The sequence below is a fragment of the Pseudorasbora parva genome, chromosome 5 (assembly GCF_024679245.1).
Source record: "Pseudorasbora parva isolate DD20220531a chromosome 5, ASM2467924v1, whole genome shotgun sequence".
NCBI lineage: Eukaryota > Metazoa > Chordata > Actinopteri > Cypriniformes > Gobionidae > Pseudorasbora > Pseudorasbora parva.
The window spans coordinates 27,665,381-27,953,738 of NC_090176.1; the positions used below are offsets into that span (position 1 = coordinate 27,665,381).

The 288,358-nt window shown below is 37.6% G+C and overlaps 12 protein-coding genes and 1 long non-coding RNA gene across 31 annotated transcripts in view; 9 read left to right on the plus strand and 4 right to left on the minus strand.

Moving 5' to 3' along the window:
* The window catches only part of etv5a (ETS variant transcription factor 5a), an 11,107-nt gene extending 919 nt beyond the window's left edge, over nucleotides 1-10,188 (plus strand). Inside the window, exons 2-13 of one of the 4 annotated variants that reach the window (XM_067443718.1) lie at nucleotides 910-1,042; nucleotides 1,133-1,226; nucleotides 1,407-1,454; nucleotides 1,791-1,841; nucleotides 3,680-3,803; nucleotides 3,896-4,156; nucleotides 4,956-5,242; nucleotides 6,588-6,647; nucleotides 6,763-6,831; nucleotides 7,073-7,242; nucleotides 8,237-8,344; nucleotides 8,444-10,188. In XM_067443718.1, the coding sequence (XP_067299819.1) occupies nucleotides 995-1,042; nucleotides 1,133-1,226; nucleotides 1,407-1,454; nucleotides 1,791-1,841; nucleotides 3,680-3,803; nucleotides 3,896-4,156; nucleotides 4,956-5,242; nucleotides 6,588-6,647; nucleotides 6,763-6,831; nucleotides 7,073-7,242; nucleotides 8,237-8,344; nucleotides 8,444-8,674 (1,551 nt within the window). In that variant the 5' untranslated portion in view covers nucleotides 910-994 and the 3' untranslated portion in view covers nucleotides 8,675-10,188. The remainder of the gene's footprint in view (nucleotides 1-909; nucleotides 1,043-1,132; nucleotides 1,227-1,406; nucleotides 1,455-1,790; nucleotides 1,842-3,679; nucleotides 3,804-3,895; nucleotides 4,157-4,955; nucleotides 5,243-6,587; nucleotides 6,648-6,762; nucleotides 6,832-7,072; nucleotides 7,243-8,236; nucleotides 8,345-8,443) is intronic. The other 3 variants (XM_067443720.1, XM_067443719.1, XM_067443721.1) reach the window with 3 other exon arrangements.
* A 2,969-nt stretch (nucleotides 10,189-13,157) lies between these two features.
* rbm44 (RNA binding motif protein 44) lies at nucleotides 13,158-27,916 on the plus strand. Of its 5 annotated transcripts, none has more exons than XM_067443727.1 (18): nucleotides 13,158-13,247; nucleotides 14,238-14,292; nucleotides 14,463-14,569; nucleotides 14,664-14,738; nucleotides 14,877-14,928; nucleotides 19,122-19,252; nucleotides 19,337-20,289; nucleotides 20,379-20,440; nucleotides 20,856-21,020; nucleotides 21,113-21,278; nucleotides 21,353-21,393; nucleotides 22,641-22,719; nucleotides 22,837-22,921; nucleotides 22,994-23,137; nucleotides 24,568-24,638; nucleotides 24,729-24,802; nucleotides 25,209-25,425; nucleotides 27,150-27,914. In XM_067443727.1, the coding sequence occupies exons 1-18, from the start codon at nucleotides 13,226-13,228 to the stop codon at nucleotides 27,426-27,428; spliced, it is 2,778 nt and encodes a 925-aa protein (XP_067299828.1). In that variant the 5' UTR covers nucleotides 13,158-13,225; the 3' UTR covers nucleotides 27,429-27,914. The 5 variants fall into 5 exon arrangements, with proteins under 5 accessions (XP_067299828.1, XP_067299823.1, XP_067299825.1 ...); XM_067443722.1 differs by lacking the exon at nucleotides 13,158-13,247 and adding an exon at nucleotides 13,359-13,614 and having other exon boundaries at nucleotides 27,150-27,916; XM_067443724.1 differs by lacking the exon at nucleotides 13,158-13,247 and adding an exon at nucleotides 13,359-13,614 and having other exon boundaries at nucleotides 22,994-23,101; nucleotides 27,150-27,916.
* A 517-nt stretch (nucleotides 27,917-28,433) lies between these two features.
* Nucleotides 28,434-61,851, plus strand: itgb5 (integrin, beta 5). Of its 2 annotated transcripts, XM_067443730.1 has the most exons (16): nucleotides 28,434-28,804; nucleotides 28,897-28,988; nucleotides 29,409-29,494; nucleotides 29,794-30,001; nucleotides 30,079-30,328; nucleotides 31,329-31,497; nucleotides 32,707-32,868; nucleotides 33,695-33,790; nucleotides 33,876-33,965; nucleotides 36,846-36,980; nucleotides 41,516-41,945; nucleotides 55,664-55,886; nucleotides 57,013-57,113; nucleotides 58,947-59,066; nucleotides 59,249-59,415; nucleotides 60,166-61,851. In XM_067443730.1, exons 1-16 carry the CDS (start codon nucleotides 28,752-28,754, stop codon nucleotides 60,262-60,264), a joined length of 2,481 nt encoding a protein of 826 aa, XP_067299831.1. In that variant the 5' UTR covers nucleotides 28,434-28,751; the 3' UTR covers nucleotides 60,265-61,851. The 2 variants fall into 2 exon arrangements, with proteins under 2 accessions (XP_067299831.1, XP_067299830.1); XM_067443729.1 differs by having other exon boundaries at nucleotides 28,435-28,988.
* An 8,170-nt stretch (nucleotides 61,852-70,021) lies between these two features.
* On the plus strand, nucleotides 70,022-87,282 carry tnfaip6 (tumor necrosis factor, alpha-induced protein 6). Its single transcript, XM_067444995.1, has 6 exons — nucleotides 70,022-70,199; nucleotides 72,699-72,836; nucleotides 73,673-73,834; nucleotides 86,341-86,569; nucleotides 86,700-86,740; nucleotides 86,930-87,282. Exons 1-6 carry the CDS (start codon nucleotides 70,037-70,039, stop codon nucleotides 87,049-87,051), a joined length of 855 nt encoding a protein of 284 aa, XP_067301096.1. The 5' UTR covers nucleotides 70,022-70,036; the 3' UTR covers nucleotides 87,052-87,282.
* LOC137076055 (uncharacterized) lies at nucleotides 77,308-84,480 on the plus strand. 2 transcript variants are annotated; one of them, XR_010905171.1, is made up of 7 exons: nucleotides 77,319-77,379; nucleotides 78,541-78,643; nucleotides 78,931-79,077; nucleotides 79,149-79,268; nucleotides 83,173-83,249; nucleotides 83,471-83,584; nucleotides 83,810-84,480. It is a non-coding gene; the product is annotated as an uncharacterized lncRNA (long non-coding RNA). The 2 variants fall into 2 exon arrangements; XR_010905170.1 differs by lacking the exon at nucleotides 78,541-78,643 and having other exon boundaries at nucleotides 77,308-77,379.
* An 822-nt stretch (nucleotides 87,283-88,104) lies between the features above and the next one.
* Nucleotides 88,105-106,358, plus strand: rif1 (replication timing regulatory factor 1). The gene is made up of 36 exons (XM_067443740.1): nucleotides 88,105-88,269; nucleotides 89,676-89,797; nucleotides 90,447-90,525; nucleotides 90,677-90,773; nucleotides 90,865-90,995; nucleotides 91,100-91,191; nucleotides 91,295-91,484; nucleotides 91,585-91,677; nucleotides 91,779-91,917; nucleotides 92,136-92,287; nucleotides 92,407-92,521; nucleotides 96,807-96,983; nucleotides 97,199-97,309; nucleotides 97,461-97,523; nucleotides 97,632-97,732; nucleotides 98,057-98,143; nucleotides 98,288-98,361; nucleotides 98,495-98,675; nucleotides 98,777-98,884; nucleotides 98,978-99,127; nucleotides 99,219-99,318; nucleotides 99,400-99,679; nucleotides 99,757-99,799; nucleotides 99,877-100,076; nucleotides 100,216-100,309; nucleotides 100,448-100,579; nucleotides 100,676-100,818; nucleotides 101,121-101,210; nucleotides 101,286-101,346; nucleotides 101,448-104,414; nucleotides 104,539-104,661; nucleotides 104,769-104,855; nucleotides 105,089-105,204; nucleotides 105,387-105,540; nucleotides 105,617-105,743; nucleotides 105,833-106,358. Exons 2-36 carry the CDS (start codon nucleotides 89,685-89,687, stop codon nucleotides 106,066-106,068), a joined length of 7,206 nt encoding a protein of 2,401 aa, XP_067299841.1. The 5' UTR covers nucleotides 88,105-88,269; nucleotides 89,676-89,684; the 3' UTR covers nucleotides 106,069-106,358.
* Nucleotides 106,359-107,284: 926 nt separating this feature from the next.
* Nucleotides 107,285-175,727, minus strand: neb (nebulin). 8 transcript variants are annotated; one of them, XM_067443739.1, is made up of 140 exons: nucleotides 175,653-175,727; nucleotides 174,831-174,943; nucleotides 174,543-174,608; nucleotides 170,532-170,591; nucleotides 169,533-169,649; nucleotides 168,872-168,979; nucleotides 165,192-165,296; nucleotides 164,708-164,812; nucleotides 164,499-164,603; nucleotides 164,287-164,391; nucleotides 163,895-163,999; nucleotides 163,642-163,749; nucleotides 162,339-162,455; nucleotides 161,802-161,903; nucleotides 161,615-161,722; nucleotides 161,412-161,516; nucleotides 161,231-161,329; nucleotides 160,697-160,801; nucleotides 160,481-160,588; nucleotides 160,289-160,402; nucleotides 159,996-160,193; nucleotides 156,342-156,449; nucleotides 156,143-156,241; nucleotides 155,940-156,044; nucleotides 155,735-155,842; nucleotides 155,315-155,626; nucleotides 154,349-154,555; nucleotides 154,125-154,229; nucleotides 153,922-154,029; nucleotides 153,521-153,832; nucleotides 153,233-153,439; nucleotides 153,034-153,138; nucleotides 152,493-152,600; nucleotides 152,028-152,339; nucleotides 151,693-151,899; nucleotides 151,502-151,606; nucleotides 151,286-151,393; nucleotides 150,850-151,161; nucleotides 150,559-150,765; nucleotides 150,364-150,468; nucleotides 149,715-149,822; nucleotides 149,313-149,624; nucleotides 148,989-149,195; nucleotides 148,721-148,825; nucleotides 148,526-148,633; nucleotides 148,128-148,439; nucleotides 147,834-148,037; nucleotides 146,960-147,064; nucleotides 146,643-146,750; nucleotides 146,248-146,559; nucleotides 145,816-146,019; nucleotides 145,582-145,686; nucleotides 145,387-145,494; nucleotides 144,976-145,287; nucleotides 144,622-144,825; nucleotides 144,416-144,520; nucleotides 144,108-144,215; nucleotides 143,701-144,012; nucleotides 143,410-143,613; nucleotides 143,212-143,316; nucleotides 143,017-143,124; nucleotides 142,627-142,938; nucleotides 142,318-142,521; nucleotides 141,974-142,078; nucleotides 141,733-141,840; nucleotides 141,295-141,606; nucleotides 140,989-141,192; nucleotides 140,740-140,844; nucleotides 140,519-140,626; nucleotides 140,117-140,428; nucleotides 139,822-140,025; nucleotides 139,347-139,451; nucleotides 139,145-139,252; nucleotides 138,659-138,970; nucleotides 138,448-138,552; nucleotides 138,250-138,348; nucleotides 137,723-137,824; nucleotides 137,507-137,614; nucleotides 137,110-137,421; nucleotides 136,871-136,975; nucleotides 136,680-136,784; nucleotides 136,478-136,582; nucleotides 136,278-136,385; nucleotides 135,991-136,101; nucleotides 135,670-135,867; nucleotides 135,486-135,590; nucleotides 135,292-135,396; nucleotides 135,080-135,184; nucleotides 134,884-134,991; nucleotides 134,659-134,772; nucleotides 134,372-134,569; nucleotides 134,124-134,228; nucleotides 133,929-134,033; nucleotides 133,734-133,841; nucleotides 133,534-133,641; nucleotides 133,343-133,450; nucleotides 133,150-133,254; nucleotides 132,957-133,061; nucleotides 132,743-132,841; nucleotides 132,531-132,635; nucleotides 132,321-132,425; nucleotides 131,645-131,749; nucleotides 131,455-131,559; nucleotides 131,258-131,362; nucleotides 131,066-131,170; nucleotides 130,855-130,959; nucleotides 130,423-130,527; nucleotides 129,946-130,047; nucleotides 127,775-127,876; nucleotides 127,540-127,647; nucleotides 127,354-127,458; nucleotides 127,164-127,268; nucleotides 126,973-127,077; nucleotides 126,785-126,889; nucleotides 126,572-126,682; nucleotides 126,359-126,469; nucleotides 125,999-126,100; nucleotides 125,214-125,318; nucleotides 122,962-123,075; nucleotides 122,747-122,851; nucleotides 120,584-120,688; nucleotides 119,922-120,026; nucleotides 119,386-119,496; nucleotides 118,273-118,383; nucleotides 117,773-117,886; nucleotides 117,567-117,671; nucleotides 116,916-117,020; nucleotides 116,525-116,629; nucleotides 115,902-115,994; nucleotides 115,434-115,526; nucleotides 114,540-114,632; nucleotides 113,464-113,556; nucleotides 112,650-112,742; nucleotides 112,128-112,220; nucleotides 111,625-111,732; nucleotides 110,287-110,473; nucleotides 110,008-110,100; nucleotides 109,659-109,802; nucleotides 108,254-108,357; nucleotides 107,285-108,120 (listed from the first exon to the last, which is right to left on the minus strand). In XM_067443739.1, the coding sequence occupies exons 3-140, from the start codon at nucleotides 174,585-174,587 to the stop codon at nucleotides 107,947-107,949; spliced, it is 18,999 nt and encodes a 6,332-aa protein (XP_067299840.1). In that variant the 5' UTR covers nucleotides 174,588-174,608; nucleotides 174,831-174,943; nucleotides 175,653-175,727; the 3' UTR covers nucleotides 107,285-107,946. The 8 variants fall into 8 exon arrangements, with proteins under 8 accessions (XP_067299840.1, XP_067299832.1, XP_067299833.1 ...); XM_067443731.1 differs by lacking the exons at nucleotides 112,650-112,742; nucleotides 113,464-113,556; nucleotides 114,540-114,632; ... (1 more) ...; nucleotides 115,902-115,994; nucleotides 116,525-116,629 and adding an exon at nucleotides 124,691-124,780; XM_067443732.1 differs by lacking the exons at nucleotides 112,650-112,742; nucleotides 113,464-113,556; nucleotides 114,540-114,632; ... (2 more) ...; nucleotides 116,525-116,629; nucleotides 170,532-170,591 and adding an exon at nucleotides 124,691-124,780.
* Nucleotides 175,728-182,578: 6,851 nt separating this feature from the next.
* Nucleotides 182,579-194,047, minus strand: arl5a (ADP-ribosylation factor-like 5A). The gene is made up of 6 exons (XM_067443741.1): nucleotides 193,552-194,047; nucleotides 188,739-188,799; nucleotides 187,916-188,063; nucleotides 187,757-187,840; nucleotides 186,235-186,386; nucleotides 182,579-183,102 (listed from the first exon to the last, which is right to left on the minus strand). The coding sequence occupies exons 1-6, from the start codon at nucleotides 193,595-193,597 to the stop codon at nucleotides 183,054-183,056; spliced, it is 540 nt and encodes a 179-aa protein (XP_067299842.1). The 5' UTR covers nucleotides 193,598-194,047; the 3' UTR covers nucleotides 182,579-183,053.
* An 863-nt stretch (nucleotides 194,048-194,910) lies between these two features.
* Nucleotides 194,911-198,708, plus strand: tsn (translin). Its single transcript, XM_067443742.1, has 6 exons — nucleotides 194,911-195,158; nucleotides 195,413-195,506; nucleotides 195,590-195,686; nucleotides 195,782-195,897; nucleotides 195,981-196,060; nucleotides 197,616-198,708. Exons 1-6 carry the CDS (start codon nucleotides 195,093-195,095, stop codon nucleotides 197,844-197,846), a joined length of 684 nt encoding a protein of 227 aa, XP_067299843.1. The 5' UTR covers nucleotides 194,911-195,092; the 3' UTR covers nucleotides 197,847-198,708.
* Nucleotides 198,709-200,651: 1,943 nt separating this feature from the next.
* arhgef49 (Rho guanine nucleotide exchange factor 49) lies at nucleotides 200,652-267,643 on the minus strand. Of its 2 annotated transcripts, XM_067443743.1 has the most exons (9): nucleotides 267,529-267,643; nucleotides 267,258-267,355; nucleotides 222,330-222,481; nucleotides 213,396-214,912; nucleotides 208,352-208,535; nucleotides 206,656-206,854; nucleotides 204,747-205,324; nucleotides 203,898-204,043; nucleotides 200,652-202,604 (listed from the first exon to the last, which is right to left on the minus strand). In XM_067443743.1, exons 4-9 carry the CDS (start codon nucleotides 214,880-214,882, stop codon nucleotides 201,803-201,805), a joined length of 3,396 nt encoding a protein of 1,131 aa, XP_067299844.1. In that variant the 5' UTR covers nucleotides 214,883-214,912; nucleotides 222,330-222,481; nucleotides 267,258-267,355; nucleotides 267,529-267,643; the 3' UTR covers nucleotides 200,652-201,802. The 2 variants fall into 2 exon arrangements, with proteins under 2 accessions (XP_067299844.1, XP_067299845.1); XM_067443744.1 differs by lacking the exons at nucleotides 267,258-267,355; nucleotides 267,529-267,643 and adding an exon at nucleotides 247,518-247,649.
* A 143-nt stretch (nucleotides 267,644-267,786) lies between these two features.
* eaf2 (ELL associated factor 2) lies at nucleotides 267,787-270,654 on the plus strand. Its single transcript, XM_067443748.1, has 6 exons — nucleotides 267,787-268,015; nucleotides 268,486-268,580; nucleotides 268,675-268,811; nucleotides 268,921-269,084; nucleotides 269,405-269,623; nucleotides 269,710-270,654. Exons 1-6 carry the CDS (start codon nucleotides 267,913-267,915, stop codon nucleotides 269,757-269,759), a joined length of 768 nt encoding a protein of 255 aa, XP_067299849.1. The 5' UTR covers nucleotides 267,787-267,912; the 3' UTR covers nucleotides 269,760-270,654.
* A 1,121-nt stretch (nucleotides 270,655-271,775) lies between these two features.
* cyp27a3 (cytochrome P450 family 27 subfamily A member 3) lies at nucleotides 271,776-286,627 on the plus strand. 2 transcript variants are annotated; one of them, XM_067443746.1, is made up of 10 exons: nucleotides 271,776-272,122; nucleotides 272,952-273,142; nucleotides 273,968-274,167; nucleotides 277,200-277,397; nucleotides 277,824-277,987; nucleotides 278,156-278,322; nucleotides 278,745-278,826; nucleotides 278,916-279,119; nucleotides 282,238-282,347; nucleotides 286,597-286,627. In XM_067443746.1, the coding sequence occupies exons 1-10, from the start codon at nucleotides 271,892-271,894 to the stop codon at nucleotides 286,610-286,612; spliced, it is 1,563 nt and encodes a 520-aa protein (XP_067299847.1). In that variant the 5' UTR covers nucleotides 271,776-271,891; the 3' UTR covers nucleotides 286,613-286,627. The 2 variants fall into 2 exon arrangements, with proteins under 2 accessions (XP_067299847.1, XP_067299848.1); XM_067443747.1 differs by lacking the exon at nucleotides 286,597-286,627 and adding an exon at nucleotides 284,928-285,131 and having other exon boundaries at nucleotides 271,777-272,122.
* Nucleotides 285,719-288,358, minus strand: part of rnd3b (Rho family GTPase 3b) — a 5,632-nt gene continuing 2,992 nt past the window's right edge. Inside the window, exons 4-5 of the mRNA XM_067443749.1 lie at nucleotides 286,622-286,750; nucleotides 285,719-286,267 (exon numbers count right to left, since the gene is read on the minus strand). Coding sequence (XP_067299850.1) covers nucleotides 286,025-286,267; nucleotides 286,622-286,750 — 372 coding nt within the window. The 3' untranslated portion in view covers nucleotides 285,719-286,024. The remainder of the gene's footprint in view (nucleotides 286,268-286,621; nucleotides 286,751-288,358) is intronic.

Consider the following 288,358-nt stretch of genomic DNA (forward strand, 5'->3'; position numbering starts at 1 on the left):
ATTGTAGGTAACTTTATTTTCATAATTTCTAATCAGGTTTAATGTTGGTGTACATGTCGATAATAATAAAAATAAAATGCATAATACAATAATTGCAGGAAAAAAAACATTTTTATATGTCGCAAACAATTCTTGGTGAGCATGAAAGGAAATAATACAAATAAACGGATGCATAGGCTAATAAAAATTGTTAATACTCATGATGTTTATGTAGTCTATATCGTTTTATTTTCATATACATCTATGCTTCTTAGTTAATGCTTTAAATGGATGTCTAATTATCATATATGATTATTGTTTATAATAAATAGTATTAAGCAAGAATGAGTTGTTGCTTTGTGGTGAAGCATCACTAGAAAAGTTGGCATAGTCCTCGCAACCGCCCCTCCCAAGCGTGCAGTTGATCCAGTAAGTTAGTATCCAGTGTTCCTCAGAATAGATGCTTGGTGTTTATTCATGAACTAGTTATACAAGAGCAATATCAATGTATCATGGAATGTATGGTTTCCATTTTCCTCAATTTATCTTATTGTGCGTATCACTCTTTTCATAGTCTAATCACAGGCACAGATGGTTGGCTTTGCTTATGTAAGGTTTACATTCATCTCTACTGCGGATTGCATTACGCATCTCTCTCTCTCTCTCTCTCTCTCTCTCTCTCTCTCTCTCTCTCTCTCTCTGTCTCTCTGTCTCTCTGTCTCTCTCTCTCCACACACACATATGCTCTGACAGGAGTGATGTTGTGATGGGTAACAGAGAGAAAAGGGGGAGGATGAATACACAGGATCAGATGGTTCTGAGGGTTTTGTCATCCTGTTTGCAGGGCTTGTTGTTTTCATGTGGTACACACTTGACTGTCCAGTAGATCTATTGCATGATTAATCTTCTTCTGTTTTTCATCCCCCTTAGAGAAAACAGACTCAAAGAGGTCAATATAACAATCGCTTTTTAGCGAAGACCCTTTTCTGGGAGCCTCATTGAAGACCCAGGTGACATGGACGGATTTTATGACCAGCAAGTACCATTTATGGTCCCACCTAATGTAAGTATACTTCTGCATGTCTGTAGTTGCATGAAGCAACTTTTTCATTTTTTTAAATGAGTGGACACTGACCAAAGTGTGTTTCCACAGCAGAAGTCATTGCAAGTGGAGGAACCGTACAGCCGACCAGTTAATGACAGAAAAAGAAAATTAGTGGAGAGTGAACTTGCTCAGGATACAGAGGGTAATTTCAACCTAATGAACATGACTAATGCATGTTTAGCAGATGGATCTGATTATTGAGATACATTAACAGTGAGAGAGAAGTATATGTGCTCAAAGTAGTTTGATCGATGCTGTGATTGTTGAAGGCTGCCTTTCATTTATCAAACGACTGACTGTCTTGTTACCCTGTCATTCGCAGAACTTTTCCAGGACCTCAGCCAGCTGCAGGAGATCTGGATCGCAGAAGGTTTGTAACATATTTTATTTTCATGTGTGTCATCTGTGCTTTGTCATGCAGCTGACCTTTATATTTCTCATTAACATTTCTTATAATATATGCATGTGGAATATATAATTTCTAAGTGTTACACTTTGTCCCAGCTCCTGTTTATTTTTCATGACACGCTTGGTCCTTTGCACCAGCCATCCAAAAAGTTGGCACTAAGATGGCTGTTCATTTTTAGAGGAACGGAAAAAAAAATACAGATAAACGGTGTCTGACAAAATGACATTGATCTGCCGATTGTGTATCAACGGGGAGCATTGTTGCATCTCCTTCAGGCTCTCCAATCTCTCTCCACAGCTCAGGTGCCCGATGACGAACAGTTTGTCCCAGATTTCCAGTCGGAGAGCTGTGAGTACCTTGAGATATATTATTTATTCTCCTTGGCAATGTACTTTGGATGCAGTCCAGAAATGGCTAGGGAAAACAGCAGAGACTGAACTCTTGGAACTATTTATTATTCATCTCTTACTCAAATTTAAAGCCAATGTTTTTAATGTGAAACAAATGAAATCTTAGACTAAGGATAGCCAGACATTCTTGTTGATTTGGAAAGTTGCAAATGGAGCTCATATTATAGTTTATATTAGATTTTTTTGCATGCATTAAATCTTAAAGAAATCGATTTGCTCTTTTACTTGGTGAGTAGTATAACCACACACTGAACCCAATAGAGCTTTGATTCATCAGGACTTAAATGGTCTTTCCTCTTTTCATTCTTGCCTGAATCCTCTCAGCGCGAACCCCCGCAACTACCTATTTTTTCAGTCAAATCAGCCGATTGGTATCGGCATCACATGATCCAAGCTCATAATCAGATTTCACACTTTCCTGCACTCTGTTCAGCCTCTGGAATGGACCGGATTCCAACGGGAAGGGTGAGAGAAAAAGGCTTCCCCTCATGGCCTACCTAAACCCATCGAATCCACAGCTACTAAAACATTTCGTTCTCTGTCCAAACGCACCCAAATTGTTAGAGTCTGGCCACAAGAATCAAAGCCAAAAGAAATACTTGTGGAATGCTCGGCACAGCATTCTATTTTATTTTTTTCACCCCGTTTTGTCACAGAAGTTTGTTTTTGTTTTCGTCTGATGTTGAGGCAGGGAGACAGGGTGTGTACCAGAGCATGCATTTTGGTCCAGTTTTGCATGTCAGCGTGGCGTTACTGAAAAGCAGAAGATTGTTATGAACGTTTGTGGCATGCGGTTTATAAAATGTGGCACTTTTTGAATGCAAGCCATGGGTTTCTTCTTGTGCAAGCTATTATTACAGATTTTTCAGTATCAACAGGTCATCTGGATGTCACATGGCACCCCATGCCCTCCTACACTTTCCCAGTACCGTATCAATGGGGAGTGGCCTCTTCTCTTGCACTAACTCCATTGGTCACAAAGCAGAAAATCTCTTTACTTTAATAGTTTGAGGAAGAGTGCATGCACCTTTAAGTTCACCCAAAGTTGAAAATTGTTGTTCCAAACTCCTAAGACTTGTTTATCTTTCAAAGACAAATGTAGATATTTTTAATGAAAATCCATTCCACAAAAACTTTGATGCTTCAAAAAGTTCATAAAGAGATCGTAAAAGTAATCAAAGGGAATCAAGCACTTTAATCTGAGTATTTTGAATATACACAATCACTTTTATTAGAAACAGATTTAATATAGCCTATTATTCACATAATGACCAATGCGAATAGATATAAAGCACCAAATGTGGGCATTTTTGGGTGAACTAACCGTTTAACTAATGCATTTGAGCTTTCACGTGCCTGCTGATTGTCTTTTAAGCCCAGTACAGTCTGGGTGATTTATCTGGCTCGACTCGTGTGGATCCAGTTGCGTTGGCCATTATGTGGCGCCGGATATGAGAGCTTGATGCAGAGATCCAGGGGCTAATGGTTACAGTGCGGGGAGGAAAATCATTCACAATCATTGAATTACGACCACACTGATTCATGAGTATTGACTCGGCTATGATGGAAATCAGAGGGGAGTGCTTTGATTGCATGTGTTGTGCTGCACCATGATACTGATGGGCAGAACGAAGAGCTTTTATGCTTCACAGTCGATTGTCATTACCCATGAAATATGGGGGTTTAATGGTGGAGAAGAATCTCCTTCTGAAGCGTTTCACTGCACTTTTGTTGATGTGTTCGATTAGAAACATCTTCTGCTTTTTTCCTCCACAGTGATGTTTCATGGTCCACCACCGACAAAGATCAAACGGGAACTGAGTTCCTCCAAAGAGCTCTCTCCCTGTAGCCAGGATAGAAGTCCCATGCCGTATGGAGAGAAGTGCCTTTATAGCTACAGGTACTTTGTTATATATCCATCTCAGCATTAAGACCTTCTTGTCATCATGATGAGTGTGTAATGAATGACTGTTCTCCTTTTTCTCAATACAGTGCCTATGAAAGGAAGCCCACCGCTGGGTTTAAGCCATTGACTCCTCCCTCAACGCCCGTTTCGCCATGTGGCTCCGCCAACACTCTGGGGACACATCCGCTGCATGAACAGACTCCTCCCCCTGTCTCCAACACAACATTAGGGCAGCGTCTCCTTCATGGGCAGCCTTCAATGACCAAGACCTCGCCCAGCCAGAGTCCACCTTTTGCAGTGCCCTGTCCACCCCTAAACCGTGACCCTCACTTCAATAATGAACCAAGGTCAGTCCCTGCATGGTTTCTATGGAATAGTTTATACTGTTAGTATTAAGTACACAAGTGATCTACAATGAGTACTACACTATGCAAAATAGTATACATTTATTGGGATGTAATATTATAGTTTTGAAAAGTTTGGAATTGTAAGATTTTTAATTTAAAAAAAATTTTTTAAAGTCTCTTATGCTCTCCATGATTGCATTTTGATGAAAAATACAGTAAAAAATTATATTGTGAAAATATTATAATTATATATTATTTATATATTCATTTGAAACAAATCTTTAGGAACATTATAAATGTCATGAGTCTTTACTTTCACTTTTGAGCAATTGAATGCATATAATATAATATAATATAATATAATATAATATAATATAATATAATATAATATAATATAATATAATATTGTATGGCAGATGACCTTTCAGCAATGCTCACTTGATGTCAAAAAAATTAGTGTACATCACAGCTGTGGTGGTATAATAATATGACCCCCGTGGGAATAGATTGGCTGGCATCTTGTCCTGCCACCTGTAGCTGAATTCCTGGGAGCTTACCAGAGAATGTGTGGCACATCCTTTACAGCCAGTAGTTGAAGACTCTAAAGTGTTAGTGCTAAGCTGCTCCTTTATTTATCCTGTGTCACATGACCAAAACATTTATATATTTGCATGCTGTTTGTTTATGACTTCCTTGAATCATAAGCACCTGCTTGGATTTAACTTAAAGTGCTGCTTCTCATGTAGTCCAGATTTGTTGCTGATTTTTGTTTTGTTGTAATGTTGCTTTTATCTTCCAGGTTTCAGCGGCAGCTTTCCGAGCCTTGCCTTCCATTCCCACCATCTGACACACAGGGAAGGCCCAACTTCATGCCACAAGTCCCCAGCACTTCACCAAGAGATGGAAGGCCACCTTACCATCGCCAAATGTCAGAGCCTCTGGTTCCTGTGCCTCCTCAGGGCTTCAAACAGGAGCTTCTAGACCCTCGCTACGCCGAGCAAGGTGTTCCCAACATGGGTCCATCCCAGGCTGCCTTCCATCCAATGGCCATCAAGCAAGAGCCACGAGACTTCTGCTTTGACTCTGGTGAGGACTGTCCCATTTCTTAGAAATGGTTCACAATCTGGCTGGGCCTCATGAGAGCTGTCTGGGTGAGGGCATGGAATGTGTTTTGTGTGCTTGCATGGGCTTGTGACTTTTAGCGTTGTTTAGTAAGGTGTATACGAACAAAAGCATGCATACATACACACCTTGAACTTTTTTGTTCAAAGAAGAGACATTCAGAGAAGGCCGTGATCCTCATACCTGTGCAGCATTATTAATAAACTGGGCCGGCAGTTTATATAAAATTATATAAAATATAATTATTTATTTATTTTAATAATGATATATAAAATGATTAAAAGGCTGTATTAAGAAATCATATCTGAGAACAGTTTGGTAATCCACCTCAAGATTTTTTTTGTTCTTGTCCTGTCTCAGCATAGGGTTAACTTATGCATCCGATTGTCCACAACCTCTCAGCTTAGCTCATCTTTCTGTTTGTGATCCATACATTCAGTTTTGGACATTCTTCTAGCATTATACTATCCATCTAGGTTTATGTTTGCAGGTTAGTGATGTAATTCCAAATCCTCTTACCATCCTTCTTATAAGCGAGTACGTCAGCTGAACTGAGTCTTTTCAGCCTGACAGATGATGCATTTGATGCAATAAATGAGGATCACATACTCAAAGTAAGACCGCAAAGGGGCGGAGTGGCCTGCAGAATCACCAGGACGCACAAGGACAGATAAAACTTGATTGTCATGGTCCAGTATCTCGACACGGTGGCTAATCCTATTTGGTGACTCCGTGGACTCATTGCTAATGCTGCGTGTTTGATATGAGCTTAGCCAGCACTACCAGATGTGTGAGACTGGACATTCACAGCCCAGCTGTTCCATCTGAATCACTTTTTCATCGTTTTACTTTTTTTAGAGCTCCCTCAAAACCTCTGTTCAGATGCCAAATCCAAAAGTCGCTTTTTAAATCTCTATTTCTTTATTAGAATAAAGGAGTAAACTTATTTTACTATCATTGAGATGCTATTTTATTCATCTTTTGAATAAATATTTACATTTCATTTTAATTTTGTCTATTTTCTTTTATATCAGGTCAGAGAAGTTGGTTAAACAAAACAAAAAATTGAACTGTTGCTTTGGAAATTAGCTGAAATAAAATGTTGAAAGAAGTAAAAACCAAATCTCTTTATATAAAAAAAGTTTAAAACATAAAAATAAAAAGTATTTAAGAATATACTTAAAAATGTGTATGTGTGTATATGTGTGTCTTTAATTATAGTATTAATTTTATTAATTTACCTGAACTTCTGACTCGTTTATGATTGGTATTTTCTCCTTTTTAATGGGCCCTTTTTCATGTTTTGCAGAAGTGCCTAAGTGTCAGTCTTCATTTGGAAGAGCAGCAAGCTTCTACCAAAACCATGAGAGTAAGTGACCTCACCATTAAAGCTTATATTGCCTCACTGCAACTGTAGCATATTAAAATCATTGTATCTTTTTTGTAAAAAAAAATGAATACCTGTTTCCTCCCTCTGCTTGCAGACTTCTCATTTGACAGAGATCAACAGTTATATTTTGACGACACCTGCGTGGTTCCTGAGAGGCTTGAAGGTAAGACTTCATCACAGGTTATGTAAAGTTGTACATGAAGTACAACTTAATGGTCAAGCCATCTTGGTAGTTTTCAAATGTTCCGTCTTTGTTGTTCAGATTCACCCAGGCATCCCCTTCTAGTATGGCGGTGCAAAAGGAACACTGCGTCCACATTAGCAGCATTTGTGTTGGAATTTCTCGTCTACTTGCTCACACCACTGTGCCAAACTCTAATCCTGGTAATTCTTGTTCCTGACAGGGAAGGTAAAGCAAGAGCCTTCTGTGTATCGTGATGGTCCGCCTTACCAACGTCGCGGCTCCCTCCAGCTTTGGCAGTTTCTGGTTACGCTGCTAGATGATCCTGCCAACGGTCATTTCATTGCCTGGACAGGACGTGGAATGGAGTTCAAACTTATTGAGCCAGAGGAGGTCAGCCCCTAACAAGCACGCACACACACACACACACTTTACAATAGCCTTGTATGTTATCGGTTTTGGAAGCTGGGTTTGTATTTATTTTGTGATTATTGCACAATAATAGAATTGCTAATAGAAACAAACATAAAAGAATACAACTTTTTGTTTGAGGTGGATTATATTTATCGTTTATATTACATTCATTATATTCATAGGTCATCGTTTTTTTTTTTTTTTTCAATCAGCTTTGAATTATGATTTTGGTAGAATAAACCGTATTTCTCTTTTTCTAATCTGCACCCAGATCTTCTGGTTTATTTGACACCTCCAGGGCTTTTAATAAAATACAGATTGTACACACAAAAAAATTGTGTACTTTTGAACCAATTTTCACTCAGAAATTGCTAGTACATTTTACAAAGAAACAGCAGGCGAAACTACATTGAAACATGACCTTTTAAAGTAGGTAGGCTTCAATTTTGTAAATGTGTATTTATGTGTGTGTGTGTGTGTGTGTGTGTGTGTGTGTGTGTCACACACACATTCTTTTTCTTCTTTTTTTTAAAGCATACTTCAGTAATCTGTTTTACAGTTAATTTGTAGTGCCAGTGTTGAATAACTCCTTTAAGAAGACATTTTGTTAATGAAAACCAATTTACAGAATAAATTATTAAATGCATATGTTATCCAACAAGTCATGTGACTGAATAATTTACCCAGATAATTGGCTCCCAGAACTGACAGCAAACATGAATTTTGTCAGAGCCTTTGACTGCTATAAATCACAAGCAATTTATGGCATAAAAAGCCACAGTTGCTTTCATTATGGCTACAACTTACATTTTTAGTTTGCACTAATTTCCCTACAAGTGACACTGCATTATTTATAAACCATTTTTGCGTTTATTCCAGTTTTGGTTGTGCATGTTAAATAGCTAAATAAATTAAACTGGCAACTAAATAAAATGAATGAACTAAATTAAATAATCCTCGTCTGCTTTTTCAGGTGGCCCGTCGCTGGGGCATCCAAAAGAACAGGCCGGCCATGAACTATGACAAGCTGAGTCGTTCACTTCGGTACTATTATGAGAAGGGAATCATGCAGAAGGTAAAGGCAGGTTCACATTTCTTTTACTCTATGCTTTACTCATAATGACAATAGTTGGCAAATTTTTGGACGAGGGATAATCTAATGCCTCATTTCTCTCTTCAGGTTGCCGGTGAGAGGTATGTGTACAAATTTGTGTGTGATCCCGAGGCCCTTTTCTCCATGGCCTTCCCAGACAACCAGAGACCCAACCTTAAAGCAGACCCCGACGGCTTGCCTGGAGTGGACGACGACACACTCCCGTTGGCGCACTACGACGAGGGGGCTTCGTACTTGGTAGACGGTGGCGAGCAGTGTGTTGCTGGGATGGCTTTCCCTGATGGTTATGTGTACTGATATGACTGAAACACATCTGTCCCTCTTGCCTCGACTCCTTTTAAACTGTTGCCCACTTCCAGATTAACCCTCCCAATCATTCAAAAGGAACGAGGAGAAATCTGCGAGGCACCTTTTCTCTGGCGTCAGCTCACGAGAAGGTGTCAAGGAGGTGAGGAAAGTTGGTTTCCCACGCTTAACTTCCTCGTGGCAAACGTCACTGCCGCAGAGATGAAGAGGTTGAGCTGGAGCTGACCGGCGCCGAAAAACTGATGGATCTCACTGCGAGAATTGTAGCAATTCTGTTTTTGACAATCTGCTTTTTTTTAAAAAGAAGACAAATTGGTATCGAATTATTAAGAGACATCCTCACAGAAAAACCCTTAAATGCAGCACTATTTAATAGTTGCCTTTTTGGTCTGAATTTATTTTGTTTTACCTCCAAACCATGTAGACAAGAAGTCAAAAGGGCTTTATTTTGCAAGGAGAAAAAAATGACCCATTTGTTTCTTTAGACTCTTTAGAAAGCTGGCTTTTATACACTTTTGTTGAATGAAATGTGGACAGCTTTAATTATGCTGAGGAATACTGAACATGTTCTTTTTGTATCATTGGTTTTGTTCTGAATCCTTTGTCAAGTGTTAGTTTTATAAAAGCGTTTTGTTTTCATGCTGGTTAACCCAGGGGTTGTTGATGTGAAGTTAAACCAGAGGCACTCTTAAGTATATTTAGTCAACTTCACAAGACTGTTAACCTTTTTAAATGTATTTCTGTATGCCTGTTGCTATTTAATTTTCCACTCCCCAAAAAGCCAAATTTCGAGTTCATATCATTTTCTCACTTTCAAAAGGGATGCACTAGTCAGAATTTGTCCATGCTTTAGTGTAAGTAAAGGTCAAAAACATTTAGCGTCTTACATTCTTTTTTGGCATCGTTCTATATTTTAATGCACCAGGAAAGCAGGCCTTGCATGCAATACGGTACAAGAAAAATACATTTTCCTGGTCAGCTACTCATTGCCAATCTCAAGTTGACGAAAGACCACCGCTACCTTTTGCATGACGTATTCAATGATCAGCTGTCCACTAACATATCGCTTTATGCTGGACAAAGAAGAAATTGTGGAGTTCTCTGCATTTGTATTCTCTCTTTTCTTTTTCTTTTTTGGAAAGATGAACTTATATATTTTTGCAAAGTCTGCATTTATTTGATTTTATTGTATAAGCTGTATAGTTCTGCTTGTAACAGATACTCTATGTATGTTTTAAATGGATCCCTGTGTTGCAGTGACTGCACACCAGTGGTTACCGGACACCCTTTCCTGGTGGGTTCGAGAGCAGTGCCTTTAAATGAGAGGTGCAGCTTATAAAATAACCGTTTTCTCATCAAATGAGGGGCTTGTCTCAACATCCACCATAGAAGGGTTGTCTGCACTTGTACAGGCTTAACCTTGTCCCCTCACAATGTGTACCTTACACTGCTGAGTTTATAATCTGTACTGGGTACAATAAACTGTTCATTCTGCTTCACTTGCACTCCTGTGTTCTGCTTTTTCTTCTGCCACATCTTGCTAGTTATTTGAATGACAGTGATCACATGTTTGGTTTGGTTCATTGAAACTGCAGAGACATAATATATTATCAAAGTTGAAAACCTTAGAGTAACTTAATATTATATTATAAACCATGATTAAATTATAAATTACATGATTAATTACAAAATTATTGTATTGGTCCCCCTTTTGCTGCCAAAACACTCCTGACCCACAGATACATGGACTACACTAGACCCCTGAAGGTGTTTGAATCCTGTAAGTTGCGGGGTAGGGCCTTAATGGATCGGACATGTTTGTTCAGCACATCCCATGGATGCTCGATTGGATTGAGATTTTGGGCCTGCAGTCAACATCTCAAACTAGTTTTTGTACTACTCAAACCATTCCTGAAACATTTTTTTGTGGCAGGGTGCATTATCCTACTGAAAGAGGCCACCGCCAACAGGGAATACCGTTTTCATGAAAGGGTGTATGGTCTGCTCTGCAACAATGCTTAGGTAGGTGTTAAGTAGCACACATAGATGTCAGGACCCAAGATTTTCAAGCATCACACTGCCCCTGCTTGCTGCCTTCTTCCCATAGTGCATCCTGGGTCCATGTGCACACTCACCCAGCCTTTCACGTGACCAGGTCACCTTCTTCCATTGCTCTGTGGTCCAGTTCTGATGCTCACATGCCCACTGTTTGCACTTTCGGTGGAGGACAGGGGTCAGCATGGACACTCTGACTGATCTGCGGCTATGCAGGCCCATACGCAACAAACTGGATGCACTGTGTATTCTGACACCTTTTTATCAGAACCAGCATAAACTTCTTGAGCAATTTGAGCTTCAGTAGCTCGTCTGTTTGATCAGACCACATGGGCCATTCTTTGCTCCCCATGTGCATCACTGAGCCTTGGGCGCCTATGACCCTGTCACCGGTTCACCAATTGGACACTTTTGATAGATATTGACAACTGCAGACAGGAACATGTTGTGAAATAATATTACAATTTAAAACAATGGTTTTCTATTTTGAACATACTTGAACCCCAGTCTTCAGTGTCACATGATCAGAAATCATTCTAATATGCTGATTTGATACTCAGTTTTTATCAATTTTGGAAACAGTTGTGCTGCTTAATATTTTTTTGGAACCTGTGATACTTTTTTCAGGAGCATTTATTAAAAATAGAAATCTTGTCTATCACTTTTTTTAATCAATTTAAAACATTGAAACACAAAGAAAAAAAAATATTTATTTTAAATAAATGCTTTCAAATTATTTTATTTTTTTTACTTTTTAATTAATCAAAGAAATCTGAAAAAGTATCACAGGCTAGGCTATAAACAAAGATTAAGCGGCACAACTGTTTCCAAAATGTATAATAAATCAGCATATTAGAATGATTTCTGAAGGATCATGAGACACTGAAGACTGGAGTAATGATGCTAAAAATGTAGCTTTGCATCACATAACTAAATTAAATAAACATTTAAAGTATATTAAAATAGAAAACCGTCATTTTAATTATTAATAATAATATTTTACAATATTACAGATTTTTTTCTTCCCTGTATTTTGATCAAATAAATGCAGGCTTGATGAGCATCTTTCATCAGCTTTCTTTCAAAAACATTAAAAATAGTAATGTTTTTCAAACTTTTGATCGGTACTGCATAAGAAATGTGTGTGAAATATAAAGCCTATTTTAGATGATAGGCTGGCAATTGCTTTCTTGCAGTAAATCTGAAACTTAATTCTGGATCGATCGGTCTCTATTCAGTTAAAGGCCTTTTGCTGTCCCAGGGGCTATGATGTCCTTTAGATGGTTAGCTAATGTGCGTCTGCTCATATGGTCATGCTGTAGACCTCCCATCTATTATTTAATAACTTTGTATGGATGGGTGAGTAGCATGTGTGATACTATATCTTGCACTAATGTCAAAACATCCGCAGCCTCAATTATTCATCCAACCCCATTTATGTTTGCACAACACCATGCATCTATACACAATAATATTTTTTCCATACTTTTTTTATTTGTACGTACTCTAAGACACTATAATAATTGCACTTCCTCTTGATAAATTTTACTGAAAACGGAGATGATCTAGCTGAGGGTGATCGGATGTTAGATCACCGTGGCAACATTCCTTACCCCCTCTGCTCCAGCAAGACACTTAACCTTTGAACCCACCTACTTCCCTGTAAATAACACTGCAGTCAACACAGTTTTATTTCTAGCTAACTTCATGCCACAGGCAATAAGTGACTAATGCAATAGAGAAGAACACTATAAGCAATTTATGCATTCATGCAAAGAAGTTAATGGCTAGTTCCATCAACATATATTTTGCACTGTGGTCTGCTAATGACTGTTTTAGTGAAGTATTGATTTCACTTAGCAAACTGACAGCAAATGCATACCATTTGCTTAGCCTACGTCTGTTAGTACAATGGAGCAAGACAGAGCTTGATGTGACCTTACTCACTATACTGTTTATTTTGCCTTTTAAGCAGCTGCCCATCTGCTGAAACATTAAATCAACACAATTAAATCACAAAGATCCAAACTTTGATCTTTTCATTAGTTTTAGGCTAATTGATTAATTAACTTACTTGCATTGATATAGACCTATATTCTTTAGATTAATCAATGTAAACAACGGAAGAAAAATAGTAATATTTTTTTCAATAACTGTAACGGTTATAGTTTTCCTGTTTTTGTTTTGTTTTATAAACAAAAAGTCGGTTTTATCAAACGGATTTCAGTGATGTAAATTTTAGTTTTTATTAGCGTACAACCTTATAAATAAACAGCAATATGTGCCTAAATTATATGGCCATCATATGTATCATTTGATGTAGTTCGTGGTCGAGACGTAAAAGAATCGTTAAATTGTTTTTCACCGGTTCTTTGAACCAACTCAAAAGAACCGATTCACGGAAATGCGCATTCATTGCGCCATAGCCCACCGCCAGACTCAGAACGCATACACAAGTTTTGACAACTTATCTCAGTACACATTAAAATGGCTAGTCAAAATCATTTAGGTAATAACACAAAAATTAATAAAATATATATTATTATTCTCCTGCCGTGCTACGTTTTACTGGCGCCTCGTGATTATACATCCAGCTGCGCTAATTATTAAGAGGGCGCTTTTTCTGAGGTGGACATGCGTTTAGGCTAACGTTACCGGTTTTGTTGAGATAAATACCGATGCAAGCATAGTCTAACATCATTTTTTTAATTGGACAATTTAAATGTTCCAAATGTGGTATCCTCCACCTGTCGTCGTACCGTTCGTCTTTGAATCTTCTTCGAGTTCAGTCATATATGAGGATCGTTCTGCCACAGCCATGTGGCAGCTCCTTCCCTTTGACCCATATGCATATAATGCAGCGAATTGTTTTGTAGGTAAATTCGAGTCTAAGCATAACTGCGGATTGGGGTTGTTTATTTGTGGTCTCTTTAGGTAGTAACGTTACACATATAGCTATTACATTACGTCTCTCTACTCCAAAGTAGTACGCCGGTTTACCAAGTTTTCCTTTTGCAGTTATTGAGTGTTATTTATTTGAAAAACTCAAACCCTTACTGATTTGTAAATGAGCAAACGTGTTACTACAAACTGGTTGTGGTCATATTACTTTAATATATTACCCTAATCGTACATATTTATGAATAGGAAGTCTCGCATATTCACAGGGGGGAAAAAGTATTTCGCGTAGATAAATCTCGACGACATTTTTGTGAGCGGCTGCGCGCGCAACTTCTATGAAGGGCGCGCCGCTCAACGGACAACAAAATTTGGTCAAACTCAAACTAACGAGCATATAGCGACATATTTATTTAAATGTAAACTGGTTGGACAAATATATTCGTGTAATGTCTAATATAGATGCCATTAGTTGACAGAAATGTAGTTAATACAAGGTTGGTCTTCATTGTTGTGGTAACGTTGGTCGGGAATGTACGGAAATAACGTTAACAGTTTCTGTTGATGATCTTTTAGCTGAATTTCTTTCTCATCTTTCAAGGCTTTCACAGTGATCCATTGTATACCATAGAAGGAAGGAAGTTTCTGTTGAGGAGGTAAGCAATGATTGATCAAAATAATTTGCTTAAAACATTAAATAAGACATTTCATCGATCATCTTTTACTCCTACAAAAATCAGCGTGCTTGCAAAGCATTGAACTTCGATTCAATACAATTTTAAGTACGACTGTACATTGCTCTCAGATAATTCATTGCTTCTTATAGGTCACTGTTCCAGCTTGTCTGGGCCAATGATTACCTGGAACTCAAAGATCCAAAGTTGCTTGGATGGTTCCAATGTTTAACAGCAGAGGATAGGAACTTAATACAACGTAGGGGCATAGAAAGGATAAAATGACCATTTATAATCTAAAATGTTTGGGCAATTTTGGAAATGTATGGCAAATTGTGCTTTCTCATTGACAGAAGAGGGAGGGTATCTGCCATTTTTGAAGAAACACACTGCACTTGAAGTAACCGGACAGTATGTTTATGTGAAACGTGAGTTGAGTTCATAAAACATTACTTGGACTATAATTTTTTTTTTTTTTTTTTTTGTCAGAGCAATCATTCTGTATAATGTGTAATTTATTTATTTATTTATTTATTTATTTATTTATTTATTTATTTATAATTTAGCAAACGCCAGAATAAACTGTGTCCCCCCTCCAATAACTATGTCATCAAACAGGTGAGTTCAAATTTGAGGAGTTTGTCTCAGTTTGCTGTAGTTTGGTTTTCATATGATTTTGGTTCATCGTGCTTTATTAATCATACATTTTATAACTGGTGCTAGGGATTCACCAATATTAAAGTCTGCATGAAATTAAAATTCATTATATTTTCTATTACATGCTATTGAATTAATTAATAATTAATCCATGCATATATAATAAAAAAAAAAATTAAGCTCGTAATTTTGAATAAAATGTCATTACTCAATCTTCTGGTGAAACAACTTCTCTTTGGTGACTTTTGCTGAACTTCTCCAATTATTTAGTTCACTCAAACCCCACCCCTCCCAATTGAGCAAGGAAACATGCATTTCAGATCTTCCTCCAATCCAATCAACAACCGATTGATAGAACCAAGTCCCATCCTATGTGTTTTCTTTTCCATTTCACTTTGATGTACATCACAATATGGATACTATTAATATGATATTGATAAGACAATGGTTTTAATATGGTTAAAAAAAATAACAAACAATATAAAAATTCAGTATTTTATCTAAATAAATTGATCTCTGAAAAATAAAATCAGTCATTTTAAATGTTACAAGTGAATTTAGGAATTGTGACATTATAACGTACTGTGTGATGAATAGATATTCATTTTGAGATTTGCTAAATACTACATTAATGTTTTGAAAATTAAATAAGCAATAGATGATGACAAAGGGTAATCTAATGGTGAGTTCACAGCACACTGGCTGATTTTAGCCACAATTCTGACTTGCCAACAAATGACCAAAATCATAGGTAAATCGGTGCTTGTTCACACAAGTGACAATCACGCAGTGTGAATTATCAAAGACGCGATCTGTGAGAATCACAGAAATATCTGGATCTGTCAATGCAAGATACAGGACAGGTTCGGGAGGAGTTATAGACCAGAATATCAATGTTTTAATAGATATTTATTTACAATTATATCAGAAACTAAAGGTCAAACATTTGCTTGACTGGCCACAATAGCAGCTCATTGCAAAATTATTTATTTATCTCCAACTCTTTGCCGAACACAATCCTTGATCCCTGCGTCTTCCCAACCATTTCCTCCTCCATAATCTTTTATTTTTCTTCTTTTTTTCAGGAGCATTTATTAAAAATAGAAATCTACAATTTGGATTGCAAGCTTTCTGCAGGCTATCATTTTTTATAACAACTCCAGTCTCGCACAAGAACTCCGGTCTGACCCATGCGTGATCTTGCGTTGTTTCCTTGTCACGTTTCGTGTGTGTTTGTTTGTGAAACGTAGTTTGCAGACAAGACAGAATTGTCGATTCCTATTGTAAAGTCATGCAGTGTGAAACCTGTTGCCGATCAATGGTCCAGTGTGAACACAGCAGTGACTGAATGCTCCCCCAGATAGTCATGCAGTGTAAAAAGAAGTGATCTGACGAGTTTGAATATTGTGCAGTGTGAACTTGACTTAAGTGTAAAAATAGGAGAACATGCATCTCAATTACTGACTGATATGAATATATTTCAAAAATCTGATATCGACCAATAACCAATACAGAACCTATATAGCGCACATTCTGAAAGTTGCCATGAAACAAGTAGTAACATATTTGTGATGTACATCTGATTGTAATTGATTATCGAAAATGAAAAATGTATGGTGGAGATTTAGTTCTATGCATTAGTAGCACTGATGGTGTGAGGACCCTATTGGAACTCGGTCTATTGTTCTTCTCAGAAAGAGCAAAGTGAGTGTGTCTCAAATGAATTCCTATGAAAGTTAAGCTTCCAAAGGCATGAACTGAAAATGCGCCAGACTGAACACGCGCTGTGAACGACTGCCATGAGCGCGGACATGCTTACCTCAGCTCTCATCACAAGAGCTCATTCAGCTCATTCATCACGATGAATGTAATCTGACTCCTGTGACACTCCCTCAGCGGCTAAATCACATTATATTGAACTGACACATTCAGTTTTTAATTGTAGTGTCTGTTCTCTAACTGAACTGATTTTATGAAAATGAACGCGATGGGCAAGTGATTCAGTAGCGGTGGCTTTGGGACTGGCCTTGTAGGGCAGCGAAGCATTCTGGGAATTGTTGTCATTCATCCAAATGAGACAAAAATACATGTTCTGTCTTTTCTCAGTCTACAAATCAACAAATTAAAAAATAATTTCACAGAAACTGCCGAACGGCGGTCTTTCGAATCAGCTTTGACCATGACTCTGGAAGACGTTAGTTAAGCTTTTCTCTGAGAAAAGAAAAAAGAACGGCACTGAAGTCATTCTTAAAAAGGGAAGATGTGTTCGGCGAATAATTAATCTATCAATGAGCTCCGCTTCACCTTCGTTGCTCTGGTTGGTTGTAGCGCTATCCTATCGCGTGCAGAGGGAGTTTGAAAGACGACCGTTTATCCCGCCCCTCGGATTGAGCCCTGTCAATGGTGAGTTTCCAGACCAAACATCTTGATGTGGGTCTGGCTTGTCAGGCTAAAAAAACGACCCAGTTTAAATACAGATCTTCTCAGCGTTGAAGTACCCCTTTAAAGGGATACTTCACTGCTTTTTCATATTAAACTATGTTAATCACTTAACTTAAACTTAAAGTTGATACATACCTCTCTTGTCTCAGTGCGTGCACTTAATCTCTCTGATGCGCGGTGATGATCTGATAGCATTTAGCTTAGCCCACTAAGCTCAGTTCATTCACTATGGAACCAAACAGAGTTCAAGTTAGCTGTACCAAACACCTCCACGTTTCCCCTATTTAAATACAGTTACACGAATAGTTGAACGATCAAGTATGGTGACAAAATAAAACGTGGCGCGTTTCTAATCGGATTAAAAAGGAGAACTATAATGTATGGCGGAATAGCACTTCTGAGAGTACTTTGGCTCGGTGCAGTAAAAAGTCCCAGCCAAAACATCTTCCCTCACATCTCCCTATTGACAGAAATGAGAGAGTGAGGGGGACATAGACAAAATATACGTAGACGTCCCATAGACTTACGCTGCCTATTGGAGCGAACATATCAGCGCGGCGCCATCTTGGATGGGTCCCCAATGCACCGCCCCCCGCATTTATTTCTACTGAGGAAGATGTATTCTCAACTACAATGATCATAACTCCCCAAGTTTTTACTGGATTTTCACACAGTTTGGTTTGTTACAAACTGCAGAGACTTAGTTATGATACAGGACGCTGTCACACATTGAAAAATTCTGCTTTCATGTAGAAAGACTTTGTATTACGAGCTTTAACTAAGACATATGGTAGACTATGACAGATATTGATAAATGTAAAAATTTATGAATTTTATATTTTAATAAAGAAACCAGTTTGATTGTTCATTTGAATTTATTTATCTCACACAGGCATATTGATAAATGTATAAATTTATGAATTGTATATTTTAATAAAGAAACAAGTTTGATTTTTCACTTAGATTTATTTCTCTCACACACACTCTCTCTCACACACACGCACACACACACACACACACACACACACACACACACACACACACACACACTCACTCTGAAGTAACCCTTTAAGTTTAGTGCAGATCAGACATTGTATATGTGAGACTCACGCGGCAACTCGATCGTTATATTGCACAGACACGTTCAGTATTTAAATTTACTTTCTGAACTCAGTCACTGGAATCCAGTAGTTGGTGGCTTTGGGACTGGCCTTGTAGGGCAGCGAAGCATTCTGGGAATTGTTGTCATTCATCCAAATGAGACAAAAATACATGTTCTGTCTTTTCTCAGTCTACAAATCAACAAATTCAAAAATAATTTTTTACATTTCTATTACATTAATGACCCAGTTTAAATACAGATTAATCTTTCAAGCACTGAAGTACCCCTTTAACGTTTGAGGAGAGCCCTGCCCTAAACACAGCAACATGACAACATTCAGTTATAGTAATAGTGCCACTGTGATGCACTACTAGCAACATAATAAAATATGCAATTGAGTACTAAACATGCTAGACAAATTCTAAAACATGCTAGCAACACTTAGCTCAATGCTAAAGAATGCTATTATCATCATGAAACCGGAAGTTGTTGTAAATCAAGCATACAGTGTTTAATCGGCATCAAACTTCATGTTTAACAAGTATATTTTGAGATGTGGCTGATATGTGAGAGCAGATAAATCTATTTATGATATATCTATATGTTTTAGGTCCAGGTATCCAACATTTTATGGTGCATTTCGGTGTCAAAACTGTAGGACCAGTTGTCCACTTGGTACCAAGAAGTGCAGCCATTGTGGCATTCACATTGCAATTTCAGAGGACAAAGTCTGTTTGTCAGGTAAGGTGACATGTTTGAATCCTGCCATAGACTTTTGAAACTTAACTAGCAGCTAAAATATTAATTATTACTTTTTTTGTTTAGAGAGTGAGAAGCAACTTGAGCTGCTGCCAAACAGTGTAAAAGAAGAGTTGAACGTCTTAACTGTCCAAAGTGATGCCGCAAAGCAAAATATTAATTTTGGTTGCATGCAGAGTGCCCTAAACACTCAAAAAGCTAGACGGAGGTATGATGATAGAAGCCCTGCTGCACATCCTCCTTCGTACAGCAAAGGAATGTGTCCCCATGCCCAGTGCCTTTCTCGGCTGTGGGAGGAAGTAGAGAACAGGGAGGACACCAAACACTTCAAGGACACAACAGCTCAGGCAAGCTTCTCTCTTGATATGGAGTTGGATAAGCAGAGTAAGGTTCAGATGAATGACTATATCCAAAATGACCAACACCAATTGTATGACCAAATGAAAAGAGCAAATGATCACAATCTGGATCAGGAAATTATGCCAGAATACTACAGTTTTAGTAGCACCAGCTTAGAACACACTGTATGGAGCGATGGCAGCCAAAGTATGGAGGCAGGCTACAATGATTCGATCATGGCCACCAAAGGCAGTACAGAACTGTCAGATGCCGCCATGACCAGTGCCACTTGTGCAAACTCCACTGATTGTTTCTCTTGTCTGAGCAATTCTTTCGATCTGGCTGATGAGTCAGGAGACAGTCATGAAGACCTGCAAAGGAAGCAGGACTCAAGATATGAGCAACCGTTAGAGGAGATCAATGTGGGATCTTCCAAAAGTGGTGCTTCAGTTTCTGTGGATCAAATAATAGATGCCTGTGGTGATTTCAGAGCCTGCTTCACATCTACATGTGCAACAGAGGTTGGTCAGGTCTTCCAGGTGGAAAACGTTGACACTGACACTGACACTGACTTGCTAGCTGTCAGCCATGAGAAAGATACACAAACTGTGCAAATGGCCACATCTGAAAAGAACACTATTACTGAAGTCTACATGTCTGACTTGGATGTCCTCACGGAGGTAATGTATATTTGTGTGCCTAATGGAACGCTTGGAGTTGTGATCTTTTCAAATGAGCTGTGAATGATGTGCTGATCATTTACTTCTAGGAATTCATAAAACTTAAGGAGACGGAGAAGGAGCTGAAACAGCTAAGGAGTAGAGAGTCAAGGTAATGTGCTTAGTTCCCTCAAAAATGAATCATGTCATTTCAAAGCCTTAAGACGTTTGCTTGTCTTCTAAAATATAATTTTAAAGACACTATTAATGATAGTGATTATAGTGATTGCTGTATAGGATCTCCATTTGTGCACAAGGTACAATTTCTTGAAATAAAAAAAATAGTGTGTAAAAATGTCCCCAGTAACATAAACAGCCTGAGGATTTGGTTTTCTGAGACTTCAAGCGCCCCCTTGAGGAAGACAACTTTGTATTACAGCTATTCACTTTGGGAAACTGTGGTCAAGTCTTTGGCCATCTACTGTCTGCATCAAAACATTTGTTGTTGTTGTTTTGTTTTTTTGTTTTTTTAAAGCAACACATTTTAAAATGTCAAATATATTGCCAAGTTTCATGTGTCTTCTCAGTCCAAGTCCTGGTGGTGACCACTGCCGGAGAGTCTGTGGGTGTGACTGTGCCCTGCAAGTGAGAAGAGCAGAGCTGCATCTTCTTGCTCTTCAGTTTGTCATGTGCCAACAGCACTGCTGGAGACGCTACTTCACTTCCCCACTGGGTGAAAGTGCTCATCTGGGGTAAGAGATGGCTCAAGGAAGTATGTGTATTAAGATAATTCAATATTTTCTATTGAGGTATTCTATCCTAACTTTTTTTGTATGTAATTCAGAACTGAGGAACTGCCGGACAGCATAGCAAAAACTCTGAATACACTACAGAAAGATTACCATGAGATGAGGAGACAGATTCTGTCAGGCACTTCTCTGGATGAACTTAAGCCCCTATCAGTAGACTCTGAAAAGATAACTACTGGAGCAAACTACAGCCCAGCATCGGTATGACAGATTTTGAATTTAAAAAAAATTGTGTATATGAAATATAAGCAGAAGGTAATAAGGTCTCATTTCAGGTGCTTGAGGCCCATTTAGAATCATTTGAAAGTCCAAGAAGGTAGGTGATCATGATATGTCAAATAAATACCTTTAAAATGAACCTTTTCACATCAATTGTACATTTTCTGTTCTTTTGAAATCTGGAACATAGTGCTGCCACATTGCACATCACAGCCAGGATGTTCAGTCAATTATTTGCTAGATTTTCAAATCAAAACCTATATGGAAATATCTGCAAACATACGCTACCATTCAAAAGTTTGGGGTCAGTAAGATATATGTGGAAAATATGTACTATTTATTTTATCTCAAAATCAATAGTGACTGTAAAGACATTTATAATCTTACAAAAAGATTTCTATAAAATGCTTTCTTAACAAATATTTTAAACTTTTTTACTAATCAGAGAATCCTGAAAATTCACAAAAAATATTAAGCTGCACAACTGAACCGTTTAACATTGATGAGAAAAAATATTTCTTGACCATCAAATCAGCATATTAGAATGATTTTTGAAGAATCATGACACTGGGTTTATAATTACATGGAATAAATTACATTTTAAAATGTAATATAAAGAAAAGTTATTTTAATGTAATAATATTTCACAATATTACGCTGGGTTTGTACATGAAAAGTCATGGAATTTTAAAATAACATTTTGAGGCAGTTTTGGAAAAAATAAATAAAACTAAAGTTTTGAAAAGTCATTAAATTGTATTTGACAAATATCTTGTTAATAGAATACATGATTGACAATATTGGTTCAACAAGTTTGCGTTCATCGTGTGACGTAATGCTCTGTGTATGGTAAGGTCTTGCACAGTTTCAGCCTATTTTTTTTATTAAACCACAACGCATAATTAATTTAAGATGCTGTGAATTTGAACATGGATTTTACAGGCTTCATTGAATGGTCATCATAAATATTTGCATCAAAAGTCATATAAATGTATTGTTAAATGTGAATGAACCTTGATTACTGTTTTGCTGTATTCTTGAACAAATACATGCAGACTTGGTAAGAATAAAAGACTTAAATTCTCACTGACCTTAAACTTTTAAAAACAATTTTGTAGATGAATAAATGTATGAATGACACTGTTTCGGTCCTGTGTTGGATTCCATTGTGGCTTTCCCCCCCCACATAGTATCAGTATGTCTGCCTTTGCAGTGATGCACATCACACTATTGATACATTGAATTTTGCAGTTTGATACATGTGAAAAGGTTAGTGTTTGTTTATGGCCTTGATACATGTTCAGAAGTGCACCATTATATGATTCTGCATATTACTGTTGCAAGTGGTCATAGAGTGGATGAAGAACATGAAGAGATGAGAGCACTGAACACTGAAGTATGTCAGGACACTGAAGCTGCTCTGGTAGTTCATTCACATACTTTCAATTATTTGATAATTGGAATGAATCAATAATTGTTCATGAAATATGATTCTGTTACATTTAAAGTAGTCAGTACAGTATTTGTCCTCTCTCAATAGGATGAAGCAAAAGGTGATGGCAACAAGAGGGATAAAGAGGTCTTTTCACACATGGAGTCAGGAGATTCAACTGAGACAACCCCTGGTATGAATATCAGACTGAAGAAAGAGCAATAAACATGAATTGATTTATAGTTTTATAAACATGCTATGGTAGGTGCCATCAAGGATCCAAGTGGCAGCGACGCTTGGTTTGATGCAGAGGAGGAACTTGGGTCTCCAAATCAAGATGGAAAAACGGAGAAACAGAATGAAATGAGGGAAAGTATGAACTACAAAATGGAGCAAAAAGGTGCAGTAGGTTAATTGAAACTTTGAGTGACAGCAGAGGCGTCGTGCCCATTGAAACCAAGGGCACGTGCCCCCTCAGATTTGAGCCAAATGAATTTGCAAGTTCCAAAAGACAAAAAAAAAATATTTTTTTACATTTGATAATTTACTTTTTGAAGCGTATGATCGCACTGGTGTAAATTAGAATGTTCAGTGCATCACATGATCAACTACTAAATGGCTGGCACTGTGGCAGAGGCGGACACGCTCAGTGCTTGTCGTATTATCACAATTATTAAGTGTTTTCAACCACATAAGGTTTATTTTAGGTTTCAGACATTTAAATACACATAAGCACTAGCGAAACAATACATTTATAGTTTTTAAAATACACTGATGTCTATGGAAGTGGCAATAATCCTTTCAAATATAAATATATATATTCTTGATACCTTCTACACATTATGTAGCCTAGATACCTATAAAGTGAACTTCAGTCTTAGAATATTGTAGGTTAAAAATCAATAGTGCCACAATAGGTGATTTTCTTAGTTACGCTATGTCAAACCAGGGTGGGAAATTAACTTTTTTGCTCACTAGCCACAGTGGCTGGTGGATGCCCAATTTTACCAGCCACTTATATTTTTTACCAGCCACTTTTTCCAGAATTCAAATTTGTAAAAGAAAGTGCATTAGCATAGTATGGGGTGAATTCGGTTTGGTTGGAACACTTTTCCCCAGTCATTTCAATAGTAGAAACTGTCAGAATCATGAAATGAGTTAAAGGTGAAAAGGTGCATTATTGTTACCAGCGACATCATTCTTTGACAAAAGCTGTCCAATCTGTTACAATGAATGTTTTAAGTAGTAAACAGTAAAAATATGTTTTACAATTCACCCGCCACTGTGGCTGGTATACACCACAAAGTCACCCGCCACTTTGAAAAAGTACCCGCCCTTGGCTAGCGGCGAGTGCTAATTTCCCACCCTGGTCACAGCCTAGGCAAGTCGTACAAAATCATAGTTTTCGCGTGCGGCTGGTAGGGGGGAGACCATCCAAAATGTTAAGCCTTCTATTAAAATTATATTTATTGATTGACTGAACTCGATGTACATTAGGTTGGCTGGACAACATCGAGATAAAGTGCAGTTTGCTGTAACAATGCCTATAGGTTCTAAATGTGTGTTTCTATAAGTTTCTATAATTCAAAATTAACCAATACTTGGATATGATGACATTGCAGTAATTATTACAGTGAAAGCTAAAGTAAAGTTTTATTATAAATAATAGCCCCTGGGTGACAGGGATGTCTAGTGAATCGCTTTCCCTTTTCAACAATGCTCATTAAGGTCGGTACTTACAAGTGCAGTTTGAAGACTGTTCTGGAAGAAAGAGCCTCATTGCTGTTGGCTGATTGATTTGGTTGACTAAATAATCTTTGATAATCTACTTTTTCAAAGGGACTGATGAGGATGAGTCGAAACCAAGTTCCCTGTTGTGCATTACATGCTTGCCAGACAATGTCACTGAGGTAGGGTGCCCACAAATGTAAACATGCCAGTAAAGTTAATTATGGCCTCCAGAGGGCAGCAGACACCACTTAATGTTATATTTTCTGTAGCATGAAGTGCTGCTTTGGTTTGAGAAGTACAATGCCACAAATGTGTGCATCTCCACTTTCAGCAACAATATGAGGTAAGCCTTCTCTTAATGTGTTGAATTTATCCAACATATGCCCAAAATATGAGATTCAAAACATTGCTTCAAAGTTATAAAATTGCAATCTACACCACCATCCCTTAGGTTCTTGGAGTTTTTATTTTATTTTTATGAAATGGCATTACACTATCTGTAGACACTGTTTACCAGTATTTAAATGTTATCAACTGTGATTTTATATGTTAACCGAACTAGTATGATTACTCATAATCTCATTTTACCTGTGCAATGACAAGAGCTTACAGCTACACCCTAACTGATGGTTACAGTTCTTAAACGGACGGTAGCATACTTTAAAGCACAGTTTTTATTACATTCATCTTTATAGACTCTCAAGCATCATTAGAGGTCATCATTAATGAACTGCAATCTTGTAATGTAGGGCAGCCATTGTTTATCTAATGAGCCCAGGCGATGCCAAGGCAGCAGTTGAAGATCTGAATGGGCGCTCCCTCCAAGGTCACACTGTCCGGGTGAATCAACTCCATCTGCCTGCTTTAGCTGAGCCTACGCCAAGCGATCAGTCAGAAACCTATAAAGCAGAAACTGCAGGGGATGTACTGGGACCAAAGGGTGTAACCTACAGTTCACCACATGGAGTAAGTATAAAGTGGCGTTTTAGTAAGTTTGCTGTGTCCAGAACTATTTCGTTTTCAGTCACTGGTAAGGTATTTTAATAGGCTATTTGAAACCTTGAAGGCAGTTTACCAGGCTACAATTTTGAAAGATTTATAAATGATATATTATTATATTACACACAGAGCCGGCCCAGCCACTAAGCGACCCTTGCAATTGCAGAGGGCCCCCTAGAGAGCGCACGCACCTCGCCTCATCTGTTTGGGGAGGTGTTTATTATACTCGAAGCGCAGACTGGGTGCAGGCGTGATGAGACGTCATGCTCGGCCAGATTCGCCTCGAGCTTCTTCGGTTGCGGAGCCGCACGCAAAGTTACAAAATTTGACGTGCACACCGCCAAGCGAAATTGGGTCTCGCGCACTCCTCGACGCAATTTTTGCCGCGCTCGTGCGGACGCGTCAAGTATAAACAAGGCTTAAAGCTACACTGAAGTTGGCCGTTTGATAAATGCAAGTTAATTCTTCAGTTCAATATTTGTGTCTAAAAAAGGCACATAAGTTCCTGTAGAGATAGCAATACACATTCTCCTTTTTGCCAAATAAATGAAAGCATGTCATCAATGTCTTTCTCTTGCTGTATCAAAATCTCACCAAGCTTTCCTCAGAGATAGTCAAGTTCAGTTTGTGCATGATTACATGATATAACAATTGTGTTAATACTGTATCCTGAATTGTGGATAAGTAAGCTATATATCATATTATGCTGAAGTAAATTTCTGGAGTGTTAACAAGTAAAAGCAAAAACAACAACAACAACCGTACAGAACTTAAAAACCGTGACCCTAAAGCCGTGATACGAACCGAACTGTGGCTTTTGTGAAACGTGCCACCCCTAATGTGTACCTAAAGCAGTTTTCATCAATTTTATTTATTGCTTTTGGTATATATTCAAGTGTATTTTTTGTTAACAGACTGAGAGTCCATTGCTTTTCTTGTTTTTTGGTTGTTTTGTTAATTTATTGTGGATATTTAAAATGTTTTCCGTATCAGAGTCTTTAGAGATAAAAGTTTATTGATCTTTAAAAAAGGTGTAACTGCATTATTATGCCATTATCATTATTTTAGATGAAAATGGGTTTAGAACGAAAAATCTTATCATTTATCGCAATAATTTCTTGACCAATTTATTGTCCAGCAAAATTTGTAATCGTGTGCTGTTTTTGCCTTTTAAACTCTGGTGTCAATTAAAAATGTTTCTTTGATGGTCAGTGAAAATCACTTTATCAGTCTTTTTATTCAGCAAGTTCATCCGTGTGTGTTCATTGCACTGCACTGCCATTCAGCTCAGTGGTATCATAATTTTCCTGTTAGACATCAAACATGGAACTCAACTCAAGAACTCAAGGTCTTTTATTGACGTTCTGTACATGTTACCACATAAGAACGAAATACGTACTCAGGACCAGCAGCGTAAAAAAAAGATAATTATCATACAGTAGGCTACATAGAATAATTAAAACATAATTTAATAGACTACAAAATTTTAAAGTAACATAGTAGATATATGTACAGTATAGGTAGTCATTGCTTTTCTTTAGGCCTTACTTAAAACAGTCAAGGGCCTCCAACCAAATTTTGCTAAGGGCCCCCAAAGGTCTAGGGCCGGCTCTGATTACACATAATTACATTAACTTTTAATTTTCTGTTCCAAACCCTTAATATCTGTCATATGTATGTTTTTGTCTCAGGGTCCACGCTGTAGTGTGGACAGGTTGACCAATGTGTGTGACTCACCTACAGCCTCTGGTACATGTGTGCCACAGCACTACGCCACCATGGGAAGCTTTGACACAATCATGGCCCGGCTGTCAGAGCGCCACCCAAATGTAGGCCGCCAAAGGATCGTGGATGCCCTGCTGGAACTACGGGCCAAGCATCAGGGCTTTCTTAGTGGCCTTCCATTGAGATCTATAGTGAACATGACCTCTGAGCTTCTCACACAGACCTCTACCCCCACGTGTATTTGAGTTTGCTGCTTTAATCAGCAGTTAAGGCTTTGTAAATAGTTCCCTGACCAGTATGACTGGATTTTAGTTGTCCGTTCCATTTTTGCAACTAACCTTTGTTATGTACAACCATTTTGTTTTATTTTTTGTTTGTAAAGCCTCCTCTGAGTTGAACGCCAATCCTGGAAATGGAAGAATTAAAAGCTTTTGAATTTCAGGTTTTTCAGGTTTTTCACTCTGCTATTACCAGAGTTATGATAACTGCATATATAAGCTTCCTTGTTTTGTCAATAAATCCATTTTCCTGAGCATTCTTTAAATTAATGGTTTTATTAGTGTAGGCCCAGTGTAGCACTAAACTATTTTAAATGTGAACATTTCAAGCCAGGTGTGCTAGGTCTCTTTGCATTTGTAAATTGGTCTGTGGTGAAGGAACCCTTTTTATAACAACTCTCAGCTGTGGTAAAATAAATAATAAATAAAACAGAACAACTTCATATTCTTTGAGCTACCAATACTTAAACAGCTCTGGCTTTGAAGCTTTGAACAGGTGGTGATGTAATTAGTGATGGTCACATGACTGCTGACTCTGCTGGATGAACTTTCCAAGCCAGATCTTAAAGTACTTCGATATTCAAAGTACTACTGGCGTATCAACATACTTACAAAAAGCTCAAAATCTAATTTTATAAGCTAAAGAAGCTCCAATTTGTTTTCCCCTGATTTGGCAGTTTAAAGTGCCATATATTACTTTAAATGTAAGAGCAAATTCTAAGTGATTCCTCAATAAGACCCGTACTGGTTACCATGACCAACTAATTAAAGTTTGTTTTTTTTTTTGCCGCTTTCTCGTTTTCCCCTCATGCACGCCCTTCGCCTGATTGTTATTTTCTTTGATTGGTAACGAAATTTGATTGACCTGTTCACGGTCCAATCGGAGCACGCTTGGACGTCTTCCCTGCTAGCCAATCCCAGTTACAGGAGACAGGACTTGTCTGCAAACTGATGGGAAAAAAACGTCGCGTCTCTTCTCCGATGGGCGGAGTTTTAAGTAATGTGTGAGGGACGCGGCAGGCACTCAACTATTGAACTTTTACGCCGAAAACAACCGGAGGATGGACAAAAATAGTCTGTTCAAGAAGTTTCAACGTTCTTGCAACTGATTGTTGTAGCCCAGTATGGATGCAGTGCAGGCTGAACTATTGCAGGGGACCTCAGACAGAGCGCGACAGTAACAATAACTTCGAATGTGGATTATTGTTCAGATTGCAGTATCACGCCTCGGATTTCACTCATGTGTTTACCAAAGCAGTTATCTGCACTGGACGCTAACTTCAGTCATGTATGTGCCGATGTGATGTGGAGAGGATGGACAAAGAGAAGATCTCAGCCACGCACAATATAAATAATACGATATAAAAATAATAATATCTTTTTGTATAACTGGATGAAAAAAAACTCCTTTGATGTTGAACGGGGTTTTGATTTTTCAAGGAATAATGTGGAAACTTTGCCTATTTACACGTCACCCGGCTCTTCTAGTTTACATGGTCTTGGAAATATTTACTCACAGCGTCAATGGTAAGTTAAGTGTAAGTGCAGTGTTAGTGAAATTTAGTGCTTAAGCACAGTGTCATCGGTATTGAGCTCAAAAAGCCTAGACTGTACTACGTTTAGATACACTTTTTTGCGTCTCTAATCTGGATGACCAACGCAAAATAATTAATATATATCAAATTAGTAATTGTGAATACATACATAGATATTTGTGAATATTGTGAAAGTAAACAATAATGCATGAATAAATTGTATTGTTGTTATTTAAAAAAATACTGAATTATTTTGTCATATTTTGCATTTATTTATTAGTTTCCCCCCTTATATTGCGACGCTTCTATTGTTTTTTAGTGTCCCTAAGTTTTCGTTTTTTATCTAAAAGAGTCTACTAAATGAATAAATGCACATAATTCCTTTTTTGACCACTTTATTTTTCCCCTCTAGGTCTTAATGTTTGCATGAGCGGCAGCGCATCATCTTGTGAAGAATGTTTCCTCATTCACCCGAGCTGCGCCTGGTGCGCGCAGGAGGTGTGTGCGCGCCCACATTTCTTCGAGACATTGCTTGACAATTGATTTTTTAGGGTTGGCTGTGTTTCAACCTACTGAGCTGCCTACCTAGACGGTATTATAGGCATCATAGTCTACATTCAGATGTTGTCTTGTTAGGCAGACAGACCACTGATTTATGAATTTTAATACACTTACTTGAACTGTCAACAGGTTGCTAAGAGCATTAGTGCTCTATTTCCCTGCATTTATGGGTTTGCTCATTTATTTAATGGTTTCCTCACATTGCTTACCACCATTATCTTTTTTCCCTGATTCAGGACTTTGGACGGGCCAGAACGCTCACCTCACGATGTGACTTTAGCCAGAACTTACTGAAAAGAGGATGCGATGCTCCTTTTATAGAGAATCCCAGGAGTGGCAGCTCTCTGTTGCAGAGCAAACCCCTGAGCTCCAAAGGTTCTGGGGTGACCCAGTATGATGTCATCCAGATATACCCCCAGAAGATTTCTCTCAGCTTAAGGCCTGGTATGCATCTGCTGATAGATTTAAAGCAGAAGAAAAAAAAAAATGTAAATGTAATGACTCTTACTTCCATTCTTCAGGTGACCAGACTTCATTTGAGGTACAAGTGCGCCCAGTGGAAGACTACCCTGTTGATTTATACTACCTGATGGACCTCTCGCTCTCCATGAAGGATGATCTGGATACAATACGCAACTTGGGCACCAAACTGGCTGAGGAAATGAGGAAGCTCACAAGTAACTTCCGCCTTGGTTTTGGCTCCTTTGTGGATAAGAACATCTCACCCTTTTCATACACAGCCCCCAAGTACCAGGACAACCCATGCAATGGGTAAGAATGAGACATCCCTTACAGTTCTGAGCTGTAAAGAGGTTTGGGATTGGCTTTCCCAATGCCTGAATACAAATGCAAACCTTACACCTATTGCCCTTTAATTTCCTTTGTTATGCATTGGAAGGAAGGAACAGCTACTCGTTAGGGAGAACAGTTTGGAGACACTACTTTCTCATCTGGGGGAAGTGAATATGAAGTTAATTTATTTCCCTTGTATTACTAAAAATAGCCCTGCTTTAGTGTAAACTTGCCTTGGTGAAAAGTGCATCACTAAAAATTTAAAAGCACTTTACATGTCACAATTTTGAACTTGTTATCCAAGGTCTTATGTCACACTCTAAAGTCAAAACTTTATTACAGAGAAAACAAAATCTTGCTGTTACTGGTGGTTATCATTCTGGTCCTATGTAAATTTATAATGGTAGATTTGAAAAGTGTGATAGCAGATTGAGGTTGCAAAGCCAGTACAGCCCATGTCCCAGAGAAGCTATTACTCCATGCAGCCTGCGGCCCATCATGCATCAGTGGCCATGTAGGTTATGCACTCAGTCTTCTTCAATGCTCACTGTACCACAACAGAAATCGGGGACAACTAGTACACGTCACTTTACTCTTTCATGCACATAATATTTAGAAAAAATATATATTATTATTTATAATTATAAACATTATTTATAATATTAAATTTTAATTTTAAAATGATAAATAATGTTATTTAAATGCTTAATAAAGTAATATAAAATAGTACAGTTTGTTTATATAGTAATTACTAAATAAACAAAATGTAATGTATAACCTAATATATATGTGGTCCATTAAAATGTACTTTTACATTTTTTAAAAGTGTGTGTGTGTGTGTGTGTGGGGGGGGGTGTTAAAGTCTGCTTTGAATTTAAAATATTGTATTATATCAAAACGTAATGTTAGGATTAATTTAAGTTATGTTTTCAGTATTGCTGTTTAAGCTCCTTTTTTAATCTTTCCTTTCTTTTTGCAGATACAAGCTGTTCCCAAACTGTGTCCCCACATTTGGCTTTCGTCACCTCTTGCCTCTTACAGACAAGGTTGATCGTTTCAACGAAGAAGTGCAGAAGCAGATGGTGTCACGTAACAGAGATGCACCAGAGGGGGGGTTTGATGCCATTCTGCAGGCTGCAGTTTGCAAGGTAAGCAGTCCGTCAGGACTGGTCATTTTGCTGCTTCGTCAAGCTTCTTTGACTCCTTCAACTCCCTATAGAGACACAAGCCTGTCCAGCAAGGTTTAATGAAAAGCGAGGATGTCTTGAGACATCAGATATCCTTTTTTTGCTTTGCTGTCTGAGCTTTCTCAGAGGAGATAAAGGTGTCTGCATCTTAAAAGAGATACACTAGTATTGCCTGACATCATAGGCTGTCAAAATATTTGCTTTGGCATGAAAGGCACAATCACAGCATGCATAAGAGAAGAGACTGTGTGGTGCACTGAAAGAAAGAGGAGTGCCCATTTATCCACTATAAAAAAAAATCTTGTTTGTGAGACTATTGAGATCTTGTAATTAGTTTTGAATTTGCCATGTGTTTCTCAGTTCTTGCCTAAACATCATGTTTTTGGCTATTAAAGGTCCTGTTCTTCGCGTGTTTTCGAAGCTTTGATTATGTTTACAGTGTGCAATATAACATGAGTTCATGTTTCACATGTAAAAAAACACAGTATTTTTCACACAATTTACATTTCTGTACAGCGCTCTTTCCTCTGTTCTAAAACGGCCTGATGATAACCTTGTTCTATGAAGTCCCTCCTTCAGAAACACGTAACGAGTTCTGATTGTGCCAGCGCTTCCCGTGTTGTGATTGAACAGCAGCTTAGCGCACTTTGCCCGGAAAGGTCCCGCCTCTTACCATAGCGGGGAGATGCAAGCGCTGAATGCGCGCTCTTCTCCACGTGGCAGAGCAACAACACAACGCCTCCTATTTTGTGTGTATTTGTGGGCGGAGGGTTAGTCAACAAACGGTTCTAGTGACGTTATTCCTGAAGGAAGTGCAGGGGTGTGGTCCAAACCGGCCATTTGCTGTTATTTTACAGTTATTATTTATGCTCCAACAGCAACATTAGACACTAACTAAAGTTTGAAAGATGGAATCGCGTAGAACGGGACCTTTAAACCATCAAAAGCACTAGTTAGCAGGTGTTGTCTGATATTTGAGTATATCTATCTATCTATCTATCTATCTATCTATCTATCTATCTATCTATCTATCTATCTATCTATCTATCTATCTATCTATCTATCTATCTATCTATCTATCTATCTATCTATCTATCTATCTATATAACATGGTATGGTGATACAAAAAGATATAAGCTGGTATAAATGAGTTTGCTGTCATTGTGGCAGGAGAAGATTGGCTGGAGGAAAGAAGCCTATCATCTCCTGGTGTTTGCCACCGATGACGTCCCTCACTTGGCTTTGGATGGCAAGCTTGGTGGACTAGTGCAGCCTCATGATGGACAGTGTCACCTGAATGACAAGAACGAGTACAGCGATTCAACAAAGATGGTAACGCTTTTCTACCATGAAACTCTAAATGGCTGAACTAAGTAAAATGTGAAGACTACAGGTTCATTTGCTTTGGGTAAATGAACTTCAGACTGTCTGAATGAGCTTTTGTTTTATTTAAACATACGTAATGTCTAATTGCTTGCCCTTAACTCCCTATAAATTTTGCACGATAACAAATAATGATTGTCTGAAATGCTTGATTAAAACCCCAGCAGGTCTGTGTTTGATGAACAGCATTATGAAACCTTCAAAGGCATTTGCAGATAATTCAGTTTTAATGGGAATCTTTTGTGCACTTATTATTTCCTTCTCATGGGTATTCGTAGCTTTTTTTTTAATGCTTTGCATCGGATAAAATAAGCCCCTCCTACACCCCCCACCCCATCTATGTCAAAGTGCAAGAACAGATGCGGTGCTCCTTTAGGAGTTTGGGCTCCCTCCCAAGCAGCTGAGTGTTTTGAGTCTGAGTGAGATCCCTCAGCCAGAAGGAAAGCAAACAAAAGCAGTGTGTGCCTTCTACTGCAAACTAGGATTTAAATATTTACACACCCATCTTGTTCTGTAAGGAAACGTTACTCAAATGTGCTTAACACATTGCTGGTTAAAGAAATCGAACTCCCTGGGTTCTAAGGCAATGCAATAGAGAACGCCTGTAGCTGAATTCAGATGAAATGGGGTGGGAAGGATAACGGAAACCGTGGAGGGGAATCAGAAGAGCGATGACTTCCTTTTGCAAACTTCCTGACAGAAAGAGTGCTGTAGGGAGTGAGGGATTGCTTGAATTTATCTTACTAATATATGGGCATATGGTGTCTCTCCACAGGACTACCCTTCGCTCGCTCTACTTGGAGAGAAACTGGCTGAAAACAATATTTTCCTTATCTTTGCAGTGACCAAAAGACACTATTTTCTTTACAAGGTACCTCTCTCGGTCATTATTAGCTATTTTGATCTGTGTTTTTGTTTTGTTGAATGTGTTCTTAATGGGTTTTTTTTACCCATAGAATCTCACTGCATTGATCCCTGGGACTACAGTGGAAATTTTGGACCAAGACTCCAAAAACATTATTCAGCTAATTGTGAATGCATACAATGTAAGTTGTTCTTATTAACATCTTGTACCGTGGATACATTTTGATAGTCCCAGGGGCAAGGGAAGTAGGTGTGCTGGGGGTCCTTCACAGGTTTATAAATGCAGTGCAATTTCTATAAAGACAATGCATTTAAGAATTTGCTTTTTTACAACAAGATTAGACTATTATTTAATTTCTCCTAGATCTTGATTAATGCACACCAGACACTGAAATGGGTCTTGTGGTAAAAATTCCCCTGAAAATTAAGTTTTGGCGATATAATGTCCCAATAATGAGTTCTTGATTTTCATATTTATAACTATATAGTTAAGCAATAAACTATCGCACAAAGAAGAGTGTAGTTTTTCCCTGAAAAGCATTTTGCAAATGTGATATTGATATTATGGTTACAGGTGCACTATGAAGTATTTTTGCAGTATAATATCCAAAAACCACCAGGCCAGTGTTATACATTTTGTTCAGTTGAGTTCTTACAATATCCCAAATATTTCCAACTATTTGTAAATTCTTAGAAATGTGCTATTTTAACCACGGAGCTGGGACATCTGTGGGTGTCGCCTATCAAATTGCGCTTCCACCGGGTGTGAGGTGAAAACCACTTCCCAAGATTCTGCGCTCAAACTTGCCGTCATCAGACTACGCCTTTATTTTGAATAGGTGTCCTCTAGCAGACGGAAACGTTACATAGTGTAGATTTAATATACTGAACTGCATGCATCTCACGGAAGAACATTGTAGTTGGAGTTTCTTTCTCTCTGTTTATGTTTGACGAGTCACGCAGGTACTGTGCTACTCCGCAGCGGTGCCGACCCGAACCAGTCCGAATATAAACACTTATTATAGTTGTACCGTAGTGATTTAGGATAAGACCAAAACACTGTTCGGAAAATGGATTAATGATGTACATTACATAAATGTAGTAAATTTTGAACACAAAAAAGTTACGGACTGTAGGTTTAACTTAATTGTATACACACAATGGGCCTCATTCATGAAACATGAGCAGAGGGAATTGGTGTGTAAATCGTTTGTAAAGCCGTTTGAAAAAAGCTTTTTCGAAGTTCAGGAATTTTCGGGGGTGGGACTTGGTTGCTGAACATGCTGATCGGTTGAGTTTGCGCATCATTTTGATTGGTTGACTCCACACTGCAGCCTTTTATTTCAACCACCCTTTTTTAAAAGTCTGTTGCGGTGCGTGCGGTGAAAGGATTTTTCTATTCTAATCAACAACGTAGTTAAAAAAGTAAGACCATTGGACCAACAACGAGATCCAGGCTTTATTAAGCTTGTATGCGGAGGACGAAATCCAGTGGAAACTGGAAAGTCACACGCAGGCAGACCTAATATTGCACAATTATTTTGCACAAGTATTCTACACTGAACAAAATTATAAACGCAACACTTTTGTTTTTGCCACACCTGTGCGGTGGTTGGATTATCTTGGCATAGGAGAAGTGATCACCAACACATATTTAGACAGATTTGTAAACAATGTTTGAGAGAAATATACCTTTTGTGTACATAGAAAAAGTCTTAGATCTTTGAGTTCAGCTCATGAAAAACAGAAGTTTTGAGTTTATAATTTTGTTCAGTGTATGTAAATTGACTCCAGTTTAATTGGCAACCAAATGAATTCCCCCTGCTTTTCAACTAATAAAGGATTAGAAATCAAATTGAATTAAGAACAGATGATGTTGTGGAGTGTAATTTCGTGTAATTTTTTTGCTGTGTCTTCACTGTGTGATCACATGATTTCATAAGATAAGGAATTTCCTGTTTTTTTCAGTGCAGAACATTTGATGGGCTTGTCCATGTGTTTTCTTTAGTTCACACAGTAAGATTTGTAGTCTGATATTTCTGGCTAATGAAGATCCGATACTCGCTGTTTGTTGCTGCTTTGGAAGAGCACTGCTATGGTCCAAGAAATGGATTTGAAAGATGTTTTGGATTAAGAGCTTGTTTTTGTTTTTGTAGCCATGTAGGACATTTTGTACACCTGCATTAAACTTAAATTATTCAAGTTTATATGAATAACATGAAAGACTACACCACAGTTCACAAGTTTGTCAGTGTCAAAGTAATTTTTTGTTTTTAAAGATTATTCTTTATGTATTCTTTTTTTCAACAAGGACAACATTGGTTTCAAAATTGGTTGAAAGTGGCAATTACAAAGTTTTTCATTTCAAACCAATTAGCCTTTAAACTCTTTTCATTAAAAAATCCTGAAAAAGGTGTCATGGTTTCCACAAAAATATTAAATGGCACAACAACAACAGCTTTCAACACAAATGTTTCTCAAAAAGCAAATCAGCATATTGGTGATTTATGAAGGGTCATGTGACATTGAAGACTGGACTAATCCTGAAAATTCAGCTGTGGCATCACAGGAATATATTACAGTTAAACTATAGTAAAACAGAAAACTAAATTATAACATTTTACAGTTTTTACTGTATTTTGATCAAAGCCCAAACATTTGAACATTAGAGTAGATCCACGGGACATCAGCTTTGAGATATTGCAAACACAATTATGCATCATGGAGAAAAAAATAAATAATTGACCAAACAGTGACCAAATGTCAAGTCAGGTTTATTTTTTTGATGATGATGACCCAGTTAGTCATCTCTCCTGACTGTTAGTTTACACCAAAATATGCCACAATACCAAATAAATCTATTTTTGTGTTGATTCATTGGTAGTATATGTTCCAAAAATATGATTGAAATATGATTGGTTTTGACTTTTTAGTGCTGAAGCATTATAGAAACCCATGTATGTAATTTTGGAACATCCCCATTACCTTTTAAAACTGTTAAAACTGTTCATCTTTTAGTGAATGTTGGATTGCTTTGTTTAATTTTTCTCTTTTTTATGTAGAACATCAGGTCAAAAGTTGAGCTGAGCGTGTGGGACCATCCTGAAGATCTCCGTCTGGCCTTCTCCGCCACCTGCCAAGATGGCCAGCCCCTGACCGGCCTCCGCAAGTGTGCCGACCTCAAAATTGGAGACACTGTTAGTACTTTTATATTTTATCAAATAAAGCTTGTGCCTTTTAAAAAAAATATTTATAATGGATCACAGCTGATCAGGGTCTCTCAGTCTGCAACCTGAGTGTATGAGCTCTGTACTCTGTAGCAAGGAGCTCCGATTTTATTTATACCTCTTGGATTGAGCACAGGGTGCTGTATTCTGTTGCCTCATACTACTAAAAGGGAACTGGTGGTAGTTGTACTCTTAATGAGGATACCAAGAAAGTGACCTAAAGGCTTAGACCTTTCAGTCTTCCTAAATGTTCAGATCACGTTTACACACAGTTTGAAACATTTTTTTTTCATTCCATTTGTCCTTTGTTGACCTAATGTTCTTGAAGTGAAAGCTACATATTTTCTTTCACTGTACTAAAGGAACTGAAAGACCATGATGGTGAAATGCAGCAATAGTTAATGGAAAAAATGTCAAATGTTTATTCCAAAATCATTTAACTATTTAATCAAATATTTAAATAACTTTGATATTTAAAACTAAATCCATTGACAGGAAGATTTTATGCAAGCCCAATGCACATATTCTGGCCACTTATTTATTGCTAATGCAGTGGTTTTCAGCAGCTCCAGGAAAATGGCTGAAATACCAACACACACACTTTCAGGCATATTGCTTAGCACTTCTTTTGTTATAGACTGTGTTATTTACTCAATGATAACATGCAGGATGAATAACATGCCGTGGTGTGTACTCGTGCCATTATGCTGTGTCAGCCACAGCAGACTCGCTCTCTGTTTAGAGTGAAATAGATAACATTGCTTAGAGAGCCCAAAGTGTTCTGGTAGGTAAATATTACAGTATCATAGCACACAGATTACCGAAGCAATCAAGACCATGTTTTAACTGACAGTGCTTGTATAATTAACAGTTACTCTGAAAGCATGCTTTTGTTTTTCAGTGTTCACATGGTGATGATGGTGTATATTGTCATGTTTGGATCTCCCATACATTCTTAATTAGGCGGACATTGTTAAACTTCTATAGGACTACTTGGTACGTGTCGCCATGCAGTGATCTGACCCTCCAGTCTCTCCTGTGCCATTCCCATTCTGCCTAATTGAATGTTGAGAAGGATTGTAAAGGAATAGTGGTGGGGAAGAACTAAATAACCACAATGAATGGAGCAACCCAAATTTTCTCTGGCTGCTCCAATAGGCTGAGGTCTTTTTGTCTCATCTACGAGGGAAATTTGTCACACCGTGCCAAAGTGCCAATCATGCCTCTAGAAGGTGGGGGCACAACCCAAACAGAATCCCTTGTATCACTCTCAGTCCTCCACCGAACTCTCGGAGGAGTTGAACGCTGCATTTCAATGGGATCGCACAATAGCACTGAGCTCTTTCTGGTGAGGGGCTGTGGAAAAACATGGGCATTAGACTCAGAGACGGTAGCCCAGATTTTAAAGTTTAGCTTAGATTCCTTTCACAGAAGCGGATTCAAGCCCCTAGAGACTACTAAAATGTCCCATACATAACACATTGATCTAATCCTATATTAAGATGGATGGTGTCCCAGGAAACATCAGTTTACTTTTGGATAGACTTTGTTTGCTATAGATTTTTATAGCTTTGTTCACTGTATTGCAAATGTGGTGGGTGTTTTTTTAAAACCATGGAATGTGGTTGGTGTTTTTGTAAAGTCAGGGACAGTGATGGCTTGTGTTTAAAATGTAGCAAATTGATTGATATACCAATTCTTTTTTTTGCTTATGCATATTGATTATATAATCCAAACACTTAATAATAATAATAATAATAATAATAATAATAATAATAATAATACACTCTGGGTTAAAAACACACCAATTTGGTTGAAAATGGACAAACCCAGAAATTGTGTTGTTTGAATGGGTCCATTTACTAGGGTTCAAACAACCCAATTTCTGGGTTTGTCCATTTCCAACCCAATCTGGGTTGTTTACACTAACATTAATAGTATTATAATAATTTTTAAATACCTTCTATATAGTAATAAATAAGGGATAATACATATCTAGCCGGTTGTCATAAAGTAAGCCCTAACAGGGTGATTGGGAAATTGTATTTTAGTATTATTTAAATACAATTATATATAAAACTAAAATATAAAAATAAATTCAACTAAAATAAATTCGTTTTATAGCACAGTGAATACATCACATTATTATTTTTTATAACTGGCAGCTTGTCTTCATGTAGCTTCTTATAACATTCATGTCTTCATAGCATTCTTACTGCATGCTCAGACACAGAATGTCAGACTATGAAAACCATTAAACCTCCCATTCTGACTGATGCTTTAGTTTATTGTCATCCATTTGACTTTTGCTGCTCTGATTGCTTTAGGGCTCTTACAAACTACTTCAGCAAACATACGGATCAGTCTTGGATCATCACTGAATGGAAAACATTGGCAGTGTTTTCCTAAGTTTTCAGTCGTTTTTATTTGTATTCAGTTTTGGCAATTGATGGCTTATCATTATATGTCCATTCCACCTCTTCCTCTGCCCAGCCACACAGACTTCATTGAGTTTTCTCCTGCTGTCTGTCTTCATTTAACTGTTGCCATGTTCTCGTGACTCACATGTCTCCTTAATCCAATTCTGCAGCTCACTGCCTCATTGAGGAAAACCTTCTTCTATCTGTGCCTTGGTCTGTCTGTGACCCCTCACTTTCCCACTTTTTTGTGATGTCTTTTCAGCATGATCTATAATAAGCATGTTAATGCTGGATAATATGTGATGATAGATTGTATGACGTAAAGTTACAATGTTGTTGATTTTCAAACTGTTAATATTACTGATACTTGCACACATTTTTATATAGGCTACCATTAAGAAGTTTGGGGGTAATAGATTTAAAAAAATACATAAATGAATTAATATTTTTATTCACATAGTAAAAATTAACTTGATCAAAAGTAGGGTTAGGGTTAGGATAAAGACAATTTTTTTTAATGCTTTTAATCTTACCATATCTTTGTCTTTTCTTTGTTCTTTTCTACTCAACACAACTTTCTATTCAACACAAATCCTAAAAAGACAAAAAAAACCATTGATGATAATGGAAATTAGACTGAAGTGTTTAAAGGATCATGTGATGCTGAAGACTGAACATTTTAACATTAACAGGAATAAATAGCATTTTAAAATATATTAAAATAGAAAATAGTGCGGCATCGGTGAATTAAGACAAATGTATATTGAACAAACAAACAAAACTCTGTAAGTAAGCTGAGATTGCTGCACAGTGCACCGGATCGAAACACTTGCAATTATGAATCATTAAAATAACAATTGGCATGGCAGTAGCCTACAAGACCCTTTTCCACATTAATAGTTCAACAGTTAAAAGAAAAAAAGAAAAAAAAGTACACTAGTATAGAGTATAGAAATAGACTTTTTAAATAATTAACGCATTTTCTTGCTTGCCTCCCTTTTGTGTCAAGTCTCTTCACCATCATTTCTATTTTTACACTAAATATGTTTTCTTTAGGCTGTTACTTCACTATAGAGAAACCAGTGCTGTCAAAGTAACAACAACCCCTTTTCCATTAAAATAACTTTGCTGACAGTCTTAGGCCTTCATTGTGATTTAAGGGTACATGTGAGCCTAGTCTACCTCCATCAGGATGACCCTCTGTGGCCCAGTGTTCAGCTCTGAGCTTTGAGCTCTCGGGTCCAGAGGGCTCACTGCTGATCTGAAACGCTTCTTCAAAGCATTCAGACTCAGCATGTTGGGCTTGTCTCTCCCCTAGGCAGTTCTGAATCAAAGGCCAGCCAGGCTACATGTTTTTAAAGGTGTCGGATTCTCTGCCCCTGAGGATCCACACATGAAGTTTTCTCACTTCTTGGAAAAGAATTGATAAACTGATAAAGACTTATTTTTCTTTGCACTGCATGTTGCATGGTTTCAGTGCAATTGTATGAAACTTAAACCACATCTCAAGTGGAATACTAAATCTGAGAAATGAGTTTCATGAATTTCTTACCAGAAATTGACTGACTGTAGATCAAGTCTAGGCTAGTCTGGGTGAAACCTCCTATAGACTTCCTTCCTCTGTGGGGTCATCATCAGGGTGGAGTCTGTCTTTTCTCTGGTCTGATGGTCTAGGATTAATCTGACAAGTATGATCTACATCAGTTAGTGAAGCCTCTTATCTTCAGCGATAAGGTCAGAACATGCCACCAAGAGGAAGACTGCCCTTCCTTTGAGTTAGCATTTTTGAACTTTTGTCATCCCAAAATGTAAACAAAATTCATGGGTTTTTAGCTCAATGCCCGAAATAAAGTCTGAATAACACCAGTTTAAGATGTGTTCTCATTTTATTATATTACACAATTTAAAATCCATCATTTTTTGAAAAGCTTTAAAGCTTTTCATGCTTTAAAAAGGCGGTTGCTAACAAGTGGCTAAATAGAATTACAGAGGCTCTCAGAACATGACATTAAATTCGGAGTGCGTGTCAAATTTTTGTATGCCTTTTGTCTCAAATTAAAATGAGTTATCTGTGTTTACTCGCAGGTTTCCTTCAACGTAACTGTAGACGCTCGAGGATGTCCTCCAAAAGGCACCAAGAAGAGTTTCACCATCAGGCCTGTTGGTTTTAAAGATCGTCTGGAGGTCTCTGTGGACTATCGCTGTGATTGCAGCTGCACATATTACACCAAGCCCAACAGCAGCCGCTGCAACTCCGCCGGCACCTACAGCTGCGGGATGTGCCGTTGTGAGCCCGGCTACCTGGGAGCCCGCTGCGAGTGCCAGGAGGGCGAGGTCGACCACCAGCACCTCAGTGCCTGCCGTGAGGCCGAGGGCAAGCAGGTGTGCAGCGGCCGTGGAGAATGCAGCTGTAACCAGTGCCTGTGCTACGAGTCTGAGTTTGGCAAAATCTACGGCACCTTCTGCGAGTGTGACGACTTTTCCTGTGCCCGACACAAGGGCACACTGTGCTCAGGTAAGATGAATTTAATAGCTTTTTTGGTTGTGTCACGATATATTTAAAAGAGGAAATCTATGCATTTTAGTTCCACTATGCATTTCAACCTGCACCTTGCGAAGTGCATTGAATTTTCAGTAGAAATTCTGCAAGTTTATGGGTGCTTAGCTTTTCAGCATTGTCTCAATGCATTCGCCCATTTGGCTTGCTCATGGACATTTTTAAGATGCCACAGGGCAGGGGCGTAGGCATCATTTCAGAAGTGAAGAGGACAGAAAAGTCAAGTGTGACACCGGTTTGCTCTAACCTTTGTCTAATTGACTGGTTGAATTTTTTTCCCCTTGCTTTTAATTGACTGTGAAATTAAACACACTACTGAACAATAACCAATCATTTGTGTTCTATAAGGTTTTATTCCTATATTTTCCTAATGATAGTTCTATAAATGGTTTATGTCAGTCAAAATGTTTATGCTTTTTATTTAGCAACAGCGATAGGCTGGATGTTTACGCCAATAAAAGGGATTTCCTGGAATGGCATAAGTTATTATTTTTATTGAGTCTGTTTTGGACTTTCTGCACGAGAGAGTGCCCGCTGGCTTCCAATATGAATAAAACATACATTACTTGAGTGTTTAGTACTTCTTCATGTTCCCTTTGCCTCATTTTGGATATTAATAAAATGTCTGGTCATGTATAGACTGTCTTATCTCTATGAACTTAAATCGATATTTATTCACATTGGCCCATTTAAACCTCTATGTGAACACACTTGCCTGAAAAAATTGTGGAGGATGAATTTGCGTTTTATTAAAAGTTGCTGTCATTTCTACGCCATGAGATGCCACAATTCTTGCCAGAGAGCAGTTGGCTGGCACCCAATCTCTCCCTCTCCACAGGACGCATCTCTGCCATGCCACAGTGAGAGCTTTGTAGCTGGCTACATTTGTTTATCCATGCTCACAATGGCTGGTCTATAGTAATAAAGCTCTATGTTTTTCTTTAGTCCGCAGGAACTGCCGCCCCAGCACAAAATGGACTTTTGTTGAGCCTCTGTAGCAATAATGTCATTGGTAGTAGAATCAAGACTATGTCTCATACCTGTTATCTCAGCCATGGAAAACTCTTCTTGTCTGCTGTAATGAGTTCTTAATGAATCTGAGTGATTGTGTGCTTTCACACCACTTTGCCATGGTGAATTAACTGGGACAATTCTTGTAAACTCGCTAATAATGGCTGTGGGAAAAGGCATCCGTTGATGAGAGTTTTCTGTAGGTTTCGCTCGCGTGTTAAATGCCCCATAAACATTCTTTGATTTGGCCATGCTCTGCTGAGAACAGCTTGTTTTACAGAGTGTGGGTTGCAAGACTTTTCGGGTAGAATATAAAATTCAGCGTGCATTGAGTCCCATAGCTAGCGTCTTTCAGGAGAGAGCTAAGGTTTCTCAAACAGGCAAGCCAGTGAAATGAACATACTCCTCCAGGGTAGGGTTTCCCAACTGGGGGGAACTGCAGGGTGGTGTTGGTGAAAATCTAATAATTAAGTCATAGAAGATTTTAAATTACAATAATAATAATAAATGTGAACTTGAGATATGGCTTCGTCTGATTATCACATCACAAAAGGTTGTGATAAAAAAAAAAAATTTCTGATGTGCTGCGTGTTTCTGGGTAAAGTGCAGCACTGTGTTCATTAACACATGAGCAGCTCATGATCCAGTGTTTTCTTTTTCAGTGTCTCAAAATGTTTTTGCAGTAAATGCTGTTCCACATGATCTTCATTTCTGCTTGTTACCGCTTATGTGCCAGAATCTCTTTTTCACATTTGTAAACTATTTGCGGACAAAAATGCTGTCACGATTTTGCCAACTTTGTTATGAGCAGTGTTAACTAAACACAGACTTGAGGGTCACTGCAGGGCAGGCTTCTTCTTCTTCTTTTTTCGTACAGAAATAAGAGCTCTAGGGTTTAATATTTTTAGTTGTATATACTGTATTTGAGGCTCATTAATATTGTAGCTTGTAGTGTTAAATAAAATATTCATATTTTATTTTAAAGTGCAATTGTATCCTTATTGTTGTTGTCATTATTTTGTATGACCCAAAATTGATGGGTAGTTATTAGGGTGTAGTGCTGACACCAAAACAATTTAATTTTGTGAGCCTTTTTATTTTTTATGACATGTAAAAAGTTTTTATTTATGAATTTATTTTTTTATATAAAACCTCATTATAGCTGCTCAAAAAAATAAACATAAATATGGTGTTTTGTAACGCTTAAACGCATTCCATATATAGGTGTAATAGAATAGCAGTTGCTTTTTAAGATCTCTTTAAAGATCTCTTTAAAGCCATTTAAATGTAAACATGATTTTAAAAACACAAGCACTCTTATTATTGGTCTCTTAAGCATAGTCCCTTGTTCATACACCTGCAGTAAACAAATAATTGTTTTTGTTTAACCTCTCTTTGATGGTAGTGCTTGACATTGTTTACTCAGCTGTATTCTTGATTACATATCACACACCACACCCTGTTGTTATCTAAAGCAGCATTTTTTTTATATAATAATAGCATGACATAAAGCCATAATAATATGCAGAGATCACCCTGAATCATTGAGTCTTGATATTATATTCTGTAATATAGTAGCAACTTTCCCGATTTATATGATATATGAAGACATGTAAAGGCTGATGTGTAGTCATTATGGCAAAAACAATCCTTCCTTCACAGGGTGATCAGGAGTCAGGACCCCAACGCAAAGCTACTATCGGTTAATTATTGTTTTATGGTCACCAGATTAGATATTTCAAAGCAGAATGTTATGTTCAGAAATTGAGCTGTGCAATAAACTTTTTATATTAAATTCCAGTTTTCAGTGTTGCATACATTTTGCTCTAAATTGTGTATTGTGGATCAGTGTGGCCTTGCTGTCATCCAGATAGCAGCCTGAAGGGCCACAGACAGGCAGCACTGCACTGATAAGACATCTATGTGTTTTTTGGTTTGAGTGATTAGTTTGTGCTTGGCTGTCATAATAAAAAAAAAGAATCTATTGAACTTTTATGATTGAACGGATTTAGTGTGATGATGGCTGCTGGAAGTGCACAATGTTGTTGTTGTTGTTGTTTTTTTTATCCGCCTATTTTTACTTTTAAGTTCACATGCATGAGGCATGTGTTTAGTCAAAGGTTTACCATATTAAAACGCATTGGTTTACATATGTTTTGAATCTCTGCACAATAGTTTTCTGAGTTTTTAGAAGTGTGAGCATGACTGTATGTTAAAACTATTGAGCCCCTAGTAGACCTTTGGTCTTTTGTAGTGCTTTTCTATACATCTGCTGCTGGTTTAAATTCCTTAATAACACAGACCCAGAAATAGTAACTAAATGCACCAGACATATTAAATGTCTCTTTGAATTTTCAGTGTTGTTGTGTAGACCTAGTCAATTATACTTTTGAATGCGAGCGTGTGTGTTTGTTTTAAAGGTTTGTTGCGCTAGAATGAAAATTGCACCAAAAAATCAGGTGAAAACTACTTGAGGCAACCAGTTTCAGGACTTTTTTGAGTTTACTCAACTTAACAATTAAAGTTGGCCTGTGCTTTGATTGAAGTTCTATGTACTAGCATTTTTTTAGCATGTGGATCAATGTTAATTAGCTTAGCAGTAAGGTAATATGAGCAGTGATATTACAGATACGAGCAGTGCGACTCCATGCGACAAAAGTGAATAGAACCCATTGTAATCGGTGATGCTGTGTACACTAGATTCGGCACAACACAGCAAATTTCTGACTGTAAAGCAGTGGCATAGGCAGAATTGTATTTTGGTCAGGCCTGGGTTAGGTGTTGGAGATTGTGTAGTGATAGGGGCATACATGTCCCACCCGCAAATTACAACTATGCTTTCAGGTTAAATATTGGACGGACTACATATTCAGGTCATTTCAATCTTATTTTCTTTGATCCTATTGAACAAATAAATCATCAAACACACTTTGTAAAACCACCACGTCATAACCGAGTCAGTGTGACTGTCAACAAAACATGAACAGCGGTTACAACACATGTTCAACATTTTATTTTCACTTTTTGAATATTTTCTTAACTTTTATTGAAAATAAACGCTTTTCCGATCTGACGTGATGGGGAGTATAGTGAGTTCGGCAACAGTTCCTCCTGGCAGTGTGTTTCCGGCGTTACAGAATGAACCTGCCCTTGGGATTAAAAAGTCTTACCGTTACTTGTGAGCTGATGGATGGTTCTCCCCCACGTCAGTGCGAGATTTTAAAAGTCCTTTTTATAGAATTTTGCATCTCTGCTCTTTATCCATCACACACACAACTACAAATTATAGGCAAATTATAGCAATGAAGTGAATAGACAAACACACTTCATGAACTCACAGGCGTGACATGCATGAGGGTGAGACAGCCTAATTGCCTAACACAGCTGTCCATCAAGCATTTTGCAAAAAACATAGTAAAAAACACATTTGATTTATTTTAGTATTTGAGATGTTATAATAATTTTGTAATTTCATTAACATAATTGAAACAACTGTAATTTAACAAATATTATTATCTTTGTATAATAAACTGGGGTGGCCTATTCATCATAGTGGACGAGACTGTGCCTGTGAGGCCCACCTGCTATCGAGCTAGAAATATGACAAAATTTGAATTGTATAAATCTGAATTATTGACAAGTGTAATCTAACAAAATTGAATATTATGTTGCATTTTACATAGTTCTGAATTTTTTGTGAAATTGTATAGACATGTATTTTCAAACAGCAGATATTTTGTTCTGAATTAATAGACTGAAAAAATTCAGTTTTTGAAAATACAGATTCAAGATTACAGATGAAGAGGAAATTCAGAACATCAAATTCAATATTCTCGCAAAAATTCCAATCTTACAGAAAGCCCAGAGGTCATCATCAGGGAAGAGTAAAGGATGTCAGAAAAGTCAAACGGAGCACCATCTGATCGTTTCATTTCCTTTTTGTAATGGAATAAAGAGCAAAGATAAAACGGCCCTTTTATACTTTTTTGTTTAGTTTAGATTCATGCATGGAAAATGAGATTTCGCGCGTGGTTTACAAATCGCTGATTAGTGAAGGAAATTTCAGCATTTGACGTCATCTGTCGTTCTCCAGGACTGAATCCAAAATCGGCCCCCTAAACCCTTATTCACTATTCCCAACTTTAGTCCACTAATACACTTAAGTTGAATGAGGGAATGAAAACGAGTGTGTGAAGTCGGACAGCCACTGAGTGTAGCCTACATCGGCTGTAGAGCTACACTCGTTATTGCAGTGTGTGGGGTTGAATGAGTGCACTCAAAGTTTCGGATAATGGCTGCCCCCTCAAAAAATGGATCCCCTCGGATTCAGCCCAGGTCTGTTCAACAAAATATAGTCTTAGTAGTAGGCTATAGCGCTTCTTAAACTGTACAGGACAGGTCCTAGATCGGGCTTTCTTCTGTGCAACTTAACGTTTAAAAAAAAAAATGTGTATCCGATATGAAATATTAATCAGCACCCGGCCTATTTTATTTAATTGTGCGAAGTAAAATCTGTGTGGTGAGGGTGCGCTGGACAGAGAAGAGCAGGCTAAAGCACAGACCAATGTTCAGTTCCACTTCAGAATAATAGGACTATTACTAAGTTAGAAAATATTTCAGAAGATCACAAGTGTGACAGTTTGTCTGACAGAACCGTATGTAACTGCTTTTATGCCTTCATGGGCGTGGAAACAGAGCAGCTCAACTGTCCTGTATGCAACATTTTACTATCCATTAAAAAAAAAATTATTCAATCAGATTCAGGATGGGAAATTAGCACCAGCCAATGGCGGGTATTTTTTCAAAGTGGCGGGTGACTTTGCCGTGTATACCAGCCACAGTGGCGGGTGGGTTGTAAAACATGTGTATTGGTTACTATAGGGGTGCTCCGATTGATCGTCAACCTATCTCAATCGGTCGATAATCGCGTTGGGATTTTTGATCAGCGGTCTCTAAAAAGGCTGATCTCATAAACCGATCTTGACCTCAAGCAGTATTAAAATTATATTTGGGCTTTCAAACAGTTGTCACTAGCTTATAATAACATCTCACAAGTGATGTTTGTTATTGTGGTCGTATATGTAGTTTTTCTCAAAGCCATTTGCAGTCCATCCAAGAAATACTTTAGACACCTGGTTGTTTTTGAAGCTGTTTATTTTATACTTTCAGATGTTAGCTTGTATTAACGTTAGCATGGCGCAGATGAGACTTTGTATGTTAAATACCAAACATATGCTGTCATTTGGACATAACGTGGTTCCATTTAACTTTTGGCGAACAGAACATTGTCCACCAACTCATCTTTCTAATTGTATACAGGCCATTGACGTCTGTTTGAGTTTCTTTTTCCACACCCCTGAATCCTCTCTTAACTCAGGAAATGACATCAGCACCTGGCAACACACTGACCTTAGATGCAAACAAACAGACAAAACCGTCACTGCTTTACTGTTTTTTCACTGCTTTATTATTTGGTTGACGTGGTTGGATATAAACACTTATGGACACTTTATCAGTGCAATGTGGTCACGTGTTGATCAACAGAGCTGCAAGAACCCATAAGCAAAATGGGACTTTGGAATAGAGGTCATTGCTCACTCCTTAGTCTACTGATTTGAGATGAGAGAACATTTTTTAGCAGAACTCCTTTGTGAAATACATTTTTTTGATGTGGCAGCAAGTTGCATTTCTATATGGGAGTCCTGGAGTTTGAAGTTTCTTTCAAGGGTAATATTATTGAAAATGGTAATTTTTAGTTTCCTTCTGTTGAACTCAATAGACTCTGCTTGCAGTTTAACAAACAGTAGAGTTAGACTTAGTTGGACTTGGACTCAATCCCTCAGATGTGCTCCACTCTCTGAAAACCATCCCAAAATGCAACAGCAAAATGAAAAGCTCAGTTGAACAAACCCAGTCCGGATGGAAAGTGGATAGTCTCGAAGCCTCAGGGACTTGAATTAGCATGATAAACAAATAAAGCATCTCCCATGATTCCAGCCTCGCTTCTGACTGACTTTTAAATGCCAAGTCTCTACATAAAACATATCAAAAGAATAGAATGTCAAAGGCTACTTGTTATGGTTTGCAGTTATTCATATTCAACCTTTCAAGTATTATGCCTTATGAATGGATGTTGCATGTACATTCATGACCTAAATCTCAGCTACTTCGTATTTTATGAGAAAGTACAAAGTATTAGAAAGTAGGATGTAAGATTTAAATAGGACTTTAATCTTACATAAAAAGATATATATATATATATATATATATATATATATAATATAATGTATATGTCACAAAGCTTGAATCATTTCAAATTGGTTTCTTGAACATGATAATGAGATCACTTTACTAAAATGGCCCCCACAGTCACCAGATCTTAACCCAATAGAGCATCTTTGGGATGTGGTGGAACGGGAGCTTCGTGCCCTGGATGTGCATCCCGCAAATCTCCATCAACTGCAAGATGCTATCCTATCAATATCGGCCAACATTTCTGTTTTATATATATATATATATATATATAGTATTAGAAAGTATTACATATATGTGTGTGTGTGTATGTATACACACATATATATATATATATATATATATATATATATATATATATATATATATATATATAATATATATATAATATAAATAAACAGAATTGCCCTTTGGATGGAGGCAGATGATTTGCTGTGGCGACCCCTGAAGGGAAAAGCCGAAAGAAGAAGAAAAAGCCCTTTGGGGAAGATAGTTTGAGACAGCTGTCACACAGAAGGTTTTATGGATTCATGAAGATGTTTTCTGCAAGTCACTGCATGATTTGTGCGGTGGTTTAGATGACACTAACATGATGCTTTTGGTGAAAGTATTTTGAATGCATACCCTGAAGATGTTTATGACCTGGTTTAAAGCTTGTTTTACAGTCAGATTCATACAGTAGAGTCCAAAAGTCTGAGACTGCCAGTGAAATTGTATCAATTGCATAATATAGATCACATAGAGTTTGTTTATTTATTTTATTTTATTATAAAAATTGTGACCCAGATTGAAGTGTGTACAATTTTTTACATTGTCTTTTTAGACCAAAGTCTATATGAAATACTGAGTGGATGTACATTTTTGTTTTTTTGTTTTGTTTTTTGTAGTACTTATAAATATTCATATGAGGCAGTCTTTAAAATGTGGTAATAGACCATGCTTCTTTTAGTTTGTAGTCAGATCAGAGCAGATTGAAGTCTCATCACTGTACCAGTACACTGCAATCAGTTGGTGCTAAAAAACAAATCTCATCTGTCACACTGTGTGTCTCTTCAAGGGTTGGGAAAACACACATGAACTTATTCATCTTGGTCTTATTTGCTTTTCAAATCTGTCTTTATGTGACCACATTGCTACAATGGGATTACTACGCCTTTAATTTTGGGACATGCTCTGGGTAACAAATTGTAACAGGATAATGAATATTCCATGCGAGGTACCATTTGGAAAAGTTGACTAGTCTATCGTTATAGTCTACACACAGTAGCCAGATATATTCTAACAACAGTTTGAGGCATTTTACAACATTGTAGTATTTTTTAATTGTTGGCACAAAAATGGTTGCTTTTTTTTTTTAATGCGTCTAACCTCTTTAAGAAAGATACTTTGTGCATGCAGTTTTGGAATGCAAGGCCAAGGCAAAGATTAGTGATGAGTCAAAGTCTGCCTATCCTTGTGGACACAACACTTTAGTCTCTGCAGATAGTGGGTTTTGTGATGAAAGACAGTTGACTGTCGTTCTATCTTTGGTTTTAAATGCATGGGATTAGTCAGGTATTTTTATTTAGACAAGCTACAGAACTGTTATGCATTTCTCATTTAAACCCATTTATAGATGTTCTAAAGAACCTTTAAGATCAAGACGTGTTTCTTTTCTTTTTTTTGGCTTATTGCCCTTGCTCTTCCCACTCTTGTGCTTTAGATCAGCAGAAACATGTAGTTCATTAAACAACAGTAATTAGTGCAAAACCTTACAAACCAAGCCAGCGTGAAGCATGCACAGAAACGTATTGGCTTGTTCCTGGGTAGGAAACTTATACTTGTACCACAGGCCTATACTATAGTGAGCTGTTCATGTTTTTAAAAGTATTATACATTTCTTTTGTGCTTTGTTTTCCCAGGCCTACCTGTTTATTTAAAAGGCGTAAGAAGACTGTGTAGCAGAAGAAAACTGTATTTATCTTGAATGCCTGCTCTGTAATTGTTATTGTCACTGGAGCATATGTTCCCCTACAGTCACATGAGACGCAACTTCTGACTGCACTAATTATCTTAAATATAATTTCTCTGCTCTGCAGATGTGCTCAATAAGTGGAGAGACGTGAGAGTTATTTCCTGATTATTTTTAACTTATTTTATTCTCTTTGGAATACAATGAGGTTTCCTGGTTACTAAGGAATCTTGTAAAGAGCACAGACACCACATGTCAGGCATCTATAACCTATTGTTTTTACTGCCAAGACTTCATCCCCACTCGAGAGGCACAACTGCAAGAGGCAGCTTGCCATGTCTTGGCCTACATACTTGCATTACACATGTTTCTTTATAGACAGATGAGTTGCACTTTTTAAGCTAAACAAACTGTTTCTGCAAAGTGAAGGGAGACAACATATTGATTTTGCGTGCAGTCCACAAAATAAATATCACATGCAGAAAGAAGGCATTGAAATGATTTAAATACATTAGGAAGCAAGGGGCAGTATTAAGATGCATATGCTATCACTATTTTAATTCATTTCTATGTAAAGCACTTTGAATTGCCATTGTGTATGAAATAACTTAAATAAACTAGCCTTGCCTTGCCTAATATGCTGATTTACATTATAAATGTCTTAACTGTCACTTGACCAATTTAATGCATCCATGCTGAATAGCAGTATTAATTTCTTTTACAACTTACAAAAATGGCAGTACAACAGTCAGTCCTAATGATCCGAACAAATCCAAACTGGTTTCAGTGTGAACAAAGCCATAGATTATTCTTGTGTGTGAAATGGACCTTTATGGAATTTAATTTACCAGTATGCTGCTATAAACATTTATTTTCAGTTCTTGCAATGTTGGGAAATAATTAGAAAAAAATCACTATGGGTCATTACAAATACTTTGCTTTAAAAGTACCATGTGGGAAAAAATAACATCTATATAGAAAAAAAGATGCATCGATAATCGTTTTATAATCACATCGCAGCCCTCTGCTCTGAATCATAATCGAATCATGAGGTGCCTTAGAGATTCCCACCCCTAGTAGTGGTCAGTTGGCGCATGAAGTGAAACACTTTGTGTTTAATACACTTTGTTAGATCAGCGCTTAATAAAGAGGCCTGTAAAACTGGAAGACTCCTGTTAAAGCCCATGGCATCCTTATGTTGTCTACGGATGTAAAATGCTGTGTCTCTGTGGTCAATGTCACACTTATACTCAAACTCCTCAAAGAGGACATGGAAGTCTTTAAAAATCACTAAACTTGGGTCAGTATACGTGTAATTTTGTTTTTAAATTCTCTTTTATACTTTGTCAGTCACAACAGCTCATTTTAGCTCTATATTGGGTAGTTTTGAAAGCTTTTCCTTATTTTTTATTTATTTTTTATTCATTGTCTTGAACATTCTACTGAGTTATGAATTACATGAACTGTTGTTGTTTTTTCTTCCTCCAGCCACACTTATTTCTCCTTTCGTAGGGAAGGAAGAATGACCACCGAGTCTGTGGTGATGTGTTTTCGTGAGTGGAGTACAGGCCGCTGAGATGCTGAGTAGCCTGCTTGTTGTTTGATCCGCATTTCTGTAAACGGCTCACTCTCACAGCTCCAGACGGGGAAGTGAGATGCCCCTGGAGCAGAAGTGTGTTCTGCTGGTGGTTCCTCAGTGGGTGGAACTGGGACGTGGCATAGGTTGCACACCCTATGCTCTCACTGCACTCCAGTGATTACAGGGCTTTCAGTATTTTTCCAGATCCAAAGGAGGATCTATTTCAAGTTGACACCACAAGAAAGACAGACAAACCACAAACCATGACCATATAAAACCATGTTTTAAAACTCTGATCAGTCTGCAAGAAGCAGCGTAACATTAGATTCTGTGGTTGAATTATGTTTTGGTAATGGTTAAATGTTTAGATGCTGTACTTCACACTGACACAATAGTTTAACTGCAAATAAGCATAATTAGTTTCATCTTTGATTTATAGGGAATCTCAGCTTTATTTTTATTTCAACATTTAGCCTGTCAAGTTAATGTCAGTATATTTCATGTTTTGGTCATTTAAAGTCAGGAAAAAGGACATTTTCATCACATAAGAGTGGCTATCGTTCAAAAAGACTTCACAGCACTAGTGCTCAAGTGTACCATATTTAAACACTGCATTTTACAAGCACAGGCTCTGTGTTGACTGTGAAACTTTGCACCCTTGAATAAACCTGATACTTGAGGTCGACAGTAATTGACATATTTCAGTGATTGCGTGGCTTTGGACTCACTCATGTGTGAATTTGTCGAGTTTAACTGTGGATGTGGTAGAAACGGGATGAGGCTCATCCCCTGAGGCTTTCAAACATGGATCTGCCTTTCTGGCATGGCAACAGCACATTTATTCAGTGACCTAAATAAAAGACTGGATTTGGGAATGCTGGGAGTGCAGGTCTAGCTCGGCACATTAAATATGAACACTGTGAGTTCTGAATGCCTGGTAAAAAAAAGTAATTTTAGAGTAACAGCACCGTCACACATACACACATCTTTAAAAAGCAGGTGTGGAGAACACGCCACAACGCGTCTTTGTTCATTCCAGATTTGTTCAGAGGGTCATTCATTCAGTAAAGGTGTTCTGTTGGGAAGGTGTACTATGTGCTTACTGTCTCAGAATACACCCTAAGGTGTGGCACATTATATTTAACTAGCAGGACATTTTTTTTTCTTCCTTATATTACTCCCATAACCCTAACAGACTTGGACTATTAGTTTGTCTTTGTTAGAAAGACAGATTTTTAATGGATGTTTGTTGTTCACTTAAAAATAACTAGGGAACCGCTTAATTTTATTAAGGTGTATTATATCACTTGAAAACTTGGTGTTTGTCAGAAAAGAACTCTGTGGTTACACATTCCTGGATTGTATTAGTTCTGCTGTAGCCGCACCACAATGAAACATTTATTGTGTGGGATCTGACCAGCATGGCCTCAATGGACAGTTTTAGTACCCATTTTGTGTGCGTACGTTCATGTGTGCGTTTCTCACATGTAGAGTTAAATCTATATATTTCTGAAAAAAGTATCTTAGTCACCAAGGCTGCATTCATTTGATCAAAAAATACAATAAAACAGTAATGTTGTGAAATTACCATTACAAAAAAATATTCAAATCATTTTAAACAAAATGACAATTTTATGTTTTAAAATATAATTGATCAGTCACATTTCAGTGTCACATCATTCTAATAATGTCCATAAAGCATTCTAAATATGCTGATTTTGATCCTCAAGAAATATTTATTTTTATCAATGTTGAAACAAATTGTGTTGCTTTAATATTTAGTAGAAATTGTGCTAATTATTTAATTGGAAAGTTCAAAAGAACAGCGTTAATTCAAAATAGAAGGGAAAAATAAGAAAAATCAAGCATTTTGACCTCAAACTCCAGAATGGTACTGTATTCACCCCCATATTATTTTAAACCACATGCTGTAATTTTTCCTTGGAAAACAAACATTTAGAAGAATCTTGAAGCAACTCTTGCCAGACGACAGTAGAGAATATTACATATTCACTGCTTGTATGATTGCTTGACACCCTCTGGTTACTGTGAACTGTATGAAAGACTTCTTTCTACAGAAAATTTCTACTTTCTACAGGAAAAAAAAATCAATTGATGCAAATGACAATGTATAGTAAGTAGTTCACCCATAAATGACAGTTCTGTCACTATGACTTTTAAAGCAGATCATCTTTCCTGCAAATTAATATGTCCAACACAATGTGGAGACCTCTCTGGACTGCATAAGGACAATACTGCAACTTAGTATGTGCGCTCAATTTTTCCCAAAAATTTCCGTTCTTGTGCAATCTTTGCTTTGAGGCTGCAATGGCAGCTGATGCCACACCAAATGTCCACCTCTGCTTTCAATCTGTTCACAGCTGTTTTGCCATGAAAATATGTTTTGTTTTTACGCTGTAAGACCCTTCATGTTTTCACAAGTACTCTACTTCTACTACATCATATGTTGGGTCATTCACACAGCGACTACTTTAGCACATTTGCTTCACTCACACTCAGTGATGGAGATGAGACACATGCCAAGAATCCTCTTTGTTGGAATGAGGAGATCTGCATGTAATCAGTCCACTGGAATGTGCTGGGCCTTGGACCGAGAGACTTCAGAGAATGTGGGAGAAGTAGACAGCGGTCATCTATGTGCCATGACACAAATGTGGAATTCAGTAAATGTAAATGATGGTTCTGTGCAAACTCTCAATGTGTGTAAAGTATTATGTGTTTCTATGAGAGGTCTTTGTGTTTAGACTAAGTTTGTTATTGCAGGAGTTTTGCACATACCAACCATTTGACACTAAAATAAGAGTTTACAATGTCACAAGTTATATAAAGTTTATTCTGAACCTATCTTTCCCTTTTTTCCAGGTCATGGGGAATGCCACTGTGGTGAGTGTAAATGCCATGCTGGTTATATTGGAGACAACTGTAATTGCTCTACAGAGACGGCTTCCTGTGTGTCAGACGACGGAAAGATCTGTAGCGGGCGGGGCAGCTGTGTGTGTGGGCGGTGCCAGTGCACTGAGCCAGGGGCATTTGGGGACATGTGCGACAAATGTCCCACCTGTCCAGATGCCTGTGGAACAAAGAGGTATAAAACTAAACTAAGCTAATGTAATGCTGTTTTCAAAAGTTTATACATCATTGTTTAAAAAAATGGCTATGGGATTTGTACGGCGTATTGAAACCGATGGCATACTCTTGTGCTCTTTTGCAGTGATTCATCCTTGTGTTTCTTTAAATTGGAACTTCCTGTTTCTAAAATTTAACTTGATACATATAAATGGAGGTTGCTACATTCCAGTGAAGAATTGCAGTACATTCAGTGTTGGGTATAACTAGTTACTAACAGGGCTGGACTGGGGCTAAAATTTGGCCCTGGTAAACCCAGCCCATCCGGCCCACAAGTACCCCTGTGAACTCTTTTGCTGGGGTTAGGGCCTTAAATTGGTGTAAATAGATAAAACTAGGACAGGGATAAATAGTGGTGGATATATTGAATACTTAATATTGCACTTTTGTCATACAGAAATGCACTTGAAAGTAAAGCACTGATTTTGAACTAGGATTCAGTAAAGTAAATTTACTCTTTTTAAATGGTCATCATTTACTCACCCTCATGTTGTTCCAAACCTGTATGATGTTCTCTCTTCCGTAAAACACAAAAGAAGATATTTTGAAGAATGTTGGCAACCAAATCTTGGTTAGGCTGCCATTGAATAATGTATGGTCAACAAATTTACTCAAATGATTTTCTTTTGATACACAGAAAAATAATTAATTTAAGGTTTTGGAATGACATTAGGGTGAGTAAACATTCACATTCTTTATTTGAACTACCCCTTTAATGTTACATTGAAAGGTGCTTATGACCCATTTTCTTTTTCACAAAACATGAGTTCTTACTCCACTGTTGATTTGCTGAGCTTAATTCTCAAAGACTCTAGAAAGCCAGTATAAACATATTTTTGCACTAGTCCCATGTTAACATGTATAATGTTTAAATATTGTGGTTATACTGTCAGAACAGTGTTTTAATAATTTCTGTGGCATTAGGGAGCGTTAACACATAGTCTCCATTAGACTGATCGAACCTGACGGACCGGGTCTGAGATGTCTTTCCTTAATCATTGACTTTGTTTAGACTTAACCCTGTCAAACCTTTTAGTATTGTGTTAGATATAGTTTGAATGATTTTTCTGAATGTTTCTCCTCAGGGAATGCATCGAGTGCCATCTTTTTAACACTGGGAGACTGGCTGATAACCAGACCTGCCAGCGCATGTGCAAGGATGAGATCATCACTGTCGAAACCCTCAGTGAGTGCAGACTCAGAAACACTTGACATTGAATGATGTTTGATAGTTTGGCCAGTGTTTTAGGGTGGCTTCTCCATCGATGTATCTCTCCACCCTGCGCAGACACACTTTTCCTCTGAGACAAACTGACTAGAGAAAATTCATGTGGAGGAGTAACTTAACTCTTTACCTGCCAGCTTTTATTTTTAATTGTCAGCTAGTGCCAGCATTTTTGATCATGTTCACCACAATTTCATGAACCCAGAATACTTTGTTGTATGAATATCTAGACATGCAATATATCAAAAGAAAAAAGACCTTTTGCTTTAGAAAAAAAACCCTGTTCTTTATAAAAAAAATTATCAGCACTTGAATGTTGAGTTTAGTTTTTAAGTTTGATAAAAAAGCAACATTTTGAACAAAAAGCTGAGAAAAATGATCTCATTCAGAATGATGATCAAAACATACATGGAGTATATTGAGTCCATCGACACCCCCCCCCCCCCCCCAATATATATTGTATTTAGATGCTGTTTAATGTTGAGGATCACGTTATTTTACATATGCATATGATTACATATGATATTGCTTGTTTCTGCATCATCTTCGCATGTGTTTTGATCAAGAGATTCAATACTATCAGAAGACGTGCAATAGCGCTCCCTACTGTTTAACAGTGAAAACATGGACAGCTGAAAATTTCTGTCAATGGTGGGGAAGCGCTGTCTCACAAATCACAGAAATTTTCATCAATGGGAGGGAAAGAATTGAGGTAAAGGGGGTAATGAGATCAGAAAATTCTATCAACATGCACACTAACTGCCAGCCTTCCTTAACTTCAATCAGAGAGAGAACTTGTAACCAACTGTAATCATGAAGGAGCTCAGTTCATAGATCTGTCTGTTTTGCCTCTCATCAGGACACACCGTTGGCCGAGCACCACAGTTTGTGCTTCCAGGTCATGAATGTGTTACTCGGAGCAGGGTGAAGCACAGTTTGTGGTGTATTATGGCCAGCTCTGTTTATGTTATTATCTGGAGAATGTGAGTCTGGACGTTTCTGCAGCACTCACTGTTCTGTGTCCTACTGAGAAAGCCTCTGTTTACTGTGCTTCCTCTCAACCCTGCTATTAATTCAAACCACTGATATGTAAACTGCATAAACTTAAAAAGAATAGCACTTTAGAAAATTGATAAAGTGTTTAGTTTTTGTTGAATGTGGATGTTTTTATTTAATTATATTTTTATATATTTTTTTATTATTATTTGTAATTTTATTAGAGTTTAAATGCTATATATAAAGTTTGAGAATTTCTCCAGGGTTTTTACTATAGGTTTTATTGCAAGGGGCATTTTTTACACACGTCTAGGAATGCATGAATGAATGTTTATGGTTGAGCAATATGATGCTGGACTCATTCTCTGAGATATAACAGTGAAACTTTCAGGATGCTTGTGAACTCTTTAAGGCCTTTCCATGTTACCCCTATTTGTAAAAGAAGGCATTATGGATTTGATGTTTCACAACATTTTCCTGTCGTATGTGTCAGCTGACTTCCTTAATGGATTCCACATGTGCATACCGGAAACTTCCAGCTCTTTTAAAGAAAGAGGCTCCATAGTTAAATGACTGTAAGAAAGGGCAAGACTTCCTAGTCTGTAGAGGATTTTAATTATGATAACATTTAAACATTTTTGATTAATCTGGGTCCTTGTTAAGGAATGCAAGGGTCTGGTCCAAAAATAATTTCAAGATTATGCTATTGGCTCGACATGTTCTGCTTTCTTAGTTTGTTTCCTCAGCCACAGTTTGGACAGCTGTTTTATTGAACTTTAACTCCTCCCTCCATTTCAGAAACTGATGATCCCAACACCGTTCAATGCGTGTATAAGACCGAGAACGACTGTGTGATGAAGTTCACATACTCTGAACATGCCAATGGCCAATCGGTCCTCACCGCTCTTAAAGAGCCAGGTCAGTATTTAGCTTTACCTCTGTAAGAACTGCATTCTGAATCATGTTAAACACAAGTAAATGAAAAGAAATGATCAGAGTAAATCTTTTTTATTATTATTTACATTACTATTTCTGATGCAAACACTGTTTCTAATGACAAGGTTTATGGCCACGCATGTATGTATTTTATGTGTTTACAGAATGTGCTGTTGCCCCAAATGCCACGACTGTGCTTCTGGCAGTTGTTGGCAGTATCTTGTTGATGGGCATCGTGCTACTAGCGCTCTGGAAACTGGCCATCACAGTCCACGACCGCCGTGAGTTTGCACGCTTCCAAAGTGCACGTTCACGGGCGCGTTATGAGATGGTGAGAACTCAATCTACTGTACAAGTTTGCTGAAAATGTATACAAATCTGATATTCTTGACAGTGTGAAATGTACTTAGAAATGCTTGTCAAGATACTCAACTTGCTTATGATATATATTTTATACTACTGTCAGATCCATTAATTTAACCATATTATTTAGAATAAAAGTTGTTTACATAATATATGCATGTACTGTGTAAAATTATGTATGAAATACACACTCACTCATGTACATATTTAAGAATTATTTGCGTGCGTGTATGTGTGTGTATATATATATATATATATATATATATATATATATATATATATATATATATATATATATATATATATATATATATATATATATAAAAATCTTAAATATATACATGTGTGTTTTATTTTGGATGCAATTAATCATGATTAATCGATTTGATGGCACTAATATTTTAATTATTCATCTGTTTATTAATGGTAATGTTGCTGCAGTCTAATGTATTTATATAGCACTGTTTTTAAGATACTCAAAATGTATATAGATTGAATTGGCAAATCTATGCAATCATAACAACAAAAACAACTAGGCTTTGATTGAAACCATGAGGCCTTTTGGAAAACATCAGTAAGCTGGAGTGCAGATCAGTCATGATGATCATTCCAAGGCTGTGGTTCAAAGGCTCTGTTCGCTCTGCCCCCTAACCATGTGCATTTCAATGACTCCATCTGACCTATTTACTCTTCCGTATGTCTCTCGTCTTACTCCTAGGCATCTAATCCTGTTTATAAACAGTCCATCCCATCTCATCCAATGGAGACGGATTTCCATATGCACAATATCAAGTCATGCAACGGAGGAGTCCACTGATCAACCTGCATTTGAACGGGGGGGACATGGCAGGACCTGTCCAGTGCACCTCTGCACTACAGTGGAGGACAGAGCACATTTTTTGGTCTTGCAAACTTTTTGGGGAGTTAGATGGTTCCTGAAGATTGGAACGTATCTTACGATTGGGTAATGAACATTCATTGGTGAGCAGCAGTTGGACACATGCTGAATATGAGAAGAGGATTGGCTTGAATAGCTGGAGAGACTGCCAGCCCTGTCCAGAAACCATCATGAGCAATGGACGTCTATCTGCCATGGACCGCTTGCTTGAATATAACTCCTAATTTTCTTCAGTTCTAACCATACCTCTTGCTCATCATGATGGATATACTGTGCATTGTTTTATAGGCAAAGAGACATTTTTCTCGTGTATATATAACTGTGCCTTTCCCAGCCGTTACACATTTTACATGAATTAAATTTATTTAGCACATGTACAGTAGTCAGAAGTCATAAAGTGTGCATGAAATCAACGAAAGGCTAAATTATACAGCAACTCTTTAATGAAGAGATGAGTACTAACATAACCAGAGCAATAATTCTCTTAACTCTTGTTTTGCACAGTCTATATTAAGTTGAGGTTTATCAAGTAAAGAAAGAAATGCCACTCTACTAGTGCCATATTGCCACAGGTTGCTCATTTTTATAGTGATTTTCGACTGTACAGTGTGATGCAATAACACTGCCTGCTGATAATATGAGTGTCTTGTTTCTTTTTGGAACAATTACATTTAGAAGCTCCACACCCATCATATCACCAAGTACCAAGTAAAAAGTTAGACGTTGGACACCCACCTGCTAGTAAGAATTTCAGTCATGCGAGTCATGTTTGTGTATATTAAAAAACAAAAAAAGTCCATAATTACGGGTGTTTTTGCATTCAATTCAACATTATTTTAACATGAGCACCTAATTTTTAGAATGCTGTCACATTTAAGACACTGCAAGAGAAGTGAAGTGTGCACATTATTATTTCTTAAATTAATATGCCATCAAATGAACTCCCCCTCGTTCTTACAATGACATCTTATCTCTGATGATGTGTTTACGGCCCTGAGGGCAGGACAACCTGTCACACGTGACATCGCAGCAATAGTAAACTATCCAATTCATTTCCCACGGACAAAATTTTCATTCTGATATACGCCACTAAAGCGAAGAAAAACTGTCGCAAAATACACTAAGAAATTATAGTCTGCCCTGACCCAGATTCCACTGCAAGATTAGTGGTTGTTTATGCTCATTCCCTAAAATGACTTAATTATTATAAAGAAGAACAAATGCAACTGTTTTGTTGCTTCTGCACCATTTGAGTAGATTACATCATGAGCAAATGGTCATCAATTGTAGAACGGGAGCAGGCGAGGGAGTGTCTTGACTTCATTAACATACAGACCACAGCTGTTACAACAGGAGCAACTTCATTTACATTAGAGGTGGTAAACTGTCATGGGATAAAAGGCTTGAGATGAAGATGTTCTGGGTTCATTTTGACCCCGGTTTGACCAAGGTGATACATGTAGCCTACTTTTGTCACTGCTACACTGCAATAAACTACTCCATCAAGATCCTCGTCTTTTTTTTTTCTTACACATTTACACTCATAGTTTGATTTCAGCCTGACTAAAACAATATTTGGTAACTAGCTTAGGGTTCAATTCTCACTGTTAACTAGTTGCTTAGCAGAATGCATATTTCTAGGATATTGTCTGTTTATTAGCATTTATAAAACGCATGCTAATGCCTTATTCGGCATGACCATATTCTACACCCCTAATCCTATCCAATACCTAAACTTAATACCATACTAGCTTCCAAAGTCAGACTAACAGACCTAGATGAGGCAATGTGTATATCGGCTTTGTCCAGCAGGCATTGTGAGCTTGCTCTGAAAAACAGGTGACATGCAACATTGGGCAGACAGCTAAACACTGTAGCACAACTACACAAGAAATATTACTTTCAAACATACTTACAGTCTAAAGGTCTTTTTTTCTTCTTGAAGCTAACAAAACATGTCAGCACAGCAGGGAATGACACAACCACCCTTCTGTAAGCTGACGGGAAAATCTGACTTAATACTCAAGCAAGGTGACAGAAGCCCTTGATCTGAGAGGGCTGTGCACCTGGAGTGGGGGAGGAGCTTAATTGGCTGAAGTTAGCTTAGTACTATTTATTTGTCATATTCTCCTGTGACTTCTGATAAATCAGATAAGTTTTAAAGGTGTGTGTGTGTGGTAGAGAAATGTTTTTTTACCTGCAGCGAAGAAGATTGGGAGTATAAATCAGCCATTGTGTGTGCGTTTTCTGACGTGTCAAAGGATTCTGGTTCAGTTATAGAGAGCAGCTGTGTTTGTGATGGGGAAAGTGCACACTCCTTTTAAACCTAGTTGAAAACCACTTTCAGTGTTGATTTACTGTGAAACCACATGTGATTATGTCCCTAAGAAATTTTAAAGTGTGTTTTACCAGGTCTGGTGGGTGGTCTACTATCAATCCAGTCAATGGTATGGAGAAGGGTCTTATATTACATTTCTTTTCTGTGCATGTAGAAGTTGAATTTGCTGTAAAAGTCTGCACAGTAAATAGAAATCCTTCTCCCAATCAAAAGTAACCGCCATGTGGTCTCACTGCCACCATTTCCATGCTCTCTTGCCACACAACACAACCATGGCTCACATTCTGAGCTGAGACTTGGGTTTGCATGTAGAAATACAAATGGAGCTCCAGTGGTTCTTCTCTGTTGGGATGTCAACCCTGTGGTTTGCACATAAATCACGCTCTCAAGAGCTTGATGAACTGAATGCTGTTTTTCTCCAGAGCCGTGAGCCAGTATCAACAGCCAGAGCATTCAGACAGAAGTGAAGTGATGTCACTGGGAGAGGACGCAGCTCTGAACATAAGAAGGGAAAGTAGGTTTGTGTGTTTCAGTAACGTCTGAGACTTTAGTAGCTGAACAGCAACAGATGTGATCGTAGAGGCCTGATCTTCTGCCTCCTTGCGAAGTCTCTTGTTTTCCTTTAATTTATTCCTCATGTCCAAATAGGTGGTCTTAAGAATTTGAAAAGTTTTAAAGCTACACTGTGTAACTTTTTTAGTTTATTCTTAGCTAAAAACACTTAGTTCTTTCAAAATTATATGTGGTCATTAATGTATATTTACTTCTTTCAAGTAATAAAGTATTCTCGTAAGTTTATAATATGCCATTGAAAAAACATACGGGTGAGGGGTTCGAATGCTGGTCGCCATGTTGCTCCTCCATTTTGAAAGTACATTAGCCAAAGAGGGACATACCCGTAAATTCAAGCTTCGCCTTTCGCGTTTTAACACTCGATGGCACCGTGTCCAATGTGAAGAGGGGGATTGCCATGTTAATCTTGGACTAAATCAGCCGCCGTAGGAGTTAAAACTAAATCAGAATTGAGAGGAACAGAAACTATTATTCACTGGATGGTCATATACCTTTTCACCGCTAGATGGGGGAAAATATCATACAGTGTAGCTTTAAGCAAAAATTCAAGAATCAAATGTTTTAATTTAATTTTTATTGTTGTTGTTGTCATTTCTGTTATATATTTTTTAGGATTCTTTTCTTAATAGAAAATTTAAAATGGCAAAAGATTTTACTATAATTTCACATAATTATCTCATATCACATAATATTACATTTATATTATTTATTATAATTATCACATCAATGAATCCTTTGCTGAAATGAAGTATTCATTTCTTTCCAAAAATAAAACAATTTATTAAAAACATGTAACAGTATATAAAAAGAAGTATTATGCTTCACACAGTTATTAAGCTAAATGTGCCAAACGTGTGTTTCCTTCAGAGTCCTTCATTTCCAGGGAGATGTGATAACTGCCAGCATCATGCTTTACTGGAATGCAGGGTAGCCTGTCCTGCTGCAATCAATAATTTGTGAAGCAAATTATTTGTGTAAGCTGAGTTCTACTCACTCAGTGCAGATTCTTGGGCAACATGGCGCATGGGAGTTTTCACATGGGTGCCATAGTATGTTTATTCTTAATATTCATGTGGGTATTTAAGAGTCTTTTGTCTTTATGCCTGCGTGTCTGATCTTTGTCATTAGCATTACTCATTTACAGGTCCAAATTTCCATGGCCCCTAAATGAAGACAATAAATGACCCTTTTTAAGGTAGTATACATTCATTGCCTATTTGCATTGCCCTTATGTGGTCAAAAAGGAAGTCTGGCTCACATTATTTTCTTTGTAACATTAAATATTCACACAAATAATATAAGTTCAGATTTGTTTAATTTCGTTTGATCAAGATATTAAAAAAACAAATGGCTAAATGGCTTTAAATTACCCAAATAGTGACACTACAATTTATTAACCTAATTAAATTATTAGTTACTAATACTATTTTACAGAATATGTTCTTGGGGAATTGTAAGGCCCTTTTGTACGTTTATGGATGGAAATGTGGAAGAAATGTGCTGCTCTGTCCTATAGCACCATCTAGTGGATGTTATTGTTATTGCACATGTCCACAGGCCTCAACTTTTATTCTGCTGTTATTAGTTCAAATTGTGATAAAGTAAATCAATTAATGACATTAAAGTCTATTCAACTCATGTGCTATATTCCAACTTATGTCTTCTGAAGACATTAAATGTTATGGGTTTGGGTCGTTAATGATGACAGATTTTAAGTGAACTATTCTTTTAAATCAGGAGAGCAAGAGGAGAGAGACATAAGTGACTCATACATTTGGAGTGTGTGAGGTATGAATGTGGGCTTGTGTGTAATGGTTGGTGTGTCTTTGTGGTTTCAACCATCTCAGTATGGTGTAGACTCAAACAGGATGTTAAGTCATGGAATAACATGTCATTGTATGGAACTCTGCTTCTTTCTTCCAGAATGCAAGGTTGAGCAGGTCAGAGACACAATGGCTACATGAGACCTGGAGACCGAGACCAGCTTTAACATACATTTCTTTGTTCAGTATGTCACTTCTGTGTAGTTCACTAAACAAACATATGATAGTATTCAAGTCATATCCACCTGATCTTTTTTCTCTTCTTCTGTGCCTCAGTACTAGCCTACCTCAGTACCACTTTTTCTACCTCCACTTTTAGTAAAGGTTTATGACCTCAGTACATGGACATAGCACTGGAAACTGTTAATCTGGAAACAATTAAGTAGAGCAAGTTAAATGTACTGCACTTCTGTTTGATGAAATGAACTAATGCTAGACTCATAACAAAGTATGGGATACAAGCCAAAATTAATATCATAAATTGTATATACCCCATAATTAAGACAGATAAATGTCCCAGCTGATAAATGTGAGTTCCCGGGTGAACTTTTCTTTGGCAGTTTTGTGTCTTTCAGGGTGTGTAGGCCCATCTCAAACTCAGACTAGAAATGACCTAAATTAAACCACAAATTGAGCTGGACAGTGTTACAGGTTACAGTATGGCATGAAATCATCAAAGAGGGGAATGGAAATAACCAGTTTAAATTCATGTAGTAGGCAGGACTGTGAAACAGAGTGGGTGATTCAACACCTCTTAAATTTAAGATGAAGTACAACAGATGGATGTTATTTTGATGAAATCTGCTAGCAATTACTTTTGACTTTATGTTCCATATTCCAGTGAGTAAATGCAGTTATACAAGAATTTGAGTCAGGTTGGTCTGTTTCTGCTACGTTTCATTTTGCATTTGGGTCCCAGATATCAATGACAATATATATATATATATATATATATATATATATATATATATATATATATATATATATATATATATATATATATATATATATATATATTAATAATAATAAATTATTTATAATGCACTTTATTTTAAACAAAATCTCAAAGTGCTACAGAATTTAAAAAAACAATCAACAACAGTAAATAAATAAAACTGAAAAATAAAATAAAATAAAATAAAGAAGTAGCAAGTCAATTAAAAGCTCTGCTAAAAAGGTGGGTTTTAAGACCACGCTTAAAAGTATCTATAGTCTGTGGAGTCCGCAGGTGGTCAGGGAGAGCATTCCACAGACTGGGGGCTGCAGAGCAGAAGGCCCGATCCCCCATAGTACGGAGATTGGCAGTGGGAGTTTTGAGGCGATACAGGGAAACAGAGCGGAGGTTACGAGTGGCTGTTTGTGTGGTGAGGAGTTCCTTGAGATAGGAGGGAGCATCACCATGGATGCACTGGTGGGTAAGGAGAGAAATCTTGTACTCGATCCTGAACGACACAGGAAGCCAGTGGAGTGATTTTAGAATGGGGGTGATATGGTCGTATTTGCGCACCCTCATGAGGATCCTAGCAGCGCTGTTCTGAATACACTGCAGCCTCTGGAGATTTTTGCTAGGGATGCCAATAAGGAGCGCATTGCAGTAGTCCAGCCTGGAGGAGATAAAGGCGTGGACAAGCTTCTCCGCATCAGCCAGTGATAGAATGGGACGAAGTTTGACAATGTTTCTGAGGTGGAAGAAGGAGGTCTTACACAGGTGTTTGATGTGCGCTTCAAAAGTAAGCTGTGATTCCATTCTGACCCCCAGATTGGTGACTGAAGTGGAAAGTGGAATGACCTGATCAGAGAAAGCAATGCTGGTGATAACGGACTTCTGGACCTGAAGTGGAGTGCCGACTAGGATAGCTTCAGTCTTGGAGCTGTTTAGCTGCAGAAAGTTTTGCTTCATCCACGCCTTTATCTCATCCAGGCAAGTGATCAAAGTGGATGGTGTGAGGTCAGCAGAGGGAGATGAACTTGTCCTAAAGTAAAGTTGAGTGTCATCAGCATAGCAGTAAAAAGAAATCCCATGCCGGTTGATGAGACGGCCAAGGGGGAGCATGTAGAGTATGAACAGGGTGGGTCCGAGCACAGAGCCTTGAGGGACACCGCAGGTGACATTGTGTGACAGGGATGTAGCTTGTCCTAACGCAACATATTCAGTTCTCCCAGTGAGATAAGAAGAAAACCAGTTGTGGACCGAGTCAGAGAGACCAATGGTGGAATGTAAACGGTGAAGGAGGATGTTATGGTCAACTGTATCGAAAGCTGCAGTTAAGTCCAGGAGGATGAGAAGGGATGGGGAACCAGCATCTGCCGCCATCAAAAGATCGTTTGTGACCCTGACCAAAGCTGTTTCTGTGCTGTGTCCTGAGCGGAAACCAGACTGAAATTTCTCATAAAGATAGCTATGCTCCAAATGGACCTTAAGCTGTGCAGCAACAACTTTTTCCAGCATATATACAATATACAACAGCATATATATATATACAAAGGTCAAAATAATATTATATTAATAATAAGAAAGTAGTTAATAGTGAGAATTGAACCCTAAAATGAAGTGTTAAAACATAAAATTCTAGCCTAAATGTAAAAGCAAAGGTCAGATATATATATATATATATATATATATATATATATATATATATATATATATATATATATATATATATATATATATATATATATTATAGGCTAGATTTTTATGTTTTACACTTCATTTTAGGGTTCAATTCTCACTATTAACTACTTTCTTATTAGCATACATATTATTAGGATATTGGCTGTTTTCTAGTACTTATAAATATGTATATATGCATGGTGCTGCGTCGATCCCCATCGTCTGAATCATCATGAAGACCCATTATCTGGTCATCAGCTGTCATACCTCAACGACGTCATCAGGACACTGCCACTGGGAGAAATATAAAACATGGAGTGGACCACAGTGTGCTGCGGACTGTGCTATCAGCTCTGTTTCTGTTCACCATCAGCTCTGTTTTCTGTTCACCATCAGCTCTGTTTTCTGTTCACCATCAGCTCTGTTTTCTGTTCACCATCAGCTCTGTTTTCTGTTCACCATCAGCTCTGTTTCTGTTCACCATCAGCTCTGTTTTCTGTTCACCATCAGCTCTGTTTTCTGTTCACCATCAGCTCTGTTTTCTGTTCACCATCAGCTCTGTTTCTTTTCACCATCAGCTCTGTTTTCTGTTCACCATCAGCTCTGTTTTCTGTTCACCATCAGCTCTGTTTCTGTTTACCATCAGCTCTGTTTCTGTTCACCATCAGCTCTGTTTCTGTTCACCATCAGCTCTGTTTCTGTTCACCATCAGCTCTGTTTCTGTTCACCATCAGCTCTGTTTCTGTTCACCATCAGCTCTGTTTCTGTTCACCATCAGCTCTGTTTTCTGTTCACCATCAGCTCTGTTTCTGTTCACCATCAGCTCTGTTTTCTGTTCACCATCAGCTCTGTTTCTGTTCACCATCAGCTCTGTTTTCTGTTCACCATCAGCTCTGTTTTCTGTTCACCATCAGCTCTGTTTCTGTTCACCATCAGGTGTTTTCTGTTCACCATCAGCTCTGTTTTCTGTTCACCATCAGCTCTGTTTTCTGTTCACCATCAGCTCTGTTTCTGTTCACCATCAGCTCTGTAAATAAAATCGTAGTTTTTGTTATTTTTGGACCAAAATGTATTTGGTGATGTATAATGATGCTTCCAGAGATTCTAATCAACCAACTGATGTCACGTATGGACTACTTTGATGATGTTTTTATTAGCTTTCTGGATATGGACAGTACAGTGTGCTCTGGGACTAAAATATAAAATATCTTAAACTGTGTTCTGAAGATGAACGGAGGTCTTACTTGTGTGGAACGACATTAGGGTGAGTCATTAATCAATTACATTTTTGGGTGAACTAACCCTTTAAAGATTATGGAGGCCGCTGTGCTCTTAGGAATCTTATGTGCCACAAAAAATTTTGTAACCTTGGCCAGATGTGCAACCTGTGCCTTGTAACAATTCTGTCTCTGTGCTCTTCAGGCAGTTCCTTTGACCTCATGATTCTCATTTGCTATGACATGCACTGTGCTGTAAGGCCTTATATAGACAGGTGTGTGGCTTTCCTAATCAAGTCCAATCATAATAATCAAACACAGCTGGACTCAAATGAAGGTGTAGAACCATCTTAAGGATGATCAGAAGAAAAAGACAGCACCTGATTTAAATATATGAGTGTCACAGCAAAGGGTCTGAATACTTAGGATCTTGTGATATTTCAGTTTTTTTTTAAAAAATATATAAATCTGCAAAAATGTCAACAATTCTTTTTTTTTTTTCTTTTTTTTTTTTTTTAATAGGGTGCTGTGTGTACATTAATGAAAAAAAACTTACGTTTTTTTAACTTAAATGATTTTAGTGAATGGCTGCAATATAAGTTAAAAATGTAAGGGGGTCTGAATACTTTCCATACCCACTGTACAAGAAGAAAGCTCATATAACCTACTGTATCTTTGTGGTCCTCGAAAATATTTCCTTGTCAACTAAATTGAAGATAAGTTACAATGCTTCAATTAAAGTGGAAATGTGATTTCATCACTACAGGATACTCTTGTGGCACCACACACGTGTTTTTTATTAAAAAACAAAACACAAAAAAACAACAACAGGCCTTCTGGCATTTCAATGAATGCTGAATATGTTAACTTTCTCTTTCTGCTGGTGGGATTTGTTTTGTACGGTGTGATAGACTATTTTTTTAGTGGACGCAAACTAATATTTTAAGTCCATTAATTTATTTATTAGAAAGTTGTAGCTGTATAAACTCACTTAGCATATGGCTCTGCTCTGGGGTCTTCCCCGATCCACCCCTCCGAACAATCGTCATCATTTACTGAAATAACACGTCAGACCACACCTAACGGAGTCTAGTGGGCAGGAAAACCATTTAAACTTGGCGTGCGCCTGATGTGCAGTTCATTACGTGACAGCTGCGCCAACATCTGTATGATCCGCTGCGGAGTGAGAGAAATGCTTGTGTTAACGGCTGTATTCGCTGTTATATTTGTCCTGGAGGAGACTGAAGCTTGGGGTTACAAGAATGGAATACTGCACAACTCTATCTGGCTGGGTATTTATGTCAATTGTTCCTACTGTTGATCCAAAATGTGTTTAGTAGAATCAATGATAGGTCATAACTTAAAACTAATATTTATTTTCTTTCATGTTTAAAAATCTAAATCTTTAATTTGCTGTTAAAGGGTTTTATAACTACAACTATGACACTGCATGTTGTGTGCATTTCGCTTTGGGACATGAGAGGCTTATTCATGGCTATGTGAAAGGCTGACAGTGCATCCAGTCTGAAGGGACCTTGTAAACACAGGGAAATTACTTCATTCTGTTACTGTGTACTGTAACTTACCCCATGGCACCTCAAAACACTTTCAACATGATCCAAGAACCTTTCTATAAAGGTATTTAGAGTTGTTTGACTGCAAGGACAGGAAAGAACAATCTACATTTGATAGCTCTACCCTAGTGAAAAAAATAAGCATTTGCTGTTAGGTATGTTTTGAAGCATGGTAGATGGTTTGAGCTGGTTTAAGCTGGTCCTTAGCTGGTCATGAGCTGGTTTAGGCTGGTCAAGGTGCTGGTCCTAAGCTGGCCCTAAGAATCTAGTAGCTCCAGCTCAGGACCATCTTATAACAAACTCATGACCAGCATAAGCCAGCTCAAACCAGCTGCCATGCTGCCATCCCCCCCCCCCCCCCCCCCCCCAACAGGGGTAGGCTAGCATTTCACTGTTTTAACCATATAAAAAAACAATATTTACCAATGTTTAAGTTGTAGTCAGCTGTAATTTGGGTTAAACTATTTAAATAAATAATTAGTGTGCGAATTGTGGGGGATAATCAGTAGGCTATCTACGACTGGAACCACACACCAAAAACTAGTTTTTTTTTAGTTTTTTTTAGAAGTGACTTTTTGATAATTAACTTAACAATAAGTTGGTATTAGAAACTAAATTATATCAGCCTTCTTATTGTGTTCCATCAAAGTATGACTGAAACTTGATAGCATGAAAATCATAATAGGGAAGTGCTGTTGATTATGGTTACCTCAGATGAACCTCACTTCTTTAGCGTAGGAATCAGGAAAAAGCGGGCTCTGCACTGATCTATAATATAGGCCTCTTATACGCCAGAGAAACCAATTAGCAGCCATCTTAAAAATGTTGTGTTTGAACTTCCGTGTTATGGCACCGCGGTTGAAGAGTAATTAGCCCGTGAACCGTGTTTACTTACTATAGAGTTAACGAAAGTTATCATTCTCATTGTAATGTTTGAAGCTGATGTCATAATAAATAGAGCAGGAAGATTTTAAAACGAGTGGTTCGTTCATAAATCCGTAAGATCTTACCTTCATACTGTGGAAATACAACACAATAGTGATGGGGAGTCGACTCTAAAATAGTTGATTCATCAGCTCTTTATAGCCCCTGAGTCTGGGTCGACTCCAGCACAGAAAATGATTAACCGTATGTTAATAATCATTAAATTAACCATAAATCATAAAAAAAACGTACATCACAAATAAACACATTAATAAGTACTCATTACTATATGTATTTTTATGTTTTATGTTAAATTTTTAGTATTTTTAGTTCTCTTGTCCAAGCACCTTTTAGACAATGATCATGTTCGTTTAGTGCACATACTGTAATATGACCATTATGATAAGATGAATTTATTAAATCCCCCCATTCTTGTTTAATATTATTTGACCATTGATGTTTTTTGTGGCTTTTCCCTCTGTAAAATAAGGTAGCAACAGAGATAACTCATTGATTCATCGCTTAATTGGATTGATTTGGACCGCTAAAAGTGAACACCGCTACAACACAGAACAGAGATGACACAACACAATGAGCACAGCCAGCGTTGCAAAGTGTCGGGGCTACATAAGTTATATAGACCTATAATATAGGCCTATCAGTGGGGCTCTGACTAACAGTTGATCTAGTTAATCAGAGCACGTATTTCAAGATGCTCTCGCTATTAGTACATGTTTGGAAATGCTGCTGAAAACTGATGTTACGGTGGCATAGCTTGACAACTAGGCTCACTACACATCTGAAAACACTTAGGGCTAAACAAGCAACAGGATTTAGCTACATTCATTCTTCCAACGAGTCTCCCATTTGGGCTTTTCTCAGAGACATGTTTTGAGCTCAGTTGCAGTCTTCTGAAAACCTTGATGTTTGAGGCCAACTCACTGGCTTAAAACTCATTTTAGACAGGATCCAACTTCTTCAAGGTTATGCATGCATGCTTAAAAACAACTGCAAAACAGCATGATGTTCTGTGAGGTAAAAAGAGGCCTCATCTGGTTTAGTAATCTTTGCAACAGCAATTGGATGTACATCATATCTGTCCCTTGTCTATTCAGGATGTCCTGCAGAGTAAAATATATATGTTGGCTAAAATCTTCACAAATAATTTTCTTGTTGTAGTTCTGACGTAATTTGAGTAGACAGGTAGAGTCATTGTTCTGAGACACTGAACAGAACCAGATAACTTCACAGGAGTCCACAAAGCTGATAGCATTGCCAAATTTCTCCTTACAGAGCAAGCAGCTGGAGTTTACCACCGCGAATCTCGCAAAGGAAGATATCAGCTGACATATAAGGAAGCCATGGCTGTGTGCAAATTTGAGGGAGGAACTCTTGCTACATATGATCAACTGGAGGCTGCTCGACAAATTGGTTTGTATCACACTTACAAATCTCGCCTGGATCAGATGCCAAAAGAAACAGAAAGGGAGGGTCTGTGTTGAAAGGTGTTGAAAGTTGAGCAAGTCCTATAACTTTTAAAAGAGTAAACAACCAGAAACAACTTTAAACCACACCTGAATCAGCCAGCAAGCAGAAGGATAATCAACGTTCTCACAGTCAGATATATTATATATTTGCACATGTCAATTAAACAAAGCAATGAAAATGTCCTAGTGCCACCCAGTGTTATGTTTAACTATAAAAGTAATTGTCATGTGTTGCCTGAGCAGTAACACCTGTTTTATTGTAAAATGATCCCTTTTCTTAGCAGTAAGAGTAAATTTGATCCAGACACGAGCTCTGATCTGTAATGACAATGTTTTGTGGTTAGTACAGGCCTATGGTAATCTACGCAGGAGGTCTGCTTTGCTTTATTTTTTCATCACTGTATGCAGCCTTCAAATGGTGCCCATGGCTCCTCAGAGCACAAGAGCCCTTTATTCTTCATACCCTCGAAAAAGACAGATTTCCCTTCAATTATTAGTTTTGTTATGGAGAACATTTTATATTCAGTCTATACAGAATCACTGTGTGAATTACTGCAGATGCAATAATTTCAACATTAAAATGTATTCATCAAATTAACCTCATATATTTTTGTAATGTATTATTTTTTTAATATTATTGATCATTGTTAATATTGTATTTGATCACATTTTATTAATTATAATTTCTAATGAATTGAATTTAAGATTATTTAATATTAATGTAAAAAAAAATAAGTAGAAAGATGTTTAATACTAACAGAAAATGTCTTTCTCTCAAAGGGTTCCATGTGTGTTCAGCTGGATGGTTTGACAAAGGACGTGTGGGCTATCCGATTGTTAAAGCTGGTGCTAACTGTGGCTTCGGGAAGATCGGAATCATTGATTACGGATACCGGCTCAACAAAAGTGAGAGGTGGGATGTCTACTGCTACAACCCTGAGGGTGAGTTTGAGAGGTGTAAGTTAGGCAATCATCGGTACAATCACCTGATATTTGTTTTGACAAAGTAGTGACACAAATCATAGGTTTATAAGCTTTCCTTGAAAACTATCCAGGGGTGAGTCTCCTGTTCAACAACGTAATTCACTGCTTAAAGGGTTAGTTCACCCATAAATGAAAATTATGTCATGAATTACTCACCCTTATGTCGTTCCAAACCTGTAAGACCCTCGTTCATTTTTAGAACATAAATTAAGATATTTTTTATGAAATCCGAGAGATTTCTGTCCCTCCCATAGGCAGTAATGTCATTGCAACTTTCAAGGTCCAGAAAGATAGTAAAGATATTGTAAAAAAAATCTTTGAGCGGTTAGCACTTGATATTTTGTTTTTGTATTTTATAAATATATTCTTATAAAAACCCATCGATTCGATTCATAACGCCTTTATTAAATTTTATAATGGATGGATGCACTTTTTTTTAAGCTTTAAATTTTGGGCATTCACTGATATTATAATGCTTGGATTAGCTGGGACATTTCTGAATATAACACTGAAATTTATGAAAAATATGAAAATATGTCATATAGCCCTAGGATGATTAAGGGTGAGTAAATTATGGAATATAATTATGGAATAATTTTCATTTTAGGTGATATATCCATTTATCCATAGTTCTAAAAACTATGCTTCTAAACACAGGTCGGGAGCTGTAATTCCAACTTCACTTCTTTGCGATGCTGTTTGCGAATGTTCATTGGAACTATGATTTTGGGAAACACTGACTCATTTTGGCTCTTTAAATGATTTTAAAATGACGGTAGCATCATTATTTTATTTTTCATGCCTGTAACTCTAAAAGTATTTGAGATTTCTTAATATCCTCCAGAAGCTGTTAAAATGAACAAAATCCCATCTTCCAAATATCCCAAAAACTTATTCAGATATAGATTCTTATAAATACACTTTTGAGAGCAAGTTAATGCGCCTCAACAATTTTCAGTAGATTTTTTGTACTCAGAGTTATGTTTTATGCAATTCTTTTGATAGAATAAAACGAGATCAATTTCTAGTTTAAACAATATTTATTCTTCAGACATTATTCTTTAAATGCAATTATATCAGAGGTGCGCAAAGTGAACCACATTTGGTTTGTGTGGAGCTTCTTTGAGATGCCCATATCTATGGGTCTGAACTATACGGCCTTGAAAGTTTATTAAAAATGAGAATATAAAAAAAATAGATTTATATTAATATATCTTTGTAAAACTTTACAATAAGGTTTCACTAGTTAACAATAATGGATGTAACTAACATGAACTAGACATGAGCCATATATTTGTTACTGTATTTGGTCATCTTTGTTAACGTTAGTTAATAAAAATAAAGCTTTTCATGGTTTGTTCATGTTAGTCCACTGTGCATTAATAAATGTTAACAAGTATTAGCAAATGTTAAAGTTAACATTAACAAAGATTATTAAATACGTTATAAATAATGCAGTTCATTATTAGTTCATGCTAACTAATGTAGTTAACTAATGAAGTGGATAGCTACAACCAACCAGACTCAGAGCAATGTGAAGCAGGGTTAGTTGATAATTAATCTTTTGCCATATCTGGTCAGAAAAACTCTAAACGCATCTTTCCTTCTTATGAATGATTTCAGTGCCGTTCTTTGTTCTTTTCTCAAAGAAAAGCTTAACTTCAAGTCTTCCAGAGTCACGGCCAAAGCCGATTTGAAAGACCGCTGTTCGCCCGCTTCTTTGTTTACAAGAAGCCTGCGGTACCGCCACCACTGTGCCATCATTATGTTAAGCCCTGCCCTCCTACTATACACGATGTGATTGGCCTAACCAGAGTTTCATTTTTCAAGCTCACAAGTCTATGGAGAGTTGCTAGACGACACTCGCAACAAAATAAATTTGCTACCGCTAGGGTGCTTCTAGATTTCTAGGCTAGATACCTTGAATGCTTTTAGAGTAACAGGCATGCAAACTTTGGAAAAACAATACTTGTGGCAATCAAACAGGTATGTTCTATGCAACTGAGTTGATAGAAAAACACGAGATACATTTCTAGTTATTATTTGTTCTTCAGATATTCCTCTTTAAAAGAAAAAAAGTATCAGGTATATACAAAGAGAACAACATTTGTTTTTGGACCACTGAAAATTTACTAATGGAGCTGCATCAAGATTGAAGCATTGAGGGCCTTTAAAATGAAAACACAAAAAGGAAAGTTTTTTTAAGAACCAGAATATAAAAGGATATTAAGATATATTTAATACTTCTTGACAGGTATGCAAACTTGAGGCAAAAAACACAAGAAGTGTGTTTTGCCAATTTTAATTGGCAATGATACAAATATTGTCAATAGATGTTTCCAATAGACTTACCAATCTCTGTGTAAAAATGCCCCAAATAAGTGGATTACTCAGTACATGTAGATCTGTGACATTTAATATTTTGGCATTCGTCACTATTTATGTTTGTCTTTCTACAAAAAAAAGAAGAATTTACACAATCCAAAAGTTGAGCCGGGGACCTCTACACTCTAAAAAAAAAAGGTTCTTCAGTGGTTCTTCAGCGGTTCTTTAGGGTGGATAAGGTGCTATATAGCACCAATACCATATAAAGAACCTGTAAAGCCCCTGTGTGGTTCTTCAGCGGTTCTTCAGTGGTTCTTTGGGGTGGTTAAGGTGCTATATAGCACCACTGTCATAAATTAAAAAAAGCCCCTCTAGGTTCTATCTCTCTTTTAGTTTCTTAATTTAGTTGGGAAATTGATTACAAAACAACATTAAATAAAATAATAATATTCACATGAAGTTAACATGGTTCTCAACCTTTTTGGCCCAAAGGCCCCCAAATTAAATATTTCAGAGCCCTCAAACACAACACTTTTTGACCCCAGCAAAGTGATTCAAAACAGCTTTTTGGCATTGGTATTAAAAATTAAGCTAATGAATATGGGGCCTGCCCAACTTTTTAAAATTAAAACACAATAGGTATTCAATACACACAAATTATAACTGTAGACGGCTACCAAATCAAATCCACACTTGAACCATTTTCAAATCATCACCCATACAATCGCTTATTATATTAATACCCAATACATTATAGATAAAAATAATAAAAAACCTCTTGGAAAAAAATTTCTCAGCTGGAAACTGATTTCACTTTATCACACCACTATAAAATGTTATTTACAGCGCCAAAACAAAGTTATCTTAACATTTATTTTATTTTAATTTTATGTTTTGTTCATTTGTGTAGTCTAGCTTTTTATATATATATATATATATATATATATATATATATATATATATATATATATATATATATATATATATATATATATATATACATCTGATTGGCGCGTTTATATATATATATAAACGCACCAATCAGATGTACGCTGTTTGTGCGCGAGCGGTCCTACTCGAGAAACTGCGTCATTTGTGTCGTTGCTCGTTGGACCTTTGGCTTTGGAGCCGGCGTCGTTATGAAGAGAGACTGAGGAGAGAGAAAGAATCTTGCCCAGGTGAGTGTCATACCTCCAACTGTCACATAAATATGCTATTAAAGTTGAGTTACTTGTTAGGGGGAAATTTTGTTGGTATTTTAAAATGTTGTACCGTGTTTTGAGTAATGTTAGCCGACTGTGTGGAGCCTGACCAACTGTGTTGACTAACGTTAATTTAACTTAGTTAACGATTTTTTTTCCCCAATAAACAAAGCGAATAACATCCTACTGACGCTCAAAAAGAAAAAGGAAAATAATTTCTTACACTCGAGCCAGAGTTGCAGCAGCAGTAACGTTTTAGTAACGTTAAGTTATTTCAACCAAATACACTGAAACGTCTTTGGTGTAACGTCAACCGACAAAGCTCGAGAGACAGAGGGGGGTTTAACGTTAACGTTAAGGAGATGCGGTTAGGGATATTTGTTGCTTAACTAACACTGAAGTGTAACGTTAAGTAATAATTAAGGCTAACGTGGTCGTTCGTTTCGTGACTAACTAACTTTTTTTTTTTTTAATCGCTAATAGAGATGACAGCCACGGTCCTAGAGGTGGGCTTTATATAGCTGCACCGTTCCCATGGATGCTGTGTCTAGTAACGTTAGTGAATATGAAATAAAAATAACATATGCACAACTTCTTAACTATTAAGTTAAAATTAAATGCAAGCCTACTTATGTTAACCGTTTAAAGCTCAAATAATGTATTTAATCTTCCATGCAAGAGGTGTAACATTACATAGTGTAAGGTTACGTCAAAGACTTCTATGCAAATGTAACTGGAATGGAAGCAAACAACAAATTCTTTAACGTTAGGCTAAAAGTTAACGTTAGCTCTATTTATTTAGGCTATTTATCATTAGCTTAATTATTAACATTGGCCTATTTCATGTCATGCATATTTGCATGTAACTGTTAATGAATTGGTTTGAAGATCATTTTCAGTTAAGGCTGTGCATCATCAATGTCACCATACGATACACATCACGATATGGATCAATTTGTAATTACATTTCTTTTGAGCAGAGTTTAGTAACAGTAATATCTGTTTATTGAATAACCAGTGCCAGTGTTTCTGTTATAACAGTTGTGATAATTAAATAAAAAAAATTAAGAGTTAAATTAAATTAATTGTCACAAGAACAGCTTGGTTCAATATCGATTATTTTTGGCTACATAACAGGTATGCCACATGCATGGCAAATTTTCTCAAGGAATAGGATACACATCTCTTAACTGATGCTGTAAACTATGGGAGTCAGTTGAAGCCTACTATAATATTGAAGGTAAAATTGAACAGATTTGTACAAACACTTAAATTACACTTTTTTTTTATAATAATAAAGTTAAAATATTTGCTAAACAAATTACATATTTCTACTCAAATTTGTTTTTTAAAGTATAAACATTTAAATGGTGGCTGTCAAACAAACTTTCTCAATTCACATTTGGTGTAGCAGCAGAACTTTGGTGTCTGTTCATCTAAGACAAATTTTATGAATCTTTATAGATTCCTGTGTAAGTGTGTTTTGTATTTGTACCCACATTTGTACCAATTTCAATACCCCTATAGGTTGATGCAGGAGAAGATGAACAAAGTATTAGGGGACATCTAGAGAAGCTTCAACCAAACATAGAGCTCCTCAAAGAAAGGATGGTGTGGAAAAATTTTGTGTCCAACCATAGCACAGAGGAGACTCGTTTCAGACTGGTGAAAATGGTAAGTACAGTAGTGTGTTGATTGCCTCCTTATGTATGACTATTTTTTAATATGTCTTTTTTTTACTTTAGCCAACAAATTCTTACACAGCTCTCTGCAATGGAACAGAGGCCTTCAAGTTTCACGGAGTCCCCTTAAGGACAAGTTCAGGCGAAAGATTGGCGACTGTGAAGATGGCAGGCTAAAAAAAGGTAATTAGGGTGGTGCTATAATTCAACAAAACAAGAAATTGGGTCTACCTACAGTTCTGTTGGTCTGGAGTGTATTTCCCGTATAACAAAGTAACGCAGGTGGTGGAGTAATAACTGCTTTTAATTAATTATTTTGAGATAGAATTCATGCTAGATCTTTTGCTATAAATTATGGACATGGCACCTGAGGCCTAATTCTTATTTTTCTCAGTTATTTTGCTTCATTTCCTGATTCAATCAAAGACTCTTTCTTACGTCCTAGAGCGCGTCCGCACATGCGCACTCTTCAAAAAAGGTCATTTAATATGGCCTTATACATATACATAATACATAAAGGACATTTGTATGTATTCGAAAAAAGTCCCGGCTGAAACATTGTCCCTCACATCACCCCCTCCCCCTCTCATTTCTGGCAATGGGGGGAGGGGGAGATGTGAGGTAGGATGTTTGACCCGGGACTTTTTACTGCGCTGAATACTAAGTGCTATTCCGCCATACATTATAGTTCTCCTTTTTAATCGGCTTAGAAAAGCACCACATTTTATTTTGTGTCACTATACTTGATCGTTCAACTATTTGTTTAACTGTATTTAAATAGGGAAACCGTGGAGGTGTTTGGAGGCTTCTAACTTGATCTCTGTTTGGTACCATAGTGAATGAACTGGGCTTAGTGGGCTAAGCTAAATGCTATCAGATCGTCAGCGCGCGTCAGAGAGATTAAGTGCACGCACTCCGACGAGAGAGGTATGCGTCAACTCGTCTTAGTTAAGGGAATAACATAGTTTAATGTGAAAAAAGCGGTAAAGTATCCTTTTAAGTCCACGTCATGCAAACAAGAAACTATGCTTCTAACCAAAGGTCTAGAGCTGTCGTTCCAACCACACAAGTTTACGATGCAGTTTGCGAACGTTCATTGGAACAATGGTGTCGGGAAACACCAAATCGTTGAACTATGTCAGTAACAACGGAACTTGCGACCATAGTTGGCTAACGATGGGGAAATGCACCCCGGATTGACTTGAAAATTAACATGCAGTTTCTTTTCTGGGCCTGTTATGAAGTTTTATGTAGCATCATTTCTCAAAGCTAAAGTCTGAACATTCTGTTTTTGCTTCAAAAGAGAACAATTATACAATCTTATTTTAACATCTGTGTTGGGATTGTGATTAAAATGCAGTGGTTGCCTATCATTTTAAATGGGTACAGACAGTTGAACAGGTAATACCAGATGAACTGGCAATCGCAATGTGCAAACACACAGTTTCTTCCTAAATGCTGTTTCACAGTAGCCTTGAAGTCTAGACGCACCCTTGCAGCAGCAAATCTAATTTGCAGCGAGTGTGGTCTATTAACTCATAAAATTGTGAACTGGAAAAAATAAACTCTGGTCAGGCCAATCACATTGTGTTTAAAGTTGGTGGGCGGGCTTAACATATTGACGGCACTCCAGCAGATGTGCGGTCTTGTGTAGGTTCCGCATGCAACTTGTAAACAAAGAAGCTGGCGAACGGCGGTCTTTCAAATCGGCTTTGGCCGCGGCTCTGGAAGATTTGGAGTTAAGCTTTTCTTTGAGAAAAGAACAAAGAACGGCACTGAAATCATCCTTTAGAAAGGGAAGATGTGTTCAGAGTTTTACCGACCGGATACGGCAAATGTTTAATCAACTAGTTCCACTTCACGTTGCTCTGGTTGGTTGTAGCACTATCTTATTGCGTGCAGAGGGAATTTGAAAGACAACCGTTTATCACGCCCCTTGGATTGAGTCCTGTCAACGGTGAGTCTGAGTCAACATCTTGATGTGGGTTTGGCTTGTCAGGCCAGTTCAAAAGGGAAGTGCAAGTAGATGCAAAGGGAGCGGTACACAGTCAATACTCAGGCAAGGACCCCCTCCGCTGGTGTGGCGTTACACTCCGTTTATAAAAATGCCAGTGAGCGTGTGGACTAGGCCTAAATTCACTATCCCTCATTCTTCGCTGGTTTCAGTGGTTGCACTTGCAAGCTATCACCATCATTATCACTCATTAGCGCACCAAACTTCAGCTCTCTTCACTTTACCACTTGGTCTGGTCTCTTCAAAAAGGACACATAACAGACCCTACCTGGTTTTGCACTGGAGTGCTTACCTATTATACTCACCTGATAAACCTACCTGTTGTTCCTGATCTGTCATCCGTCTTCTTTTTCCTGCGTTGTCTACTTGGATCTTCTTATCACTAGTCATTTACATCGCACACCACCTGCACAGAGAACCACGTATCACCACCAGCTAAGTCTTCAGTAAACCAGCATCATTGTTGCATTGCCACTTTGTTATCCTATCTTTACAATAAAGACTTATTGTTTCACTTATCCCCCTTATCTGGCCTCTTGCTTGTGGATGACAGAAGACCAAACCACAAAAAGAAAACATGAGCTGGAAATTCACTGGAGAGCGTTGTTCCCCAGTATGCTTTACAGCCAGCCCCAGAGTCTCATCCTAAGATGGGTGCCTTGTCAGAACTCCCTTCCTAAAATTACTTCTCATCTGAACTTGTGTCCTAAAATGGCCAATGATTTCAATTCACTTCCTTTTCTAGGATCCAGTAGCAACTACCTTCCTTGTCCAGAGGCTCTAGTCCATGAGCCCACTCTAGTTAGTGAGTTTACTCTTATCCCAGAGGACATTTCTGTGCCTATAATGCAGCTAGCATATGTGTCTTGGCCACACACACATCGGCTCCAACCCCTGCACTGCCTTGACATCCCGAACTACCTGCACCTTCATGGCTTCCAGAACCGCATTCACCGACATGGCTTCCTGAACCGCCTGCCCCGCCATGATCTTCCAGAACCCCCTGCACTGCCATGGCTTCCAGAACCGTCTGAACCGCCATGATCTTCCAGAACCCCCTGCACTGCCATGGCTTCCTGAACCACCTGCACCGCCATGGCTTCCAGAACCACCTGCACCGTCATGGCTTCCAGAACCACCTGCGCTGCCATGGCTTCCAGAACCGCCTGCACTGCCATGGCTTCCAGAACCGCCTGCACTGCCATGGCTTCCAGAACCACCTGCATCGCACCGCCATGATCTTCCAGAACCCCCTGCACTGCCATGGCTTCCAGAACCGCCTGCACCGCCATGGCTTCCAGAACTGCCAACTGCGCCCTGGTCTCCAAATCAACCGGCTCCCTGTACCATCCTGGAGACAACCTGCTCTGATGAACCATAATGAGTCCAGGATGCAGACGCCCTCGAACAACCCCAGCATTCCTCTTGTTCCACATCTACACCCACTCCTCATTATCACCATCGTTATCACTCATTAGCATACCCTACTTGAGCTCTCTCCACGCCACCATATTCTCTGGTTTCGACAAAGAGAAGCATCACAGACCAGGCCTGGTTTTGCACTAGAGTGCAAAATTATATTATATACTTTTATACTCACCTGAGAAACCTACCTTTTGTTCCTGACCTGTCATCTGTCTTCTTTTTCTTGTGTTGTCTGCTTGGTTCTCCTACTAACCAGTCATCTACATCGCACACCACCTGCACAGAGAACACTGTATCACCTGACATTCATCCATGCTTGTTTTGCATTCCCGATTTGTTCTCCTATCGTTGCAAAAAAGACTTGTTTCACTTACCTCCCATGTCTGTCCTCCTTTGTTCCCTATGGACCCCTGTAGGCAAAGAGGGGTATTGCAACTTGTCCCAATGTGCATGTGATGAATGCCTGTGTATTTGTACTAGTCAAATTAAGTATACTTTGAATGGATGTGCGTTCGACTAAGCGTACATATAAAAAACTAAATATACCTTGGGCATTAAACAGTAATGAAGGTTAAAACAAACAAAAAAAGTATTGGCTAAAAGCATCCCCCATGTTATGTTAATCTAATGATGTTATTTTGTTTAAAGGCCTACAGTTGGAACCAACTGTTTTGCTCTTGCCTGCACTGTTGAAGGATGACCCGAGGTTGCTGTTTGAAGTTGAGGTGAGCCTTGAACAGTTTACTAGTGTGTAAAGCACAATCTAATCAAAGCATTACCCTATTACTTACACTCGCATTTTATTATGCAAATTATTTTAATTCAAACATTATTTTTTTTTTTTGTTGGTCTCTTCAAACTATCTTATTAAATTGAAGAGACAATTACATTCAATATAGAAATAAATATGAGAAGATGGTTAATGCTATTATTTCCTCTCCTCCAGGGCCATGCTCAGACCAGCCCTTCTGACATCCCAACACCTAAGATGGTGCTTAAAGGCTGCAGGGAGGGTCATCCCCTGCAGTATGACCACATTTTACTCACTTTGGATGGCGAGGTAATCACTGAGGAGAGTGAGGACATCTCAATGGCACTGGGGCCTACTCTTGTGTGTGTGTGTTGTGTTTGGAGTCCAGTATTCTACAGGACTCAAAAATACACTGACCTTTTTGGACTGTCGTTTTAAAATAAAAGGATGGAGCCGGACTTCCTGTCACCATAAAAGATGTGTACAGTTCAATCTGTGACCAGATTTAAGTGATATATTCTCTCTTTTTTCCAGTTTCAGTTCCAGTTTATGTATTGTTTTTAAAATCCTGAAGGACTTGCAAATGGCTTGAAAGCTTAAAGGGTTAGTTCACCCAAAATTGATTCAAGCTGATAGAAGAGCAACTTTGACTGAAATAGCCACTCGTTACAAATGAGGTATGCCGCAAAGCATTTGTGAAGCCACAACACGCACAACCTTGAGGCGGATGGGCTACAACAGCAGAAGACCCCACCGGGTACCACCCATTTCCACTACAAATAGGAAAAAGAGGGTACAATTTGCACAAGCTCACCAAAATTGGACAGGTGAAGACTGGGAAACGAACAACATTAGGGTAAGTAATTAATGACAGAATTTTCATTTTTCGGTGAACTAACCCTTTAACTCTGATTGCAAATGGTTGTATAAGCAGTTTTCTTGTATATAATAAGCTATTATAAATTAGTTAATATGAATGCATGAGTGTATGTATCATACATCTGTATGTAGAATGAATTCAAATGGTGAAAAGTAATCATAAGAGGTCTATAATACCTGTAGAAGGGTTTACAACTACTGTCTTTGAGTAGACTTTAGGGTTCTATGTTTTCTCTCGCTTTCTTCCAGTGTTCCAGTTATGTATTTATTTTTTTCAGTTTGCATGTGATTGTATTAAAGTTTTTGAGCAATTCCACTCACTCATTAATCTGTTACAAACTCAAAATTTTCCAAATAAATTTTTTTTTGTAAAAAACACAACAGGTCTCTTTTTCAAAAATGTACATATTTCAAGTGTGTTGCATTTTTTATATGTGTGTACAAGGTATATTGTAATGTTTATATATAGTCCCTGACTTGTCAGCACTGATTTTATTTGCTACTAAGATTAATCAATTAAATGGTTTTGAAAGTGTAATTTATTTTGTTTCTCAGAAAGCATTTAATACAGTATTTTAAATCTTTAAAACCACAATTTGGTAAGAATTATCATTTACCTTTTAAGTAAAAGTTGTAATTAAGAAGCTTATTGACATCAGAAGCGTGTCTGACATGATAATGGTCCCTACTATCTAAAAAAAAAACAATATATAAAAAAAAAAATATATATATATTGCACCTCTAATTTGACAAATGTGCTAGAAAGCTACTTGATGAATAGGTGCTATATAGCACCAAAAAAGGTTCTTCTGATTACGAACCAAAGAACCACTCCTGGTGCTATATGGCACCCCTTATGGTTCTATATAGCACCAAAAAAGGTTCTTCTGATTACGAACCAAAGAACCACTCCTGGTGCTATATGGCACCCCTTATGGTTCTATATAGCACCATTTGACAAAGGTGCTATATAGCACCTTTAAAGATAGGTGCTATATAGCACTGAAAAAGGTTCCCCTATGATTACGAGCCAAAGAACCATTTTTAGTGCTATATAGCACCATTTTTGTTTAGAGTGTAGTTGAGTTGACACGGAATGACCCTATATCATTATTCAGACTTTCATTGGTCTCTAAACTATAAGGGTGGGATAACTTGTGGTCTGGACAATGACAGCCATGACGAAACACTGATGAGAAAAGGTGATGGCTGTTTTATGACACACAATGACAGATAGACCTCAGCAGAGGACATTATTCATATAAGTTACATGCAGAAAAAAATGCCCTAAATGTGAAATGGTTGTTTTCTCTTGTGTGAATATGGAAGAGTATAATGAAAAATGTTTCTCACTATGAATAATCTAAACAAAGCCCCGTGAAAGTTTTAAGAGGTGTGGTAATGTCTTACCAGAGACCCAGCTGAGTTTCTAACTGGCTCTTTTCACCCGATTTATAATGAGCTAATGAAAGAAATTCTCCCCTTGGAGAGCTTAAGTCAGCAGTGATCTCAGAGAGAAGTCAAAGTAAATGGTGACCACAGACTTTCAGGTTGAGATGTCCAGGGAAAGATGTTGGCATGGACATTCTTTGTGTTTTAGATATGGCATTCAAAGTAAGCTCCTAATCGATTATATGGTGTAAGGAATCATTATGACCTGACTGTCATCTCATCTGATGAAACTGTATACTACATTAGAAAAGATTTTAAATAATGGTTTGACAAAGCATTGCCTGAAAGTTTAATTTAGATACTTAGATGTTTCATGGAATACAATGCAGACAGGATGGATTTGCTTATTTAATAAAATAAAATAAAAAACATTTCTAATAAATGAATACTGATTTATAGTCTAAATTTAGTCACATTTCCAGTCAATGCATGATTCAGGGCAGGGCACTGCGATGTATGTCACTGCGAACCAGCTCAACCACAGAAACAGTTTGGATTTGTCATCGTCTGCATAAGTATACTGCTCATATCCCTTTGACTACTTCTAATGTTTATCTACATGTGGGGAGATGAAACATGATTCCAACTAATCAAAATGACAGTATGAATGATCCCTTTTTTCAATCTTTTTTATTTATTTATTGATATTTATGTATTTATTTATTCATTTGATTTTGAATTTATTGATATTTATTTATGTAATAATTTGTACACTTGTTGTACTGACTTTGCAGCAAAGGAGTGTGGAGGAGTGCACACAGATCAGGAGAAGGTTTTAGATTCTCCTGGTTATCCAGAAGAATACCAGGACGAGCAGATTTGCTACTGGCACATTCGTGTGCGCTACGGCCAGAGAATCCGCCTGCACTTCCTAGACTTTGACATTGAGGAGGACACAGCTTGCCTCAGTGATTACCTGGAGATCTTTGACAGCTATGATGATATTTCGGGCTTTGTTGGCAGGTAAATAATAGCTGTTTATTTTTGATATACTGTAGGCCTTGAAGTTACATTTGCTGAGAAATTACAGTTCAACAAATATTTAAAAAAAATTAAAATAAAAATATAAAACATTTGTGTCTGTTCTGGATAGATACTGTGGGGATGAAGTTCCACAGGACTTCATAAGTACAGGTATGTTGTTGCAAATATTTTAAGTTATTTAAAGTGTTAAGTATTTAAAGTTTTTCCCTTGCATTCGGGTTTAAATGCATTAATTTAAACATTTTTGTTCTTGATGGTAAGATATTCAGATATCTTATATAGAGGGAACTAGATCCAAATAGAGATAGTGTCTTTCTTTCTGTATTGTCTTTTGCTCAGGTAACGTCATGACTCTGAAGTTCCTCTCTGATTCTTCTGTGACGGCCGGAGGGTTTCAGCTACAGTACATTGCTGTGAACTCCTCTCAGCTCTTTGACGATCATGCTGACACCTTCTCTTGACCACTGTTTAATACACCAATCACACTTCTTTGTGTCATTTTTTATATATTCTTTCTTTAACCACATTGCAATATTAAAGCTAATAATAATCTCAAATGTAGGTGTATGGGCCTGTGGACATGTCAAAAACTCTTATAAAACAGTTTTCACACTCTTACTAGTTTATTTAATTTGTCTAGTAACAATGTCCAAAATTGTATTTAATGTTTTACAGTGTTTTAATGTGACCATCATGTAACAAAAATAAATAATTTGAAATCTGTTGGTTTTAAGAAATAAACTCATTGGACAAATACAGTGCATGAAGCTGAAGAAACATGTAAAATGAAAACCTTTTCTCAATGGGACAGTTACCCAGACATGAAAATTCTGTAATCATTTATTCACCTTTATATTGTTCCAAACCTGTGTTTGTGTGTGTGGGTGCGCGCACGTTAACATAAAAAATAATTTAATTACCAAAGCTGTTTGGTTGCCAACATTCGTCATGATCTTTTAGGCTTATGTGAAGTTATACGGGTTTAGAACGCACAAAGAAAAGAAAATTATTATATTTTCATCTCTTGAAGCAGAATTTGTTCATGTAGACATTCTTCATAACTAGCGATTCTGCTCAGCACAACATAACACGAATTAATGCTAATAGAAAAAACAAACAAACCGTATTTGCCAATACAATGTTTTTGAACACTGCAGCAAACTGATGGTTCAACAAATAGTTGAATGATTTTAGATTCATTTTAGATAGTTCTTCAGAGTAAGAAATATAATGCAGGTTACACTTTGCCTAAATATTTGAGCTTATGTGACATTTTAATTATTAAGTCTCTTGGCCCTCTTATTGTGTGTCCCTTGACCCCTATAGCCTACCCCTGTACATTTGCAGACTATAATAATAAGCATATTTACTAATAATAATAAAAAAAAGACCATATTTTCCTAATTTAATTGTGTTTTCATTCAAGTTGTGGCAAAGTATTTTAATTCATTGAATAAATAATTTATGAGAGGGCGGAGTTGACGTCGGGTTGAAGGTGACGTGTGAACTGCGCGTCATGTTTGGCGCCAGCATTTTCGCGGGGAGTGAGAAGTGGACAGACGCAGCGCAGTCTTGGTCGTTTACAAACACAGTAGTATAAACTCCTCCGATTTCTCTGATATCCATCGTGTGTCGATGATATCGCCTTCAGTGGTTGTTAGCGTGTCCTCAGGCGCGAGGTGAGACATCTTGAGTTGTGTCTGTTGTGAGTGTTCAAGGGGGTTGGGTGGGTAACATGATGATGGTAACTAGCTCGCTAACTCTGCAGTCTTTGTAGGGGAAGTTCCTGCTGGATTAACTTAGATTGATCACAACGAAAACCTACACGGTGTTTTAAAGTGTTCAATAAACGCCATATTTTGTTCTCCAGCGTTATTTGTAGCTCGCGAGGTGCCCACAAGTTCACGCTCAACGCACATGTTAACACAATAGCTTTAAAATACAAACGATAAGGTGGTCTAATATTTACATACCAGACAGATAGACGTACTAGAGCACACCCATCAGTAAAAGCTTGATATAAATTAAAAGCGAATGCGTTATGATCGTTCGTAGAGGGTTTTAATGAAGATGGATGGCGTATTTGTATTAGCCTCTTGTGAACCTGGCTAGCTAACCATCGAATCTAGGGATTTTTCTCCCCAAATGTGTCAGTACAGAATTGTAGATGACTGCATTTTCTTCTAGTGTTCTTTTATTAAATACATTAGTGCCATTTATGCGTCAGATATCGTATGTGCATCAAGAGTACACGATGTCCTGCATACATTATTATAGCTCACTTTCACTACCAGTATAACATGACATAGTTAAAATATTAACTTTTTACACATGCTGATTATGCATACTTTAATTGACTATTAATGGCAGGAATGTATGATGTTTGTTGAAGGCTGTAGCAAGTGTGGTGAAAGGCGAGACTTGTTCTAGGGTCCTACAGGTCCAAGGGCACAGTAGTTTCTAAATATATTTTTAAACGATCAAGAGGTCTTGGATTTAAAACTACAGCCCTGCTCCCGTTTCACAACTGAATACCCCTTAAAATTGAAAATGTTTAATAAATATATAGATGATAATTTTTGTTGAAATGTCACAACCCATAGTTGGCTTCTGCATTAACCCATCCAAGTTTGTGCACACACAATAAAACATCCTTTTAGACTGCTTAATCTACTAGTGATTTTAACTCTCTTTTATTAGACTCTTTTATATAATTGTACTCATTTTGTACATATGCATATTTATTCTTTGTTAATGGAATGTTTGATTTAATTATTTATGATATTTTGTTAAATATTGAATATGTATCTGCTATGTAATAGCCAGTGATGCTGATGTGGCAATAAACTCACTACTACTAGTGCACACACTGTAAACTGTTGAGACACACCCGGAGCAGTGGGCAAACATTTTTTCTGTGGTGCCCGATATGTGATTGGGAGTTAGGTGCCTTGCTTCAGGGCACCTCAGTCATTTCCTGCGGGTATTGAGAATCAGAATCAGTCGGACTCTTTAACCATTAGGCCATGACTACCCCCTATTGATGCATTATGCATTTCTTTAATTAGCTTTTTGTATCTTTCAGGTTGTGAGGATGATGGCTGCAGTGCCTCTATCTAGTGCTAGCCTCCTTCCTCTTCTGGAGTGTCTGGAAGATGAAGCAGCTGGGCTGTCAGAGCAGACAGATGCTTACATCACCATCGCAAAGTAAGTGTTTGCTTGAAGTTTTGGTGTCTGTCTCTGTTGAGTAGGGTTTAGTCAGATGTCTGCTTTACTTTATAAACACTTTTAGCATTGTAGTGATAGTTTTTTTTGACAACTACATACACTGAATATAAAATTGCAATTCGGAAGCTGTTTAAACAAAGTGTTGCGTTATTTAAAAAAAGGAAATGTTTGTCATTTGCTCACCCTCATGTCATTTCAAAACCATTACACTTTTGTTCATCTTCAAAACAAGTGAAGATATTTTTTTTTGTTTTAATGAAACCTGAGATTGCTGTCCCTCCACTGAAAATTCAATCCACCAAAATCGTCTCGCTTCAAAAAAGTTCTTAAAGAACAGATTGTAAACAAAGGCCATGTGAATAGCGGTTTAATCCAAGTTTTCTGAAGAAGCTCATGCATTATATGATGGTCAAATTTAATTTAGGTTTTTATACACATATAAATATATGGAGCACATCAAATAAGTGTTAAAAAATGGTCAACTGTGTTTGCTTGATGTGTGTGTGAACCTACCTCACTGGTCTTTGTATGTCAAGCAAGACTGCAAATGAGCAGTCTATTTTTGAAAATTGTATTTATGTAAATGTTATCATCAACTTTTTGTTGTTGTTCTCTTTCTTTCTCCTAGCCGTCTCAATGGAGAGGAAGGCCGGCAGTTTCTGCCTGTGGTTGTGAAGCATTTTGCACGTCTTAGTAAAGTTCTTTTGGTAAGTTGTTTCTATGAATTGAGACTAATTTAATGCCACTTTGTGTATAACAATATTTAGTTTCTCCAAAAAAAAAGGAAAAGGTAATAATTTCAGAAAGCTGCATATCTTAACTAGGTATCAACCCTGTAGACCTTTTTTTTTCTTTCAGGTTCATATCTCCAGTGAGAACGAGGAGCTGTGTCAAGCTGCACTGCAGGCTTTGGGATTCTGTGTCTTCCACTCGCACATCGTTTCAGTCATACCAGGTTATAGAAGATCTTTTCTTTAGGATAATATACTTTTTTCAATAATAAGTAGCATTCATAATCCTTTTTTTTTTTGCATTCTTTACTTCAGCAAATATTTCAGAAGATATACTGTCTACGCTCTGTAATGTTGTGGTAAAGTCCAAGGAGAAGTTTACGTGTACACGAGCATTATGGGTGATTTCAAAACAGAATTTTCCGCACGAGGTGGCATCCAAAAAGGTTTGTTCACTGTACATGGTTTGGTCTAAGTAAACCAGCTGTTGTTCTTTCCCCCTGATTTTTCATCTTTTGTGGCTAAAATGTTGTTTTCTACATTTCTACAGGCCCCAGAGATTCTCAAGAGTCTAGAGGCCATGCAGACCCGAGAGGTTCAGTCCATCCTCATTGACCATGAGTCCCTCAATGTCATCATAAGGTTTGTTGAAGTCTCACATACTTTGTCTTTCTTGGTACTGCCATATTACGGTGTTCTTCATACTTGAGATACTCTGTAAATAAGATTTTGTGATGAACGTCAGGTTGCTGGAGCAGGCCCCCACTCAGATGGCTGCTGGAGCCGTGTGCTGGGCCAAGCTGGTTATTCCTCTTGTGGTTCACTCCGCCAATAAAGTGCGTTTGCGTGCCGCAGCAGCACTGGAAATGGGCATGCCTCTACTTCTGGAGAAACAGCAGGAGGTGGCTGCTATTGTAGAGCCAATGATGTCCTCTGTAAGTGTTATGTGGATGTACGCAACAGCTTTTTTTTGTTCTGCATATATAATAAAATGTAAATAACCATAATGCTTCTCTACTGCTATGCTGCCTCCAGATGCTCATCCCTGAAATGCAGAAACTTTTTGCCTCTAAGAATGAGACGAATATGCTTAAGCTCTGGCCCTTGTTTGTGAGACTTCTGGGGAAGGTAAGATGCTCAGTCACCAAATCTGCTCTTCAAGTCTCAATTTTCCACTTCTGAATCTTTAGATTGCCAGTGTGGATAAGGATGTGTTTGTCTCTTTTCAGTTGCTCCACAAAGGCGGTGCTTTTATTAATTCCTTGCTGTATTTAGAGGAGCTGGGTTTCCGAAACTCTTCTCCTAATATTAAGAAGATTGCTTTCATAGCCTGGAAGAGCCTCATTGACAATTTTGCCCTTAATCCAGGCAAGTTTCTTATGTGTTTTGGTGTAATAGCCACTGTCATGGAAAACCTGGGAATATCAGAGAATTACAAAATTGTGCTTTGTGGAAAGTCATTGATGTGTTTATGCATAGCTCAGGAATGTGTGTAAATAGGTGTGGGAGCACTTTTGTACCTGGTCAGCGACAGTTCATGACTTTTTTGCCTGTTTGATAAGTTGTAACTGGTTTCTCTTGAGCAGATATCCTGTGCAGCAGTAAACGTCTGAAGCTCCTCATGCAGCCCCTCAGTTCCATCCAAGTCAGGACTGAGGCCCTTCTCCTCACCAAGCTGGAGGTGTGGTGGTATCTCGTAGTCAAGCTCGGGCCCAACCTGTCAACTAACTTTGAGCAGGTAATTTTTACTGTTTACGTTGATAGGCTGATTTTCTGTCTTTGCAGACAGTTGTAACGGTGATGTATGGCCATGGTTAATTAGAGCAAGACATTTCTTTCCATCACTCCTACTTAAAGGTTGGCGTGCCTCTACTGCACAGCACACTTCCTCCTGATTCTCCATTGCAGTGTCCAGCTACACCTGCTCGTACCCCTAATCCAAGCAATGGCACCCCTAATACACCTAAAACAGGTACGGCTTATTTCATTTTATTGTGCGTTTATCATAACACAATATTAAGCAGATTGAATGAGATTACAGCTTTTATTAGGTTTAAAACGCCATGAAACCCAAGTTTTAGCCTGGTCGTTCACTTTTAGCCTAAAAAAGGAGGGTTGGAAGAAGGGAGAAAACGACTAATAAAACAAACCTACAACACACTCATTAGACAGACACATGAATAATATAATATAACCATGGAGAGAAATGAGTTGTGCACCTTGATGCATTTTAAATGTATAACCTTAACAAACTGCCAAAACGAGGGAGAAACGCAGTAGAACATTTAAAGGTCTAATAATATTTTCAGTACATTTAAGAGTACTACAGTCTCAAAACAAACGACATGCATCAGTTTAACACGGAAATAATAACGGTATAGTTACTTTTTTTGTCCATTCTTTGAATTGTTAGTCTACATCATTGTGTTGTGTATCCATCGCGTTAAGGATCAGACGTACAGCTATATCAGTGTCCTTATTTGCACATATATTTCATGTAAAGATGACATGATTTAAATGTGTGAATAGACGGTGCTGGTCCATGTTTGGAGCACTAGAGTATATTAAATGTCTATAACTTGAAACGTGCTCGCTCCGGTCTGTATCTGATCTATATGATCCACATGGTGAGTGTTGTTAAACTTATTTGCCACGTTTACATGCACTTTTTTGTCATTCCGATTAAAAAATTTAGTGGACTGTTTACATGAGACGTTATCTAAACTAAACCAATCTGGGGTTTACATGTGCTGACTTTCAATCGCAATCATCACAGAGCAGTTCTGCCGCATCAGAAATGTCGACTCTGTCCTCTCCAGCAGCTGGAATGTGTTCACGGGATGCCATAGCAACTCTCAGCGGCCACCAGGACTTTTATAAAAGCAATTTATTTATTTATTTATTGTAAAGTGTAATCATCTCAGAAAAATAAATTCTTCTGTCAGACGCAGCTGACGTAAAAAGTGCCTGGGACAAACCCTGTCAAGATGAGAGGATGTGTCATTATGCAGGGTATCCGTGGGGTCTTGAAAAGTCTTAAAAGGTGATAAATCAATTTTGGGAAAATTAAGACCCTTAAATAAATTCTTACATTTTGAAAGTATTTTGTTCAAGCTTTGTCAAAAGAGTTTGACTCCAAAAAGTATTTATGAATATATTTCTTTTCATCCCCATAAGTATTAAAAAACAACGGGGTGCTCAGTCTGAGATCGGCTCGGAGCGCGCGCGCCAGGGATGGACATTCGCACCGCCACCAGCCAAATGCGGCTGATTTTGAGTTGTGGCGGGTAAACTCGCTTCACCTACCGAGCTGTTTCACCTCTTTGTAAACTTTGCTCAATGCATGTGAGTGCTGCCGTATGTGCGCATATGACCAGTCGTTTTCTCCGCCATCACTCGCATGAAGACGCGCTGTGAGACTCGCGCGCGCTGAGAGAAGATGCTCGTTTCAAAGCGTGCAAATATTGAGTTCTCTTTCAAGTCTTGCGCTTAAAAGGACAAACTCACACAAGAAGTATATCAACATGTAGTACAATGTAGTCTGAATATGCCTTAAGTGAACTGTATAGTGTGCACAGTCGAGAAAGAAGAGCATATCCCTGCATCAGGTCTTAAAGGCTCAGTAGACTTTACTGCTGCCTGAGTGATGTCCTTATATTTAGTTTGACATTAAACAATGCTCTTGATTGAATAGCTTTTGTAAGTTTAATAAGGATTAATCTTTCATTTAAACAGTTAAATGTGCAGTTATTTTACATTTGATTACTTTATTCAATTTCTGTACCTTTCTGCAGGCCAGTAGGCATGAACATTATTATTTAATGTACATGAGTGAGGTCGAGTTAAACATTTTAGTTTGGATTTTATTTTTTGGTTTTCGGCTTTGGTTTCTTCTTTTTTGGTTTCGGCCAAGAATTTTGATTTCGGTGCATCCCTACTGACAATGTTCTGCTCAGTGTGTTAACAACAGGCTTCAAAGATGCCAAAACTAATAGTTTCATTCTTGGGACTAAAAACCATAAAACTGGAAGCCATAAAAGACCACAAATCATTGTGAAAATGTCAGTATTTCATTGAGACTTGAGATTAAATAAATTGCTTAAGTATTGTAGAGCTTGTAGTATTAATTTTCAAATGTAGTTACACAATGTCAGTTAAAAACAAAAAAGTGGCTGGTAAAAACATTGAATGGTTGACTTTGAAAAAAGTTAATCTCCATCCCTGGCGAGCGCTGTCTACGGGTGACGTCATGTATTTTGCGAAATGCGCAGTTAGGTGATGTGTCGGCCTCCATACGTTGCGAAACAGATATGCAATATAAACGATACAAAATTGGCCTACGATGGAGATTCTACATTCGACTACAACTGTTTATTAAAGGTTTGTTGCTGATTAGAACTTGAAGTGCGATGAGGTCTTAAAATATTTTGAGAAGGTCTTTAAAAAGTCTTAAAAAGGTATTGAAATTATCTTCAGGATTCCTGCATATACCCTGCAACATTATCTTCATAACTTCTAATGAAATAAAAAGTTTACCCCTCAGAAAAATGTACTTTCCTCTCAACATTATCCTGCGTGTGAGCGCGGCGCGCGGTCAGACAGTTGAGAAGGCACGCGCTGTATCACGTCACATATGGACGCACACTTAAAAGTAATCGGGTCAGGTCGTTTACATGGTTACATTTTTCGTTTGATCGGTTCATGAAAAGGTTTATCCCAACCCTCTCAAAACGATTAGTTTCATTCAGTTTGGGCATTATTATTTCGATTGAGGTGTTTATATGGAGCATCTTTAATTCGGATTGGACTTTTAAACCGATTAAAGTGCTCCATGTAAACGCACCTATTGTGTCTTTCCGTGCAGAAACTGTTCTCATTAGGGGTGTAACGATTCATTTTAATAACGATTCGGTTCGTATCACGATTTGAGATTGTCGATACAATTCAAGGACGATATTGGTTCATTTAGAATGATACGATTCGAAACAATTCAGTGACTTGAAATCGATTCTGTACCTTTGTAGCCAAAATTTTTAATCAGTGTGACTGAAATAAATACGTGCAGGTGAAGTTTCCTAGATTCCTGTTGTTTATTTTAAGGGAATCAAATATCAATTAATTATGGATATAAACAAACAAGTAAACTATGGCAAATGCACTATTTACTATTAGTAAAATAATGGCAAATGCTTTCACATTTTATTTGAATAAAGTGCAATCAACAGTTTAGGTTAACTTGTTAGGTTAACACTCTTGTGCTCTCATATTCCATAAAAGTACAGTAAGTGCAACCAACATACTACTACTGCTACTTCTGCTTGTTTTTCAACATAAACATATTACAATACTAATATCAAAGATAGTGCAACTAACATCTCTTCAGGTTTAATTAACAGTAGGTTTACCTGCTACTTTTGCTGTTGTTTTTCAACATAAAAATAATAAAATATAATATTAATATAAAAAAAGTGCAACCAACATCTCTTCAGGTTGAATGAGCAGTGGCTGAACCTGCTGCTACTGCTACAAACAGCGAGCAACTTACTGAGTAACGTTTAACGCCTTGGTCATTAAAAGTGCTAAGAAAAAACATCCACATAAAGTCTGACGTGCTTAAATCAAATGCATTATTTCCTATTATCGATACAATCGATTGATTACCTTTTAAAACGATATTAGATTGATATGTTGTCCGGTAGGCCAACTTGCTGAGCACAGATCCATGTAGTTGAATCATTGGTATATAAATTGATACATCGATGTAGTAAATGAATCGTTACACCCCTAGTTCTCATGCATGTGCTGCATGTTTGAATGTTCCGCTGTAATAGGGTCTTGCGCGTATACAGCATATTAATTGGGTTAAAAGAGCTCATTCTCATGAATAAATGCAGAGGACTGGCTGACGTAGAATCGTGCCCACACACTCCAAAGGCACGCTTCTACTTCACAGTCCGAGACGTTGCTTTGACTTTGCTTTTCAATCCAGAAGAACAAAATTGCTCAAAAAAACGTCAATGCAAATTTCCACTTCTTGGTAAAAGTACTTTCAGTGTTTTCAGTGATGTGCATCCTGTACATACCTGTTCACATCTCAAAAAATGTGCTTTAGGGTTTCATGACCCTTTAAATGTAAAAAGCTAATAACTTTAAAGGTGTAGTGTTTTTGTTTGTTTGTTTGTGCAATTCAATTTTGTGACTGCTTGCACAGTCATATATAAGCTGCATGTTCATAATTTCTTTTCCCTGTTCTCCAGGCATTCCCTCCTGCAGCACGCCGAGCACTACTCCTCGCATGAATCTGAACAGCAGCATGCAGGCGCCTCAGTCCTACCACTCCATTCAGCTCCTGGGACTAGAGATGCTTCTGCACTGGCTCGTGGGTCCAGAGGTCACGACCACAGCTGCAAAAGAAAATCTTCAACTCAGTCTGGGTAATTATATACACAGTATTGTCTGAGCTTTATCTGTGATGCTTTGGGCTTCAGGGACTGTACAAAGTTAATGTGTGACATGAATGTGTGTATTTGTTTAGTTATCTGAGGATAGGTGCATGTACTATTACAGCCTAATATGTTAAACCTCTCTTTACGATGACTGAAGGATCCTTCGGATCTAGCAAATGTCAATGTAACGTTTTTGTTTTCAGAACCCCTGACACATCCGCTCTTCACCAGCCCTTCCTCCTTCAGCAGACATGCTTCTACCCTCATATCAGCCGTCAGAGAAGGCTTCAGTACTGTGGGAAAACATGCACCAGGTATTACGATGTTATGCTCCATAATGTCATCTGCATAATGTAGACTAAATGCCTTGACTTTTGACTTAGTTGTTGTTGTTAGTATTTAGATCAGTCAGTAAATGAATGCTGTCCATGTTCATCACCTCATATGAGTATTTATTTTCTACAGAAGCACTTCTTAATCTCATTTGGAGCAACCTGATTGATTCTGTCAGCACAGCTATAGAAGCTGGTAGGTGAACATTTAAGCTACAAAAGTCAAAGATAATTTGCACAGATTCTTGTGTTGTGGATGCTGGCTCATAGTTATTTAGAGATTTCCTGTCACCCCCGTCAACAGGTAATAAGAAGGAACGTCAGGGTTCAGAGGTCCTTACACTTCTCCTACAGGCTTTGCAATCCATCTTGTCCTCAGATGCTCTGCCTGCTGAACATGCACTGGTAAGATAGCTCTTCATGTTGAAAATGACCTGCTAAATTAATTTGACCATCACAAGAATAAATAACATTTTTATATATTACTATACTATACTATACTATACTATACTAATATATATACTATTTTTATATATTACTATTACTTTAGTTGAAACTAAATTGTGACAATTTCACAATGTTAGTGTTACAATATTTTTCATCACAAATGAAGCCTTGGTGTGAGCATAAATAACTTTTCAAAAACTAAAGTCATTGTATTGTCCTAAATATTTATGCATGTTGTTGGTTCGACTGAAACATTTTCATTGCTCACACTCTTGGCTGCAGGTATTGTTGGAAGCCACTATTAAAGGAATCCCTCAGAAGGTGCTTGGTTCTGCAGCTTATCAAGTGGCAAACATGGATGTGTTGAATGTAAGTTCTGTTTTTCTGCTAATGGTAAAGCCTTGGTAAATTGGTAAAAAAAAAAAATCTTTATCAGTTTTTCACCCTTTGATTTCATGCAGGTTTTTGTATTATGAATCTGTAAATAAAGTTTCTCCACATCTACTTTTCCAGGGTACACCTGCACTCTTCCTAATACTGCTATTCTACAAAAGTAACCAGCTTTCATCATTTGTTGAAGATGAGAGGTAACTATACATCTTTTAATACCCAATATATATGTTTTTGTGGAGAAAAATATTTTTTTTTCTTGCATTTAACCTAAGAGTTTCCATTGAAATGGTTTGCTTAACTGCGAAAACTTTCTCTGTCATCTGGCAGGTTTTTCTCAAGCCTGGAGACTCTTGTGAGCTGTGGGTTTTGTGGACCTACATCGCCCCTGGCGTTTGGAGAGGCTGTTTTAGGAGCGGTTAGTGGGAGTGTGGAAGCAGTAAAGAACAAGAAACAGCTCTGGAGGATGTGGACTTTAGTGGTAAACCCTCTAACGGACACCATCACACAGGTACTAAACTTAAATCATCTGTCCTGTAGTATGAATGTACATTTCAGTGCCACTCAAACCTTGTATTTCGCTACTATTGATAAATAATTGTTCCTTCACAGACCAATGAAGTGAATCAAGGAGATGCTCTGGAGCATAACTTCAGTGCCATTTACAGTGCCTTGATGTTTCCAGTCGTTCATCTGCTGCCTGGTTTAGCCCTACCCCCGGTAAGAGTCCATCTTAGCTTTTGTACCATGCATTCTTGGGTATTATGCAAATATGTAATTGTATGTAGTAATTTGACTGACTTTCTTTAATAGATCACTCAGAAGGCCATGATCAGTACTTGGTCCAGGCTTTACAAGGCGTTTGCTCGCTGCTCAGCTTTGGTAGCCACCGCAGACGAGAACATATGCTGTGAAGAGTTGTGTGCCAAGATCTCTGCCTCTCTTGACAGCGATGCTCTGAAGGTACGGCACTTCCAGCCTTTATTTAAATGTGCACCTAATTGGGGTTTCTTATACTATTTCTCTACCTTTTGTCAACTTTTTGTTGTTTTAGAGTCTGCCTATGCTAGATGCAATAGCAAACATCTTGCTGATCATCATTGAGAGTATGGACTTCTCTCCTTACACCCCACAATTTCAGCAGAAGATGAAATGTAAGGATTTTGCTTTTTTTCAAATTTGGCAAAGTTGTGTAATTGCACTGTGAGACCATATTTTCATGTGCCAATCTCTAGCTCCTCACACACCTTTGAGTTGGGTACGGAAGAGAAGCAAAGCTCTGGGGAATCTCTCAACCTTCCACACTCTCCTGATGCAGACTCTAGATGCATTTCTTTCTGTGGACCCCTCAGAAGAATCTGCAGAGCCCACCTGTGGAGCTTTAAATGGACTTGGCTTGCCGGTGGTCTCAATCTTGTCTACTCTTTTCAGTAATATCACACTGCCCACATTTATACAAGAGGTGCTGTCTAGCCTCACCAAACCACTCGCACACCTCTATGAGCAGTTCTCCAGGTGTGTGGAGTTTTATCATCCTTCAAACATTGAATGTTCTTTTTTCTTTGTGTAACACTGTTTTTCATTTATAAAAGTTACGATGAACCATCAAAGCCCGGTACAACACTCGGACACAAGGTAAGAACTTACCCAGGTGTAATTTTAAAATCGAAAACGGAAGCAGCCCTGATATGTAGTGTTTTGTTATTTCCTAGTTGGAGAAACTGGCCACAGACCTGCTCGGCTGCCTTCAGACACAATTGACTCTGCACAATGATGAGATGCTTGCTGTGTTGTCGCCCTTGCTCTGTGTGTTTTTTCCACACAAGAGCAAGCAAATTCGCAGTGTGGTCACTCAGTTCTGGAATGCCAGCTTTGGAAATGCACTCACCTTGACTTATCCTGAGCCTCTCAAGTATGTAATCATGCCGTTGTTGGGAATTTGAGTAGCATGTCATCATATAGGCAGATATTCGGATCTTTAAATCAAGAATGCATTTTTTTTTTGTGCAGTGACCAATTTTTTTTGTCTTTCTTTTTTTTTTTTTTTTTAGGTCTGTTTTAAGTCAGGCTAAGCAGAAAACTCCCTTGATTTTACCTGGTTTTGAAGCCATTGATGCACCAGATGATTGCAGTGGACAGTATACGGTGCGTTTAGTGTTCCTAACAATTATATAAAACCTGAAGAACGCAGTGTGGTTTACCTCGATCAAATATGTTGTCCCCTGTTTGTTTTTTACTTTGTTCTTAAGAGCGTACTAAAGATGTTTTATGTTCTCTAATAAGGGTGAGAGTTCTCAGCTGGATGCACAAATTAGTGGGGTAAAGATGATGACTTTGGGAAAGAGGGACTCTCTTCTGGCGAGGGCAGAAGAACTTAAAGGAAAAGGCACTGTACCTTTAGCAAAACCAGTTTCAGTAAGTATTAATGGGAAATTAATACTAAGGGAAAAAATTTAAAAAAAAATCTGAACCTGAAAATTTCCCTTCACAAATCACCTATTCCCTCTCTAGGTGAAGCTGGATTTTGGATCACCCAAGCCCTTGAAACGAGATGCTATTGAGGAGGAGGCATCAGTAGATTTTGTTTTCATTCCACCCGAAACAAAAGAGAGAGTACTGACTGAGCACCAGAAAGAGGTCAAAAGGACTAAACGGTAAGTTTTATCTACCATGTCAAGATTTTTTTTTTTTTTTTTTTTTTTGTGCAAGGCAGTATGTTTTTCATTTTATCATGTCTTTGAGGTCTGGTATGATGTCAACTCAATTAATTTTGTCTTTAAAAAAAAAAAAAAAAAAAAAAAAAAAAATATATATATATATATGTATATGTATATGTATATGTATATGTATATATATATATATATATATATATATATATATATGTGTGTATATATATATATGTGTATATATATATAAATAAATATATATAAATAACTTTTAACTTTTTTTTCATAAGGGCTGACATTCCTGCTCTCTATAATAATCTGGATGCCTCCCAGGACACCACAGTTTTTTCACAGTATACTCAAAGTCAGGAGGAGTCCATGTACGTATTGGAATTATGGACTTGCTCACTATTTTTTTTTTACCCAATGTATTAAAACAAAAGTTTTCTTCTTAGGGAAAAATTGACAAAAGATGAAGGGGATCAACATGAGGGAGAGGCTGCTGTTCAGCTGATGGTAAAACAGCTATTTTCAGACTCTGGCACTGCTGATTTTATTATATGGAGGATATATGTGCATGTGTATTAATTGGTTTTAATGTTGTCTCCTTCCACAAGGAGGTTGCCCCAAGTGAAGAACCGTCCACAGATGTTGAAGTAACCCAAGAAGGCACCAGATCAGATGTAGAAACACCAGAGAAATCTATGCAAAATATAGATCAAACTTCAGAGAAGGATCAGTCTCCATCCAATGGCGTCCCAGTTGATGAAAGTGTTCATGAGAAAAGTGGACTAGAGGGGACCAGCCCTAATGTTTCGACTTCATCTGATATGATATCAGGTACACCACCTAAACCCAATAGCAGGCGTCAATCGTTTATAACGTTAGAGAAGTATGTTGAAGGGAAATCAAGTCCTGCAACTGTTGCATTTACTGGTCCACTTACCCGGAAATCAAGTAGACTAGACTCTTCAAAGGTATCACAGTGCACTACAAATGACTCACAACCTCAGACTACAAAAGAGGACTTTCAAAAATCTCAAAAGATCAGTACTGACCCATCTGATCAAAATGAGAAAGCTGGGAAAGAGACAAAAGATGAGAGCAAGTCAACGGGAGGTCATCCTTGTCATGGTACTGATGAGGATGATGTGGTCCCTGATACCCAGACCCAAGAATCAAATGAAACATCGGGTGTTAAGAGCAGTCCTGTCTCCAAAGTCAGCGTGAATGAACAAGACTCACCTGAAAAAGATTCACAGAGTTTTGCTGATTCTCAATCTAGTCAAGAACCAAGAAGGTCGAGCAGACGGCGAAGTAAACCTGTTCGCCCAGGGGATGATCCAGAGGAGATGAAAAGCAAAGAACAACCTAGTCAAGTTGCAGACTCAATGACAAATACACCAAAGTCAATACTTGTGCCAGCAAGTAGCATTTTGACTGGAAGAAGAAGTAGGGTTCTTGAGGACAGTAAAGTGGAAGGTGACCAGCAGAAAAGCAAAGGAAGAAAAGGAGAGCTTGGCCAAAGTGATTCACAGAATTTATCTGCAGAGTCTTTACAGGCACTTCCACTGTCAAGGCAAATTGCATCCTCTCCCGAAAGTCCACCTGTAACCCAATCGGATAGCCAAAGCAGAGAGAGACTGCCAACTGTCAATGAGACTAAAAAACTGCCACGGGGTAGACCTCCGAAGAAGACTAGAACACAACTTGATGCATCCACAGACAAGGAGACAGATGAAAACTCTCAAAATGCTGCATCCTCTTTGAAAAAGAAACATTCACAGACTTCTCTTTCTGATTCTGAGGCTGATAGCCAGCAAACTGTCTTGACGCGAAGGACAAGGAGATCTGAATCTCAGTTACTAGAAATCTCTCGTTTGCAGACCAAAGAAGATTTGAGTCAGACAGACTCCCAAACTATGACTGTAGTGAAGGGAAGAGCTATGAGGAGGAGAACTGCAGAAGAGACCGACTCTAATAGAGATGTTACATCAACTGTAAATGCAGAGTTAAATACGAGCCAAGATTCCTCTCAAGGGCTTAGTAGATACAGAACTCGAAGATCTAAAGGTTTGTTGCCTTCTGACAACACAGAGTCTGAAACCCTTGATAGCCGAGAAGATGGGCCAAGGCCTAAAAAGAGACTGCGGAAACCCCTGTCCACTGAGGTGCTATCAGTTGCCACAGAAGCTAAAGTTACTGAGATTCCAGATAAGGAGGATCTTGATATTCAATCAGAAGTGGAGACGTCAATGGAGATGTCACAGCATGAGGTGGATCCTGAAACTAGTCTGGGAATTTCAGTTAGTGAGACCAAAGATCAAAAACTTGAGCAAAATGATAAAGAGATTCCTGCCCCTGATAGTGTACCTCATGAACAGTTTAGCTCTGAAAAAGGAGCAGATGATGACACAGTTGATACAGAATTAAAAACTGACATAGAATTAAAAACGCAAACTGATATAGGATTGAAAATGGATACAGAAGAAAAAGAGGTCAGTAGTGATAAGGGAGAGGGTGGAGAAGCAAATTCATCTTCACCGGCTGAATCAGAAGATTTAAAGACTGACGGTTTGCATAAATGTCCACATACCAAGGGACGGGGCCGTGGACGTAGACGATCTAAAAGCTGCAACTGCTTTTTAAACAACCAGGACATGTTGTCACAGGGCAGTGACTTTCAAGAATCGCAGGATCTGAAAAATGAGCAGGTTCCACTTGTTGCAGACACCCTGAACTCTCAACTTGAGCAGTCAAATCCAACACCCATTTCAGAGCAAAGCAGGAGCTCCGCAATTGATCAATTCCAAGTTGCTGATGTTCAGCCGTTTACAGCCTTGCCTGCTCAACTCCCATCCGAGGTTTTGTCTTCTGAAAGCCCCATTACAAAGCTTGGTGTAATTGTTTCTCAACTGTCTGAAGCAGAGGAAGGAACACAGCTAGAATTATCCAAACCGACGGATGAATCAAACAATGTGTTTGTAAAAGTCCTGGAGGTTGAGACTAATCAATTAGAGAGTTCTGGGTGCACAGATAGTCCAAAGCATAAAGAATTTGACAACCCTTCAATAAGTCAAGAACCTCTCCAGAGTTCAACACCTCAAGACACCTCTCCAAGTCAAGGTCGCCCAGTGGAAGATGCACCTATATGCCAGGAGCAACTAGAGTCTTCCCATGTCCAGCAGGAGGATGGAGTGAAGGAAAGTGAAGACCTTGCTGTTTCAGAGCTGAGTGGAGAAAAAGTTGTGTTGCCAGAAGACTCAAAAGGCCAAGAATTACTTGACAAGGATGTTGGTCTCATCGAGAAGGATGAAGACACTCAGATTGACAACAGGGCTCTTTCTGCTGATATACAAGAAGAGTTGTCTGTACCACCTCATAGTAGTACCCCTGAAGCCTGCTTAGATTCTCCATCCAAGCCTAAACCTTTAGACCCGCTCAGTGGTGAGTTAGAGCCTGGCCAGAGCCCGAGCAGAAACCGATCTCGTGTCTGGTCACCATCCGCTTCTCCGTCTACCAGTATTCTGAAGAAGGGACAGAAGAGAACATGTGAAGAAGATACCCCATCCCCCCTTCACAAGGTATTTTTCAGTGTTCTGAATGTGAGTCCAGTAGTCTAAATATTAATTGATTCAACTGTAATGCAAGGTTAGATGATTTTCTCTTTGTATGAAGCCAGTATATGTAACTACTGTTGTTGTTCAGTCTCGTCGAGTGTCTTTTGCAACTCCAATTTACCATCAAGAACTGGCCGATGATATTGATCGACGTAGTCCTGTTATTCGCACAAGCTCACCTAGGTCAAAAGTCTTAAGTGGACAGTCAAAGGTGTGTTTTTGTTTTGTTTTTTGAGTTATGAAATGATTCGATTTAGATATAAAACTTTGCTTGATTTGTTTCAACTTTTTTCATGGCCTGTTTGTGTGTTCCTGCAGTATATCACTACACCCACAAAAGGCTATTCAAGTCTAAGTCCACGTAACCTCCGTAGCCCTGGATCCAAAAGCTCTAAAAAATGCCTGGTATGTTTTCTCTTGTAATGCACTTAAAATATTTGATTCTGTTTATATTAACGTCATACACCCTGCTTATTCATTAAGGTCATAATTTCTTTGAACTCAATAAATAATGAGAAAATGTTAATAAAGTGTTGTTAGTTAAATACTGTTCATGTTAATCTTTGTATCAGAATTTAGTTTATTTGAACAGTAGTTCCATATGGACATGGTGTTAAAATCCTGTTTCTTTATCGTAGATTTCAGAAATGAGCCAGGAACCACGTCCTATTGCTAAAGATTGTGTTTATCCAGCACTTGTTGGTTGCTCTACCCCTGTAGAAGCTGTTTTACCGCAGATATCCTCCAACATGTGGTAAGGCAGGCCATTTCCCCGTCAGTACAGCTTGGGTTCAGTTTGTTTATTTCTCTTTTTTAATTTACTGGCAATTTGAGAGGATTTGGTGAACTCAAAATACATCCTCATTTTTTCCCCCCAGGGATATCTGTAGTAAAAATGTACTTAATTGCTGTTCATGTTTTTCTCTGTGTGTTCAGGCCTCGTGGCTTTGGCCAACTTGTTAGAGCCAGGAACATTAAAACAGTTGGAGACCTGAGTGCCCTTACCCCTAGTGAAATCAAGTCACTTCCTATTCGTTCACCCAAGCTGTCCAATGTGAGGAAAGCACTTAAAACATATTATGAACAGCAGGTAATTTGTAGCTTATTTAAATTATAATATTCTACTTATGGAAGATGCTTCTTACAACTCACATTTAACTGTACAGAGAAAAGGGCGTTCTGATGACCTCAAGAGTTTTGATGAAATGGAGAAAATGACATCTGAGCCGGAAGAGATGGAGCTTCCTCAAAACCAAGATGAGGAGCAAACACCAGGAGAGGCTCAGGCTCAAGGTAATTTCCCCCTATCTTGCAATCATTGGTGAGGTGTTCATATCAATGACTTGATATCATTGTTTTGTTTTTCTCTGAACTTTTGGCAGATGACAAAACATCAGAAGAGGGAGTAGATTCAGGACTGATTGCTGAAGAGAGCAAATCTAACGATTTGCTCTCAGATATTGTAGCCCTTGGTGGACGCTTGACTTCAGAGGAACTCGGTCACTGTTCACCCAACCAGTTGGGCCTGATGCACGAACATCTGAGTGGAATGATGAGAAGCATTGTGACCCATCTGCAGTCCCGCTTGCAGAGTAATCTTGATGATAGCTTGCCATGAGGACATTGAGACATTTTCCTCACACAAGAATTCACTTTTAACTTGAAGATTTAACAGTGGACTGCTCATCCCTAAAGTTTTAGCTTGAATTTTAGAGTAGATGTATTTCTAATTATGCTCTCTCAGAGAATAGACTTAAATGACCAAAATGGCCATTTCCATTACTACGTAAGTGTCTATGTATTTTATGGAGTGATTTTTAAGACTGTAAAATTGTACTGAGATGCCAAGGAAACGTTTTTTTAAAATAAAACTAGAGTATTAATAAAATTTCATTTGTTTTCATGTAATATTTGGTGTATTTTAGTTTTTTATACAAATTGCTATACAAATATTTATACAATATGTTGACGCTCTACAATGTTTCATTGAACAAATCTATAAGTTAACATGACCTAACAATGGACTGCTGCTTCAGCATTTATTAATGTTAATTTCAACATTTTACAAAATCAATCAAACAAATGTATTTTTAAACATTAATGCAAAGTGGAGAACAAATAATGAACAATGAAATAAAATGTATTTTTACTTAACATTAACCAAATAAAGTTTTTAGAGTAGGCAATTTTGGAGAGATAGCAATGAAAGCATAAGATGAGTGCAAATTGTCACGAGACGAGAGGCCGTATCTCGTGTCTCAAATGACATAATAATAAACAACATGGAGCTCTTGTGCTACCTGACTGCTGCTGTTTTGGTTTGCCGTTGATAGAGTTGCCACTTGCCAAAAAAACGAGTCAGAAATGTCCTGGTTTGCTATCTCATAATTGCAGTGACATGGCTTGAATTCAAATGAAATTGAGTTTTTGATCTCATCGTACTGAATAAATAAGCTTTCCGTTGATTTGTTAGGATAATATTTGGCTGAGATAAACCTTTGAATATCTGGAATCTAAGGGGGCAGAGAAAAAGATCTTTAAAATTGTCCTTAGCAATGCATATTAATTTACTACTTTTTATAGTTACAGAAATGTACCAATTATTTTCAATGAACATGATCTTTACTTAATAGCCTAATGATTTGTAGCATAACAGAAAATTTTTGACCCATACAATGTATCATTGGCTATTGCTACAAATATAGCAGTTTGACGACTGACAGGTTTTGTGATCCAAGGTCACACATTTCCAACTAGAAATTTCAACCCTTTGTTGTAGACCAATAGTTCAAAAATAAATAAATCTTGTTGCTAAATCTATGAAAAGAAACAGATTTACTGCAGAAGCGTGGTGTGCTTTATTAGCTACTGATTCAAGGTATACATCTTCCTCTAACCCCACACCTACAGAATCAAAGGAACAAAACACACATGCAAATAGTGGCCAGCCTTCAGCAAAGGAGGGAGGAGGCTTGTTTTTAAATCAATACATTTTCACGTTAGAGAAACTGTTGGCATGTCCTCAATATTTTCAATATTTTTTTTTTCCTTTTCCATTTTCATGTGGCAACTTAAGTGCCTCTGTTCGGTTTTTATAAAACACTGAACTTCTGGTTTTCCTTTTCACATATAAAGTGAACCATGAGCCCATCTCTTTTTGTGCAAAAGTGTCATTGTTAAAACTTTCTGGATGGCCTTCTTTGAATGTAGTGTGATTGCAATATACAAAAACAAAGGGCTCCAGTTACTTAACTTAGAATAGAACAAAACGATAAATACAATTGCCTGTGACTTTAGGTATGTATAGTTTGTCAGTTTCTCATGCCACAACTGCAATAGACTTAGTGACATGGGCACAAACGAAATTTCATAACAATGAGGACAAACAGTAGCGTAACTACTTAGACTAACATTAGTACACATAAAATGTTTGTTTCTGTCTTGGTGGATATCAAACTCCCCATCCACAAGGAGTTTGAAAGGGCAGTAGTTGTATTTAGATGGCTTCCACATAGTTGGCAGGCAGCATACCAGTTTTTCCAGTACGCTGCACAGTGCCATACATCCAACCCTCATCAATGGACTGCACGTTCACGATGACGTCACCGTCTTTGAAGGACACCTCATCATTGTCGGTAGCAGCATAGTCATACATGGCACGGACAGTTTTCTGTTTAGGGAAAAGAGAAGACTATTAAACAACCAGCTTCACTGTATGAAATATGCTGTTACTATTTAGACTTAGATAATAGAAAGTATCTTCATAGTTTATTAAAGTTGGGCATTGGTCTCGTAGTACTTACTCCAGTGGTTGAGGGATGTGAGGGGACAGAAGAAACAGTGGTCTGTTGTGTTGCCACAGAGGAGGATCTCTGCTGAACCTCAGTAGTCTTGGTCTGTGTGTATCCTAAATGAGATTGCATATACAGTGTATATCACCATTTTGGTACGAGGTTACGTGGCAATGTATTTTGAAGATTTTTCAGGTTAAATAAATGTAAAGCAACTTAAGATTTAAATACAACAACAGTAAAAAAAACAAAAAACCTCTTAATATAAAAATAAAACAAAATACAAAATTAGAAGAAGAAAAAAAGTGCATTCATTAGATCCATATTTAACATGATATAAAGTAAAATATCTAGCTTCCATATTCATCTTATGAAAAAAGCATAACTGGCACCACGTGCGATGTAGGACACTTGCATTTTAAATTGCAAGAGGCGTTACTCTTTCTTCGTGAATTGAATATGGAAGGCGGCCTTGCGTAGTCTAGATATTTTTCTTTATAAAGTTTTAAATATGGATATTTTTCTTACAAAAATCATAGGTGTATATGACATTCTTCTTTCAGACGAATAAAAGTTGAGTTATATTAAAAAATCCCTAGCTAATCCAAGCTTTAAAATGGCAGGGATTTTTGTTCTTTTTTTGAAGTCTATAAAAATACATATGTCCATCAAATAACGCTTTTCACACGGCTCCAGGAGGTTAATAAATGCCTTTGGAAGCAAATCGATCCATTTGTGTAAGAAAAATATCCATATTTAAAACTTTTCTCCACTGATCGCCTTACGTATTCAGTTTAAGGAAAACGTTTTGGAAGTGCCTCTGCAATTCAAAGGCTACGCTACAAAGGTACACATCTTGAACTTCGAGAAGGCACTTTCAACACTTTTCAATGGAAGGCAACCGGCCGGAACTTTAATTAAAAAAAGCACAAAAGCAACGATTTGTTTCCGAAGGCCTTTATTAACCCCCTGGAGCCTTGTGGAGTACGTTTATGAGGGATGAATGCACTTTTTTTGAGCTTCAAACTCGAAGGACCCCATCACTGCCATTATAAAGCGTCAGGATATTTATTAATGCAACTCCGATTGTGTCCATCAGAAAGAAGAAAGTCATATACACCTAGGATGGCTCGAGGGTAAGTAAATTATGGAGTAATTTACGTATTAAAGTGAACTAATCCTTTAAGCAGACTGAATGACTGGAGAAGACCAGCATACGGCCGACTTTTTCACTTTTTTCTTGATCGAGTTATGACATTTTGATGAAACATTATGAGGTCAAGTTTAAAGTTTTTTTTTAACTCTTTGCGTTTTCTCACAAATGACGGAAATGTAACATGCTTATAGAAAATAAATAGGGTGAACTGTATTAATCCAAACCTATGGATAAAAGAAATGAAGCACTTTAAACATGTACCATGTAAAGTGGAGACACCAAAGCCATTGCTGTAGAGGGATACATGGTGGTCCACGTTCTCAGACACCTCTGATTTCTCATCTCCCACCCCACTCATTGCGCTGGTGGAGCGGGAGTGCTCCTTGCTGCGGCGCTGGGCTTGGACTAAAATAAAGGGACAAATGTGTCAATGTTCCCTCCTCTTTGACAGAGTGACTTCAACGAAGGAATATACAACCACATATTAACAGTGTAATAATGTACAGTCATTCAAAAAACATATCTGAGAGCAGAACATCAAAGATTGCCCAGTCGGAATCAGGTATTCCAGAGAGCTGTGCAATAGGGCCTTTTTGGTGTAGTGACTCACCTGACATCATGTGAAGACTTCTGGACTGGATGTTGTCCTCGGCAGGGTCATAATCAAAGACAGAGCCAGGGTTTGTGCGCCACACACGCAGATCTTTTAGAAAAGGTAAACCCCGTTTTAGTGAAAGTCTCTATTCAAAACTCATTTGGTTTCTGTGCATCATTTGTACATGATTCGTTACATAAACGTCATGCTTTTTTCTAGATTTATAGGAAGACAAATCAGATTCTAAACTCAAGTGTGTTTAGCGTGTACAGGAAACAGTGCATGTCAGCTGACCAGTGGTGGTCTCCTGATCGTGTTCCTCTGCACGTCTCCTTTCCATCTCCACCACACGTCTCTGGATGCCGCGGTAGCTGATGTCACTGAAGTCCTGTGTGTTCCTCTTCACACGCTCAGTTATGGGGTCAGAGATGGTGGGAGTGAAGCTCCCCTTGCTCTTCTCAAAGTCCTGGTGGTATCTGACCTGACAGGACCAATAGACAGCAAAACATGAGGCAGGAGACACAAAGAACCTGCTACAGCATCAATACATTTATAGTCAGAAGTTCGATTATCTTGTCTTCTCTATTATGTAATCTCATAGTGAAATCGCTTCTCAAATGAGAAAAAATGTAGGGCGGGACTTGTTTTTGTCAATTGGAAATTGATTGGATGGTTCTGGTTTGCTATTGCTGTGATGTCATGCGAGTGAAAGGTTGTCCCGCCCTAACGCCGGTAAACGCGTCATCAGAGAAGAGAAAAGATGTTACTGCGAGAGGGAGGGGAAGATACTTTGATTTAAGACTACAGGGGCACATTAGTTTTAAGTTAGTTTAAAGTAATATTGCATAGTAAATGATGGGTACAGACTTTTTTTTTTTTTGCTTCAGACTTTGATTCCATCCAGAACGGCTCCAGTAGGTTAATAAATGCCTTTGGAAGCAAACTGATGCATTTATGTAAGAAAAATATCCATATTTAAAACTTTATAAAGTAAAGCTTCAGCCGATCGCCTTCCGTATTCAGTTTAAGCAAAAAGTGTTGAAAGTGCCTCTGCAATTCAAAGGCTTACACGATCATTTGGGCTCGTCAGACGTCGCATACGCATCTTGAAGTTCGAGAAGGCACTTTCAAAACTTTTCCACGGAAGGCGATCTGCCAGAACTTTAATTTAAAAAAGTTTTAAATATTAATGTTTTTCTTACACAAAAGCAGCGATTTGTTTCAGAAGGCCTTTATTAACCCCCTAAAGCTGTGTGGAGCACGTAATTTTATGGACAGGTGCATTTTTATGGAATTCAAAAACAGAGCAAACAATCTCTGCCATTAAAAAGCTTGAATTAGCCAGGACTTTTTTTAAATATAACTCTGTATTGGTCTGAAAGAAGAATGTCATAGACACCTAAAATGTCTTGAGAGTGAGTAAATCATAGGCTATCCCTTTAAGAACTAGTCTGACAGCTAGCAGTATTCTGTTTTAAGTCTGTTCTACTGACTGCAGATATAACTTTGTGCAATTATTTTTATACTGATCCTCAACCTTGTAACATTTAACTCGCTGTTTTGAATGCAGCAGAGTTGACCTTCATATAATATCGGAATATGTTGATAAAGGTCAAGTAAATGTTATCTTACTCCAGAGATGATACGCTGGGTTTCTTTAACACGTCTCATCTCAGGGGTGTCCAGCACAAAAGCGGCCTTGCCTTGCACCTGCTTACGGAAGCTATCAGAGTACAGAACCTGGACAAGAGACAACAACCCAAACACATACGTTAGAAACCTGGATTATGATTATGTATCAAGACCCTGTGGAAGACACACTGGGAGATCAGGACATAAGACATACAAATGAAATAACTATGACATCCATCAGCACAACCCTGGGTGTTATTATGAATTCAGACAGATGGATTAGAAGGATCTTCAGAGGGCTGGATTAAAAGTAGGTGGCTCCCGAGATGAAGCTTTGTAGTGATGATGATGATGATGATGATGAACAGTTAAATAATTAAATTCAGCATATCATAGAAGAATAAAGTTAATATTATTAGCCTCCTATGTGAAATGAGGGTATTAGAGCAGTTACTTTACACTCGGAAAACACACACACACTCGTGTCCTGTGGCTGTGAGTACCGAGCTAATCTGCACTTGGTTCCTTTTGACCCGCTCCATCTCTGGAGTGAACACCACAGGCGTTCCCTTGGCAGAGAGGTCCTTATACAAAACCTAAAGTAGAAAAGAACAGCGCCCGCAGAGGCCAGTCAGACACAAAGCACCATGAAAGACGCAAGTCTCTGAAGAGCCACAGTCACATCAAACACCACACGCAACACAGTGAGCTTATATCCCAGATTTAAAAAGAGGAAACTGGTTGGGAAGGGAAAACAACAAATGTGGGATATCTGGTGTTGGTTTCGTTTTGGATTAGGAAGTTGCATGTTGAATAATCCCATACGTTTGAACTCACAGCAAAGGGGACCTAACTATGCTGGAATATGACGTGGTGAATAACATTAGATGAAAATGAGGTTTAAGCATTACATTTTTATATGCTTCATTTGTTTTGGCATTGCAAGAGTGGAAAATGAAGAAGTATACTGAAAGCGTTAATGGGGAACAAAGCCACTCATGTAAACCCAGTGGAGCTTCCACTACCGAGCTGATGTGCTTCTGATTCTCTCTGACCCGCTTCATCTCGGGGAGGTCCGATATGGCCGTGCCTTGACCCAGCGAATCCTTGTATTTGATCTACCCAAGGATCAATTACCACATATCAAACAAACAACACAATCATGAACCAAACAGCAACAGAACGAACATCCACAGAGATGACACACTTATTATTATACAGCATTATTAGCTGTTTCCAGACCCCTCGTTGCTGCCTACACAGGCGTCTGCCTTCTAAAATGGCATACTTAAGCATAATTGTAAATCTCTACATAGACAGCAGTTTTACATACTACACAAATAGCATTTAGCATTAGAGACTCGACCCACTAAGTATTTCTCAAGCATAAAGGTACATAAAGCTGCCAACAGCCTTTGGGTCAGGAGTGTGCCTATGATGCCAAATGCTTCCTTGGTAGTTTACTAGGTTTTGGAGCAAAGCGATTGTGTTGGTAAAGTTGGTCAACAATACAAAGATATTACTTACAAGGTTTTGTATAGAAAAAAAGGAGAACATTTTATGGTCTGACACCCAATTATTAGATGGAAGAATCAGTTGCTAATTATTAGCCTGCATCTACATAAATACTGAGTATTACTGAAAAAGGGAATACAGGATTTTGTCACATGAGCTACACGAGAGTTACAACTATTGTTATGAATGATGGACGTGAATGTTTGGGGTCACTAAAGGGACTAGTATAAACAGATGGAGGCTAAAGGGTTTTCTTAGATGATGGAGAGGTGAGGAACAGTGAATGTTTTAAGGGTTGGGATAGAGGGTCACACCGCAGTGTACCGTGCTAATATTTTGCTGGTTTCGTTTAACTCTCTCCATCTCTGGCGTTTCTGAAATAGAAGTTCCAACTCCCAAATCTTCCTTATATTGGATCTTAAAACATGTAGAGGCAATGGGGCAAAAAGAAACAAAAAACAAAGACAAAAAAAGATATAATAATAATAATAATAATTTCAATGAAACATACAAAATGCATTAAAACAAAAGTGTACAAAAATGTAAAATATCAGAAAAAGAACATAGATAGCACAAAAAAAACAAAGTGGTGGGGTCAATTTTTGTCATATGCTGCGAGGTATAAACACTACCGTTCAAAATTTGGGGTCAGTGAGATAAAAAAAGAAGATATTAATAATTTCATTTAGCAAGCATGCATTAAGTTGATCAGAGTAATGGATGAAGTATCATTTATAATGCCACAAATGATTCCTTTTTCAAATAAATGCATCAAAGAATCATGAAAAAAGTGTATTATGGTTTCCTCTAAATATTAAGCAGCACAACTGTTTCAGCATTGATAATAATCAGAAATGTTTCTTGAGCATCAAATCAGCATATGAGAATGATTTCTGAATGATCATGTGACACTGAAGACTGGAGTAAGGATCCTGAAAAAATAGGTTTGCCATCACAAATAAATTACACTTTAAAATATATTCAAAGTTTTGTTAAATTGTAATAATATTTCAGAACATTTGTTTTTTTTTCTCTGTATTTTTTGATGAAATAAATAGATCCTGAGTAAGCATACGATCTTACAGACTTTTTGTATAGGAAAAAAATGGATAAAAACATAATTTTATGGTCTGGCACCCAATTATTAGATGAATCAGTTGCTAATTATTAGCCTGCATCTACATAAATACTGAGTATTACTGAAAAAGGGAATACAGGATTTTGTCACATGAGCTACACGAGAGTTACAACTATTGTTATGAATGATGGACGTGAATGTTTGGGGTCACTAAAGGGACTAGTATAAACAGATGGAGGCTAAAGGGTTTTCTTAGATGATGGAGAGGCGAGGAACAGTGAATGTTTTAAGGGTTGGGATAGAGGGTCACACCGCAGTGTACCGTGCTAATATTTTGCTGGTTTCGTTTAACTCTCTCCATCTCTGGCGTTTCTGAAATAGAAGTTCCAACCCCCAAATCTTCCTTATATTGGATCTTAAAACACGTAGAGGCAATGGGGCAAAAAGAAACAAACAAAGATAAAAAAAACAATTACTTTAAGTCTTATTAAATGTTAATAATCTTCAAATATCAGTGTGTAAAACAAAAAGAAAACAAAATGATTGTAATGAAACATACAAAACAAAATGCATGAAAACAAAAGTGTACAAAAAATTTAAATATCAGAAAAAGAACATGGATCTCTAGCAAGAGGACAAATTATTTGGTCATTTGCTGCGAGGTATGAACACTACGTTCAAAATGGGGTCAGCGAGATTTTTGTTTAAAGAAATGAACGCTTTCATTCAGCAAGAAAGCTGATCAAAGTAACATTATGAAGTATAATTTATAATGCTACAAATCACTTCGATTTCAAATAAATGCATCAAAGAAAAAAGTATATCATGGATTCCACTAAATATTAAGCAACACAACTGTTTCAGTATTGATAATAATCATAAATGTTTCTTGAGCAGCAAATCTTCATGTTAAAAAGATTTCTAAAGAATCATGTGACACTGAAGACTGGAGTAATGATGCTGAAAATTATATAAACACCCTGAGTGATTGACCATAAGATCTTACAGACTCCAACAATTTTTAATGGTATTTTGGAGAAAGAAATATACATAAAATAGTGAAGGGGAGCTTTTGGCTTATTTAGGGATGTTTATCCTTACCAAATAAACTGAGGAATGGGTGAAATGAGACTTTAAAGAATGATAAAGATGAAGAATGAGAGTATACAGTAAAAGGGTTAAAGCAAGGAGTCTTCCTCAAAGAGAAAAACACTACCGAGCTGATGTTCTTCTGAGTGTCCCGCACACGCTTCACCTCAGGAAGGTCAGGTATAGAAATGCCTTGACTTAGTGAATCCCTGTATTTAATCTAATACACATTTCAGGTCCATTAGAAGCATAGTTGACAGGATCAAATAAGTGATAAAGTCAGAGAACTGACACATTTATGGAGAAAATGGTAAAAGAAAAAAGAGAGGAGAGGAGAGGTTGAGTGTTTTTAACAATGGAACACTAGTCAAGTATTGGGACCACTGTCGGATGAAGATGGATAATTATATGGATATGTTAGGCGGTGGCTATTTATACTTTATATTAGATGGTCTATATTAAAATGAATGTTTGTGTTTGACATTACATTTTTTAGAATGCTGACAGAATTTTGATTAAAACTAATAATCAAAGGAGGCATTATTTTGTTTTTTAGGGGAAGCAGGGTGAATGGTTGGGTCACAACACAGAGTACCGTGCTAATAGCCTCCTGATTGCGTTTAACCCTCTCCATCTCAGGGGTTTCCGCTATGGCAGTTCCTTGCCCAAGCTCCTCCTTGTACTGGATCTTTAAAATTGTATAAGCATAATAAGGCATTAACAGTTGTTTTTTTTATCTCTTAGGATAAGTAGTTTTCATTTGTTTTGTCTGGGGACGCCTCGGAATGTGACATAGCAGCATAAAAACAGACTGAACATTCGAGAAGAGATAAACAAACAAAGAAACTAAAACATTTCAAACACACAAAACAGACACACACCAAAGAGGTAAAATTTGAAATGATTAGGCTTGTAAAAAGGTTAGAGCTACTGTTTAGGATGAAGAAAGGTCAACCGCATCAAATTTGATGATTACTGTTAGTGGCTTTGCTAGTTTATGACTACAAGTATTAGACTAAGGGCTGTTTAGGATATCTATATTTATATTATATAAAAAGAGCTGGATGTCAAGAAATGTTAACTTGAGGTTGAAGTACAGAAAAAAAGTAAAAGGAGGTTTAAAGCAAGAAATGAGAACAGAAAAAAGAGCAAAAACCAACCAAAAAAATGTTGTGGTTAGAATGTTGAAAAAACATATACTCATTATGCAGTAGGTACCGAGCTGAAATTCTTTGTATTTTCTTTAACACGAAGCATTTCAGGAGTGTCCTTTACTGCTGAAACTTTGCCCTTACTGTTTTTAAGGTCAATCTGGTACTGAAGCTAAAAAGAAAAGAGCATAAAGGCAGTCAAAAATGACACAAAAATGCAACAAGAGAAAACAGTGCAACCCAAAATGTTCCAAAATCAAGAGAACTTTGTATTATTAAAATGGACAACCAACTAAGCCACATAAATCTACAAGCCTACTCTCCTTTATTTTTCATAGACAAACACATGAAAGACAGGGACCAAAGACGACAAAGGACTCAAATACCACATTTAGGCTAAGATGAATAAAACGGGAACATAATATGGACTGGCTCAAAGCCCGTGGAGAAACACTTACGGTACTGAAGTTCTTCTGGTTCTCACGCACTCTTTGCATCTCAGGAGTGTCCAACACAGGCACATAGTGTGACATGGTCTTCTCAGCCTCCTCCTTGTACTTTTTCTATTAGGTTCAATACAAAGTTAAATCATAAAAATCATAAAACAGTGGCTATGAATAACAGATTAGACTTACAGCTCCTAACAGATCCTAAAACTCTTAAAATGTCTGAAAAAATAAATACATTTTTTGGGGGGTAAAAAGTGGTAATTAACTTTCAGAAACTGACCATGAATTAACCTATGGAAGCCCGTTTCCGCCACTAAACAAAAAAATAAAAGTTATTGAGACTTTTTATCTCAGAATTCTGACTTTTTTCTATTTAATTTTTTTTAATTTTGTGGTGGAATCGGGCTTCCATATCAACCTAAGTGGGCCAAGTTAAAAAATGTATATGTTTTTTATTCATTGCTATATGGAGTTTTGCAATCCTTTACCGAAATTTGCCAAATACAGTTCCAAACAGTAATTTTCTACCAATACACAGAATAAACAACAAAAAAGTTTTTGTTTTTTTGTTTTTTGTATTTTCTTTAACAGAAAGCATTTCAGGAGTGTCCTTTTTTATTTTAAAAAAAATGAAATTTCTCAAAGAAGCAACTCTGATACCTGGCTAACAATGTTCCTGATCTGCTGAGCGTGGAGGATGTCAGGGGTGTCAATGACTGTGGTATATGTGGCTCTGTCATGCTCAGCATTCTGCTTGTACTTGGACTGGAAAACAAATGAAACAGAAATCAATGCACTGTTGAAATGTTGGTGCTCATATTAGAGGGAATCCCGGTGAAATACTGAAGTGGAGATCATCTGTGTACCTGACTGAGGATATCTGTGGCGTTCTTTGCCCTCAAGAAGTCTGGAGTGTCAGTGGCCAAAGCCAACATGCCTTTTCCCTTGATATCTTGCTCCAATCCTTTCTTGTACTCTCTCTGCATGAATTGGGCAGAAATTAGATCATGTTCATATGTTTTGTTTAGCAGTGATTGATCTCAACATTCTCACCAAGAAACATTCATGTGGGGTACACACAATAAAAAGCAGCATTAAAAGAAGAAGAAGAAGAAGAAAAATTAGATGATATTAACATCAAAGCTGTGAAAGAAAACGAAGAAAAATCAGGGACACCATTTAGAATTGAAAGACAAAGTAACATTTAGTAGGAGTCCCATAGAGAAAGACCATTAGATTGATTAGTTTTCTCATTAGCAAAAGGCAAAATGACCAGTTTCTGCCTGATTAGTATGATGAGGAGGAATTGGCGTTGCGGGAGAGGACTACGGGTAAGATAAGTCAGTTTGAGCTTGAGCCATCCTACCTCACACAGGATTTGAGTAGCATTCTTTGCTCTCAGTAACTCAGGAGTTTCCTCCAGCACTGTAAGCCCTTTACCCTTCACCCCTTCCTCTAGATCCCTCCTGTACTCTTTCTACAGGGCGGAGAAGAACAGAAATACTGCAGACACATAGCACACACCGACAAAGACACAGACACAGTACTGCGCCCACTGACATTTCAACGTCATCAAACATTTGCTCTGTGTTTTAGATAATGCTTCACAATATAATAAAGGTAAGTGATGTCCATACACAACAAGTAATTTGAACATAATTTACTTAGAGCAAATGCATTGCTGAGTTTGAAAAGCAACCTGATAAAGACAAATACAAAATACAAATCACAAATGTCACAGGCAGGAATATTAACAAAAACAATGTCTGAGACTCTTTAACATGTACATTCTTTTTGCAGCATTCATTTCATTTTAAAGCCAAACCAATATCTAAAGAGGTTAAAATAAAAATATAATAATGAGAAGAAATTAAATTATTTTGTGCATGCTGAATATTCATGGTAATCAAGATCTAAAGAGGTTAAAAAACAAAAAAACATAAACAAGACATAAAGGAAAACATTAATAACAGGGTTCCCACATCTTTTGATCAATGAATTTCAATTGGATTTTTTAGTCAAACATGGACAATTTAAAAATCAATAAAAATAATTTAATTGAAAGAAACTGCATAATGTGATATTGTGAGAAAAGCATAACATGGTAGCTATACAAATTTAAATGACTTTTTAGGATTTTAACAATTTTCATAACTTTGCCTGGCCAGGAATCACAATTTCTGGAAACCTGGAAATCCAGGCCTGGAATTAAATTTCCTAATATGTCCAGGTTTTTCATGACTGTTGGAACCTTGTTAAAACAAGCAACAACAGAACACACACACACACACAGATGTTGGAAGGGGAAGGGAATTACTGAGAGTGTATTACAGCGGAAGGATGGGTCATGCATACTAACCATACCCTACTTGGGTGTAACTGGAAACTTCAAAGACACTCATGTAAGGATTATAATGTGCATGTGGTCTTAGTATTATTACCAGGATGGAAGGAAGAGAATATAAGGGCTTCATTTTACCTCGCTAATAATTTTCGTGGCGTGTCTGACATGCATCATGGCAGGGGTGACCTCCAACCCAGAGAGGTTCTTTCCTTTCATTGTCATCTCAAAGTCCTTCTTATACTCTTTCTATCCACCGCAAATATAGAAGAGTGGGAGATACATGAAGCTTCAAGCATATGGGTCTAGTACTAGTAGTCACACTGATCCCTCAGTCGAAGAGTGTAACACAGTTCATATATGTTTTAAGTATCTTGATGTTTCTTTAAAAACGTTTACCCCCATCAGTGTGTTGTACAGTGCCGCTATCAAAACAGCCAGAACTATAAGCACCTAACAGATGAATACCTACCATAAATCCATGGGTCCTAGTTGGAAATTGTGGTGTCCCAATAACTTACCAGCATCACAACATTTGTATCCACATAAAAGCGTGTTTGAATCTGACTTAGCATTTCTCGGTCATTCACACTGGGTTATAAAGTACTTGAGCAATATACGCTACCATTGCATTAAAAGCATTGAATACACTGAGATTTGGCAGCAGTATTTACCTGACTCTGCATATGCTGAGCCTCCTTAGCAGTCACGTAAGTAGGAGTCTCAAAGTCCAGCATTGCTTTGCCTCTTTCTTTCTCATATTTCTCCTTATACTTAACCTGTAGTCAGACAGAAGCCCAAAGGTGAATGAAAATACAAATAGAAAAAAAGCTGAACTGATTCATTTAATGGTTTCATGAATAATGCTTGTCAAGCAAAGACCACAGCATTTTTTTTGCATTCTGAATCTTTTTGTGTAGGCTATAATATTTTTTTTTAATATACTGCACGTTGATTAATATGCCATATTATGTTCCAAAACACTGAAACTCCTGAAAGAGAGTTTACTATAGGCCCAACAGTTTGGAAAATTCATAAAAAATATAATGGATGTTTATGGTGTTTTCACAAAATAAAATGTGTCAGACGTTAATAGCGGAGTGACTCGCTTTTACAACTTTGTTTTTACCTAACGTACAGACAAGTCCTTGTAAAACAGTTTTACAGCGCAAACTAACCCAAACATATAAAAATGTAAATGATAAATAAATCTAGTTTGGCTGCAGAAGACTGACAAGGTAGCTGCAATGAAATAAACAGGTCCAACGGGAAGAATCACACACAGAGAAGCAGGTGACGTCAGCTGCAGAAAGCTTCAGAACTGTATGTGACTTACGTGACTTTGCAGCTCTGATGCCTCTTTGTGGTGAAGCTGCTCAGGTGTGTCGGGTATCATAAGGTAGTGACCCCTACTCTCCTCAAACTTCTTCTTGTACTGGTACTAAAGAGGAACGCCCAATAAAGCAGCTCAATAAAACAAAATGGAAATCCAGTGTTTCATCTCTCCCACATTGAAAAGGGCAAAATTGACCAAAAAATGGAAAAAAATTAGGGACCAAAAAAAGAAGAAAAGAAGAAGAAAAGATTGATGGCTGTCATGTGCACATAACACGAAGAAGGCTGAATAATGACACTGAGAATGGATGAAGATGAACAAGAGGGTTTTAACTTCAACTAATCTAATCATACAAATATTGATATATTATATTAAATAATCTAATATCACTCATTAGAGCTTTCAAACTACATCCACCAAACTCGACACAGAACTTCAGACTGTTATATCTTTACTAATCAATTATACACTATATTGCCAGTTTTGGGAAGCCTGCCTTTACATGCACATTAACTTTAATGTCATCCCATTTTTAATCCGTAGGGTTTAATATGAGTTGGCCCACCCTTTGCAGCTCTAATAGCTTCAACTCTTCTGGGAAGGCTTTCTGCAAGATTTGTGTTTATTTTCTGACCATTATCTAGAAGCACATTTGTGAGATCAGGCACTGATGTTGGATAAGAAGGCCTGGCTCACAGACTCTGCTCTAATTCTATCGGGTTGAGGTCAGGACTCTGTGCAGGCCAGTCAAGTTCCTCCACACCAAACTCGCTCATCCATGTCTTTATGGACCTTGCTGTGTGCTCTGGTGCGCAGTCATGTTGGAACTTGAAGGTGCCATCCCCAAACGGTTCCCACAAAATTGGGAGCATGAAATTGTCCAAAATGTCTTGGTATGCTGCAGCAATAAGAGTTCCTTTCACTGGAACTAAGGGACCAAGACAGACCCCTGAAAAAACCCCACACCATAATAACCACACCCCCTCAACCAAACTTTATACTTGGCAGTTGGTACAATGCAGTCAGGCAAGTTATGTTCTCCTGGCAACAGCTAAACCCAGACTCATCCATCAGATTGCCAGACAGAGAAGCATGATTCGTCACTCAAGAGAAAGCGTCTCCACTGCTCTAAAGTCCAGAGGTGGCGTGCTTTACACCACTGCATCCAATGCTTTACATTGCACATTGCAAGCTGCTGCTTGGCCATGGAAACCCATTCCATTTAGCTCTCTATGCACTGTTCTTGAGCTAATCTGAAGGCCACACAAAGTTGGAGGTCTGTAGCTATTGAAATTGGCGACTTCTGCGCAACGCGTGCCTCAGTATGCGCTGACCCCGCTCTGTGATTTTACATGGCCTACCATTTCATGGCTAAGTCACTGTTAGCAAATTGCTTCGAATTTGTTATAATACCACTAACAGTTGAACGTGGAATATTTAGTAGTGAAGAAAATTCACAAATGGACTTATTGCACAGGTGGCAAACTAGCACGGTACCACAAATTGAATTCACTGAGCTCCTGAGCAACCCATTCTTTTACAAATGTTTGTAGAAGCAGTCTAGGTGCTTGATTTTATACACCTGTGGTCATGAAAGGGACTGGAACTAAATGATTTAAAGGGGTGTTCCAATACTCTTGGCAATATAGTGTATGTATGTTTTACCCATAGCAGCTCATACAATTCTATGTCTAAAATTAGATAAAGCTGTGTCAAGCCAACTTCTAGTTTATATGCACACATTCCAATGAAAATGAAAAACGAAGGAAAAAAATGAAGAAAAAGGCATCCAGGGAAGTTTAAATATGGTTTAAGATATGTATCAGGAATTGTTATTAAAGAAAAAAATGGAATGGAAAAAAATTAGATGTTAGAGTGCTTTTAGAATAGCACTAGGCATGTTAAGAAAAAAAAGAAAAAAAGGAGAAAAAAAATAGAATAGCAGCCAGGTCAAGTGAGAGCAAAAAAGAAAGCTAGTAGTAGTATGTTTAAAATCGGATGATTAGGGGTCACTACCAAATGATAGCCTGGAATGAGTAAATAGTTTAAATGAGAGGTTTATCTAAGGATGATAGATGGCTCTTGCAATATTACATGAAGATGTGATATGTCACTGTTATATGTTTGATGAGAGGGCAATAAAGCCATCTATAAAGCTCTTACATCACTGGACAGCTTGCTAGTGCTCAGGTTGTGCTGCATTGACAAAGACTCGGCCATGTCAGTAACTGGTTTGTGAATCTTCTTAAGGTCACCTTTGTACTTCACCTGTATGAAATATCCAGGGAAAAACATATCATGATAAAAAAGAAAAACACTTCACACCATGAGATATATGACTGGTAAAAAACTGTTCATAAAATGTGTTTTTAAAGCACCTCGCTTGCAAGGTTATTTGCATCCTTCAGGGTCTGATAAATCTTGCTGTTCTTCAAGTCATACTGCGGTCTCTTTCCTTTCATCTCTTTGTCAAACTTCTCCTTGTACTTCACCTTTTCAGAGAGGACAGTGATATTGTTAGTTGCTGTTAGGGATATACCTTCTCTGTCGTATCAGCCAAAATGCTTGCAAAAGCACAGACACATGGATTTCAACGACATCATTTCATGCAGTCATCAGTGGAAAGAAAGGGAGACTGAAAATAATCTATTTACAACAGGATTTCAGTTGGGTCTAATACAGTACAATTCAAGTTCACATTGTACTAGCCCCAAATGGGATGACCAACACAAAATTCAGAGCATTCAAAAGCATCCAACATATACTGTTTGTGTGCACATAAAGCTGAAGTGTGTGATTTCTGTGCCACTAGCATCACTAAACCAGAGTGCAACAGTGCTGAGATTTAAATTATTATTAAAAAAAAAGGTTTCCTAACATTTCATCTGTTTGCCATTGGTCAAACAAACAGAAAATCCTGCCCCAAATTCACAACATTGGCTAAGCCAATGTTATTGTATCTGTCAATGTTTTGACAGTGCTAAAATATTTTTGTACTTGTCCTTAATGGGTTAGTTTGCCCAAAAATGAAGAAGATATTTTCTATGAAATCTGAGAGATTTCTGTCCGTCTAATAACGTGTTTTTTTTTCTATCCAAAACTCTTCAGAAAAATTCTTTATGAACGTTTTAAAGCATCACATTTTTAGGTGAATGGAGGTTCAAAAGAGGGACACAAATCCCTCCGATTCCCCTAATATCTTCATTTGTGTTTCAAAGACGGATAAAAGTCTTATTGATTTTGAACAAAATGAGTAAATGATGACAGAATTAAAGTTTTTTGAGTAAACTAAGCCTACTTGAAGAAAAATGACACACTTCAGCTTTAACTGGAGGGAAAGTGGTAAAGTTGTTGAATCTTTCCCAAAGATTCTGAGAAAGAAAAAAAGCTCCAGATCTGTGGAGGAATCAAATGTATGACATCAAGCAAAGAGAGACTCATGAGGAGTGTGTAGATCAAATAATTGCTGTTAACACTATGCAAAATAAAGTCAATCATCAAGTGTTTTTTGGTTTCCAAAAGGTAGTAGTGAAATCAATTAGTATTTATTTAATTAAGTACATCATATAACTTATAGTAGTTATAATAGTGTTGCTTATTGTATCTGCACACTTCTCGATACAACCGCATGTCAAAGAATGCAACAGCAAACTGGACACCACTTTTAAAGATTTGAACAAGAGATACAGGTCATTCATCCGTCCAAAAACTATTTGCATGCCAGACATACAGTCTGAAATGGGGGGAAATGCTACTGTTGATAAAAAAAAACTGTTATAGAGTGCTGGTCTATAAGCCTATGCCTGGCAACAAGGCAAAAGCTTGCATGACAAACACAAAAAGAGACAAAATCAGCAACAAAAAGACGCAAAAAGCCAAATGGAGTGAGGCAAAAAAAATTGAGTCACTAAAATTGAGTGGGCAAAAACATTGAAAACCAACAAGAATATTTCAATTTCTGCAGGACCCAAAAATCCTCATCAAATCTTATGAAATTGAGTGCCACTGGAGTACAAAAACTTGTTCAGTCCAAGTGAAAAATATTATGGACACTAGACAGACAAAGAAGTGCAAATGCTGCCCCCAGGGGCCAGGGACCCTTCTTACATCACTAGTCAGGGCACTCATTTTCTTAATGTGCCGCATCTGAGGAGTGTCAATGGAAGCAGCACCATGGAGGGATGGCTTTTCCTCCACCTAAAAAGCGCAGTGAAATGGCAGGGTAACATCAATGAGAAGGGACAGAACAGAGAAAATGAATTCATGAATAAACAGATGGATGGATTACAGAGAAAGAAAAAGAGTCAGATGGATAGAAATGAATAAATACAGGGCAGATAGGTAAGCAGATGAGGTGGCTCACATAGACAATGACGGTATTAATGCTGATGGGCATGAGAAGCACTGCTAAGGCGTTCAACCACTACACTTCAGTGAATCTACCACTACAGTTATCTTTGAGCACTACTGTATAATGATGACGTGCCACTACCATGGTGGCGAAGGTGTCAGGAAACCAGTGTCAAATACATATCCAGTGGTTTAAAATTAAACCCGTGTTCCTTGCGAATGAATACAATGAAAGTCTATAGATCCATGATGTCTGGTATGGAATTGCTAATGGTATTACCTGACTGGTCAGTTTGGACACCTCAGTGGCCAGGGCGATATCAGGACGTCCGAGCAGCGTTCCACCACGGCTGGCCTCCTGACGAGCTTTATCACGGTATCCGATCTACAAGAACAGTTTTTGGAACCTTTACTATAACATTAACAAGACATGTTTTTTTGGTCAAGACTTCACTACAGAGCTATGAATACTACACCCCAAAAAATACAACTCTGTCATTGTTTACTCACCCTCGAGTGGTTCCAAATCCAAAAAGACTTACTTTCAATGCATAAGTGATAAAGAGATTGTAAAAGTAATTTACAGTACATAAATTGTGTAGTTTAATCATTGTCTGGCTATCACCAGATAAAGCTCAATTTAAAATTGAACATTGGTCTGGGGAGTCTGCTTTGTATTGCACAAGAGGTGTGATCAACGAGCATTATTCAAATGACTCTGTATGCAATTAGATAGTCCTTCAACCAATCAGACCACAATAGATGTGATCAACAGGTAACAACTCATCGTTTCTCTATCCGTCATCGTGTTAAACCCACCAATAGCGCACCAGCTGGATAAGCCAGTCTGTGATTGTTCCCGCAAAAGTGCAATAGAAGCAGGTAAAATATAAATGTACAGGTTTCCAGACTGAGTTGTGCAAAATCAATAAGGTTTACTCTCAGGCCTCAAGTAAACATGGTTTTGCTGCCGTTTACCATATTTGAATGAAAGTCTTTGGAATGCAATAAGGGTGAGTAATTGATACATTTTTGGGTGAACTGTCCCTTTAAAGTGACCCTCACCTCACTGACGAGTTTAGCAGCTTGAGTGGCTTTCCTGATGTCTGGGCGGTCAGCGACCGAGGTGTATGTCAACTTGGCTTTAGCTTCCTGCTTATAGGCGATCTAAACAAGGAGACGTGAGATTTAAAATGATCTCTTTCCTGTAGCTCAATGAGTAGAGCATGGCGCTAGCAACGCCAAGGTCATGGGTTCGATTCCCAGGGAAAGCAAGACTTGACAAAAATGTAAAATGTGTACCTTGAATACAATGTAAGTCGCTTTGGATAAAAAAAAAGCGTCTGCCAAATGCATAAATGTAAATGTAAATGTAAATCTCTGTCGGAGACTATAGATTGAAGCAAATACATGTTAGTTCCTTACATTGCTTTGGTTTTTGGCCACTTCCATGGCATGTTGCACATCAGGAGGAGCAATCATTTGGTTGTAATTAGACTTGCCTTTCTCCTTCTCAAATTTTTCCTTGTACAATTTCTGTGGAAAGATCATGTGAGATTATGATTGGTGATCACGATACAGTATGATCCCTCCATCTGAGGTTTCCTATAATTAAAAAAATCGAGTATTTCAACTTACAGCACTTTGAATTTTGCCGATCTCTTTGCTGTGGGCAGTGTCACGAGTTTCAGCAAGTGTAGTGAAGCCACCCGACTGGTGATCCTTTTTGCTGGCCTCCTTGTATTTGCTCTGCAGAATTTTATTTGTAAAACATGAATTTATAAATGATACAGGAACAAATATTTTACGAAGCTTTATATTGATTATAATAACATTATATAGGTGACATACCTCAGACACAAGTTTGGCCACTGATTTAGCGTGAAGGATTTGAGGTGTGTCATGGACAGCCACGTACTGGCCCTTGGCCTTCTCATACTTTTCCCTGTATTTCACCTGAAGAACCGTGACATTTTTCATTAGTTTAGCTAGTTGTATATGTTAATTATCAAATGTCCTGTAAGGAAAATGGCACTCACATCACTAGAGAGCTCAGAGTTCTTCTTAGCCAAAATAGTGTTTTTATCATCAGTGATTGACATTACGCAACCCTTCAGCATTTCCTTATCATACTTGTACTCAACCTGTGAATTACAAAAAAATCTGTTTGTTAATCTGTAATTATTCTCTATAAAACTGAAACTGTGGTTGAAAACGGAGCAGTACGAACATCACTCTGCTGGAAGCTGTTCTTAGCGGCATGGATGAAATCAGGTCTGTCCACAGTCCAGATCCACTTGTTCTTGGTGGCCTCGTACTTCTTCTTGTAGTCCAGCTACAAGGAGGACAAATACAAATAATGAGACGCTGACTTGTGATTCAACTTCCCTGATGCACAGTGCAGATCATTTCAGACTCACATTGCTTATATTCTGGTAGGCCTCCTTGGCGGCACGGATGTCGTGAGCATCAGGCGCCATGTTGATGTGAGCCTTGTTTCTTTCATACACTTCCTTGTATTTCAGCTGTAATAAAACACAATTGAAATGAAATATACTGTCTTGAATTTGGTTAATTTCTGCAAATGTAAAGAAGGGTGAACCTACATTGCTGGTGATCTCCTTGACCTTCTTCATGTGTTGGCTGGAGGGAGTGTCATGTCCAAGTGTGTAACCTCTCGCTTTGGTCTTGTTGTATTCCATCCTATAGATGATCTAAAGAAGTGAACAGAGATGCCAAAATATAATGAATTCCCATACAATGACTGGATTATTAACTGAACATTAGGAATGTCTATTGTATGCATTTACAAATGCTTTTGCAGACGGGAATGATACTCACATCGCTGATCTGCTTGCTGCGCTTGGCAACTTGGTAATCAGGGGTTTCCAGCACTGAGGTGTATTTCGACTTCGCACGTTCATATTGCTCTTTGTACTTCCACTACAGGAAGTAATGGACAAGTAATGATAATCAGAGACGGCACATTTCCATTCAAATTAAGCATATTTTTGACATCACATTAATGGAATTATTACAGTAGAAACAGTATGTACTGTTATAAGGATCATTAAGTAAGACACTGCGACATTTAAGTTGTATAACAACTCAATATCATGCATTAAAAGGGAAGGTTTAATCATGACAGACTTCAGTTAAACTACATTTAAGTTGTATAACAACTGTCAATGTTGTGAGTTAAAAGAGAAGGGTTTAATCAATCTATCCAGTGGAGAGCATACAAATAATGACATATATTTTCAGCAGTCCATAAAGATGCACACATATATACATACGTGCAATAGAGAACATGCAATGTGCAGTCAAACAAAATGGAGATGGAGGTGGAAAGCAGCTTCAGGCAACAGCACACAAAGAGACATTGACAAGTTACAACTGGTTACTTCGACTGAATAAAGTCTTCAACTCTACGCCCATACTCTTCTGCAGACTTTTGAACGTCGTCTCTGAATGTATTTTTTCTAGTGCTAGGGTAAAAATTAATTGTGATTAATCGCATCCAAAATAAAAGTGTGCTTGCATAATATATGTGCGTGTAATGTGTATAATTCTTATGTATATATAAATACACACACATGCATGCATATATTTAGGAAAAATAAATTATATATACAGTATATACATGCACTTATTACTTAAATATATACATGCATGTGTATCTATTTATATATACATAACAATTATGAAAAGTACATACATACTGTATATTATGTAAATACAAACTTTTATTTTGGATGCAATTAATCATGATTCATTTTCCCCCAGCACTAAAGTTTCTGTTTATAAAACAAATTTTCACATTAAACTAACATTTTGAGCTAAATATTTTTTATTAATTAAAGCAAAGCTATTTCTTTAACTTAATTATATTATAATACATTTATTTAATTCAACTAAACAATGCATCATTGATTATTTGTTTACTGCAAAATAATAACCTTGTTTAAAGTAACTAAAGGAAAACACCACCGTATGCCTTAAAGTAGGGTCAGATTTAAGTTAGTTGTTAATATTTTTCGGGGTAAAACATGTTACAACTTGCCCTGAAAAAATTTGACGATTTGCTGCAACCTGAAATTTATGAAAAACATCTTTATTCTAACATAGTTCGATTTGTCAGTTAAAAGCTGATTTCATTATAAAGCTAACTGCTGTCTTAATGGTATGCCAGCATGATAAGACAGTAGTTAGCATGTTTTATCCTCTGAGTCCCGGACTCTCCCATATACAGGTATGGGCAACCCAACCCCCCCCCCCCCCCCCCCCCCCCCGCCCACTTTTCTCCTAGGAAAGATATGGAAAGTGATCATGGATATGTTTTAAAAGCAGGGTATGGTGGAAAAACCAAAGTAGTAATAGTTAAAGGCTGCATATTCCCACTAAAGGTGATGTTAGAGGTGTATTGATGAAGAGATAAGATTTAGGGGGCTTGAAAGACTCCACCAGTGGGCAGATGGTTACCTTACTCCACATGCCGGAGTTGTACATGGCAACGAGAATATCAGGTCGGAGCAGCTCATTGCAGCCACTCTTGAGTAACTCCTTGGCCTTGCATTTATATTTTCCCTGTCCATTGAGAAAACATACAAACAGAGATGCGCAAATCATGCAACAATTGAAGCCAGCGACAGAAAGTAGCTCCTGAAGTCCGGAAAGACTCAGTACCAAACTGTATACTCCAGATAAGCTAATTTCACAAGAGTAAACTTAACCTTATACCCTAAATAATGATGTACAATTCGAAATGTTCAGATGAAGCACTATCTGGAGCATACAGATATGGAGCTAGCTGTGCACACCCAAAAAAATCCCATTTGGGTTTTTTGAATGGCAAACTAGCAGAAACCTAAACAAGGGGAGAGAAAGAGACGCAGTCAATTGACGTTGTAGCCATGCGACAGAGCCATCCATTGGATTGACAGCGACCTCATGCTCGGGCCCCAGTGGCAGGCGATGGACCCGCAGGGGGCGGCTGAGGCTGGTGGCTTTACCTGGCTTAGCTTGCTGGCCTCCTTAGCCAAGATGTTTCTAGGGTCATCTACAACTATGGTGTACTTATCCTTATTCTTCTCATAACTGGCACGGTAGGACCTCTGCTCAGGATTTCAAAACAGGAGTTAAAGACAACTGCCTCGAGAGCAGTGATGATGAACATTCATTCAAGAGGAGAAAACGTCATGACAGGTAAATTCAAAGTGGAATCTTATTAAAGATATGGAAATATATATATATATATCATTTTCCTGAAATATAAAGGAAACTGACAGTTTGAGATATTTGAGGTTAAGCATGTTGTAATAGTTTACCTTTAAAGATGTACCCATTATAGAGGCAGTGGAAGAAACAGGTTATGTAAGCATTTTTTGTTGTTGTATTTTTATAGCATTCTTGCATCAATACTCTCATATTGTATTATCATGTAATATACAACAGTATTACGATATAAAGTCATGCTTCAACTGACTTACATCATTAATCAAAAGAGAAGCGTTCTTGGCAGCCTCAAAGAATGGTGTGTCACATGTGTATTTGAAGTTAGCTCTGTTTTTCTCGAAGGACGCTTTGTAGAGTCTCTGTCAACAACAAACAAGATAGAAGACAGTATGAGGTGTGAAACATAACCTTTTTTATACCATAGTACCGAATGTGCATTGTACTTTTTTGTAAACCTTTTACTTAGAGAAATTAGCAATTAATAATGTTACATTAGCTACATTATAAATGTACATTATTTTTTTTAAGAATGTAAAAAATATAAAGCTTTGATTAGAAACACTATAAGTAGATTTACGATTTTAATAAATGTGAAAACACGTCATCACAGTCTGCGAAAAGGGTCCATAAATGCATTTATTAACACATTTGTTGTAGAAATGAGTAAAATCGTGGTGGCTCTTTACTTCACTGTAGAGGGTCTTGTTGTGTTCAGCCTGCACCATCGCAGGTGTGTCCCACACGTAGCAACCGATGCCCTTGAGCCAGTCCAGGTCTTCTTTGTACTTGACCTAAAGTGGATAAGAACATGTGACAGTGGTTATGAGCTTCTGTTAATGACACTGTGAGCTGACAAATTACAGAATAAAAAGAGAAGTTGGGTTTAGTTATACTCACGTCACTGATGCAGTCCCTCACAATCCTGCTGTGGAAGAACTCAGGGCGGTCAGGGATAGACTTCCAGGTGCCCAACGTGCTGATGTACTTCTCCCTGTATTTGACCTGAGAAAAGGAGCGAGTGGGTGAAAGGATTCCTCACTAAATCACATTCATGTTTAAAAGAAACAAAAAGTATCTTATTTAACCTACCTCACTGATGTCATCTCTGACCCTCTTGGCACAGAGAATATCCAGTGCATCTTTGTCAGCGTGGTAGTGTCCCTTAGCAAGCTCAAAGGTCTCCTTGTAGCGCAACTAGAGAGAAATTATATAGATTGTTAGGACGGCTCTATAACTTATATTGAACAGGTCAGTAAAGGAAGAAATAAAGCATCTGGTTGACTTACATCGCTGGCATTGAGGTAGGCCTTCTTGGAACGAACCAGGATTGGCGTGTCATGGATGGGAGTATACTTGTGCTTCATCTTCTCATACTGTTCCTTGTACTTTTTCTAAAGATGTTAAAAAAAGATGTATTACAAGCTTGTCAGTATTGTTATATACTGCTAAAAATAATCCCGGCGTTAAAAAAATTACCTCACTGTACACTACTTTCATGGAACGGGCATGGTCCAAGATGGGAGTGTGTGATTCTGGGGTGAAGAAGGCCCTCTCCTTGGATGCCAGATCAACGTACTGGTACTGTGAAGAGACATCAGTATTATATGGGTAAATCTGTACTTTTTTCCAGTAAATTGAGAAAATTTACCAGAACCGATTTAAAAACACTAGGCATCTTGTCGACTCTGTAAACTCTCGACTCTCTAAATGACTGAGGATCACACACACACACACACACACACACACACACACACACACACACACACACACACACACACACACACACACACACACACACACACACACACACACACACACACACACACACACACACACACACACACACACACAACTAGATGTCCGTCTAAAATAAAATAATATTTCACACAGAAATATGCACTTTTTGCTAGGAGATGCATAACAAATAAAAACAATATCAGCTCAAAATATCATATCTTCCAACTGAACAGAAGCAAAGTCTAACTTGTCAGACGCTTTCTTCAAATGATTGAAAATCGCTTTTGTCAATTACATCAACAAGGGTCTGACTATCATTTGTAAAACCTGACCCATTTAATTTTCAACCCCGAGTATGATTTTTTTAAATTTTACACATTATAACAGGTCATTATTTATAATTAAATTAATTTACCTTGTTGGTGAGAGACTGTGCCCACTTGGCTCTCTTAATTTCCAGGCCATCCACAGTGGTGGTGCATTTTGTCTTTTCCTTATTGCCCTCAGCTCGGTACACCATCTGTGGATAGAAACAGATAAAGAGACATTGACGGATTTAGATAAACAAGAATGATGGAGTCTATAACTGAGATATCAGGCCTGAGGCCGCTACAAAATCACTTACATTACTCATGTGAGTCTTGAGTTCAGACACACGCTTGTACTCTGGTGTGTCCAGGACTACACTGAAGTTGGAAAAGTTCTTCTTAGCATCAACTTCATACGATTTCTAGCAAATAGATTCAAAGAAAAATCCTGATTAGTACCAAAAATCATCTTAATGAACCAGTTTGAATTAAATGTGGCATGCATGATAATAAGTGAATGAATAATTACTCTAAACTTGGTGATCTCACGAATTCGGTTCATCTCAGGGGAGTCCGCCATAAAGCAGCCAATACCTCTCAGCCAATGCAGATCCTCTTTATATTTAAGCTGCAGGAGATAGATTATTATAGTTATTATACCTGAAAATGTCAAGAGGTGAAATACAACGTTTCCAGTATGCAATGTGTCAGTAAATTTAGGTGCATGTATGGGGGACACCTACATCGCTGTTGATCTCATTGACATGGAAGCAGTGCAACAGCTGTGGGGTGATGGGCATGGGCAGAAGAGTTCCTCTGCTGTTGTAATACTTCTCCTTATAGCACACCTGTAGAGGAAAATGAACCATCAATAGAGCATCTAATAATTTTGGGGGTGTAGAATGAAGTCATATTTTACAATAAAGACATACTTACATCACTGATTGCTTGCTGAGTGGCCTTAACCTGTTTGATCTCAGGTGTGTCATACTCAGAGTGGATCTTGTCCTTTTCCTTCTCATATTTCTCACGATACAGTCGCTATGACAAAATGCAACTTTGTTGATATTCTTGCTCAATATAAAGTTAAAATTTCTAATGTGAAACGCTACATGGAAATTGGACTTACTTGGTTGGTGACCTTGTTGGCCTTCCTGATGGTGAGAAAGTTGACACCTTCAGGATCTAGTTTGTAGCTCCTGGCTTTCATCAGATCATAGGCTTCCCTGTACTTCACCTACAGAGATTGTTACATCAGATGAGATGCAATCACACCATTTAACTTTTTATTTTATTTTGAGAATTGAGGTGTTCTCGTACATTGCTGGTGATGATGCTGTTGGCTTTGGCCTGTTTGTTGAGTGGAGTGTCGTAAGGCAGAGTGTATCCGGTTGGCATTATGACCTTATTGGCCTCTTTGTAGAAGTTCTAAAAAACAAACAAAAGAAAGGATGTGACTGAAGCATACATCAATGGAGAGACCAGTCCATGTTCTTATGAATTGGTAAGAGAAGTCATACGTCGCTCTGGATGAAGTTGGCTTGACGGGCCCTTTCAGTCTCGACAGTCACAGCAGGAGCAGTGTTTTTACCCATGACATTTGTGACATAGTCATGGCGGTAGTTGAGCTGCAGACATAAAGGATATTAGTTAGAACATTCTGCTTCAATCAAAATACACTAAAGGCATTCTGATACATGTTTTTGACGTATTACCTCACTCAAGTTCTTTGCGCTCTGCTTGCATGTTTCATAGACAGGGGTCTCCATAACCACAGAGTACTGCTTAAAGTGCTCGATTCCCTTTGCTCTGTACAGATTCTGAAAGAGAGCATCACACAGGAGAATAACATGTGAGATGATAATGGATGATTAGCAAAGTAAAAGAAAATGAGATGAGAATACACTTACGTCGCTCTGCAGTTTCATAGATTGCTTGCAACGAATAATCTCAGGAGTGTCCCAAGCATAGCAGCCAATGCCTTTCAACCAGTTGAGGTCATCTTTGTAGATGATCTGAAATGAGATGCAATAATACAGGGTTACGGCAAACAAAAAGACCTCAAAACAATCTCAGGTAGTGGAACCTAGCTTGCCTGGCATTTGCATGTGACAATACACAAAAATATGAGAAGTGTTTGGATGTAGGGATAACTCACGTCGCTCAGTTGCTCGTTGACCTTGCGGGCATGTACGTACACCTGCATGTCAGGCATGCAGATCCATTGGTGCAGGTATTTACGGTAGTCAACCCCACTGACGGTCTTCTGAGTATTTCGTGCGGATACGATATCCAGCATGTCGGGAGGTACGTGGATTTTAGCCTTGGTCTTCTCATATTTGTCTTTATACAGGCGCTAAAGAAAAAAAGGTGTTAAAAAGAGCTTTTAATTGGTTTTACATTTAGTAAGTTAAAACGCTAAACCTCAGCTGATGCTTTACTCACATCCAGAACCAGTTTTCCAGCTTTGATACATCTTGCAGTAGCGGGGTCGTCCTCAAGACACTTAGGAAGACTGTACAGGGTCTTGAACTTCTCATAATCTTCCTTGTATTTAACCTACAGAAACCAAGGACGGTTTAATGTCCAGTATGTTTAGCACAATCAGAAAGTTCCTTCTCTATGGAGGCATTTGTAAGCACCAGAGAAGGGACTGGAGAAAGGACTCACATTGCTCAGGATGACCTTCTGTTGTTTGGCATGGACTAAGGCATGGGAATCGTGAGGGATGTTGTAGCTCTTGGCCTTGATCTTGTCCCAGATGGCAGAATAGGCTTTCTGAATGTACACAAAGAATATTTCAAGAACTGGGACAATAAATAAAACCAAGAACTCAGCATTTTAGGAGCTTGTCTTGCAGGCTTACGGTGCTATAGATCTCCTTCAGGTTGAAGCATCTTGCGTAGTCAGGGGTGTCCAGAATGGTGGTGTAAATATGCTTCTCCTTATGATATGCCTCTCTGTAGTTCAACTGAGGATGAAACATACAATATGCAGTGTATTACCATTTGAACTCCAAAGTATTGAGCTCTTGATAGCACTCAAGGATCTGACTTCTCAGTTAATGGGAATACAAACCTCACTGGCCCAAGTGCTGCCCAGGATGGCAGTCACATATACAGGGGTGTCTGTCACAATGGAGTAGTTGTTCCATTCCTTCTTGCCTTCTGCTTTGTATTTAATCTGTGTGGAAACAAACATTAAAACTTCAAACATGTGGAAACAATGTCTCTTTATTTTAAACTACTAGATGATTTGAAAATTTTACTCACATCACTCTGAAGCTCATATGACTTCTTGGCACGTACAATCTCAGGAGTGTCCCAGGTGTAACAGCCAACGCCCTTCATCCAGTTCAGGTCTTCTTTGTAGAACACCTACCAGGGAGAAATTAGTCAAATGTAGCCATTGAACAGGTCTGTTCACAATTAAAATATCACTGTAATCATAACCTACATCACTCAAGATCTCATTGGCCTTGCGTGCACGGATGGCATCGTTCTGATCAGGGTGACATGTCCACTGGTGCAGGTGTGTACGGTATAGCACATCACTTAGGATATCCTGGCATTTCTTAGCAACCACATGGCTGATCATATCAGCAGGAATGTGGAGCTTAGTTTTGGTTTCATTGTAGGCTTTGTGGTAGTCTCTCTGATGGACAGATGTAAAAAAGTCTGATTGATTAGGATTTAAACTATAAGATAACAATTTAAGTGGATATCAAAGTAAAGCGATCTTAGACTTCAGGCATTGTAATAATAAACAACAACTTACCAGATTCTTCATCTTCTCCATATGGCCAGAGCGAACCACCTCGGGGAAGTCAACCAGAGTTGAAGCCATGTAGTGGCCTTTAGCTTTCTCATGTGCATCATGGTACTTATGCTGTGGTGTTTCAATACAAGAAAGAATCAAAAATCATCACTTCTAAACCAGCGTTTGAAGCAGAGATATATTATTAATATTTTTTTTTAAACTGCACTGTTAGTAACTGATCCTAGTTATGTGGCAATGAGGAAAAGGTTTATTCTATTTGATACTAATACATTTTTGATACTCACATCAGAGATTATATCTCTGGTCTTCTTGGCTGTTTTTACTGGTATATATTCATGGTTTAGCTGGTAGCCAGTGGCTTTGCTCTCATCCCAGCTCACTTTGTAAAGTTTCTAGAATAACAACGACAACAACAAATAAATGAAATACATCACATGAATAAAAAGAAAACATATACAAATAAGTCTGGAATGGACATTGTTACCTCACTGATCATCTTTGCGACATCTCTAGAGTGAGCCAGCTGTGGTGTATCTTCAGATCCGATATAGTGACCCTTCTCCAGGTTAAATGATTCTTTGTACTTTAGCTGAGCAACAACAGAAAGATCAACCAAGTTGATAAGCTAACCTCTTCACATTATCCCCCTATAATGATGAAAATGCCCAAATTTGAGACACACTTACATCGCTGAGGTTGAAGGCGTTGACCTTTGCAAGGAGAACCTCAGGGCGATCCACAACGTGAGTAAATTTGCTAAAGTTGTCCTTAGCATCCTTCTTATAATGTCTCTGCATTGGGAAAATAAACAGGCATTGTTGTAAGATAATGGAGGTTTTATTATAAAAGAGAGGTTAGTTTAAATAAAAAGACTTACCTCGTTCAGAATCTGTTGGGCTTTTCGGACTTTGACATGATCTACACAATCAGCAGCCACCCATCCACAACCACGTAACCATTCCATATCTGCTTTGTAGACGTTCTGGAAGAAGAGAATAACATTACATTACATGAAATTATAAAACATCCAATTTGACTGATTTTAATATAATGTAATTAAACATTTATTCTGTATTTTAATAAACAAGAACAAAAACCTCTTAATCCAATACTTACGTCACTGGCTAAGTCATATGCTTTACGGGCCTGAATGACGTCATTCTGATCAGGCATGCAGGTCCAGTTGTGCAAGCGAGTTCTGTAGTTGTCATCATTAACTTGGATTTGGCACTTCTTTGCGTGTTCAAAAGCTATCATGTCCACCGGGAGGTTGAACTTGGTCTTGGACTTGTTGAAGTCCTTCTTGTAGAGAGCATCACTAGCAATTCTAGCTGAGTTCAAAGCCAGCATAAGCAGAGGATCATCCTGGACGCTGAGGGCTCCAATGTGATGGCCAACTTGCTTACGGTAACCAGCCTTGTACTTGTGCTGCAAAAAAAATAAGAATTTATTTGCATACATAAATAAAATGAAAGTGAAATGGGTTTAGGTTTAGGATAATTAATTTACTTACATCACTCTGCACTTTAGACGTGTTGATGCATTGTTTAATTGGGACTGCATCTCCAGGCATGAAGTATGATGTGGCTTTGGTCTTGTTCCAGTTTTTGGTGTAAAAATGCTACAAGTGATGTTCAAAATGACACTTTTGTTACTATTCAACTTTTTTATTCAATTATGAATTATTCAATTCAATTAAAATCACAGACAAAAAGAAAAAATACTTTACCGGGTGGTACATTTTGGCCACTTCCCTTGCTGTAGCTAGAACTGGGGAGTCTGTCAAGGTATATTTAGTCTTGTCATGGTGCCAGGCCTCACGATACTTAGCCTGAGAAGACAAAACAAAGAGGACACTTAGATAAAAGACATCTTAGAGAAGACCATCTTGGGGAGCGCTCATTTTAATGTTTGCAGAGAACTTGATTTTGCAAACTAAAATGTACCATAAAAGTTATGTTGTTTTAGTAACTATATGGAAAATTAAAGCTTATTAGAGGTCCAAGCATGAAGTGTTACCCTAAAAATCTCTTACTCCATTTATTCATAGTTTAAAAAAAAAAAGGAATGATATGGCTTTTGAAATTTAAAGTTTCTTCACTACTTAAATAAACAGAGAACAATGTCTGATGATGGCCATTGATTTTCTCCTTTAATCTTTGTTTAAGTAATTACAATTTTTACATTTCTTTCTTAATCATTGTTGTTTTCCTTTGTATGACTGGAAGATTGTATAATATATATCTTATTGCTTACCTCATTGAGCACTTCAGCTGCGTTTTTGGACCGCACAAAGTCAATTCTTTCAATGGGTGTTGTATATTTCTGCTCATCCAGTTTCACACGGTAGCCTCTCTGTAAATCAGAAAAAAAGAATCAGTAATTCATTAAACCTCTGAATTACATAAACTCATTGGCAGAAATGGCTAAAGTATATAGTGCAAATGGACTTACGTCAGCCAGAACCTTTTGGGCATTCCTCACTTTGATAACTTCAACAGACTCATGGGGAATCCATCCACATCCCCTTAGCCACTCCAGGTCAGCCTTGTACACAGCCTACACATAAAAAACCATTAAAATGATAGAAGGTATCACATTATTTCATAGATTTTTTTATTTTTAAATGGAAACGTTTTAACCATTCAATCAAAGCTCAACTTACGTCACTACGCAGATCATAGACTTTCCTGGCCTGGACGACGTCGTTGGAGTCGGGCAGGCAGGTCCAGTTGTGCAGGTAGGTTCTGTAGTTGGCATCATTGACCTGGATCTGACATTTCTTGGCCAGCTCAAGAGACAGCAGGTCCGCTGGGAGGTGATACTTGGTCTTGGACTGGTTAAAGTCCTTCTTGTAGAGAGCATCACTAGCAATCTTAGCTGAGTTCATGGCAAGCATGATCAAGGGATCATCCTGGACACTGCGGGCTCCAATGTGATGACCAACTTGCTTACGGTAACTAGTCTTGTACTTGTACTGCATTTAAAAGATTTGAAGCATTCATATTCACATGACTCTTGAATTATAGAAAGAGGAACATTTCAAAGCCAAAATCAAAGATAGCTAATCAGGACATTTTACAATAAGAGAGAGAAAATACTACAAAGTTTAGAAAACAGACAGAAAAAACATGACTTTATGATGTCTTACGTCACTGGCTATTTCTCTGGAGGCTTTAGCCTTGATCACAGAGATGGCATCCTCTTTGATGTGGTACGCCTTTGCCTTTGTAGCGTCCCAGTCTTTGGTATACATTTTCTGCAACAGGACAAAAAAAGGAAAGTGTTACCCAATAGTTTAATAGCATAATAAGCTCATAAAATGCATTCTAGTAATATGTGAGTTTGCTTACATTGCTGGTAGCAATGGCATTTGCTCTGGACAACTCGATGGCTGGTGTATTTGGCATGATGTGGACAGATGTCTTATCTTTGTCCCATGCTTCTCTGTATTTCCTCTGTGAATAAAATAATTCACATAATAAAAAAAGGTTAAGTTTTTTTTTATATGGAACACATTGACGCAAAAACAAAAAAGACACAATTCATGTCTATTACATTCATTTAGAAAGATTCTGAATTTCGAATAACCTGTCCATGTAATTACTATAATTATTACTATAAATATATTCTTTCAATAATCAATATTTTTTAATTTAATCAGTGTAATTGAAATAAATTGTAAATTTACTGATTAAAATCTCACACAGATTTTAATTTCACCCATTATTTGCGCTATTCATTTTTAAGCTTCATAATTTTTTTGCAGTCTTCAACTGTAATCTGAACATCTGAGTGAAGTACTAAAAAAAAAGGCAATCATCTTACATCACTGAGGATGTCAGCATTTTGCTTGGCTAGAACAATGACAGGCAGGTCCACAGCACTGGTGAACTTCACAGTACTGGGAGGCTGGCGATACAGTCTCTCATTGAGGATCGTCTGAGCATTCTTGGCTTTGATGACATCAATAGATCCTTGCGTCACCCAGCCACACCCACGGATCCACTCAAGGTCAGCTTTGTATACAGCCTAGTTTGAAAGTTTACAACAAATATGTTCATTTAGCAATATAAGAAACCAATGTACACAACACAGTGTGTGAAAATAATCATATACATACATCACTGCGCAGGTCATAGACCTTCCTGGCCTGGACGACGTCGTTGGAGTCGGGCAGGCAGGTCCAGTTGTGCAGGTAGGTTCTGTAGTTGGCATCATTGACCTGTATCTGACATTTCTTGGCCAGCTCAAGAGACAGCAGGTCCGCTGGGAGGTTGTACTTGGTCTTGGATTTGTTGAAATCTTTCTTATACAGAAGATCACTAGAAATCTTGCCTGAGTTCAAGGCCAACATGATCAAGGGATCATCTTTGATGCTGAGGGCTCCAATGTGATGTCCTTGCTGCTTTCTGTATCCAGCTTTGTACTTGTACTGCAAGGATATAATGCATAAAATAAATTGAGCACTTTCATTTAACAGAGTGTGTTTAATGTGTAAGATAAAATCCACAATGATACTTACATCACTGATGATGTCTCTGGAAGCCTTGGCAGATTTCACTGCGACAGCATCCTTGGGCAGGAAGTAGCCCTTCTTAAGGCTGTTCTCATAGTCTTGACGGTAATATTTCTGCAAGATCATGAGGAATCAGCACATACTGATTTAACAGGATTTGAAACATAAACTATTGTGCATTTATTTCTGATTTATTGGCCACCACAAACCAGTGTTGCTGTACTTACGATGCTTGTGTTGAGTTTGTTCTGTTTTCCAAGAATGATCTCAGGGGTGTCTGGCATAACATGGATATGGAGCTTCTCCTTATTCCAGGCATCAACATAAGCACTCTGCAATGCAATAATAATGAAAACAAAAAATTAGACACATGCACATATGCACTACATAACCCCAACCTGCAACAGCGATTTCAAACAGTGATTTTATATTTTAACCATTACACATATTTGTGAAATCTTCTAGGAAAACAATACCTTGTCCATGATCTTGGCATTGGCTTGGGCAAGAGCGAAAGGTACAGAATCCGTCTTGCTAGTATACTTGAAGTTGCTTGGATGCTGTCTGTACTTCCTTTCACTCAAAATCTCACCAGCCTTTTTAGCCTTCTCTACATCAACTGAGCCAATGGGTACCCATCCTGTACCTCTAATCCATTCCATATCAGCCTTATACACAGCCTGATAGCAGGAATACATGAGAAACGGTAAAAAAGAAGACAGTACTGGTAGTGTAGATCTACTGATTACAATTATTCAAGTTAAAATTTCACTGAAACTCACATCGCTCTGAAGGTCATAGACTTTCCTGGCCTGGACGACGTCGTTGGAGTCGGGCAGGCAGGTCCAGTTGTGCAGGTAGGTTCTGTAGTTGGCATCATTGACCTGTATCTGACATTTCTTGGCCAGCTCAAGAGACAGCAGGTCCACTGGGAGGTGATACTTGGTCTTGGACTTGTTGAAGTCCTTCTTGTAGAGGGCATCACTAGCAATCTTAGCTGAGTTCAAGGCAAGCATGATCAAGGGATCATCCTTGACGCTGAGGGCTCCAATGTGATGACCAACTTGCTTACGGTAACCAGCCTTGTACTTGTACTGCAATAGAAGAATAGCTGGAGTATTAAAGATAGCCCCTATTTATATTTAAAAGCCAGGGCAATAAAATACAAAAATGTATCAATCAACATGTAATATCAGTGGGACTTTCAATTATATACTCACATCACTAATAATGTCTCTGCCTGCTTTAGCAGCTTTGATGGCGACAGCATCGGATTTGATGTCATAGCCTTTCCTGAACATGTCCTCAACTGCTTGTCTGTATAGTTTCTGTAAGCAGAATTTTATTTTTTATTCTATGTTTTCTTGAAGTGACATATTGAATAGGACTAATTTGGAAATCAAACAATGTGAAATGAAAAATACAAAGAAGACAAAGCAAACATTGAAAAGGGATACCAACCCTACTATTGGTAATTGCGTTAGCACTTGAGAGCACAATCTCTGGGGTATCAGGAGGGATATGAATCTTTATCTTGTCAGCCTCCCATGCTGCATGGTACTGACGCTAAAATGAAAAAAAATATGTTGTCAGCAACAATTTCAATACAGTGACAGCTATTCTTAAAGACAATAAGAACATCTTGCAATGGTTAAAAGTAACATGAGAATCATACATGGAAATGAATGTATACTAACTTTATTAAGTAACTGATATTGTGGCTAAATTGTTCTCCAGAGAATTGTGTTGACATCAATTGTGTTCAATTAGATTCCAATAATATGACTTATGATTATTCTACAAACCTGATCCATAATTTGAGCATTTGTCTTTGCAAGCACCAAAGGCATGGACTGCATGTCTTGAGTAAACTTAAATGTTTGTGGTTTCTGTCTGTAGTGTCGCTCGCTGAGGATCTCAGCTGCTTTCTTTGCTTTCAGGACATCAAGTGAGCCTATGGGGACCCATCCTACACCAGTCATAAACTCCATGTCTGCTTTGTACACAGCCTGAGGTAGAGATGAAATGTTACTTTGCAAAACGATACCATTCAATATTTGATTAAAAAGCATCTGTAGAAATAATTGAATGCAATTTTAGCTTAACAAACATACATCACTACGGAGGTCATAGACTTTTCGGGCCTGGACGACGTCGTTGGAGTCAGGCAGGCAGGTCCAGTTGTGCAGGTAGGTTCTGTAGTTGGCATCATTGACCTGGATCTGACATTTCTTGGCCAGCTCAAGAGACAGCAGGTCCACTGGGAGGTGATACTTGGTCTTGGACTTGTTGAAGTCCTTCTTGTAGAGAGCATCACTAGCAATCTTAGCTGAGTTCAAGGCAAGCATGATCAAGGGATCATCACGGACACTAAGGGCTCCAATGTGATGGCCCACTTGCTTACGGTAACCAGTCTTGTACTTGTACTAAAATTAATAAATAAAACAGTTTTAGAAAGTTACTGTGAACATTTATGTGTGGGTTTTACACAAAAAGTTACTCACGTCACTGATGATATCCCTGGACGCCTTAGCTGCTTTGATAGCAACAGCATCACCGCGCAAATCATAGCCCTTCTTCTTAGATTCTTCATTGGCAAGTTTATACCTTTTCTAAAATTGGAAATATTTTACTTATTTAGAGTTATCAGAATGTAAAAAAAAAAAAAAAAAAATATTTCAGACGTACACTGTACATACCTCACTGTAATTTATATTGTTCTGCTTTGCCAACAGAACTTCCATGCAGTCAGGCATAACGTGTATTTTGGTTTTATCCTTGTCCCAGGCTTCAGTGTAAAGTTTCTATAAGAGTTGAATAGAATTATATGATAGACATTTAAACTTTAAGCTATTTGTAAGAGATCTTGTGTTGAGAAACCTACTGACAAAATTTACCTTGTTAGCATTAGTAGCGTTATTTTTAGCTAAAACTAGTGGCATATCTTCAGTAGTAACGGTGAACTTGAAGTTGCTTGGGTGCTGACGGTAATTCCTTTCATTCAGGATTTCTCCAGCCTTTTTCACTTTCTCAACATCAACTGAACCAATGGGAACCCATCCTAATCCTTGAAGCCATTTCAGATCAGCCTTGTACACCGCCTTATTGCACAAGCAAAATAAATTCAGAACAATTTGAAATGATTGTAAAAAATAAATAAAATTCAAGAGAAATTTAAATAGACGTACATCACTCTGCAGGTCATAGACTTTTCTGGCCTGGACGACGTCGTTGGAGTCGGGCAGGCAGGTCCAGTTGTGCAGGTAGGTTCTGTAGTTGGCATCATTGACCTGGATCTGGTTCTTCTTGGCCAACTCAAAAGCTATCATGTCCACTGGGAGGTTGAACTTGGTCTTGGACTTGTTGAAGTCCTTCTTGTAGAGAGCATCACTAGCAATTCTAGCTGAGTTCAAAGCCAGCATGAGCAGAGGATCATCCTGGACGCTGAGGGCTCCAATGTGATGGCCAACTTGCTTACGGTAACCAGTCTTGTACTTGTACTACAGTTGAATGATAAAAGGACAATAGGGGTGAATATTCTAGATCATGAACTATCAGTGACAATGAATAAAGAACAAAGGACAAGAGCACTCACATCACTGATGATATCCCGAGAGGCTTTAGCTGCTTTGATGGAAATGGCATCACCACGCATGTCATAACCTTTCTTTTTGGCCTGCTCATTGGCAAGCGAATATTGTTTCTGGAAATAAAAACAATAATTAAAGAAATAATATTATATGTTATAATTAATTATGTTTATTAATTATGATAATTATGTTATATCAATATTTAGTATGATTTAAATGCCCACAAAATTATTAAGAAACTAATAAAAGTAAATATGAGGAAACAAATATAACTTCTCATCTTTAGTTCAATGACTTGAACTGAATGACTCACCACACTGTAGTTAATTTTGTTCTGTTTGGCAAGCAATATCTCCATTGTATCTGGCATGACGTGGATCTTGGTCTTATCCTTTTCCCAAGCTTCCACATAGCTTTTCTATATCGCAAAGAAAAAGAAACATATATGCAAAGAAGCTATACACATTACAATGGAAAAGAGAAGAAAAATATGGTATTGAATAGATCAAATCAGACTACCTTGTTCATGATGCTTGCATTGGCTTTGGCCAAGACCAGTGGCATGTCTTCAGTTGAGCAAGTAAACTTGAAGTTGCTTGGGTGCTGACGATACTTCTGTTCACTTAGGATTTCTCCAGCCTTTTTCACTTTCTCAACATCAACCGAACCAATGGGAACCCATCCGAGACCTTGAAGCCATTTAAGATCAGCTTTGTACACCGCCTGAGAACAAACAGAGGAAAGATATTATGTAAATAATGTCATTATGTAGAGAAATTATGTGGAGGTATTATGTGGAGGTTTGTTTGTTGAAAAATGAAGAACTAACTTTTTAAAATCCTAAATGTAGCATATCTACATGTAACAACTTACATCACTCTGGATGTCATAGACTTGTCTGGCCTGGACGACGTCGTTGGAGTCGGGCAGGCAGGTCCAGTTGTGCAGGTAGGTTCTGTAGTTGGCATCATTGACCTGTATCTGACATTTCTTGGCCAGCTCAAGAGACAGCAGGTCCACTGGGAGGTTGAACTTGGTCTTGGACTTGTTGAAGTCCTTCTTGTAGAGGGCATCACTAGCAATCTTAGCTGAGTTCAAAGCCAGCATAAGCAGAGGATCATCCTGGACGCTGAGGGCTCCAATGTGATGGCCAACTTGCTTACGGTAACCAGTCTTGTACTTGTACTTTTTTTTTATTAAAGAAAAAGTGGTTTAAGACATGAATTAATTTTATGATGTGAAATGTTTTGCTGACTTTTGGATGCTCTAAATCAAAATACTCACATCACTGGCGATGTCTCTGGAAGCCTTAGCTGCTTTGATGGAGATGGCATCACCTCGCAGGTCATAGCCCTTCTTTTTAGCTTCCTCATTTGCAAGCTTGTATGAATTCTTAGAAGAAAAAAAACTGGTTATTTAATTTTTAAAAATTCGAAAATAAAAGTAGAAAATTTTAGGTCAATGTTGTGTCATACTTACCAAACTGTAGTTGGTCTTGTTTTGTTTTGCTAGTACAATGTCCATAGCATCTGGCATAATATGGATCTTTGTCTTGTCTTTGTTCCAGGCATCAACATATTGTTGCTATAAAATAGGAGTACAAAATTAAGAAATAAGAAAAAATACTTTACACCCTCACATTTATTGTCTAAATACAATTTTTTTTATATGAATAAGAACATTTCACATATGTTTTAGCAGATCAGCAGTTACCTTGTTCATGATATCATTGTTGGCTTTAGCCAATACTATCGGCATGTCTTGAGTTGTCATGGTGAATTTGAAGTTGCTTGGGTGCTGACGATACTTATGTTCACTTAGGATTTCTCCGGCCTTTTTCACTTTCTCAACATCAATCGAACCTATTGGGACCCATCCGAGACCTTGAAGCCATTTCAGATCAGCCTTGTAAACAGCCTAAGAACATATGTTGAAAGAATACCTGTTAGTGTCTCTACAGCTTATTCATCAATATCCTGATAGCTTTATCTCTTATCCCTAGGGACTCAAGCAATCCCTTTTTCTATTTTAACACCACTCTTGGATACTGGCTACAAACTAAAGTACTAAATGGAAAATCAATTCCATGAAGATCCAGAAATGGATAAATGCATATTGCTCAAACAGAAGATGGATATCACATACGTCACTCTGGATGTCATAGACTTGTCGGGCCTGGACGACATCACTGGAGTCGGGCAGGCAGGTCCAGTTGTGCAGGTAGGTTCTGTAGTTGGCATCATTGACCTGGATCTGACATTTCTTGGCCAGCTCAAGAGACAGCAGGTCCACTGGGAGGTGGAACTTGGTTTTGGACTTGTTGAAGTCCTTCTTGTAGAGAGCATCACTAGCAATCTTAGCTGAGTTCAAAGCCAGCATAAGCAGAGGATCATCCTGGATGCTGCGGGCTCCAATGTGATGGCCAACTTGCTTACGATAGCCAGTCTTGTACTTGTACTACAAAGAAAGTAAACATTCTCAGAGTAGCAAATTATATCCTCAATGTGTCATGTATTGCCTTATCAGTATGTTGTACTTACGTCACTAGCAATGTCTCTGGAGGCTCTGGCAGCGAGGATAGAAATGGCATCATTGCGCATATCGTAACCTTTCTTCTTGGACAGTTCATGGGCGAGTTTATATTGTTTCTGAAGAGCAAATCACATAAAATATTTGAACACATTTTTGGCAACAGCAAAATATAAATGTATTTTTTGTTGTCTTCAAATAAAAGCTTGCTCATTGCTCTTAATCGGTATAGGACTCATAGTCAATATTTATAATATTTATTTCATTTTTTAACTGGAAATACTTTGATATACAACTGAGCATTCAATTCTAAATAAGAAATACTGACCTCACTATAGATGACTTTGTTTTGCTTTGCAAGAACCACGTCCATTGCATCTGGCATGATGTGAATCTTCGTTTTATCACTGTTCCAAGCTTCAACATATTTTGACTGCCAGAATGGAGAGAGAATTAAACACCAAAATTGATGTCAAAAACAATATTTTAGACCTGTTCCATAGTGATGCGCGGATCGCAATCATATCCACCAGCGAGGCGGATAATGGGATGGTCAAGTGATACATTAATAGCATTCCAAAAATTGTGGGTGGGTCAAGACAAATCATTAATGTGCTGATTTTAAGAAAGATACAGAACTCTCTTTTCACTGTAAAATGAATGAATGTATGTCACTCTTTTACTTTCATTTTCAGCTCATTTAAAGACCAAAGAACACAATGGGAGAGAGAGAGTGGCATTAGCTTTTTTTTTTTTTTAATTAAGACAACTGTGTTGAGCTTCAGGATGTGATGCTAAACATTTTTCAAATGAATGGGTTTCATTTGTGTCAGTTTGCGTGTCAGTTTGCTGAAGAGATACAGCTAACATTACTCATGAAGCAAGCAAACAGCATGCTTTTCTGTCACTGTTACGTGTAGAGTGATTAATGGAAATTTATATTGATTTCTCTGAAATCTATAGCTACCATTAATAAACCATTTCGGCAATGAAGAACTTTTCTAAAAGCAGACTATTTTGTGTTACGATATCATCGCGAATACGAGAAGTTGAATAATTGTAATGTGACAATCGGGTGTGGATATGTAAATGATAGAAAATCAGAGGCGGGTGAATGATTTTTTTTTAAACAGTGGATTCGGGTGACATTAGAGCTGATCCACGCATCTCTACTAGATATTTTAAATGTACAGCTACAGTACCTTGTTCATGATGTCATTATTGGCTTTGGCCAAGACCAGTGGCATGTCTTCAGTTGAGCAAGTGAACTTGAAGTTGCTTGGGTGCTGACGATACTTCTGTTCACTTAGGATTTCTCCAGCCTTTTTCACTTTCTCTACATCAATCGAACCAATGGGAACCCATCCGAGACCTTTAAGCCATTTAAGATCAGCTCTGTACACGGCCTAAGAGCAGACATGAGTGAAAGGAGTGTGTATACAGTAAAAGCCTCAACCTTACTTATATATGTATAAAATTGCTGAAATTCATCTTACATCACTCTGGATGTCATAGACTTGTCTGGCCTGGACAACGTCGTTGGAGTCGGGCAGGCAGGTCCAGTTGTGCAGGTAGGTTCTGTAGTTGGCATCATTGACCTGGATCTGGTTCTTCTTGGCCAACTCAAAAGCTATCATGTCCACTGGGAGGTTGAACTTGGTCTTGGACTTGTTGAAGTCCTTCTTGTAGAGAGCATCACTAGCAATTCTAGCTGAGTTCAAAGCCAGCATAAGCAGAGGATCATCCTGGACGCTGAGGGCTCCAATGTGATGGCCAACTTGCTTACGGTAACCAGTCTTGTACTTGTACTGTGAAAAGTCCATTAAAACATCCATTACTTTTTGATAAGTACATAATAACCATATGATGGGTCCAATAAGGAAGAACAACTTACATTACTAGCAATGGCACATGATGCTTTAGCAGCTTGAATTGAGATAGCGTCAGCACGTAGATCATAACCTTTTTTCTTTGCTTGTTCATTGGCAAGTTTGTAAAGTTTCTAAAGGAGAATAAGAAAAGATTAATTACATTACTGGTTGCAATCAATCAATCAATCAACAATTATGAATCTGATGGCATTACTAACCTCACTGTAATTAGATTTATTTTGACGAGCAAGAGTCACATCCATCGCATCTGGCATAATGTGAATTTTGGTTTTGTCCTGTTCCCAGGCTGAAATATACTTTTGCTGAAAAAAAGAATAAATGGGTCAATTTCAAATGATCCAGAAACATACTAGCTATTATTGACTATTTTTCACTAACAAGAAAATCAAGCGACAAATTGACTATTTTTAGTCAATAAAATCAAAAGCAAAGCACAGAGTCAAGTCAAATGGTTTCAATTTTCACCTTATTGTTGATGTCATTGTTGGCCGCAGCAAGGACCAGATCCATGGAAGACATGTTTTTAGTGAACTTGTAGTTACTGGGGTGTGTGCGGTATAGTTTCTCGCTGCCTATCCGGCTAGCAACCTTTGCTTTTTCCACATCCAGAGATCCAATGGGAATCCATCCAACTCCTTTGATATAATTGTTATACTCAGATTTGTAGACGTTCTGCAGAATGAGAAAAAATGCTGTCAAATCCACCATGTAAAAACAAATTGAAAAAGAACAGCATTTTATCAAAGACATTAAAACATATAAGAAAACACAAAAAAATATTTGACTCACATCACTTGCGATCGTCTGCATGTTGCGGGCTAGCACCAGGTTCATGGCATCAGGCAGAACTTTATTATGTGCAACGATATGTCTGTATCCAGCAAAGGTCTGAGCAGCAGTAGCCTGTTTAGCATGAACAACACTCAACATGTCCACGGGGGTGTGGTACTTCAGCTTGGACTTGTGGTAATCCTTCTTGTATAGTTTATCACTCTGAATCTTAGCCACGTTCATGTAGTGCACCAGCAAGGGGTCGTCCTGGATGCTACGGAAGCCAACATGATGGCCTTTTGATTTATTGTACTCCCTTTTGTACTTGTACTGTAATGAGAAGTATTTAGAAGTCAGAACAGGTAATACTTGAATAAAGCTAGTGACAGAGACATTTGATTATCTATTTGAGTAACTCACATCGCTGGCAATATTTGTGGAGGTCCTAGCCGCAATCACTGATACAGCATCTGCTTTGAGGTCATAACCTTTCCTCTTCAGGGCTTCCAGTCCTGCTTTGTAGGCTTTCTGTAGTCCAAACATGATTCCAGTAAATGTTACACATATTCTTAGGCATGACTTACCTAATTTTCTTTTACAAAATGGTCACAAAAGAAACATGATCGAAGAAACCAAAGCTCAACAAGTAGCCTAACATTTATTGTCAATAATAAGAAGAAATAAACATCATTATCCAAACTGTTGCCAAACAACGTAGAATATTAATATATCAGATTTTATATTAGTTAGTTCCAGCAAGACAAAGTTTCTGGAAATATTCTGTTGCAGGGCAAAAGGCAGATTTGAACCCGGGTCGAACGTGTCAAAACCTAGAGCCTTGAGCCTTACTTTTTAAGGACTATGCCACTGAAGATGTTGAAATATGCTTGTCTTTTTTAAATCTTGTTTGGCCCAACCAGGCATTGTTAGCTAGTGCGAATATCATTTGCCTACAAGGCACGCTATATGCACTTGAAATTTGCAACAGAAATATTATGTTGAAAATGTATTTTTATAAGAACTTCTTGTAAACAATTGAAAGATTCTGCAACTGATTAAGTACACTAACCTCACTCATGTTGATTGCATTTGCCTTTGCGAGAACGATTTCGGGACTGTCAGGCATGACATGGACCTTTATCTTGTCCTTGTTCCAAGCATCTGTGTATGCTTGCTGTAATAAAATGCATTTAAAATATTAATGAGATCAGCCACATAATCCATTAAAAATAAATAAAGAGTTATTTACAAAAGTGTAAACTACCTTGTCCATTATCTTATTGTTGGCAGTGGCCAATGCGAGATCCATAGAGTCCATAAGTTTTTGAAACTTGTAGTTGGAGGGGTGAGTGCGGTACTTGTGGTCACTCAGGATCTTTCCTCCAATCTTAGCAGTCTCTACACCCAATGAACCAATGGGCACCCATCCAACACCCTTCATTGTGCAGTTGTACTCACTCTTGTACTCAACCTGAAAAATACAAGTTTCATTTAGACAATTTACCGCGCAGAAGCTTAAAAAAAATAATACGTAAAATTGAAGAGGACGACTCACATCACTGGAGCTGATGTTCATTGAGCGAGCGAGCGCCAGGTTCATGGCATCAGGCAGCAGGGTGTAATTATGGAAATGCTGCTTGTATCCTGCATTTGTCTGAACCTTAGAGGCATTTTTGGCCTGCACAACACTCAACATGTCCACGGGGGTGTGGTACTTCAGCTTGGCCTTGTGGTAATCCTTTGTGTAGTTTCTCTCGCTTTGCATCCTGGCCACGTTCATGTAGTGCACCAGCAAGGGGTCGTCCTGGAGGCTACGGAAGCCAACATGATGGCCTCTGTCTTTCTCATATGCCAGCTTATACTTGTACTGTAATGGCAGAAACATATATTAATCAGAAACGATAATAGCATAACACCAATACATAAAGGACTTTGTAAACATATAGTATAAGAGAAAGCACTAAGAGGACAATGGTTGATGGGATACATACATTGCTAGCAATATTTCTGCCGGCTTTGGCAGCCACAATAGAAATAGCATCTGGTTTGAGATCATAGCCCTTTTTATACATTTCCTCAAGGCCAGCTTTGTAGAGTTTCTGAAAATACATAGAAAAGACAATGAAATATACCACATTGGCGTTTCTGCTTTAATTTTTATTGAGAATATTTTGACTAAATGCAAAAGTCAGTCTTGTAAATCACACCTGGCTCATGTTCAATGAATTGGCCTTGGCCAGGACAATTTCAGGAATGTCAGGCATCACATGAATCTTGAGCTTGTCCTGTTCCCAAGCAGAATGGTAGGATTTCTGCAAACAAAAGCATTTAAATGTTAATGAAATGACCATTATTTTATACCCGTCAAACAATGAAAATAAATAGAATCCAGGCTTGCCTTGTCCATGATCTTATTGTTGGCAGTGGCCAATGCGAGATCCATAGAGTCCATAAGTTTGTGGAACTTGTAGTTGGAGGGGTGAGTGCGGTACTTGTGGTCACTCAGGATCTTTCCTCCAATCTTTGCAGTCTCTACACCCAATGAACCAATGGGCACCCATCCAATACCCTTCACTGAGCAGTTGTAGTCACTCTTGTACTCATACTGGGAGACAACAAACAAAATGTTGAATCCTTTGTTAATCCCATAGTTTTTTAATCTTAAAAAGATCACACAAGTTATAATCTACCCCTCCTTGTGGGATGCATGGACCTTAAAAATGATGGACTTACATCACTGGAGCTGATGTTCATTGAGCGAGCGAGCGCCAGGTTCATGGCATCAGGCAGCAGGGTGTAATTGTGGAAATGCTGCTTGTATCCTGCATTTGTCTGAACCTTAGAGGCATTTTTGGCCTGCACAACACTCAACATGTCTACAGGGGAGTGGTACTTCAGCTTGGCCTTGTGGTAATCCTTTTTGTAGTTCCTCTCGCTTTGCATCCTGGCCACGTTCATGTAGTGCACCAGCAAGGGGTCGTCCTGGATGTTACGGAAGCCAACGTGGTGGCCTTTTTCCTTCTCAAATGCTTTTTTGTACTGATACTGTCATCAAAGAACAATGCATTCTAATCAATCCAGCATATCCATCATGTATTTGCACAATTTTATTATACTTTTTGTTTTTGTTTTAGATAATTTGGACCAACTGTAACAGGCCCTTCAAATGTTTTAATGCAAGAAACATTTTGCACTTACATTGCTGGCAATGTGTCTTCCTTGTTTAGCAGCAAGAATGGAGATAGCATCAGGTTTCATATCATAGCCTTTGGCAATGTCCGCAAGCCACTGAGCCTTGTAGTTTGACTATAAAAATAAGAGTTTTTGTTAATATCTACATTATATTAGCCTTACAATGGAAAACATAAGAATAAATAAACAAATGCAATTAACATATTATATTTATTTGTAAAAAATTGACATAAAAATACATTAAAAAACCATCAAGACGCTTCAGTGATAAAACAAGGCTGCATATGTTGAAAAAGTAAATTAAATTTAAATTGAACTAACAATGAACAAAACATTTATAGAATTTAATTACTATTAGGTAATGCATTAAGAACTAAAATGAGCTAGCAGTGACCTATAATATTTGTAAATTAATATTAGCAAAGATTAATAAATAAATGAATGAAAAAAGCTATTCTCTTTTTATTTTATTTGCCATTACAAGTGTACACTTTGTACATACACAGAACATACAAACATTTTGTCATTTGCAATTCACTTCATTTACCTCGCTCATAGTCTGGGCATTATATTTGGCCTGGAGGAACTCTGGGGCATCAGCTGGGAGATTGTAGGTGTGCATGAATTTCTCTCCAGAGGCTTTATAGGCCGTCTAAAATGGAATCAAAATAAAACAAGAATTTTTGAGTTAGTTCTATAGCATCATTCTAGCTATCACTTAATTTAGATTATTGAAGTACTCTTACTTTATTCTGTAGTTTTGTGTTGCTCATGGCCAAAACCATGTTCATCTGGTCAGTTAGACTGGTAAATTTCAGTGCGCTGGGGTGAATTCTGTACGATTTCTCATCAAGGGCTTTGTTGGCGGCCTTGGCCCTCTCAACATCTATAGAACCTATGGGAACCCAGCCTGCTCCTTTGAAGATGTTGTTGAAATCTGATTTGTACAAATTCTGAAGAGATAAAAAGCGATGTGTTAATCATTCCATGTTTACAATAAAAGTAACAACATATCCTTTTTCGGTTGTTCTTACATCACTCTGGATCTCCATCATGTTGCGAGCCAGTCCAATGTGCATGGCGTCCGGAAGGAGGACATAGTTGTGATGGTGCTGCTTGTATCCTGCATTTGTCTGAACCTTAGAGGCATTTTTGGCCTGCACAACACTCAACATGTCCACAGGGGTGTGATACTTCAGCTTGGCCTTGTGGTAATCCTTTGTGTAGTTCCTCTCGCTTTGCATCTTGGCCACGTTCATGTAGTGCACCAGCAAGGGGTCGTCCTGGAGGCTACGGAAGCCAACATGGTGGCCTCTAGCTTTCTGATATGCCAGCTTATACTTGTACTATAAAAAAACAACACAAAAAAGTTGTATATCCAGTAAGTCAACAATACACTCAAACAAATTCAATAAATTCAATATAGCTTGCTTACATCACTGGCAATATTCCTAGAGGATTTTGCAGCAACGATAGGAATGGCATCATGCTTCATATGATGTCCTTTCAGAAGATCCTGCTTGTGTGCATAGGTGTAGTATGTCTGCGAAAGCAAACGAAAACGCATGCTCTCAGCATAACCAGATTCTGATAACAGTCTCAATGTTGTATACAGTATAAGATATGCAGCACTCGTACCTTGCTGACATTAACAGCGTTGTACTTGGCTTGCAAGAGCTCTGGTGCATCAGCAGGAAGATGGTAAGTGTGCTTGAACTTCTCACCACTGGCCTTGTACAGTCTCTGTACAAAGAAAACAACATGAAAACAAAATGACATGGTGCAGAAAGAAATGCAATTGACCTTGGACGCTCATTATGGACTCAAACGTTACAAAAAAACAGCATGCATTCGTCCCTCACATCGCTTAGCTGCTGTGCGTTCAGTTTGGCTTGTTCCATGACTGGGGTATCCAGAACGCTGGTGAACTTGATAGTGTCTGGGTGCTGCCTATACTTCTTCTCATTGAGAGCTGCACCAGCAACCTTTGCTTTTTCAACATCCAGAGAACCGATGGGGATCCAGCCAGTGCCCTTCACGTAATTCTCATAATCCTGTTTATACTGGACCTGTTGGAATTAAACAGCACATTTTCAGTTAAAACATTCACAGAACTATAAACTTTAACGTGTGTTGTTATTCTCTGATCTAGGTTTCAAAAACAATCAAAAGCATAGCGAGTTAATTCAACATTTGATTATAAGAGCTTATAATTAGTCAAAGCATTTATTGATTTTTTTTATTTAAATTAAACAAATTATTATTATTAATTCATTAAACTACAAGATTGAGGATGGTAAGATACTATGAAAGACAAAAATACAATAAAATCGGTAACACTGTAAATATTATCCAATAATTGTTTTCTATTCTAATGTGTAATTTATCCCTGTAATGGTAAAGCTGAATTGTCGGCAGCAATTGTCTTCAGTTTAGCATGATCCTTCAGAAATCATATTAATATGCTGATTTTCTGCTCAAGACACTTTTCTTATTATAAATAGGTGACCTGCCTAATATTTTTGTGGATTTTTCCTCAATAGAAAGTTTTAAAAAAACAGTGTGTATGTGATACAGAACTACTTTGTAATATTATAAATGTTTTACAGTCACTTTTGATTATTATTTTTTTGTGTCCTTTCTGAATAAAAGTCTCTTTCAGAAAATCTTACTGATCTGAAACTTTTAATCTGATTGGTATATGGTTCGTAAAATAAGCATTGAATAAAACGTATGATGCAATTCATTTTTTGTAAATCTAGATCAGAGAGTTTCAGTAAGAACTTTTTAGTAAGTAAATTTCAGTAGTTTCAGTAAGAATTTCTTACATCACTGGAGCTGATGTTCATGGAGCGAGCGAGCGCCAGGTTCATGGCATCGGGCAGCAGGGTGTAATGATGCAAATTCTGCTTGTATCCTGCATTTGTCTGAACCTTAGAGGCATATTTGGCCTGCACAACACTCAACATGTCCACGGGGGTGTGGTACTTCAGCTTGGACTTGTGGTAATCCTTTGTGTAGTTTCTCTCGCTTTGCATCCTGGCCACGTTCATGTAGTGTACCAGCAAGGGGTCGTCCTGGAGGCTACGGAAGCCAACATGATGGCCTCTGTCCTTCATGTACTGCTTCTTATACTGAACCTGAAAGGCATCATCGTAAATCAGCAATGTATTAAATATTATTCAATTCTGCACTGCACTTTTTTATCCATCACTCTCCTCTATGTATGAAAGGGGCACGTCACTTACATCACTGGCAGCATGTCTGGCTGCCTTTGCAGCTTTTACAGGGATTGCGTCCGGCTTCAGATCATACCCCTTTGCGATAGTCTTCAGCCATTCAAGCTTATAGCATTTCTGAAAAGCAGATACACAATAGATATACAGAGAGTCATCACCTTTGCAAAAACAACAACAACAACATGCCATATATCATTAGGGTGTTTTCACTTACATCGCTTATGTTGTAGGCATTACACTTGGCCTGAAGGAAATGTGGGACATCAGGAGGAAGGGAGTATTTCTGATGGACTTTCTCTAGACCTTTCTTATAGTGCAGCTATAATGAGGAAAATATTCACAATATCAAATGAATGTGCTGGTTGGGCATTCTTCAGAGAAACCTTTAACCAAGTTTAGTTGGTTGTTTTCACTTACATCACTTCTTATCATCTGGTTGGCTTTAGCCTGCAGCTGGAGAGGGTGGTCATCTATCGCAGTAAAAGGTACAGTGTCTGGATGCTGCCTGTACTTTTGCTAAGTAAAAGAAATAAAGAAATATTACATGATTGATGACAATAAAAATCCACTATAGATTAAGCAAACTTTGGTTCTTTCTCCGTCTGAAGTGCCATACCTCACTTAAGATATGCCCAGATTTTTTGCACTTCTCAACATCCAAGGAGCCGTAAGGGACCCAAGGCGTTCCTTTGACATAGCTATTGTAGTCTGCCTTGTATTCATTCTGTGATGTTGGGGGGATGAAACAGAAAATGAAAGGCATTTTAGATCAACATTTTCTATATAAACTTTTTCTAAAAACGAAAAATAAATAATATTTAGATTATAAAAACGACTTCAAGTGCAGTTGGAATAGAAATAGTTTGTACAATAAATAACTCATCAAATTAAGATAGGGATTTGTGTAATCCATGTCTTTTTGAAATAAATACTCTTTTAGCAGATATATGAATGCAAATTCTGTGTTCTTCTCTTTCAAGATCAAAATAGAAAAAAAAAACTTTAAAAACTGTGACTCAACAACATCCCCTTCAACAAAAACAACATGGAAGCTTGTGTCCGCCACAGAATTAAACATTTTAAAGGTAACTTTTTATCTCGTAATTCTGATTTATTTTTCTCAGAATTTTGATATAAAGCCACAATTGTGAGTAATAAAGTAAGAATTGTGAGATATAGTCGCAATTTTGAGTTATAAAGTCAGAATTGTGAGATATAGTCCCAATTGTGAGTTATAAAGTCAGAATTGTGAGATATAGTCGCAATTTTGAGTTATAAAGTCAGAATTGTCTGATATAAAGTCGCAATTTTGAGTTATAAAGTCAGAATTGTCTGATATAAAGTCGCAATTTTGAGTTATAAAGTCAAAATTGCGAGTTATATAGTCAGAATTGTCTGATATAAAGTCGCAATTGTGAGTTAAAAAGTCAAAATTGCGAGTTATAAAGTCAGAATTGTCTGATAAAAAGTCAGAGTTGTCTAATAAAGTCAGATTTGTCTGATATAAAGTCAGAATTGTCTGATATAAAGTAAGAATTGTCTGATATAAAGTAAGAATTGTCTGATATAAAGTAAGAATTGTCTGATATAAAGCCAGAATTGTCTGATATAAAGTAAGAATTGTCTGATATAAAGCCAGAATTGTCTGATATAAAGTAAGAATTGTCTGATATAAAGCCAGAATTGTCTGATATAAAGTCGCAATTGTGAGTTAAAAAGTCAAAATTGCGAGTTATAAAGTCAGAATTGTCTGATAAAAAGTCAGAGTTGTCTAATAAAGTCAGATTTGTCTGATATAAAGTCAGAATTGTCTGATATAAAGTCAGAATTGTCTGATATAAAGTCAGAATTGTCTGATATAAAGCCAGAATTGTCTGATATAAAGCCAGAATTGTCTGATATAAAGTAAGAATTGTCTGATATAAAGCCAGAATTGTCTGATATAAAGCCAGAATTGTCTGATATAAAGTAAGAATTGTCTGATATAAAGTAAGAATTGTCTGATATAAAGTAAGAATTGTCTGATATAAAGTAAGAATTGTCTGATATAAAGTCAGAATTGTCTGATATAAAGTCAGAATTGTCTGATATAAAGCCAGAATTGTCTGATATAAAGCCAGAATTGTCTGATATAAAGTAAGAATTGTCTGATATAAAGCCAGAATTGTCTGATATAAAGTCAGAATTGTCTGATATAAAGCCAGAATTGTCTGATATAAAGCCAGAATTGTCTGATATAAAGTAAGAATTGTCTGATATAAAGTAAGAATTGTCTGATATAAAGTCAGAATTGTCTGATATAAAGCCAGAATTGTCTGATATAAAGCCAGAATTGTCTGATATAAAGCCAGAATTGTCTGAAATAAAGTCAGAATTGTCTGATAGAAAGTAAGAATTGTCTGATATAAAGTCAGAATTGTCTGATATAAAGTCAGAATTGTCTGATATAAAGCCAGAATTGTCTGATATAAAGCCAGAATTGTCTGAAATAAAGCCAGAATTGTCTGATATAAAGTAAGAATTGTCTGATATAAAGTCAGAATTGTCTGATATAAAGTCAGAATTGTCTGATATAAAGTCAGAATTGTCTGATATAAAGCCAGAATTGTCTGATATAAAGTCAGAATTGTCTGATATAAAGTAAGAATTGTCTGATATAAAGTAAGAATTGTCTGATATAAAGTAAGAATTGTCTGATATAAAGCCAGAATTGTCTGATATAAAGTAAGAATTGTCTGATATAAAGTCAGAATTGTCTGATATAAAGCCAGAATTGTCTGATATAAAGCCAGAATTGTCTGATATAAAGTAAGAATTGTCTGATATAAAGCCAGAATTGTCTGATATAAAGCCAGAATTGTCTGATATAAAGTAAGAATTGTCTGATATAAAGTAAGAATTGTCTGATATAAAGCCAGAATTGTCTGATATAAAGTCAGAATTGTCTGATATAAAGCCAGAATTGTCTGATATAAAGCCAGAATTGTCTGATATAAAGCCAGAATTGTCTGATATAAAGCCAGAATTGTCTGATATAAAGCCAGAATTGTCTGATATAAAGTAAGAATTGTCTGATATAAAGCCAGAATTGTCTGATATAAAGCCAGAATTGTCTGATATAAAGCCAGAATTGTCTGATATAAAGTCAGAATTGTCTGATATAAAGTAAGAATTGTCTGATATAAAGCCAGAATTGTCTGATATAAAGTAAGAATTGTCTGATATAAAGCCAGAATTGTCTGATATAAAGTCAGAATTGTCTGATATAAAGCCAGAATTGTCTGATATAAAGTCAGAATTGTCTGATATAAAGCCAGAATTGTCTGATATAAAGTCAGAATTGTCTGATATAAAGTAAGAATTGTCTGATATAAAGCCAGAATTGTCTGATATAAAGTAAGAATTGTCTGATATAAAGCCAGAATTGTCTGATATAAAGTAAGAATTGTCTGATATAAAGCCAGAATTGTCTGATATAAAGCCAGAATTGTCTGATATAAAGCCAGAATTGTCTGATATAAAGCCAGAATTGTCTGATATAAAGTAAGAATTGTCTGATATAAAGCCAGAATTGTCTGATATAAAGTAAGAATTGTCTGATATAAAGTAAGAATTGTCTGATATAAAGTCAGAATTGTCTGATATAAAGCCAGAATTGTCTGATATAAAGCCAGAATTGTCTGAAATAAAGTCAGAATTGTCTGATATAAAGTAAGAATTGTCTGATATAAAGTAAGAATTGTCTGATATAAAGTCAGAATTGTCTGATATAAAGCCAGAATTGTCTGATATAAAGCCAGAATTGTCTGATATAAAGCCAGAATTGTCTGAAATAAAGTCAGAATTGTCTGATATAAAGTAAGAATTGTCTGATATAAAGTAAGAATTGTCTGATATAAAGTCAGAATTGTCTGATATAAAGCCAGAATTGTCTGATATAAAATCAGAATAGTCTGATATAAAGTCAGAATTGTCTGATATAAAGTCAGATTTGTGAGTCATAAATTCAGATTTGCATGATATTAAATATAATATTTTTCACCCTCAGAATGAGACTTTATAACTCGCAATTCTGACTTTATAATTCACAATTGCAAGTTTATATCACAATTCTGAGAAAATAAGTCATAATTGTGAGTAATAAAGTCATAATTGCATAATATAAAGTCAGAAATACTTCAGAACAGGAATGAAAACTGCCATTGTCAACAATGAACTTGTGAATGTGCACTCATTCTATTGTGTCAATAAGAGCTGCAATGATCCTTACATCACTCTGAATAATATTGGCCTTCTTTGCTTGATCCAGTGATATGCTGTCATAAGGAAGGAGGTAACGGTTTGGGATTTTCTTATAGCCAGTCATGCTGGCAATGGCCTGAGATTTCTTAGCAAGAGTCACAAGCATCATGTCCAGTGGAGCATGGTACTTGGTCTTCATCTTCTCGTAGTCCTTCTTGTACTCGCGCTGTATTTCAGAAGATCAAAAATGGACTGTTAATTCACAAAAAAGCTTTTTGACTGTGTAGATAAGTTATCAGTGGTGCACTAGTTGAACCTTACCTCACTTTGGATCTTAGCAACATGTACTGAGTGCATGATCTTGGGGTCATCGTTGATGCTGAGGGCCCCAACCATATGTCCTCTGTTCTTCTCATATTCCTTCTTGTATTTTACCTAACATTAAAGACCATACCAGTGTCACAAACGAATGAAATCTATCAGGGAAACAACCCAAATATCATATTTACTTACATCACTAGCGATGTTAGTGTGAGCACGGGCTGCAAGGATCGAAATTGCATCTCCTTTCACCTCAAACTTCTTTGCTTTTGTTTTTTCCCATTCAAACTTGTAACACGTCTGAGAACATGAAATAGAGAACAATCCCAGTGAATACAAAATATGATCAGGTTTCAGGTCAATCCACTACTATGAACTCATCTTTGAACGCAGATTGAATGAACTTACATCACTAAGGTTGTACGCATTAACTCTAGACTGAATGAAGAAAGGGTAATCAGGAGGGAGGTAACACTTAAACTTCTCCTTCTCATACTTTTTCTTGTAGTTGAGCTGTAAAAAAAAAAAAAAAAGAGAGAGAAAATAGTGTTAGTGATAATATATACTACATTTAGCACATACTGCCCAAGTGAATACAATATTTCCACAGTGCTCTTTGGTAGTGGTGTTCAGCAGAACAGAATTAGCTCGATAAACACCACTACATGGCTCCTCGGGCTCAAACGGATTGGTTTTCGTTGTTTGTTAGGCTTTGATTGCCTGTCACTTTCAATCGAAATAGCACAAACAACAGGTCTAATAATACATCTAGGGATTCACTCTGTTGTCAGCAGCATTAAGATGACAACTGTGCTCTAATAATGAAAGAGGGGATTTTTCAGTGGCAACATTACCATTCCACGGTGCATGAATCACCTGGAAAACTTGAACTGCTTCTTTGTTTTTTTTATTCAGTCATAATATTAAAATCTTTTTACGTACATCACTCAGCTGGTGGGCGTTGATGGCAGCTTGCACTTGAACAGGTGAGTCTGTCACCTGTGTGAACTTCACCTTGTCTGGATGTTGACGATAAAGTTTCTGAAAAGACAAACACGTCGAAAAATCATCACCTAAAGTCAGGTTCTGTGTTCGCCCCATTAAACGGAGTCCGTATACTTACATCTTTACATTGATCAAGCTTCTTATTGACTTCATACTCTGGTGTAACAGTTTGAGGGAAGAAACATCTCGTCTTCATGTCTTCATAATCAGCTTTGTAGTTTTGCTTTTAAATGAAAAAGAAAGCAAATGTGGATACGCAAATACATTTTTTTTTGTGATCAAGACTTAAAATGTATGTATATGTACACTATGGAAACTTACATCATTCTTCATTTCTTCCAGTTTCCGGCAGTGAACTGTAAATATATCTTCATAGCTACCAATATAATGACCCTTCACCTGATTTTCATACTTCTCTTTATAACGTGCCTAAGGAAAGAAAACGATAAAAACATGAGATATGAGGAGATATGAAATGTTTGTAGCAAATGATGAAATGATCACTTACATCACTGAACTTCTTCAATACACTATCCATCCTGAATTTGGGAGTGTCGCAGTAATTGATGCTGAATCCCCTGGATTTCTCATAACTAGCTTTATATACTTTCTAGAAAAGACACAAAAAAAGGCATGTCAATAATTTGAGAAACTCGATGAGAGGAAAATGCTTTTGAATCATAAGATCATATATCATATGTGCTAATCAGTGGCAAGAGATACATCTGATTATCAGGTTTAAAGAGATAATCATTTTAAAATCAACGGCATGTTCACTAACTGAATTATAAAGCTAAAATCCATGCCATCACTCACTCATTAACACCATGACACCAAGCATCAAAATAAATAATATAAAAAATATATATATGTTTTTAGATAAAGGAAAAAACAAAATCACTGTTATATCTTCGGTTTTGTCAATATTTGTGTTTCCCTAAATCATTTCTTTTGGCTGTCTTGTTGCAATATTTAATCCTCTTAGACCATAAATATTTCCTGGCAAAACAGATCACTATAATGATTCAAATCTGGATTAACATACATCACTCAAGATGGTGCCTGCGTATCTCAGCTGTCTGAGAAGGGGGTTCTCTGTAGCAGGGAGAACGTTGTAATCGGCAACCGCTTTTGTCTTCTCATAGTCCTTCTTATATTTGACCTGTGAAGGTGAAAAAATAAATATATTAAAAGACGAATGATTTGAAAACTGATGAGACATGGGTTCTTTTAGATTTTATAAGGACTTCGAAAATTCTTTAAGACAACATAAACGTTCACAACAAGCCCAGGAACTAAAATTTGTCTGTTTGGATTCTCATCCCACTTGTTTTACTGATTTAGATGATCATTTGCTCATTTATTGGTTGCTGGTTTTAGGGACACACACTTCATTAATGAAATTCATAAGAGACTCGCTTATGGAAAAGACAAACAGTTTGTATAATAAAAATGTGCGCCTTGAATTCATTCATTCGTGTTTCACAATCACTAAACTTTTGCCATGAAATCACTGTACTTGTATGATACATTTCTTTTTTAGAAATGACTAGTTTTATATTTTAGAAAACTGAATTGGGGAAATTGTCTGGATTTTCTTTTTTCTTTTTTTCCATACTTATCCAGACCCGGAAATTACTCAAATCAAATCCCATACTTTTCCAAACCGCGTATGAACCCTGTTTACAGCTACTGGGCATGAAAATACACAGGATCTAATCCTGTTTGTACTTTCATGTCCTCACTTGTGATGCAGCAATGAGAAATTAGTAAGCAGGGATCAAAGGAGAGAGCTAGATCAGTCATGCGAATCTCTGGATTGACTCATGATCTGTTTAAAGAGTCATGACAGGAAGGTTGTTTCCACACAATGAGAAGAGATCTAAAAAAAAGTATGTTCATTGATATGTGCAATCTCAATTTTATTTTTAATCAGGAGGCAATGCACGAATGACGGAAGATTCTAAAGCTAGTTTGAAAATACAAAATGCGAGTCAAATTGTTATATTTTCTAATTTATAAATAGGCTAACAAAGGGGCTGAAAATGTCTGTTATATTTCTAAAAACTTTCCAAAAGTTTCTGAAAATTTCCCAAAAATCCAGGGAAAGTTTCCAAAAATCCTGTAAAGTATCCAAAAATTTAAGAAAGTTTCTGGAAATGTTGCTACCCCATTCATAAACTGTGCATAATTTTAAATATTTCTTGTTTACTTTATACTAAAAACAAAACATTCTGCATATTTAAATGAAAGAAAACAGGTTTTCACATGGTCTCAGACTCCACTATATGTGTAAAGAAACAAGCAAAAAAGCCAAAAAAGTGTGTAAATAAATCCTCAAAACTTACCGTACTTGCAGCTTCGCGAGCCTTTTTATTGGAAGCGTACGTTGGTGTGTCTGTTTGCATGAAATAAATTTGGTCTTTCATATCTTCAAAATCAGCCGTATATTTTTTCTGGAAAGAAATCAAAGTGTGACACTCTTTGAATATTAAGATTTTTAATGTTAATAATGTGATGTTTCACATTGACAAAGATATTTATTTGAACTTTTTCAACAGAACAGCTGTTTTTGAAGCACGCTGAGTTTCTGGCACTTACGTCACTGATGTTGTCCATAGCCATTCTAGCAATCGCGACATCAAAGTAAGGGGTTTCACACCATTGGCCCTTGACGTTCTTGTTGTAATCCTCATGATATTTAAGCTGTGAAGAATATAAGTGTTTTTCATTTTTTCTCACGTCCTGTGAGCATACAACTTACATGCCATATTATGGATAGAAAAGTGTACATTATATGCAATTTCTGATGTTCACTTTGGAAAATATATTATAATTATATATAATAAAATGTATTGCTTCGGACAAAAAAAACCTAAAAGATAACTTTGAAAGATTTATAGATGGAAACTAAAAAGAACATTTGTGGTAGGACTCGTTATTAACACTTCAGGAAAATGGAAATTGATGACACTGGAACAGGGTAGTCTTACATTACTACGATTGGCAAAGTTTTTCTTCGCCAGTTCCATCTCTGGGGTATCAGCCAGAGACGTGTACTTTGCCTTGCGCTCATGATGGCCCTTCTTGTAGACAATCTGTGAAGGTGTAGCACAACAGATTTTTGAGACAGGTTATGCAATAACAGGCTAATTAATTCATTATTGTCATAATAACTGGTTTACTAGTTTGAAATTTCACTTGCATCACTGAGGTCTTTTTGGGCCTTGGCCACCCGGCGCAGCTCTGGGCTGTCACTGTATGGATAGTACATGGTCTTATCCTCATCCCACGCCTCTGTGTACAGTTTCTGATAGGGATATTAAATCATTGAAAAGGGTGATTAGCCAGTAATGTCAGCGTAAATATCCCTTTAGTGCTTATCTAATACTAAGACAGGAGCCAGAGCTCTACCTTGCTGTAATTTGCTGCATTTTTCACAGCGAGAACCAGCTCAGGGGCATCAGGGGGGAGCAAGTACCTATCCTTGGTCTCGTCCCATTTCTGCCTGTACAGAACCTGGAGAAGGCGTATGTGGAGAACTTATTTTATGACAATAAACAACACAAGGAAAATAATCAATATTATACTAGGTGGGCAGTTGCCATCTTAGAATGCAGTGTAGAGGACTGACGGCTTGAGTTCAAATAATATAAACTCTTTACTGAGCAGTATTGTACATGAATACAAACATTTCTGCAGTACACACATTGAATCACTCAATCTGCTCTTTTGTCCACAGTGCTGTCTCTCAAGCAAAGCATTATGGGAATGCATTTTTAAAGCTTAACAGCATAATATCAGGACAGTTTAAACAATTCAATCATTATTCAACTCTATTATTAAACATGATTGTTATTTGTATAATTCATAACACTATTTTGACACAAGCACTTACTTTGCTGATGAGTTCAGAGACATGCTTCACGTGGGCAATCTCACGAGCCTCACCATCATAGAGACTGGTGGTTTTGGCCTTCAGTCCCTCCATACGGTATTTCACCTGGGTTTTCAAAAATATTTATTGTTAGCCAAATTCACAGCATCAGCTAGAGTTTGGTAAGATGTATCTGTACATTGTCTATTAGGAGCTTCAGACTCAAGAGGTTTCAGAAAGCATCAGTTAAAAAAATAGAACATGTGATCAAAGATCTTGTTAACTATATTCAGAAAGAATAGAGTAATACAGTGGTTATAGAAAAGCATCAGCCCTCTTTAAAATAATCACATTTTGTTGCTTTGCAGGCTGAAATGAAGATGGACACCGTTTTTGTTTTATTCAGATGTATTTACTCAGTGCAACTTATAACGTCCAAGTGAAAGATAGAACACTAACATGTCAGAAAAACAACAACAAACAAAAAAACACAGAGTTGGAAAAAGGATCACCCCCTTGTGTCAGTATTTTTGCTTTAATTACAGACTTCAGTCTGTTGGGATATTTATTTATGTCTTTACTAACTTTAAACATCTAGACTTTGCAATATTTGAACATTCTTCTTTACAGAACTGCTCATGTTCAGTTCAATTTGATGGTGACCGTTTGTGGACTGCAGTCTTTAAGTCATTCCATTCACATTTACATTTAATCATTTAGCAGACGCTTTTATCCAAAGCGACTTTAAAAAAAAGGGGAGAGTAATAGAAGCAACGAAACAGACAAGGCCAACAACCTGTAAGAGCTGTAAGAAATCTCAATTAATTAGCACAGTACACAATTTTTTTTTTTTTTAGACATCTACAACAAAAACTCACGTACTTAAAATGCCGAACACTGGATTTTGATAGCTATGATAACAACCCATTAGGACTAAGGCTGTTGCCCCAGCTGTTGTCGTTAATGCAGATTCAGTGGCCCAATGGGTTGGTTTTGTATGGCATTCTAGCTAAACGCGCAGCAATAGCCATCTACAACAAAAACTCACGTACGCAAAATACAGAACACTGGATTTTGATAGTTATGATAACTATGTAACACACCCGCCTGAAGGCACAAATCCGGATGAGAGACGTAGATATGATGCAGGAGTGTGCGCTTTTTGGTCGTTGCTGTGGTGATCAGTAAGTGCTATTCTGTATTGGTCAGGTGCCATTGGAAAAGATGTGTCTTAAGATGTTTTTTAAAAATGGCTACAGACTCGGCAGCACGAATTGAGATCGGCAGGTCATTCCACCAGGTGGGAACGGTCCAGGAAAATGTCCGTGAGAGCGATTTCATGCCTCTTTGGGATGGAACCACGAGTTAATTAGGCCATACAAGGACATTCACCTTTTTCTCCTTCAACGACTGTGTAGTTTTGGTGTGTGCTTTGGGTCATTATAATGTTGGAAGGTAAACCTTCTTCCCATTGACAACTTTCTGGCAGAGGGCAGCAGATTTTCCTCAAGAATTTGATGGTATTTTGCCCCATCCATTTTTCCTTCGATCCATACAAGTGCAGAGAAATAACCCCATAACATGATAATAACATGATATTACCACCTCCATGCTTTACTGTAGGAATGGTGGTATTTGGATGGTGAGCTGTATTTTATTTCCACCAGACAAATCGTTTGGCGTTTAGGCCAAATAATTCATTTTTAGTCTCATCTGACCATAACACCTTTTTTCCATGCGGCCTCAGAATCTTCAACAGCCTTTTTTTTAACAAAAGCTCAGTCATGACTGCATGTGGCCTTTCTTGAGGAGTGGCTTTTTTCTTGCAACCCTCCCATACAAGCCCCATTTGTGGAGAATTTGTGATATTGTTGTCATATGCATACAATGGCCACTCTTTGTCATGAATTCCTGCAATTGCTTCAGAGTTCCAGTAGGCCTCTTGGTAGCCCCTCTGACCGTTTTCTCCTGGCTCTTTTATCCAGTTTGTAGTGACATCCTGATCCAGGGAAGGTCCATGTTGTACCAAATACCTTCCACTTCTTAATAATAGACTTCACTGTACTTCTAGGCACTGCCACCACTGCCACGCCACCCATAGTTGAGTGTTTTCTTCAGTTGCACTGAAGTTGCACTGTTGAGCTAATCAAAATGACCATGGCTGATCACAGTTGAAAGTCAAAGAGTTTTGTGCGGTGAGCACAAGGTGACCTGATTGGTATAAAAGTCATTTTTTGACTTGACAGACGGTTTCACACTGCATGACTGTACAGGAGGAACAATCGCCTACAACTCTCTCTCGCAATTGTGCAACTACGTTTCCCAACTACACGTGCGATGTGACAAGTAAACAACTCGAGATCACACGTTCTTCAGACCGAAGTTCTCATGCGAGACTTGGAATTGTTATTAAAAATGAAAACTGCTCAAAGTTTGCTCCAAATTGTCTGTGTGCTGATTTGTGGAGAAAAAGAAAAAAGATTATGGAGTAAATTGTAAATTGTAAATTGTTTTGTAAAGAGTAAATTGTTGGAGACAGAGGGAGCAAGGATTGTGTTCTGCAAAGAAAGTTTGAGGTAAATACATAATTTTGTAATGTGCTGCTGCTGCGGCTGGACGTGCAAATGTGTGGGCTTTGTTTCTGTTTGACAGAATTGTAAAAATATCTATTCAAATACTGATATTCTGTCTATAACTCCTTCCTGAACCTCCCGTTGCCCTTTATCTCACTCTCTCATTGGCTGTCGGTCATCGCCGATGTAATTTTCAGTCAGAAATAATTTCACACAGCAGGATTTTGAAATCATAGACAAGTCCAGCATAGCCTAGAAATCTAGACGCACCCTAGTGGCAGCAAATCTAATCTGTCGCGAGTGTCGTCTAGCAACTCTCAATACACTTCTGAGTTGTAAAAGCCAAACTCTGGTCGGGCCAATCACATTGTGTATAGAGTCGGTGGGCGGGGCTTAACATAGTGACAGCAGAGTTGCGCTTGCATGCTTCTAGTAAACAGAGTTGGCGAACGGCGAACGTCTTTCGAATCAGCTTTGACCGCGACTCTGGAAGATTTGGAGTTAAGCTTTTCTCTGAGAAAAGAACAAAGAACGGCACTGAAATCATTCTTAAGAAGGGAAGATGTGTTCTGAATTTTGCCGACTGGATACGGCGAAAGTTTAATCTGTCAGCTAGCTCTGCTTCACCTTCGTTGCTCTGGTTGGTTGTAGCGCAATCCAATTGCGTGCACAGCTTGCAGAGGGAGTTTGAAAGACAACCATTTATCCTGCCCCTCGGATTGAGTCCTGTCAATGGTGAGTCTGGCTTGTCAGGCTAGATCCAGATATTTAGCATGCCAGATATCTCGCGGGCGTCGGCGACTCGTCGGCACTTCTTCTTTCTGATCGCATCTATGATCATTACTGTGTGATTGTCACTCGCGTGCACAACCACCGATTTGCCTATGATTTCGGGCTTTTGTCTGCGATTTCGCAAAATCTGTTGGCGAGTCAAAATCGGGGCAAAAAACAGGCATTGTGAACTAGGCTTAAGACTTTTTACAAAAAATATTCAGACATGTTGGTGTTTAAGTTGCACTCAGGAAATACAGCTGAATAAAACAAAAACTGTGTCCATAAAAAAAAAATATCTTAAAGGGGATGATTCTTTTCTATACCTACTGTATATGATCAACAATGTGTACATACCTCACTAAGCTGCTCCTGGGCCTTCTTAATGCGAATCATCTCGGGTGTGTCAGCCGAAATGGCATAGGGCTGCCCCTTTGATTTTTCATATACCTCCCTGTATTTATTCTACAAAAACATACAAAACAATACATTACTGTGTAAAAGTTTGCTGATTTGGTGCTCAAGAATTTTTATCAAAACTGAAAATGCTTAACATTTTTGTTAAAAACACTTTTCCCCCCAGAATTCTTTGATGAATTTTTCAAATGTAAAAGTCTATACTTTTGATTAAAATGCATACGTGCTGAATAAAAGTATTACTTTCTTAAAAAATAAAAAATAAAAGTTCACACCACAGTTAATGATAACTGCGCAGAGAAACAACATCATTGGAATCAGAATGATTCTATATTCGATATGATATTCAGCCGATGAACGATAAAGCATTGACAGCCAATCAGAATCTATCATGCTGTAACAAGCTCAAGTATTTAAAGTGACAGACAAGCATGTGTTTAGAAATAACAGAATTATATTATCCGCTGGTGTGGATGTTATTATTATCTTTATAATTATATAGACACTATATACACTACCATTCAAAAGTTCAAGGTCAACAAGGTCATTGTTATCGTTATAGCTATCATTCTTGGATTAATAGCACAACATATTTGCTTACATGGCTGTACTGGTCAAGCATCTTCTGGCTGTGTGCCAGGTAAGGAGTCATGAACTTTGAGGTGTCAACCTTTGCCTTCTTCCTCACTGAGCGTCTGGGAAGACCACCAGGTCCGGGCTTTAAAAAAAGAAAAGCAAATCAACATTCAAGACAAATGATGCTGTCAATAAGAAAAACATTTTTCACATTTACAGCAATGTCTTTGTTTGTTTTTTGGGATATATTTTTTTTGGGGGGGATATATATATATATATATATATATATATATATATATATATATATATATATATATATATATATATATATACAAAGATTGATTTGGTAGCTACATCTAATTTTGTCTGTATTGATTTATTCCAAAACAGAAAATATACGGGGTAAAGATTTAATTTTACCATTCATTTTGCAGTGCTTACCTTCTACGTCTTATGCAAACAATTCATTTGTTTAGTTACCATGCAAATTAATAGTTTGCTTATATAACAAATGAGTGAAAAGGTTAAACGGCATATTTCAAAGACAGGTCAGTGAATTAGTATTGGTTAGATAGTCATTCAGTTAACGTTTATAAAAAATAAATAAAAAACCCCGTAGAAAATCTATATACAATGCACTTCTGGGACAGTCAAACAAAGTGGGTTAAGCATCAGTTACCACAAACTTTTACAGCTTTAGACAAATAGAAACATCACATGAACTCACATAAAGAAAGCTCTATTACCACTGTCATTACTAAAGCTGTGGCATTTGCATGGCTCGGTATCATAGGGGCTATTTTTTTGTAAATGTGCTACTCAAAGAATTTAATTTGGACATAACATTCCATTTTAACTGACACATGAATTGTTAAACAAGGGAGTTTGTTTAATAATCCACTCTTTAAGTCGGTACCAATTGGATAGTTACTAATAAAAACTAAAATAGTATGTTAAGGATTGGAATAGCCCCCATGGCATGTGGAAGGGATGCATATCCGTTTCACCAGGGACGATCATTTACCTCAACACCATGAGACATTGAGGTGGTCGTGGTCGTGATTGTCGTACCCTCCTCATAGTACTATAAATATAGGGAAAAACTCTGGCCTTTCAAAATGACGATCACACACTTCAGGAAAACACTACAATCTAGGAAAGTGACTTTTTCCAGCTCTGGTTATCATAGACAAATTCAAATCTCACAATCCCTTAAAGTCCCTTTAAGGCAAGTCATTTCACTCGGTGGCCATCTTTGAAATGCATCTCGGGCAGCTATTTCAGTCATGCAAGTACAGCTCCTATCTCTCTGAATGGGGAAACATCAAATTATCAAAAGCTGTTCACCAAGTTTACAAATACATGTTTTTTTAAAATCTGATATCACCAATGAAATCAGACAACAACTGTCTCCTAAATTTTGTTTCCAACGTTCTTAAAAATAACAAAAACTGCATTTCTTCCAGGCTGGACACATGTGCAGTCATTAGCGTGGGTCTCAGAACACAGACTGAATCTGTTATTAAGAAGGCGGGAGATATTCCGCCATATTGTGCATTGCACTTTCTCCCATTCAGTAAATTAGTACACTGTCTTTGTACATCTAAACTCTTTGTTAAAATCCACACTGTGACCAAATATATTTGATATAGTTGGAATTGTACCAGATATACGTCCTTTTTTTCATGTTTACATTAATTACATTGGAAAGTTATCCATTAGCCAGTGTTGTAAAATTTCAGCATGCTAATGAGATACACATATAACAAAAAAAGAGATAGAAAAATGATTGGTTTGACTGATATTTCGTGACAATATTCTCACTTTTTCTAAATTTTTATCAGAAGTTTAATATATGGTTTATTGACATAATTTGGTGGGTCTCTGAAGAATCAACATCACCATTAGACCACTGCGTGTTTATCAAGGTAATTTATTGTTTTTTAGATGGAAGTGATTTATTATTTATTGTTTGCATAACTTTGCCATTCAGAATAAAATGAGAAACAACATTGTAAGCATAACGTACCAAAAATACATTTTAAATTATGCACTGTAGATTGCAAAGCATAAATAGTATTCCAATAATAATACAATTACATAAAAAGCAGAGGAAAAAAATTGCCCTGATATTAGTTTTGTACGATGCTCCGCACATGACATATGAAAAAAAAAAAACAGATACAGTGGCCGCAAATCAAGAATTCATTCACATGACATAATTTGTGACCATGTTTTACTAATTTGTTCTTTCATTCACACGCGTCAACTTAATTGAAACTAATCAATGATCAATTCATGGTATCTTGTTTTTTCCTCCCACGTATTGTGGGGCTCTGTTTGTGTGTGTGTGTGTGTGTGTGTGTGTGTGTGTGTGTGTGTGTGTGTGTGTGTGTGTGTGAGCCTGTTTATGTGGTTTATGAGGACACAAATTTGTATAACTACATGGGTATTACACTGGTATTACACTATAAATGTGGTTTATGAGGACATATCAAATGTCCTCATAATTCAAATGGCCTAAAAAAACATACTAAATGATGTTTTTTTGAGAAAGTAAAAATGCAGAATGTTTCCTGTGATGGGTAGGTTTAGGGGCAGGGGTAGTGTAAGGTGATAGAAAATACGGTTTGTACGGTATAAAATCAATTACGCCTATGGAGAGTCCCTGTAAACCACATAGACCAACATGTGTGTGTGTGTGTGTGTGTGTGTGTGTGTGTGTGTGTGTGTGTGTGTGTGTGTGTGTGTGTGTGTGTGTGTGTGTGTGTGTGTGTGTGTTTAATCAACATAATTGCTTAATGTTGCCTTTCTAAACAAAACTAAATTAATATTTGCTCACAAAAATCTCACTTAGTACATTGTTCTTCAATAATGATACCCCCCCCCTAATTTGCTGTTAACTGATTAAGAAGTTAACCCCCCCCCCACCACCACCACCACCACACCCAGTGGAGCTCTGTCGCTGACTGACAGAGCCGTATGACTGGCTAGTGTTAAGAACATTTTAGCACCCTAATGACCTCACCACTATTATTATTCGCAGCTAAAGTTATTGTCATGGTAGTAAATAGAAACATTGGGTCAGGGAACAAATTCCAATACAAACACTCACCTACCCTGGTGTATCACCCAGACTGTCCAGAGACTAAACTATCCTCTACTGGTATTTAGTAAGCTATCATGACAGAACTCTCTGAAACAGTGACAACCACATCACAAGGCCTAAGACCTCTACTAGTGTAAAGAACCTATATGAAACCAGAGCAGGAAAAAAACACTCCTAATCTGTGAATTTACAAGAGCTAGAGGCTTCTTTATTTGGACCAGTGGACAGCAGAAAATGCTTATAGTATGTATAGTAGGTAGCCTGTGCATTATATAATATATAAACTTTTTATCTTTCACTGACAGACAAGATATGGGAGGTGGAAAGTGGTGAATATATGAATATATTGTGAAGCAAAATCTCTATCTCCACCTCTTACAGGTGTTTTATTCCACAGGTCCTTCCACCAAAGCATTTTAACAGCATGACGTTAACGGCAAAAGGAGTGTAATTTACAACACGGCTCGTCTCATTTGCCTCCCTGCGAGTCAGCCGTAGATGTCCACTTCTATATTTGTATCTCTTGAAAGAACAACTCAGCCAAAGCTGAAGACTGCTTTTCCATTAATGGGGTTAAAAGCATCTACAAATAATCCACAAAACTTTTTCTATATATATTTTTTTTATTAGTGCCACATTTATCTGTATACCTGTAAGTAAAAAGTTCTGTAAAAAATATGCGATGCAGTTTTCAACTGATATCAATAAAATATAAAAGAACCAAATGTGATTCTCTGCTTTCCCCAGATCCAATGAAAGAAGCCATCTTAATTAACACTGATGCCTTTCTGGTCCTATTCTAAGTGCAGATGAAAGTAGTAGTGAAATCAGAGCGTATAACGTATATATTCCAAAATCTTCTCAAAATGCAAGATGGTGAATTTCCATTTTCTGCATATGTTAAAGGGGAATCCAAAAGAATTTGTTAAAAAGCAGTTTGGTAAACCCCTATAAGATATATACAACAGAAATGGACATGAAAGTATACAAGGTCTACTTTAACTCTGTTTCTCTTGGAAATAGTGAATTAAAGTATCGACCTTCTGCTTTCACTCTTCCATTGAACACTCAGACAGACACATTTACATGTACATGTACATACATCATTTAAAAGAATAACATGACAAAAACACATTGAGGTCAACAAAAACAGCTGGAAGCTTCAAGAGGAGTTGTGGTTAAATCTTGAAAATGAGCTCTACTGAGTAAATCAGCCAAAATATGTTATAATTGCAAAAGTATGCAAATTGAGCAACCAGTCGATTAAGTAGTCTATTTGATTTGAAATAACACTTGATTTTCTTCTCATAATGAAGCTTTCAGTCGAATTAGCTGCTCTGAACAGAACATAATCCCACTGTTAGTATAAAAGTGAGAGTATTATATCTAACAATGGTTATTTCCATTCAGGCTTGTTTGGTTTTATCAGGATATCATTATGTTATCATGTTCATAATAAAATCTTATTATCAAACAATGACAAACTGCTGCAGGGATCAATCCATAAACGTCAAGTGAATGATGGTTTGCCACGTATATGTAATAGATATCTTGTCAAGGTATTAAATTAATTTCATCCATTGAACAGACTGCAGTGATAGGCTACATGTATTACTGAGAATGAAACATGTATTGAATGGAATTTAGTGCACTAGCCTCCATGGAAGAGGTCATCTGAAATGGGATCCAATGCTAATCATATACGACATGGCAGCTCATACGGAACTGCTGACGGTGGAGATATCATAGACCACTATTCATAGGGTTCGCTAGTATACCTATATGATTGAGATCTATGAGGCGTTAATATGAAAAGCCTATATAAGCTATTCAAGGGGCAAAGTAGAATAATGTAGAGCTCTTTCAATGACTGGGGGTAAATAAATGATCAAATATGCATCGCAATGCATCAAATTTGTATCTTACCTCCTCCTCCTCAAACTCTTCTTCATACTCTTCTTCTGATGCCATCTTCAAAGTGATTTAGTGAGTCTACCCAAGCAAATTAAAGATGGTCAGACACACATTTGTAATAATTTAGTAAGAACATTAAAATTCCAGACAATGAGAAATAAACAGGTGTTTTTCAATACTTTATATGGCAAATAAAGGATAGGAAGGGCACTCTACAAAGAGTGAAATTAATAACAGGCTAGGAATGATCAGCCAATTTCAGTGTTAAAGTTAAAGAACCAAACTAAAAAGTTGACGTACCTTTACTATAGAAAGTTACGGTAGAATTTCAGCAACCCTACAGTAAAGAAGGTGCTCGCTTTCCATCCACTCGTGTCCCAATCTGCTATTCCACTTTTTGAATTCCTGCAAACCTAAACAAAGACAAAAATGTGTCAGTTTTCCTCTGACTGAGCTGACACTTTAACGTGGGTGGATCAACAAAAGCTAAATTTCTTTTTTTTTGTGCTCTCTTTCTGCAGGCCTGGTGGGTAAGAGGGTTTGAAACCTAAGACCCCCCAAAACGCTGCGCCTCCTGGATGAAGCCTTGCGACAGCTGCTCTGAATCGCTCCAGCTATTTGTCATGTAAGCCAATGCTGCGGGCTGATTGGCTGGCTTTGTTTAGCTAGTGGAGCACCAATGCCTTCTGAGGCTGCAGGTTAATTTTAGGTCTGACCACTAACTACCCTTTTTTAGGACCCAACTCCCAGAAAATGACATGAAATGATGCTTTTCTATGCTTTTTCATCAGAAAGATTGAGACGAATGTGGATGGGACTTTAACAAACTCCTGTCCATGATGTGAGGGGCTTCATATAGTCTTCCAGGAAAAAGAAGGAATAAGTCCAAGAATAAGTTCCAGCTTTGAGTAGTTGGTAAACTGGTTGCTCCTGCAATGGTGGCCAATAAAGTTAGAGGATTCTTATCAGGCTATGGTTCAAGGACCAGCATCGCCCCAGCATCCCTTCCATCTATCAACTGGCTGTAGAAGATAGTCAATCCAACAGAGCATGCATGCAAAGAATGCTGGAGAGTAACATCTCTGGTGTGCTGTTGGATTTTGTGGTTTTTCCTTTGCTTACCGGTGACTTTAAAGTTAAAACGTTTCCCAAGCTGCCAGAGCCTCCCCAACTCTTCCCTCCTGAGAAACGCTGGGCAAAAGCTCACAGCTGCAACGGCACTCCAGTTATCATGTGCTCCTATCCACCAATCAGTGAGCTGCATTCTCAGGTTTCCAAAGCTAAATATACATTAGCGACCCTTCAGAAAAGTGCACCTGTTCAGCAAATCATCAGCAATACAACTATGAGGAAGAAAAAAAGAAAACACTGGAAAATACCTGGTTTCTTTGAATGAGGGAATGTCGGGATGCTACATTCAGCAAGATGTTCTTTGGAGGCAAGTATCAGTCTTGGGAGTAGTGGAGATCCTGAGGGGAAAAATGGGGTCTTTTCTGTGAAGATGGCCAGAGAAACTTCTTGAGGTCACTGGTTTACATCCAAGTGTACGTAGATCCCAGAGGCTGAAATCAGGTCAAGTCAAGGGGCAAGAGGGAAATAAACTGCTGTCCACCCAATTACAAAGACATATAGTGTGACTCAGGAACAGTCAATAATGATTTTAATCTCAGTCTATGTTCTATCTATAGTCATTATACTCAATACATGTGCACTTTCCATTATATAGAAATAATCTGCAGTACTCTTTCATGATGAGCTAAAGGTGAGTCATTATAAAACTTTTTAGAAAGTGCAGCTACATCTCCCAATTACTTCAGAGCAGACAGACAGCCGAGAACGTTACATTATTAAACTATTCACGGACACTCAAAAATACAGCCAACACTTATTTTTAAAGTATCCTGAGTGGCAGTAAAGGGGTGATGTTTATGGAAGGAGGCATGTTTCCTTGAACCTATTATATCATTGTGTGGAACAGTTTGAACAATACTCTGCTGATACACAGAAACACAAGATATACAACAATTTTACTGTGACGTGCACAAGCTTTTTTCACTCAAAAGTTCTACAGTTCTCCACATCTCCATGGTGGGGCAGCATTATTGAGCTGAATGACAGGGGCAGCTGTGACTGTCAGCTCAGTGTTTCCCACTCTCCTTTATATCAGCATATTAAACAGTGACGGAACAGCTCATAGCTAATCTCTCCAAGACCTATGACAGGAATTTTAATTTATAAATTTTTTAATTTGAGGTTTTGAAGTTTTAACAATGCGTTTTATACCATTATGTGGCACAACAGTGTTGACAGATTACAGATTTTTTAGACCAGGGTTATTATAAAAAAAATAATAAAAAATAAAATACTTAAAATGAAGACATAAAATGAAGTTAATTGAAGTGAAAATTTAAATTAAATTATATATATATATTTTTTTTTAAATAAAATATGGCTAGTTACCAAAGCAAAATTTCTAATTTTCAGTTATTATAACTTGATATACACCAATCAGGCATAAAATTATGACATTATTGAGCAAGTTGATGGCTAGACTACTGGGTCAGAGCATCTCCAAAAGTGCAGCTCTTGTGGGGTGTTCCCGGTCTGCAGTGGTCAGTATCTATCAAAAGTGGGGTAGTCAAAATGAGGGAACAGTGGTGAACCAGCAACAGGGTCATGGGTGGCCAAGGCTCATTGATGCCCGTGGGGAGCGAAGGCTGGCCTGTGTGGTCCAATCAAAAAGACGAGCTACTGTAATTGCTCAAGAAGTTAATGCTGGTTCTTATAGAAAGGTGTCAGAATACACAGTGCATCACAATTTGTTGTGTATGGGGCTGCATAGCTGCAGTCCAGTAAGGGTTCCCATGCTGACCCCTGTCCACTGCCGAAAGGGATGAATTGTGTTTTCTTTTATTAGATCATTTGGATGGCCAGGTGCATGAGCATCGATTACTTTGACACCTCCTACCACCTACCTAAGAATTGTTGCAGACATAACTGCGTCCAAAAACCTATTTGCCTCGCTGCCTTATCAGACAATGAATTGTAAGGCAGTGTTTTGTGCATGAAGGCACCTCACAAAACTATTTTCGGATAGACTTCTAAGGCAGTGTTACAGTTTAATGATCTACAGCAAAATAGTGCGAGCTTTGGTGAGAACTAAACACATATTTAATTACTAGTACATTACTAATTTATCGCTAGAAAAGACATCCGCTGTAAAATATTGGTAAAAAAACAAATTTACACACAAACTGACCAGCAAACGGTACTTTTGGACACCTTCCCCCCACCCCAGCTCAACTGTAACTCAATGGAAAGCACAGGATTGTGGGATACCAAAGGCAACGAAGGATACATGTACGCTGCCTTAAAAAAATTATCAGATGAAGGTATCTCAGGAGACAGGAAGTGAAGCAAACAATAGATTCGGACGTTGCTTGATGCCTTTCTGCCTTCAAATCATAGGCTTCAAATGTGTCCTCTGAAGGCAGCATTTTCCAGGTTTTGGACGCAGCCCATGTACACTGACGTAAAGGATTATTAGGAACACCTGTTCAATTTCTCACTAATGCAAAGAGGGAATGCATCGACGTCACTTTCCCGCCGTAACGCTCCCTCTTGGCTGCGTGAGCGTGACTGGAGTTAGTGGAGGAAAACACGAGTAGAGAAAAGCAAACGATCCTTACAACTAACCAAAGATTCAGTGATCCATGGATAATGATATGCAGCCTGGAATCGTGTTTTCCTGACATTTTTAGGAGCCTCTTTCGACAAGAACGTTTATAGACAAGAACGTTTATAACTGTCATTCATCACATTTGTCAAGTGAATCCCGCATGTGTATGTGGATGGGTCAGTGTTGAAGCGTTTAGTGGTGGTAATATACTTTATATTCACTAAAAGCTGTCACTCATTCAATAAACGCAATCTCACAAAGTTCCGCAGTGACGTTGGTATACAATGAATCTCTTATTTTCACAATGTCTGCACTTACAGAGGATTGCTGCGCGTGTTTAACTGAACTCAGCACCTGGACAAACGCTCGAGCGGTGAGTGATTCCAAATTAAACACTTGTGATTGGCCAATTCCGTTGTAGAAGTCTACAAACATGTCTGTGATTGGCTACATTACTCACCGAGGCGAAAACACGTTGGAAATGTAATAATTTGACGAGTGCAAACTGGATCTTTTGCTAGCTCCTTTTCGCTGATAATATGCAATTATTACAGAGGATTACATATCCTAGACAAGCAGTTATGGGCAGCTTTTCACTCTAAAAGCAGAAGCAGCAGCAAGTGGCAGTGGTTTGAGTGAGAAAATTACACGCTATTATCAAGTCCGTCTCAAGCTCAGAACAGCGATGACTATGCGGTCCGTGGACAAGCCTCCCCTACCCCCCTTCTGGCGCCGGGCCTGGTTTTGTGAGTTTTCGCTGCATTCGCGCTGTAAACCAGTGCTGCCTCTCAGTCTTTCTGCCACTCGGCGGGGCGTAATCACAGGCGCTCTAGCTGACGATGACGTCATTCCCTCTATATTATCAAACGCATGGCAGTTGCTTCAATGCATTTAGGGGCGTGGTCCTGGTCAAGACACTCCTAAACTCCAAACCGAATGTCAGAATGGGAAAGAAAGGTGATTTAAGCAATTTTGAGCTAGAATGGTTGTTGGTGCCAGATGGGCCTGTCTGAGTATTTCACAATCTGCTCAGTTACTGGGATTTTCACGCACAACCATTTCTAGGGTTTACGAAGAATGGTGTGAAAAGGGAAAAACATCCAGTACGCAGCAGTCCTGTGGGCGAAAATGCCTTGTTGATTCTAGAGGTCAGAGGAGAATGGGTCAACTGATTCAAGCTGATAGAAGAGCAACTTTGACTGAAATAACCATTCGTTACAACCGAGGTATACAGCAAAGCATTTGTGAAGCCACAACACGCACAACCTTGAGGTGGATGGGCTACAACAACAGAAGACCCCACCGGGTACCACACATCTCCACTACAAATAGGAAAAAGAGGCTGACCAAAATTGGACAGTGGAAGACTGAAAAAATGTTGCCTAGTCTGATAATGTCACTTCTCTGATGTCACACTGAATGTCACTGTCGCCTTTGGCTTAGCTTGCTCAGTTGGGGACACTAAAATTATGATCCAAGTTATTCAACTAAATATACAAATTACATGTATTAATTAGGCCATATTTAATTCTATAAACTATCCAAATCAAATTATGTTTCAATATTGTCCTGTTTAACACTGTGAAGCTGCTTTGAAACAATCATCATTGTAAAAGCGCTATATAAATAAAGTTGATTGATTGATAAGTCTCAATTTCTGTTGAGACATTCAGAAGGTAGTCAGAATTTGGCGTAAACAGAATAAGAACATGGAGCCATCATGCCTTGTTACCACTGTGCAGGCTGCTGCTGGTGGTGTAATGGTGTAGGGGATGTTTTCTTGATACACTTTAGGCCTCTTAGTGCCAATTGGGCATTGTTTATAATATGTCACCGCCTACCCGAGCATTGTTTCTGACCATGTCCATCCCTTTATGACCACCATGTACCCATCCTCTGATGGCTACTTCCAGCAGGATAATTTCAAATTGGTTTCTTGAACATGACAATGAGTTAACTGTACTAAAATGCCCCCACAGTCACCAGATCTTTAGAGCATCTTTGGGATGTGGTGGAATTGGATGTAGATGTCCATATCCCACAAATCTCCATCAACTGCTTTTTTTTTATATTTTTTATAAAATATGGCTATTTACCAAAGCAAAATTTCTAATTTTCAGTTATTATATCTTGATATACACCAATCAGGCATAAAATTATGACATTATTGAGAAAGGCCAATTTGATGGCTAGACTACTGGGTCAGAGCATCTCCAAAAGTGCAGCTCTTGTGGGGTGTTCCCGGTCTGCAGTGGTCTCCATCAAATATCCTATCAATATGGGCCAACATTTCTAAAGAATGCTTTCAGCGCTTTGTTGAATCAATGCCACGTAGAATTAAGGCAGTTCTGAAGGCCAAAGGGAGTCAAACACAGTATTAGTATGGTGTTCCTAAGAATCCTTTAGGTGAGCGTACACCCTTTTATGGAAACAGCATTCCCTGGTGGCTGTGGCCTCTTTCAGCAGGATAATGCACCCTGCCACAAAGCAAAAATGAATTATGAATGGTTTGAGGAGCATGAGTTTGGGGGGTTGACTTGGCCTACAAATTTCCCAGATCAGATTCAAATTTCCTGGATCTGCTTAACAAACAAGTTAGATCCAAGGAGGCGATCCATCAATTCATTGGTGCCAGATACATTAAAGAAAAAGACATTAAAAAACAAATAAAAAATAAAAACAATTTAAATAAACATTAAAATAAAAAATGAAAACATAGAAAATACACTTTTATGTGTTAGGGTGGAAATAACACCAAAATGTATTATCATGAAGTTATTGTGTTAATTCTCTGTGTGGATATTTTAAGGAAAATTACCTCTAGATCCGCTAGACTGATGCTTCACATACTTTAAAATATGGAAATTTTATTGTGGGATGGGACAAGACAGCATTAATCATAAAAACAAAATTATTATTGATTGGTATTACACTTTAAATTATTTAAAATTAATAAAGATTGGACTAATCAGTACATACTAACAGGGTGGAAAAAGCAATAATTTCATCTATTGAATAAGATTATGCAGTATGCACAATACTTCAATCCAGTGATATGACTCATTGAGTGTCATAAATCTTAGACACTGGAAAAATGTGTAACTAATAAGGGGGTCTGAACAGCTGAGGATTGGTATTAAAACACTTTGAATGACTCTCACTCTGGGGAAAAAGCATTTTAAAAACACTGCAGTACACAGATGCAGATACGGTGTCAGAGAAAAGCTGTTTACCATCATGACTCATGAAATGAAACTTTAAATAGAAGTAACTACAATGAAACATCAACAGGTTTTGAGTACTAACAACCCCATCAACAGTGTTGTCCTGCTTCAGATAGATACAAAAAATAATAATCATTATGAGGCACTGAAGTTCTATGCAAGGTCATCTTATGGCGAGAGAAAATCCAAAAAGAAAAGACAAAGTAAATAAGTTAAGATTTCTAACAAGAAACAGATATACTGTATATACTTTTAAATATGATGCCATTTATTCTTAGCATTCTGCATATTTCGGTGAAATAAAAGGTGGCGCTTTTCTAAGCGGGTTTAAAATGATAACTTTAATGTATGGCGGAATAGCACTCTTTCATTTCTGTCAATAGGGTGGAGGGGGAGATGTGAGGGAGGATTTTTCAGGTGCGACTTTTTACTGCGCAGAGTCGAAGTACTCTCAAAGCGCCACGTTTTATTTTGTGTCACCATACTTGGTCGTTCAGCTATTCGTGTAACTGTATTTAAATAGGGAAACATGGAGGTGTTTGGTGGCTTCTAACTTGATCTCTGTTTGATACCATAGTGAATGAACTGAGCTTAGTGGGCTAAGGTAAATGCTATCAGAATGTCACCGCGCGTCAGAGAGATTAAGTGCACGCACTCGTCTTATTTAAGGGAATAACAGTTTAATATGAAAAAGCGGTAGAGTATCCCTTTAAAGCGCAGAGTGTGTTTGCCACCAGTGACACCAAATTTAATTGCAAAACAAATTCACATCAAAATGTTTATAAAAGAAACTCCCATTAAAATGTTTAACAATCTGTTCAAATTAATAATGTTATATTAATTAAAATAAATCATTACAAAATAAAGCTACACTGAAGTCCAAATTATGCGATAATTGTATCTTTAATTTCTGTGATAGGTATTAAAATACAGAACTAACCAGATCCTCCTTAAACATGTCAGCTTTTGTCCAGAATAAAAAAGCAAGCTAACTGAATTCATTTTTAAACTGAGACCCTGTCCTTTCAAACCATGCCCCCTAAAGGTGGTAAAAGAGCTAAAAATAATTGCTGAGTTTTGGAATTTTGGTCAATCGGTGAGGGATAAGAAGAAAATCTGTTGAGAAATAAAGTGTGAAACATCTGTCATGACAGATAAAAACACTTTATTTAGTTGTATTTTACATGAGTGCAGTCTCCCGTTGTATGGTAATGCGTTTCCTCAGCCCAGAGGAGACAGAGAGTCAGGCGCAGGCACAAGGTTAATGAAAATACTGGACTGCACACACTGGGTAACACCATGTCAGGTAGATGGGTAAAGCAGCGAGACCACTCCAGGCAGGGATCTCTTAGTCCAAGGTATGTGCCATCCTATTATTTTTCAATGGCCATCTGTGCAGAAAAACACTGGGTTTATGCACCCCACAGTGCACGCTCACAAGTCCTGACTTATTTTAGTGAGTTAGTTACAGATTGTTTGTTCACAGTTCTCAATAATCTGTAATAAATTAATCGAATGAGTTCGGGTGACGTCGCCGAGCCACCTTCACAGTGAGCGACAACCGGCCTCCACGCCCGGCAGAAAAGATAGAGAGAGCACACTGCTATCCGAGGTCAGAGGTCATCTTACTCGCAGCCGTGACATCATCCATTCTAGACCCTGGCAGAGCCTGCGGACAGGAAAGAGACATTCATTCTCTGGCAGTTAACAAAGCTCCCATTTTCTTTCTTTCTCTAAAGCAGACAAAGAGAGACATTTATGCTTTCTGCCTATTATTCAGAGAAAGGCCTCTGAACTAATGACCTCGGCCATAAATTGAGGTGCATTTTAGTCTTTTCAGTTAAAGTTAATGGCTGCTTTAACATTTCATTAAGAAATCTACAGAATTCCTGGATCAACACATTTGAAACATTATTTTCTGTAAATCCAGGAATCTGTATGCATCCGCAAAGCAGTAGAAACAGGGCTAAAGAAAAGTACAATTTGAATTTGTTTTACTGATACATTTTGTGAAATTCTGCATTGGCCGGCATGGGTTGTATATGAAAGCACATTACTGCCACATAAGGAAAAAATCATCCTTTGGTAAATCATAATGATGATATTAATTACAATTGTGAGGTAGTCATTATGACATACTTAGTCAAAATGATCTACTTTGTCATAATTCTTACTTTTTATTTCATACTTTTATGATTAAAAGTTTGACTATCATAATTACTTTCAAATTTTTGCCATAATTATGACGCAATTTAAAATGTTCAGATATTTTTTCTCTCATAATATTGACCTTTTCAAGTCATAATATTGACAAAAAGTCAAAATGACAAAAAATAAAGATTACAAGACCAAAATTCTAATTATGATTCATGTGGAAAAATGTGTCTTTCATAGCTGTTTGTTTAAAGCCCCCAAAAGCCGCCTTTCCACTGCATATAACATTTGGGCTCATGTGAAAAGTTTCGCATATTGCTGCGTTCTAAAGTTCAAATTTGTTGATCGGAATTCACATCACGTGAAGACGTATGACCAGTAGAAAATTGATATGTCACGGTGTGACCTCTTGTCTAAATTAAAAGAACAATATTTTTTGGAGTAAAGTTGAGTAGACTGTATATTTTGTCAGCTGTATTTCAGCATATTTTCTTAATAATAGATGCTATTTACATTTAAGTGAAAATAGTGATGTATTGTATTCACAGTTAGTGACAATAGCACCATTTTTGACGATATTCTATATATAAGTAAAAATAGCGATACCTTCTATTAAAAATATATAAAAGTAGCATTTTTTGCAATAAGTGCAAATAAAAGTCAGATGCTATTTATACCTCAGTATTTTTGTATATTTATTAAAATTATTATCCCTACACCTACTTCTACCCAATAAATACTTGATTATTAAACACTTTTCACTTTCCAAAAATATTTTCTCTTGGGTCGATTTGTATTCAAAGACTACTTTTATGCGCCATACTCCTCACAGCCTACACCACTGCAGATGTTGAATGGTGTGTGTCTTTTTGAATCACCATGCCTTATAAAAGTTTTTAAAAGTATCAAGTGTTTCTGATAAAGTCAAACAAAAAAGTATTAATAATTCTCCCTTTGCTCACACACTCTGATTTGATTGGAATTCATAACCGGTCATCAACATGTTGAATATTAAGTAGTTGCAACAAGAAACTTTTTTTTTTTTTTTTTACATATCCAAAGCTCAAATCGGATCTGAAAATTCTGCATCTGCAGATGGCCGGCACCCCATCCTGTGCAACTCTCCATAGCAAATGAATGACATCTATCACATCGCTGTCAGTTTAGCCCCTTTCACACTGCAATTCTGGCAAATACACAGATAATGCGACCCGGCATTTGTTCCCGGGCTGCTAGATTTGGTCCATTCACACTGCCAGCGAAATACCGCTTTCACACACAACCCGTAACGGTCCCGGGTCGAGTTGACACGTGACATCCTGATGTGGCGTATAATGGCGAGCGATCTCAGGTTCAGCGCGGATAGTAAGGAGCTCCGTGGTCTCGACTTGTGTCCAGTTTGCGCTGATTTCTGCTTGTTTAATTTTAGTTTCTTTTGTATACGAATACTCTCTGCATTTAAAACACCGACTAGCTCTTCTGGCACTGCATGGTTGTATTATTGAAAAAACAAGCTCTAGGAGTGGCACGATAACTACGTACACGTTGCGGCATTAGTTTTGGCTTTTGTTCACACAGCGGTCGTCCCAGTGTCATGACAAATGCTGTCCGCTATGAAATTGTGTCCGCAAGGACCCCCAGAGTGATTCTATTGGCTGAAAGAAATTTTAATAGGTAATCTGTTAAGAGCCTGATTACAATTCTTACAAAATCGCGTTTCGATTTTTGCTGTTTAAATTGTGTTAAAATAGTCTTTAATGTCTTACAAATCATGTTTCATATACTAGTAGTATATAACTGAAGCTATAAGTTTTTATATAAGTAGCCTATATAAGATATATACGCATATCTTGTATAATCTATTTATTTTGTGCACCTGTTCTGTATATTGCTGTTTTTTTTTTTAAATGATTTATTATTTACATTATAGGTACATAGTATGTCATGATTTTGTATTGGTATCAGTCAAAATAATTCAGAACATGTTTTTGCTCCCATAGCAATCAATTACATATTTTAAATAAATGTTTTGCGTGTGTATGTGTGTACTTAGTATGGCAATGAATTCATAGTTTATTTTTAAACAATTGCTTGTCCAGAAACATGTATAACAACTTTTGATCAGGCATTTAAAACCGCTACCAGCGGACACAATTTAATAGGCGGACAGGATTTGTCATGACACCGGATCGAATCCCGCAATGTTACTAGGTCCCCGACCCGGGTTCAATTCGGTAATCAATTCCGGGACGTGGTTGCTTTCACACAGAAGGCGACCCGGCACTGCTCCGGGAATATTGCGGGTCCGACGTGCAGTCTGAAAGGGCCTTTTGTCATGTGAAGTGGAAAGGCAGCTAAAGATGAAAGATTCTTGCTTAATGTTAAAAACAAGCATGTACTGGAAACCTTAAGAACATGTTGGTATTTGTCTGACAGCAATCGCTGTCTGTGCAACTTTTAGACGCCTAATACTGATTCATCATTTCTATCTTTTCTAGTTCAATATTCAGCCAAAATGACTTGAAGAAAGCAGACTTTTACAAAACCTGACTCATTTTCTCTACTGATGGAAAGCATAACATTGAACTGGATCTTTGTATGTACATGTTTGTCATGTGACTTTGCTGTAGGTTTTTTGTGGCCTTACCCTTCTCCAGTGAGGGCACAGCAGGCCTGTATGTGCCACTGATGGTCTTTGATGGAGGTAAGCTGAAGACTCTGGGAAATCTCAGCAACAGTCATACAACCCTTCACATCTTGCTTGTTGGCGAAAATCAACAAGCCAGCTTTTTTCAGATCCTAATAAAGAAAAAAGAGGAAGTGGAATCAAGAAGTCATGACACAGAAGAGCAAACCAGACAGTATCAGTATATCTAAGTGGTGGGCAATATGACCAAAATTTGATGCGAGTAATGATGAGTAATTATATGACCAACAATATGAGTCAGAGCTCGACATTAAGCATGTTCATGTGCTTGTCCTTCGGACAAGTAAATCGTACATTCACTTGTACGAGTAAAAAATTAGCTTGTCCGGAAAAAAGTGCGATATTTTTTTATTTTGTGTGTGTGTTGTAACTATAATTTATTCTGAAGCAATATTCTCACCAGTGTTCAATCAGCTTTGACATATTGAAATCTGCATATTTGTGAATTTTTTTTTTTTATTGAATCATTTCAAATGTGTGATATGTTTACCTTTTATAAAGGGCATTTCCCCCCTAATCTTATTAAACATAGGCTATGCTTCAGGTTTAATTTTATATTGTTAAATTTGATCAATACATTAAATTAAATTAAGACACTTATAAGGGCTGTTAACAATAAAATTAAATAATTTACACTGAAAAATTACAACTGCATTAAATAATGTTTTGAGATTTATAGTTTTGAATAGACAAAAAAGAAATGTTGGAAAGTATGTTTAAACATGAAACTAAACCTCCAGTAGGTGGCAGCAGGTGGCCGTCTTAATGAGTGAGTCATTGAGTCGTTCATTCAAACGATTCATTTAAAACACTGAATCGTTTGCGTTACGGTTCTGCTGTGTGTGAACGATTTTCGCAGCTGAAATCGAACAAAAGCACTCAATATAGCATCTAAAATGTAAATGACTTTAAGTGAATGTAAATGTAAGTGAATGTTAATTAATTGTTTATGAAACCGTCATATGAAAGCAGTGTCATTTTCAGTCGTGATGGTATACAGGAAACAGCTTAAACGTTGTAATTTCTCCTCGAGAGGCTGCACGAGTGTCAACAGCGCGACCTTGTTATCATCAGTTAATCATATATTATTATCCACCACTATCGATCGCCACCTACACTAAATTAATGCACAATCATTCTTGCATTTTGGTGATTCGCTAGCTAGTTATTTTTTGTTTTAATCAGGCTCTTGCCCGTCTGGCAAGTAAAATTATTTTTCACTTGTCCCTTCAAAAAATCCACTTGTCCCAGACAAGCATTAATTCCGAGCCCTGTGGGTAATTATATTTCAGGATAATATCACAATAGTTACCTTTGCATTAAATAATGTTATGATACCAGAACTTTTGATACCACTAAAATTACAAAATTCTCAACATTTTAATATCCTGGCTGTGTATCAAATATGTGTGTATAAACACCAAAGCAATACCAGTTCTCATACTGACATACATATACTCGCCTCATGGGCTAACATCCTGTAGAGCTCCTCTCTGGTCACTGAGATTCTCTCTCTGTCTGTGCTGTCCACGACCACAATCACAAACTACACAGGAGAAAAACGTTAATGTGACACTGCCTTAACGATTCATGATAACTTTACAGTTGCCTCTGTGTCTACCTCTGTGTTAGTGTAGTAAGTGTTCCAAGAGGAGCGCAGTGATTCCTGTCCTCCAATGTCCCACATAAGGAAATGAGTATTATTGACCACAATCTCTTCCACATTGCTGCCTATGGTGGGTGAAGTGTGCACCACCTCATTCATAGAGCTGGAGATTACAACAACGACATGAGCACAAAATTAACAGCAAATAGGACAACACAATAAATACAAAAACACTAAAAAATGAGGCTGTAATTTGCATAATGTAATCACACAACACATGTACAGAGCCCTCCACTAATATTGGCACCCTTGGTAAATATGAGCAAAGGTCGCTGCGAAAATAAAGCTGCCTTGTTTATCCTTTTGGTCTTTCATTCAAACAAATCTACAACATTCTAACCTTTCATTGAAGTAAAACAATTGAAAGTTTGGGGAGGGGGGGTATTGATTATAAAATACATTTTTATTACTAGGGTAACTGCAATATTAACTGTAACTATAACAGCTGTCAATTTAACGTATTACCGTAAAAAAAACATTACCGCATTACACGCACGCACACACGCACACACACACACACACACACACACACACATATATAAAGTTAGATAAGAATTTAATTAAAGAGTATAATATTAATACAATTATTTTTAAAAAAGTAATAAAAAGTCAAACGTTTAGTCGGTTAAAATGGTAATATTGTAAAATACATACATATATAGGGTAAGGATATGTGCCATGGTATGATGAAATCATACAAATTACAGCCAAAATATTATATTATATATTAATAAAATGAAGAATTTACTGCTTGATTTAAAACTAGTGTAATACTTACAACTGATAAAGTATGGTGGTCTTTCCAGCATTGTCCAACCCTACAATAATGACTTTGTGCTCTGGGGGAACAACAGAAAAACAGTTAGCCTAAATATTTTAATAAACACTTTACCCAGCATTGCAGACATTTGCCTTTGATTTTGATTGCTGTCAAATTTGCAAGAATATTTAACACATAAAAAAAACATACACATGACGGATTTGAATGCGTCACTGAGAAACATGTCATCCTATACACAAACAATAGCAAGGAACTGAGCAGGTATTAAGAGAAGAATAATGGCCAAACCCATGCTGCTTGTCTCAAACTTGTTTTAGGCTGGAGACCAATGGAGCCAGTGCTGCTCCACCGTTCTCACATTAACTTACAGCCTAGTTTCAACCGAGCAAAGTAAATGGGAATTTGACCCAAACATGCTTATTTTGTTTATAATAAACATACATCATTATATAAAAACAACAAATAATATGAAGCAATTTTAATTTTATTTAGTTGTGAAACCTTTATTTTTTTTATAAATTTTTTTGCCAATAAAGTTCATAGAGCACTGACATTATCAAACTAATTTTGCCTATCGTACACTTAACCTACAGCAGTACAATCTGTAAACATAAGTCAACTGAATATTTTGCTTCATAAAACCCCAAACACACTTTAAAAATTAACTTTAATATGATGTTGAATATGCTGTGCAGCACTATTATTAGTAACCCACTTTCACACTGACACCTATGACAATTTAAGCTGTAACTGACTCCGGATATGGGTGTTTGCACCTGCATTAGAGACTAGGTGACGTGGTAACGTAAGTGTGTGTAAAGGTGGCTGAATAGTTTCCACAAGAGAAGACAATGCAACAGAACTTTGCATACTGCAGTTTATCATGCATGTACATCTAATGCAAATATCACAATCTAATTTAACTGCTTGCCACATGTAAAAGAGCAAACATTTGTTTTCACTGTTTATACACACACACACACACAAAACAACAAAAACAACAACAACAACAACAACAACAAAAACACAGGGGTTTTGGTCTGATATAATAGCAGATATAGTAGCAGATATAGACATAGCAGAAACAGTTTCTCTATTTAGTGAAACTGATCTTAAAAAACATATGTGGCTAGAAAAAAAAACCCTCATTATTAATAGACTAATAATTGATGCATTTTCAATTTTGATTAAAAAAAACATTCTAAAGAAAAAGGGAAATTAAAATCAGAAAGCAGGATGTGAGAAAGCATTTGAAGACTGGCTATATGATTCATATTTGTTGAATCTGACATATGGTTGCAAAGAGACAGAACATTTCTGGAAACTTTCCAAGGGAAGTTAAGCAGGGGAATAATTTTAGGTCATTTATTCAAACCATATCATATACAAGGCAAGCAAATATAAACTTTTGTTTGGTCATAAACAGCCATGGAATCTAATGCACATTTAAAAATGATTTTTTTTTAAACTTATTTATTTGATTTTTATTTATTTATTTTATTTACAAAAAAAACAAAACATCCTTAACATTTTCCATAATCAGAGCACACTATGCTTTTTGGAATGAGGGGCTTTGTAGAGAATTTTTACACATTTGAGAAAGAAGGGGCATAGATGAGCTAGTAGCTACAGTAATGTACATTAATTGAAAAATAATGTTTTCTTTAAACATTAAAGCTAAAATATTATATTACACCAAATAATGGTATTTAAAAATAGCATCATATACAACAAATATGGTTGTTTTAACCAAAATGTTTTTTTCAGCTATATTGTTCCCTGTTATAGACAACCCTGCAATTCTGTGAATTTCCTGTTTATTCCATTAATACCCATATATTCTCATTTATCCCAACTTTGAAAATTCCCAGAATTTTGCATCCTTAACATGAGAAAAATACAACCAAATGATGACAAAATTGTCCAACATGATGCCTAAATATGGAAAGGAACCTGAAGACAATTAAAGGAGAAAATGAATAAAGAAAAATAAACTAATTAAAGATGTACAGAATATGCATGAGGTATTCAAGGACATTCAGACAACCATTCAGATGTGCCTAAAATGAATCACAAGTATGCAGTATGCAAACAAGATAGACTATTATCTTTGTGGAGGACACTAATCCTTTTAACCTGAGACAGCTTGTAAAAGAGCATTCTGTAGAAATGATCTTAGTCTTGCTCTTCTCAGATTTGCCCATTTCATTTGAAAATAATTAACATATAATAGTAAAAGCTATTGAGAAAATGCCTTTTTACCCAGACAAAAAAGATGATATAATTATGTCACTGCAGCTAATCCTTAATTTGCCAAAGAGGGTCCAAAGGTCTATTGGTGTATTGTAAAGATGTGCTTTAGCACGTCAATTAAATGGTTGCTTCATTCCTTGTATTCACAAGAACATACAAAATAGCTAAATACCAAGTCATTGCCTTTGCAGCAAAAAGAAAAAGGAAAGATCATTGCTAAATAGGACAAACATGAAGTGTATCACATTCAAAAGTACAGATGTGTTGACATAAAAAGATGGCTGGAGTCACATGGTTCAAGATCTCTCTTCCTCTCAGAACTGAAATACATGAGAAGTTCTCAACAATAAAAGGTGTTTTTATTTCTCCAGTACATTTAATGTTCACAACCACACCACATTAAATAATCTTAATATAATCTTGACACACACACACACAAAAAAAAACACCTTTTGGAAACTGAAAACCAGTGGAATACAATACATAAGTTTCAGACTAGTTGTTTAAATGCTTATATAAATATCACAAGAAGTGCAATTTCAACAAATCATAATCTATGTAACCAGACAGGCAACTTCAATAGGACATACGATTATTTGTAGAAGTCACAGCACCAATTTTCAATATTTCCCAGATTTTGTTATTTAGTTGCAAGGCATAAAAATGTACATGATTGATGCATGTAATACATATAGTGGCAACACAGTACAAAGTTGACAACTAAAACAAAAAGACAAAACTAACTGGTTCATCAGTACAGGTTCACATTAGCAGTGTCCACTTTCTAAATGCCTAACTAAAGACTGTGAACAATTTCAGACATCTTAGACATTCTCAAAGTTTGTTCCTGAAAGGTTGCATACTAACCTGCACACAAAGGAACATTCAACTGAGAGAGAAAAATAATAGGGGTAAAAATAAGTTTTATATTCTATTGCATTCTATCTGATTTGAAATAATTTAAGCAGTTCAGTGTAATGCAGACAGAGTCACAACACCCTTAACATGGATATAGTGTGAAAGGCTATTAGCGTTTGTAAGTTTGGGGGTCATTAATATTTAGATTTTAAAAAATAGGCCCACTTTTATTCTAAAAGTGTGCACTAAATTGATCAAAAGTGACAGTAAACATTTAGAATGTTACATAGATGACTATTTATCAAAGAATCCTAAAACATTTTTATCGCGGTTTCCACAACAAATTTTAATGACACATCACTGATAATAAGATATGTTTTCTTAAGCACAAACATCCATATTAGAATGATTTCTGAAGGACCGTGAAGTATTCAGCTTTGCCATCACAAATTAAGTGTTGGCATTTTAAAATACATTGATAATTATACTAAATAATACATGACTGTTTTTACAGTATTTTTGTTCAAATAAATACAGCCTTGGTCAGTATACAAGACATCTTTCAAATAAATAAAAAATCGTACATCCCCCAAACTTTTAACAAGTGTGTAAGCTCCCTTAAATGACTTACTACATCTAAACAAAGATAATTAAAACAGACTAATGGCACTGCATCTACCTGCAGTCAACTATCTTTACTCTCATGTTACACGGCTCACCTATATCACAATGATCCTTTCGGCTAATGAGTAAGGTGAGAACTGAAGAGAAATGTTCCACTGGGTTATGTTGCCGTTTGCACATGCTCAGTCCCTCATTCACTGATGTGCAAGTCTTTCAAACAAGATTATGCTTTATGGATTGGATATCCCACACCATTTATAATAAATGAGAGACCACTGGCTTTCGCATGGACGTTGTATAACAAGTAATGCTGACACAAACTCCAGCGCTTTGAGGATTACTCCACCGTCAGAGACACACAGGATGACCAGTGTTGCAAAATGCCCAGCATGCACAATCATAGAGGAAAGAGGCACAAATGTCCTGGCTTTAAAAAAAAAAAAAAAAAAAGCAGAGTGCTGCCTTTTTGAATTCACACTACTGGTGCGGGTTCATCTATAATCAGTGCTGATATATGGTTTCACATTCACTTTATATTGATATGTCCTCACTGCCGAGTTATGTTTTATCAATACCAGATGAAGTTCATAAAAACCAAACATGTCATAGGGGAATAGGCTATAATATCAATATTTTACTTACTGCACTGGTATAATGAGAACAAAAATATTTTCCAACAATATTTAATCTTCCATGAGAATTACATAAGCTTGTCACAGTGCTTGACACGTTACACAACAATTATCTATTAGTGAAAAATAAAAATATAAGGGCTCAATCCTCCACAAACAGAGGCTGAACCTTAACAACAGAGCATCTGTCAACAGCCAGTGCTGAACCTTGAAGCCTTGCCGACTGTGTTAATGTAATGACAGAGGTTAACATAATATTTCTACCCTGTAGTAGAATGTATACAACATGTTAATAATCATTTAAGTCGAGCACCAGCGTCGCTGTTTTAAAGCGAAAGTACAGTAGCAGTTTAGCAAACACTTGCTAGCTAATAAAACATATCAAGTCAATATTTCAATAAAACATTATTTGAATTATTGTTAAAATATAGTGCTTGACGTACCTTGGTGGTTAAAAAGCCTCCATAACTTTGTAAAAATGATTCCCATCGCTGATGTCCGGCCTCGGGCAACACCACCCAGCAGCAGCAGAGACTGAAAATCTGCTAGCCAGCTAAGCTAACAATCCGGTTCAGTACAAAATAATGCTCACGGTAACAGTTATTCACTCCTTTAATATTCTCCTGTGGATGGTATCCATGTCTCGTGAGGAGGTGATTTCTAAATTCTGCATCATTTCAGTGCTGTCATGTCTGGAGGTAACGTTAAATGTTCATTTGGCTCTGCGGCAGTAAGACGAGCGTCTGAAACGCTGAACTCAATCAAAGCCGTTTACAGCCACGCAACACTCACCGGAAGTATCTCTCGCGACCTGTCTCAAAAGCTAGTGCGGAGCCTAGTTGGACAGCACAGAAGACTAGGGCATCTAAAACGCGTAGCACGTTTGTTAGGAAATGCTGTCTTAGATAGGCAGCTCACTAGGTTTTGTTTTGAGATACAGCCACACTCTCACTGACAGCACAGTGACTGGTGCTAGAGATAACATTACTGCGTGCATGTATAATAAATACGTGACTGGCGAGTTGATCCGTGTATAAAAAATAAAAATAAAATAAAAATAAAAAAACACAACAGATGGCAAAAAAAGGGCTAAATATTAGACTGAAATCTGACCATACATTTTTCCCCCTGTCAATTAAGTTTTATTGAAAGACAAAATGTTTAGTAGCCTAATTTTACAATCTTGAAGATTGTCTTTATCTAAAAATAAATAATAATAAAACATACCAGACCTGTTTACATTTGAAAAGAGGAAGAAATGTTAAAATTACATTAACAAAATGCATTAGTCCACAAGGTTTTCATCAAGACAAAGGGTGCCAGATTTTGTCAAACTGCTCAAGTGTGTCCTTCAAACAGTGTCTATTCGTTGCAAATGTAAAGTAGAGGTCTGCAGAATCTCTGCAAGCCATAACTTGACGGTAAGTGACTCCATTTTCTTCCAGAATAACAGTTGTAAATTGCTGTCGACCGGCTGCATTTGCACCCTAAAAACTTATGAAAGCACACAAATTCATTCCAATAACTGTGTTTATACATATGTTGATAAAATGTCAATTATGCAAAATGAATACAATTAATCTTTCTATTTATTTATAAGCATTGTATAAATTAAAATATATATTTTTTTCATCATCATCAACATCATCATCACCATCACCATCATCATCATATTTTTTAAAGTCAGAAGTTTATTGATTTGAAAAAATAGAAGCGATTGATTTGAGCAAGGCCAGCAGAGGGCGTCTAGATTCCCATGAAGAGAAACGATAGACGATCATGACATCATTATAATGCGACGATCTGAGGAAGGACGGATGTGAATGTGCATGCTGATGACTCGAATTATATTTCTGCAGGCTTTTTGGTTCTCGAGCAAGGCAATAAATACATTGTCTCTGGTTATATCCTAACGTTATCTAAATAGTGTATGTTTGAAGCAGTCAATACACAGTAAAAGCGCACAAGGAAAACACATTTGAAGATGTCTGTAACGGAGATGTTTAGCTATATCCAAGGCTTTCTAAGTGCAGATCAAGATGTTCGAGAGGTAAACAACTGCATCGTTACATAAAGTGGCTTTTTCCATCGGAAAATAACTTTTGTAGTTGTAGCAGCGTAAAATCCGTTTGAAATGTATTATGGTATTATAATATAATATGCCCGATCAGGATGTCCGTGACTTGTAATTTAGACATCAAAAAAATGCAAAGCTGTCAGAGTCTTGACAGAAAGTTCCATTGATCTATATGAATATGTGCCATGTGCTTTCGGCTGACTCATCTTTTTATGCTCTTCTTTTAGGACATACGAAAAGTTGTCCAAGTTCTGGAGCAGACGGCGAGAGAGATCCTCACTGTTCTTCAAAGTGTCCATCAGCCAACTGGTTTCAAAGACAGTAAGAAAAGTTCAAATTCTTGATTTCTTGAAGTCTTGTGATCTACACTGTTTTTGGTAATGCTGTTAAATTCCTTCCACCAGTTCCCAGCAAGTGTTTGAAGGCCAGAGAGCTGTTCTGCACTGTGAGAAATCACACTGGAGAGCTCAAGACTAAGTTCCCTGCGGAACAGTACTATCGGTTAGTGCAGATGCCTCTTGTGCTGTTTTGACTGAATGATCATTTCTAGTCCTGATAATTATATTAAAGATTGACATGTCCTCACCTTTCCTTAGGTATCATGAACATTGGAGATTTGTTCTTCAACGACTTGCCTTCCTTGCAGCTTTTGTGGTGTACCTGGAGAGCGAGTCCTTGGTTACACGCGAGGAAGTGGCAAAAATACTGGAGAGTATGTAATATTCATGTTTATTTATATATCTTTAATAATAGTGTGAGACTATTAAAGATTAATTCTACTTTACACTTAATCAGTTGAAGTCGACAGAGAAAAGGGGTTTCATTTGGATGTGGAAGACTATCTAGCAGGAGTTCTTATTTTGGCTAGTGAGCTGGTAAGTTGCTCTCTCTCTTTCAAACTGATTCAGACCACCCTATCTTCTCACCTTTATCAATAATATTATATTTGTTACTATATTTAAACATTTAAGTTAACATTAAGAATGTGAATCAGGTCAAAGCATGATTACTTTGACAGTGATGTGCAGTGACAAATGAATAATTTTCGTTTAGTTTAATTTTTGTAATGTGCTACAGCAGTTTTAGTGTTAGGTGAATGTCACATGCCATTAATGCTTTTCTAACGTTAAAGCGGGTCCTGAAGCTCTTGCCTGGTCATAACCCTTTTTCCAGTGATATTCCTCTGAACGTTTCTCTTTTGTAATGCCTCTCAGCAATCTCTCTTTCTACAGTCTTCAAATCTCCCTCTTGCTCCCCCATCTCTCCTCATGAGTGTGCGCGCACTCTATTACTGATTGATTACAAGATTGTTGTGGTTCTCGGAGGATTGGTCTGATAGCCATACAGACTATATTCACCAAATAGTTTGTTTTGGTGTTGATTTAAATTTTCAAAAGTGTTTCTCAGAAGGTGCAGCCACCTTTTTTATATTACCATTATTGTCGGTACGGATGAATTGCGACACTTCTAAAACACTTTCCTCTGCATGTTGATTTTAGTATTATGTGTTGCCGAAGCAAGCACCTCGTATTAAAAATAAAATAAAAAAATCCATGCCAAAATAAACATCTTTTATTTGCAAGTCAACTTATTTGTGATCTGATTTTCAAGTTACTGAGCCTACTGATAACACCAGAGTAATTTTTAGGCATCATAGTGGATTTTGTGTGACCTAAGCCCTATTTGGATGGGATTAGTTTTACAAGACAAGATGGAGTAATGCAATTTTAACACTGGATGTCTAATATTAATGGCAAATTTGTGTGGGATAAGAAATCTCGGTAAAACTAGCAGGAAGTGGGAGGGGTAACTTGATTTATGCACTGCCATCACCTTCCTGTAATCATTTGCGTATTAAGTTGCTTCCTGATATCTTGTGCAAACATATCTATATAACCCATATATAACAGTAAGGTCCGGTTAAAGGATTTATTAATTTAATTCTGATTTTAATTCAGTTGGTAATGGGTGCTTACCAAAAGCTAAGATTTGTGAAGATTTGTGCCTCTAACAAGTGCTTTCAACCTTCTTTTTGATCTGAATGGTAAGCAGAAAACACTCAAGGTTTGCCACTTTGACTTGTCCCACTGCCTAAAACGCAACATAACGCTTTTTCAAGCACCTCCATACTTGGAAGAACTTTGGAAAGCTACTTTTAAACAGGAAATTATGGAATGTTACATGCGTATTCGCACAGGATTAGTATTACCTGAGGTCATTTTTCCAGACCTTTTTTGGCCATAAATCTTTACTGAAAATATCTGTAATGATAACTGAGATGGCACGTTTGGACGGGACTAGGTCACTAAAAAGCTCTGGTAATAAATACTTTACCCCACCTCTCCATGTTAAACTAATCCTGTCCGAATAGGGCTCTAGATGTAAAACAAATTAAAAGCACAATGTACTTTTTGCATTTTCTTTATTTAGTCCAGACTGGCAGTGAACAGCGTGACCTCAGGGGACTATGGACGTCCGCTTAGGATCTCAAACTTTATCAATGAACTTGACTCTGGCTTTCGCTTGCTCAACTTAAAAAATGACCCTCTTCGCAAGCGCTACGATGGCCTCAAGTACGATGTGAAAAAGATCGAGGAGGTGGTGTACGACCTTTCCATTCGAGGCCTTGCCAAGGAGCAGGAGACCGGAGGAGATAAGTAGAGCCGGCGTGGAAACACAAGAGGCCACGAGGCACTACCCTGGCTGGGATTCTCCATGACTGGAAGAGTGGTTAAACCTGTCAGGGTGCAGGTAGTCAGAGGAGGGGGGATTGGAGGTTTTGAAGCCCCAGTGTCTTTTAAACCACCTGCCTACCAGGACAGAGATCAGTTCAGGTTTTAGTGAAGAGATCTTCTCTTTCTCACTTCTGTTCAGAGATGTTTATGTACAGATGCATTTGTCTGCCTGTTATTTTTGATTGGGTGTTCTTTTACAAGTATTGTTTGCATTTGTCTCGGCCATCTTTCTGTGAATCATTGTACAGTCAAACAAGAGAACCTTTTTTTGGTGGGGAGAATTAACACTGAAATATTAATGAAGCGAGGGAAACAATGGTAAATTCTGTGCCGGTTTGTTGCTTTCTGACTAGTAAAGACATCGAGACACTTTCTTGACATACACTGATTCATTAGATTGGGTTTTCTATACTCATAGCATTTTTCTTGAATGTGACTGACTATGCTAAGGTGTACATGAAGATAAAATTGACAAACCTGTGCCAAAATGTTAAGCTCCATACTGTAAAGACATCTTGAGTCTGTAGATCTTAAAAGTCCTTTACTGTTGTTGCCATATTTACACGTTGATGTATTTCTCCATTAAAAGGATAGTTCATCCTAAATTAAAAGTTCTGTAATCATTTACACACCCTCATGTCGCTCCAAACCTGTGATTTACTTCTGCAGAGCACAAAATCATTTTGAATATTTATTTGTCCATATGATCAAAGTCAAAAGGTTCTAAGTGTTGTTTTGGACCTCGCTGACCTTCACTATGTGGACAAAAACATTGGGATTTACTGTTTTTTTAAAATGATTTATATATATATAAAAAAAAAAAGCTTTTGTGATGCACAGAAGAAATTCATACAGGTTTGGAACAGCATGAGGAGTAAATGGTGACAGAATTTTTTTGCTGTACATTTTTGACCACTTGCTTATCACTTACACTTTTCAGTTTGTATGTTCTTTCCCCTTTTTGTTTCTTTTGTTGTTGTGGATGTTGCATGCTGAACTCCACCTGCATATAGTGTCATATCAAGAAGAGCTTTGGAAAAAATAACACAACCTTCCAAGCCAATGTTTCAAAGAGCAAACTGTGCATTTGTTTTCCTTTGTAAAAATTTCTGGGAATTCTTAATGTCTCCCTCTGTTTTCTTTGCGGATTCTCAGTGCATTGCCTTTTTTATTGCTCTTGTAACGTGTTGCTCTTCTTTTTTGTAGGTGCATGTTTTATCTGCTCTTTCAGTGTTTTATTTTTTGGGAGGGTACTTATAATGCTTCATAGTAATTCCAAACAATTTTTTTTGTATTCTTGTTGCGTCTCCCCAAAGATAGATTTATATCTGACAGTGTTTGCATTTGAAATGCCTGTTTATGTGGTGGCTCAATTGAGAAATTGTTTGCTTGTTCAATAATGTTACATAATAAAGATTGTCATTGGGAATAATGAGTCAGTTGAGAGAGATGGATACTTGTCATTTTTAATTGAAATTCACAATATTTTACACAACAAAAATATTAAATTAGGATTTTTAAGAATGGAAAAAAAGTATTTAACAGCTTGATTGGTCTCATTTAAAAGCAAGATTTCTGACTATGTCCTCTGGCAGGTTCAACTCCTCTTTTCATTGTGTAATGTGGAAGCTATGGTATTTCTAACAGTATCAATGCCACTGGAAAAACAGTAAATATTCCATGTTGAAACCTAAATGGCAAAATCAAGTGGTAATGACATATCTATCCATTAGTATTGACTTTAAACATACACACAGAGAGAGAAAGAGAGAGCAGAATGACTGGGTGAATGTCGTTGATTGCTATTGCTCAAGTCAACTGTGGTTCATTTTCTCTTAAATCTCAATATTTAAAACAAAGTACAGTAAAGCTTAAATGCAAAAGTAGTCCAAGGCACTCGATGGGTATATTGAGATAGTTAAAAAGCCTTTATTTTTTCATGGCTTAAACATTTAAAAAATTGGTGACAGAGACACCTACGCGTTGCGGCTTTACATGCCTTCGTCAGGGTGTGTATAACAAACAACATCTCAAGCTCATTTCTAACCAGCCATTAATTGATCTAATTACAGACACCTGGTCATTCAGTGTGCGTGTGTGCGAGAGAGAGAGAGAGAGAGAGAGAGAGAGAGAGAGAGAGAGAGAGAGAGCGAGAGACTGAGAGAGACAGAAGAAAAAAAAAAAAAAAAAAAAATATATATATATATATATATATACACACACATATACACATATATACACATATATACATATACATATATACACATATATACATATATATATATATACATACATATATACATATATACATACATACATACATACACATATATACATATAAATAAAAAAATAAAAAAATAAATAAATAAATGGAGTGTTGCATACTACCATTTTTAGGAAAGAAACGGACAGAAATACCATACACGCACACTGAATGACCAGGTGTCTGTAATTAGATCAATTAATGGCTGGTTAGAAATGAGCTTGAGATGTTGTTTGTTATACACACCCTGACGAAGGCATGTAAAGCCGCAACGCGTAGGTGTCTCTGTCACCAATTTTTTAAATGTTTAAGCCATGAAAAAATAAAGGCTTTTTAACTATCTCAATATACCCATCGAGTGCCTTGGACTACTTTTGCATTTAAACTTAATTATCCTACACAACCAAAGAGCACCGAGATCTTACACCCTGTGCAGCACTTCCTGCATTCCTTTGCATTGATAAAGTACAGTAAAGCTTTGTAAACTGCAGAACAATGTCCTCGCTCCAGTTTTAGGACCTTCATATTAAAGTGCATCAAACAAAAACAAGTAACATTTAGCGGGTTGTCATAAAGGACAGTTTGTATATCAATGGGAAAGTTGGAATATTATAGCAGCTACTGAAAAAATATTTTTTTTCCTCAATTTGACATAAGGCCCAATTTTTAAGTAAACATAGAGGGAAAACTTGAACGAATAGTACAATAGACTCATTTAGTATCAAATAAACAAAGGCACATATTTTATCCCCCTCAAACATTACAAAGGAAAGCAACAATGTTATTATAAACTACATAATTTTGGTGGGGGAAACATCTAAATATTTTTTTTTATTCAGGAACTGGCCACAGATGGTTTCAGCACAACCATTAATGTGGCAATAATTGATGCTTAGACTGCTACACCCTCATTTATGGAAGAAAAAAAAAAACGTACCAAAAATGGTCTGGTTACATCACTGATCACAAGAATATTGATACCTGTGAATAAACACAGCTTTACTGCTGCTACATAATACAATGAATATTATTGCTGTTTTGTAAACCAGCACAGTGATACAAAAATGAGAACTGCTCCTGGATGGCAGTGGGAATAGTTGCTAACGGAAGAGAGGAAGAGCGAATTACGATGGTCCGAAAACAAAACAGCTTTACCTCAGTCTTCACACAAAACACAGGTTACCACTCTGTAGTGCATACTAAAAAGTCCAATCAAAACATGTTCCCTCATGCTTATCGCGAAACCATTTCACAACTGAAAAATTTTCTTCTCAGTCGCAAACTAGTAGTACAATCAGTGTTTTACAAGTGCAGCAGTGAGGCACCTAACAAGGCCCTCATTTTGGTATGCCAAAGGGCTTTACTTTTTGCTTGATAGTGGATTTTTCCTCTTCCCAAATGTTATTTATTTGCCTTCCACTCATACAAAGTGCCCCTTGCAGTCTATATTAATATTCAGTCTTTTAAATCACAGTAAAACCTTGCAATTTAAAAGTCCATTGGTGGAGAAACATAATCAGATCCTATTCCTCCACACAAATACTGTTTTCTCAACAAAATATTGATTTTTTTAAAACTATTGTCTACATCAGTTATGCTTGGAGGGGATGAGGGATGCCTCAGGACCGGCTCTGGTTCGTGCTAATCATGATATTAGGGAGAGCATTGCGTCGTTTTCTCCAGGATCCAAGATCACAAGCGTATCTCTTGATCTGTCGAAACCACTGCTGAGTGCGAGGTTTGTCAGAGGCACGGAAAACGAAGGCTTCGCGTCGGATGTCCAGCACCTCGAAGGTGTCTTCACAGTCGGGGTCGGCAGACACCACACAATTCGCCAGACAGATGGGCTCCCGTAACACAGTGAACTTCCCGCTGCTCTTGTCCTTGATGAGTACCAGTACACCATCCTGCACAGTCTCTGAGGTCTCCAGGCTTCCGTCGGTCACATCTGCAGTACGCAAGGTGCGTACCATGAGTAAACTCTGAACGTTCTGGAATTTGAGGGATTTGCTTCCCTTCTTAAGCCACTGGCCATCGGCGGGCTGCGCCAGCTGGAGCGGTCCTTCCATGATGAAGCGCGTGCTCTCTCGCATCCAGCCCACCGTCTTCATCGACAGTTCTCGCATCTCAATGTTGATGACCTCTCGGTTCTTGCGGCTGTCGCGCCGGAAAGAGCGCAAGGACCACGTGGCGGTCCCCTCCTGTTTGGTCTTCATGTTGATGTGCTCTAAATGGGACTCCACGCGGCTCTTGGCTTCTTTTAAGCGGGAATAGTCCGGATGACACTCATTGGTGGCCTTGCTGATGCGACTCAGCAGCAACGGGTACTTGGTCACACGCTGAAGCGGTGCCATCAGGAAGGAGCGCAGGTTCATGCGCCTGAGCGCAGTGTTGTCATTCTGGGACACGTCGAGGAATATTCTAAAGGACGAAAGGTAGAAAACATAAATGACAATTAAGAGAGTTCCTGCTAATGGTATACACTACTGTTCTTAAATTCAACAAGGAAGCATTAAATTGGTCAAAAGTGACAGTAAAGACATTTATAATGTTACAAAAGCTTTCTGTTCCAAATAAATCCTGAATTCTTTTATCACTGTTTCCACAAAATGATTAAGCAGCACAACTCGTTTTAACATTGATAATAAGCAGAACTATTTACTGAACAGAGAATCAGCATATTAGAATGATTTCTGAAGGATCATGTGACTGAAGAAATTATGCTGAAAATACAGGAATATATATATATATATATATATATATATATATATATATATATATATATATATATATATATATATATATATATATTTGATATATTAAAATAGAAAATTGTTATTTTAAACTGTATTGTAATAATATATCACAGTATCACTGATTCGATTATTGTCAAATAAAAGCAGTCTTGTTAAGCATACGTAAGGACAAGAGCATACGTGTATATTGTATTCATAAGATTAGAAAAAAAAATTGTACAAATGAAAGACTTCTCGCCTAATTCATTAGGAGATTGCAAAGTAGTGTGTCTGATTGTCACTTCAGTGTTGCCATAAAAAATTTAAATCACATTAGTAGGGCACAACAAAGGATGGGCAGATGGCAGAGTAGTCAGTGTGCAAGGATTTCAGACTTGTTCACTGTCACTTGCCCGGTTGGACTGATTGCATTCATTGATCATGTACATGTGCCTTGTGGGTGCAAATGTTTTGTGCTGATTTAAGTGTCACCAAGTTATATATATAGCTAACATGGTGTTAGGATGAGTTAAATAAATAACATCACATTATACCTTTGTTTTCTAGCAAAAGTTAGTTTGAAATTATTACTGTATAATTTGCCGCTATTATTGCGGAAAAAATAAATAAAATAATAATTAGGCACAGGTGTTAATATTGGTAGTATTTGACAAGTTACAACTACTTAACACAAGAATTAGAATGCATCAAAATACATTACCAAAATACATTTACATTATTTTCTTATTGGTGGGGGCAGTGAAAATATTGATAGTGCATGTACAAATATGAAATACTGGCTGATCTTATTGAAATATTTTATAAATGAACCCTTTTTAGAAACATTGGAAAAAACCTATTAACTTACAATCTACTAGCACTGCTGAGTCTGATGCTTAACTTTATTTGCAAACAATGAATGGTACAAGATAATCTACAAGTACTTCCTAAAAGCAATTAGAGGATGTAATATATGTACCTAAGAAGCTCTTTTTCTTTCTCCAGAGTGTTGAGCATGTTGACAGATGTGAACTGCTGAAGGCAGTAGGTTTGAAATGCTGGAAGCATGTTGACAAACTCCAAGAAGATTTCTCCAATGCACACAGTCTGCAGGTCCTCATCGCCCTGTATGAAGACAAGTCACCATTCAATTTAGCTTAACTGGCTCATATACTTCATGATGAAAACATTGCCTAAATGCAAAAGCAAATATGGATTATTATGAATAAAAAAAATAATATAACATAAATCACAGTAATGACCACTGATGTAGGTTTTTCAATGCAGATATCAAGAAAGCAAACAGCAGTGTCGCTACAATATATATATACAAACTGTTCAAAAGTTTAGGGTCAGTAAGATTTCTTATCAGTAAGTCTCTTATGCTCACCAAAGCTGTATTTATTTGATCAAGAATACAGTAAAAACAGTGATGCTGTGAAATGTGGTTACAATTTAAAACAACTGTTTCCTATTTTAATATAGTTTAAAGTGTAATTTATTTCTCTGATGGCAAAGCTGAATTTTCAGTCTTGAGTGTCACATGATCCTTCAGAAACCATTCAATATGCTGATCTGCTTAAAGGGATAGTTCACCCCAAATTGAAATTTCTGTCATCATGTACTCACCCTCATATTGTTCCAAACCTTTATTTTTCTTTGTTCTGCTGTACACAAGATATTTGGAAGAATGTCTGTAACCAACCAGATATCGACCCCCTTTTGACTACCATCGTGTGTGTCTGTGTGTCTGTGTGTGTGTGTGAGGTGGTGGGGGTGGGGGTGCCTTTACTGGCATCCTTGCTTAATATATCTTACTCTATCATACCTGATCAAATGCCTGATCAATGCTGTCCTGCAGATGCTCTGTGAACCTGTCATTGACATCAATGAGCTCTTGAACATTGCTAAAGACCACGGCCAGCTGCTCTGCTGTGAGCAGTCCTGCACTCTGCATGGGGCAGTAAAACTCTTCCTTGATGATGCGCAGGTCCTCTCCATAACTCGACTCGGTGTTGAGAAACTCCAGGATGGCTTCTTTGCGCTCGGTGCGCAGCTTGGAGCAGCGTTCGCACATGCCCTCCCCGTGGGCACCCTCTTTGTGCCCGCAATCAGGACAGGGCTGCTGAACCTCCCATGTCCTGAGGGATGGCAAGGGTCTCCTCCAGCCCCGTGCCAATCCAGGGCCGATGCCGCTGTCCACACGTTCTACCTCAGCTCCGGCGCTGTGGCGGGCATGACGGGGCTCTTCCTCGTCTTCACGCTCATCGCTCAACCCTACGACACCACTGTCTGCGCTCAGGCTGCTTACGGTACTCCAACGGTGCTGTGCTGTGCGGCCCACACCCAGGCCCCTGCTCCTCTCCTCACCTCTGGGCTCCGAGCGGCCCCTGGTTGTGCCTGGCACTGATGACAAAGAACAAACAAACCTCACGAGATCAGCTCTCAGAATTTCATAACAACAATTATATTGTGATAATTAAAAAAGTCTAATAATTAAAAAAAAAAAAAAAAACTATAAAATGTCAGTTTGGAACAGTTAAGATAAAACAAAAATAAAAAAAAACTGTAAATAATTTCTTAAGTATAAAAGACAATGCATTTAAGGTGTTTAAACAAACCCATTGAGTTATATAATAAGCCAATACATATTTGGTGGCAGAATTTTCATATAAAATGTGTATACTGTTAGTATACACTACCCTTCAAAAGTTTGGATTCTGTAAGATTTTTAAATGTTTTTGAAAGTCTGTTACTGTTTGTCCATAAAGAAAAAACAGTAATATTGAGATATATCATTACAATTTGTAATAAATGTTTTCTATTTCAATATATTTTAAAATGTAATTTATTCCTGTGATGGCAAAGCTGCATTTTCACCATCATTACACCAGACTTCAGTTTCACATAATCCTTCTGAAATTCTAATATTCTGATTTAGTTCTCATTAATTATTATCATTGTTGAAAACTGTTGTGCTGCTTAATATTTTTTTTGTGAAATTTGTCTTTACACAACTTATTTACATGTTATTTACTTCATTAGCTCTTTATTTACTTTATTCGAACTTTAAATATTTTATCGCATTTGTCATTTATCAGTTATTGTAACGTGACAATAAATACTTTCTTTAATCTATACTTAAAGTTCCATTGGAAATCTGCTATTACAAATTGTACTGTTTGGAATACAAATTAAAAATAATAAAAATAGAGGCTCATATTAACAGAGGTTGGACCTCTGGGATAGAGATCAGAGTTAAATATCTGCAATAATCTTGCTATTCCTTTTAAGATAGTGCTACATGATGATCTAAATCTTTAAGCAAAATAAATTACATATCCAAATTCTGATGTCACCATGGCAAATAACCACTGACATAATGCAACATACTGACATAATGTGCACTCCAAATTCGATTCAGGATATGCATTTGATAGCTGCCTTTAAGTCTAATAACACAAACAAAGTACAGACACAGAGTATGGATGCTGTGGTGCAGAAGATAAAAGCAGTCCTCAGGTCATGCATGTGAAGGGACTACAGTAAGAGCCACCTAAAGCCAGGTTTTAGTAATAGCAGAGTCTAATGGTAACAACTAAAGTGATACCCTTGGGTTAAAGTCAAGAATAAAAATTCTTTTAAAGGAATTACTACCAGAGCAAAACTAGGACAAGAGTTAAATTACTTACAGGAAGAAGTGTGAGCAAAGCTGAGAGCAGAGGAAAGAGTCTTACCACTGTCCCTCTCTCTTCGGTGAATGTGCAAGCGTGCCGCGGCGGCGATCTTCATCTCCAGCTGCTTACGCTTGGTGGCGTCTGCAGGCATGGGGTCGCTGTAGTGGGGCCGCAGGCGGCACTCACGCTGGGCCCTCACTGACTCAGCCAGCTCATAGGCCGCGTCTGAGCTGGAGCGTCTGCAGCCCGCCCCAGAAACCTGCCAATAGGACGGACATCTGTTAAAAAACCGTGAGCATGGCAGAGCAATGGTCTGAAAATTATGTGGGTGTGAAGAGAAAGTTCAATGTGTAAAACTTCAATGAAGGCAGATCTGATCTCTAAGCACATATGAGAATGAATGGAACCACTATCTGTTTCAGACATCGATCAGAGTCACTGTATTACAGTTCATCCAAAGGGTGTTACATTACCAAAGCTTTTAATATATTGTGGTGGTAAGTGGACATTTTTTTGCTACCAGTTTTCATGCTCATTTACTGTTTATAAAGTCTATTGACAGACTCCAAGGACATAAAATGCATCTCTTTTATCAATAGAAATATTGTTCGTAAGTTCGTAAATCCAGTTTCCTTTCAAAACTGGCCTGTTGAAAGTCAGTATTAACAGGATAGTTCACTCAAAATTATGTCATCATTTATTCACCCATAGTAGTATAAATAATGTCAATAGTAACCAAAAATTTTGTTACATGCTTTAAATATTTTCTTATGTTGCGCAGAGGAAAGTCCGAATTTTTTGAGTGAACTAATAATTTAAAACATTGACCCTATTTTTTTTTTTTTTTTTAATGAAACGAACTATGAAATGAAACTGGCACACTTTCTGAAACTGTCCTTTTTGGCTGAAATCACAAATATTACCACCTGTAATACTTTTCTTGATCCAATCGAGGGGAAAACCAGGCCACCCATTCTATATTTCACTCAAAAATACAACACAACACAATGCAAGTCAAATATGTTGTCAATGGTTTCATGTTGACTTTAAAAGTGTCTGCACTGACTTGATCTGCCTGAACTGACAACATTGATAACCTTTCACCTTTTACACCTCTGAAACACTAGAAAGCTATTCCGAAATGATGCGTCTAAGTCAGTGCATAACATGTTTCAGTTGAATCTGATAAAAAAGCACAATCTATGGCGTAAAACCCTCACTTGACAGCATTAGGTTCTCAAGTGTTATCAATGTACGAGAAACAAGACACCACGGCTTCAGGTGACGTACAGAATAATTCATAAGGCGGCAGTTATCTTAATTAAAAACGCTGAAATGCAGAGATGCAAGAAGAATCTGTGCACAACGAATCATAGCAACAGTGCAAATGAATGACAGCATTCTTCGACATCACCCTTAACCTTAAAAACATGCAGCCAGTCAAACGGCGTGAATGAACGTGGCGCAATGAAGAGCCGGTCGGCATCTCAAGCAGCAGAGGCAGGACACACAACCTGACACAGAGAGGAAAGGAAAGCAGTTACCACCATGAAACCTGGCTCTAATCCTTCCTGCGTGTCGCTCTTAGCTGCGGCTCTGCGCTCCGCTGCATGTCTGCAGTCGCCTCTACCGTGCACATTCCCCTGCAACCTCAGCCTCCCGTGCGCCCTGATCATGCTCGCATGCATGCATGACAGAGTCGCCGCTGTGATATTCAGAGGTGTGCGAGTGTGAGAGAGACGGGAGCATTCCTTACGCATTCTGTCGCCGCTTTCCCCTGCTGTCCCGTGGGCTCGGTGCAAGCCTCCTCTCCGCAGGCCGACGTTGTCATGGCAACCTGGGCAGATTGATGGCTGGGCTGGGGAGCGGTGATGTCAGTGACGTCATTCTGCTCACGCGACAGTCGGACGGGAGTCTCGGCTGCAATCTCTGCACTGCAGCTGGGGAAGCGAGGGAGAGAGAACACAAAGAGGGGAAAATGGGAGTGTTAAAGTGGAATTCCTGATTGTGCGTTTGTATGCGTGCCGTGCGGTCAACCCCCATCCCTCTAGGGAGAACCGGTACCCTCAAACCAGAGGGGCTCAGGGTGGACAGCAATTAGACGCATCAATTCACATTAACACCTGAACTCCTCGCTACAGGGTTCCGAATTGGAACAAGCTAAATCAATCTTTTAGATTCCTTTGTGTGTGTGTGTGTGTGTGTGTGTGTGTGTGTGTGTGTGTGTGTGTGTGTGTGAGAGAGAGAAAGAAGAAGAAAATTAAAGGAGCTTATGTATCTTTGGATGACCCCACACACCACAGACAATAAATAACAGCACATAGCAGAGCTAAACTAAGATCTATGTAAAATAATATGAATTGATTTCAAAGAATATGTTGAATTTTATTTAATTAATTTTTTTTACCCTTTTGGAAATTTTCTTTTTCTTTTTTTTCTTTTTAAACTAAATACATTTGAGATATGTTTTAGATTTACAAGAAAAAATACAACTTGATTAAACTTAATTCAGGATTCAGGGCATTCTCTGATGTCCATTTTTGCTCAACATACTATTTTTCCTATTTAAAGTGTTTTAGAGGTCTCCAACAACAGGTCTGCATGCATCAAAGGTAAAAAACAAACAAAAATAAAAACACCTTCGATAAACCTTCCACAGATGTTTTAGATTTACAAGAAAAAATACAACTTGATTAAACTTAATTCAAGACTCAGGACATTTTTTGAAAATAAGTCTAATTATATTAGATAGTTACGCTTGTCGGGTCGATGTCCTGTACACTATCTTTCAGAAGCTTGGAGTAAGTAAGAATTTTGTTTTTGAAAGAAATACATACTTTTACTCAGCAAAGACCCATTAAACTGGTAAAAAGTGACCGTTATGCAAAACAAGACATTTATGTTAAAGAAAATGTATATTTCAAATAATCCTTCACAACTGTATCAGTTTCTGCAAAAATATTAAGCAGTTTTCAACGTTGATACGTTGAAACGTTAAATGTTTCTTGAGCAGCAGATCAGCATATAAGAATGATTTCTGAAGGGTCATGTGACTCTTAAAGTGTTAGTTCACACATAAATGAACATTCTGTCATTAATTACTCACCCTCATGCCATTTGAAATCCGATGGCTCAGAAAGGCCTTCATTGACACTAATGACATTTCTTCTCTCAAGACCCATAAAGGCACTAAAGACGTCGTTACAAAACCCATCTCACTACAGTGGTTGTACAACAACTTTATGAAGCAACGAGAATAGTTTTTGTGCGCAAAAAAAATAAAAATAACGACGTGATGGCTGAATTCAAAACTAAGCTTCGACCGTTATGAATCAGTGTATCGATTCATGATTCGGATCGCCAAAGTCACTTGATTTCAGCAGTTAGGCGGTTTGACACGTGATCCGAATCATGAATCGATACGCTGATTCATTAAGCTCTGATGCTTTAGTCGCTTTGTTTCGAAATCGGCCATAACTATATAAGTCGTTATTTCGTTTTTTTTGCACACAAAAACTATTCTCGTCGCTTCATAAAATGATTGTAGAACCACTGTAGTGAGATGGGCTTTGTAACGGCGTCTTTAGTGCCTTTTATGGATCTTGAGAAAGGAAATGACATTGATGTCAATGGAGGTCTTTCCGAGCCATCGGATTTCAACAAAAATATCCTCATTTGTGTTCTGAAGATAAACGGAGGTCTTACAGTTGTCAGACAAAATAAGGGTGAGTAATTCTAAGTAAGACCAAATTTTGATTTTTGGGTGAACTAACCCAACTGAACTAACTAACTAATTAAGACTGGAGTAATGATGCTCACTGAACAGGAATGAACTGCGTAATCAAATAGAAAAAAAATCATTTTAAAATTGTCATTATTTCACAATTAGTTTTTACTGTATTTTTAAAGAAATAAATGCAACCGGCTTGAGCATTTAAAAACATCAAAACCAACCAAAAATTGTGATTCAGAAAACATTTATATATATTAAGTGAAAGCTGTGAAAGAATGTCAAGAAAGAATATTAAGATTAGTAATACATTTATGAATGATTTCTGATGGCTGTGCAACTATCAGCTGTTTGCATCAGCCATTGTTCATTGTTCTCTTAGCTTTAAAAACAGGTGTTTTGATTGATTTGTTATAAGCTCTTAATTGCCTCTTCTAAATCACTTCCATCTCCTTTAATGCTTCAGTACCTCAATATCTGATAATGCTGCACTCATTACTGTCATAAATTTGCATAGATGTCATCTGAGAATAGCGCTGACAAAGCAACCCTGAGCTCTGAAGCATTCTAAAGAAAACACGCACAAAGACAAAGAGCCTTGACATCTCACTACAGGAAAAGAAGAATCACAAAATTCAGATGTTAATAGCTGGTGTGATCTAAAGTCTTTTTTAATTCTACCAATAAAATGTGGAAAACCTGTAGCCATGGACTGACAGTAATTAATATCCCGCTATGAAAGAGGCAATAAAACCAATGTCTTTCACACCTAAATGAAATTGTCATTAAAGCACTGCAGATATATTACCTGTCATTTCAACAGTGCTGTGTGAATTTATTCAATGGATGTTTTCCCCTAAATTATTTTATAAGTCACTTCTTCCAGTGTACTGTCAGGCTTTGATAAAACACTTTCAGGCTGATATGCTATAATTCTTGTCCAACAATACTGACTCAACTAATCTATACAAATTACATATGATAAAAAAAAATAACTGTATCAGGACAATAACCTTCCTACGAAAGTCAAAGATATGAAGTGTCTTATAAAAATTTTGCTGTGTGGATTGTTCTTCTTTCTTCTATTGAGCAGACAATAAATGAAAATAACTAAATGTCTCATGAAAAAGACCTGGAAGCCCCCGGGCTGCTCTGTAGTAAATGAAATCCAACACTTGAGGCACTATGGTACAGCCGGGATATTGGATGTTATATTTAGATGGTTCACACACAGCCTGGATTGAACTTCTGCCCTGGAGGAACATAACATTAGAGAAAGGCTCTGTAATGTTGAAAAGCCTCTGACATACAGTTAAGCTCTGTATGACAGAAGCAAATGTAGCTGAAGGAAAATCTATACGGATTTATGCATCCATGCTAAATTTGAGAATTTTGTCAGGGCCAGAGTTATGTGCTGTTATGTTAATCAAATTCCTGTCAAGTTTGCATATTTTACACTTCTGTGAGATTCTGTGTGTAAAACGTGCTGTTGGTGGACAGGTGTAAACCAGGCAAACGTCACAGCGCAACACAACCACTGAAGAATCCATATAATACTGTTACTGCCTATGTGGGGGATACAGTGGGGAATTTATGGGGTTTATTGCTATAGCAATAATTTAGTTGTTGTTGCTACTAGAAAAAAATCTTTGTTTTCCAGTAATATTATGTATCCATAAAACAACATTAATTTCCCTAAAGCTTTAACAAAATGTAATAAAGTTTATACTTAAAACTAGTCAAAAGGCTGATTTTGCTGGGTTGTAATTTTGTACTGGAAATCAAGACAAAGAAAGATACTGATTAGGACAGGATATTTAATAGAATTTCTAATGGCCATGTTTTCACATTCCTGATATACAGTAAATAAACCTGCTAATCATCACAGAATATGCCACTAGATGCAAATATCACATCTGCTACTGTGTGCCTGGCATAAATGAAGACACTGAGAATCACATCAGTGTGGATACATTCTCTGTATACAAGCTGTGCAGAGATGCTGAATAAATCAATACCAACACAAATACTGATGTAAACGCTGCTGGCTTCATTTTCACAGTTAACAAGCTAAACTGATAACCAAGAGATACACTGTTCCCTGCAGCTGAAGTACATTTTTACTCAGCATACTATTTTTCCCATTTAAAGGGCCCCTATTATGCTATTTTAAAGGCTCTTAATGTTGTTTTGGAGGTCTCTTACAACAGGTTCATATGCTAAACTCACATTACCATAAAAGAACTTCAGCTCCGGAGGCTTCCTCAGTCCTCAGGGATTTTACACACTGTAACAATGACATCGATTTTACCATATCAATTCAAGCGTGAGTCCGATGATGAAACATTGGAAGGACTTGTTATTCAACCTGAACCTCCATAGCAAGGATTTGAGCAGGATGTTTCTCAGTAATACACTACTCATTTTGAGGAATATTATGAGATGTTGCAGCTGTAATTCCTCCCCATTAGCATTAACAAGTGTATGTCTATAAACGAACCCATGTGTATTTCTAATTTATTGCGGTGCACATGCGGGAACTGTTTCAATTACGCTGCATATTTTCGCCCAGCAACGTAAATGACTGATGTAACAAACATTTGTAAAACAAATCTAGCTCAATTCTTTGTCTTTACTCAAAGTAGTAAGAATGACAGATAATCTGCATTTATAGACACAGTTTTAGGTAATAGTGGCCCACAGTTGATTTGCAGAAGTATTTCAATCAGACAGAAATAACACGAGTTAGCCAGAGACCTACACAATATAAAACAAAAAACTAGGTATTGTGGAGTATGCCTGACTCAAATAATTTAGTCTGCTTAAACTCCGCCCCTTACTTACAAACAACCTCAAGCTCACAGATTTTCCTCTATACATTCAACAACCAATGGAACCAAGAACCCCGTCTTACATTTAGTTTTTTTTTCAATAATCAAATTCACTTGGATGTATGGATTAATACAGTTTAAATGATCTGTCACTACTTTCCGTAAAGTGCAACTTTAAGTACAAATGCACAAATACAAATTTACCAACTACCAATTCATCTTCTCCTTCATCCACTCACCTTTTTTTAATAAGGTCCAGGGCGGATCCCAGGAAGCCATCCTTCATTTTGTAGATTTTGGCTCCGTAACTGGAAAGGTCTTTGCCGTCCAGAAGGATTGCGGGGCAGCAGCTGGATGGGCCATTGCCACACTCCCTGCGGGGCGGGAAGGGAAGAACATCTACATCTGTGGCCCCAGGGCCTGCTGGGCCCTTTGTCTCCTCCTCTCTTCCTGTATCAGCTTGAGGGTGTAATGGAGAGCGAGCTATTGGGCCTGTGCAGATGGGTCCTCCCGGGACATCTGCAGTGGAACTGGGCACAGAGATTTCCCCTCGCCTGTGTCCGCAAGGATGTTTCGAATCTTGAGCGGCATCGGTGTCAGTCCTTTCCGCACTCTGTGTTTCCTCTGTTTGTTGTCTTTCCTCTCTATGGTTGTCGCAACTCAATATTTCAGAGGACCTGTAGTTCTTACTGCCCTCCCTTTGCCTCATTCTCTTAAACTCCTCAAATGTAGGTATGTGCAAGCGCCCCATAGGGGGTCTTTTCCTCTCGGGGGTTGACTGGGCAGAGTTAGTCCAGATGGGCTCTGCGGTATGAGCTTTACTCATGGTACTAGACTCCTGTCTGGAGTTCAGAGCCAGGTTAGGGGTGCTTCTTTGTCTTCGGAGCTGCAGCCGTCGCATCGCTTCCTGTTTGATCTCCTCAGGACTGGTGATGCGACGGGCACTCAACTCTTGCTGTCCATTCGTTTGAAACAATGGTGGCTCAGGCCGAACTGCTACATCCTGATTGCGCGGATACAACGGACATGGTGCATTACCAAGCACAGGTTGAGGACGCAAGGGCTTGTGGGGCTCCGTCACACGTGTGCTCTGGAGCCGCAGCTTGTCTCGAAGACCCTTTCGGGCATTTCCGTTCATGCCCCAGTCCTCAACCGCTGGTAAAAGCCATTGCGGGAAGAGCGGTATATCCTTTCTGACCACTCCTTGGCGGCCGTAAATCGCCATGCCGTCGAGGGAAGGCATTAAGCCATATACCTGTGGTCCCTGAGGAGGTCCATTGTACCAGTGGCTGCTTGAAGTGCAATGAAGAATAAACTCACTGTCCACACTCCTGTAAGGATACGCATTGGGGTCCGACACGGCAGCCCAGTGCAGGTTTTCCAGGCTGTGGTAAAGTCGGGTGCTGCCGGTGTTCACACAGCCCTGTGGAATTCGCATCGTCCCGTAGCCAGACTGACCGTCAGGCTGTTTAAGGGGATGCATACTACTGGTGGAACAGTAGAGCCCCAGGTTGCTGAGCAGGCCATTGTTGTTGTTGCAGTGGCCTGGCGCAATGTCCTGGGCAGGGAATGGGGGCACGCTGTGATGAGGGAAAGCAGACAGCGGGGAGCTGAGGACGGACAGGTCCATGGACAAGTCCATGCTGCAGCCTGCAGGAGAGCCTGCTGGGGAGTACTCACATTGTGGAGCTTTCACATCCGGCATGGCCACAGAAGGAGCTGCCATCTTCCAGAACGGAGCACTGGGATCACAGCCCTGCAGAAATGTACAGACAAGGCATTGGCATCACATTAGTAGAACAATGAGGTCATACACTCTGCATCTTAGCATCTGCAATTCACAAACAGCATTAATCTCGAACTGAATTGAGAAACTACATACAGACAGTATATTTTGAATATTTGATCTAACAGGAAGGAAATATACAGAAATTGAATTAAAGAGCAGTGAGTGAGTTTCTCTTTGTCTTTTGTTCTTTGATTAACATTAAAGGGGTACTTCAGCGCTGGGAAGATGAATCTGTATTTAAACTGGGTCATCAATGCAGTAGAAATGTGAAATTATTTTTGAATTTGGTGTCTTCTAGACTGAGAAAAGACAGAAAATGTATTTTTGTCCCATGGGGATGAAAGACTACAATTCCCAGAATGCTTCGCTGCCCTGTGAGGCCATTCCCAACACCACCAGCTTCATTACTGTGACTGAGTTAGAGAAGACATTACAATTAAAAACTGAACGTGTCTGTTCAATATAATGAGTGAGTCACCGCGCGAGTGTCACAGCACTGAGCACTAACTGCAGGAGTGATGAGAGCTGAGGTAATCGCGACTACATTCGCGGCATTCATTCACAACGCGAGTTCAGTCTGGCGCGTTTCAGTTCATGCCTTTGCAAGCTTAACTTTCATAGAAATGAATTTGAGAAGTTAAAAGACTTACATTGCTCACCATAGCTCCGTTTAAATGATCCTGTCTGCAAGCTGAGCTCTCTCTGCCAGCTGAGTGTAATCGCCCATCCCCCATGCGCAGATTCAAAACATGCGGAAATGGCTCCCTCTGCTGGCTGTAGTCTTTAGCCTTTGGGCCAACATTCCTCCTATGATGCAAAAATCGTCATTTTGCATCATAGGAGGAATTTTTCCAGAAATAAAATGCATAAATCTCTCGTCTCAGGGAGATATGAGGGGGGAAAGCACAATAATTTGAATATACTCCAGGGTTTCTACTGATACAAAGCCATATGCTAATCGCTGAAGTAACCCTTTAATGACAGACATCATAGCAGCAGGTTTATTAGGCTGCTGCCAAACAAGACGCGCTTGAATGGTTTAATAGCACTTGAATGAATGATAACGGGATCATATACTGTAGCAGCCAAGGGATGACAGAAAAAAGCAGATGCTGTGTTAGTTGCGTTAAATATTTTAAACATAATAAAAAACAATAAATTCACACGTTCATTTTGACAGCCCTAGTTTTTATTTATTTTTGCTTTAGTACAATGACACAAAAATATGCATTTTATCATTTGAAAGCTATGTAACCAACATTTTCCTTATAATATTACTATTTTTCTTACATAGCATAAATTGGGTTTTTAATTGGGTTTTGACTGTTGGGGCAAATAATTATCTTTTTAATACTGGCATTCTGTTTCTCCATGACAGTTTTGGTCAAAAAAATTTTAACAAAAAAATCAAATAAATAAATATAAAAATAGGTAAGAAATATATTCCAATGATAATCCTTCCGTATACATGAGCAACTGAGGATTTTAAATTACCAGATAAGATTTAAAATTACCTCAGGTTACAAAATTAATCATGGCGTTGTGCTACCAAGGATTCCAGTAGGTGATCCTGAAAATGCTAAATTATTTCCTTGAAGCGCTGATCGTATGCAACATGTGCTAATGACTTCCTTTGCTCACTTGTGTTTACAACAACTCTACACATAGCTCTCCCTTTCCCTATCTTAGTGCCCTTCAAGGGTGCTAAATCTGAATTCACCCTACATTTCTCTTATATTTAAAAATGGACTGTGTATACTGTACAACACTAACAATATTCCTCTTGCCATACAACTGTATATATACTCATCTACATCAAATGATCCTATCAAAGACAAAACTACATTTAAAATTGAACAAGTATGAACAAGTATGAGTTCCAAAACCACTGAAGTATTTATAATGCTCATGACGTGTAGTTCCTATGACTTGTATAATCATATTCATATTCTAAAAATGGCTTGTTCTTTTGTACAAATCAAATGATGGGGAAATCATGTCTGGAATTAAAAAAATAAGCAGAGAGGGAGGAAAATCAGAAGGGACAGTAATGAAGAGAGCCATAACACTTGCCCGGGGCTCTTATTCCACTAATCAGATGAGAACTGTGGATTAGCAAGGAGAGCGCTTCTCTTTCAGTAATTAGTACAAATTGCCTTGCTTTGGGCCATATTAATATCCACCCGCAATCTCAAATAGAAATCAGGGTCAAGCCAGGAGTTACAAAAGAGCATGTCACAATCATTCTGGGCAGCCAAATCCATCTAGATGAATATTCATCTTGCCTGTCAGAAAAACAACAATGGCATGCAATTAGATTGAAAAAGATGGGAAACTAGTGATTTTGAGTGACAAAAAGTAGGCGAAGCCCAACATGTTTAGGTGTTACAGTTTTTCTCAATCGCTTTGGCTCAATTCTCGAATGAGACTCAAAACAACAATTCTCTGGTCTCTGATCAGTTAGTTTCTTGTTCACATCAGAGTGGAATTTCTTACTGATTTAAGCTATTTGCATGTGTTTTAGCACATGTTTGCATGTAAGTAAAATTGTCTACAGTTTGCACAACAACAAAATACACATTCCTTGATGATCAAAACCAATTTTTTTCAGCGAAACTGTCACAACTTCTAAACAGTCTTTCATCATGCGACAGGATGTCCACCAAGAATACATTTGTTCTGTGTTTTGTTTTTCATGGATTGATGCATTTTGCACAACATTTCATGCATTTTGTGGTAAATTTCAGTTCAGTGAGTTACTGTAGCATGTAAAACATTTAGAATTGAAATCACAGTAAAACAAGTTTTCAGTTTAAATGTTACACATATTTATAAAATAAATGTACTGTATAAATGTTTTCATGTGTACTACAATACTAACTCTTTGCAGTATATCTTCACATACTGTAAGCTTCAGAACATTTTTGTATAGTACAATAAGCATAGCCTGACAAGCCAGACCCACATCAAGATGTTTGGTCTGGGAACTCACCATTGACAGCAGGCACGGCGTTATGAGTGGGCCTGACGGGCCTAGGCCCACCCACTTTTCAACAGGCCCACCCAAAACTTTTCTTTAAAAAAAATAAAAACTTTTAATATATTTTAATTTAGTCAAAAAATGGTTGAGAATGGCAAATAAGCTCATAATTTGTGGTAATAGGCTAGTCTAAATGTTTTGTTTTTAACAAATTTTAAACAGTTGTTTGTGTCTATTTTGATGTTTCTGCGCAAGTTCAGCAGACAGTGAGGTTCAAGATCGGATATTTGTGAACGTGAAAATAATTTCCAGAAAAGGATGTTGCAGCAGTCGTTGTTTAAGTACCTTAAACATGCGCGAACGGTATCGGAGTCATAGCTGCAAACGAGATAGAGGAGGGCAGCAGGACACACAACACTGCCTAATAACTCTGATAACACGGCCAATGACTTCATGTACAGTTGAACGCGTCTTTTCCAGTGTCAAACAAATTACTTCTCGCCTTATGTCCCTCAGTCTGTTGACGAGAGAGAACTTACAGTAGCTGCGTTTCCATTACAGATTTGCGAAAAAACTTTTGCAATATTTCTTAAATGTCGATAAAAAACTATTGCGAAATGACAGCGTTTCCATAGCTGCAGTTATGCTACTAAAACGTATTATTTTCCTTTCGTGATAGGGCATTTCAAAATGATGGCACTTGGCAGGTTTGTATATCCCATCCACCGCACTAGCCATCATTTTTATTGGAAGGAGACGTGTCCAATGTCTAAGCATTAATGGCAAGGAAAGCCCCTTAGGTTACTTAAGTGGCACGGATATGAGGTGTGTGTGTGTGTGTGTGTGTGTGTGTGTGTGCGTGTGTGTGTCAGATCTGCTTCAAGGTCTTCATGATAATGTGGCATTTCTGTGTTTAGAATCCAGTATTCCTGTAATCCTATTGTCTTTTATGAGTTTAATAAAGAATTCTATCTCGTCTTCTTTTCAAACAAACCGTCATCTGTAAAGAATGATCGACTTTTACGCACGCCAGGTTGACGCATATAGAGAAGAGCGAAATGTTTGAATTTGCATGGTAACTCATGTTTTTTTTACCACTTATTTTGGCTAGACATTTTGTTTGTTGGGCATTTGGACTGAATTTAGAAATGCTTTGGAAAAGAAAAAATTGGCATTTAATAAACAAAATGGGCCCTATTTTAACGATCTGAAACGCAAGTGTCAAAGCCTGAAGCGCAAGTAACTTTGTGGGCAGGTCTCGGCACTGTTGCTATTTTCCCGGCGGGATAAATGGCTCTTGCGCCCGACGCAAATCTAAAATGGGTTGGTCTGAATTAGCTTCATTATTCATAGGTGTGGTTCGGGCGTAACGTGAATAAACCAATCAGAGCTTCATCCAACATTCCCTTTAAAAGCAGGTGCGCAAGTTCCATTATGGATTGCTATTATTATGGCGTATTTACCAGGCGCATGCCAGGAGCGGTTCACAGCCGACGTGACTGATTTTCTTTAAGAGCAGCCCTTACAAAACAAAAATATATTGCAGTATATTGGAAAATTTCATGCAATACATTAGGCAATATATTCACATATATGGGAATTAATATTAATATTTTTCAATATATTGCAATATATTGAAAGCGGCAATCATTTGTATATTTTGCAATATATTACATGAATATATAATATATTTTATAATACCGTCAATATATTATTTAATATATTTACAATATATTAAAATATATTTAAAGTAATATATTGGTAAATATATTTTTCTTTCGTAAGGGAGTGAAAGACAGAGAAGTTGTGTTGTATGGGGATGGGAGAAACCCACCCAAAATAGCGTTGGTTAAACAGGCGTCGGTTAAACAGTTTTTCAGTTTTTCAGTCGATTTTTTTTTTTTTTCCTGGTTCTTGACGGACAAACCAATTTGTCAGATGTCCTTATATACGTATATATGTCTTGCCACTATTGGGCAAACAGGTCTGATCCTTAATTAGCCTGCATAATTTGTAAGCTAGTTGTATTCCTATTTTTTCACATCTTCATGGCACACCACAATGTGTTAATATTTTTTTTTAGTTTAACAATTTATGATTTCCAAAAATAACTGTTGCATCTGTGTAGATTACATGAGCAAAGTGTATTCGCGTTGTGCACGCTATACATTATGGTCAAGCATGCGCCCTTAAAATAGCATAATGAACAACGCGCAACGCGCCACTGACTTTAGACTAGTTTTTTTCTGGTCAGAGGCGCAACTGTTTAATGGAACAGCAAAATAGCACCAGGGATTGTTTGTGCCTGAAAACGCCTCCTTTTTTGCACTGAACCGCCCAGGGAGCGCAAGTTCATTCACTAGTTTAGCGACGTGCTTCTGTGGAGGGAAAAGCGCGCTTTGCGTGCAAAATAGGAATGACACATGCGTCGGTGTACAAAGTCAATTGCGCTGGGTGCAAGATAGGGCCCAATATTTTTTTTGAAATGTAGATTGCGTTTGGAGTGAGTGCATGCAAAATAATTAGTTCCCTGTGTCCACAAATAAAAGTAGACAGTTTATAGTTTATAATTATGTCTTGAACTCATCTGTATAGCTACAAATGACAGAGTGTTGTGAATTGTTTCTATGGGAGTTTTTGCGAAATTTCCGCGTTTCCATCGGGCGTATTTTCAATTCGCAATTTCAATTTGCGCAATTTGAAGGGTAATGGAAATGTTGACATTTTCAAGAGCAAACCCCGCCAACTACTCCTGTAATTTCGGAGAGAAAGGCCCTATACCTTTTCTTTTCTGTTAAATAATTGTATTTGCAACAAATTGAATATTCTTCTCATGTTCTCTCTTCTTCCCATGCTATTTTCACATTTGGCAATTTTTTAAGCCTGTCTTCCATATAAGCTATAACAGTATATCAGTCAGTCATTTTTATAAGGTTAAACAGTGACTTGATAACGTTTTTAATTTAAGGCCCACCCACAATTGGTCTGGCCCATCCAAAACTGGAATCCTGCCGCCGTGCCTGATTGACAGGGCTCAATCCGAGGGGCGGGATAAACGGTTGTCTTTCAAACTCCCTCTGCACACAATTGGATATCGCTACAACCAACCAGAGCGCTATCAGTGGTGAGACAACAATCACAAGCGGGTTGTGATGGAGTCCCATGTGTTTTCCCACCAGTGGAGCTTGTTGATATATTAATCGTTTGCCGTATCCGGTCAGCAAAACTCCGAACACATCTTCCATTTTTAAGAATTACTTCAGTAACTTTCTTTGTTAGGAGGGAAGTAGCAGGAAATTCATGCGGAACGGTCGCAACTCTGCCCGTCCACCAACTCTATACACAATGTGATTGGCCTGACTAGAGTTTTTCAAGCTTGCAAGCCAACGGAGAGTTGCTAGACAACCCTGGCTGCAAATTACAGTTGCTGCCGCTACGATGCGTCTAGATTTCTAGGCTACAGTAAGCACTCAGTGTCATCAAAAATGCAGTACATGCATGAAATTTGTATATAACAATCATTTCATGGGTTGACTGCTATGGTGAAAAAACATCTAAACATTTTGACCAGTGTGGCTCATAGCTCACTTTCTATTTTGGTGGCATTCGGCAATGTACTGACACAATGACTAGGTTTTGAACCATGATGTTTTGGGTGAGTAACTCCATTTTGCAGAAATGCAATAGAGTTCTGATATTTCAGTGAACAATTGCGACAACTGCACTTACAGTTTAGAGAATGGTAAGAATTTTTCTAGAAATGTGCTAAAGTAATTGAGAAAAACTGTAACTGAACGTTTGGCCCAATTTAATTAACACTGAAAGCCCTCTGGTATTATCAGGCTAATTTCAACACTCCATTTGGGAGATAAGGTTGAGCGAAACCCCTCTTTTTGCTTTTCTGTGAATTGTACAGTGGAGCGCAGGGAGGATTTATCTTTGTGGGCGAGTAGACTCACTGTCTCAATGGCGCTGCCAGTGTTTTCTTTCGCTTGTGCTTAAAAACTGCTGACGTGTGAATAAACAGTCAATTTGCATAAGGAGCTTGTTTAATGAGCATGTGGCACAGGATCAGCTCATGCCGGGCCCACTATGTCTTCTCTGTTTGTGACAGACAGGCAGATGCTCCATTTCCTATTTGAGAAGAATTATTATGGACACAAGAAAGCGTGTGCAGACAGCCCCTCACTGAGACAAGAGCTTCATACCAAGCCAAAACACAGGAGATTCAAAAACACTGAAACCTGACGACCAGATCAGTCCAACTCATGACAAACTAATCAGGCTGCCTGATTGATTTTAAATTGTGTACTTTATGTTTATGTACAGTAAGGCAATACATGCATCTGTAAGCCTCTACTGAATGCCATGGAGGATTGCAGTATGTTAGTCATAAAAACTTACCCCATTTTAATCAACTCTGTGGGTGACCCTTTCCCCGGCTTGCTTTAGGCACTCATTCACAGGCTCTGAGCCAACAGAATCTCTTTTGGTTTGGTTTAGAGGTAGACAGACCATCCACAACACCAGACTGCTGAGACCTTAAGCGCAGGAAGCTACAAAAGAAGAGGGGGAAAAAAAAAACATCAATACAGGCATCCAAAAATAATACTGATCAATTTCTGCAATAAACAAAGAGCCTGCAGTATTTCTAAGGATCTCGTGTTTCTGAGAGCATTTGCTTTCATTGAGGATATTTTGTCAAACACTCTGGATAAAACAAAGTCATCATTGTGGTTAACCTTATACACACATAAAATGATTTATTTGGATTAGAGACATTATTACATTTGATAATATTAATTTTCTCTCTAAGACTGATGTATTTTTTGTGAAAAAATGTTTTTATTACTTTTCTCCTGTCAAGTTTTTCCTACTTATGAAAGCCATGGAATAAAACATGAAGGTCTCACATTTAAGGGGACAGAATTATAATATTCATAAACATATTAACATACACAACAAACGGTATTCTCGAAATATTCCAGATCACGTACTTCAACCTCCTTTGATTCAAGGCTCTGTAACTCAAGGCATGTAGTGAAGTTGGACCTTACACAATTTTATCTCCTTTCACTTCAATATCAGCCAGAGACCTTCTGGAATTCTGGTTGTGATAGTGGCATCTCATTGAATGTAGTTTCAACGATTCCTCATTACTGAGGGAGACACTGCTCGACCGCCACCAGGATGGAGTCAGGCTTCGGTCAATAAACACATTGGCCCTCATTTATCAAAAGTGCGTACACCAAATTTCCAGCGTACACCTTGCGTACACCCAAACCCACGGTGACTTTGAGATTTATCAATATGGACGTTGGCGTACGGCACGCTCAAATCCTACGCCAGCTCAGGAGGTGGTGTACGCACGTTTGAGTTAGTGGGAAAATGCGCAGAAAACACCACAAAACGCACTGACAAGATATGCTATATGACCCACTGTTAAAAACCACAACAACAACATTCACTGTTTATTTTTGTGCAACATGAACGTCAATGTTTAATTTGTGTGACTTTACCAAAGCGTTTGATTTGTAGGCATATGTATTCCTCCAGTCGCGAGCCTGTGAGCTTTATCTGACGTTTCAGGCCCGCGCCTGGCCCGGCAGCTGCGCACGGACTGGGACTAAAATAATTCAGACTGACAAAATAATAAAAATGACCTTCTTCTTTTAAATAATAATAAAATCAATAAAAACGACATTCTTCTTCTTAAGAATAATAATCATAATAATAAGAATAAGAATAATAATAAGAATCTTACAAATCGTCATGTAATTATTAATGTGAATGAATGGTAGTACTCCACATCACATCATCATATCGTACACCCCAATACATGTGCCGTGATACGAAATTAAATGCTAATTGTTTCAAAACGTGCTGTAAAATAATGCATTGTGATGGTAATTTATCATCCAAACAGCTATTTAAACTGCTGGAGTGCGCTTCTCAACCTCCTAAGAGTACTCGTAATTTGGGTTCATATTTTGTTTTTGTAGGTATCCCACTCTTTAAACTCCCAAATAAAACAATTTCGTTTTTTTTTCTTTCACTTCCCTGGTGATGGTCTCGATGGGCGCGTCTCAATCATCTCACTAGTTCAGTAGTCAGGGCACTGATCAGGGAGTCAGCCCATTGACTTATGTCCTAATCAGTGCCCTGACTAGTGGACTAGTGAGATGATTGAGCGCGCCCGATCTCCACGTCTGAGAACTTTCGCTTCTTTGCCGTCTTCCGTGTGTCCATGACGTAAAATGAGGGCGTGGGAGAGGCGGAGACTTGAATACATAGGGGCGTGTTATTCTAATGACGATCGTTTTCAGCCGCGGGATTTATCAAGGGCAGGTATTGCGTACACCTGAATTGCAGAGGTGCGCACAGTTTCATAAATCAGGCGGTGAGAGGAGTGTAAGCATAATCTTACGCCAACATATACACCAGTTTCTACGCAAGATTGATAAATGAGGGCCATTGAGTTGCTCTTGCACTCTATCTTCCTAATCGCATGAGCTCTTGGTGTTTGACGAATGTCTGTCAGTATGTGGTCCAGCTGCTAGATAGCACATCTCAGAGAAACATAACGCTGAGTACTAAGGCAGGACATCAGTTAAAGTAAGTAAAATAATAGCAAGAAAAGATGCTTTCTAATAAGTTGTACTCATAATATGCACGCACATTCTAAGCATTCTGTGGACACACTTTCATGACAAAATGACTGTAAGCGGTTAATAAGCGGCTGCAGCGTAATACTCTTATTATTTTGGGATGAAATCATAAAACTGATATGCTAACAGTTTCAAATCAGTCTAACAAATCATTTTGTAAATGAACTTGTCAGAATAGTTACTAAATTAACACTGGGCATACTATCATTCATTTCAGAAGTAAAAAGAAGTTTTGTGTACTTCAGAACTATGAATGGTGACAGACACATGGACGGATGGACCGATCGACCGACCGACCGACAAACAGACAGATAGACAGATATAATACATATTTTTATGATTCTGGGACATTCCTGTCCTACTCCTAACCCTACCCATAAGTTATCCCTAAAATTAAAGGGGAATGTTCGGTGAATAACACTTATCTAGGAGCATCTAATCCTGGTTGTATGCCTAAACTTGACATAAACTGTAAACTTGTCCCTTAAATCTGACTGGATGAATGGAATTCTGTTCCATGATCAACGAGGATATTGGTCCAGCACCATGTTGTACTTGGCAAAATCAGGTTCTGCGACAGACAGATAGAAAGAGCTATGCTATCCCAAACACTCACTTTGTAAGATGCAACAATATTAATTTTAGCACCTATACCAGTTCAATCTTTTGTGTCAACAACCATGAAGGAAAAAAGAACTGCATCCACATCCATCCAACTCTGTAATTTTGTATATCTTACACCTATAAATGTGAAATTGTTATTCTTTTCCATCAAGTCACTACAGTAGTAAGGTTGAACATTGATCTATGAAAGCTGCTCCATGGAGATTCAAAGACTAAAAGGCCACATATTGATTGGATTTGCAGGTTTGTGTGATAGCACAGCAGGGATTTTCTAGGTTTAGGAAGGTGGAAGAACATGGAGTGCAGATGAAGATTCACAGTACGATTATGCTGCAGAAGATTGATCTCATTGTAGCGACTCAGGCGAATCAAACACACAATCGCCAGTTACATTTAACAAATATGTTTTGAAAGTTGTGCTCACTAGCATACCTTCCCCCAACACAACAGAGGGAGATTCTTCAGTCACCCTGGAAACCATCTGATAAGATCGTTTTACGACCCGAAAGGAATTTGGCCACATGAAGTTTCAGACACAAAGAGCTTAAGACACAGAGCTTTTGCCTCAAATTATAGACAAACCATCTATAGATGAACATGCACCCCAGGACATTATATGTAAACACATAACTGTTTTGTAAAATGTTTCTTCTGTATGGTATTTTGCATCTTTTTGTCTGTGTCTTAACAAAGTACTAGTTCAGATAACCTCATATATGTCATGTCTCCTATCAAATTAATGCTCACTTCACGACTTACACTTCCATGTATATCACTTATTCAGAAAATGCAGTGTGTGTTTGTTGCATTAATTATAGTATGAAGAACTCAGAGACCCACTGAGTCCAACTTTTAAACAAAGAGCTATAAATTCTGCTGAGGAATTTCCCGCCGGGAAATCCCAACACTCTCATTGGTTAAGTCTAACCCTGGAGGGTGGGACTATTTCCAGACCTTAAAAAGACCAGTGAAGACAGGCTCTTTCCTCTTACTCTGTTCTCTTACTCCGCTCACTTCACTTCTCCTCTCTCGCCCTGTGGGAGCCAACACCCACGGGGGGGGGCTGGCACTTAAGCCATGCCACCAATGCAGGCCCTCCAAGCAGGCCTCATCTCTTCCAAAAATCTTCTCTTCTACAATCCGATCTTCAAGAACACTAAGCATCGCTAAAGCAAACAGCCGCTTCCCTCCCAACCTCGGAAAGGACCGCCGGACACGCAGAGACACGCAGAGACACATACGCACACAAGCGAGAAGCCAAAACGAAACCAAAAAGAATGCAAGTATTCTTATTCTTACTGCTGTAAAGAGGGTGTGTTATTCTCCCGTTGGGATAAATTAACTCCGTGAAGGTCGTATTTGTTGAACTGAAGGAAAAGCTGTTTCTTACCCTCCCCCACTCTCTTTGTCTCTCTCTCTCCCTCTCTCTTTGTCTCTCTCTCTCTCTTTTATCTCTCTCTAACTTCAGTCTATTCATTATTCTCTTTTATGTATTCTTTCGTTAATATCTATACTTCTACTCTCTTGATGCATATTTAGTATGTACTTTCTGTGTGAATTGTAGTGTTATTTTTAGTCTGTGTTTATTAAACCTTCAAAAGACATTTAATGAGTTGAATCTGTTATTCTGCCACATACACAAAGTCAATGAAACTTGCGATCTAAACGTTACCTAACTGCTTATGCTACTATGTTAGTAAAGTAAACTGTATGACCATTTGAAATATTGAACTTGTCCTGATCAGTAAAGTTAATGTTTCTCATGCGCTCGTAAAGCAGTAATCCATTATTGAGAATTGATTTGAAAAGTCTATAACTAATTTGCAGGACAAACTTAGTAGGATAATTTCAAGCAATTTCATAAAGGGTTACTTGTATTTAATTAAACAATTTTCCCTATCGGAAAATTTTAATACGTAATGAACAACTGGCAAATCATATTCATAAATTCATGAATATTGAATATTAAATCCCTTTTGAGTTAATTATTCCCCGAGACATTAAACTCATGAGTCGTTGTTGTTACATCATGATTGGCAGTAGAGATTGAACTATTCTGACTGAGGTCACAATGGCCACAGCAGCATATATCAGCCCATTTCTAACCACTGGATTTTTGCTTCTACGAACAGTCCTGTTTCCAGGAGCCATTTCATCGAGAAAAAAAAGGGTGGGGTGGGTCATATGAGTACACTGGTAGGAAAAAAAGTGCAAAGAAAGAAAAGAATGTAGCTTAGCTTTAGTTAAAATGATGATGGTTTACACAGTAAATGTGGGTAACGTGCAAGGGCTAAGTGGCTTTTCTCGGATTAGTACCTGTTGGCGGTTTCACCTAATCCATCGGATCCTGCAGAAAGCCGATATACGGGAAAGATCAGCAAGGTCAACCCGCTATTGACCATTGGCTGCTTATCTCACATATCTTGCAGTGAGTGGACTAAAGGCTATCTTTACGGCCACGTTATCCATATTAGTGTTTATATTGTAAATCCAAAACATGAATGAACTTAATGTACAATTTGGGCGAGTAAATGTTATCATAACCATAAGAGTTGTCCTCATATCTTTCTATCAATTTTTAAAATTGGTAAAACACACAACAACCCCAGAATGTGGCAAAAAATGTTATTAAAATAATTTATATTTAAATAATGTTTTTTTTTAAAAAATAGAATGTTTGAATTCTGTTCTTTTGAAATACTGTATGCTACCTATAGTGGAATGACATTCATATAATTTAAGTGTCTTAAAGGGGACCCATTATGCAAAATTCACTTTTATAAGGCTAGAATGACTAGCCTATAATGGTAATAATCCACCCAATACTTATTTTATAATCCTCATTAACCATTATCAATCTATGTTTCTCCATATCTTACACAAGAGTAGGGAAACCTTGCCCATGACTGTTGATGATCTGCCTTTAGACACACACCACCTGAGTGAGAAGCAGAGACCCACGTATCTGTTTACTCGCTGTATCAGCTAGCTAGAGAAGTACAATGTTCGCACCAAAAAACATTACAAATGTTCTGTTGTTGGATGTGTTACCGGCAATGTGTGAAATCTGGCATTGTATAGAGTGCCTAGGGTATATGTAGAATGCCTGAAGTTTGTTGGCAAAGTATGAAATGGTTTATATTTCACACAGTTCCTAGGCATTCTATACAATGCCAAAGGGCCAGCTGGCAGAGTATAGAATACTCCTACTACACACGCTTGGGTCTTTGTTCGGCAGTGGTGTGCCGGTAGCGTAACACGTGAGCTTCCACTCCCGCCCCAGAGGCTCACCCCTTTTGTTCCCGGACAGTTGCTGTGTCAAGATGTCAGAACAGGAGGAAAGTGTTTTGCCATTCAAAATGCCAATCTAGCTTCACCAACGAGGCTCAGTACAGTGCTGGATTTGCTGAAAAATTGTTTCTGGTGGATGGTTCAAAACCAACGCTTCATGCTCTAACTTTAATTAAAAAAAATCCAGAACAAGTAGGCCTAAGGGTGGCCCTTCATATTTTGTGAATGCTTGCAAATTTCCTTTCCGAATGCGCTTTCTAGAATTCTGTATGGCTAATATGGCTAAAGTTACCATAGTCTCTGACTATATTCACAAAATGCCCGAAAATGTTCACCGTCTGTACCAAATACCAATACCATAAACATTTGATGAATTTCGGTACCACAGAAAAAAAAAAAAAAAGTTTTTTAAATAAATAAATAAATAAATATATATATATATATATATATATATATATATATATATATATATATATATATATATATATATATATATATATATATATATATATATAAGCATAATTGCATAATTATTAATAGTACTAGAGGCGTATTATAATTATTACATAGAGACAAAGCTAAATCTACTGTACAACAGTTGCCTAATATATTGTCAATTTCTTCACTTTACACCAAACTTTTATTTTGACGGGTTGCCGTGACCGTTTTCTCAAATAAAACGGTAAATTCTGTAAATTCTCATGAAGTGATGGTTCATGCGTTCGTGACTTTGTGTCCTTGTATAGTGACACTGACACACCACAGTTGGCAGAGACTATAAAGACAGCGAGCAAGTGTCACTTGTGTATGTGTGTGCGCATCGGCGCCTGTCATTCACACAGAGATGCAAAACTTGCAGGAGTACTATTTAAATAGTATTTTACAGTTTAATATTCACATACAATAGTATATATTCCGCTACATTTTGGAGCCCTGCGCTTAGATGAACACAAAAGCGACTAAACACAGATGTGGGTACCGGATATACCCAGCCAACATTGATATGTGGGGCCCATATGGGTTATACCTGGGCAGCATGGGTTCTATGTGGGCATGGGCTACAAATGGGCAATTTATGTGGGGCCCATGTGTTTTTCACAATGTGGGTCCCATATGGGTTTGAACATATGGGACCTTCATGGGTTCTATGTGGGCATGGGCTACAAATGGGCAATTTATGTGGGGCCCATGTGTGTTTCATAATGTGGGTCCCATATGGGTTTGAACATATGGGACCTTCATGGGTTCTATGTGGGCATGGGCTACAAATGGGCAATTTATGTGGGGCCCATGTGTTTTTCACAATGTGGGTCCCATATGGGTTTGAACATATGGGACCTTCATGGGTTCTATGTGGGCATGGGCTACAAATGGGCAATTTATGTGGGGCCCATGTGTGTTTCATAATGTGGGTCCCATATGGGTTTGAACATATGGGACCTTCATGGGTTCTATGTGGGCATGGGCTACAAATGGGCAATTTATGTGGGGCCCATGTGTGTTTTATAATGTGGGTCCCATATGGGTTTGAACATATGGGACCTTCATGGGTTCTATGTGGGCATGGGTGGCAAATGGGCAATTTATGTGGGGCCCATGTGTGTTTCATAATGTGGGACCCATATGGGTTTGAACATATGGGACCTTCATGGGTTCTATGTGGGCATTGGCTGCAAATGGGCAATTTATGTGGGGCCCATATGTGTTCCATAATGTGGGTCCCATATGGGTTTGAACATATGGGACCTTTGTGGGTTCTATTTGGGCATGGGCGGCAAATGGGCAATTTATGTGGGGCCCATATGTGTTCCATAATGTGGGTCCCATATGGGTTTGAACATATGGGACCTTCATGGGTTCTATGTGGGCATGGGCGGCAAATGGGCAATTTATGTGGGGCCCATATGTGTTCCATAATGTGGAACCCATATGTGTTTGAACATATGGGACCTTCATGGGTTCTATGTGGGCATGGGCGGCAAATGGGCAATTTATGTGGGGCCCATATGTGTTCCATAATGTGGGACCCATATGGGTTTGAACATATGGGACCTTCATGGGTTCTATGTGGGCATGGGCTACAAATGGGCAATTTATGTGGGGCCCATGTATGTTTCATAATGTGGGTCCCATATGGGTTTAAACATATGGGACCTTTGTGGGTTCTATGTGGGCATGGGCGGCAAATGGGCAATTTATGTGGGGCCCATATGTGTTCCATAATGTGGGACCCATATGGGTTTGAACATATGGGACCTTCATGGGTTCTATGTGGGCATGGGCGGCAAATGGGCAATTTATGTGGGGCCCATATGTGTTCCATAATGTGGGACCCATATGGGTTTGAACATATGGGACCTTCATGGGTTCTATGTGGGCATTGGCTGCAAATGGGCAATTTATGTGGGGCCCATGTGTGTTTCATAATGTGAATCCGTATGAGATTGTATGCAGCATGCAGGCCTTTTATCAATTATTTTAAATAAAAACAGTAATTGAATTCTAATACAAGCAACCCACCAACCCCCCTCCCCAAATACTTTTTTTGTTTTATTTTTTTAATTTATTTTCCATTTTCTTTGTTTTCTTCCATATATTATTACAATGTCAAAATGTAGTGCTAAATCAGGATTTGTATAAAAGTGTAAACATTTGTATTGGAATGTTTTTGTTTCTGTGCCAATTAAAAAAAATAAAGAGAATGTATAAAATAAAATAAAAAATTTTTTAAACATTTAAAATATTTTAAATTAACATTTGTGAATTATCAATATTAAAATGTTACCCTGCCTATGCAAAAATGCATTTTTCTTTTGCTTTACCAGGGACAACGCCCTTTTTTCAAACTCAATCGGTCTCACGGCCATGGGACCATGGGACCTACTGTACACTCTCGTTCTGACAACTCCGCTTGACAAAGTAGTCCTGTATCACAATTTTAGTTAGATTTTTTTCCCACATAATATCATATCGTATAATATATGTCATTGATCTCGGCTGAAAGTATGCGTACATTTTAATTTATAACTGTAACGATTTTAAATATTCGAACAAGAAGAATTCCCGCGCTGGCGCGTGGATACAATCTCTTCTAAGCGCAGTGGTGCGGCAGCGGCAGCCTGGAGGAGTTTCAGTCTTCAGCAGCAGAAGTCGAGACAGATCGGAAAAGCAGGTAATATGCATTTATTTTTTTGAAATTGTTGAATTATCCACGGTTTCAAGTATTGAGAACACTGTTTTGAACGTTTAAATTACCTTTACAATGATATAGCCTTGAATATTATGATGTTATATTGTTTTTTGGCCGCGTAAGTAATCGCTAAAAATGTAACGTTATAACTGTTAAAGGCAAACGTTTGTTGACGGTAAGGTGTAGTTTTGTTCTTGCCAGCCTTTAAAGTAAGATATTATTGCTCATTTATGCTCCACGTAACGTTACACATTTTGTGACCAACGTTAGCCGCTATATTTTTACCTGAGTGGAAACTGGATTTCCTCACAATTAGTAATAACCGCGTTTGAATGGTAAAATACTTAGTTTTTAAAGGGATAATCCACTGTTTTTTCATACTAAACTGTTATTCCCTTAACTAAGACAGTTAATACAGTTCATGCACTTAATCGCTCAAAAACTCTCTCTCTCTCACACACACACACGTTTGTTTTTGTGAAAAGTGGGGACATGGCCAATGTCCTCATATTTCACCCTCTCCTTGTAATAACTTACCTGTGTCATACCAATGTCATTATACACATTTGTGTCCTGATATTTCACAAAAACAAGCACAGTCACAAACACACACACACACACTCATTCACTCTCATTCACTCTCATTCACTCACTCACAAACTCACACACACACACACACACACACACACACACACACACACACACACACACACACACACACACACACGCGTTTGTTTTTGTGAAAAGTGGCACATGGGTAATGTCCTCATATTTCACCCTCTCCTGTGTGAAATACCCATGTCATTATACACATTTGTGTCCTCATATTTCACAAACACACTCACACACACTGACACACACTCACTCTCACTCACACACACACACACAAACACACTTACACACACACTCACAAACTCACTCACACACACACACACACACACACACACTCTCTCACTCAGACTCACACACACACACTCACACACACACACACTAGAGGATGACAAGGGAGTGGATTTTCACGTCCCCGACCACGACCCCATCTTAAACAGGGGTGTCAATAATTTTAGAGGGCACTGTATGTACACCTCACAAGGACACAGTACAAGGTAAAAGTATGTAACTGGACATTTCAGATGATTATATGTGTAAGCTTTTGTTTTATAGGTGGTCTGAAGAAGAATGCGATGACCAAGACTGCGAACCAGAAAGACATAGAAAAGGCACTCTCAAAATGGTCCACGGGGGCTAGAGGCAGGGGTGGAACGAGAGCAAGCAGGTCACAGCAGTCTTCAGGACTGTGATCAGTTTTGTATCCATCCATTAAAATTCTTGAGACCAAACATTGTAATACTGTATTGTAAGTTAAACTGTTTTGTCGTTGAGGTTTTAAAGGGATAGTTCACCCAAAAATGAAAATTTGACATTTATCTGCTTACCCAAGGTGTAGGTGTGTTTGCTTCTTCAGTAGAACACAAATGAAGATTTTTAACTCCAACTGTTGCTGTGTGTCAGTCATATAAATATGTCAACAGGGTCTAATTCTATTAAATAAATAAAAAACATGCACAGACAACTTTAAATTAAAACTCATTGATGTCTTAAGACACGAATCGATCGGTTTGTGCGATAAACCGAACAGTATTTATTTATATAATTTTTTACCTAAAATACAACACCATGCCCAACAGCCCTGAAATTAAGGTCAATGTATATAATCTAGTCTAGAGACATCACTTCCTGTGTGTGAGGTCTCTACATGATCTGGCGTAGTTTACACAAACACCAGAAGTGAGTGACATATAAGGGCTGTTGGGCATGGTGTTGTATTTGAGGTTAAAAAACTATATAAATACTGTTAGGTTTATCGCACAAACCGATCGTTTTGTGTCTTAAGACATCAATGTGGTTTAATTTGAAGTTGTCTGCATGTTTTTTATTTATTTAAAGGGTTAGTTCACTTAAAAAGTAAATGTCTGTCATTAACTCCTCTCCCTAATGTCGCTCCACACCCGTAAGACCTCCGTTCATCTTCACACACAGGTTAAGATATTTTATATTTAGTCCGAGAGCGTATGCAAGTGTATGCACACTATACTGTCCATGTCCAGAAAGGGAATAAAAACATCATCACAGTAGTCCATATGAGACATCAGTGGGTTAATTAGAGTCTCTTGAAGCATCCAAAATACATTTGGGTCCAAAAATAACAAAAACTATGACTTTATTCAGCATTGGCTTCTCTTCCGCGTTTGTTTTTAAAGCTCAAATGAAGATTCAAAAGGTCATGAATGAGCGGATTGACTCATGATTTGGATCGCGTGTCAAACTGCTGAAATCACGTGACATTGGCGATCCGAATCATGAATCAATCCGCTCATTCATGACCTTTTGAATCTTTATTTGAGTAGATCGTTCTCTGGGATGCGTTTTCATAAAAATCGAATGTAAAGACTTTTATCTCTAAAAACAGATTAGCTTATAACACTAGTCTATGGGGCACCGGGTAGTGAAATTAAATCGCTCGTTAATACCACTAACAAGGCTCAAAATAGCCTCACACTAACACGGTAGCATAATGAGGGTCCCTACACGCAAGTCGAAGCATTGAGAACTTTGTAAGAGTACAAACAGATTAAAGCCGCACTTGGTAACTTTTGCTCTCAGGGTCCCCCTACAGTTGGGAAAAAATAATGTTCTCAACTACTGCTGTAAGCTCTGTCATTCTACAACAGGGGATGCCATTGCGCGTGCATTTGTTGACATGACAACCCTGATAGCCCTGAACTAGTGATGCGCGGGTCGTCTCATAACCTGTGGACCCCGGGTGCGGGGCGGGTTGTAAAAATATATACAGTGGTGCGGGGCGGGCCAAATAATTTCATAAAAAACATTGTGAAATGTAATAACATAGACATTTTTATTTTCATTTTTTTATCTTCTCTGTTGTGTTCAGTGTTTTCTTCCGGAAACAACGGACCATATGAGATTCCAAGTCAGAGTTCATCACTTAGCAGAGCGCTCGTGGCTCGACTGGTCGAGATTGTTTTCCAAGATGGTGCCTGTCCGTGATCGCGTAAGGCACTATGTTTATAAAGTATCTTCTTATTAAACTGTTTGTACTCTTACAAAGTTCTCAATGCTTCGGTTTGCATGTTGGGACCCTCATTATGCTGCCATGTTAGTGTGAGGATATTTTGAGCTAGGGGTGGGCGATATCTCGATATTTAAAATATATCGAGATATTTTTTCTACTCGATATGGATTTGGACATATCGTATATATCGATATATTGTTTATATTTAATTCTAATTCCGCCAATTTGCTTGTTTGCCTTCTCTGTGCTGTGCTCGCTCCCGCTCGCGCGCCTCCCGCCTCTTGCTTTTGTTCCCCCTCCCCTCGCGTGTCGTCTCATTGAACACGGCTGCTTCCTCAACCAGGTGAGGATTAGTTATCATGTTGACAAGCGCGCGCGTTGTTCGGGACTCAGTTTAGAGACCATGTTTTCCTTCTAACACAACTGCTTGCTAAAATTCATAAAGAAATATTAATGTTCATCATAGTTCAAAGCGCAAGTTTCACCCACAGTCAGGTGATTGACACTATTGGTGCGAGACGCGGTCGCAATCATGTCAGTTGTATGATTTGTGTCTAACTGATCGCATGGTTTTCGGTTAAAATGTCAAAATGATCGCAAATCATTTGAAAACATTTATAAAGTATTGCAATATCATTACTATTATTATTTTGTCAGCTTTATCACGGGATTATGATGAATAGGTCTATTCATGTTTTAACCAAGAGGGAAAAACGCGACATCCCGGGTGTCCTGAGACACGCGGTGCTCTTCTGTCAGTTGTGCTGTATCATATTATCATATAGCCTACCTTCTGACATTCATATTTCCTTCTGTAACTGGAAAAGAAGTGAAATTCAGCTCATGTGTAGCCTGCATGATGAGTTTGAATTTTGTCAAACTCATGACAAACATCACTGTTTGAACTTTGATACAAAATCAGTTTATTTATATCTCAGTCATGTCCCCATCTTTCTGCAAAATGCTTACTGTTTACTTTAAGTGTAAAAAAGGGAGTCTTTGATTCATGTTTTGAAAGCATGAAATAAATGAAAAGAAGGAAATATTATTTATTTTCTTTTACAGTTAAATTATTATTATTTATGTAATCAGGGAGTTTTTTTTAATGTTGCAAAAGCAATTTGTTCCTACATGAACTGACTACCTCTTTGCACTTCAATAATAAAAAAAAGAATTTGTGGTATTTGGCATATTTGTTTTTGCTGTAGTTTTTAGGGGGTTATTTTTCCTGTAAAGATATCGAGATATATATCGTATATCGAGATATAGCAAAATATATCGAGATATATTTTTTGCTCCATATCGCCCAGCCCTATTTTGAGCCTTGTTAGTGGTATTAACTAGCCATTTAATTTCACCACCCTGTGCCCCATAGACTAGCGTTATAAGCTAATCTGTTTTAGAGATAAAACTCTTTACATTCGATTTCCATGAAAACGCATCCCAGAGAACGATCTACTCCGTAACCATCTGTTAATTACACCTAGGTTCATTTCTCACCGGAGTTGTCCTTTAAAGGAGTACTTCAGCGCTGGGAAGATGAATCTGTATTTAAACTGGGTCATCAATGCAGTAGAAATGTGAAATTATTTTTGAATTTGGTGCCTTCTAGACTGAGAAAAGACAGAAAATTTATTTTTGTCCCATGGGGATGAAAGACTACAATTCCCAGAATGCTTTGCTGCCCTGTGAGGCCATTCCCAATGCCACCAACTTCATTACAGTGACTGAGTTAGAGAAGACACTACAATTGAAAACTGAACGTGTGTGTTCAATATAATGAGTCACCGCGCGAGTCTCACAGCACTGAGCACTAACTGCACGAGTGATGAGAGCTGAGGTAATCGCGACTACACTCGCGGCATACATTCACAACTCGAGTTCAATCTGGCGCGTTTCAGTTCATGCCTTTGCAAGCTTAACTTTCATAGAAATGAATTTGAGAAGTTAAAAGACTTACATTGCTCACTATAGCTCCGTTTAAATGATCCTGTAGCTGCAAGCTGAGCTGTCCCTGCAAGCTGAGTGTAATTTCCCATCCCCCAATGGCGGATTCAAAACATGCGGAAATGGCTCCCTCTGCTGGCTGTAGTCTTTAGCCTCTGGGCAAACATTCCTCCTATGATGCAAAAATCATCATTTTGCATCATAGGAGGAATTTTTCCAGAAATAAAATGCATAAATCTCTTATCTCAGGGAGATATGAGGGGGGAAAGCACAATAATTTGAATATTCTCCAGGGTTTCTACTGATACAAAGCCATATGCTAATCGCTGAAGTAACCCTTTAATGACATCAATTTCATTTTTGGGTGAACTAACCCTTTAATAGAATTAGACCCTGGTGACATATTTATATGACTGACACACACCAACAGTTGGAGTTAAAAATCTTCATTTGTGTTCTACTGAAGAAGCAAACACACCTACACCTTGGATGGCCTGGGGGTAAGCAGATAAATGTCAAATTTTCATTTTTGGGTGAACTATTCCTTTAAGTGTTTCTTTTTTTAAAAGATTGTTCACCCAAAGTATTAAAATCTTTTCTCTCTCTTCTGTTGATTTAAACCAGTGGTGTCAAACTCAACTTGATATTTATCTGTTCCATAACTTTGGTTATGTAAAACGAGCTGTTGTGAGAGAATCACCCTGTTTTAAAATAAACTGGTAATGTTGGTGTTTGACACTTTACAAAAACTTTTATTGAAAAGTATATGAATTATAATGAAATAAAATGAATATGAATTAAAATAAAGAACTTGATATACTGAACTTTTACATGTATTTCTTTTTTTTATTAATTTTTGTAGATGAGTGACCAGTTTAATAGTCAAGCAGATGAATATTGTGCGCCAATGTATGATTATGAATGTTGCCTATTTAGGCCCCACTTAGATTCTATGTGACATTTATATGGGTTAATTTGTCCGCGGGTTCTATGTGGACCCTGTATGAATTAGCCCATATAAATGTCGTAAGTGAGACCAATATGGGTCTTATATGTGTTGCTCATTTGGGCCCCACATTAGCCCCAGTCAGGCCCCATATGGGATTCATATGGGATAATTTAGATGGGGCCCACATGGAACCCATGGACAAACCCATGTATGCCCCATGTTTACTGCCCATATGGGGCCCACATTAGCCCCAGTCAGGCCCCACATGGGATAATTTAGATGGGGCCCACATGGAACCCATGTTTACTGCCCATATGGGGCCCACATTAGCCCCAGTCAGGACCCATATGGGATTCATATGGGATAATTTAGATGGGGCCCACATGGAACCCATGGACAAACCCATGTATGCCCCATGTTTACTGCCCATATGGGGCCCACATTAGCCCCAGTCAGGCCCCACATGGGATAATTTAGATGGGGCCCACATGGAACCCATGTTTACTGCCCATATGGGGCCCACATTAGCCCCAGTCAGGACCCATATGGGATTCATATGGGATAATTTAGATGGGGCCCACATGGAACCCATGGACAAACCCATGCCCCATGTTTACTGCCCATATGGGGCCCACATTAGCCCCAGTCAGGCCCCACATGGGATAATTTAGATGGGGCCCACATGGAACCCATGTTTACTGCCCATATGGGGCCCACATTAGCCCCAGTCAGGACCCATATGGGATTCATATGGGATAATTTAGATGGGGCCCACATGGAACCCATGGACAAACCCATGTATGCCCCATGTTTACTGCCCATATGGGGCCCACATTAGCCCCAGTCAGGCCCCACATGGGATAATTTAGATGGGGCCCACATGGAACCCATGTTTACTGCCCATATGGGGCCCACATTAGCCCCAGCCAGGACCCATATGGGATAATTTAGATGGGGCCCACATGGAACCCATGGACAAACCCATGTATGCCCCATGTTTACTGCCCATATGGGGCCCACATTAGCCCCAGTCAGGCCCCACATGGGATAATTTAGATGGGGCCCACATGGAACCCATGTTTACTGCCCATATGGGGCCCACATTAGCCCCAGTCAGGACCCATATGGGATTCATATGGGATAATATAGATGGGGCCCACATGGAACCCATGGACAAACCCATGTATGCCCCATGTTTACTGCCCATATGGGGCCCACATTAGCCCCAGTCAGGCCCCACATGGGATAATTTAGATGGGGCCCACATGGAACCCATGTTTACTGCCCATATGGGGCCCACATTAGCCCCAGTCAGGACCCATATGGGATTCATATGGGATAATATAGATGGGGCCCACATGGAACCCATGGACAAACCCATGTAGGCCCCATGTTTACTGCCCATATGGGGCCCACATGGGCCCCATGATAGAATGTTGGCTGGGTACTGGGAGTCGGTACTACAGAAATAAATTTTTTAAATTTCAGTACCGGCTTGTACCGGTACTTGTGACATCACTAAAACAATTTATAGATTAACATGACAGTACATGCTAGTCGATGAGTTGAATCAACTCCACAACAACTAACGTTACATAAATGTATCCACTCTCAGTCTCTCCGTGTCCGACTCCGGTTCAAACATGTAAGGCTCCAATCCACAACTAGTTATTTCTGAAATTTTAGCTGAGCGAGATTCGTTTTGTTGTTGATGTTGTATCCAAAGCTTGTGTAAATGAGCCACTGGAAGGGGGCGGGAGCAGCAGTTCATTTGCATTTAAAGGTGATCACACAAAAACTGTGTTTTTGCCCACACCCAAATAGAGGCAAGTTATAATACATGATCTGGGGGGTATTTTGAGCTGAAACTTCACAGACATATTCTGGGGACACCAGAGATTTATATTACATCTTGTGAAAATGGGCATAATAAACCCCCTTTAAGTTATCAAACACTTTATGGGCCTCTTGAAAACATGAATAACCCCTCATAGCATTACTTCAGCATCTGTTTCTCAGAACGGTGAAGTAGTCATTGTGGTGAGGTAGTTACAGTACGAGCGAGTGCTGTATAATCAGATGCAAAACTGAAGAGCTTCTCTATTACCTGTCAGCAGAGCACCGCACTCCTTCTGACAAGAGCAGCCGAGACAGAGCTGGGTTACGGCTCTTCAAAGTAAGAGGAGACGGCATCAAAACATGGAGTGAGGCTCGGGAGAGGTGAAGACTCAAGCACCAGCATACCTTGGTTAATTAGGATTCAACCCTGCCATGCATTCAACACTGCACCAAACAAAGTCAGCTGTCTACCATATCTGCAACATCTGAGCAAAATGAGATACAATAGTTTGTCATCTATAATCAAATGTATCATGCATAGTATCCAAGGTGAACACCGTACATTGCGCAGATACAAAAAAAAAAAAACCTTGACAGATAAACTATAAGGGTGTGTCTCTTCCCGTAGCTCAAGATTGTTTAGTGAATATTTCATGGTTGTGCGGTGTTAACTGAGCTGATGAATAATGCATGATGTAGATTAGGTGAGAGATGCATTGTTAGTGCACAACTTTTTCCATAAACACATTAGACTACATGCAGTATTATTTTTAGCCGAGTTGCCCTTTGATAAAATTGAGAGCAGTTTTGAAGTCATAATTGGTACACATTACAAAGCTCTACAAAAGTTATTGCTATCACTAATTGGTGCACACTGATCTTGCCGTAAAACATTATATATCTAGCCGAGTATAGACATTGTCTCAAATAACTAGCACAGATCATGTCATCCCAGCAACAACACAAAGGCAATTTACAGAGCTGGTTTACATCAATATGGCTATGGATCAATGTCTGTTGGTCGTCTTGTTGGTGGATGTGTTTAATTAATGACCAAGCTGCCACATGCAATATCATTAGTGCATGATTTCACCCAGAAAATTGGAGTATGATAAGCCAATGAAACCCAATTCATCTGTAAATTTGCCTCCATACCACAAAGTCTTATGTACCAAATAGTACATCTTTCATACAGATATCCTCATTCTAATAAGACAGACCACTGCTTACATAATGCATAGCGCGACATGAACGAGGATAAGAATCTTTTCCATGAAATGAATATATGCTGAAGCCCTGTGTGATATAACACTATCATTAGCGGATTTCTGCCTTGAAACGCAGAGGGAAATGAAGCAAGATGATAATTGCCTTTCAGACTGATGAATCAATGCACCACAGCTCCCCACAAGGATTTTTCCCCTCTTCCTCAACTAGATAAGTCACATGAACATGATACTGCTACTCTGAAAGATGAAGCCGGTAGTTACGGTCAACTGTCAACAGTAGTCTGAAGGTACTGCCTTCAGAAACAGTGTATATCAAGGAGGGAGTGCCGAAAAAAATAAAGGATTTATTATTTATTGCTGCAAAAGCATACAACATGATGGAAACATGCTAATCTCCTTCCCAGAAGCAGGCCGACAGTACATAAATGCTTTTTATTAATACATCTGAGTATTAATCTTACACCACAAGAGTAACCCCTGATGTGATGCATGATGTAAGATGTAAGAGTAGTGTTATCTTTGACGCCTCTCGTGGCTCAAACAAATAGAGCTGGGCAACAAACTCACACATTAAAAATTCTCATTTTAGACTTCTAATTCATGACTGGTGCTTTGCTCCATCCTCTGCTCTTCTGCGTTTGTCAATATGTCATGCATCGGGTCAGGGGTTACTCATTCGCTGTAAAATTGATTCCTATGTCCATCTGTCGGAACTCTGAAGCTAGTTATTTTAGTTTATAATGTTTAAATATGGATATTTTTCTTACAGAAACGTATTGCTTCGCTTCAGAAGGACTTTATTAAACCCTGGAGACTTGTGGAGTACTTTTATGATGGATGGATGCATCAAAATATCAACACCCATTCACTGCCGTTATACGCAGTGTACATCGTACATGACATGCAAGAAAAAAAAAAGTTAATTGTGCACACAATTGACTAATCTGTTCCCTTGATTTATAAACCGTGAGCACGATTAACCGTTTCATTCCCTCGATGTGATAAATCATGCACACGATTTTCTAATTCATTCCGTCGCTTTATAAATCGTGCGCACGATTTAGCAAATCAAGGTAACGAATTAGTAAATCGGGCACACGATTTAGCCTTCTATTTTTTTTCTGCATGCCATGTACTATTATAAAGCTTGGAAGACCTAGGACAATTTTTTTATATTCGATTGTATTTTTCTGAAAGAAAAAGAAAAAGGATGGCTTGAGGGTGAGTAAATCATGGGATAATGTTCATTTTTGGGTGAACTATCCCTTTAAATAATCCAAATAGAAAAAAAGTAGAAATTTCAAGTAGAATTTACTAAAATTTACTGATACAGTATATTCAGTCAAAAAAAAATATATATTTTTTTAGCCACTATCATCACTCTAATTTTTAATCAGCTTTTGACATCACTAGTTCATTTTAAAAAGTCTTGCAGCCTGAATTTATAAACATAATTTAACATGGTATAGTACAATTTTTATTTATAATAATTATAAAAGAATGCTATTTCATCCATTTTAAGTGAAGCTTGTCACACCACAGAACGTCCCAAATTATTTATGTCAACTACCCGTATAACAAATTCCTCAGATCATCACTGCACCATAGTACCACCCCAGTGCTTTACTAAGGCTATAATAATTTGTATAACATTTATAGCTTGACCAACAAACCTCAATTTTACTCATACAAGAAATATTACGATTACAGTTATATTTCTAATAGAGATTGTTTGTAAAAGCAGATAGACTCACTGGCAGTTATCTAGTCAGCCCAGGGCTCATCCCTCTTCATTACTCTCCTCTCTGTTCGTGTTTCATTGAAGAATGACACCAGCAGCTTTAGCAACAGTAACAACAACAGAAACAAACCTACGAACCTGCAGACTTCACACTTATCAACCTCCAGAGAGAAAGAGAAAGTGCTATGGATTCAGTGTGAAATACTGTGAATATAACAAGAGGAAACTGTGCCAAGGACAGAGAGGAATGGGAAGACAGGACAGCTCAGGACAGGAAAGAGTGATTGATAGGTGAGAGCCGACAGCATGATAAAAGCGTTAGGTGTAGAGAGCAGGAAACACGAGTGATGAGAGATGAGCGATGAAGGGAGGAGGAGAGCAAACACGAGAGACAGAGATAGAGAGAGAGAGAACATCCCAGGAGCTCGTAATAAGGCAGGATTGCTGTAAGAAGCAAATGGCCCTGTGGCAGAGGGAGACGGAGATATGGGCTAAACAGAAAATGATGCTATCACTGATGGCTCTCATTTCCCCCTTGTTGCCGTCTGCGCTACACGGTTCTGGATTTCACAAAGCTCTAACCAATCCAGACCATAGCTTTAGGGAGCAAAACTACATTTAAGCTAGCCAGGGAAAACCCAGACAACTTCCGGCAAATTTAGATTTGCTGTGCAAGTAGTCTGGCAAAGAGCCCATTCAAGCCCATTTCTAATCCGTCGAAATTGCGGCACCAATCAGAAACGTTGGGGCGGGCTTTACACGATGACGACAGCGCAGCGACGGTGAATCAGATTTTGTACATTACAAATGGAACATCACTCATTCTAATCAGCTATCACATCTGTTTTAAACTTTTCCTTTTCGTTAAAACCCCTATAAATAATTCTATATGATAAAAAGAAGGCTTCAAATAGATTGGTATCGGTGATCGGATCGGCAGATACTGCTTCCTATGATCGGCGACCAGCTCCAATATTCCTGATCGGAGCACCCTTAGTTAAAACCTGAGCAAAGAACAATACTCCGCTACCAGATGTGGATTACACCGGCTATACTTTGATGAGTAGGATGGGGAGTGTGATCATGTGCTAACACCACACAGCAGCTCTGGATCTGGCCTTTCTGTGCTTATTTCCTCACACTAGATCTGGTAACCATGTAATAATTGTAAATAATATAACTATGCTCAAGTCTGAAAATGTTCTAACACATTTGAAATGACTGAATTTGAATAAAGTTTGTGAGACACAATTTAAAAAATATATATTTTATTTTCAAAATACTGGAAATGGCATTCTAATCGTAATACAAATGCCTTACAACGGGGGTAAATGCAATCGGAGCTTGATGTTTTCTGTTCAACCGTCAATCCGAGATGTTTCAGTTGGTCTGTGATGCTATTAATTTTTTCATATGTTGCAAAAATGTTGATGTGAGTGGCTTTGGACACCAGCTATTATCATATTTCTTTTGCAAAAATGGCAAAAGTCTTCAGAAGCCTCTTCTGCTCAATAAGGCTGCATTTTATTTGACCATAATACACACTAAACATGGCAATATTGTTAAACATTATATTTTAAAATGTAATTTATACCTGAATTTTCAGCATCATTACTCCAGTCATCCTTGAGAAATCATTCTAATATTCAAATTTTCTGTACAGGAGACATTTATTATGATTAATGTTAAAAAGAGTTGTGCTGCCGTGAAACATGTTTTTTAGGATTCATTTTTAGGAACGTTCAAAAGGACAGCATTTATCTGAAAAGCCTTTAATATCTTTTGATCAGTTTAAATCCTTGCTGAATAAAAACATCTTACTGACCCCGAACCTTTGAACGCTAGTATACAGGTACAAGCTCAGCCAAGGTCATCCAAGATTTTAGTCCTATAGATCTTGATTAGCTTACTGTATTATTTATAAATAAAACATGACAAATAATTTACAAAGTGACAGACAATAAGTATTACCCAGCCATTCATAACACAGCCATCCATATAGCAATCTATACTACATTATGGGCTGGGCATTAAGATGAACAGCATCGCACTTCTCTTTTAGTAGAGCAGGGCTGTTGGATGTCCTCAGGAGCTGCCTGTGGCTGTCATATTTCAACAGCTCCATATGAGCCCTAATCACCATCCATTGGGAGAACATCACAAGACCCACACAACCCTGTCTTTAGGGGCCCTCCCACACACACACATCAGCTCCTTTGTTGTTCTTTGTGAATGAGAAAGGGATCAAAGCAGCGGATCTCTACGTGAAGGTGCCCCAATCTCCGTCAGAACCACTTGCCCGGTAATGGGCTTTCATCGGGGGGTGATGAGGTGAGAGCAGGGTAGGACAGACGGGGGAGAAAGGGGGATTAGGAATTAGAACAGGATGGGGACGGCAATTGATCAGCTGTCATCTCCGCTTACTGTAGGCTGGTGCACCTTTCATAGGAAAATGTCCAATCCAACTGGGTAAAATGAACACTGGGCAGAATCATCTCCATTTCAAAGTCGAGTCATTTGAATGAGACCGTGGCCCACAAATGGAGCAAAGGTTACAAAAGCCTCCATTTAGAAAACTTTTGTGATGACATTACTATTAATGAATTATGAATGAAAATATACATTACAACTTTACAAAAATTAGGTGACATTAGTTGATGCATTAACAATGAGCAATGCAATATTTATTAAACATTGTTAACGTTAATAAAAATACAATAATAATTCAATACTAATAATATACAAACGGATACAACTTTTGATTTGAAAAAGGTATTAGTAGATGTTGAAAATGAACATTAAGTAAGATTAATGAATACTTTAGAAGTATGTTTCATTGTTGGTTAATGCAGTTGACAAAGGGAACCTTATTGTAAAGTGTTTCCACAATAAAACCATAGTGTAACCTCACACCACATTTTGATTTGACTCAATGCATAATGAGATGGTAAAATGCTGGTTTACTGACATTCTTTGACACATTATAATTATTCCAAACATTCATCACACATGAACAATGGCAGTTCAATGCCAATGCCCCACATACTTTGCAACATAACTATCTCCTCTTCCAGATAACAAAACCAAGCTCTGGTAGTTCACATAGCAGACCTTTTATTTATCCAAAAACATGCTTAGCATTCTGCATGAATGTGAACCTTGCCTCAAGCTATTTAGGTATAGACAGTCTAAGGTGAATATGAAGGTTACCCTAAGTCAAAATATTTCCATGGATTTATTTTTCTGGGACAGTTCCCTGAGAAATGAATGATTTTTGCCTTCATTACACACACAGTCAATCTAAAACTGCTCCTTTTTTTGTGTGGCAAAAATGGTAACTGAGGCAATATCCTTAAAGGGACAACTGTGTACTTTATCTAAAAGGTGCATTAGTAACCTTATTACTATAAGTAATATGTACCCATAAGGTACTATTATGAATTGTTTTAGGGGTAAATAAAGTACAAAGACATATTTCAGTGGTTGCTTACATTTTTAAGCAGGCTATAATCAAATTGGCTGTACAAGTAATTTCAACTTAAATTATATTATAACTTGAATTAGTGAAATCTAGTAAAAACAAGTTGAAATTGTGTAAAATTATTTTAATGAGTTAAAGTAATGTGAACCAAGTGTAACAACACAAACAACGTGTAACAACAGTTGTCTTGACTTATTGATCATCATTTTTTACAGTGCAGTGACTTATTTGAATATGCTTATTTCTTTTATTTATATATATATATATATATATATATATATATATATATATATATATATATATATATATATATATATATATATATATATATATATATAAATAAAGGAAAACAATAATTCTGTCACAATTCAAAGTATTCATAAAACAGTAGGCAAATACCCGGATAAACAACTACTTCTGGCTAGATTTCTGAAGCTATATATTGCTTGACAGCCATGGTCACCATTCATGTTCTTTGTTTGGAAAAGAGAAGCTTGGACACTGAAATAAATAACTAATGCTGTGTTCCACAGATGCAGGTTTCAAAAAACATCAGGTAGTGTAAATAATGCCATACTTTATTTCTTTAGTTTAGAAAACCTTCAGATTACCAGATGTCCACCAATCCGTTCTGCTCCACAGAGAAGGCGTTATCTACTATGCAAAGTGTCACTTTAATTTATTTTCCAATTTCCTGTCCACTGAGATACCCTTTCCCTTTCTATCGCTCTACCGTCCAACTAGATGAAATATTGAGGGCTTTCCACAGAGAAGCAGCCCGGCCCATTTTCATCCACAGCATGTGTGGCAGACACTGAGCCGATGGTCTTGAACATCCCGGCTCAAATTCTGTATAGTGCTCAGTGCCCACACACCAACACACAATAAATCAATGAAGCATTTCATTACGGCTACATCTCCAGCGAGCCTGTGCTCTGTGTATTGTTAAGGTGTACGCTGGTAGACCAGGTCAGACTCAAAACTAGAATGCCGGTGTTGTCACAACGAAACATCCTGACCCCTTACTCCCATCGTCACGACGACACGTCAAGGGGTCAGTGAGGCATGACAACTCCGCACAACAGAAGGATCGTGTGACAGAGCAGCGGGTAGAAATGTATTCAGCTCTTCTCTTTCTCTTTCTCTCTCTCTCCCTCCAGAGGTCTATCCTCCGCTTCAGATCTATCCAATGTCATGAGCAGAAGTATGCAAATGATATTCACACTGTTCCCTTGTACTGTTCAGCAAGTCTGCTCTGCATATTCTGAAATAGAAATCTCCTCGGGTGGGATTTCACTCAAAAACCATGAGGAATCACATAAATAAACTGCACATGTTAATTGAAATTTGAATAAAAAAAGATGTAACTTAGATCAGTGGATACACAAGATTGCATCCCAACATAGAAACATATGTTCTTTCATTCATTCCTATACAAATCATCCCATTCAACAAGCAGAAAATAATAGTTATTTAATAACCAGCATTAACTAGTGACAAACTGATTATTCTACAAGTCAAAATCCTAGAGTTGCATACCTCTTTCTCATGCAGAAACGACAGGTAGCAGACGAGAAGGCAGACCATGTCAGCAGAATCAGCAATGCGCACGCAGCGGTCTATTCCACTCTGATGTGATAGCAGCATGTGAGCTGCTTTAGCTCTCTCAGCTATTGTTACAGCCGCCAGCTCCTCACTGAGCATGCTCCAAACACCACTCCACTCACCGTTGGCATGGGAACCACTCAAGCACAGACTTCACTAAAAAGGACCTCCCTGATATACACCCTCGCTTACCCCCCACCTGTCCTCTCAAGGGGGTTTTCCTTGTTTTGAGTCTGGGTAACCCTGTGAACCGTAGCAAAGCTCCACAGGCGATACACTGACGTATACAACATCCACTCATGAAGTTTAACTGAGCTAAAATGGAAAGGCAGGGACGATGTAACATCCATTTGTCTTTCGTCCATAGTCATTGTCTTTAATATTGAGTTAATTGCAGTTTAATCGAAATTGTGATGGTATAAAAAATATTTCTTCATTACACAATTACAATTTTACCGTAAGGGAACTGCATGTAAGAAATGTATTTTAATGAATCATAAAATGGCCCTGATATGTCATTAGACATTAAGAAATCATGTTAATCTCAAATACTTATATCTTTGACAGCAGTAGTCTGGCCAGGATATTGTCATTTAAAAGTTGTTGTTGCAGCCCTCAACTGATGTTGATGTTCATGTTGTGTTCTGGCCTGAAGCTCCACCCTCCACTTATCTACCAATCACGAAGTCAGTAGTGTTTCGACATCCGGGTTGCCAGCTCTATACTATTACTCCAACTGCAGCTCAAGCCTGCAGCAGCCCTCTCAGAAACTGACGCTTTCGCGCCTCAATCTCCCCCAGGTGACCGGTCCCAGTATAGCCGCACCTCCGTGTTTTTGAATGGACGCTAGGCAAACTAAACAATCAAATTACACTTCTAATACTTTTCACCCAAAGTTAGTTTATGTCAAATTAGGCAGTTATTATCACTGAGATTTCATTTCAAGTGTTCGTTTTTTAAATTAGTTTAATTTTAGTTAGTTATTTTTATTTTAGTTAGTTATTTGATGCTATAAAAACGGGGGGTGTGACAACATGATTGACAGCTGAGATTGACATCATCTCTGAGTGAAGTTGTCACTGGGGCACTAACAGACTTTTTTCAGGATTTTCTGGGAGCAGATTGGAGCTTTAGCTTTAATTTCTACTATTCCATAACTGTTGATTTCGCATCAACATAATTAATTGTTCTGTGATAGTGTAGGCGGGCTTTTGATTTTGTGACTGTACTTCCTGCTCTCTACTGCGCAACTCGGGTCCCAAAATCACTACTGCGCAGACTCGGCCCCAAGATGTCAGCGCCGTGCAGGTCGCCTGAAAGCTTCAACTCTGTTCAGCGGAAACGGATGAAGTCGCGACGTCCATATTTTTTTACGGCCTATGCTGCAGCTACAAATATTCCTGCTATCTGGCAACCTCAAGTCAGGGGGGAGGGGGAGAGGGGATAGTGATTTCAGTACCAGTTTTGGCCACAATCTTACATACACCTCCTTTAAACAAACTTCAAGTGTCACTGCAATGACTCTGTAGGAATGTCCAACAACTGACTGGCAGCTAAATTATATAAGTGAATTAAATAAATAAAAAACAATGTTTTTAGTTTTATATTTATTTATCTTATATATATATATATATATATATATATATATATATATCATTATTATTATTATTATTATTATTATTAAATAAATATATAAACTAATAAAACTAAAAGTAGTAGCTTATGTTAAATTATATATAATTTAAAAAATAATAAATATATAACTTTAAATGAATTGTAGATTACCTAGTTTTTTTGTTTGTTTTATATGAATTTAAATAAATAAATACATATCTAAAAAAAAAAAAAAAAAAGTGTAGGTGCAAAAGCTTCTAAAAGCCATTTTGGTCAAAATAATATAACGATACTGAGTAAATGCTCTCCGCATTTAGTATAAATTCTAGTATAAGTTCATAAAATACTTTCACTTCAAACACACTAAATCCCAGGCTCAGCCCATTCAGAAGTACCAGAACTTAGGTAGAAACATAGGAGCCTGACCAAACAATACTTATTTTAAAGATAAACATCAGACGGACTGAGGCGTTTGTATCTGAACTCTTCAAATATACTAGTTTATCTAGATTTTTTTTGTAATACGTTTTAAAAATATATATAAATAAATGATTCTAAAATCTAAATCAATCCACTAATTTATCTAGGTTTTTTATATTTATTTATTTAAACTCTGGTAAATAAATATAAATAAAAAGGTAGATTACCTAGCCTTTTGGTTTTATATTTATTTTTAAACAAATAAATAAACATGTATCAACATATCTAAATACATAAATAAATAACCTACATATCTAACAATCTAACGAGATTTAAAACGAGAATAAATAACGAGATTTCAAAGCATGGGCCGTACGCAGTGCAGTATTTTGCAGCATTTCTCAGAATTCCCATGAGAGGGCTTTCAGAGCATATTAGCTGTGCTCTGTAATTACAGTATGTTGCGTGGGGATGCCGTGGCCAGGCCATATGGAGAGAGCTAATCCTCTACATAACCACAAATGCTCCACGGCTCCTCCAGCGACCAGAGCGCTAAACAGACATCAGCTGAGCCTGTCAAGCCATGCAGCACACACACTGCATCTCCTGGGCTCAGGGATGGAGCGGCCGGGTCAAAGGAAGGGATTTCCTCTCAGTCTCTGCAGTACCTGTGATCTATTGGGATCAAGGCAAGCGCAAGAGGCAGGCAGCTGATGCATTATCAGCATTTAATACCAAGCTCTCTGGAGAGACCCAAATGTTCTATTAGCTTTTGTTTCAGAGGCTTCTAACGTTACATTAGCCAAAGTGGCACTTTTATCAGTGACTCTAACAGTTTATTTTGGTTTCTATTGTGTAATTTATCTTTATAAGTTATTAATCACGATATGTAGCTGTATTTGGCACTTTAATGGCTAACCGCAGTGGTGGGATCGAAATAAAATCACAGGTCCCTATGGTTCAGTTGGGGTTGGCTTAATACACTACAGCCAGTAAATGCTTCATCCATTAGCTTGAATGCTTCTCCAGAGGGAGACACATATAGTCCATATATAGTATGTACAGCAGCACACAGTGCTAATACAAGAAATATGGTGAGTTAAAAATCACAAATATAATGTAATTAAGAGTGAAACGTGACAAAATGATCACATTAGTTTAATTAAAAACACATACCAAAAAGTACCACGGTAATACCGTGGTTTTTGGATATCTACCATAGTAGCACGTACTGCATCTTTAACTAACAATTTCCAACAATGACCTTTTTCTGGTATTTCACCACATTATTTCCACCTCTAATTATGTTTTGTTAATTAAGTATTCTGTACCCAACTCTGCAAGTCTTGTTATGGCTTTTATCACAGTGTTTTATACATCTTAAATATGCCTAATATTGTTGTATTTTTCTATTAGCCAAAATTAAAGGGGTGTAAATCTGAATTTATTCGTGTTTAAGTGCTATAATCGGGTCTCCAGTGCATACCAACCTAGAACATGTGAAAAAGGATAACCCAGTAACTTTGTTTTGGTAAGCCTTTCTCTGCAAGCATGTGAACGAACCAGCCGCTTAGATTTATCTCCCATTCCAACGTAGGAAGGGGATCTTATTGTAATATTACCACTCCTTAAAGGTCCCATTCTTTGTGTGTTTTTGAAGCTTTGATTATGTTTACAGTGTGCAATATAACATGAGTTCATGTTTAACGTGTAAAAAAACATAGTATTTTTCACACAATTTACTTTTCTGTACAGCGCTGTTTCCTCTGTCCTAAAACGGCCTGATGATAACCTTGTTCTATGAAGTCCCTCCTTAAGAAACACGTAACGAGTTCTTATTGGGCCAGCGCTTCCTGTGTTGTGATTGGACAGCAGCTTAGCGCACTTTGCCCTGAAAGGTCCCACCTCTTACCATAACGGGGAGATGCAAGCGCTGAATGCGCGCTCTTCTCCATGTGGGAGAGCAACAAGACCACGCCCCCTATTTTGCGTGTTCTTGTGGGCGGAGGGTTAGTCAACAAACGGTTCTAGTGACGTCATTACATCCCTGCACTTCCTGCTGTAGTCCAAACCGGCCGTTCGCTGTAGGCTTTGAAAGGGAACCTCTGTTAAATAAAATATCTCGCTTGGCATTGAACTTTGAGCTTTATAATTTTACAGGTATTATTTATGCTCTAACAGCAACATTACACACTAACTAAAGTTTGAAAGATGGAATCGCGAAGAACGGGACCTTTATCTACACATTTCCACCCATGCCGCTGCTATTTAGTTTTCGCAAGCGATAACAGTGAACAAGACCATTGTGTATTTGACAGTTTAACCACAAAAAAAAAAAGTGAAATAGAAGTTACTCACAATATTTGATGTCTGACAGCCAGTTTTCTCTGTGCATGTGCTTCAGATAAGTGCGTTCAGAAAACAATCTATTAGATGTTTAAACATATATAGCTCAGGGCTCTCAAGTTTTGAACTGAGTTCAGAGTGAGATTTCGGCCGAGGGCTTGGCTGGGTATGGGGGTCTGATATGAAAAATTGAAAATTCGTACAAATAAAATAAATATGTATTTAATTAGTGTGTTTGTGTGTGTGTGTGTGTTTTTCCTCTCTTTATGACAGCGGAAACAACTCCCACACCAATACCCCATCATTTTTTAGCCATACAGATAGGCTAAGTACAAGACATAATTATAAACTGTCTACTTTTATTTGTGTACACTCAAAATAACAACAAAGGCTGTGGATTCAGGGAACGGAGCACCCAACTCCAAACAGTCTTTATTTCAAATATGTATTTTGTTTATTAAAAGCAAAGTTTTTAATTTCAAAAGCATTTCTGAATTCAGTTAAAATAACAAAATGTAAAAAAAAAAAATGTTTTGCCACCATGCAAAATTTAATTAATGCTTGAATAACACCTATGTCTCCTTTCCATTAAAAATAATGGCTAGTGCGGTGACGTGGCATAATTTTTGGAATTGCATGAACATGTTAAACACATCTAATTATTTCTGTAATACATTTTAATTATATTATTCAATTTGAATTATTATTTTGCTCCAAATGTTGCACACATGGTATGGAAAATGTAAATGTAAATTTTGAAATGCATTGCCATTTTACATATTGCATTGCAAATTTTATATCGCTACACTTCAGTTTCCATAAATAGGGGTGAGCACGAATATATTTGATCTGTAATTAATGTTCAAAAAATAAAAATAATATTGAAATTTTACTATATTGCTTCGCTGGCCGCAAATGCAGTGATTCCATTATAAATCCCTCTAAATCTCGCAGTTTTAACTAAATCCACTGGGTGGTGCTGTGGAGCGGGTTAATAACTCGACTGTATTTGATCACTAATGTCGTTTGTCTCGTGATGTTTGGAATTACTTAAATGAAAATGATCTTACAAAATTGAGTTACTTTTAATAAATTAATTAATGAAAGTGAGTTAAAAAAAAATCACATCCAAACACCAGTCGAATGAGGACAGCTGTCCATCACCGCATTCACGAGTGCAGGTGAGCACAGATGTTCACTGAGTGAGAGCGCAATAACGTACGATAGCAAAATGCAATTCATGCAAATCATGATTGAGACGAGGCTTCCTTTAAGTTTTGTTGAGGGATTAAGAACAGAAAACAAAGTGCTGTCAGAAACTTAACTTGACACCGTTATCTTGTGTCTCTGCGCCTGTCATCGGGGCTTCTAGTTGCCAACTAACGGTACTTCAGCGAGCATTTGATTCAATGAGCGAGGCCGTGGCGTGAATCACAGAATGTGACGTTGGAATCAGAACGTAAACGTTCTTGGGTGGAGGGAATATCTATATCTTACCCAGATACAGCAAATCTATTTTATGATTGGCTGTTCGGTCTCTATTTTTATTAGATTAACAGGGCCGTCAGAACTCTATGGGGGACTCGCTTGATTCCTCTAATAGCGCGCGTGTTACCCTGGCGATTTCTCTGCGTGAGAAATACAAGGTGTGGCATGTGAGCGTGTGAACGGGTTGAAATGCGTGTGTCTCACGCCCAATGCGTGAGACTTGAGAGCCCTGATAGCTTTAAAAGGCATGGAAATATTAAACTTTAACGATGAAAGAAGAACTATGATATCCGTGAGAGTGATCGCAATATACATATTAAACAAAAGCAAGCAGCATGTTTCTTGTTAGCATTTTGGCGGAGAATCCGATTGAAGCAGGAACTGTGTGGAGAGGGGACAGCATGCTCATGCTAGCAGCTCATTTGCATTTAAAGGCACATGCACGAAAACAGCCTGTTCTTGACTGTAGCCAGAAATGGGTATTTACTACATGGATTTATAAATTATCTGTGAGGTATTTTAAGCTGAAACTTCACAGACACATTCTGGGATAAGACTCAAATTACACTTGTAAAAATTGGCATAATAGGTCCCCTTTAAAGTTTTATTAGAAATGGAAATAAACATTAATATCATGGTACAATAAAGTCACATTTGTTGACATTATATAATCTATTAACTAACATGAAATAATAACGAGCAATACATTTGTAACAGTATTCATTCATCTTTGTTAATAAAAATATAACTGTTCATTGTTTGTTTATGTTAGTTCACAGTGAATTAACTACTGTTAAAATACAACTATTATTTTTAATAATGCATTGGTAAATATTAGAATTAACATTAATGAGGTACTTTAGCGCTGGAAAGATGAATCTGTATTTAAACTGGGTCATTAATGAAGTAGAAATGTAAAAATTATTTTTGAATTTGGTGCCTTCTAGACTGAGAAAAGACAGAAAATTTATTTTTGTCTCATGAGGATAAAAGACAACAATTCCCAGAATGCTTCGCTGCCCTATGAGGCCACTCCCAAAGCCACCGCTACTAGATTACTGGATAATTTGCCAGCTGCGTTCATTTTCATAAAATCAGTTCAGAGAACAGACACTACAATTGAAAAACTGAATGTGTCTGTTCAATATAATGTGATTTAGCCGCTGAGGGAGTGTCACAGCACAAACGCTGCAGGAGTCAGATTACATTTCAGTTCATGCCTTTGGAAGCTTAACTTTCATAAGAATTCATTTGAGAAGTTGAAACACTCACTTTGCTCCGCCGGCCACCCTGTTTACATGAATGCCTGCAGCTGTGAGCTGAGCCATGAGTGCGAGCCCAGCGCCCATGCGCGGGTTGAAAACAAAAATTTTCTCGGGTGGAAATAGCTCCCTCTGCTGGCTGTAGTCTTTAGCCTTTGGCTAAAAATTCCTCCCATGACACAAATATCGTCAATTTGCGTCATCAGAGGAATTTTTCCAGAAATAAAATGCATAAATCACTTGTCTCATGGGGATATGAGAGGGGAAGCACAATCGTTTGAATATAATCCAACGTTTCTACTGATACACATCATATGCTAATCGCTGAAGTAACCCTTTAACAACGATTAAAGGGATACTTCACCGCTTTTCCATATTACACCACATTATTCCCTTAACTAAGACAAGTTGATACATACTTCTCTCATCTCAGTGCGTGCACTTAATCTCTCTGACACACGGTGGCGATCTGATAGCATTTAGCTTAGCCCACTAAGCCCAGTTCATTCACTATGGTACCAAACAGAGATCAAGTTAGAAGCCACCAAACACCTCCACGTTTCCCTATTTAAATACAGTTACACGAATAGTTGAACGACCAAGTATGGTGACAAAAAATAAAACGTGGTGCTTTTCTGAGCGGATTAAAAAGGAGAACTATAATGTATGGAGGAATAGCACTGCTGAGAGTATCACAATAGCCAATAATCGTATTACCAATATTATTTAGTAAGCTTTTTTAAACAAACATAAACATTTATTTATTTATTTATTTATTTATTTATTTATTTATTTATTTATTTATTTATTTATTTATTTATTTATGATGGAAGTTTGGAACAAGAGTGAAACAATAAAAATGTATCAATTTTGATATATAAAATAGTAATACTGTTAAATATTATAATTTAAATAATTTTAAATGTATTTTTTTCTATTTTAATTTTATAATATAATTTATTGCTGTAATGGCAAGGCTATAGCCTGACAAGCCAGACCCACATCAAAATGTTTGGTTTCGAAACTTACCATTGACAGGATTCAATCCGAGAGGCGGGATAAACGGTTGTCTTCCAAACTCCCTCTGCACACGATAGGATAGCGCTACAACCAACCAGAGCAAAAAAAAAGGTGAAGCGGAGCTAGTTGAAAGATTAATCTTTCGTCGTATCCAGTCGGCAAAACTCAGAACACATCTTCCCTTCTTAAGGATGACTTCAGTTCTAGGGTGCGTCTAGATTTCTAGGCTAGCAAGGCTACATTTTCAGCATCATTACTCCTGTCATCAGTGTCACATGATCCTTCAGAAATCATTCTAATATGCTGATTGATGCGCAAGAAACATTTATTATTTATAATTATCAAAACAGTTGAAAACAGTTGCGGCTTAATATTTTGTGGAAAACATTATACATTATACATTTTAGGATTATTTGATAAATAGAAAGTTTAAAAGGGCCGCATTTATTTGAAATATAATATTTGTAACATTATAAATGTCTTCACTGTTGTCACTGCTGAATAAAATTATTAATTTATTTTAAAACAATTCTAAGCCCTTTTGAACAGTATATATATACAGCAACTGTTTTGATAATAATAAATAATAAATGTTTCTTGAGCATCAATCAGCATATTAGAATGATTTCTGAAGGATATATATATATATATATATATATATATATATATATATATATATATATATATATATATATATATATATATATATATATATATATATATTTATTTTTTTTATTTTTTTATTTTTTTTCTTCCAAGACCTTCCATGGTTCAAAGTTTTAATGTGACCTTCATTTAACAGTTAACTAACTGTTAAATGAAGGTCACATTATAACTATTAATAAAAATCATCCCATTGGACATAAAAGTCCCTTCAGTTGAAGAAACATCCATTCAGAGCCGAGTGAATTAAGCATTTTTTAAATCTGACAAATGCACAAAATAGATCCAGATTTTGAATAGACAGTGTCTGGGAGAGTGGAACCATTAAAGAGATTGATGGCCCTCAGGGTTTATAGAGAGAGAGTCTCAAGCTGGTGGCCGTGACACTCAAGATGCAGAGCGGCCACAGAGCAGCGGCCGTCACCCTGCCCAAAGAATCCACCATTCCTAATTTATGAGGGCTCTACCAAGCCTCAATAATTCATTCACCCCGCTCCACACAGTGATCACTGAAGCACAGACCGCCTTTCACACAAGACCAAAATAAATTAATAAATAAACACAATTCTCTTTCAGACAAGGTTCGTCTCTCCATTATGAGTTTTTTTCTGTCTCCATACAGAGGGACTATATTTGGAACTGGATATGATTCAGCATCTGACGCACAAAAAAAGCTGATACGGCATTCACAAAACTGTCAAACCAATAGAGCAATTGTTAATATGACAGACTCTCAGTCAGACCTCTGTTGAATCATGAGTAGAATCAAGCTAAATATCACATTTGTGAAATCTTCACAAATCTATCATTGTTTTATGGTCTCAATAAAAAATAAAATAAAAATACCACAATAAATAAACTAAGAATATATTGCCCATAATGCATAATTGCCAATAGTGATGACCCTAAAACAGGCCTATAACAGTGACAATATTTAATGTCATAAAAATGTATTAGCTATAGGACTCTATATCCTATTTGGCAACATTATAGGACACAATATTGGTGTTGAAGGGTGGCTGGATGTGGGACAATCGATTGTATTGTACCATGAGAAAAGGGCTCACATAACACACTGACACAAATACAGAGAGGGCAGTTCATTCTAACACACTGACACGCATATGGTGCATGTGAACATGGTCAACAAACGAAACAAAGAAACTGTATGGGATGTGCATATATAATGTATCAGATGTAGGTCAATGCTCAGCTATGCTCCAGTGTGCTGTACATTACTCATATAGATGCATATGTTTAATATGCTGAGGTGATGGTTAGTACTGGCATCACTTCCTATGTTACTCTGAGCCTGGGAAACAGCATGGGAACTGTCCCACATTCCTCAGATGAGTCACGACTGGGGACAGCAAACGCGTATAGCAGGAACGTATTGTTATTAGTGCATGGGACCGTTTCAATGAGACTACAAGGTATTGACTCAACTGTATTCAATGAAGCTGCTGCATATACCAATATGTGTGCAGTGTGTGAGTGGAAAGTTTGATTAGTCCATTGGGGCAGACAGTCTATGTCAATGTTTATATAACCATAACCAGCCCACATTCTCACTTTCAGGTTCGATGGTTCTCCCTGTTTGTTAACAGGTCTCTGATTAAACGCATGGAGAACGTCAAAACACAATCAAATTCCTGAGTAGTACATTGAATACAAATGTCTCCCTAATGATAACAGAAATCCATATTTTGCTATACATCTTTGTAACCTCACATTAGCTTCACTATACCTAATACTCATACAGGATAACATTCTTTGTTTCACTTTGGCATGTGACATGTCCCAACTAATATAAGCTAAATGACCAACATGACACCTCAAAATTTAAATTCTGATGCTTTTAGAGGTGTACTTTATAATGAATGTACTTATAAAACTGGCAAAAAATACATGGACTGAATACTGGATCCAAGCCATATACTAGATAGACTTAAAGGGCTTTTCACACTGCGCTTAACCCCGGGTGAGAAAATAAACTTTTTACACTTGTAATTTAGAAGGCGAGTTATTTTTACCCAGGGTTCCCGCATTGTGTTGCCAAAATTTGAGGGCTTTTCACATTTGAAAACATCTCTTCTTCACTCAAATTGTTGTGTTTTCTGTCAGAATTTGCTGTTTATATACAATGTTTTTCTGTGACTGTCCAAAGCAGCAAATATGTATGCGATTAATTGTCTGTTGCCAAGCATCAACCTTTAACATTATAACACTGCATCATTTCACACTGAACAGGTTTGCTGGGGTTAACACTGCAAAATCAGTGCTAACCCTGCTCTAGAGGTTTCATAACCCCAGGTGCTAACCCCATTTCTAAATACAGTCCCTTTAGACGGGGTTAAAAGCGCTCATCCAATCAATGACACTGACACCGCATATATGCAAATAAGAATGTTAACCCTGGATTTAGAAATGTACAGTGTGAAATGTCAGCTTATGAACAACTAATAATAATGAGCAGTGTGAAACGTGAAGCAGGATAACCCAGGATTCAATTTACCCGGGATTTACAATGACCGAGTGTTTCAGGTTTGAAATTCAATGATGAGTGCTTAACAACCTACCAACTATCTAGAAATGACCCAGAACACCCTATCAACCACCCATAATGCAATATAAATTACCCAGAAAACCCTAGCAATGCCCTAGCAACCACCCACAACACTCTAGTAGTAACTCAGAAAACCATAGCAATGTCCAAGCAACCACCCACAACACTAATAACCTAAAACCATAGCAAGTTCTAACCACCAAGAACATTCTACAAAAATGTAATGTAATCTGCACATTCCGGTAAATGTCATCACTTTCAGATTTACCACATTAAATATTATTAGAATTTTATAGTATTCACAATCAAATTAGAATTCGTCTTTTATGCATGGGAAAACTGCAAGGTCTGCAAACAAAATCCTTGCATACTGTCCAAACAAAACATCACAGCTCACATTAATTTTGCACAGCATAAACAGTGTTTTTCCCTCCTAATATAAGTCTGTTTGTCCTCCAGGGCTCTGCACAGTAGTAAACTCATTTCATAATATTGCTTGTTTACTTCAAGTACATTCGTTTAATATTAATGTGTTTATTTAGATTTTATAGTTTAAGAAACTGTAGAAGTTAAATCTTTGTATCAAAGTCTCTTTAAAACCTTTTTAAAGGACGGGGACATTGTCACCATCTGCTTGCCTTAAAAGAGTCAAGATCTTCAATAGCAATGGTAATGACTTATAATCATCAAAATAATCACAATTGCTTTTTGTAAATTGTGTCATCCATCCTCAGGAAGTGAGTACCTGGATATAGCCCATATTTGGTCAGAGTGGTTGTTAATTGTTTTAATTGAATTAATAGGGCGTTGATTCAAAGTCAACTTTATGCAAAACAGGAGGAAGAGCTGAATTCGTCAATGGCATCGGTATTTACACAACAAAAGGGGTCTTAACAAGCCCTTTCAGCATATATCAAGCACCGGTACTATTATGATGCAGAATATTCAATGCATTTGATGCTGAACGCTATGCAGATGAGGCCCGGCAACAACCATGGATGATTTTGCGACCAACAATGTGGCCATTTCATCTCTACAAATTGAGCCTTTTTTTCATCAGCCTTGATGTAGAGAGAATATAAAACTGCACATTGAATGTATAATCCGTTGATGGCCTTCGGTTCATCAAAACAACTTTGAAAAAACATAGACTTGATTCCAGACATCCAGGTGACTGTGATACATAATGGAGAAGAAAAAAAAAAAAAACATGAACTAAAAGAAACCACAGTCGGTCTTAATGAAGTGTACTGCATTGATGCCTCTGCTAATACAGTAAACTGAGATACAAGGTTTCACTTAAAAAACAAACAAAGTAATAACGACTTCTCTCCAAACTTCTCCAATCAATTAAACTTAAACCCATCATCTGCCAAAATCCAAACAACAACCGATGCATATAGAACCAAGTTCCACCCTACATTTTTTCTTTTTCGATATGGAAGAAAAGATATGTCACAGCTTGTTTTATCGCAACTTTAACATCAGCTATGTACAGTAAAATCAAAAGCCCTTTAAATTGCTGATATTATCATTTTTACTTATCAAAATTACATATTCTGAGCAGAGAATATGTATCACCTTCCTGACATTTAGCAAATTTAAAATTAAATTTTGCCTCAAGGTCATTCAAATTCTTGAATTACAACAAGCAAATTACATTTTCAAAATCAAATAAAACATCTTTAATCACCCGCCACATATCGGTCCTTCCTGATAAGGTGACCTAGTTTAACAAAACGATTCAAAGACACCAAAGGAACGTCCTTTGGTGTCTTTGAATCGTTTTATCATGGAGTTCAGACGCAAAATGAGATGTGTTGTGTCAGAGCTATATAGAGTACCAAATTGGCCCCTTTGTATTATAGCAAACTTGACTTATTTGTCATGAGCCTCAGATGAATAACTGTAAAAGTAATGATGCTGATGATGTCATCATCACTCTCTTCATGATGCTTTAGTCATCATCATGCTCTAGTCATCATAACATGACAATGTCATGTGGTATTCTAGTTGTGAAACAGACTAGCATTTCTGATTATTCCGTCGCCTGAGATAAATGCCGACATGCCACGTATCAAGGGCAAGGCCAGACTGATATGATGCACGTTCTTTCGGCAGTGACAACTCTTCCAGAGATCCACACTTGACTAAGCTAAACATACAGTAGCTATAAACAGTAGGTATGTCATTTGCATCTAAGCCATATTATAGAACATTAAGAGTTTGTTTAAACAAAATACTCAAAGTATATGTAATCTACATGAGATATACAAATGAGCTGTGAGTGACTCATACTGAGCGGTTCTGAGCTCATCTGTCCTTGCACCACTTCTGCCACGTTTTCTGCTAGTGAAAATGATACATGTCAAGGTCATTTAATGGAATCTATAGCTAAACACAATTTAGTTTATGTTTGCTTTGTTTACGTACAAAACTGAAATAGGCAAATGTGCTTTCATTATTATTTAGATATTTTTTGTCTCACTAGCTTCCTTTGGGGAGCTGGAATTTTTGTTTAAAGGCACAATATAAGATTTTTGGATTCAAATATTCAAAAAACCCTCGAACAGTGTTATATGTTTTGTTGACTAAGTGTGTATTTACATTATCCTAAATATTTCCAAGAATGTTTAAATCCAGAAAAATAAGCAATTTTAAAGGAACTGTATGTAAGAAATATATTTCAATGAATGACACGGACCGTGTCCGTGCGTCACCTATCAATGACATCATACCCGTGATCTCCAGAGGTTTTATTTTGTAGTAACCATGGAAACACCAAAGATGCTTAACTGTTTAGAGACATTTATAGGCAGAAAACAAATTATTGTAAAGCAATACAGCATTTTCTCTGTCATACAATAGGTTTTAAAATTAATTGCATACCATTTAGCAATTCAAACCATCAATCTACCTTACTGCAGTGCACTTCAAGTGTCTCATAGCAGCCACTGAGCGAACGCACACTAATGAGTTACATTATAGTATCATTTTCAACACACTCAATTATCTATGATAAAACAGCGCTTTGTAATCCAACATATGCTTGACTGGAAGAGGCGGAAGCATAAGCGGCGACTATGGCATAGTAAAAGTTCCTGTTGAGCCATGTGTCATGCTCGTCTCTCTCACTAGCAATCGATTCAGCAACTTCATTCAGCTCCCACAGCACTCGGCCCTGCTCTGCTTCATACTAACTGTAGGAGCCAAAATATGATGTTCTTGTGTTGACCACTGAGTGGCGCTGTTGGTACAAGATTGCTATGTATATAGGTATTCTTCCTTTATGATGGAGGCAGGTGTTTTGACCCGGAAGGGCAAAAAGGTTTTGACCGCAATAGCGGTCAACGTTTAAGGAAACTTTTCTGTATCAAATGTACTGAGTACTTAATGAGACATTTATTCAGTGTTTGGAGTTGGCGGGACCAATTAAGCGGTGATGTGATGCAACGAAAAAATGGCCTTTCTGGTATTTATTCTCCGGGACCAAAACATCTCAGTAGCTTTAAGTATTAGATTTAGCTTCTACACTAACTAACAGTATAATAATTTCATCCATTAACATGATTTCTGCCCACATCCCATCCTGATTCTTTTCCGCCAGCTGTGAGGTGAAGACTACAACTCCCACGATTCCGCACTCTTTTGATTTTTATGATTAATTGAAATACATTTCTTACATACAGTTCCTTTACAGTTCCTTTGTAATATCATGGTTTTTATTTACCAAAAAACTTTATTATGACTGGTTTACCATCTGTGAAAACGACACCCTGAACAGCATAATGAGACTTGATTTTAGGCTAAATAAAAACTTTAATTTCAGTGTTCTGTTTTTTCTGTTAAAACATAATTTTGCTGCATCACTACTGCAAACGTTCCTTAAACTTTCCCTGCAAGAACAGCTGTTAGCTCTCATTAAAATTAAAGACAACTTTATTTGTTCAGTAAGCAGCAATTCTGTAATGACTCCCCTGATGACTATTACTTAGATAATGCAGTCTGTGTGGACAGGAGTCCTGATCTCAGCCAATCATTTAATGGAGAACAATCATGATCCGTCCACCATTGCTGAGTCTACAATGTCTGTGTGTGGGGGAGAGTGAGGTAAGATGAGCCAGCGGGTAAGTTGACCCACCCCCTTTATCATGCAACTGTATACTTTTATTGTCATGTGACCATATATTTTGGAACCACCCATCACTTCTACCAGACTGTGAAAATGAGAAGCACATGGAAGGAGTGGAAGGAACCCATTTACTTAGCTTAATGGGGTCTGTATCGTTTTTAATCGTACTTTTAAACTTCGGGTTTCGGGTAGTAACCCGAGAAAAAAAAGAACTACAAAATTCGACTGCTTTACGGCATATACGTCACTTCCACCAACACCCACACTTCCTTAAATTCGGACGTGCGAGCCCAACTTTGTTCGTCGGATAATATAGTCATGTCCGAAGCAGCACAGACAAATAAGAAAGAAAAGGTTTTGTTGGAGGAAAGCAATAAGAGGAAACGAAAAAGTGATGGGATTAAAGGCAGGACGAGAATCAACATGTGTCCAGCGTTTACTCGTTGGCGTGAGCTGAAGGAGGCGTGCCCGACCGATGCTGTCATGCTTGTTACGGTGATTACCTACCAATCAAACATTGAAGTGAAGTATCATATAGACTCTTTAAAACGGTAACAAGAGACTGCTATAATGACGCTGGCTTGTAAACGTGAGCATCGTGATTATTTGGCGTTTGAAAAAAATAAAACCCATGAAATTATATACATATGACATGCTAGTTATTTGACCCGCCCCGCACCACTGTATATGTTTTTACAACCCGCCCCGCACCCGCGACCATTAAATAGACATACGGGGTCCACGGGTTATGAGACGACCCGCGCATTACTAGTTCAGGGCTATCAGGGCTGTCGTCAACATATGCATGCGCGATGGCATCCCCTGTTGTAGTATGACAGAGCTTACGACAGTAGTTAAGGACATTATTTTTTCCAAACTGTAGGGGGACCCCGAGAGCAAAAGTTGCCGAGTGCTGCTTTAAAGGTGGGGTAAATGCTATCTGGTAACAGTTGTTGATATTTCAAATCACCAAAACAAACACGCCCCTACCCTCAAAAGGGTCTCGACCCTATTTTGATAGCTCCGCCCCACACATACGTAACCCAGGCAACGACTATGTCGGAATCTGTGTATTACTAATCCAGGTCGAATATTCAATGAAAAAGTCACCCCTTCCATCACAAAAACACAAACCGTTCTCATTAACAACTCGATAGCACACAAGCACAATAGTGCAGCTAACAAAATATTACAATTATGACAAGATTAGAGTTATAGCGATCACAAAAACACAAATCGTTCTCAAGAACAACTCTATACACGAGCACTACAGTCCAACTAACGAACATATTACAATTATAACAAGATTATAGAGTTATAGCGATCACAAAAACACAAACTGTTCTCATTAACAACTCTATAGAACACAAGCACGACAGTCCAGCTAACGACATATTACAATTATGACCGGATAAGGGTTATAGATCATGAAAAGAGGAAACAAACATATATTAGGAGTATAGTGTCTTACTTGTCGGACACATTTTTGAGCTGATGCTTGAATCACACAGGGAGGAGATTTTGATGCTCCATACAGTGTGGAAATGATCGGGTCTTTATCATCACTGAAGTGAGACACAATACGATCACAAACGAACAAACAAGCGAACATGACACACGAGCATAGTGAATCAAAAGCCAGGATATATTAGGCCAGTTCTCACCTATTGTCCGTCATGTGTTTAAAATAATGACGTGCACAGAGCGAGAGCTCTTTCCACCATCAATAGTAGACACGCCCCTTACCTGCTGATTGGCTACAAGTTTATTATTTCACTCGGCCCAAGTCCTTTTTCTAAAATGGTTTTGAAATAACACTTACCCCACCTTTAAAAACTGTAAAAGTAAAACAAAATTGCACAACAGACGTAATGTAATGGCTGTTGCATTTAATCATTTAGCAGACACTTTTTTTTATCCAAAGCGACTTACGAAAGAGAAGAGCAAAATTCTTGCATCAAAGTAATTAATTAATTTATCCAGGTCTGAAATATTTATGATATATATTGGTGATCTAGCAATATATAAAACCACGCAAATCATTTAGCTAATTAGCCTGAATTGGTTAGCTAGTTTTATCCAAAATGGCTGCTATGGGGCAAAGTGAGCCAAATGCTGTGGGGTGAATTAAGCCTTATTGAACTTACCCCACTATAAGGCACTGTAATTAGAATTAGAGTTTATGTTTTGGTGATTTGAAAATGAAATGTTTTGTATGGCAACCTTTGTTGAGAAGGCATGGACATTACGACAAAAGACTTTGTACCCTGACAGGAGGTAATTTAGTTGTGATTATGTCAGGATGTTGTGGCTTATTCTTTTTCTTTCAGCTGTTCCCTTCAGGGGTCGCCACAGCGAATCATCTGCCTCCATCTAGTCCTATCCTCTGTATCCTCTTCTCTCAGACGAGCTACCTTCATGTCCTCCTTCACTCCTCTTTGGTCTTCCACTTGACCTCCTGCCTGTGGCTTATTATATTGTATATATATAATACAATTTTGATGGACATCTTTCCTAATGATTGGATAGTGTCATATAAGCCCATGTGGGCTGACATGACACTTAAATAAAAATATTCATTCATTCATTCATTCATTCATTCATTCATTCATTCATTCATTCATTCATTCATTCATTCATTCATTCATTCAAGTTAAATCTATAAAAGTATAAACAGGTATAATTTAGTGTAATGTTACCCAATTGGTTTAGTTTATCATTTTATTAAAAAAACATGTTTTGTTTATTTGATAGGAACGATGTACAAGTACACCAAATTCTTCTCTGTTAAGACTCAGGCAGAAGATGCTTAATAATCATATATATCTTTCCACCTGTAGTAGTCCCTAATGGCCTAATGTGTTTGACATTGCAGAAAAACTTCCATGCCAAGAAAGTTTTGATCATAGGTTCATTAGTTTCAATTACATTTATTATTTAATTCAAATTCAGATAAATCAAATCAAATAAATTTTTATTTGATTCAATTTTTATTTGATTTTAGAAATGCAAACAATTAAATATATTGAAATATCTACTTCATTTGGTTGGTTTTGTTGTTTAAGTTAGCTTTACGAAATTACAAATTTACATACGTTTGATTCAGATTCAATTAGATGGTCTGTTTACATCCAGATGGTGCAACTTACCAACTTACCCACTGACTTGGATCAACTTACCCCTAACCTTGGGTAAACTGAGCCAGAGGATCACCTTTTTATATAAGCCGCCATATTTTTAGAACCCTTTGTCATAGATGTATTCTGATAATTTAAAATGATATAGCAAACGTTTTGAAATGACTTCAGATGCTTTCATTGTAATGCTGCCTTATTTTCTTTTATCTTGAGGACCATTTAAGTAAAAAATTGCTCTTTTTACCCCACTCTCTCCTATGACCTGGCAGTGGTCACCACTTGGAGTGGATTTTTCTAAAACCATTCATTAAAAATTATTTTAATTAAGAGCTGTCAAAATGTGACCTTTTGTGTTTGCATGATCAATGCCACCTATAAAAACCTGCAAGCTGCAGATTTTTTCTTCTTATTTTCACATCATAATTTCTTAAAACATCTTTGTTTCAAAATCTATATATTTCAGGTTTAAATAGTCAATGTTAAATCCCAGATTTTTAAAGTGTTCTCAAACTTTTGGATAATCCAGCTTTATACAATTAAATGAATGTGTAAGCCTATCAGGTCATGAAAACAAATGCAGAACCCCAAATAATCTAATAATAGCAGATTTCCAGGTTTTACAAGTGGTGACAGTCACCCAGCAACCTGCTAATTCCCACCAATCGCATGCTTCTACTGCCCCAGTAATCTACTCTACTGACTTTTATGGTCATATGACTTCTGTTCTGTATACACAATTCATTGACTTTAGTAGGGTACTTACTTTATGTAAACTTATAAATAGCACCATATTGTAACGCTGCTGCTTGAATTACCCATTATGAGGTAACGTTACCCTGTGAAATTAAAGCCGAAGAAGAAGCTGAGTAAACTGAAGGACGCTTGTTGGATTGGAAAACCTCGCTCAAAAATATTATGTGAAAACACGAGAGTCATTTGATCTGCGCTGTTATTAAAATACAAACAACCGACTCATTAATATCCAGATACAGGACCAATGACATTTCAATGGATGCCCATACTTACATTACGCGCGAGTCAGTTGTTTTCCTAGAGATGACGACGACTCGAGGACACATGCTGTTGGAAAATGAACCGGCTGATGTCGACCTCCAAATAAGATACTGAAAGGAAATCAAATTACACAATTACATTAAAGCACGTAAATGAAGTAATCGCTCCTTAATGCGGTACCATAATCAAAAGAAAGTCTATTCTACAGACAATTATAATTTAATATAATTTATAAGTCATTAGGAATTTATCATAATGCTCTTATGTGCAGTCTTGAACATACCTTTAAATGTTTATTTTGGACTTAAACTGCGGTTCAATATCCCATACTGATTCATATAATTGTTATGTTACTATTCCAAATATTTATGTCTGTGGGACAAAATAATGAACATTTTTATAGAGCACCAGAGGGCGCTCATGCGGTAGGGTAAAAAAAGGACACTTCCGTCTGACGATGGGTGAGAATTGACTGAAAGTTTTCTTAACCAATTACAGTGAAGAAGAGCTCCAATGAGGCGTAACCAAGAGCAGAAACGCAGCCAATCACAGCATAGCAAGTGTGAGCAACGGGTCCAGAAGTGAGGTGTCTATTTCTGCCGTAGATGGTATCGAATCAAGTAGAAAGTTAAAAACTGCTAATATATGGTTGAAAATTGTGATTAGAATGAATGGAACAGCATATTCAAACTTTGACAATCAAGAGCACGTTCTCAAACTAGGCGAAACTTTTGAGAAACAACCTAAAAGTGCGTTCCACACGGTACGATGTAAGTGGTATCTTTTACATTATTATCTTTATATTAGAATTTATATTTATATTTATATAAACGCATTTTTAGAAAACATATTTTGAAAAAGAAAAGGAGCCGTTTTGTACGTTGATACTGAAACCATGGGTTGTTTTCAAACAAAACGCACAGGCATATGAGAAGGCAGCTATGTGCTTTTCCACCTTGCTGGATAAAAATCAGCTTTGTATGTTTATTTTGTTTGAAAATTATAAAAAAAAAACATCTGCCTTGGTGCTTATAATGGAAATATCTTAAACTATCTCGGCTGAGATCATGTGGTTTAAAATTAAATCTTGCGCAACGTTTAATTCACGAGGAATTAATGACTTTACATTATAATAGGACACACGCGCCCTCTGTAGGTTCTACATTAGTACTACACTAGTGAAGTCTGCAATTGCTCAACTGATTGTTGTAAAATATGATTGTTTTCTTCCTGTTCATAGATGATTTCAAACCAGCCTCCATAGACACTACATGTGAGGGGGAGCTGGAAGTGGGCAAAGGAGAGCAAGTTACAATCACACTACCAAATTTGGAGGTAGGTTTGATAATCTTATTCTGCAAAGCAGTTTTTCTATGTAGCACGGATGATTTAGCAGCTGAATCTTTTTCTCTCCCATCAACCTTTACAGGGATCCACAGCACCTGTTACCGTCTTTAAAGGTTCCAAAAGACCTTATATGAAAGAATGTATTCTCATTGTTAACCATGACACAGGGGAGTATCGCCTGGAGAAACTCAACAGTAACATTGCGGTCAAGAAGACCAGGTAATAATAACGCTTTTGTGTTCCATATGGATTTATAATTAATTTATTGATGTGTTCCTTTAAAGCTTATGGTCAGTAAATAAACTGTTATATTATCCTTTCCTTGTAGGGCTGAGGGAAGCAGTAAGATTCAGTCACGGCTGGAGCAGCAAACCAGCAGACTCAGTCAGCAGATGAAGACAGGCAGTGGAAGCAAGGCTCCATCCAGCACCAAGAGCTCTCCTCCCAAGGAGAAAATGTCTCCTTCATCTCCCATGGATGATATTGAGCGAGGTAATGTCTTGCAAAAATCTGGAAGGAATAGCTCAGTTTAGTTCTCATCCAATAGTGCAGTTAAGTCAATAATATTGTTACATTTTGAGTGTCCCCAACTAAGCAAGCCAGAGGCGACAGTAATGAGGAACTCAAACTTGATCAAGTGAAAGAATGAGGGAAAAAAAGTGTGAAAATGTATGATCCATCCACCAAGTCAGAAGTTAGATTGTGGCTTGTGTGCATTCAAATATTTCATCCAGTTCCTTTTTTGGAAAATATTTCTTGAATAGGACTTGAATTCTTTCGGGAATCCTTCAGGTTTTCATGTGTTTGTGCAGAGCTCATGGCAGAGGCGCGTGACATGGAGCAGATGAGCAGTGGAGACAGCTCGTCAGATTCCCACAGTTCCTCCTCATCCAGTAGCGGGGACAGTTCCAGCAGCAGCGACTCCGAGGACGAGAGCCGTGCTCCCCCAGCCCCCCCACAGAGCACGTCTGCCCTCAATCCATCTCAAAGCCGCGTGGAAGAGAGCAGCGGGCATTTCATGAACACTCTCAGTGAGTACTCAGGGCTGCTGGGGGATTTTGGTTGGTCTGGTGGTGTCTCTTGTGTGTCTAATATGCTAATATTTGATTTATTCCAGAAAACGATCTCCAGCTGAGTGAATCTGGGAGTGAAAGTGACGATGACTGACCTCAGATGTGTTGGAAAAATGATGCTCAATGAGAGTCAAGTTTTCAGGAAGTACAGTATCTGCTCACTAGTTAAAATTTTATGTGATACCCGAATCCAAATCCCTATCAACTTTTCAATTATAAAAACTTTTCTTCCCCCTAGTTTTTTAGTAATACTTGCATTAGCACAAGCTGTCATTGAACACAAAGCTGTGGGGTTTGCTGTATTAGTAAATTAAGAAAGTATTTATTTTGTTGAGTGCTACTACATAGATGTTAGTTTTATAGGAATGTCCTATAGTTGCTTCCTCAAAGGTTATAGAAATATATCTATTTCTGAGATAACTGTGTTTAGAAAGGTCATCATGATCATGTTATAATATATATATATTTTCTGACGCTTGATATACTCAAGCACGTGATTCAGCAGAATATTATAAGGAGTCTTAAGGAGCATGAGTGCATTAAGGTGCCAAGCTCGGTCTCAGCAATATCAGATATTTACACATTATCCGACCTGCAATACTTGAATATTTTTTGTTTTTTGGATGATGATAATGATGATGATTCAAAGACATTTGTTCATAACAAACTGTGCCTTGTTTATGAGGTGTATTTTGAATATCCATCCCATTCTCTTGCATTGAAGTTTACCCATTTTTTTAAATTCCTGCTTGGATTCTTTAAGATGTAATCTCTGTTTAGATGTAGAAGCCTGTGTGTTGTGTATGTCTTACTGTACGCCTCTGGCAGGCCCAAAAGCTACACTCATCACTCTAAAAGGATGTCTTTATCCGGCCTTTCTTGAGCACTAATTGCAAAATATGACGTGCCATCCTATGTGTTATATCAAGGTTGACTGATGTAATAAATGTAGTTCTGTGGAAGGAGTTTGATCAATAAATTTGTGTATACACAAAAAGTTTTTCTATGTTTATTGGTTTATCATTTTATCGTTCTTCATAGAACACCATTTGAACTGCAACGTTTTTAATCTAGATTCATGTTGGCAATGATTAACTTGATCAAGCATTACTCCAATTATATTGACATGCAGTAAATCTTTTTGAACATTATTTAATAATTTTATGTATTTATGAATTTTTAGATGCAAAGTCTTTAAAAACGGGCATTGGTTCATTTCTGAAGCAAATACCATCTTTTCACTGTGGAAATATGGAGGGATTTTGTGCATGTAACCACCTCTCTATGACATTTAATTTGGCAGGAAACACATTTATTATTACTTATTTACTTATGTAAAACCATGGCTCCTTGATATTATTTGTCACTGTCACTATCATGAAAAATACATCTTAAGATTTCTGTAGCTTCCCCAAATATTGTTAGATGTTCATTGTAGCATTTATAAAACAGGTAAAATATTTCAACGTTTCATTTGCTGTGAGTTTATTTGTACATTTAGTTTTTTCAGTAGAGTCAACTATCCTTTGATTTGCAAATACATTTTCTGGGATTTTTTAAGATAATTTGACTTGCATTAAAATGTATGATTGTAGCAACAACAAAATTGGTTACTGCTAGTAACATGTTTTGATTTGTTTGTTTTTGTCAACACCGTATCCAGTCTGGTGACAATATGTTAGACAGCTGTAATACTTGTATTCAGCAAGGATGCATTAAATGGATTAAATGTGACAGTAAAAACTTTTACATTGTTGCAACTTTTATCTTTGCTGTATAGATACAAATTTAAATGATAAATAAACTTACATTATTTTGCTAGATTATGGATTTACTGTAATTTTGTTTAAATGTATGCAACATTTGTGGGCATAAGAGAGACATCTTTCAAAAGCATTTGAAAGGTAGACTATACGGTACATTACAAATTACAGTAAAACTTAGCTTCTTACATTGTTGTTTATTATGATTTATAGCCGTTTTTGTATCGATAGCCTATTTTGTCGGAAACGATGATTACCGTGGAGGTAAGTTTGTAAGAATAGTAGCCTAACATTGGAGGAGGCTTTTACAGAATCTCGGCACGAAGCCGTTGATCACGATGACAAGCGAGTTTACTCAAGTTCATGTGCAGGGGAAGAGCTGCTTCTGGTACAGACTGCCATTACAGGGCAAATCGGTGCTGTCGTAGGACTGTTGTGCATCCACTGGACTGCGAGGTTAGATATGTTTTCCAATTCCTTCATTAGAACTGGATTATTTGTATGCAAGCAGGACAACAGTAGTGGAATAAAATGCTTGGCATCGGTATTCCTTCGCGCTGGGACTCGGACGACCAGTACATTGATTGGTGGTGATAAACAAAAAACCATGGACGACTTGGATGGTCCTAGCTTTCTGACATCATTATACTGGCTTTTTGGAAAAGGTTATTTTCAAACGACACATCAAATGCAGGTAAAGCTTCATACAAATGTATTGGGTTCGGTGGTGGACATAAATTTAAACTCGAAATCATCATGTTCGTAACCACAACTTCTTTTAATAGTGAAAATGCCTACAAATCCGCGAAAAGGCGCCATGCCGCCGTCTTCTGAGTGTTGACCCAAGGAACCTCGCAATAGAAAATTATATTTCTGTGTATTTCTCTGACAGCATACGTCACCGTTTTAAAGTTTACGGATGTCCTGTAGTGTAAAGAACACATTCGGGGCTTCTCAGAGAGACCAAATGAAGGTTTCACCATGACAACAACAACTCCTTGGTCTTTAAAAATAACTGACATTAAGTTATTATTTATCATTTAAATCTGACTCATGTCATAAATCAGCATCTCAGGAAAATTTTATTGGGTTTCTAATAAAAACTATTGCAAAACAGGGCAAATTTCATACATGGACATCAGGACTTGAAGTATGTTTAACAGTCATTTTGGGAGACACCAAGTGTATAGGGAATTATATCAGTATTTCTGTGAAATATGAAAATGTTGCCAATTATTACTCCCATTGCCAAGAACATATTAACATGCAATGTAGTTACACACTGCGGTACTACCCATTTGACCCACATAAAATTGTATATTCATTCCGTTATATCTTTCATAACATAGTTGAGAATCATTTTTTGATTCATAACATAGTGGAGAATCATCTTAATTTTGATCAAGAAAAGAAACTTAATACCTTTAATGCTTTATAACTTTTTCCATGTTCGTTCTTGTGAGGTTGTCACAAAATGTCTTACTGAATATGTTTATTTACTTTAAAATGTGTAATTAATGCAGATAGAACACAGCAAAATCTACGGCCCACTTTGGAAGTCCAAATATGGTCCACTGGTTATTGTTAATGTGGCCAGTGCAGACCTCATAGAACAGGTTCTGCGGCAGGAGGGTCGCCATCCTATCCGCACTGACATGCCCCACTGGAGAGGCTACCGGAAACTCCGGAATCATGCCTATGGACCCCTTACAGAGTAAGTAACACTGGTGACCCAGTATTTGGCACAAGATTCATCTGTCACTTGCATTTATTGAGTAGATAATGTACAACCATAATGCTCAGCTATGCTACAAATCATTAAATCTAAACACCTGCAGATGTTAAGAAGCCGCAAATATTGTGCATGTCTGAACATGTATTGAATAGCTAGCAGTTTTCAATTGAAAGTAAGTAATGCATAAAATGGAAACATGAATAAAATAAAACATTCTTGCAGTTTGTATGCTTCATAAACCCATTTTAGGGGGACACAGGGAGTTGTTTTTGAGATATTACAGGGAACAATGAAATTGCAGAGAACCCTTTAGGTGTTGCCCTTATTCAAAGAAGGACAACAGAAGCAATAGGAAGTTGCAAGTGTAACTGGGAAAACTAGTCTTGAGGAACCCAACCGCCAAATTTAACAGCCATGTAACCTTTCCATTACACACAAGGTTCTTTATAATGGAAAACAAATCTTTAAATCACTAAAATGCTCTTTACACTAAGAAAATCATGTTTGTTTTTTTGTGTGTGTGTGTGTGTGTGGGGGGGGGGGGGGGGTTCTTCTTTGTCAGATGGTGATAACCTGCTTTTGAAACTTTTATTAAAAATTGTATTCTTTCACTGTTCAGAGGTCAATCATAGAAAAACCATAAGGACACTAAATTTGAATTGAATTTAATCAAAAATAACTCATAATCAATGTTCTGAATATTTTAAATAAAAAATGCTAAATCTTAGCAAACTATCATGCAAATAAGAATGTGACAAGAATTTCATGCATACAGATATGGCTGTATTTGTTGTCCTGTGACAGGATGGGAGCAGAGTGGCAGCGCATAAGAAGCATACTGAATCCTCGCATGCTGAAGCCCAAACACGTGTCCTCCTACACTAATGCCATTAATGCCGTGGTGAGCGACTTTATTGAGAAGGTGGCTAAGCTTAAGACAACAAAAGGCAATGGCGTTATGGTGCATGACCTGGCAGGAGAATTGTACAAGTTCGCCTTTGAAGGTAAATAACACTGGGTAATTTCAAGGTCAAGATAATTGGGCCATAGTGCTGTTTCCAGGCATTCAAATAAGCAAAGTTTTAATGAATTGCTGCTTTACAGGAGTGAATCAGGTGAGTACAAAGGGTCAATGCCACACATTAGATAACAAAGGCCACTGATTATTCTATAAAGAGCATCAGCCTTGATAAGTTCAGAGCTTCTAGTCATGTGCAGCGTCTTTACCTTAAAGGTGCAGTGTGTACCCAGATAACAATTTTTGGTTCCCAGAATGTTCTGGGAACATTAGTTTCTAGTTCCCAGAATGTTCCCAGGACCTATGTCCTAACGTTCTCTATTGGTTAGCCAGGAAAATTTTCTTAACATGAATAGAACATTCCCTGTTTGTTTGTTGAACATTCCCCTAACCTTCCCAGAATGTTCTCAGAACGTTCCCTACTTAATTAATTTACCCTGCTGTACGTCAGTAATCGCCCAGCATTCGCGTCCCGTTAAGCGGCATGGAAGACGGATCAATAGATGTAATCAGCCTAATACTACAAACCATGTCTTGTTTTGAACTTGTTTAATTAATATAAATATTTCAAGCACATAAACCTTCATATGGAGGATTAAAGGTCCCATGCATGGATTGTTTTATTATTTTATAATGTTTCCTGAGGTGTACTTATATTGTTAGTATGGTTTTTACATCAAAAAATGTCATAGTTTAGAAATAAAAGGCATTTTTTTCGATACTGATATTAGCCCTCTGGCTTGAATGCTTTGTTTTAAGGGGCGTGTCTGCTGTGAGTCTTCAGTGAAAACTAGGGATGCACCGAAATAAAATTCTTGGCCGAAGCCGAAACCGAATAATAATGAAATGCTTGGCCGAAGACCGAAGGCCGAATACCGAACGCGGTGTTTCGCATTTTTTCCATTTATTTGGCAATTTTTTTTTACCATTACAATAATTAAATAGTAAAAATTTGCTTTTTACTATTTTGTGTTGCTTTTCAGAGAAATAAATCAAATAACAAAAATACAATTTCAAAATATTTATTTAACACTGAATTTTTTTTAACATTCCAGCAGATATTATACAAACTAAGCACAACATAACTTAAAATAAATAATTAGTAAAATAAAAAAAAATATTTTTATTTGGCCATCTTAGAAGCCCCCCTTCTTGAATAGCCTATGTTAGGCCTATAACTGACTGCTGAAAGAATGTAACTCTGTATGTCTACAACAACTAATGTGCATTGAATAGTGCAAAAAATGTGGATGAACCCACAACAAATAAATAACTGTCTTAGACATAAGCCTACTTAGCCTACTTCTTCAGGAAAAGTGGCAGGTTCTTCTTTATGAAAAGTAGCTTCTCTGCTTTCTCACATGAAAGTCGGTTCCTCTTCTCATCGATGACATGAGCACTAAATTTCAGCACTAAACAGTGCTTCCACACTGCTGACATGTTTGCTGCATAAAGCACGCAGCTCTCACTCTACGTGGGTTACTTTTTGATCGTGTCATTAAAAACGTCATTGTTCGGCCAAAATTATTCGGCCTTTTTACTTATTCGGCCGAATGCCGAAAGTGCTTTTTTTGGCTATTTTCGGCCGAATAATTTCGGTTGCCGAATATTCGGTGCATCCCTAGTGAAAACACCCACTGATGTGAATGGCTGACATCTTTGCATTTAAAATATGATAACTTGCGGAGGGGTGGATGGTTTAGTCAGGCACGAGCAGCAGCAGCTGCCTGCCTGCCAGTAGACAGTAAAAGAAATGGACAGAGCGTTCACATAGACTTCAACGGCGGAAAATGAAGTCGATTAGAAGCACTCACTTCCTGATGGCTGAGCGAACTGCGCAGCCTCAGACTGAGCTTGAGGACGTAGATGTGACGTGAGCAACCAGTCTGACAGTTGTAGGTCTTCTAGTAGTTGTGTAAAGTGAAATCTGAATCACGTTGTTTAAATGTTTTATCCCGTTGCTTTTGGCTCACTATGGGCTTCTCCCCATTCTTCTCCCTTGACTTTATCAGACTTTATGTCTCCACGTCCCCCTGACTGTCTCATAGACAGTAAACGATGTACGGTGTACGGTAATTTCTCAACTGTGCGACAGAGTCGCGTTGGTTATGACGCAATCGTTAGCCTATTTTTACAAAAACATTTTTACAATTTATTATAATGGCAGTTTGGACAAATGTGGACTGCAGATATACATGTGATTGACAGATCCAAACATTATAAAGACTGTTCTTTGATCGCTCTATGTAGTTTAATCATTTAATAACAGATTTGTTTCATGCTACTAACAGAAACGACGTGAAGTTGATCGTTTTTTAAATATGAATTTTATTCATCAGACATTCAAAAAATGAATAAATATTTATTTAACTGATAACATTTCATTAATTTCTTACCACTGAATTAATGGGATATGGGAACGTTAGGGGAACGTTCTGTGTTTACTGGGTAGTATTTTTGAGGATCTGTTGACAGAAAAATCCAATATAATATACATAACTATGTTTTCAGTGGTGTATAAAGACCTTATTTACCATTATGTTTTTATTACCTTAGAATGGGCCATTCCTATCTTTACACACCTCGGGTTCCCTTACAGTGAAATCGTCATTTTGCAGTCATGTTTCTACAGTAGCCCTAAAATGGACAAACTTCTCTACAGAGAGCTAGTCACTCTCTGCTCTCTCCAACAATAACATTTTTTTTGTCCTGTGTCAGCCCCCATAGCTTCTCTATGTGCTTCGAAAGGGAGAGGTGAACAGTGGGTGGTCACGATTCACAACCTCACCACTAGATGCCGCTAAAATGTACACACTGCACCTTTAATTTATTAATTTATTAATTGTGCTCTAATACATCTTGGGCTTAAGGATAAACTCAAATACTAGCATTGTTTCAGATTCATTGTTTTGTTGTGCTTTATATATATATATATATATATATATATATATATATATATATATATATATATTTTTTTTTTCATCAAACTAATATTTATTATTCTCTTTCCTTCATAAGGAATATGCTCAGTGTTATTTGAAACTCGTATGGGGTGTCTGAATGATGTGGTTCCCGAGGAAACACAGAAGTTTATTTTCTCTGTGGGGGAAATGTTCCGTCTTTCTCCCATCGTGATCCTGTTTCCCAAATCTCTCTGGCCCTACATGCCTTTTTGGAAGCATTTTGTGGCTGTTTGGGACCATTTGTTCAAAGTTGGTTAGTTTATTTCTATTATTGTCATGTTTAACTCATGTTTATTTACTAAATGTAATGTCATGTTTATTTACTAAAATGTATAATAAAATTATTATTATTTATAATAATAGAAGTTTTTTATTGCCATGTATATATACACTACTGTTCATAAGTTTGAGGTTGGCATTTAAAAAAAAAAGACTATTATTTAGAAAAGATGACTGTAGTAATGATTCTGATAATTCCGCTTTGTCATCATAGGACTAATTTTTTTTTTAATACATTAAAATAGATTAATTACTGTTTTGACTGTATTTTTATAGTTCAAATAACTATCTTGATGATCATAAAAGACGTCTTTCAAAAACATAAAAATGTCCAAACTTTTGAATGGTGTAGTAGAGCGCCTGTATTCAAACTATTTTTATTTTTTTTTTATGCGCACAGCGGAAGAACTGGTGCAGAAGAAGATGACAGAGATTCAGGAAATGGTGAAACATGGGAAGCCAGTGGAGGGCGAGTACCTCACACACCTCCTGATCAGTGAACAGATGTCCTTCACTGAGGTTTTAGGAAGCATTACAGAGCTTCTGCTGGCTGGAGTCGACACTGTAAGTACAGAGGCAATTCACTGCAAATGTTTTCATTGTGTTTGTCTGTAGTTTCATTTGATGTACAACGGCACAATTTGCAACATGATTTGAAACTAAAAGAATAAGTGTCGCTAGAATTTGTTAAGTGTTTTAAATTGAGATTTTTTTGATGTGTGCTCAATTTAGACTTCAAACACTATTTCCTGGGCGTTGTATCACATGGCACTGGAGCCAGAGATCCAGCAGAAGCTTTATGAGGAGGTGGTCAGCGTCTGCCCTGGAGACAAGGTCCCCTGCAGTGATGACATCACCAGGATGCCATTGTTAAAGGCTATCATTAGAGAGACTCTTCGGTACAGAATATACCATATCTCTCCATTATACTGTAGCATATTTAATAAGACCAAAAAGGGATGTCTAAAATTCTAGTTCAACATCAGAGAGAAATGCCTACTTTTCTATCCAGCATTTTGGTAAATCTGCCAATAGCATGTAAGGTGGATAAGCCAGTCTGTGATTGGTTCCCGCAAAAGTGTTACAGAAGCAGTAGAAATGAATTTACAGCTTTCCAGACTGAGCTGCAGGACAAAATCAAATTGCCGGCAGATCAGGCTGGGTTTATACAGTCTACACATTCATGCTATATAGAATTTTTTTTTTTTAACATTCTTGAAGTAAGTCAAACCAAATGTAGTATCTATTACACAGTATGCAGTTCAGGTGTTGTGTTAGCCTGCTATATTAATCCTCCAAACATGTTCTCTGACATTCTCAGTTTGTATCCTGTGGTTCCTGGGAATGCTCGTGTCGTTGCCGAAAATGAAATAGTGGTTGGTGGCCATCTGTTCCCTAAAAACGTAAGCTGAACTACAAACCTCCATTCCATGAACATACCTGTAAAAAGACGGTCCAAACTAATCAGCTGTGTGTATTCTGTGTTTTCCAGACTCTGTTCCACCTGTGCCACTTTGCGGTGTCCTATGATGAGAAGGTGTTCCCCAATCCTTCTGCTTTTCTCCCTCAGCGATGGATCAGGGGGGAGAAGCCTTTAAACCAGCACCCCTTTGGGTCTGTGCCGTTTGGCTTTGGCATTCGCGCATGCCTGGGCCGCAGAGTGGCTGAACTGGAGATGTACCTCCTCTTGTCCCGGGTAAGAATGCAATCAGTCAGCACAGTCACTGTCAGCACCATTGCATAGCTGTGCAGATGTTTGTGTTATTATATTAGTAGGAAAAAATTTATTGTTTCACCTCACTGTCAAATGCAGATGATTTAAAGGTCCCGTTCTTCGCGTGTTTTCGAAGCTTTGATTATGTTTACAGTGTGCAATATAACATGAGTTATAAAAAAACACAGTTATTTTCACACAATTTACTTATCTGTACAGCGCTGTTTCCTCTGTCCTAAAAATGGCCTGATGATTTCCTTGTTCTATGAAGTTCCTCCTTCCCGTGTTGTGATTGGACAGCAGCTTAGCGCACTTTGCCCGGAAAGGTCCCGCCTCTTACCATAACGGGGAGATGCAAGCGCTGAATGCGCACTCTTCTCCACGTGTTAGAGCAACAACACCACGCCCCCTATTTTGCGTGTTCATGTGGGCGGAGGGTTAGTCAACAAACGGTTCTAGTGACGTCATTCATGCCAGGAAGTGCAGGGGTATAGTCCAAACCGGCCTTTCGCTGTAGGCTTTGAAAGGGAACTTCTGTTAAATAAAATACCTCGCTTGGCATTGAACTTTGAGCTTTATAATGTTACAGATGTTATTTATGCTCCAACAGCAACATTACACACTAACTAAAGTTTGAAAGATGGAATCGCGAAGAACAGGACCTTTAAAGGTGCACTATGTAGTATTTTTGCAATATGAAAATATAAGTATTATATATAATTTAGGGGTGACCCCTAATAGTCGAAGATTCGATGCATCAATATGCAGGACCGGATTCGACCACTGATCTCATGGTCGAATCTTCGCGGGTGTTATGAAACGAGGATCATACTATTTTGGGGGTGCTCAATATTAGTGTTATAGACGTGTCGCGGCGCTGAGCGAATGCCCCTTTAAGGGCACTGAGCTTCGCACCGGATGCGCCGGGCCTTTAAAATTCGAACACATATACACTGACGGTGGCATTCGACGCCTGTATATTTCCCTCAAATCGTGAATGTACATGCTGATTTCACCCTGTGCTAAAATATATATTCATCGTGCAGCTCTTCTATCAGAAGTCGATTCAAAATTGAGCTCGCGCGTTTATAATGTTCACGTCTGCCTGGTGTGAGACGGCGCTGAGCTTCAGTCCGGTGTGCGACCCCTTTAGGCACAGGCTTAAGAACGTGCATATAAACGCACTCAAAGTGTTCTTTTCATCTCTAGGCAGGTATTTTTTTTTAGGTTTATTTATCAGAATGTTCTTTTATATATTTGTGTGATGTTCTGTGTTTCGATCGCGGATTTAACATGTTATGAGAGAACGGTTTATTTATGAATGTGTAGTGTAGCCTAGTTTTGATCACTTTATTAAAAGGGATGGCTGTGTGCCGTGTGTAAAGTAAAATAAAATAGTCTTAGCCTCCTGCTGACTATTGTCCAGCCCTTCCCATCCCGTTTATACCATACATTTTTTTCTATGGTTTACATACACATAGATGATTCGACTATCGGTCGATAGAGAGATTCGAAAATTCTGATTCGAATGTGAAAATCCTTAGTCGGGGACACCCCTAATATAATTATAGTATAAGTATAAGTAAAACATCCAAAAAACACCAGGCCAGTGTTATATATTTTGTTCAGTTGAGTTCTTACAATATCCCAAATGTTTCCCAACTATTTGTAAATTGTGAGAAAATTGCTATTTTAACCAAAGAACTGGGACGTCTGAGGGAGTCGCCTGTCAAATGCGCGAGGCAACAATAATCGCTCCAGCGGCCTTGCTCAGCTCCCTCAACACTCTCCTGCTTTTGTTTTGAATAGGCGCTTTAAACTGATCGCATATTCACATTTTTGCCATTCATGCTAACAGCGAACATTCTCAGAACTTTGGCTAACATTCTGGACGAAGTTCTTTCAAAGTTAGGAAAAAATGGTCTTCTAGTAACAGTAAAGCCACAAAATGTAATTTTTCAGAGGTTGCTTATTCAAATAAAGGTGTAAAAGCTTTTATTATGCCGCAGACGACTACTATAGTTTTTTCTTCCGGTCATGCGTACACAGCTCTGTGTTGAGCTAAATATCAATCATTAGTTTTCTGTCGATGAATATCTCCAAACTGTTTCTCATCTGTCTAATAAAACACATAATATGTGACAGCGTCATTTGTGTTTCCATAGTTTCTAAAAAATAAAACCTCTGAAAATCAAAGGTAACGCGGGTATGATCTCATTGATAGGTGACGCACAGACACCTATGTCCTGGTTAAAATTTCTTATTGCCCTGGATTTAAACATTCTTGGAAACATTTGAGATAATATAAGCACACAAGTCAACAAAATACAATAACATTGTTATTGTGGTTTTTGGATATTTTAATAAAAAAATAGAACATTTGTTCAAATATATCTAGTCTTTAACAATGTTATCCTGTTCTGGAAAAAAGTAAGAAACCACTTAACATTTACAGTGTTTTTACAGTGTTTTTTCCCCAGAAATGTTTTAGTTGAACGTTCGTCCATCATTAATTGTTACTACTTGTTTTAGAATGTTTCAAGAGTGTTTTTTTTTTCAAAATGTTTGCAGAATGATGAAATTGTATGTTTCCTTAATGATTGTACCACTAAGGGGAAAAAAAGCTTTAAAAACATTTAAAAACTAGACATTCAGAAATAACATTTGATGGGAACTTAATTTAACATTACATTAGCAAACCATTCTTAGAACGTATTTTTTGTTAGTTGGGTATTTGCAGTGAGGCGAGGTCACATTTTAAATAAAATTAAACAGAAAAGTTGATGATTTTAAAAGAAATGCACTTAAGCACACAATGCACATGGTAATTCCATGAATTTTGAACCCATCCATGTCCCCAGTGATTGTCCTGATCCAGTTTATCTGATCATGTTAGTGTGTTCGTTTTAGATCTTGGACTAGTCTGCTGTCCTTCACCTTTGATCTAACCTTCTCTACTATTGCAGAGATAATTCTGCTTGTCAATGAGTAACTAAGATTCATGTTTTGAGTGTTTTTTTCATGTGATGAACACTAAACTTCAATGAACTATACATGTTTCACCTCAATATGCTTTTATTATTATCACGATTTTCTGCAGTTAATTAAGCATTATGAAGTGCGGCCAGACCCCTCAGGAAAGACTGTACAGCCAATCACACGAACTCTGCTGGTCCCTGCCACATCTATGGACCTTCAGTTTATCGACAGGTAAAAAGCAAGAGGAACCAGTCCAAGCAAAATTCTTCTGTACAAGTAACTGTACACTTATCAAACCAATGTGCTTTTAGATGATGTTGTTTACATATTTGATATGACACATTTCATTGCAAAATATAACTACAATACGTAGTGCTGACTAAATTACTTGGCTTTACTGTTGCCTATTTCTGATTTTTTTTTTTAATAAATAATTTTACTGTTATAAATACTGGTAAACACTTTACAATAAGGTCTAATTTGTTAACATTAATGTACTAGGTTTTCTCAGTCACTTTGGTAGAAATCTTGAATAATCCTCAAGATTTAAAAACCAATAAGTGCATTTTCTCAAAGAAATTTGAACAAGCAGCACCACACAATGGATTATCTGCAAAAGCTTCTAACATGCTCAAAATCTTTAGTTCATCTCTCAAAAGTGAGTATTTATTACGTCAATGAGCGCCACCAGAATGACAAGATTTTGTGGACAATGATTGAAAATTCATAAGACTGCAATTTAACTGTATGACATACATGTCAACAGTATGAATTTACACATTACTCTATGTGTACTCTATATTGATTGCAAGCGACTGGACATGATTCACAGGTACACTTTTATTGTTGGTCTGTCAACAAATTACACATACAATACCGTAATAATAAATTACAATATCATTGTGTGTGTGTGTGTGTGTGTGTGTGTGTATATATATATATATATACTAGTGGGTGCAAGACACTACAGTTCATTATATAAGTCAGGATAGCAAAATAAAATAAACTGTGACATATTATACCCTCAAATTCTTTATACATTTGACTACCGGTAAACCAAAAGTATTCAGACAATTTGACCTGACCATGTTTTGCTGAAGTGTTTTTTCTTTAATTGTTAATACGAGCTTTAACACCACAGACTGAACAAAAGGAAGCATCTCTTGGTAATTGGTTAATATAAATTGGTATTATCTAATTGAGTACTTAAATTTAACAACTGATTGGTTGATTGAAATCCATTACATACCTTTCTATCAAATTTATCTGACATTATCAAGATAAATTTGTTCTTTTCATATTTTATTACCATTTTTTTAAACTAAATTGAATAAATGTGAGAACATGTTGAAGGTGTCTAAATATAGTCTATATAGTCTTTTTTTTTTGAAAACTGGTTGATTTTCCCTTTTAGAGAACTGGTTGATCATTGGTTGATCTAGCCTTTATATTTCCCCTTATTAGTTAAATTCAAAATTCTCCTCTACAATTCATCAGTTCAGGACACATTTCCAAAACATAAAAGTCTATAAATGTATAGGAAATCTACTTGATGCATTATGACAACAAGTTTAACCATTTTCTCATTTAATGACTTATGCAAGAGACTCCTGCCTAGATGTTCCGAGATATTTTGATCAACATGACAAAAGCAATTGATAATGTAGGAAACAGCAGACAGTTGTACAAAATCAATTGCATGAATGCACCATAGCATTGACAGTTTGTTGAAAAGAATGAGAAATTGTTTTTATGATGCGATACTGTGGAGGTTGAAGTAGTTTAGATGATTTCAGTTGCGATCTAAGAAATGCATCAAAGTGACTGAGAAAAACACTGTAACTAACATGCAATAACAGTGAGCAATACATTTGCTACTTGATTTATTCATCTGTTAATGTTAGTTAATAAAAATATAGTTGTTCATGGTTTGTTCATGTTAGTTCAAAGTTACATTAACTAATGTTAACAAATACAAGTTTTGATTTTAACAATGTATTATTAAACGCTGAAATTAACATTAACTAAGATTAATAAATGCTGTAGAATAACTGTTTGTTGTTAGTTCATGTTAACTGAAATAGTTACTAATGTTATCTAATGGAATATTATTGTAAAGTGTTACCTAAATACTTATGTACTGTAAATGTAATATAATTTTTTACATCATATAAAGTTTTATTTTAATAGAATTGTGGATCAATTTGCCAGATGTGAGGGGCTTTTTTTATTTTACAAATAATGTCAACTTCGTTTTTTTGTGCGTGTGTGAATGCACCTTCATTTTTTAAATTATATTATTTTTTTATTTAGAGGAAAATATAACAGTTTAACATATCCGATTATAGATTGCATATCCTTACTGCTAATAATAATCTTCATATTAAACGCATGTTGCAACACCTGTCCACTGTTTGCATGAAATCCTCTCACTATTAGTCAGTTAAGATGTGGTATAAAAAGAAACTCCACTGATGCCACCATGTGGTTGAGAATTGTGAATGCAAGAAACTGAAAAGATTCCATTTGACATATTTTTGTAATTTCCTGCTCCAACAAATAAAATTGGATTTTCACATTCAGTTTGACACCTTCGCAGTTCACATGTCTAAGAGCTGATGAAGTTAATGACATGAAGACACAATCTAGAAGAGAGATCAAAAGGAATGTCAGTGAATCTTGAATTCTATGATAATGATCTTTAATGCTTTCCTTTTTTATTACCTCAACATTATTTATTTATTTATTTTTACCATAAAACACATTGTTGATGATGAACAATCACCATCCAGTTGCTTTCCCTTTCTATAGATGATTTGAAATTTAATCTGTGTTCTCACCTGGATGCATCTGTGGGTTAGATTCATTCCAGCGTACTTCAGAAGATTACAAGGATTTTTAGCATTTTTAAGTTTTTCCCATGTAACCATATGTCCAGCAGATGGTAGTGTCGGAATGCACTAGAATACTATATGAAACAAGCATTCTTCCAAATAAATACTTTTTTTTCTTATACCCATGTTACATGCTTTAAAAAGACCTACATTCATACAGACACTTTTTATTTATTTATTAAGTATCTTTTGTGTTTTTATTGTGTGTTCAGGTTGTTTTCGGGGAAGAAAACATTAATTAATTTTGTAAACTTTGTAAACTTTTTTAATTTTGCTTCACTTGTGTAATTCTTGTCGCTTAGAAAAAACAAAATTGTTTAAAAAAAAGCTGGATGATCTAGAGACATTTAACAACACTGGTAAAGTCATGTTATAACATCATAATGGTTCTTTTAAAGAAATAATACAGGCAAACATTAAAATCTGCATAAGTAAAGTAAAAAAAAAAAAGGTTTTAATGCTATATAGTGTTTGGAATGTGTTTGCGTATAATGACATATGTTAACTACAGCTGTTTGCAACAGTTATACTTAATTTATTGCCTCGTTAATATATCATATAGAAAAAAGTACTTACAATGTATATCTGTGACATTATTTGACACGTTTTGCTGGACAGGACTGAGGGTAGCAGCACTGGCCACAAGTTAGTTACATCCATAAACTGGGGTACAATCCAATAAAATATTATCACAAAAAAATCCAGAGGAAATTCTTCTTTGGACAGCTTCAACAAAGTTATAAGAGCTCATTTGGCAGTACAAAGGAACAGATATTTTCCCTGGTTTAGGTTTTTTATGATGGCTAAAATGTTCTGAGGTGCTTTTAAATAGAGTAGAATAGAATGCATCTTCATTAATACATGTTGCTCCCTTCGTTCACTGGTAGATATTGTGAATGCTAGTGAAGTGCAAAATATCTCCCTTCAGATCATGTCCCATTAATTTCGCCACTGGACTTTTAGACAGAATCCTGATAAGAGAAGAAATGCATGCAGGTGAAATGGCTTCTGAAATCACATCACTGTGCAGGTTTTAGTCTTGGTCTTGTGTAGACATGACATTGAGTCCCGCTCAGGCCTAGATACGTGTGAGGTCCTCTTGGTGGCTCTGCTGGATTTCATGCGCTTTACATTCTTGTTGCTTTTACTGATGCAGGCCAAAGTGGCTATGTGAAAAATGTCCCTCACGCTGTTCTCAGACTGCTGCGCTGAGCACTCGATGTAAGGGGCCGAAATCTGCTTGGCCATGTTTGAACCCTAAAAGACATAAGAAGTCAAAACCCGAATTCAGGGGTCTTCAACAAAGCCTATATAGAACATGGCCTTCTATAGAACATGCATTTTTAAAATACAATATAAAGTAAGTTTCAAAGCTAAAATTTAGCATATATTTCGATGTTTCAAGTGTAATGTGTGCCTCAATAATGATTATTTCAATGGTTTTGCAAGCATTATAACAACAAAGTATGTAAATACATTAGTATGTATCTGTATCCATGTTTTTATGGCCCAGGTTAAACATGCAACATGTTTCACTATGCTTTTAAAATTGTATGTTAACTTACATCTGTTCTTTTTTATTATAGCTATAAAATGTTTTAAAAAACCAACCTGGTCATACGATGAAGGAATGTCATTGGACAGCTGCACAAATGTGGCCAGATCTGCACGTAGGTCTGACTTGCATCCAACCAAAAGTACTTTAGTATTGGGACAGAACTCCTCAATTTCCCCTTTCCACTAAAGGATTTAAAAACATGATGTTAGACTGACGATAAAAATAAATTGAATACCAGTTTTAAAAATTTAGACATACTTTCCTATTCTAATTGATAATTCTAATTGAGTGTGTCCAAACTTTTGACTGGTAGTGTATATATATATATATAAACTAAAACTATTCAAAGAGAGGTTTAAAAAAAAAAACTGGAATAAAATAAAACAAAATGTAAATATTAAATGAAAAACCTAAATGCAACTAACTTTAATAAAAAAAAAACTAAAAGTTTTAAGTTTTAGTACTAAAAGTACTAAATTTGAAATTAAAAAATGGGGGGGGGGTACATTAATACATTTTAATATGTATTGTAATATGATTAATATAAATATCATAGTGCCAGTAAAACTACCAAATCTAAGATTAGAAAAACTAAGCAAATAAAACGTTTGAATTATAAAATAGTTATCGTTCTTAATCCAGGATTCAGATGTTTATTTTGAAAATGAGAGTGTAATTGGCCCCGCAAATTCCTTTCCACATTGTTTATATAACATCCAGCGATTCTAGACCATGTTTGTTATCCTAGGAGCCCTACAAATCTGTGATTGCATGATAGCTGACTCCATGACATGACCAGTTAAAACACTTTAGTTTTAAGTATCATCCCTCCTTCTAGTCAGTGAAGGACCCTGACATATGTGACATGGGCATTTGTCTAGAGTGTAATGCTCTCTACACTGTAACATTTTTTGTTGGTTTAACTTAGAAAAGTAAGTAACCTGGTTGCCTTAAAATTTTGAGTTTATTGAAATTAAACATTTTAGTTGAAACCAAGGAAATTGGTTTAATAAATAGAAACTCAAAATAATATTGTATCTGAACCACATAAAAAAATGTGACAAATCATGAAAATAGCTAGTCTGACAAGCCAGTCTAGTCTGGAAACTCACCATTGACAGGGCTCAATCCGAGGGGCGGGATAAACGGTTGTCTTTCAAACTCCCTCTACACACAATTGAATAGAGCTACAACCAACCAGAGCAAGGAAGGGGAAGCAGAGCTAGTAGATTAAACTTTTGCCTTATCCGGTCAACAAAACTCAGAACACATCTTCCCTTCTTAAGAATGACTTCAGTGCTGTTCTTTGTTCTTTTCTCAGAGAAAAGCCTAACTCCAAGTCTTCCAGAGTCGCGGTCAAAGCTGATTCGAAAGACCGCCGTTCGGCAGTTTCTGTGTTTACTAGAAGCACGCAAGCGCAACTCGGACGCAAGCGCAACTTAAGCTCCGCCCACCGACTCTATACCCGATGTGATTGGCCCGACCAGAGTTTGGCGTTTACAGCTCAGAAGTGTATTGAAGGGTTGCTAGACGACACTCGCGGGCAGATTAGATTTGCTGCCGCTAGGGTGCGTCCAGATTTCTAGGCTAGAAAATAGTACAATTTGGCATGCTTTACTTTGTCATCACAAATAAAACACACACAATTACCCAATATGCTTACAAAATATGCTTAATTTTAATAATATTTAAAATAAGGTTGTCAATTCTCAAAAATGTTCATTGTATTAACTCATTTTTTTAATTTCAATGCATTCTAAATTTTAAGGCAGCCTGGTAACTTTTTTTAA

Excerpts from the sequence above, each read along its gene's own strand:
- rbm44 (XM_067443722.1), top strand. The coding sequence starts at position 13,461 with ATGTTCCAAATGTGGTATCCTCCACCTGTCGTCGTACCGTTCGTCTTT. Across the intron at positions 13,615-14,237 it reads TGCAGCGAATTGTTTTGTAG|GCTTTCACAGTGATCCATTG; the intron begins GTAAATTCGAGT and ends TCATCTTTCAAG. Across the intron at positions 21,394-22,640 it reads TCATTTGAAAGTCCAAGAAG|TGGTCATAGAGTGGATGAAG; the intron begins GTAGGTGATCAT and ends TACTGTTGCAAG.
- itgb5 (XM_067443730.1), top strand. The coding sequence starts at position 28,752 with ATGTGCCGATGTGATGTGGAGAGGATGGACAAAGAGAAGATCTCAGCC. Across the intron at positions 33,791-33,875 it reads GACACTATTTTCTTTACAAG|AATCTCACTGCATTGATCCC; the intron begins GTACCTCTCTCG and ends TTTTACCCATAG. Across the intron at positions 36,981-41,515 it reads ACCTCAAAATTGGAGACACT|GTTTCCTTCAACGTAACTGT; the intron begins GTTAGTACTTTT and ends GTTTACTCGCAG.
- tnfaip6 (XM_067444995.1), top strand. The coding sequence starts at position 70,037 with ATGTGCAGTTCATTACGTGACAGCTGCGCCAACATCTGTATGATCCGC. Across the intron at positions 70,200-72,698 it reads GCACAACTCTATCTGGCTGG|AGCAAGCAGCTGGAGTTTAC; the intron begins GTATTTATGTCA and ends TTCTCCTTACAG. Across the intron at positions 73,835-86,340 it reads CTACTGCTACAACCCTGAGG|CAAAGGAGTGTGGAGGAGTG; the intron begins GTGAGTTTGAGA and ends CTGACTTTGCAG.
- rif1 (XM_067443740.1), top strand. The coding sequence starts at position 89,685 with ATGATGGCTGCAGTGCCTCTATCTAGTGCTAGCCTCCTTCCTCTTCTG. Across the intron at positions 92,522-96,806 it reads CCCTAATACACCTAAAACAG|GCATTCCCTCCTGCAGCACG; the intron begins GTACGGCTTATT and ends CCTGTTCTCCAG. Across the intron at positions 105,205-105,386 it reads CAGATATCCTCCAACATGTG|GCCTCGTGGCTTTGGCCAAC; the intron begins GTAAGGCAGGCC and ends CTGTGTGTTCAG.
- neb (XM_067443739.1), bottom strand. The coding sequence starts at position 174,587 with ATGGCATCAGAAGAAGAGTATGAAGAAGAGTTTGAGGAGGAGGAG. Across the intron at positions 140,429-140,518 it reads CCAGAGACATCATCAGTGAT|TACAAGTACAAAGCTGGATA; the intron begins GTAAGTATCATT and ends ATATCCTTGCAG. Across the intron at positions 132,426-132,530 it reads TCAAGACTCACATGAGTAAT|ATGGTGTACCGAGCTGAGGG; the intron begins GTAAGTGATTTT and ends TTCTATCCACAG.
- arl5a (XM_067443741.1), bottom strand. The coding sequence starts at position 193,597 with ATGGGAATCATTTTTACAAAGTTATGGAGGCTTTTTAACCACCAAG. Across the intron at positions 188,064-188,738 it reads ACCACCATACTTTATCAGTT|CTCTATGAATGAGGTGGTGC; the intron begins GTAAGTATTACA and ends TGTAATCTCCAG. Across the intron at positions 186,387-187,756 it reads ACAGGATGTTAGCCCATGAG|GATCTGAAAAAAGCTGGCTT; the intron begins GCGAGTATATGT and ends TTTCTTTATTAG.
- tsn (XM_067443742.1), top strand. The coding sequence starts at position 195,093 with ATGTCTGTAACGGAGATGTTTAGCTATATCCAAGGCTTTCTAAGTGCA. Across the intron at positions 195,159-195,412 it reads CAGATCAAGATGTTCGAGAG|GACATACGAAAAGTTGTCCA; the intron begins GTAAACAACTGC and ends CTCTTCTTTTAG. Across the intron at positions 195,507-195,589 it reads GCCAACTGGTTTCAAAGACA|TTCCCAGCAAGTGTTTGAAG; the intron begins GTAAGAAAAGTT and ends TCCTTCCACCAG.
- arhgef49 (XM_067443743.1), bottom strand. The coding sequence starts at position 214,882 with ATGGCAGCTCCTTCTGTGGCCATGCCGGATGTGAAAGCTCCACAATGT. Across the intron at positions 204,044-204,746 it reads TTGATCAGGCATTTGATCAG|GGCGATGAGGACCTGCAGAC; the intron begins GTATGATAGAGT and ends GTCTTCATACAG. Across the intron at positions 202,605-203,897 it reads AAAGAAAAAGAGCTTCTTAG|AATATTCCTCGACGTGTCCC; the intron begins GTACATATATTA and ends TTCGTCCTTTAG.
- eaf2 (XM_067443748.1), top strand. The coding sequence starts at position 267,913 with ATGAATGGAACAGCATATTCAAACTTTGACAATCAAGAGCACGTTCTC. Across the intron at positions 268,016-268,485 it reads TGCGTTCCACACGGTACGAT|ATGATTTCAAACCAGCCTCC; the intron begins GTAAGTGGTATC and ends TCCTGTTCATAG. Across the intron at positions 269,085-269,404 it reads CATGGATGATATTGAGCGAG|AGCTCATGGCAGAGGCGCGT; the intron begins GTAATGTCTTGC and ends GTGTTTGTGCAG.
- cyp27a3 (XM_067443746.1), top strand. The coding sequence starts at position 271,892 with ATGTTTTCCAATTCCTTCATTAGAACTGGATTATTTGTATGCAAGCAG. Across the intron at positions 272,123-272,951 it reads AAACGACACATCAAATGCAG|ATAGAACACAGCAAAATCTA; the intron begins GTAAAGCTTCAT and ends TAATTAATGCAG. Across the intron at positions 278,827-278,915 it reads GCCATCTGTTCCCTAAAAAC|ACTCTGTTCCACCTGTGCCA; the intron begins GTAAGCTGAACT and ends TGTGTTTTCCAG.